Raw genomic sequence first — 288358 nt, forward strand, 5'->3', positions numbered from 1 at the left:
CTGAAAACATTTACATGAGGTGTCCGATAATAACGATGTATCAGATTGTAACATTTGATTTCTTTGTGATGCTGAAACTTATTTGGAAAATATTCAATGTTTCTTGCCACTTTATCAGAATGAAAGTTTATATGACGCATGTAACTGGCACCCTCAGATGATACATATGTCGCTTTTCTTTTATATCTTATTATGCGCTATGGCCTTGACATTCGATATCACCTTGTCAACCTTCCTAGTTACTTTATATTATCAGTTTTGGATGTTACATTACTTTTTTTTATTATTCTCACCTGGAAAACAAAATAAGTGAAGTACAAATTCCAGAAATTCCTGCTCTTGTAAGGGATCCACGTATATAAAGAGAAGTACAGTATGTACCAGAAGCAAGTGACATTTTTTTCCCTCCTACATAAACATAAATGACTTGACGCCCTCCTACATAAGACCTATTTGGAGGCCATTACTGCTTCTCTAAGTGCTGTGTACGCCCAGCCATCCGTCTGTTATTATAATATATTATAGCAAACTGTTCTCTCACATATGAGGGGAGTAAGTATAAGTTCAGGACTCATTATAGGCAATTGTCCAAAGGTGAGAGGAATTTCACACCAAGAAAGGCTCAGAACGCACCCGCTGAATACCTGACATTACGGTGGAGCGTCTTATGGAGGTTAGAATCACCTTCAAGCTCAAAAGACATAAAAAGGGAATAACAACACAATTTGGAAATTTCTCTGATCTTCATCTGAGGCCACGATCACACGTTCAGTATTTGCTCAGTATTTTACATCAATATTTGTAAGCCAAAAATGATTGGACTTTACTTTCTAATATCTGAGGGCTGACAGTGTTACCAGTTGTTGAGCCTAGAGTTACCAACTCATGTACAGTTAAATAAGGCAGCACACTGTGGCGCCAAATCATGCAAACATGAAACATGAAAATTGAACTGCATTACTGCATTAGAAATATGAAAAAATTAGAACAATTAGCACATAAATTGGCCAATTCATGCGTACCTGGTAGCCACATTAAGGCATCTCTCGTATACCAGGACCTACACTTTCCTTTCCTCACTGAGAATAAACGTCTTCATATGAATGGGAACCTACTGTGAATTCTCTTCTAAGACTAAAATCTCTCTCTGTGGAGAGGTAATGGACCTGCTGCGACTAAAACACCTGTGACTAAGAGGCGGAGTGCTCAGTCAGGAGGCTAATGAATACAAACTTCAAAAAACTGACTGTCACATCCAAACATAGACTAAAGGTACCGTCACACTAGACGATATCGCTAGCGATCCGTGACGTTGCAGCGTCCTCGCTAGCGATATCGTCCAGTGTGACACACAGCAGCGATCAGGCCCCTGCTGTGCTGTCGCTGGTCGGGGAAGAAAGTCCAGAACTTTGTTTCGTCGCTGGACTCCCCGCAGACATCGCTGAATCGGCGTGTGTGACACCGATTCAGCGATGTCTTTGCTGGTAACCAGGGTAAACATCGGGTAACTAAGCACAGGGCCGCGCTTAGTAACCCGATGTTTACCCTGGTTACCATCCTAAAAGTAAAAAAACAAACACTACATACTTACCTACCGCTGTCTGTCCTTGGCGCTCTGCTTCTCTGGTCTGGCTGTGACATCACCGCTCTGCTTTCCGGCTGCCCGGCGCTCACAGCCAGACCAGAGAAGCAGAGCGCCGAGGACAGACAGCGGTAGGTAAGTATGTAGCGTTTGTTTTTTTACTTTTAGGATGGTAACCAGGGTAAACATCGGGTTACTAAGCGCGGCCCTGCGCTTAGTTACCCGATGTTTACCCTGGTTACCGGGGACCTCGGGATCGTTGGTCGCTGGAGAGCTGTCTGTGTGACAGCTCTCCAGCGACCAAACAGCGACGCTGCAGCGATCCGGATCGTTGTCGGTATCGCTGCAGCGTCGCTAAGTGTGACGGTACCTTAAGTGTGAACAGGTGCTGAACCTAGAGTCACCAACTCGTATACAGTCAAATAAATAAGGCAACACACTGCGGCGCCAAAACATGCAAATATGAAACATGAAAATTGAACTGCATTACTGCATTAGAAATATGAAAAAATGAGAACGTTTAGCACATAAATTGACCAATTCATGTGTACCTGGTAGCCACATTAAGGCATCTCTCATATACCAGGACATAAACTTTCCTTTCCTCGCTGAGAATAAATGTCTTCATCTGAATGGGTAAGTAAATAAGGCAGCACACTGCAGCGCTAGAACATACAAACTTGAAAAACGAAATTTGAACTGCATTACTGCACTAGAAATATGAAAAATGAGAGCGTTTAGCGCATAAAAATGGCCAATTTTATGTGTACCTAGTAGCCCCTTTACGGCATCTCTCTTATACCAGGTCCTACACTTGCCTTACCTCGCTTATTCTCAGCGAGGTAAGGCAAGTGTAGGACCTGGTATAAGAGAGATGCCGTAAAGGGGCTACCAGGTACACATAAAATTGGCCATTTTTATGCGCTAAACGCTCTCATTTTTCATATTTCTAGTGCAGTAATGCAGTTCAAATTTCGCTTTTCAAGTTTGTATGTTCTAGCGCTGCAGTGTGCTGCCTTATTTACTTAACTATATACGAGTTGGCGACTCTAGGTTCAGCACCTGTTCACACTGAGTCTATGTTTGGATGTGCCGGTCAGGTTTTTGAAATTTATTCATCTGAATGGGAACCTACTGTGAATCCTCTTCTAAGACTAAAATCTCTCTCTCTGTGGCTAAGAGGTGGAGGAGTGCTCAGTCAGAAGGCTAATGAATACAAACTTCAAAAAACTGACCGTCACATCCAAACATAGACTAAGTATGAACAGGTGCGGAACCTAGAGTCACCAACTCGTATACAGTCAAATAAATAAGGCAGCACACTGCGGCGCCAAAACCTGCAACCATGAAAAAGTTTGATCACTGGTGATGAAAATGGCATCAAGAGGGTGCAACTTATTGGATTCTATCTAGTAATTAATTGTATACACTTATGTATTTAGATTGTTTATCATAAAGGATTAATCTATGTTGGAATCTACAGTCATAAGTACAAACATTGTGTTTTATAGAATTGTATCAGTTTGACCTGACATCTAGTATATTTGCTGCTCCAATCATATCAAAAAGAGGTAAATATACATCTGTCGTTAGAATAAAGATTTATATCTAATTAAGGTTATCATACATACCAATATGTTTATTTTTTCATATATCAGTTCCTTATAGAATGAAAATTCTCGTACCTCAAGTGTAGCGTAACAAGAGTACTATGGGAGATTTGGACCAGGCAGCCCCCATCCTGGTATATATGTCCCTAATCCTGGGCTCCATCCAGGTAAATATCCCCCCATCCTTGTATATACAGCCTCTATCCTGGTATTTATGTCCTCTATAATTGTACATATGTCTCTCACCCTGGTATAAATCCCCCAACCTGGTGTATATATAGCTAATCCTGCTCCTCATCCTGGTATAAATATATAAATATATCCCTCATCCTGGTGTCTGTATATGTATATATATATATATATATATATATATATATATATATATATATATATACAGTTAAGGCCAGAAATATTTGGACAGTGACACAATTTTCGCGAGTTGGGCTCTGCATGCCACCACATTGGATTTGAAATGAAACCTCTACAACAGAATTCAAGTGCAGATTGTAACGTTTAATTTGAAGGGTTGAACAAAAATATCTGATAGAAAATGTAGGAATTGTACACATTTCTTTACAAACACTCCACATTTTAGGAGGTCAAAAGTAATTGGACAAATAAACATAACCCAAACAAAATATTTTTATTTTCAATATTTTGTTGCAAATCCTTTGGAGGCAATCACTGCCTTAAGTCTGGAACCCATGGACATCACCAAACGCTGGGTTTCCTCCTTCTTAATGCTTTGCCAGGCCTTTACAGCCGCAGCCTTCAGGTCTTGCTTGTTTGTGGGTCTTTCCGTCTTAAGTCTGGATTTGAGCAAGTGAAATGCATGCTCAATTGGGTTTAGATCTGGAGATTGACTTGGCCATTGCAGAATGTTCCACTTTTTGGCACTCATGAACTCCTGGGTAGCTTTGGCTGTATGCTTGGGGTCATTGTCCATCTGTACTATGAAGCGCCGTCCAATCAACTTTGCAGCATTTGGCTGAATCTGGGCTGAAAGTATATCCCGGTACACTTCAGAATTCATCCGGCTACTCTTGTCTGCTCTTATGTCATCAATAAACACAAGTGACCCAGTGCCATTGAAAGCCATGCATGCCCATGCCATCACGTTGCCTCCACCATGTTTTACAGAGGATGTGGTGTGCCTTGGATCATGTGCCGTTCCCTTTCTTCTCCAAACTTTTTTCTTCCCATCATTCTGGTACAGGTTGATCTTTGTCTCATCTGTCCATAGAATACTTTTCCAGAACTGAGATGGCTTCTTGAGGTGTTTTTCTGTCTATTTTTGGTATTGATGAATGGTTTGCATCTAGATGTGAACCCTTTGTATTTACTGTCATGGAGTCTTCTCTTTACTGTTGACTTAGAGACAGATACACCTACTTCACTGAGAGTGTTCTGGACTTCAGTTGATGTTGTGAACGGGTTCTTCTTCACCAAATTAAGTATGCGGCGATCATCCACCACTGTTGTCAGCCGTGGACGCCCAGGCCTTTTTGAGTTCCCAAGCTCACCAGTCAATTCCTTTTTTCTCAGAATGTACCCAACTGTTGATTTTGCCACTCCAAGCATGTCTGCTATCTCTCTGATGGATTTTTTCTTTTTTTTCAGCCTCAGGATGTTCTGCTTCACCTCAATTGAGAGTTCCTTTGACCGCATGTTGTCTGCTCACAGCAACAGCTTCCAAATGCAAAACCACACACCTGGAATCCACCCCTGACCTTTTAACTACTTCATTGATTACAGGATAACGAGGGAGACGCCTTCAGAGTTAATTGCAGCCCTTAGAGTCCATTGTCCAATTACTTTTGGTCCCTTGAAAAAGAGGACGCTATGCATTACAGAGCTATGATTCCTAAACCCTTTCTCCGATTTGGATGTGGAAACTATCATATTGCAGCTGGGAGTGTGCACTTTCAGCCCATATTATATATATAATTGTATTTCTGAACATGTTTTTGTAAACAGCTAAAATAACAAAACTTGTGTCACTGTCCAAATATTTCTGGTTCTAACTGTATATACAGTACGGACCAAAAGTTTGGACACACCTTCTCATTTAATGATTTTTCTGTACTTTCATGACTATGAAAATTGTAAATTCACACTGAAGGCATCAAAGCTCTGAATTAACACATGTGGAATTATATACTTAACAAAAAAGTGTGAAACAACTGAAATTATGTCTTATATTCTAGGTTCTTTGCTTTGATGACTGCTTTGCACACTCTTGGCATTCTCTTTGTGAGCTTCAAGAGGTAGTCACCGGGAATGGTTTTCACTTCACAGGTGTGCCCTGTCAGGTTTAATAAGTGGGATTTCTTGCCTTATAAATGGGGTTGGGACCATCAGTTGTGTTATGCAGAAGTCTGGTGGATACACAGCTGATAGTCCTACTGAATAGACTGTTAGAATTTGTATTATGGCAAGAAAAAAGCAGCTAATTAAAGAAAAACGAGTGGCCATCATTACTTTAAGAAATGAAGGTTAGTCAGTCTGAAAAATTGGGAAAACTTTGAAAGGGTCCCCAAGTGCAGCGGCAAATGCCATCAAGCGCTACAAAGAAACTGGCTCACATGAGGACCGTCCCAGGAAAGGAAGACCAAGAGTCACCTCTGCTTCTGAGGATAAGTTTATCCGAGTCACCAGCCTCAGAAATCGCAGGTTAACCCCTTTCTGCCATTAGACGTACTATTCCGTCCATGTGGGGTGGGCCCTACTTCCCAAGGACGGAATAGTATGGCATAGGCGATCGGCCGCGCTCACGGGGGGAGCGCGGCCGATCGCGGCTGGGTGTCAGCTGCTTAACGCAGCTGACATCCGGCACTATGTGCCAGGAGCGGTCACGGACCGCCCCCGGCACATTAACCCCCGGCACACCGCGATCAAAGATGATCGCGATGTGCTGGCGGTGCAGGGAAGCATCGCGCAGGGAGGGGGCTCCCTGCGGGCTTCCCTGAGCCCCCCACAGCAACGCGATGCAGGAGGAAGGTGCCTTACCAAGTGCCTGCTCAGAGCAGGCACTTGGTAATGCTGCAGCGCTCTTTGACAGATCGGTGATCTGTCAGAGTGCTATGCAAACTTGCAGATCACCGATCTGTATTGTACCCCCCTGGGACAAAGTAAAAAAGTTTAAAAAATTTTTTACAAGTGTGTAAAAAAAAATAAAAATAAAAATCCTAAATAATGAAAAAAAATATATATATATATTATTCCCATAAATACATTTCTTTATCTAAATAAAAAAAAAAACAATAAAAGTACACATATTTAGTATCGCTGCGTCCGTAACGACCCGATCTATAAAACTGTCCCACTGGTTAACCCCTTCAGTAAACACCGTAAGAAAAAAAAAAAACGAGACAAAAAACAACGCTTTATTATCATACCGCTGAAAAAAAAAAGTGGAATAACACGCGATCAAAAAGACGGATATAAATAACTATGGTACCGCTGAAAGCGTCATCTTGTCCCGCAAAAAACGAGCCACCATACAGCAACATCAGCAAAAAAATAAAAAAGTTATAGCCCTCAGAATAAAGCGATGCAAAAATAATTATTTTTTCTATAAAATATATAAAATATAAAATAGTTTTTATAAATGAGGTGTCGCTGTAATCGTACTGACCGGAAGAATAAAACTGCTTTATCAATTTTACCAAACGCGGAACGGTATAAACGCCTCCCCCAAAAGAAATTCATGAATAGCTGGTTTTTGTTAATTCTGCCTCACAAAAATCGTAATAAAAAGCGTTCAAAAAATGTCACGTGCCCGAACATGTTACCAATAAAAACGTCAACTCGTCCCGCAAAAAACAAGACCTCACATGACTCTGTGGACTCAAATATGGAAATATTATAGCTCTCAAAATGTGGTAACGCAAAAAATATTTTTTGCAATAAAAAGCGTCTTTCAGTGTGTGACAGCTGCCAATCATAAAAATCCGCTAAAAAACCCACTATAAAAGTAAATGAAACCCCCCTTCATCACCCCCTTAGTTAGGGAAAAATAAAAAAATTAAAAAAATGTATTTATTTCCATTTTCCCATTAGGGTTAGGGCTAGGGTTAGGGCTAGGGTTAGGGCTAGGGTTAGGGATAGGGTTAGGGCTAGGGTTAGGGCTAGGGTTAGGGCTAGGGTTAGGGTTAGGGCTAGGGTTAGGGCTAGGGCTAGGGTTAGCGTTAGGGCTAGGGCTAGGGTTAGGGTTAGGGTTAGGGTTAGGGCTAGGGTTAGGGCTAGGGCTAGGGTTAGGGCTAGGGTTAGGGCTAGGGTTAGGGCTAGGGTTGGGGCTAGGGTTAGGGTTAGGACTAGGGTTAGGGCTAGGGTTAAGGCTACAGTTAGGGTTAAGGCTACAGTTAGGGTTGGGGCTAAAGTTAGGGTTAGGGTTTGGATTACATTTGCGGTTGGGATTAGGGTTAGGAGTGTGTCTGGGTTAGAGGTGTGGTTAGGGTTACCGTTGGAATTAGGGTTAGGGGTGTGTTTGGATTAGGGTTTCAGTTATAATTGGGGGTTTCCACTGTTTAGACACATCAGGGGCTCTCCAAACGCGACATGGCGACCGATCTCAATTCCAGCCAATTCTGCGTTGAAAAAGTAAAACAGTGCTTCTTCCCTTCCGAGCTCTCCCATGCGCCCAAACGGTGGTTCCCCCCACATATGGGGCATCAGCGCACTCAGGAAAAATTGGACAACAACTTTTGGGGTCCATTTTCTCCTGTTACCCTCGAGAAAATACAAAACTGGGGGCTAAAAAATAATTTTGGGGGGAATTTTTATTTTTTATTTTCACGGCTCTGCGTTAGAAACTGTAGTGAAACACTTGGGGGCTCAAAGTTCTCACAACACATCTAGATAAGTTCCGTGGGGGGTCTAGTTTCCAATATGGGGTCACTTGTGGGGGATTTCTACTGTTTAGGTACATTAGGGGCTCTGCAAACACAATGTGACGCCTGCAGACCATTCCATCTAAGTCTGTATTCCAAAAGGTGCTCCTTCCCTTCCGAGCCCTCCCATGCACCCAAACGGTGGTTCCCCCCCACATATTGGGTATCAGTTCACTCAGGACAAATTGCACAACAACTTTTGGGGTCCAATTTCTCCTGTTACCCTTGGGAAAATACAAAACTGGGGGCTAAAAAATAATTTTTGTGGGAAAAAATTTTAGTTTTATTTTTACGGCTCTGCATTATAAACTTCTGTGACGCTCTTGGTAGGTGAAAGTGCTCACCACACATCTAGATAAGTTCCTTAGGGGGTCTACTTTCCAAAATGGTGTTACTTGTGGGGGGTTTCAATGTTTAGGCACATCAGTGGCTCTCCAAACGCAACATGGCGTCCAATCTCAATTCCAGTCAATTTTGCATTGAAAAGTCAAATGGAGCTCCTTCCCTTCCGAGCTCTCCCATGCGCCCAAACAGTGGTTTACCTCCACTTATGGGGTATCGGCGTACTCAGGACAAATTGTACAACAAGGTTTGGGGTCCATTTTCTCCTGTAACCCTTGGTAAAATAAAACAAATTGGAGCTGAAGTAAATTTTTTGTGAAAAAAAGTTAAATGTTAATTTTTATTTAAACATTCCAAAAATTCCTGTGAAACACCTGAAGGGTTAATAAACTTCTTGAATGTGGTTTTTAGAACCTTGAGGGGCGCAGTTTTTAGAATGGTGTCACACTTGGGTATTTTCTATCATATAGACCCCTCAAAATGACTTCAAATGAGATGTGGTCCCTAAAATAAAATGGTGTTGTAAAAATGAGAAATTGCTGGTCAACTTTTAACCCTTATAACTCCCTAAAAAAAAAAAATTTGGTTCCAAAATTGTGCTGATGTAAAGTAGACATGTGGGAAATGTTACTTATTAAGTATTTTGTGTGACATATCTCTGTCATTTAATTGCATAAAAATTCAAATTTGAAAATTGCGAAATTTTCAAAATTTTCGCCATATTTCCGTTTTTTTCACAAATAAACGCAGGTAATATCAAATAAATTTTACCACTATCATGAAGTACATTATGTCACGAGAAAACACTGTCAGAATCACCAGGATCAGTTGAAGCGTTCCAGAGTTATAACCTCATAAAGGGACAGTGGTCAGAATTGTAAAAATTGGCCCGGTCATCAACGCGCAAACCACCCTTGGGGGTAAAGGGGTTAACAGCAGCTCAGGTTAGAGACCAGGTCAATGCCACACAGAGTTCTAGCAGCAGACACATCTCTACAACAACTGTTAAGAGGAGACTTTGTGCAGCAGGCCTTCATGGTAAAATAGCTGCTAGGAAACCACTGCTAAGGACAGGCAACAAGCAGAAGAGACTTGTTTGGGCTAAAGAACACAAGGAGTGGATATTAGACCAGTGGAAATCTGTGCTTTGGTCTGATGAGTCCAAATTTGAGATCTTTGGTTCCAACCACCGAGTCTTTGTGCGATGCAGAAAAGGTGAACGGATGGACTCTACATGCCTGGTTCCCACCGTGAAGCATGGAGGAGGTGTGATGGTGTGGAGGTGCTTTGCTGGTGTCACGCTTGGGGATTTATTCAAATTTGAAGACATACTGAACCAGCATCTTGCAGCAGCATGCTATTCTATCTAGTTTGTAATTAGTTGGACCATCATTTATTTTTCAACAGGACAATGACCCCAAACAGACCTCCAGGCTGTGTAAGGACTATTTGACCAAGAAGGAGAGTGATGGGGTGCTACGCCAGATGACCTGGCCTCCACAGTCACCAGACCTGAACCCAATCGAGATGGTTTGGGATGAGCTGGACCACAGAGTGAAGGCAAAAGGGCCAACAAGTGCTAAGCATCTCTGGGAACTCCTTCAAGACTGTTGGAAGACCATTCCCGGTGACTACCTCTCGAAGCTCATCAAGAGAATGCCAAGAGCGTGCAAAGCAGTCAGCAAAGCAAAAGGTGTAAAAGTATAATATATATTTTCAGTTGTTTCACACAGACACAGGTAGTAGGTTCAAATACAAAAGTAGGCTAAAAGCAGCTCAAAATTGGTAACAGGACTATACAGGCGGCATTGCTTTGTTCTGTGGAGGACAATTGTAATGAGTTGCGCAGACACAGTTAGTAGGCCCAAAATACAAAAGTAGGCTAAAAGCAGTTCAAAAGTGATAACAGGACTAAACAGGCGGCATAGCTAGGTACTGGGGTGGGCTCCTCTGCTGAGTAGCAGACAGTGATAGTAGGCACAAAGTATTAAATGGTCTAAATGGAGGCCAGAGTCCCTTTATATTTTAACTATCATCTGTCATTTCAACAAATTTGTATTGGCAGTGGCATTGAATGATTTAACAGCACAGACTACACAGTGGTGGAGCAGGGAGAGGTAAGTATTGCAAGTGGTAGAGCACTCTTCGAGCTTGGGGGGAACACTCTCTCGTGGGTGGCGGTACTGGCACAGGGCCCCTCATATTACGACGGTGTGTCTGACATTGGTTGTGCATCACCACCATCAGAGACACTTCATTGTACTACGAGGGACCCTGTGCCAGTGCCGTTGCCCACCCACCTATCCAGGCAAATGGCACTCGCACGGGTGACCACGGCCCTTTGGGGGGAGTCAGCCCATTTAGGGAGGTATAAAAATGGCCTATGATGGACATTCAGCAGCTGCAAATGGAGGAATGGAGAAGTCAGTAAGAGGAGGCCTAAAGCAAGACATTTTTCAGGCAAGCTACGTGTCAGCAGGAGAAGGTGGGGCAAAATAATTTGAAATCCATGATTGGTTCATTTTAATGAACGTTAGATCATCATCAACATTCAGGGTAGCCAGACGAGTCCTTTTTTCGGTCACTATTGAACCAGCAGCACTGAAGACTCTTTCTGATAGCACACTAGCTGCTGGGCAAGCAAGCTCCTGTAATGCATATTCTGCCAATTCAGGCCAGGTGTCTATTTTAGATGACCAGTAATCAAAGGGGAATGACCTGTGAGGGAGAACATCGATAAGGGAGGAAAAGTAGTTCGTAACCATACTGGACAAATGCTGTCTCCTGTCACTTTGAATTGATGCTGCAGTACCTGTCGTTTCAGCGGTCATTGCGAAATCACTCCACAACCTGGTTATAAAACTCCTCTGTCCAACGCCACTTCTGATTTGTGCACCTCTAACACCTCTGCCATGATGCCCCCTACGGCTCGTGTGAGAACCATCACCGCCGCTGTGTGCTGGGAATGCCTGAACCAAACGGTCTACAAGAGTTGCTTGTTTGGTGGCCAATATTTGCTCAAGGTTCTCATGTGGCATGATATTTTGTAATTTTAATTTATATCATGGATCCAGGAGGCAGGCCAACCAGTAATCGTCATCGGTCATCATTTTGATAATGCGGGGGTCCTTTTTTAGGAGACGCAAGACATACTCAGCCATGTGGGCCAATGTTCCAGGTGTCAATTCACTGCTTGTGCTGGGTTGAGGAGCACTTTCTTGCAAATCAACATCACTTGTGTCCTGCAAAAACCCTGTACCTGACCTTGCAACGCCACCAGTTTTTATTGCCCCCTGAGAAGCATCCTACTCCCATAAATATTGACCCCCATCCTCCTCCTCCTCTTCCTCTGCCACCTCATCCAGGAGAGTTCCCTGAGCAGACAATGGCTGACTGTCATCAAGGCTTCCCTCCTCCTCGGCTGCAGACGCCAGTTCCTTAATGTGCGTCAAACTTTGCATCAGCAGACGCATTAGTGGGATGCTCATGCTTATGATGGCGTCGTCTGCACTTAGCAGCCATGTGCATTCCTCAAAACACTGCAGGACTTGACAGAGGTCTTGGAGCTTCGACCGCTGCACACCAGACAACTCCATGTCTGCCATCCAACTGCCTGCCCGTGTATGTGTATCCTCCCACAAATTAATCACAGCACGCCTCTGTTCGCACAGCCTCTGAACCATGTGCAGTGTGGAGTTCCACCTTGTTGCAACTTCGATTATTAGGCGGTGCTGGGGAACATTCATTGATCGCTGATGGTTCAACATACGGCTGGAGTGTATGGGCGACCGGCGGATGTGTGAGCAAAGTCTTCGCACTTTCAGGAGCAGGGCTGGTAACTCCGGATAATTTTTGAGGAAGCACTGCACCACCAGGTTAAAGGTGTGAGCCAGGCACGGTATGTGTTTAAGTTCTGAAAGGGCTATGGCAGCCATAAAATTCCTTCCGTTATCACTGACTACCTTGCCTGCCTCAATATGTACACTGCTCAGCCATGACTGAGTTTGTTGCTGCAAGTACTCGGCCAGTACTTTTGCGGTGTGTCTGTTGTCACCCAAACACTTCATTTCTAACACAGCCTGCTGACGCTTACCACTAGCTGTTCGATAATGGGACACCTCGTGTGCAACACTGGCAGCTGCGGATGGAGTGGTCGTGCGACTGCGCACTGTGGACGAGCTTTCGCTTCTGGAGGAGGAGGAGTTGCGAACACCGACAGCCAACTGTTTCCTAGACCGTGGGCTAGGCAGAACTGTCCCACTATGGCTGTCCCCTGTGGACCCTGCATCCACCACATTAACCCAGTGTGCCGTGATGGACACTGTTGTGAATTCTGCTCTTGGGCTCCCTCCGGTGGTTGTTGATGGTAATGCAGTTATTCCTGAGCAGCAGTCTTGGACAGGTGTTTCTGCTAATTGCAATTCGGACTGGGGTATTTAGCTGTGCAGGACTCATTAGTCCTTGCCAGTAGTCAATGTTCCTTTGGAAGTGTTGGTCCTCTGCCTGGCCCCTCCTGCTTGATGCCAATTCAGCTAAGATAAGTGTTTTCTTCATTTTTTAGACACACTGCTGTGTGTTTATTTTCTGTGCTTATCTTGTTTCTATTTTGTTCCTGCTAGACTGTGCCTGATGTTTTTCTCAGTCTAGTTGGACTCGCTGGAGTCGCAGACATACTCTCCACATCTTTAGTTAGGTGGTGGAGTTTTTGTATTTTTCTGCTGTGGATATTTTGTACTGTTTTATGCTGACCGCATAGTATCCTGTACTATCCTTTCCTATCTAGGTAGAAGTAGCCTCCTTTGCTTATCCCTGTTTTCTGTCTGCGTGTGTCTTTTCCTCTCCTACTCACAGTCATTATTTGTGGGGGGCTACCAATCCTTTGGGGGTCTACTCTGAGGCTAGAGAGTTTTCCTATTTCCATCTTTAGGGATATTTAGTCCTTAGGCTGTGTCGAGGTGTCTAGGTCTGGTTAGGCACACCCCACAGCTACTTCTAGTTGCGGTGATAGGATCAGGGATTGCGGTCAGTAAAGTTACCACTGCTCCAGCGAAGGTCATTTCATGCTGCTCCAAGGCCACCTGATCATAACAGGACACGTAACGTCCCTGGCCATGCCTACTGGTTCATGCATCTGTTGTGAGGTGCACCTTTCTACTGACTGATTGCCTCAGTGCATGGACAATGCGGTCTTTGACCTGCTGGTGGAGGGCTGGGATGGCTTTTCTCGCAAAGAAGTGTCGACTGGGTAGGTCATAGCGTGGTACTGCATAGGCCATCAGGGCTTTGAAAGCTTCACTTTCAACCAACCGGTAGCGCATCATCTCTAACGAGATTAGTCTAGCAATGTGGGCATTCAAACCCTGTGTACGCGGATGAGAGGATGAGTACTTTCTTTTCCTAACGAGAGTCTCTTGTAGGGTGAGCTAGACTGGAGAGCTGCACATGGTGGAACTAGAGTTGAGCGACCTTGACCTTTTTAGAGTCGAGCCGGGTTTCGCGAAACCCGACTATCTCAAAAGTCGGGTCGAGTGAAATCGGCCGATTATGACGTAAAGTCGGGATCGACCGAAACACGAAACCCAATGCAAGTCAATGGGGCAGCATAGTCGGCAGTGAGTGGGGGCCAGGAAAACACCTAGAGTGCCCATTTTAATGTCAAAACCATCCATTCTTCTTAATGAAGCTTGTCAAGCGTAATTTACCTTATAATAATTGGAAGGCATTTGAAATTGGGGGTCATTTGGCTAAAGTTGTGGTGGGTAGGGCTGGTTCAAGTAATTAGTGGGCCCAGGAAATCTGGACCACGTCACGGCAGTGGAGCAGGGAGAGGTAAGTATTTCAACTTTGCAAGTGCTGTGAACCTGAGCAAGCAGGGGGGGCCCACTCGTTGGCATTGGCACTGGCACAGGGCCCCTCAAAGTACAGCGGTGTGTTTGCACGGCGGGGGCGCCTCCCACCGGCAGCAACACTTTTGCGTACCATGAGAGGCCCTGTGCCAGTGACGTCGCCAACTAGTATTCCTCCCCCCACCTGATGAAGGAACCTGCACTTTCATCTGCACCTTCCTGTTTGTCCCCGTGTAAGGTGGTATGGTATGCGGGAAGGGGGACCTGACTTTCAGCAGGGTCACAATCTTGCAGTGTAGCGTGCACGGGAAATGTTGGGTTATGGGTCAATGTACCAGCAGACTCATCTATCACTGGCTGGGCAATGGGCAGGATGAGGAGGAAACACAGATATAGGCCCAAAGAATAAAGTGGGCTAAATGCAGTTCAAAATTGGTAACACAGGACTAATCAGGGGGCATTGCAGTGGAGGACAACTGGAATGAGAGGCTGACACAGAGAGTAGGCCCAAATCAGTAAGTAGTCGAAATGCAGTTCAAAATTGGCAATAGTAGTAAACAGGCGGCACAGCTTTGTTCAGTGGAGGAGAACAGCAAGGAGTGGCAGACACCGATAGTAGGCCCCAACCCAACTAGTAGGCCAAATGCAGTCTAACATTAACAACTACTTAACGAGCGCCTGAAAACGGAATTTCAGGACAGGAAACCAGGAGAACAGCAAGGAGCGGCAGACACCGATAGTAGGCCCCAAACCAACTAGTACGCCAAATGCAGTTGTTCCGTTTAACCACAATTTAATGAGAGCCTGAAGATAGAAGTTCAGGAAAGGCAACCTGGAGAACACCTTGGAGTGGAACACACCATCTCTCTACACCCCATACCCAATTTGTAGGTCTAATGCAGCGTAGTTTCCAACAACTACTAAACGAGAGCATGATGATCGAAGCATTGGCGAGGAAACCTGGGGAACACCTTGGAGTGGAACACACCATCTCTCTACAGTGGAACACACCATCTCTCTACACCCCATACCCAATTTGTAGGCCTAATGCAGCGTAGTTTCCAACAACTACTAAACGAGAGCCGGAAGATCGAAGCAATGGAGAGGAAACCTGGGGAACACCTTGGAGTGCAACACACCATCTCTCTACACCCCATACCCAATTTGTAGGCCTAATGCAGCGTAGTTTCCAACAACTACTAAACGAGAGCCGGAAGATCGAAGCAATGGAGAGGAAACCTGGGGAACACCTTGGAGTGTAACACACCATCTCTCTACACCCCATACCCAATTTGTAGGCCTAATGCAGCGTAGTTTCCAACAACTACTAAACGAGATCCGGAAGATCGAAGCAATGGAGAGGAAACCTGGGGAACACCTTAGAGTGTAACACACCATCTCTCTACACCCCATACCCAATTTGTAGGCCTAATGCAGCGTAGTTTCCAACAACTACTAAACGAGAGCATGATGATCGAAGCATTGGCGAGGAAACCTGGGGAACACCTTGGAGTGGAACACACCATCTCTCTACAGTGGAACACACCATCTCTCTACACCCCATACCCAATTTGTAGGCCTAATGCAGCGTAGTTTCCAACAACTACTAAACGAGAGCCGGAAGATCGAAGCAATGGAGAGGAAACCTGGGGAACACCTTGGAGTGTAACACACCATCTCTCTACACCCCATACCCAATTTGTAGGCCTAATGCAGCGTAGTTTCCAACAACTACTAAACGAGAGCCGGAAGATCGAAGCAATGGAGAGGAAACCTGGGGAACACCTTGGAGTGTAACACACCATCTCTCTACACCCCATACCCAATTTGTAGGCCTAATGCAGCGTAGTTTCCAACAACTACTAAACGAGATCCGGAAGATCGAAGCAATGGAGAGGAAACCTGGGGAACACCTTGGAGTGTAACACACCATCTCTCTACACCCCATACCCAATTTGTAGGCCTAATGCAGCGTAGTTTCCAACAACTACTAAACGAGAGCATGATGATCGAAGCATTGGCGAGGAAACCTGGGGAACACCTTGGAGTGGAACACACCATCTCTCTACAGTGGAACACACCATCTCTCTACACCCCATACCCAATTTGTAGGCCTAATGCAGCGTAGTTTCCAACAACTACTAAACGAGAGCCGGAAGATCGAAGCTCAGGAAAGGCAACCTGGAGAACACCTTGGAGTGGAACACACCATCTCTCTACACCCCATACCCAATTTGTAGGCCCAATGCAGCGTAGTTTCCAACAACTACTAAACGAGAGCCGGAAGATCGAAGCAATGGAGAGGAAACCTGGGGAACACCTTGGAGTGTAACACACCATCTCTCTACACCCCATACCCAATTTGTAGGCCTAATGCAGCGTAGTTTCCAACAACTACTAAACGAGAGCCGGAAGATCGAAGCAATGGAGAGGAAACCTGGGGAACACCTTGGAGTGTAACACACCATCTCTCTACACCCCATACCCAATTTGTAGGCCTAATGCAGCGTAGTTTCCAACAACTACTAAACGAGAGCCGGAAGATCGAAGCTCAGGAAAGGCAACCTGGGGAACACCTTGGAGTGTAACAAACCCTCTCTCTACACCACGGAAGGGCTGATTCTTAGGAAGGAAGGCTGTCGGAAAGAAGCAGGGCGCGTCCGAGGGTGATTATATTCTTATTAGGTATATACTCACCCTCGGACGCGCCCTGCTTCTTTATTTGTAATGAATGTTTATTTGCAATGTGGTTTTGACTTACTCTATTTTTTTGGTAAATAATGATTTTATTATTTTCATTGTTTTGCATCTTCTTGGCAATAATATAAAGAAGACGCGACAGGACAACACTCGGTGGATGCCATATCTGTGTTTAAAATTGAAAAAACCTTTCAGTTAACTACTTGCAGGAGAAAGTTATTGTAGCTGGTGGCCATTTTTAGTACTGTACCAGATTTTTGTTGTATGTGTTTGTTTTTAATGTTAAAATGTCTGCATTTGATATCTCTCCAGTATTTTCTTTTTTATAAGCAAAATACTTATTTTTATATTTTCTGATGTTGGTTCCAGGGGTACACGGGCAGCAGTGGTGTGGTCAGTGGAGGCCTAGTGGAAGGAGTGACCGCAGACAGGCATCGAAGGCCTAAAATAATAACACATGGCTGTAGGCAATTTTAAATTGGTTCCAGGGGTACACGGGCAGCAGTGGTGTGGTCAGTGGAGGCCTAGTGGAAGGAGTCACCGCAGACAGGCATCGAAGGCCTAAAATAATAACACATGGCTGTAGGCAATTTTAAATTGGTTCCAGGGGTACACGGGCAGCAGTGGTGTGGTCAGTGGAGGCCTAGTGGAAGGAGTCACCGCAGACAGGCATCGAAGGCCTAAAATAATAACACATGGCTGTAGGCAATTTTAAATTGGTTCCAGGGGTACACGGGCAGCAGTGGTGTGGTCAGTGGAGGCCTAGTGGAAGGAGTGACCGCAGACAGGCATCGAAGGCCTAAAATAATAACACATGGCTGTAGGCAATTTTAAATTGGTTCCAGGGGTACACGGGCAGCAGTGGTGTGGTCAGTGGAGGCCTAGTGGAAGGAGTGACCGCAGACAGGCATCGAAGGCCTAAAATAATAACACATGGCTGTAGGCAATTTTAAAATGGTTCCAGGGGTACACGGGCAGCAGTGGTGTGGTCAGTGGAGGCCTAGTGGAAGGAGTGACCGCAGACAGGCATCGAAGGCCTAAAATAATAACACATGGCTGTAGGCAATTTTAAATTGGTTCCAGGGGTACACGGGCAGCAGTGGTGTGGTCAGTGGAGGCCTAGTGGAAGGAGTCACCGCAGACAGGCATCGAAGGCCTAAAATAATAACACATGGCTGTAGGCAATTTTAAATTGGTTACAGGGGTACACGGGCAGCAGTAGTGTGGTCAGTGGAGGCCTAGTGGAAGGAGTCACCGCAGACAGGCATCGAAGGCCTAAAATAATAACACATGGCTGTAGGCAATTTTAAATTGGTTACAGGGGTACACGGGCAGCAGTAGTGTGGTCAGTGGAGGCCTAGTGGAAGGAGTGACCGCAGACAGGCATCGAAGGCCTAAAATAATAACACATGGCTGTAGGCAATTTTAAATTGGTTCCAGGGGTACACGGGCAGCAGTGGTGTGGTCAGTGGAGGCCTAGTGGAAGGAGTGACCGCAGACAGGCATCGAAGGCCTAAAATAATAACACATGGCTGTAGGCAATTTTAAATTGGTTCCAGGGGTACACGGGCAGCAGTGGTGTGGTCAGTGGAGGCCTAGTGGAAGGAGTCACCGCAGACAGGCATCGAAGGCCTAAAATAATAACACATGGCTGTAGGCAATTTTAAATTGGTTCCAGGGTACACGGGCAGCAGTGGTGTGGTCAGTGGAGGCCTAGTGGAAGGAGTCACCGCAGACAGGCATCGAAGGCCTAAAATAATAACACATGGCTGTAGGCAATTTTAAATTGGTTCCAGGGGTACACGGGCAGCAGTGGTGTGGTCAGTGGAGGCCTAGTGGAAGGAGTGACCGCAGACAGGCATCGAAGGCCTAAAATAATAACACATGGCTGTAGGCAATTTTAAATTGGTTCCAGGGGTACACGGGCAGCAGTGGTGTGGTCAGTGGAGGCCTAGTGGAAGGAGTGACCACAGACAGGCATCGAAGGCCTAACATAACAAAAATGTCAATACAATGGTATTGTCAGTGGCAGGCATTGAAGGATGTCAGCGCATAGACTAAACATTGGTGGAGCTGTGAGATAATTTTGCAAGTGGTAGAGCACTGTTTGAGCTGGGGGGGGAACTGTCTTGTGGCCGGCGGTACAGGCCCAGGGCCCCTCATATTACAACGGTGTGTCTGACGTTGGGTGCGCACCACCACCGCCAGAGACACTTTATTGTACTAGGAGGGACCCAGTGGCAGTGCCGTCGACCAAAAGCGGGCACACCCACCTCTTCAGACAAACTGCACTCTCACGGGTGCTGTCGCCAAGTGTCGATACCACGGCCCCGTGTGGGGAGTTTGGCCATTTAGTGAGGTGTAAACATGTCGTATGCTGGACAATCAGGTGCAGAAAATTACGAGATTGGAAAAGGCATTCAGAATAGTCCACAGGCAAGACCTTTTCATAGGAAAGCTAGGTGTCAGCCGGGCAAGGTGGGGCAAAAGATTTCGAAATCCAGTTGTGGTTCATTTTAATGAAGGTTAGATCATCTACATTTTGGGTAGCCAGACGAGTCCTTTTTTCTGTTAGTATTGAACCTGCAGCACTGAATACTCTTTCTGATAGGACACTAGCTGCCGGGCAAGCAAGCTCCTGCAATGCATATTCTGCCAATTCTGGCCAGGTGTCTAATTTGGATGCCCAGTAATCAAATGGGAATGACGGTTGAGGGAGAACATCGATAAGGGATGAAAAATAGTTTGTAACCATACTGGACAAATGTTGTCTCCTGTCACTTTGAATTGATGCTGCAGTACCTGTCCTGTCTGCGGTCATAGCAAAATCACTCCACAACCTGGTCAGAAAACCCCTCTGGCCAACGCCCCTTCTGATTTCTGCCCCTCTAACTCCTCTGGTCTGCTGGCCCCTGCAGCTCGTGTGAGAACGATCACAGGCGCTGTGTGCAGGGAATGCCAGAAGCAAACGGTCAACAAGAGTTGATTGTTTGGTTGCTAATATTAGTTCCAAGTTCTCATGTGGCATTATATTTTGCAATTTGCCTTTATAGCGAGGATCAAGGAGGCAGGCCAACCAGTAATCGTCATCATTCATCATTTTAGTTATGCGTGTGTCCCTTTTGAGGATACGTAAGGCATAATCCGCCATGTGGGCCAAAGTTCCAGTTCTCAAATCTGCGGTTGTGCTTGGTTGAGGGGCAGTTTCAGGCAAAGCCACGTCACTTGTGTCCCTCAAAAAACCAGAACCCGGCCTTGCCGCGCCACCAATTTCCAGTGGCCCCGGAAAAGCTTCCTCATTAAAAATATAATCATCCCCATCATCCTCCTCGTCCTCGTCCTCCTCTTCGCCCGCTACCTCGTCCTGTACACTGCCCTGGCCAGACAATGGCTGACTGTCATCAAGGCTTTCCTCTTTCTCAGCTGCAGACGCCTGATCCTTTATGTGCGTCAAACTTTGCATCAGCAGACGCATTAGGGGGATGCTCATGCTTATTATGGCGTTGTCTGCACTAACCAGCCATGTGCATTCCTCAAAACACTGAAGGACTTGGCACATGTCTTGAATCTTCGACCACTGCACACCTGACAACTCCATGTCTGCCATCCTACTGCCTGCCCGTGTATATGTATCCTCCCACAAAAACATAACAGCCCGCCTCTGTTCACACAGTCTCTGAAGCATGTGCAGTGTTGAGTTCCACCTTGTTGCAACGTCTATGATTAGGCGATGCTGGGGAAGGTTCAAAGAACGCTGATAGGTCTGCATACGGCTGGAGTGTACGGGCGAACGGCGGATATGTGAGCAAAGTCCACGCACTTTGAGGAGCAGGTCGGATAACCCCGGATAACTTTTCAAGAAGCACTGCACCACCAGGTTTAAGGTGTGAGCCAGGCAAGGAATGTGTTTCAGTTGGGAAAGGGAGATGGCAGCCATGAAATTCCTTCCGTTATCACTCACTACCTTGCCTGCCTCAAGATCTACAGTGCCCAGCCACGACTGCGTTTCTTTCTGCAAGAACTCGGACAGAACTTCCGCGTTGTGTCTGTTGTCGCCCAAACACTTCATAGCCAATACAGCCTGCTGACGTTTGCCAGTAGCTGCCCCATAATGGGAGACCTGGTGTGCAACAGTGGCAGCTGCGGATGGAGTGGTTGTGCGACTGCGGTCTGTGGACGAGCTCTCGCTTCTGCAGGAGGAAGAAGAGGAGGAGGAGGGGGTGCGAACGGCTACAGCCAATTGTTTCCTAGACCGTGGGCTAGGCAGAACTGTCCCAAACTTGCTGTCCCCTGTGGACCCTGCATCCACCACATTTACCCAGTGTGCCGTGATGGACACGTAACGTCCCTGGCCATGCCTACTGGTCCATGCATCTGTTGTCAGGTGCACCTTTGTGCTCACAGATTGCCTGAGTGCATGGACGATGCGCTCTTTAACATGCTGGTGGAGGGCTGGGATGGCTTTTCTGGAAAAAAAGTGTCGACTGGGTAGCTCGTAGCGTGGTACAGCGTAGTCCATCAGGGCTTTGAAAGCTTCGCTTTCAACTAACCGGTAGGGCATCATCTCTAACGAGATTAGTCTAGCTATGTGTGCGTTCAAACCCTGTGTACGCGGATGCAAGGCTAAGTACTTCCTTTTTCTAACCATAGTCTCATGTAGGGTGAGCTGGACTGGAGAGCTGGAGATCGTGGAACTAGCGGGGGTGCCGGTGGACATGGCAGACTGAGAGACGGTGGGAGATGGTATTGTTGCCACCGGTGCCCTAGATGCAGTGTTTCCTACTACGAAACTGGTGATTCCCTGACCCTGACTGCTTTGGCCTGGCAAAGAAACCTGCACAGATACTGCAGGTGGTGCGGAAAATGGTGGCCCTACACTGCCGGAAGGGATGTTGCGTTGCTGACTAGCTTCATTGGCCGAGGGTGCTACAACCTTAAGGGACGTTTGGTAGTTAGTCCAGGCTTGCAAATGCATGGTGGTTAAATGTCTATGCATGCAACTTGTATTGAGACTTTTCAGATTCTGTCCTCTGCTTAAGGTAGTTGAACATTTTTGACAGATGACTTTGCGCTGATCAATTGGATGTTGTTTAAAAAAAATGCCAGACTGCACTCTTTCTAGCATCGGATACCTTTTCAGGCATTGCAGACTGAGCTTTAACCGGATGGCCACGCTGTCCTCCAACAGGTTTTGGCTTTGCCACGCGTTTTGGGCAAGATACGGGCCCGGCAGATGGAACCTGTTGCGATGTTGATGCCTGCTGCGGCCCCTCCTCCTCTGCTTCAGAACTGCTGCCGCCTGCACCCTGTTCCCCCAATGGCTGCCAATCGGGGTCAAGAACTGGGTCATCTATTACCTCTTCTTGTAGCTCGTGTGCAACTTCGTCTGTGTCACCGTGTCGGTCGGTGGTATAGCGTTCGTGATGGGGCAACATAGTCTCATCAGGGTCTGATTCTTGATCAGCACCCTGCGAGGGCAATGTTGTGGTCTGAGTCAAAGGACCAGCATAGTAGTCTGGCTGTGGCTGTGCATCAGTGCACTCCATGTCAGATTCAACTTGTAATGGGCATGGACTGTTAACTGCTTCACTTTCTAAGCCAGGGACGGTATGTGTAAAGAGCTCCATGGAGTAACCCGTTGTGTCGCCTGCTGCATTCTTCTCTGTTGTTGTTTTTGCTGAAGAGGACAAGGAAGCGACTTGTCCCTGACCGTGAACATCCACTAACGATGCGCTGCTTTGACATTTACCAGTTTCACGAGAGGAGGCAAAAGAGCTAGAGGCTGAGTCAGCAAGATAAGCCAAAACTTGCTCTTGCTGCTCCGGCTTTAAAAGCGGTTTTCCTACTCCCAGAAAAGGGAGCGTTCGAGGCCTTGTGTAGCCAGACGACGAACCTGGCTCCACAGCTCCAGACTTAGGTGCAATATTTTTTTTCCCACGACCAGCTGATGCTCCACCACTACCACTACCCTCATTACCAGCTGACAATGAACGCCCCCGGCCACGACCTCTTCCACCATACTTCCTCATTGTTTTAAAAACGTAAACAAACTAACGGTATTTGTTGCTGTCACACAAATTACACGGTGAGCTATAACTTCAGTATGATTTAGCTACCCCTTTACAGGTGAGTGAGACCACAATGAAAATCAGGCACAATGTTACACACTCTGTTGTTGGTGGCAACAAATGAGAGAGATGCCACACACGCAGGACTGTCACTGAAGCACAAATGTAAATATTAATCTCCCACTGATTTGATTTTTTTTTTTTTTTAAGGGAGACTTTAGGAAAAAAAAATAATAGAATAAAATTATTTTTTCAGGAAGAATTTAGAAACCAAATAAAATGATTTTTTCAGGGAGAATTTAGAAAACAAATAAAACAAAAAAAAGGCTTTCTATGGCCCACTGAGTGAGAGATGACGCACACAGGAGTCAGGAGTGGCACACAAGCCCAGAGGCCAATATTTATCTCCCACTGATTGATGTAGTGATTTTTTCAGGTAGATTTTGGAACCCAAATCAAGCTAAAAAAAATAATAGGCTTTCTATGGCCCACTATTGGAGAGAGAGAGAGAGATGGCACACCCAGGAGTCAAGACTGGCACACAAGCAGAAAGGGCAATATTAATCTCCCACTGATTTGTTTTTTTTTTTTTTTTTTCAGGGAGACTTTAGGAAAAAAAATAGAATAAAATGATTTTTTGAGGAAGAATTTAGAAACCAAATAAAATAAAATGATTTTTTCAGGGAGAATTTAGAAAACAAATAAAACAAAAAAAGGCTTTCTATGGCCCACTGAGTGAGAGATGACGCACACAGGAGTCAGGAGTGGCACACAAGCCCAGAGGCCAATATTTATCTCCCACTGATTGATGTAGTGATTTTTTCAGGTAGATTTTGGAACCCAAATCAAGCTAAAAAAAATAATAGGCTTTCTATGGCCCACAATTGGAGAGAGAGAGAGAGATGGCACACCCAGGAGTCAAGACTGGCACACAAGCAGAAAGGGCAATATTAATCTCCCACTGATTTGTTTTTGTTTTTTGTTTTTTCAGGGAGACTTTAGGAAAAAAAAAAAATAGAATAAAATGATTTTTTCAGGAAGAATTTAGAAACCAAATAAAATAAAATGATTTTTTCAGGGAGAATTTAGAAAACAAATAAAACAAAAAAAGGCTTTCTATGGCCCACTGAGTGAGAGATGACGCACACAGGAGTCAGGAGTGGCACACAAGCCCAGAGGCCAATATTTATCTCCCACTGATTGATGTAGTGATTTTTTCAGGTAGATTTTGGAACCCAAATCAAGCTAAAAAAAATAATAGGCTTTCTATGGCCCACAATTGGAGAGAGAGAGAGATGGCACACCCAGGAGTCAAGACTGGCACACAAGCAGAAAGGGCAATATTAATCTCCCACTGATTTGTTTTTTTGTTTTTTTTTTCAGGGAGACTTTAGGAAAAAAAAAATAGAATAAAATGATTTTTTCAGGAAGAATTTAGAAACCAAATAAAATAAAATGATTTTTTCAGGGAGAATTTAGAAAACAAATAAAACAAAAAAAGGCTTTCTATGGCCCACTGAGTGAGCGATGACGCACACAGGAGTCAGGAGTGGCACACAAGCCCAGAGGCCAATATTTATCTCCCACTTTTTTTTTTTTGTTCCAGGGAAAATTTATAAACCCAATAAAAAAAATAATAAATAGGCTTTCTATGGCCCACTATCTGAGAGACAGAGAGAGATGGCACGCTTAGGACTGGCACACAAGCCCAAAGGCCAATATTAATCTCCCTTTTTTTTTAAGGGAGAATTTATAAAACCAAAAAAAAAAAAATAAATAGGCTTTCTATGGCCCACTATTTGTGAGAGAGATGGCACGCTCAGGACTGGCACACAAGCCCAGAGGCCAATATTAATCTCCCACTTTTTTTTTTTTTTCCAGGGAAAATTTATAAACCCATTAAAAAAAATAAAAATAAATAGGCTTTCTATGGCCCACTATCTGAGAGAGAGAGATGGCACGCTTAGGACTGGCACACAAGCCCAAAGGCCAATATTAATCTCCCACTGATTGATTTATTGATTTTTTCAGGTAGAATTTAGAACCCAAATAAAGCAAAAAAAAAAAAAAAATGGGCTTTCTATGGCCCACTGAGTGAGTGATGATGCACACAGGAGTCAGGAGTGGCACACAAGCCCTGAGGCCAATATTTTTCTCCCACTGATTGATGTAGTGATTTTTTCAGGTAGATTTTATAACCCAAATCAAGCAAAAAAATAAATAGGCTTTCTATGGCCCACTGAGTGAGAGATGACACAGACAGAGATGGCACTCTAGCAGAAATGTAAATCTTAATCTCCCACAAAAAAAAAAAAAAAACAGGGAGTGTCCTTCAATTACTATCTCCCTGCAGTAATCTCAGCCAGGTATGGCAGGCAGCAATAAGGAGTGGACTGATGCACAAATTAAATAAAAAGTGTGGACAAACAAACAAGATAGCTGTGCAGAAAGGAAGGAACAAGAGGATTTGTGCTTTGAAAAAAGCATTTGGTTTGCACAGCGGCGTACACACAGCAATGCAGCTATCAGGGAGCCTTCTAGGGCAGCCCAATGAGCTACAGCGCTGAGGGGGAAAAAAAAAAAAAATGTAGCTTCCACTGTCCCTGCACACCGAAGGTGGTGTTGGGCAGTGGAAATCGCTACAGCACAAGCGGTTTGGTGGTTAATGGACCCTGCCTAACGCTATCCCTGCTTCTGACGAAGCGGCAGCAACCTCTCCCTAAGCTCAGATCAGCAGCAGTAAGATGGCGGTCGGCGGGAACGCCCCTTTATAGCCCCTGTGACGCCGCAGACAGCAAGCCAATCACTGCAATGCCCTTCTCTAAGATGGTGGGGACCAGGACCTATGTCATCACGCTGCCCATACTCTGCGTTTACCTTCATTGGCTGAGAAATGGCGCTTTTCGCGTCATTGAAACGCAACTTTGGCGCGAAAGTCGCGTACCGCATGGCCGACCCCACACAGGGGTCGGATCGGGTTTCATGAAACCCGACTTTGCCAAAAGTCGGCGACTTTTGAAAATGAACGACCCGTTTCGCTCAACCCTAGGTGGAACTAGCGGTGGTGGTGGTGGACATGGCGGATTGAGAGAGGGTTGGTGATGGTATTCTCGATGTTGGCCTACATACAGTGTTTCCTACCAATAACCTTGTGATTCCCTGACTGCTTTGGCCTTGCGACGATACCTCCACATTTGCTGCTGGTGGTGTCCTAACCGGTGGGCTTACAGTGAGGGAAGCAATGTAGCGTTGCTGACTAGCTTCATTCTGAGCAGGTGCACCAACGGTACGGGAGGTTTGGTAGTTAGTCCAGGCTTGCAAGTTCATGCTGGTTAAATGACTAAGCATGTACTTTGTATTTAAATTTTGAAGATTCTTCCCTCTGCTAAAGGTCTTTGAGCATTTCTTACGGATAACTTTTGACTGATTATTCGGATCTTGGTTAAAAAATTGCCACACTGCACTCTTCCTACTATGGAATACCTTTTCAGGCATTGCACGCTGTGCTACTTTTACCGAATGGCCACGCTGTCCTAAAACTGTTTTTGTTTTTGACAAACGTTTTTGGCCTGATACGGGCCTGCCAGATGACAGCTGTTGCGATGTAGATGGCGGCTGTTGATCATCCTCCTCCGCTTCAGAGCTACTGGCAGCGGCACCCTGTTCCCCCAATGGCTGCCAATCTGGGTCAACAACTGGGTTATCTATCACTTCCTCTTCAATGTCATGTGCACCTTCCTCTGTGTCACCGTGTAAGGTGCTATAGCGTTCGGGACGGGGCACCATAGTCTCATCAGGGTCAGATTCTGGCTCAGTACACTGTGAGGGCAATGTAGTGATCTGAGTCAATGGAACAGCATTATAATCTAGCTGTGGCTGTGCGTCTGTGCACTCCATGTCCGATTCATCTTGTAATGGGCAGTTAATAATTTCCCGTTCTAACCCAGGCACGGTATGTGTAAAGAGCTCCATGGAGTAAACTGTAGTGTCGCCTGATGCATCCTTCACTTTTGGTTTGGGTGAAGGACACAAGGAATTGTCTTGTTCCTGATCAGGAGCATCCACTGACGACTCGCTGCTTTTATATTTGGAACTTTCTGAAGAGGAGGCGAAAGAGTTAGAGGCTGAGTCAGCAAGGAAAGCCAAAACTTTTTCCTGCTGCTGCTTTAAAAGCCGTTTTCCTTCTCCCAGAAAAGGGAACGTTCGAGGCCTTGTGTAGCCAGACGATGACGCTGGCTCAACACCTCCAGCCTTAGGTGCTATTGTGCTTTTGCCACTACCACCAGATGCACCACCACCACCGTCAGTACCAGCTGGCAACCACCGCCCACGGCCTCTTCATCGAGACTTTCCTCATTTTTTGGAAAATCTAACCAAATAGCAACTGCTATATGGTACTGTAAAACAAGGTAGAAGGTGTATATAAACTTGTTGAGAATTTGAATCTCCCTTCTTTGGGGGGGAGACTGAACCAAAACTCAGGCCCAGTGTATAAAACAACGCAATCTAAGTGGCAGAAACTTGCTGGCTGACATACACCAAAGTATCAGGACTGCAGTAGATCCACTTTGCGAGAAATTGAAACTCCCTTTTTTGGGGGGAGACTAACCCATAACTCAGGCCCAGTGTATAAAACAACACAATGTAAGTGGCAGAAAGTGGCTGGAAGATATATGAAAAAATACAAGGGCTGTAGTAGAATTTCAATCTCCCTACAATGATCTCAGGACAAGTATGGCAGCAATAAAAAGGACTGCTGCACACAAAAGTGTGGACAAATAAGCAAGAGAACTGTGCAGAAAGGAGCAACAGGATTTTTGCTTTTAAAAAAGCAGTTGGTTTGCACAGCGGCGTACACACAGCAATGCAGCTATCAGGGAGCCTTATAAGGCAGCCTAATAAGCTACAGAGATGATGCACAAAAATATAAACTCCACTGTCCCTGCAATAAAATGGTGGTGTTGGACAGCGGAAATTGCTACAGCACAAGCAGTTTCGGGGTTAATCTTCCCTCCGTAACTATATCCCTTCTTCTGACGAAGAGGCAGCAACCTCTCCCTATGCTACGATCGGCAGAAGTAAGATGGCGGTCGGCGGGAACGCCCCTTTATAGCCCCTGTGACGCCGCAGAAAGCAAGCCAATCACTGCAATGCCCTTCTCTAAGATGGTGGGGACCAGGACCTATGTCATCACGCTGCCCACACTCTGCGTCCTCCTTCATTGGCTGAGAAATGCGACTTTGGTGCGAAGATCGCCGACCTCATGGCTGATCCCACACTAGGATCGGGGTCGGGTTTCATGAAACCCAACTTTGCCGAAAGTTGGCCATTTTTGAATTTGTCAGATCCGTGTTGCTCAACCCTACTGGCCACATCTTGGTATAAATATCTCCATTATCTTGGGCCCCTTTCTGGTATATACTGTATGTCCCCATCCTGGTGCATCAAAGGACACACATGCAGCTGAAGTATGCACTGCGGTTGTTACGCTTCCCCCCCCACCCCCCTTGTATCTCATCAAAAACGTTAATTATTCAAAATAAACCTAATAAGCAGCAATTATTGTCTATGTTGACTGGACCTAGAATTATATACACACTCACAGCAATGTTGGTTCACAATTACATGTTAATCTGCATCGACAGCTATGTACACATCCACATACAGTATATATTAGATTGTAAATAATTTCTGTTTTTATAAATGATCTGATGACCTCAGTATGACTTCTATTTGTTGAAGCAGGTAAGTGAGTTATTCCCCATAGTGGTGAACGGGAGCCACTGCCACAACACAATGACAAGTCAGGACAAGAGAAGGGAAGAAGTTACAGACCGTTCTATGTTATAGAAATCGTTACTTTGTATCATATATGAGGACCGAGATTCCTGAGGCTTAAATATAGAAACTTGAGCGATTTTATTCTTTCTACAACCGGCTCCTTCTCCTAATTTTGGAAACGAGAATTTGCTTTGCGCAGATATGAAGTCAGAAGACATCCTGTACGTGTGAGGGGAGAATATAGTCTTACATTACACTTGTCATTGGATACAAAAACTTTTGAACGTGTCTCCGAGATCCCACTTAGCAGCTGTTAGAACAAATGGAGATGATATTTTCCCATTAATTGAAAGGCTAATTGTACTTAATTCATTGGTCAAAAGCCAAAAGCTGCAGCTTCATCAGCTCTTTTGCTCCGGGGTAACATTTCGAGAGCGCAGGAGATTTATGTCATTAACACAATAAACTACTTCTGGCAAATCTTGTAGTCAAATCTGATCCGGTTATGATTGGGGACTGAGTAAAATCCCAAACTTGTGCTACAGCAATAAAGTAAAGCTACAGAATAATGAAGGTTGTTAATTAAAGATGTAGCAGACCTGAACTGGTCGTTTTGTACTATGTTCAGATACAGGACAACAGTAAGTGGATTCTGGTAGAGTAAATGATTTGTGTAATAAAAAAGTGGTAACATGCTGCAGAGCCCCAGTGTAGATGGTGTCTGACGTTGTGTGGTCACTGTGTGGCGGTATTATTAGTCTCTCTATAGTGGCTGCATACAATTTTCCATGATTATGTGGTTATATATTTCTGTGTTCAGCTTTTGTTTTCCTTTTTTGTGTTCATCTTACACTTCTAAGGTAGCAGTGGAGACAAGAAAATGAAGCATTTGTTGACTTCTATAAAGTTCTGAATAAGCTGCCATACATGTCAGGTGTGAGTGTATGGAGCGGGCGCAGGAGCTGAGCCAACTCCACACAAGTCAGATGCCGTCTGTTTTGTACGGCCAGCACCTGCCTCTAAGTCTATGTGCATGTAGTTTTTTTTTGAAGTGGCCAAAAATATAGGCCCCAATTCTTGTGTAAATTGCTTTGAAAAAGTTGCAAAATGTATGCGAGTGATGTACAGAGCCTCATTTGAGTGGAAAGCATCGGAAGAATGGACCGGTCACTTATTTTAACCGTTTGGTGTATTTAGAAAACCACAGTGGTTAAAAGACGTTCAAAATCCTGAACATGTTGTTAGGACTGGCGGAACGCACCAAATAATAGTAATAGAGAATATGAGGTGCGTTCGCAGTCCGGGGTCCACTGTGCAGAGATGACACCTGCTGCTGAGTAATGGCAGATGGACGCTTGCTCACACGTGGGTTAGACCTCACCCAGTGTGAATGGAAGCGAACTCTGTTGCTTTACAGAGTCGCCACAAATATGCTGCACCCTGTTAGCATTCACAGGGTGCAGCTGAGAGACACTAGAGGGATCCCTATGGATCACCGATTCACCACCACTAAACTGGTGATTGGACCCGTTCTGACCCTCAGTGGCACTTGAGCCCGCGCCTGAGGAGTCAGATGCTGAGTCCAAGCGGGAATTCCCACCCTACACTGACCGGTTGTCAGGAAAGCGCAAAGATTGCGCACAGTGTCGTACTGGTGGGCACTGTGAAGAGACACTGTAACGTGTGCTGAGTGTGCAGGTAGCACTGTCGGGCGCTAGGTAGCTTCCACCATTCGTGAGCAGTCATCAACACAAGGAATGGGAGTGTCTTTCCCTCATCCTTCAAGCATGCCAAGATCACACCCATCCTCAAAAAGCCCTCCCTCGACCCATCCTCAGGCTTCCGTTCCCATCACTCAACTGAAACTGCCCTAACTAAAGTCACCAATGACCTACTAACTGCCAGGAGCAAGCGACACTACTCTGTCCTCCTTCTCCTGGACTTGTCTTCTGCCTTTGACACTGTAGACCACTCCCTTTTGCTACAAATCCTCTCATCCCTTGGCATCACAGACTTGGCCCTTTCCTGGATCTCGTCATATCTGACAGACCGAACATTCAGTGTCTCCCTCCCCCACACCACCTCCTCACTTCGCCCCTTGTCAGTCCCACGGTATGCAGTACCATCTCTACGCTGACGACACGCAGATCTACCTCTCCGGACCTGACCTCTCCTCCTTGCTTACCAAAATCCCGCACTGTCTGTCTGCCATTTCAGCCTTCTTTTCTGCTCGCTTTCTACAACTGAACATGGACAAAACAGAATTCATCATCTTTCCCCCATCTCACTCTACCCCTCCACCAGACCTATCCATCAATGTCAATGGCTGCTCACTATCCCCAGTCCCACACGCCCGGTGCCTCGGGGTGATCCTCGACTCTGCCCTCTCTTTCAAGCCACATATCCAAGCCCTTGCCTCCTCCTGTCGTCTCAAACTCAAAAATATTTCCCGGATCCGTGCTTTCCTTGACCGCAACACTGCAAAAACGCTAGTGCATGCCCTTATCATCTCCCGCCTCGACTACTGCAACCTCCTACTCTCTGGACTCCCCTCTAGCACTCTGGCACCGCTCCAATCCATCCTACACTCTGCTGCCCGACTAATCCACCTGTCCCCCCGCTATTCCCCAGCCTCTCCCCTGTGTCAAGCCCTTCACTGGCTTCCTATCGCCCAGAGACTCCAGTTCAAAACCCTCACACTGACATACAAAGCCATCCACAACCTGTCTCCTCCATACATCTGTGACATGGTCTCCCGGTACCTACCTACACGCGACCTCCGGTCCTCCCAAGACCTCCTTCTCTACTCCCCTCTCATCTCTTCTTCCCATAACCGCATCCAAGACTTCTCTCGTGCTTCCCCCATACTCTGGAACTCTCTACCCCAACACATCAGACTTGCGCCTACCATAGAAACGTTCAAAAAGAACCTGAAGACTCATCTCTTCCGACAAGCCTACAGCCTGCAGTGATCCTCAACCTACTGAACAGCCGCACAGCCAGCTCTTCCCTCTCCTAGTGTATCCTCACCCACCCCCTGCAGACTGTGAGCCCTCGCGGGCAGGGTCCTCCCTCCTTATGTACTCGTGTGCCTTGTTATCTGCTCATGTTTAATGTATTTGTCTATATTTGCCCCGTATTCACATGTAAAGCGCCATGGAATAAATGGCGCTATAAAAATGTATAATAATAATAATAATAATAATTAAGGAGCTTTTTCCATCGAGAGACATTCATCTACATGCACACGTTGACAAGTTTACACTAGCGCATGGTCGAGCGGCCATGCGAACCTTTTATAGCAGTAGCAGACCGGGACCTTCCAGATGGTCCAATAGGAACCGCAATAGGACCTGAACATGTGATCCCCGACCTCCAGTGGGAGGTCGTCCCATGGACATGCTCAGTATGAGAAAAGCGGCACTTAGTCCCAGAAAGGCCTGCTTGCTGCTGATCAGTACTGGCTACAAAGGCAGAGCCTGGAAAGGCAGCAGTAACCAGTCACACAATGTCAACTTGAGCCAGAGACTGGGACCTATGTCTCCGCTGAGCACGTTCCACTGCGGCTGGAGAAGAATGGGAGACCGCAGCGGAGATGGTTTGAGATTCCCCCTGTGCAGCGGCGGGAACTTGATACCTAACACATGTGCACAGCATGCTGCTGGTACAAAAAAAATCAGACTTGCATTCTTTAAACAATTTTCGATAGTTTTTTTCAGACAGTTTCTATGGTGGAATCCACTGATAAACACAATGTGTGCACATAGCCTTGTGTACGCAGTGACAGTGCGCTGTCACAAGTTTGTCACATACTCCTCGGTAGGGTTGAGCAAAACGGGTCGTTCATTTTCAAAAGTCGCCGACTTTTGGCAAAGTCGGATTTCATGAAACCCGATCCGACCCCTGTGCGGGGTCGGCCATGCGGTACGCGACTTTCGCGCCAAAGTCGCGTTTCAATGACGTGAAAAGCGCCATTTCTCAGCCAATGAAGGTAAACGCAGAGTGTGGGCAGCGTGATGACATAGGTCCTGGTCCCCACCATCTTAGAGAAGGGCATTGCAGTGATTGGCTTGCTGTCTGCGGCGTCACAGGGGCTATAAAGGGACGTTCCCGCCGACCGCCATCTTACTGCTGCTGATCTGAGCTTAGGGAGAGGTTGCTGCCGCTTCGTCAGAAGCAGGGATAGCGTTAGGCAGGGTCCATTAACCACCAAACCGCTTGTGCTGTAGCGATTTCCACTGCCCAACACCACCTTCGGTGTGCAGGGACAGTGGAAGCTACATTTTTTTATTTCCCCCTCAGCGCTGTAGCTCATTGGGCTGCCCTAGAAGGCTCCCTGATAGCTGCATTGCTGTGTGTACGCCGCTGTGCAAACCAACTGCTTTTTTCAAAGCACAAATCCTCTTGTTCCTTCCTTTCTGCACAGCTATCTTGTTTGTTTGTCCACACTTTTTATTTAATTTGTGCATCAGTCATAGTAACATAGTAACATAGTTAGTAAGGCCAAAAAAAGACATTTGTCCATCCAGTTCAGCCTATATTCCATCATAATAAATCCCCAGATCTACGTCCTTCTACAGAACCTAATTGTATGATACAATATTGTTCTGCTCCAGGAAGACATCCAGGCCTCTCTTGAACCCCTCGACTGAGTTCGCCATCACCTCCTCCTCAGGCAAGCAATTCCAGATTCTCACTGCCCTAACAGTAAAGAATCCTCTTCTATGTTGGTGGAAAAACCTTCTCTCCTCCAGACGCAAAGAATGCCCCCTTGTGCCCGTCACCTTCCTTGGTATAAATAGATCCTCAGCGAGATATTTGTATTGTCCCCTTATATACTTATACATGGTTATTATATCGCCCCTCAGTCGTCTTTTTTCTAGACTAAATAATCCTAATTTCGCTAATCTATCTGGGTATTGTAGTTCTCCCATCCCCTTTATTAATTTTGTTGCCCTCCTTTGTACTCTCTCTAGTTCCATTATATCCTTCCTGAGCACCGGTGCCCAAAACTGGACACAGTACTCCATGTGCGGTCTAACTAGGGATTTGTACAGAGGCAGTATAATGCTCTCATCATGTGTATCCAGACCTCTTTTAATGCACCCCATGATCCTGTTTGCCTTGGCAGCTGCTGCCTGGCACTGGCTGCTCCAGGTAAGTTTATCATTAACTAGGATCCCCAAGTCCTTCTCCCTGTCAGATTTACCCAGTGGTTTCCCGTTCAGTGTGTAATGGTGACATTGATTCCTTCTTCCCATGTGTATAACCTTACATTTATCATTGTTAAACCTCATCTGCCACCTTTCAGCCCAAGTTTCCAACTTATCCAGATCCATCTGTAGCAGAATACTATCTTCTCTTGTATTAACTGCTTTACATAGTTTTGTATCATCTGCAAATATCGATATTTTACTGTGTAAACCTTCTACCAGATCATTAATGAATATGTTGAAGAGAACAGGTCCCAATACTGACCCCTGCGGTACCCCACTGGTCACAGCGACCCAGTTAGAGACTATACCATTTATAACCACCCTCTGCTTTCTATCACTAAGCCAGTTACTAACCCATTTACACACATTTTCCCCCAGACCAAGCATTCTCATTTTGTGTACCAACCTCTTGTGCGGCACGGTATCAAACGCTTTGGAAAAATCGAGATATACCACGTCCAATGACTCACCGTGGTCTAGCCTATAGCTTACCTCTTCATAAAAACTGATTAGATTGGTTTGACAGGAGCGATTTCTCATAAACCCATGCTGATATGGAGTTAAATAGTTATTCTCATTGAGATAATCCAGAATAACATCCCTCAGAAACCCTTCAAATATTTTACCAACAATAGAGGTTAGACTTACTGGCCTATAATTTCCAGGTTCACTTTTAGAGCCCTTTTTGAACATTGGCACCACATTTGCTATGCGCCAATCCTGCGGAACAGACCCTGTCGCTATAGAGTCCCTAAAAATAAGAAATAATGGTTTATCTATTACATTACTTAGTTCTCTTAGTACTCGTGGGTGTATGCCATCCGGACCCGGAGATTTATCTATTTTAATCTTATTTAGCCGGTTTCGCACCTCTTCTTGGGTTAGATTGGTGACCCTTAATATAGGGTTTTCATTGTTTCTTGGGATTTCACCTAGCATTTCATTTTCCACCGTGAATACCGTGGAGAAGAAGGTGTTTAATATGTTAGCTTTTTCCTCGTCATCTACAACCATTCTTTCCTCACTATTTTTTAAGGGGCCTACATTTTCAGTTTTTATTCTTTTACTATTGATATAGTTGAAGAACAGTTTGGGATTAGTTTTACTCTCCTTAGCAATGTGCTTCTCTGTTTCCTTTTTGGCAGCTTTAATTAGTTTTTTAGATAAAGTATTTTTCTCCCTATAGTTTTTTAGAGCTTCAATGGTGCCATCCTGCTTTAGTAGTGCAAATGCTTTCTTTTTACTGTTAATTGCCTGTCTTACTTCTTTGTTTAGCCACATTGGGTTTTTCCTATTTCTAGTCCTTTTATTCCCACAAGGTATAAACCGCTTACACTGCCTATTTAGGATGTTCTTAAACATTTCCCATTTATTATCTGTATTCTTATTTCTGAGGATATTGTCCCAGTCTACCAGATTAAGGGCATCTCTAAGCTGGTCAAACTTTGCCTTCCTAAAGTTCAGTCCACTCCTTATTGCTGCCTGCCATACCTGGCTGAGATTACTGCAGGGAGATAGTAATTGAAGGACAGTCCCTTTTTTTTTTTTTTTTTTTTTGTGGGAGATTAAGATTGACATTTCTGCTAGAGTGCCATCCCTGTCTGTGTCATCTCTCACTCAGTGGGCCATAGAAAGCCTATTATTTTTTTGCTTGATTTGGGTTCTAAAATCTACCTGAAAAAATCACTACATCAATCAGTGGGAGAAAAATATTGGCCTCAGGGCTTGTGTGCCACTCCTGACTCCTGTGTGCATCATCACTCAGTGGGCCATAGAAAGCCTATTTTTTGTTTTATTTGTTTTCTAAATTCTCCCTGAAGAAATCATTTTATTTTATTTGGTTTCTAAATTCTTCCTGAAAAAATCATTTTATTCTATTATTTTTTTTTTCTAAAGTCTCCCTGAAAAAAAAAAATAAAAAAATCAGTGGGAGATTAATATTGCCCTTTCTGCTTGTGTGCCAGTCTTGACTCCTGGGTGTGCCATCTCTCTCTCTCTCTCTCCAATTGTGGACCATAGAAAGCCTATTATTTTTTTTGCTTGATTTGGGTTCCAAAATCTACCTGAAAAAATCACTACATCAATCATTGGGAGAAAAATATTGGCCTCTGGGCTTGTGTGCCACTCCTGACTCCTGTGTGTGGCATCTCTCACTCAGTGGGGCATAGAAAGCCTTTTTTTTTTTTTTTGGTTTCTAAATTGTCATTGGAAATTGAGATGCAATTAAAAACCACATGGTGATGGGAGGAGTGCGCAGTCAGTCAGCTAACATAGAAATGACAGAAAAAAGACTCGCACATCCAAACTAGTGTGAATAGGTGCATACCAGGAGCAGCTACCTCCATACATAAATATACAAAAAAGGTTGCACTCTATCGTGCAAAAGCATGTCTAATATGAAATATATGAAATATGAATAGCAAAATGGCTTTTGAACATTAGGAAAATATTTAAGAGACGCTTTGCACAGAATTTGATATAATCAATGCATCTCATCACACTTGGTCCCGGTCAACCCATATGTAGGCTTTGCTGAACAGAGGTGTCCACATTCACCCAGGCATACAGACATTGGCCTTCGGTAAGTGTTCACATTTGGACAGGGAGATCAGGGACCCATCAGTTTTATGAGACCACCTTGACGATTGGTTGATGGGCTCACACTATTTGATTATATCAAATTCTGTGCAAAGCGTCTCTTAAATATTTTCCTAATGTTCAAAAGCCATTTTGCTATTCATATTTCATATATTTCATATTAGACATGCTTTTGCACGATAGAGTGCAACCTTTTTTGTATATTTATGTATGGAGGTAGCTGCTCCTGGTATGCACCTATTCACACTAGTTTGGATGTGCGAGTCTTTTTTCTGTCATTTTTATAAATCATACTGAAGTTATAGCTCACCGTGTAAGTTGTGTGACAGCAACAAATACCGTTAGTTTGGTTACGTTTTTAAAACAATGAGGAAGTCTGGTGGAAGAGGTCGTGGCCGGGGGCGTTCATTGTCAGCTGGTAATGAGGGTAGTGGTAGTGGTGGAGCATCAGGTGGTCGTGGGAAAAAAAATATTGCACCTAAGTCTGGAGCTGTGGAGCCAGGTTTGTCGTCTGGCTACACAAGGCCTCGAACGCTCCCTTTTCTGGGAGTAGGAAAACCGCTTTTAAAGCCGGAGCAGCAAGAGCAAGTTTTGGCTTATCTTGCTGACTCAGCCTCTAGCTCTTTTGCCTCCTCTCGTGAAACTGGTAAATGTCAAAGCAGCGCGTCGTTAGTGGATGTTCACGGTCAGGGACAAGTCGCTTCCTTGTCCTCTTCAGCAAAAACAACAACAGAGAAGAATGCAGCAGGCGACACAACGGGTTACTCCATGGAGCTCTTTACACATACCGTCCCTGGCTTAGAAAGTGAAGCAGTTAACAGTCCATGCCCATTACAAATTGAATCTGACATGGAGTGCACTGACGCACAGCCACAGCCAGACTACTATGCTGGTCCTTTGACTCAGACCACAACATTGCCCTCGCAGGGTAATGATCAAGAATCAGACCCTGATGAGACTATGTTGCCCCATCACAAACGCTATACCACCGACCGACACGGTGACACAGACGAAGTTGCACACGAGCTACAAGAAGAGGTAATAGATGACCCAGTTCTTGCCCCCATTGGCAGCCATTGGGGGAACAGGGTGCAGGCGGCAGCAGTTCTGAAGCAGAGGAGGAGGGGCCGCAGCAGGCATCAACATCGCAACAGGTTCCATCTGCCGGGCCCGTATCTTGCCCAAAACGCGTGGCAAAGCTAAAACCTGTTGGAGGACAGCGTGGCCATCCGGTTAAAGCTCAGTCTGCAATGCCTGAAAAGGTATCCGATGCTAGAAAAAGTGCAGTCTGGCATTTTTTTAAACAACATCCAATTGATCAGCGCAAAGTCATCTGTCAAAAATGTTCAACTACCTTAAGCAGAGGGCAGAATCTGAAAAGTCTCAATACAAGTTGCATGCATAGACATTTAACCACCATGCATTTGCAAGCTTGGACTAACCACCAAACGTCCCTTAAGGTTGTAGCACCCTCGGCCAATGAAGCTAGTCATCAACGCAACGTCCCTTCCGGCAGTGTAGGGCCACCATTTTCCGCACCACCTGCAGTATCTGTGCAGGTTTCTTTGCCAGGCCAAAGCCGTCAGGGTCAGGGAATCACCAGTTTCGTAGTAGGAAACACTGCATCTAGGGCACCGGCGGCAACAATACCATCTCCCACCGTCTCTCAGTCTGCCATGTCCACCGGCACCCCCGCTAGTTCGACGATCTCCAGCTCTCCAGTCCAACTCACCCTACATGAGACTATGGTTAGAAAAAGGAAGTACTTAGCCTCGCATCCGCGTACACAGGGTTTGAACGCCCACATAGCTAGACTAATCTCGTTAGAGATGATGCCCTACCGGTTAGTTAAAAGCGAAGCTTTCAAAGCCCTGATGGACTACGCTGTACCACGCTACGAGCTACCCAGTCGACACTTTTTTTCCAGAAAAGCCATCCCAGCCCTCCACCAGCATGTTAAAGAGCGCATCGTCCATGCACTCAGGCAATCTGTGAGCACAAAGGTGCACCTGACAACAGATGCATGGACCAGTAGGCATGGCCAGGGACGTTACGTGTCCATCACGGCACACTGGGTGAATGTTGTGGATGCAGGGTCCACAGGGGACAGCAAGTTTGGGACAGTTCTGCCTAGCCCACGGTCTAGGAAACAATTGGCTGTAGCCGTTTGCACCCCCTCCTCCTCCTCCTCGTCCTCCTGCAGAAGCGAGAGCTCGTCCACAGACCGCAGTCGCACAACCACTCCATCCGCAGCTGCCACTGTTGCACACCAGGTCTCCCATTATGGGGCAGCTACTGGCAAACGTCAGCAGGCTGTATTGGCTATGAAGTGTTTGGGCGACAACAGACACACCGCGGAAGTTCTGTCCGAGTTCTTGCAGAAAGAAACGCAGTCGTGGCTGGGCACTGTAGATCTTGAGGCAGGCAAGGTAGTGCCTGATAACGGAAGGAATTTCATGGCTGCCATCTCCCTTTCCCAACTGAAACACATTCCTTGCCTGGCTCACACCTTAAACCTGGTGGTGCAGTGCTTCCTGAAAAGTTATCCAGGGTTATCCGACCTGCTCCTCAAAGTGCGTGGACTTTGCTCACATATCCGCCGTTCGCCCGTACACTCCAGCCGTATGCAGACCTATCAGCGTTCTTTGAACCTTCCCCAGCATCGCCTAATCATAGACGTTGCAACAAGGTGGAACTCAACACTGCACATGCTTCAGAGACTGTGCGAACAGAGGCGGGCTGTTATGTTTTTGTGGGAGGATACACATACACGGGCAGGCAGTAGGATGGCAGACATGGAGTTGTCAGGTGTGCAGTGGTCGAAGATTCAAGACATGTGTCAAGTCCTTCAGTGTTTTGAGGAATGCACACGGCTGGTTAGTGCAGACAACGCCATAATAAGCATGAGCATCCCCCTAATGCGTCTGCTGATGCAAAGTTTGACGCACATAAAGGATCAGGCGTCTGCAGCTGAGGAAGAGGAAAGCCTTGATGACAGTCAGCCATTGTCTGGCCAGGGCAGTGTACAGGACGAGGTAGCGGGCGAAGAGGAGGAGGAGGACGAGGAGGATGATGGGGATGATTATATTTTTAATGAGGAAGCTTTTCCGGGGCCACTGGAAATTGTTGGCGCAGCAAGGCCGGGTTCTGGTTTTTGGAGGGACACAAGTGACGTGGATTTGCCTGAAACTGCCCCTCAACCAAGCACAACCGCAGATTTGAGAACTGGAACTTTGGCCCACATGGCGGATTATGCCTTACGTATCCTCAAAAGGGACCCACGCATTACTAAAATGATGAACGATGACGATTACTGGTTGGCCTGCCTCCTTGATCCTCGCTATAAAGGCAAATTGCAAAATATAATGCCACATGACAACTTGGAAATAATATTAGCAACCAAACAATCAACTCTTGTTGACCGTTTGCTTCTGGCATTCCCTGCACACAGCGCCCGTGACAGAGGCGTAGCTAGAGCTTTTGCCGCCCGGGGCTGTTCCCGAGTTTGGCGCCCCCCCCCCCCCCCGGCTCAATACACACAAAGGTTACCAAAAACGGTTTTCCTGTTTTGTAGAACTTAAACTGGGCCTAATGGTGTCACCCCCACATGCCACACCTGTGACTTAATACCACCACACCATGACCAGGCCACATAGTGACCGAATAATACTACATACAAGGGACAAATACCACAACACCATTTCCAGACCACATGTTACCACCACATAGTGACTGAATACTACAATACTGATCAGTAATAAAAAAAAAACCACAATACTATCACCATAAGTGCCAGTATTCACAGGAGATCTGTACTTAGTATGCAGTGTCTGTGTAGAGGTAATACAGAGATCACTGGTGACATTTTACACAGGACCTCTATATAGTATACAGTGTATAGTGTCAGTGTATAGGTAACACTGACTCACCAGTGACGTCTCTAGGTGAAGTCCTTCATCTTTCATCCAGCACAGACCGCCATCATTCCTTCCAGCCAGGACTCGTTTCTGCAGGAAATAACACAGTTATCTCGAGCTCCACTTGCAGAACACATTACTTAGTTTTTCACAACTTCTACATTACATCACATGAAGAAAAAAAGGTGATATAGTGTCACTCTGCACAGTAACAGGACCGCCCCCCCATTTAAAACAGTATACTCAAAAAATAAAATAAATACATCACTGCAGTAATAATATCCCTTAATTAGCCCCTATGGTAATAATATTCCCCACCCTGGCCCCGTTTCTCATTCCTGGCTCCAGCCATATGTTCTCGCATCCTGCCCTCATGAGTATCCATTCTACCCCATATGATCTCCACATCCTGCCCCACCAGCCTCCATCGTATCCGTCCTGCCCCATGATCCAATCCTGCCCCGTGTCTCCAATCATGCCCCGTATCTACATTCTGCCCATGCCTCAAGTCCTGCCCCCAGTGTGTCCAGCATATTACCCCCATGTTGTCCAGCAATCTGCCCCAGTGTGTCCAGCATATTACCCCCATGTTGTCCAGCAATCTGCCCCAGTGTGTCCAGCATATTACCCCCAGTGTGTCCAGCAATCTGCCCCAGTATGTCCAGCACTGCCCCCAGTGTGTCCAGCAATCTGCCCCAGTGTCCAGCCTTTCCCCAGTGTGTCCAGCAGTCTGCCCCAGTGTGTCCAGCATATTACCTCCAGTGTCCAGCATTGCCCCAGTGTGTCCAGCATATTACCCCCAGTGTGTCCAGCAATCTGCCCCAGTGTCCAGCATTGCCCCAGTGTGTCCAGAAGTCTGCCCCAGGGTCTCCAGCATTGCCTCAATGTGTCCAGAAATCTGCCCCAGGGTCTCCAGTATTGCCCCAGTGTGTCCAGCAATCTGCCCCATGGTCTCCTGTATTGCCCCAGTGTGTCCAGCATTCTGCCCCATGGTCTCCAGTATTGCCCCGGTGTATCCAGCAATCTGCCCCATGGTCTCCTGTATTGCCCCAGTGTGTCCAGCATTCTGCCCCATGGTCTCCAGTATTGCCCCGGTGTGTCCAGCAATCTGCCCCATGGTCTCCAGTATTGCCCCAGTATGTCCAGAAGTCTGCCCAGGGTCTCCAGCATTGCCTCAATGTGTCCTGAAATCTGCCCCATGGTCTCCAGTATTCAGTGTGTCCAGCAATCTGCCCCATAGTCTCCTGTATTGCCCCAGTGTGTCCAGCATTCTGCCCCATGGTCTCCAGTATTTCCCCAGTGTGTCCAGCATTCTGCCCCATGGTCTCCAGTATTGCCCCAGTGTGTCCAGCAATCTGCCCCATGGTCTCCTGTATTGCCCCAGTGTGTCCAGCATTCTGCCACATGGTCTCCTGTATTGCCCCAGTGTGTCCAGCATTCTGCCCCATGGTCTCCAGTATTGCCCCAGTGTGTCCAGCAATCTGCCCCATGGTCTCCTGTATTGCCCCAGTGTGTCCAGTAATCTGCCCCATGGTCTCCTGTATTGCCCCAGTGTGTCCAGCATTCTGCCACATGGTCTCCTGTATTGCCCCAGTGTGTCCAGCAATCTGCCCCATGGTCTCCTGTATTGCCCCAGTGTGTCCAGCATTCTGCCACATGGTCTCCTGTATTGCCCCAGTGTGTCCAGCATTCTGCCCCATGGTCTCCAGTATTGCCCCAGTGTGTCCAGCAATCTGCCCCATGGTCTCCTGTATTGCCCCAGTGTGTCCAGCAATCTGCCCCATGCTCTCCAGTATTGCCCCGGTGTGTCCAGCAATCTGCCCCATGGTCTCATGTATTGCCCCAGTATGTCCAGCAATCTGCCCCATGGTCTCCAGTATTGCCCCAGTGTGTCCAGCAATCTGCCCCATGGTCTCCTGTATTGCCCCAGTGTGTCCAGCATTCTGCCACATGGTCTCCTGTATTGCCCCAGTGTGTCCAGCAATCTGCCCCATGGTCTCCAGTATTGCCCCAGTGTGTCCAGCAATCTGCCCCATAGTCTCCTGTATTGCCCCAGTGTGTCCAGCAATCTGCCCCATGGTCTCATGTATTGCCCCAGTGTGTCCAGCAATCTGCCCCATGGTCTCATGTATTGCCCCAGTGTGTCCAACAATCTGCCCCATGGTCTCCAGTATTGCCCCAGTGTCCAGCATTGCCCCAGCCCCAGACAGTCAGACATAAAGAAAAAAAAAAAAAAGTAAAATCCTCACCTCTCCCGTTCCTAGCGCAGGTCCGGTGCAGCCAGTCAGCGTCTCTCCGGCTCTGCGACGCTCAGGACAGAGAGGCAGAGCGGCGCGCACAGTAGTGACGTCATCGCGCCCTCTGCTCTGAGACGTCGCAGAGTCAGAGGACGCTGCAGCTGCCGGCGCCGCAGGAACCAGGAGAGGTGAGTATAGAGCGGGGGGCGGGGGCCGGTGGTGGGGGGAGCTGGCCCTGGTCGTGGCGGCGGACGGCGCCGCCCGAAGATTTAAAGGCGCGTCTTTTTTTTTTTTTTTCTTCTCCTGCAGCGCCGGCCGCCCCCCGCATTGTGCCGCCCGGGGCGGACCGCCCCCCCCGCACCCCTCTTCCTACGCCACTGGCCCGTGATCATTCTCACACGAGCTGCAGGGGCCAGCAGACCAGAGGAGTTAGAGGGGCAGAAATCAGAAGTGGCGTTGGCCAGAGGGGTTTTCTGACCAGGTTGTGGAGTGATTTTGCTATGACCGCAGACAGGACAGGTACTGCTGCATCAATTCAAAGTGACAGGAGACAACATTTGTCCAGTATGGTTACTAACTATTTTTCATCCCTTATCGACGTTCTCCCTCAACCGTTATTCCCATTTGATTACTGGGCATCCAAATTAGACACCTGGCCAGAATTGGCAGAATATGCATTGCAGGAGCTTGCTTGCCCGGCAGCTAGTGTCCTATCAGAAAGAGTATTCAGTGCTGCAGGTTCAATATTAACCGAAAAAAGGACTCGTCTGGCTACACAAAATGTAGATGATCTAACCTTCATTAAAATGAACCACAACTGGATTTCGAAATCTTTTGCCCCACCTTAGATAGAAGGTAGAAGGTAGAAGGTTTACACAGTAAAATATCGATATTTGCAGATGATACAAAACTATGTAAAGCAGTTAATACAAGAGAAGATAGTATTCTGCTACAGATGGATCTGGATAAGTTGGAAACTTGGGCTGAAAGGTGGCAGATGAGGTTTAACAATGATAAATGTAAGGTTATACCCCTCCACCAGACCTATCCATCAATGTCAATGGCTGCTCACTATCCCCAGTCCCACACGCCCGGTGCCTCGGGGTGATCCTCGACTCTGCCCTCTCTTTCAAGCCACATATCCAAGCCCTTGCCTCCTCCTGTCGTCTCAAACTCAAAAATATTTCCCGGATCCGTGCTTTCCTTGACCGCAACACTGCAAAAACGCTAGTGCATGCCCTTATCATCTCCCGCCTCGACTACTGCAACCTCCTACTCTCTGGACTCCCCTCTAGCACTCTGGCACCACTCCAATCCATCCTACACTCTGCTGCCCGACTAATCCACCTGTCCCCCCGCTATTCCCCAGCCTCTCCCCTGTGTCAAGCCCTTCACTGGCTTCCTATCGCCCAGAGACTCCAGTTCAAAACCCTCACACTGACATACAAAGCCATCCACAACCTGTCTCCTCCATACATCTGTGACATGGTCTCCCGGTACCTACCTACACGCGACCTCCGATCCTCCCAAGACCTCCTTCTCTACTCCCCTCTCATCTCTTCTTCCCATAACCGCATCCAAGACTTCTCCCGTGCTTCCCCCATACTCTGGAACTCTCTACCCCAACACATCAGACTTGCGCCTACCATAGAAACCTTCAAAAAGAACCTGAAGACTCATCTCTTCCGACAAGCCTACAGCCTGCAGTGATCCTCAACCTACTGAACAGCCGTACAGCCAGCTCTTCCCTCTCCTAGTGTATCCTCACCCACCCCCTGCAGACTGTGAGCCCTCGCGGGCAGGGTCCTCCCTCCTTATGTACTCGTGTGCCTTGTTATCTGCTCATGTTTAATGTATTTGTCTATATTTGCCCCGTATTCACATGTAAAGCGCCATGGAATAAATGGCGCTATAAAAATGTATAATAATAATAATAATAATAAAAGAAGGAATCAATGTCACCATTACACACTGAATGGGAAACCACTGGGTAAATCTGACAGGGAGAAGGACTTGGGGATCCTAGTTAATGATAAACTTACCTGGAGCAGCCAGTGCCAGGCAGCAGCTGCCAAGGCAAACAGGATCATGGGGTGCATTAAAAGAGGTCTGGATACACATGATGAGAGCATTATACTGCCTCTGTACAAATCCCTAGTTAGACCGCACATGGAGTACTGTGTCCAGTTTTGGGCACCGGTGCTCAGGAAGGATATAATGGAACTAGAGAGAGTACAAAGGAGGGCAACAAAATTATTAAAGGGGATGGGAGAACTACAATACCCAGATAGATTAGCGAAATTAGGATTATTTAGTCTAGAAAAAAGACGACTGAGGGGCGATCTAATAACCATGTGTCACGATTCCCCCTGACCGCTGTCACCAATGGGTCAGGATTCACACCGTGACCGTCACCCCTACGTCACGGATTGAGGTGACTTTAGGCCAACAGACGGCTATCACATGTGCAGGGGGGCTTATCTTATTTATCCCTCCACTGCTAACAATGTGATGAAAAAAAACCACACACAAGGCTATTGACCTCTTGCTTACAGCAGGGGCTTATTCTAGGTATCCCACTGCTTTTCTATATACCACGAACTGCAGGGATTTATGTATATCCCGCTTACAGTTCCACTTAACACTTGCAGCTCTCTGGCGCCCCCTTACTCTCAGGTCAGATTAGGTACTGCACCCTGGGTAATTAGTCGCCAGAAAGGCTGCCTGCTATGTACTGGCTATTGGGCACGCTGCAGCGACGTGATAACTACTCCCACACAGGCAGGAACAATAATTATCAAACCCGCAGTTGCTTCAGCATAATCCAACCGTCAGCACACTTTCGCTGCCACCAGCTTCGATTAAACGGGTCCGAAGCTAACCCAACACAACAGTAACAGTAGCGTATTTTCCCTTCAAGAGACTTAGGGTACGGTTTAGAGCAGGAGAACGAACTAATATATAATAGTATATCCCATTCAAAATAACTAGGCAGTGCGTTATCAAAAATAGTTTATAAAGATGTTATACATGAGACAATTGCAAATATGTACAAGGGTAATTATAACATAAAGGGAATAAATGAGAAAATATAACACTCACATATTAAAAGCATTGCAGGCATCCAGGCTAGTGCAGTTTCCATACATCCCAGTCCATGGGATGTACCAGCTCTTCCAGGACAATAGGACAAAGCAGTCCAGAAGGAGAAATCAGCAAAAAGTGACTCCTCACAGCTTGCCAGACCCTTAAAACATTAAGGCTGTGACAGCACAGAAAGGCTGGTTTATCCAGACCCTCCTCTCTCTACATTCTGCCTAAACTTTAAACTATTCTCTCTGATTTCTATAACTTCACTACAAAACATGTCAGCGTCCTAAAAAACCCATCAATCATCTCGGATTAACGTGAGCATTCTAATGAGATCAAATATGTCCTAACTGGGATACATATTTACAGAGAAATCCCTACCTCTTTACCAGATGGAGTTAGAAACCCGAGTTTAAAGGGATGGGTACCTACACCGAGTGAGACTACGAATATATATTTTCATATTTCTAGCTTAAATCGTTTGCCTAATATCTAACAAAAACTAAACAAAGAATCTTTCATGAATTTTTTGGAGCCACTTTTCCTTATAGCTGAACAAGAGCTTACACAGGAAATGCTAGTCGTAAATTCCGTTCGGCAATAAAACCTCTCTTCCCCCATACTCTCAGAGAAGGACAGCCAGGAATTTGCAGCTACAAACTGTTACTCCAAGAAGGAGGGGCTTAGCCCACTCAGGCTAGCAAGAGAACTACTTATGATATTTCATGCCATATCGTGACACCTCCCCCTTTTGGTGTGCGCTAGGGAGGCAGTACCCCACGGTAGGCCTCCATGGGCACCTCGGTAGGTTCACCCTGGCGGGAGAGTCCATCTGCATTCCCATGCGCTTTGCCCGTTTTATGTTTAATGGTGAAGTCAAACTGCTGAAGGGCAAGGCTCCAGCGTAGCAACCTGCCGTTGGTTCCACACATGGCGTTTAGCCAGCGAAGAGGGTTGTGGTCGGTCACCACAGTGAAAGTGTGACCATACAAGTAGGGCTGCAAGCGCTGCAGGGCCCAGACTATGGCCAGGCACTCCTTCTCGATTGTGGAGTAGGCCACTTCCCTCGGCAAAAGTTTCCGGCTCAGGTATAACACGGGGTGCTCTTGGTCCTCCGAGTCAACCTGGCTGAGCACAGCACCAAGGCCAAACTCGCTGGCGTCGGTCTGCACCAAGAACGGTCGACTGCTGTCGACTGCTTTCAACACAGGGGCGTTGCACAGTGCGGTTTTCAACGCCTGGAAGGCCCCCTCACAGCCATCTGTCCAGTTGACAATGTGAGGTAGCTTCTTCCTGGTGAGGTCCGTCAAAGGTTTTGCCAGGCTACTATAGTGCTTTACGAAGCGCCTATAGTACCCTGCAGTGCCCAAGAAGGACATCACCTGTTTCTTGGTCACGGGAGTGGGCCAGTTCACGATCACTCCCACTTTGTCAGGCTCTGGCTTTAGGGTGTTCCCGCCTACCCGGTGCCCCAGGTAGTGAACCTCCCTCATGCCCATCTGACACTTTCCCGGCTTGATAGTCAGTCCTGCTTGGTGAATTCGCCTGAGCACCTCCTCGAGATGTTGCAGGTGTTCCTTCCAGGAGGGACTGAAGATGGCAATGTCATCCAAGTACGCCACGGCGTACGTCTCCAGTCCCTGAAGCAGGAGGTTGACCATCCGCTGGAAAGTGGCAGGGGCATTCTTCATGCCGAAGGGCATGACCGTGGACTCGTACAGTCCAAAGGGTGTGATAAAGGCGGACTTTTCCTGCGCCTCGGGGCTCAGGGGAATCTGCCAGTATCCTCGACTCAGATCCATTATTGTTAGGTAATCTGCGCCAGCTAACTTCTCAAGCAGCTCCTCCATGCGCGGCATTGGGTGCGCATCCGAGGCTGTGATGGCGTTGAGCCCCCTGTAGTCCACGCAGAACCGAGTGGTCCGGTCCTTCTTTGGCACGAGAACTACAGGTGATGCCCACGCGCTCTTTGACCGTCGAATCACCCCCAGCTGTAACATCTCATCGATCTCTTGGCGCATAGTCTGCTGCACCTGGTCAGAGATTCGATAGGGTGTTCGCCGTAGTGGGGCGTGATTCCCGGTGTCCACCTCGTGGACTGCTAACTCAGTCCTCCCAGGTCGGTTGGAGAACACGACCCGGAAAGGTTCCAGTGTGGTTTGCAACTGTACCCGCTGGGGTTCAGTTAACGAGGCGCTTACCTCCACATCCTCGATGGACCCATTGGCCTTGGCTTGGGCCAGCAAGTCCAGGAGGGTGTCTTCCTCATCGTCTTCGGGCAAGCTGCAGACCGGCAGGACGAAAGGTTCACGTTCGTGATGAGCCTTCATCATGTTGATGTGAAAGGCCTTTCGCCTACCCCGAGCGTGGTCAAGCGTGACCACGTAAGTGACCGGGTTGAGCTGTTGGTGGACGACGTACGGGCCCTCCCAGGCTGCCTGAAGCTTATCCGTTGGTACCGGGACCAGCACCCACACCTTTTGACCCACGTGGTAGGTCCGCTCCCGGGCGTTCTGGTCGTACCAGTGCTTCTGATCAGCCTGAGCCTGCGTCATGTTGTCATGCACCAACTGCGTCAAGGTCTGCATCTTGTCACGGAAGCGCATGACATACTCCACTATGGACACTTCAGAAGGGTTCGGCTCCTCTTCCCAGAATTCTCTTACCAACCCAAGGGGTCCCCGGACTCGCCTGCCGTACAGGAGCTCGAAGGGTGAGAACCCCGTCGAGGCCTGCGGAACCTCTCGGTAAGCGAACAGCAGGTGTGGGAGGTACCGCTCCCAGTCGCGCCCTTGAGTCTCAACCAGCATGCATAGCATCTGTTTGAGGGTACCATTGAAGCGTTCACACAAGCCATTGGTCTGTGGGTGATACGCACTCGACACCAGGTGCTTCACCTGCATTCTCTTACAGAGAGCCTCCATTAGGCGAGACATAAATTGGGTCCCTTGATCAGTAAGCATTTCCCTGGGAAACCCTACACGTGAAAAGATGGCCAACAGGGCATCCGCCACCTTATCTGCCCTAGTTGACGACAGAGCTACTGCCTCTGGGTACCGGGTAGCATAGTCTACCACAGTAAGGATGTATTGCTTTCCAGAGCTGCTGGGGACGGCCAGCGGGCCCACAATGTCCACCGCGATCCTCTGGAAAGGCTCCTCTATCACTGGCAAAGGGATCAGGGGAGCCTTAATAGCAGGCCCCGCTTTCCCCACCCTTTGACAGGTGACACAGGAGCGGCAGTAGTTTGACACATCTGTCCCCATCTTAGGCCAATAGAAGTGTTGAGACAGCCGGGCCTTAGTTTTGCTGATCCCCAAGTGTCCAGCTAGCGGGATCTCATGGGCAATCCGCAACAACTCACCCCGGAATTGCTGTGGGACGACCAGCTGTCTTTCCCTCAACCACTCCTTTTGTGATTCTCCGGGTACTGTCTCCCGGTACAACCTTCCTTGTTCCCAGAACACCTTCTCCTTATCAGTCTCGGAGAAGGGCGTCCCGGCAAGTTGTCTCAAACTCTCTAGGCTCGCATCTGTGTGCAGAGCGGCCTGAAACTCCTGGCTAGGGGAAGCCAGAAGCGACGTCAGGGTCCCTTCCCCACGGGAACCCTCTTGGACCTGCTCTGGGTCCACCTCTGGTTCAGTCACAGTGATGACTGAGGAGGGTCCGGAAGGCAGACAGTTATCTGCGTTCCGGGCACTCTGACTGCGGGTGACAGCAGCTACGTAGGCTGTCTCCCCGGGGGTTTCTACAGGCCCATCAGCCGGTGCTGCTATGGGCTCTACCTCCCCATCCACCCCCAACACTTCAGGGGCAGTGCTACTTATGGGCCAGTTACCTTCCTCGGTGGCACTGGTCACTTTCATGGCGTCACCTTCCTCACGGTTCCCATGCATCTCCCCATTTCCTGTAGCACCGACACTTGCCCCTGTTAGGGGTTCCTCAGCCGTCTCACTCCGCAGAGCGACGTGGCTGGGCACGCCTGTACCTATGGACACATTACCTTCACAGAAAAATCATTATCAGGTTCAGCTGGCACAGGTACAACATTTTCACCATCAATCCTAGGGAAAAAATGGTTATTAGATGCATCATTACAAGATAAAGCATGGTCAGGTAACACATGCGATTTCCCATCATCATCATCATCATCAGGGTTAACTTTACCCGCATTAGTAGATTGGGGAGGGGTGTCAGGAACGTAGTATGCAAACATCCTCCCCAAATCAGTCCCCAACAAAACATCAGTGGGCAAATTATCAGACAGCCCCACTTCCTTCACCCCGCTCCCAGCACCCCAATCAATAAAAACCCGGGCCATCGGTAAGGGACAGCTGATGCCCCCAATCCCAGTGACAGTTAGGGTTTTCCCCGGAATGATTTCTTCAGGGGCCGCCAGTTCGGGTCGGATGAGGGTTCGTTCAGCCCCGGTGTCCTTGAGGCCTGTAGCAACATGGCCCCCCACAGTGACGGGCTGTACGTTGTCACACACCCTCCCAACCACACCACCCACCAAAAGAACTGCTGCATTAGGCCCTGGGGCCTTGGCTGGGGGGTTCTTCGGCCTGTCTGGACAGAAGGTACTGATATGCCCAGGTCGCTTGCAGGTGTAACACGCGCGAGGTTCGGTGGTAGGTCTGGTGCTGTTGGCCACAGGGCCAGGACCTCGGGTTTGCTGGCTGGCAGGGGTACTGGCGTTGGTTGCAGGCTTACCCCCTCTCCAGCTGGTGGTGACTGGCTTCCGCACTTCCGATCTACGGTTGGCCTCATAGGCATCGGCAATCTGTGCTGCTTTCGTCACGTCTTTGGGTTCTCTGTCCATCACGAACTGTCGCACCTCAGCTGGGCAAAGATGAAAGAACTGGTCTTTGATCATCAGGTCTCGCAGCTGCGCAAAGGTGGTCACTGACAGTCCTTGGGTCCACTGGTCAAAGTGGGTCCCCAGTCCATGCACCACATCACTGTAACTGTCGTGTGGGCCACGTTGGAGGGTCCGGAACTTTCTACGGTATAGCTCGGGAGTAAGCTGGTACTTTGCTATCAGGGCCTGCTTGATGGCCTCATAGTCTCCATCTTGTTCTTGAGGGAGGGCAGCAAACGCCTCCAGAGCTTTGCCTCTCAGCCCTGGTGTCAGGTATCGGGCCCATTCTTCTGTAGGCAGCCGGTACTGTCTGCAGGCTTTCTCAAAGGCCCGCAGAAAAGTGTCCAAGTCCCCGCCCTTCTCCATAACAGGAAAGTGATCGGGCCGGGGCTTAGGTATCTGAGCGCTGCTGGGCTCACGGCTGGACTGGGACGACCCCTGCATTTGCAGTTGGGCTAACTGCAGCTGGTACTCCCGCTCCGCTTGCCGCTCGGCTCGCTGGGCCTCTCGCTCGGCTCGCTCATGGTATTGCTGAATCAGCTGCCGACGTCCCTCTAGGTCATCTGCGGCGCATTGTTGCAGAGCCAGCTGCAGGAGGAGGTCTGCGCCCCCCTGGTTGCCAGTAGGGCCCGTATTCAGTGGTTGGACCTCTGCTGCAGTCTCATGTTCGCTGGTGCTAGCTTCTGCGGCCTCTGAGCTCTGAGATTGGTCTCGAGCGGCTTCCCATTGCACCAGATCTGCGACCAGTTGGGCTTTGTTTTTGCTTGCAAAGTCAATGTGCTGTGACTTGCATAAGGCGACAAGGGTGTCTCTGGTCTGCTGCTCATAGAAGGTTTCTCCCAGCACAACCATGGTTGCCAAATAAAAGATAGGATAGAAAAACGAAGAGAAAGGGAGGGGATATTTACCAGTACGCAATTGTCTCACAACTAAAAAGCACTGAGTTCGTTCTCCAAACTTATTTGCGCAGAGTCCTCGCAAGAACTTTCTGCAAGTTTTTAGTTTTTTACTCAAACCAAATCACTAATGCTCTAAGATATCCCACCGCCTTGCCACCAATTGTCACGATTCCCCCTGACCGCTGTCACCAATGGGTCAGGATTCACACCGTGACCGTCACCCCTACGTCACGGATTGAGGTGACTTTAGGCCAACAGACGGCTATCACATGTGCAGGGGGGCTTATCTTAGTTATCCCTCCACTGCTAACAATGTGATGAAAAAAAACCACACACAAGGCTATTGACCTCTTGCTTACAGCAGGGGCTTATTCTAGGTATCCCACTGCTTTTCTATATACCACGAACTGCAGGGATTTATGTATATCCCGCTTACAGTTCCACTTAACACTTGCAGCTCTCTGGCGCCCCCTTACTCTCAGGTCAGATTAGGTACTGCACCCTGGGTAATTAGTTGCCAGAAAGGCTGCCTGCTATGTACTGGCTATTGGGCACGCTGCAGCGACGCGATAACTACTCCCACACAGGCAGGAACAATAATTATCAAACCCGCAGTTGCTTCAGCATAATCCAACCGTCAGCACACTTTCGCTGCCACCAGCTTCGATTAAACGGGTCCGAAGCTAACCCAACACAACAGTAACAGTAGCGTATTTTCCCTTCAAGAGACTTAGGGTACGGTTTAGAGCAGGAGAACGAACTAATATATAATAGTATATCCCATTCAAAATAACTAGGCAGTGCGTTATCAAAAATAGTTTATAAAGATGTTATACATGAGACAATTGCAAATATGTACAAGGGTAATTATAACATAAAGGGAATAAATGAGAAAAGATAACACTCACATATTAAAAGCATTGCAGGCATCCAGGCTAGTGCAGTTTCCATACATCCCAGTCCATGGGATGTACCAGCTCTTCCAGGACAATAGGACAAAGCAGTCCAGAAGGAGAAATCAGCAAAAAGTGACTCCTCACAGCCTGCCAGACCCTTAAAACATTAAGGCTGTGACATCACAGAAAGGCTGGTTTATCCAGACCCTCCTCTCTCTACATTCTGCCTAAACTTTAAACTATTCTCTCTGATTTCTATAACTTCACTACAAAACATGTCAGCGTCCTAAAAAACCCATCATTCATCTCAGATTAACGTGAGCATTCTGATGAGATCAAATATGTCCTAACTGGGATACATATTTACAGAGAAATCCCTACCTCTTTACCAGATGGAGTTAGAAACCCGAGTTTAAAGGGATGGGTACCTACACCGAGTGAGACTACGAATATATATTTTCATATTTCTAGCTTAAATCGTTTGCCTAATATCTAACAAAAACTAAACAAAGAATCTTTCATGAATTTTTTGGAGCCACTTTTCCTTATAGCTGAACAAGAGCTTACACAGGAAATGCTAGTCGTAAATTCCGTTCGGCAATAAAACCTCTCTTCCCCCATACTCTCAGAGAAGGACAGCCAGGAATTTGCAGCTACAAACTGTTACTCCAAGAAGGGGGGGCTTAGCCCACTCAGGCTAGCAAGAGAACTACTTATGATTAGTGTTGAGCGATACCGTCCGATACTTGAAAGTATCGGTATCGGATAGTATCGGCCGATACCCGAAAAATATCGGATATCGCCGATACCGATATCCGATACCAATACAAGTCAATGGGACATCAAGTATCGGAATGTATCCTCATGGATCCCAGGGTCTGAAGGAGAGGAAACTCTCCTTCAGGCCCTGGGATCCATATTAAAGTGTAAAATAAAGAATTAAAATAAAAAATATTGTTATATTCACCTCTCCGGCGGCCCCTGGACATCAGCGGGAGGATCCGGCGTCCGGCACGGCTTCTTTCTTCAAAATGCGCGCCTTCAGGACCTGTGGAATGACGTCCCGGCTTCTGATTGGTCGCGTGCCGCCCATGTGACCGCCACGCGACCAATCAGAAGCCGCGACGTCATTCCTCAGCTAAAGTCCTAGAATGAGCGCCTTCTAGGACCTGAGGAATGACGTCGCGGCTTCTGATTGGTCGCGTGGCGGTCACATGGGCGGCACGCGACCAATCAGAAGCCGGGACGTCATTCCACAGGTCCTGAAGGCGCGCATTTTGAAGAAAGAAGCCGTGCCGGACGCCGGATCCTCCCGCTGATGTCCAGGGGCCGCCGGAGAGGTGAATATAACAATATTTTTTATTTTAATTCTTTATTTTACACTTCCGATACCGATACCCGATATCACAAAAATATCGGATCTCGGTATCGGAATTCCGATACCGCAAGTATCGGCCGATACCCGATACTTGCGGTATCGGAATGCTCAACACTACTTATGATATTTCATACCATATCGTGACACCATGTATAAGTATATAAGGGGACAATACAAATATCTCGCTGAGGATCTGTTTATACCAAGGAAGGTGACGGGCACAAGGGGGCATTCTTTGCGTCTGGAGGAGAGAAGGTTTTTCCACCAACATAGAAGAGGATTCTTTACTGTTAGGGCAGTGAGAATCTGGAATTGCTTGCCTGAGGAGGTGGTGATGGCGAACTCAGTCGAGGGGTTCAAGAGAGTCCTGGATGTCTTCCTGGAGCAGAACAATATTGTATCATACAATTAGGTTCTGTAGAAGGACGTAGATCTGGGGATTTATTATGATGGAATATAGGCTGAACTGGATGGACAAATGTCTTTTTTTCGGCCTTACTAACTATGTTACTATGTTACTATGTTACCTTGCCCGGCTGACACCTAGCTTTCCTATGAAAAGGTCTTGCCTGTGGACTATTCTGAATGACTTTTCCAATCTCGTAATTTTCTGCACCTGATTGTCCAGCATACGACATGTTTACACCTCACTAAATGGCCAAACTCCCCACACGGGGCCATGGTATCGCCACTTGGCGCCAGCACCCGTGAGAGTGCTGTTTGTCTGAAGAGGTGGGTGTGCCCGCTTTTGGTCGACGGCACTGCCACTGGGTCCCTCATAGTACAATAAAGTGTCTCTGGCGGTGGTGGTGCGCACCCAACGTCAGACACACCGTTGTAATATGAGGGGCCCTGGGCCTGTACCGCCGGCCACAAGACAGTTCCCCCCCGCTAAGCTCAAACAGTGCTCTACCACTTGCAAAATTATCTCTCACAGCTCCACCAATGTTTAGTCTATGCGCTGACATCCTTCAATGCCTGGCACTGACAATACCATTGTATTGACATTTTTGTTATGTTAGGCCTTCGAAGCCTGTCTGCGGTCCCTCCTTCCACTAGGCCTCCACTGACCATTGTACTGCTGCCCGTGTACCCCTGGAACCAATTTTAAATTGCCAACAGCCCTATTTTTTTATGTTAGGCCTTCGAAGCCTGTCTGCGGTCCCTCCTTCCACTAGGCCTCCACTGACCATTGTACTGCTGCCCTTGTACCACTGGAACCAATTTTAAATTGCCAACAGCCCTATTTTTTTATGTTAGGCCTTCGAAGCCTGTCTGCGGTCCCTCCTTCCACTAGGCCTCCACTGACCATTGTACTGCTGCCCTTGTACCACTGGAACCAATTTTAAATTGCCAACAGCCCTATTTTTTTATGTTAGGCCTCCGAAGCCTGTCTGCGGTCCCTCCTTCCACTAGGCCTCCACTGACCATTGTACTGCTGCCCTTGAACCACTGGAACCAATTTTAAATTGCCAACAGCCCTATTTTTTTCTGTTAGGCCTCCGAAGCCTGTCTGCGGTCCCTCCTTCCACTAGGCCTCCACTGACCATTGTACTGCTGCCCTTGAACCACTGGAACCAATTTTAAATTGCCAACAGCCAAATTTTATTATGTTAGGCCTTCGAAGCCTGTCTGCGGTCCGTTCATTCTACTACTACTACACTGACCAGGCCACTGCTGCCCGTGTTCCCCTGGAACCAATTTAAAATTGCCTACAGCCATCTGTTATTATGTTAGGCCTTCGATGCCTGTTTGCGGTCACTCCTTCCACTAGGCCTCCACTGACCACACCACTGCTGCCCGTGGACCGCTGGAACCAATTTAAAATTGCCTACAGCCAGCCCAATTTTTTTATTTTAGGCCTTCGATGCCTGTCTGCGGTCCGTTCTTTCTACTACTACTACACTGACCAGGCCACTGCTGCCCGTGTTCCCCTGGAACCAATTTAAAATTGCCTACAGCCATCTGTTATTATGTTAGGCCTTCGATGCCTGTCTGCGGTCACTCCTTGCAATATGCCTCCACTGACCACACCACTGCTGCCCGTGTACCCCTGGAACCAATTTAAAATTGCCTACAGCCAGCCCAATTTTATTATGTTAGGCCTTCGAAGCCTGACTGTGGTCCGTTCTTTCTACTACTACTACACTGACCAGGCCACTGCTGCCCGTGTTCCCCTGGAACCAATTTAAAATTGCCTACAGCCATGTGTTATTATGTTAGGCCTTCTGTCACGATTCCCCTGACCGCTGTCACCAATGGGTCAGGATTCACACCGTGACCGTCACCCCTATGTCACGGATTGAGGTGACTTTAGGCCAACAGACGGCTATCACATGTGCAGGGGGGCTTATCTTAGTTATCCCTCCACTCCACGATGTGATGAGAAAACCACACACAAGGCTATTGACCTCTTAGTTTACAGCAGGGGCTTATACTAGGTATCCCACTGCTTTTCTATATACCACGAACTGCAGGGATTTATGTATATCCCGCTTACAGTTCCACTTAACACTTGCAGCTCTCTGGCGCCCCCCTTACTCTCAGGTCAGATTAGGTACTGCACCCTGGGTAATTAGTCGCCAGAAAGGCTGCCTGCTATGTACTGGCTATTGGGCACGCTGCAGCGACGCGATAACTACTCCCACTCAGGCAGGAACAATAATTATCAAACCCGCAGTTGTTTCAGCATAATCCAACAGTCAGCACACTATCGCTGCCACCAGCTTCGATTAAACGGGTCCGAAGCTAACCCAACTCAACAGTAACAGTAGCGTATTTTCCCTTCAGAAGACAGGGTAAGTTTAGAGCATGGATGAACGAACTAATATATAATAGTATATTCCATTGAAATTAATTAGGCAGTGCTTTATCAAAAATGTTTTATAAAGAAGTTACAAATGAGACAATTACAAATATGTACAAGGGTAATTATAACATAAAGGGAATAAATGAGAAAAAACAACACTTACATGTTCAAAGCATGACAGGCAACCAGGCTAGGGCAGTTTTTCCCATACGTCCCAGCTCATTTGGACGTGAGCAGGGCTCTTCCAGGACAAGACAAGAAATCAAGCAGCAAGTGACTCCTCAGAGCCTGCCAGACACTTAAAACATTAAGGCTGTGACATCACAGAAAGGCAGGCTTATCCAGACCCTCCTCTCTCTACATTCTGCCTAAACTTTAAACTATTCTCTCTAATTACTATAACTTCACTACAAAACATGACAGAGTCAGACCAAACCTATCATTCATCTCGGATTAACGTGAGCATTCTAATGAGATCAAATATGTCCTATCTGGGATACATATTTACAGAGAAAACCCTACTTCTTTACCAGACGGAGTTAGAAGCCCGAGTTTCAAGGGATGGGTACCTACACCGAGTGGGAATACGAATATATATTTTCGTGTTCTTACCGTAAACATGGTGCATAATATCGTACCAAAACCAAACAAAGGATCTTTCATGAATTTTGGAGCCACTTTACCAGTTCTGACTAGTGAAGGTGGGAGATTGAGGGACTTTCCTCTGAGCCTGGAATTTACGACCCCAGGGCAATAAAACCCCCTTCTAGCATACAGTCTGTAGCCCAGAGAGAAACAAGTAGAGTCAGCTAGTGAAGGGGGGTTTAGCCCACCTCATGAGCTGACGAGCAACTAAACTTATATGATATTTCATACCATATCGTGACACCTTCGATGCCTGTCTGCGGTCACTCCTTCCACTAGGCCTCCATTGACCACACCACTGCTGCCCGTGTACCCCTGGAACCAATTTAAAATTGCCTACAGCCAGCCCAATTTTTTTATGTTAGGCCTTCAAAGCCTGTCTGCGGTCCGTTCTATCTACTACTACTACACTGACCAGGCCACTGCTGCCCGTGTTCCCCTGGAACCAATTTAAAATTGCCTACAGCCATCTGTTATTATGTTAGGCCTTCGATGCCTGTTTGCGGTCACTCCTTCCACTAGGCCTCCACTGACCACACCACTGCTGCCTGTGTACCCATGGAACCAATTTAAAATTGCCTACAGCCATCTGGTATTATGTTAGGCCTTCGATGCCTGTCTGCGGTCACTCCTTCCACTAGGCCTCCACTGACCACACCACTGCTGCCCGTGTACCCCTGGAACCAATTTAAAATTGCCTACAGCCATCTGTTATTATGTTAGGCCTTCGATGCCTGTCTGCGGTCACTCCTTCCACTAGGCCTCCACTGACCACACCACTGCTGCCCGTGTACCCCTGGAACCAATTTAAAATTGCCTACAGCCATCTGTTATTATGTTAGGCCTTCGAAGCCTGTCTGCGGTCCTTCCTTCCAATAGTTCTCCACTGACCAGACCAATGCTGGCCGTGTACCCCTGGAACCCAGCTGAAAGTGCATGTAGCCTCCTTTTTTTCTTTGTTTTATATTTAGAAAGCCCAGATGAACTACGCTGTGCAACGGTTCAAGCTACCCAGTCGACATTTCTTTTGTGAGAAAAGCCATCCCAGCCCTCCAGCGGCATGAAAAAGTCTGCATTGTCATAGCACTCAGGCAATCAAACAGTAGAAAGGTGCACCTGACAAGAGACGCATGGACCAGTAGGCATGTCCACAAAAAGTTACGTGTCCATTATGGCACACTGGGTTAATGTGTTGGATGCATGGTCCACAGGGGACAGCCTACAAAGTCTGTCTGCAGTCCCTAATTCCAATTTTCCTCTGCTGACCACACCACTGCTGCCCGTGTACCCCTGGAACCAATTTTACAGTGTCTACAGCCTAATTTTGTTATGTTAGGCCTACTACGCCTGTCTGCGGTCCCTCCTTCCAATACTCGTCCACTGACCACACCACTGCTGCCCGTGGACCCCTGGAACCTATTTTTAATTGCATAGAGCATCATTTTTTTAATAGTAGGCGTACAAAGTCTGTCTGCGGTCCACTATTGAAATTGTCCTCCACTGCCCAGAGCACTGCTGCTTGTGTACCCCTGTAACTTTTTTAAGCTGCAGTGAGCCACATTTTTGGGTTAAGTCCTACTACCTGTGTCTGTCTGCGCCACTCAATTCAGCTGTGTTCCTTTGAAAAAAGCTGAGCGTCAATAGTCTTGTTTTCAGCCTCTAGGAATTTTAAAACTGCATTGGGGGTACAACTTTGGTAGGGCCTACTAACGGTGTCTGCCTCCCCAAGGTGTGCCCCAGGTTTCCTCGTCATTGCTTCGATCTTAATGCTCTCGTTTAGTAGTTGTTGGAAACTACACTGCATTAGGCCTACAAATTGGGTATGGGGTGTAGAGAGATGGTGTGTTCCACTCCAAGGTGTTCCCCAGGTTTCCTCTCCATTGCTTCGATCTTCATGCTCTCGTTTAGTAGTTGTTGGAAACTACACTGCATTAGGCCTACAAATTGGGTATGGGGTGTAGAGAGATGGTGTGTTCCACTCCAAGGTGTTCCCCAGGTTTCCTCTCCATTGCTTCGATCTTCATGCTCTCGTTTAGTAGTTGTTGGAAACTACACTGCATTAGGCCTACAAATTGGGTATGGGGTGTAGAGAGATGGTGTGTTCCACTCCAAGGTGTTCCCCAGGTTTCCTCGCCAATGCTTCGATCTTCATGCTCTCGTTTAGTAGTTGTTGGAAACTACACTGCATTAGGCCTACAAATTGGGTATGGGGTGTAGAGAGATGGTGTGTTCCACTCCAAGGTGTTCCCCAGGTTTCCTCGCCAATGCTTCGATCTTCATGCTCTCGTTTAGTAGTTGTTGGAAACTACACTGCATTAGGCCTACAAATTGGGTATGGGGTGTAGAGAGATGGTGTGTTCCACTCCAAGATGTTCCCCAGGTTTCCTCGCCAATGCTTCGATCTTCATGTTCTCGTTTAGTAGTTGTTGGAAACTACACTGCATTAGGCCTACAAATTGGGTATGGGGTGTAGAGAGATGGTGTGTTCCACTCCAAGGTGTTCTCCAGGTTGCCTTTCCTGAGCTTCGATCTTCCGGCTCTCGTTTAGTAGTTGTTGGAAACTACACTGCATTAGGCCTACAAATTGGGTATGGGGTGTAGAGAGATGGTGTGTTACACTCCAAGGTGTTCCCCAGGTTTCCTCTCCATTGCTTCGATCTTCATGCTCTCGTTTAGTAGTTGTTGGAAACTACGCTGCATTAGGCCTACAAATTGGGTATGGGGTGTAGAGAGATGGTGTGTTACACTCCAAGGTGTTCTCCAGGTTGCCTTTCCTGAACTTCTATCTTCAGGCTCTCATTAAATTGTGGTTAAATGGAACAACTGCATTCGGCGTACTAGTTGGTTTGGGGCCTACTATCGGTGTCTGCCACTCCTTGCTGTTCTCCTGGTTTCCTGTCCTGAAATTCCATTTTCAGGCTCTCGTTAAGTAGTTGTTAATGTTAGACTGCATTTGGCCTACTAGTTGGGTTGGGGCCTACTATCGGTGTCTGCCACTCCTTGCTGTTCTCCTCCACTGAACAAAGCTGTGCCGCCTGTTTACTACGGTTGCCAATTTTGAACTGCATTTCGACTACTTACTGATTTGGGCCTACTCTCTGTGTCAGCCTCTCATTCCAGTTGTCCTCCACTGCAATGCCCCCTGATTAGTCCTGTGTTACCAATTTTGAACTGCATTTAGCCCACTTTCTTCTTTGGGCCTATATCTGTGTTTCCTCTTCATCCTGCCCATTGCCCAGCCAGTGATAGATGAGTCTGCTGGTACATTGACCCATAACGCAAAATTCCCCGTGCACGCTACACAGCAAGATTGTGACCCTGCTGAAAGTCAGGTTCCTCTTCCCGCATACCATACCACCTTACACGGGGACAAAGAGGAAGGTGCAGATGAAAGTGCAGGTTCCTTCATCAGGTGGGGGGAGGAATACTAGTTGGCGACGTCACTGGCACAGGGCCTCTCATAGTACGCAAAAGTGTTGCTGCCGGTGGGAGGCGCCCCCGCCGTGCAAACACACCGCTGTACTTTGAGGGGCCCTGTGCCAGTGCCAATGCCAACGAGTGGGCCCCCCCTGCTTGCTCAGGATCACAGCACTTGCACAGTTGAAATACTTACCTCTCCCTGCTCCACTGCCGTGACGTGGTCCAGATTTACTGGGCCCACTAATTACTTGAACCAGCCCTACCCCCCACAACTTTAGCCAAATGACCCCCAATTTCAAATGCCTTCCAATTATTATAAGCTAAATTACGATTGACAAGCTTCTGTAACAAGAATGGATGTTTTTGCCATTAAAATGGGCAGTGTAGGTGTTTTCCTGGCCTCCACTCACTGCCGACTATGCTCCCTCATTGACTTGCATTGGGTTTCGTGTTTCGGGCGATACCCGACTTTTCGCCATAGTCGGCCGATTCCACTCGACTCGACTTCTAAGATAGTCGGGTTTCGCGAAACACGACTCGACTCTAAAAAGGTCAAGGTCGCTAAACCCTACTCCTCGGAGATCTGGGGTTTGAAGATCCCTGCGTATTGTGAATCGCAGATCTTCCATTTAGCCTGTGTCTTTATGTCCCATATTAAATGGATTTCGTGCTGAAGAGGTTAAAGAATTGTTCCATGCTGGTCAGAAACATACAGCTCTATTTCAGCTGCTTCTGATCTGGTCATTACCTCTCCCTATAAAACCTGGCCACACCTTGTCTTCCTTGCCAGTAAAAGTTTTGCTTCCTAGCTACTTGGAGTCGCTGTGCTGAATTGGAGATCGTTGTTGATACTGGAGATTGTTGCGTGCTGTTTTTAGGTGTAAGCTTTCCTCATTGTCCTATTCCCATTTGCTTGGTACATTTCTATCCTTCCCTATAGACCTCTCTATCTTTGAGTTTTTGGCTTTCTGTTATCCCTGTCTGTCTATGTATTGGTACACTAACATTTCTTACCGGGACCTCCTGTGGGGAGGGGACAGCTTATGATATAACAGGTGAACATTAAGGCTGGTGGCTCAAACCTCCTCACCTTTAGATGTACCTTTTGGTAGCAGGGATAGCTAGGGCCTCAGTTCTAGGGACGGTTTAGGTTTCCCTAATCATGAACAGCCACAGCATGAAATGCGCTACCTCGCTGGCTTTGATGTGAAGTTATGAGCAGACAAGAAAGTGCACTGTCACTAAGCATTATAAGGAGAGGACCCTGCATGTAAGAAAAGCAGGGGACAGCCCAGACCCCAAAACTGATGTCAATTTCAGGGCTGGGGCTGGTCTCTGTTCTTCCTGCTTGCTGGGTTCTCATCTTATAATGCACACTGATAACGCGCTCTCTTGGCAGTTCGTCTGTTTGCATCAGAGCCGGAGAGGGAGTGCACTGTCACTGTGCACGAAAATTGATATCGCACAGCGACAAGAGAGCTTGTACTTAGCATACGTTGTAATTATGTGAAGCAGGCACTAGCCCAGCCCATGTCACTGATGGTGCTTCAATTCTAGGTGAGGACAGAGGCTGCAACAGTGACACAAGTCCAGCCATGTTATTATATGTGGCAGGACAGGGCTTCTGCAGTCCAATGATATTGGTCATAAACAGTGTCACCCAGAAAATGAATACAGTGGTGCCTAGTGACAGAAGCAAAAGTCACTGGAGTAGGTCCAAGTAGGAATGTAAGAGTTCCTTCTGCATTCTTAGCTTATAGTCCTCTTTTCCATATGTATATAAAGCTAGCATGTTTAGCCAAGTGGGCTTGGTCATCATCTTTTGTTCATGGTCTTATTTATGAAGATCATACCCAGTTGGCGTGAAGATTTTTTAAGCAAGAAATCAAGGGCCATATCTCAGGAATTTAGCAGCAAAGGAACAAAAATAACCCAACACTGGATTCATAAGAAGAACTGCATTTGCACCAAGAAACTGACGTATTTATGGTGATTGACAGTTTTTCTTTAGCCTCCTTTATTTGCATCCATCCTTATTTATGTGCCATCTTCCATCATCGAGCATGACGTAAAAAGTGGCTGAGACACAAGATGTGCTGTAAGGTACGTACAGTACGCCACTTATTTGGCACAAACTACTGCACAATTCTGCCACATAAAGTTTCCCAATATTTTGTTCAGTGTTTTTTTTTTTTCTGGTCTCTGATATTTCTGAGTGTTTCTAAGTTGTTTTTTTTTAATACACAGATGCATTTCTTTCCCTGTAGAGAAATCTATGTGGAAAACAAATCAACAAAAGTTTAAATAAATGCACCATAATAATGAGTGTTATATTTCCCCACTGACTAACAGTGAACATCTGACTGCAGCATTGGCTGCTGCAAATAAAAAATGCATAAAAAAGTCAGAAAAGAGGTTAAGAAAAGCCAATATTCTGAATAATAAAGGCAAAAGAGATGAATAGATGAACGGTATCATTTGATAATCTGGCGCCTGGTGGTGACATTGAGCGAACCCCGTGCCCTGCTGATGTTACTGCCCTCCGTGTTCAGACTGATGTGACCCTACCGGTGATTTGTGCTGAGGACAATACTAATAAAAGCTCCGGTAACACCCAGACTGTGGCGGCGGTGGCCGTATATAACCGCCGGAGGCAGCGTCCGCTCGATGGCTTACCTTGCACAGTCATCCAGGTTCGTGAGGAAGCATTGGGCATCATTAGTTATTTAAATGCTTGAATCATTGTAAATGGAGGCTCCTCCATCTGTCCTTGCTTGTAATTACAAATGCATGCATATTATTATTACTCACAGACGTGTAATAACCGGGAGATGAATTGTCATCATTGTGGGGATATGTTTGCTGCATAATAGCAGGGAAGATACAAGAGCTCTCATTACCAGCCGCGGTATCTTCAGGGAGACGCATGAAATACACTCCGGCTTCTTACTTCTCTCTGTATGTTAATAATGCATTGATTAGAGCGGTTAGAAGTCACATTACGCATCTTCACAGCCGGGCGATGAGGGTGGATTGTGGGGAAATGAGTGACGACTAGCAAGAGAAGGCACATTGGGAAAATACTGCACCTAAGATAATGGAAGGTAGGAAAAAAGGAAGGAGGAAAGAAGGAAGGAAGGGATGGAGGAAGGGAGGAATGAAGGAAGGGAGGGAAGAAAGAAGTAAGGGAGGGAGGAAGGAAAGAAGGAAAGAAAGAAGGGAGGAAGGAAGGGAGAGAGGGAGCAAGGAAGGGAGGAAGGGATGGAGGAAGGAAATAAGGAAGGAAAGAAGGGAGGAAAGAAAAGTGGAAGGAAGAAAGTAAGGGAGTGAGCAAGGGAGGAAGTAAGAGAGGAAATAAGGGAGGACGGAAGGAAGGCAGGAAGGAAGGGAGGAAGGAAGGAAGGGAGGAAGGGAGGGAGGAAGGAAATAAGGAAGGAAAGAAGGGAGGAAGGAAGGGAGGGAGGGAGGAAGGAAGGAAGGGAGGGAGGGAGGAAGGAAAGAAGGGAGGGAGGAAGGAAGGGACAGAGGGAGGAAGGAAAGAAGGGAGGAAGGAAGAAAGTAAGGGAGGGAGCAAGGGAGGAAGTAAGGGAGGAAGGAAGGAAGGAAGGAAGGGAGGAAGGAAGGAAGGGAGGGACGAAGGAAGGAAAGATGGGAGGGAGGAAGGAAGGGACAGAGGGAGGAAGGAAAGAAGGGAGGAAGGAAGAAAGTAAGGGAGGGAGGGAGCAAGGGAGGAACTAAGGGAGGAAGGAATGAAGGCAGGAAGGAAGGGAGGAAGAAAGGAAGGGAGGGATGAAGGGAGGAAGGAAGGGAATAAAGAAGGGAAGGAGGAAGGAAGGAAAGAAGCAAGGAAGGAAGGAAAAAAAGAAGGAAGGGAGGGAGGACGGAAGGTATGGATGGTGGGAGAGAGGTGAAGAAGGGAGGGGTAAGAGGGAAATAAGAATCAAAGGAAGGAAGAAAGGGAAGTAAAGAAGGGAGGAAGGAAGATGACGAGAAGAAATAATGGAAGGAAGGGAAGGAGGTGAAGAAGGTAGTGAGAAAGACAGAAGGAAAGAAGGAAAAGAGAAAGGAAGTAAGTAAAGAAGGGAGAAAGGGCGGAATGAAGGAAGAAAAGGAGGAAGGTAAAGAAGAGAGGTAGCAAGAAGGAAGGAATTTCACAAATTGAAATATGGGTAAGAGTCTTTGACGTATCTCGCCTTTAGTAACACTGGTAGTGGTATTGATTTTACCTCTTACAATGTGACTTTATCCCTTCAGTGGCTTAATGCTAATATTATGCTGCACTGTCATTTTATACAAAAATTGTAATCTACTGTTCACGTCCTCTTCACCCTATTCCATTTGTGGGACACCCATGACGCGCTCACAGGGCAGTGAGGTACTCGCTACCGAGTCCGGTGTTCAGAGGGGGATGTCACGGTGGCTGCGACCCACTCTATGGCCCTGGGCACCAACGTTAAAAGGGAAAGGTCTTTAAATGGAATAAAGTTTATGTTTGTGACGCCACCTGTGGTATTCGGTCAGGGTGACAGACGCTGCTTTAAGGGGTCCTCTGGGGTGATGTTATCTACACCTCCAGGAGCGGTCTACCCCTCCAGGAGCGGTCTACACCTCCAGGAGCGGTCTACACCTCCAGGAGCGGTCTACACCTCCAGGAGCGGTCTACACCTCCAGCCTTAGTGTTACATTTTCTTACTGCAGGTGCGGAGAACTTGGTTGATTCTCAATGTCCCCAATAGATAATGTATTTGTAAACCATTACACTTCCAACCAAACAATCATTTTTACTATTTTTGTAGAACTACAGAATATAATCACTTTATTCATTGAAGTTTCATGGCCTCTGTATAAAGGCTCTGCAGTAACGCATTACATCACCGCGGATTTTGTGCATTATTTTTCTACGTGGTGTAGCATGGCTAAAGGGTGTGTTGTCGACGGGAGGTATGTGCCACATAAGTGCCTTGTTGCTGTAATGTAGCCCGGAGTATTTCTTTCTTGCACATAACCTTGTATATATATGTGTTTCAGGACCTGTGGTGATGTCAGACCACATGGCTAATCATGTGATGGGTTACTGGGTGTGGTTAGCTCTATATAAGACAGGCTAATGCTTTACACAGCAGATATGTGTGGAGGTGGAACCCTCCTGAGTGTGTCAAGGCTCCAGGACTGAGCCTGATGGACTGGACACTTGTTTTTCTTTCCCTGAGCCAAAGGCTATTTCCTTTCTGTTATTTTGCCATGTGGTTTATGATGCAATAAACCCTGTGAACTTTTCAAGGAACGTGCCTCCTGAGTCTCAGCCGTTGCACCTGAGTGAGTGAAATCCCTACAATTGGTGGTAGACGTGCGGGCAGCGTTCCCAGCGGAGACGTAAGTCTATTTTGAATGTCCTGGGTCAAGTCTGTTGCAAGCCATCAAGCATTGCCGGAGAAAATGGAGGACCTGCTGAAACACTTGGTCCAGATGCAGTCACAGCAGCAGCAAAGGCCGCAAGAGACCAACAGGCTGTTGATGCAGCAGATACAACAGAGCCAGCAGCAGATACAACAGAGCCAGCAGCAGATACAACAGAGCCAGCAGGAGCAATGGCAGAGCCAGCAGGAGCATCAGCAGCAGATGCAGCTTCTGGCAACCGCCATCCAGGGCAAGGCGAGCGCCCCAACCCCAGGTCTGGCTGATGACACCCACGTCCGGAAGACGGTAAGACGCGCATTGCAGAAAATGACTCCCAGGGATGATGTTGAGGCCTTCCTGACGGTGTTTGAGAGGGTCGCTGAGAGGGAAAAACTTCCGCCAGAGCAGTGGGCAGAGGTGCTGGCGCCATACCTGATGGGAGAACCCCAGAAGGCGTACTATGATTTGACCTTGCAGGATGCCAAAGAGTATCAGAAATTGAAAGATGAGATTCTCGCACGTTTGGGGGTGACACTGACTGTCAGAGCACAGCGAGTTCACTGCTGGGCCTATCACCGGGACAAACCACCTCGTTCCCAAATGTTTGATCTGTTGCACCTGGTCCAGAAATGGCTGCAGCCAGAGTCATCTACACCTGCACAGATAGTAGAACGGGTGATGATGGATCGGTTTGTCCATTCCCTCCCGAGGCCTATACAGTCTTGGGTTGCCCAGGGTGATCCCCAGAATGCCGACGAGCTGATTGGACTGGTTGAGAGATACCAAGGGTTGGAAGGCTCCTTCGGGAGGCAGCCCATGCCGTACTGGGGGTCCCAGAAGGGAGCTGAGTCCCAAAAAGGGGTGGTGCGTCCAAGGTCACAAAGGGCGGGGGAGGTGGTGCCCAAGGTCCCTACGGGTGATATTGTTTGTTGGAAGTGCCACGGGCCAGGACATATAGCTGCCCGTTGTCCCCAGACCACTGAGCAGATGGACTGCAGCATGGGACGCCGTTGTTCATACTATGCGTATCCAGCCTGCAGTGTGAACTCTCCAACCAACGAGGGACCTCAAGCGTGTCCCGTAAAGGTGAACGGTCGAGCAGTAACGGCACTGTTAGACTCGGGGAGCCTAGTGACCCTGGTGAGGGCCACTTTTCCTCTCCACCTGCTCCCGGGAAAGAAGGTCGGACTGCGGTGCATACATGGTGATGCAAAGGACTACCCTATGGCCAGGGTGGACATTGAAACGGCATGTGGCACTGAGCCCCACATAGTCGGCGTCGTTCAGGACTTATTGCACCCTATAATTATTGGCCGGGATTTCTGTTTGTTTTGGGATTTGTGGGGAAAAGGTTCTGAGCTCCCTAGCAGGGAACCAGTGAACCCTGGAAGGGTATCGCCACACCCAGAGGCAGACAGGTTTCCTTTTTGTGTTCTGGTTGGGGATGAGGAGGAAGTATCCCCTACATCTGACATTCTGGAGTTAGAGGTTACCGGTGAAAATTTTGGGACTGCCCAACATAGGGACCCCACTCTGAGGGAAGCCTTTAATAATGTCACAGTTATTGATGGGGTGGTACAGGAGCCGGGGGCAGACACAAGATTTCCCCATTTTCTGATGAGTGGGGAGTTGTTGTACCGGGTCACGAAAATAAGGGAGGAGTTGGTAGAGCAGTTGGTAGTGCCGGGTCCGTATAGACGGAAAGTGTTGGACATGGCCCATTCACACATCTTGGGTGGACACCTAGGGGTGGAAAAAACGCAGGAACGGGTTGTGCAGAGGTTCTATTGGCCTGGGTGTCACCGGGAAATAGTGAACTATTGCAGGTCCTGCCCTACATGTCAGCTAACTGCTCCTACTCCTCATTTCCGGAACCCCCTTGTGCCACTGCCCATTATTGAGGTACCGTTCGAGAGAATTGCCATGGACTTGGTCGGTCCCTTAGTTAAATCAGCGCGGGGCCATCAGTATATATTAGTCATCCTGGACTATGCCACATGCTATCCTGAGGCAATTCCCTTGAGAAATTCTTCCTCGAAGAGTATAGCCCGCGAATTGGTCCATGTCTTTTCCCGGACAGGTCTGCCGAAGGAGATCCTGACTGACCAGGGGACACCTTTCATGAGCAAGGTGATGAGGGAGTTATGCAAAGCCCTGAAAATCTCACAGTTGAGGACCTCGGTGTACCATCCCCAGTCAGATGGCCTTGTTGAGAGATTTAACAAGACACTGAAGAGCATGCTGAGAAAAGCTATAGAGAAAGACGGTAGAGACTGGGATTGTCTCTTACCCTATTTGATGTTTTCCATTCGTGAAGTTCCACAGGCCTCCACAGGGTTCTCACCGTTTGAGCTTCTATATGGCCGACATCCACGAGGACTCCTGGATATAGCCAAGGAAACCTGGGAAGCCGAAGTCATGCCCCACAGAAGCGTCATTGAGCATGTGGCCCTGATGCAGCAGAGGATTGCAAAGGTGATGCCTATCGTGAAAGAACACCTTCTCCAAGCACAAGAAGCTCAGGCCAGGGTCTACAACCGGTCTGCAAGAGTGAGGCAGTTCAATCCGGGAGACCGAGTTCTTGTGTTAGTTCCAACAGTGGAAAGCAAGTTCTTGGCCAAATGGCAAGGGCCATATGAGGTTGTCGAGAAACTTGGTGAGGTAAATTATCAAATTCACCAACCAGGAAGACGGAAACCATTCCAAGTTTACCATGTCAACCTCATCAAGCCATGGCAAGATAGAGAGCCGACAGTAACTCCGTCATTGTTAAGCAACCCAGAAGGTGAGGTTGGAGCGGTTACTATAGCAGAGACGCTATCAAAGACCCAGAAACAGCAGTGCCGGGAGTTACTCCAGAAAAACAGGGACCTGTTTTCAGAATTGCCAGGATACACGAAGGTCATAGAGCACGAGGTCTTAACAGAGCCACATGTGCGGGTGAATGTGAAACCTTATCGTATTCCTGAGGCTCGTCGAGAAGTTATCTCCAAGGAAGTGGAGCGTATGTTGAGGCTTGGAGTCATTGAGGAATCCAAGAGCGGTTGGTCGAGCCCAATTGTCCTGGTCCCAAAACCTGATGGAGAGTGGAGGTTTTGCAACGACTATCGGAAGTTGAATGAGGTCTCCAAGTTTGACGCCTATCCCATGCCCCGCGTTGATGAGCTCATCGAAAGGCTTGGGCACGCCAGATATATATCCACCTTGGATTTGACAAAGGGGTATTGGCAGATCCCCATGGCACAGGAAGCCAAGGAGAAGACGGCCTTTTCGACACCTGATGGATGCTTCCAGTATGTCTGGATGCCGTTTGGCCTACAGGGAGCTCCGGCGACCTTCCAGAGGGCTATGGATAGAGTCCTTGCACCCCATAAGGCCTACGCTGCTGCGTACCTAGATGATATCGTCATCTTTAGCCCAGACTGGGAGAGTCATCGGGAGAAAGTCCAAGCGGTGTTTGATGCTATAAGAGAGGCGGGATTTACAATAAACCCAAAGAAGTGTGCCTTGGGTAAAGAAGAAGCTAAGTACCTTGGATACATAGTGGGTCATGGAGAAATAAAACCCCGAATCAGTAAAGTGGAGGCAATTCAAACATGGCCAAAACCAGTTTCCAAGAAGCAAGTTAATGCCTTCCTGGGAATCGTAGGATATTACAGGAGGTTCATCCCAAACTTCGCCACGATGGCTGCGCCTCTGACTGACCTGCTAAAAGGGACAAAATCCGTAATGGTTAAGTGGTCCGAAGAAACAGAGTCAGCCTTCCGAGAAATGAAAGAGGCTTTGTGTAAGCAACCCGTTCTGATGGCCCCAAACTTCAAGAAAGAGTTTATTCTTCAGACAGATGCCTCAGATGTTGGGGTGGGAGCAGTCCTTTCCCAAGAACTACATGGGGAGGAGCATCCTGTTCTCTATCTGAGTAGGAAGCTGTCCTCATCTGAAAAGAACTACTCAGTCATTGAGAAGGAGTGCTTGGCCATAAAATGGGCAGTGGACACATTACGGTGCTATCTGCTGGGACGTAAATTTAGACTGGTATCCGACCATGCCCCACTTAGGTGGATGAGGGAAACGAAGGGTAGAAATGCTAGAGTCACCCGTTGGTTCTTAGCCCTGCAGGACTTCAGTTTCCATGTGGAACATAGGGCCGGAAAGCTGCACGGTAATGCGGATGCCCTATCGAGAATCCCTTGTTTAGTGGGGGAAAGTGCCAAGCCCCACAGCTTTAGACAGAGGGGGGAGGTATGTAGCATGGCTAAAGGGTGTGTAGTCGACGGGAGGTATGTGCCACATAAGTGCCTTGTTGCTATAATGTAGCCTGGAGTATTCCTTTCTTGCACATAACCTTGTATATATATGTGTTTCAGGACCTGTGGTGATGTCAGACCACATGGCTAATCATGTGATGGGTTACTGGGTGTGGTTAGCTCTATATAAGACTGGCTAATGCTTTACACAGCAGATATGTGTGGAGGTGGAACCCTCCTGAGTGTGTCAAGGCTCCAGGACTGAGCCGGAAGGACTGGACACTTGTTTTTCTTTCCCTGAGCCAAAGGCTATTTCCTTTCTGTTATTTTGCCATGTGGTTTATGATGCAATAAACCCTGTGAACTTTTCAAGGAACGTGCCTCCTGAGTCTCAGCCTTCGCACCTGAGTGAGTGAAATCCCTACAGTGGTTATTTATAAGGGACACTTTTGAATCAGATCTATTTTTTTTGGAACATTTTTATATTTTTATAATCGGCGATCACATATCATACTTGTTCTGTTCGTGCACCTAGTGACTGTGCTTGAGGAATGGGCATCTAAAAAAAAAAGTGTTTTTTTTTTTTTTTTTTTCTCAAAACTTTCAATATGTAGGCATCATGTTTTAAAATCTCTCAAAAATAAAACAAACCCTAACCATTATTTTTTTTTTTTTTATACTTGAAATACATGTATTATTGCAACTTGGTACAACTTTAAGAACTTTTTTTTACAATATTTGAATTGCAGGCATTTTAGAAAAAAAAAAAAATCTATTTTTTTGCAATTGTGTCATTAAAAGTTTTGCAAGGTTTGGCTTTTATAGATTTGTTTCCCTGCACATTCTACTTTGATGTGGTCATAAATCGGCTGAGAAGAGCTCAGAAAAAAAGTTTCATACTCTCCTGTCTGACGGTTAGAACGAGCTCACTGATCGCTTGTCAGTTAACTCTTTCTGTACACAATGCAACACAAACGCTATAGAAGTTAGACGGTGCCAAATTTTTAATGAAGCCTATTGCTCAAAAAAAATTTTTTAACCCCAAATACATGCATTTATGTATTAATTTTATCCTCTTCAGGTGAAGAACCCCTGTAATAAAATTGTACACATGGTTGCATGTGGAAACAGATAGGGTGGCAATATGTACTTGATACTTGACTATTGCACTTAAACACACGGGCTGATGACCGGATCATGCAGCTTTATATGAAAATCCCTATTTATTATAATTGCCAGACCTGAAATAACGAGCACTTTTCACCTATTGTGTCCCCCCATTTCCTTGTAGATTGTAAGCTTGCGAGCAGGGACCTCACCCCTAATGTCACTGTTTAAATTGTCTTAACTTGTACTGATTTTATTGTCTGTACATGTCCCCGCTTAATTGTAAAGTGCTGCGGAATTTGTTGGCACTATATAAATAAAAATTATTATTATTATTATTATGGCAGCTAGATGGTATAACTTCTGACAGGTGAAGTGTATCCCCAGGGCTCCCGGAGTGTATATGGTAGATGGTGAATGGCGCAGTAAGGGATGAGCGCACACATTTGCAGTCTCTTTACCTTGTTTACTGAAGTCTTCAGGCAGCCACAGTCCAGGGTACCAGATCACAGGGCAGGCAGGGTCCGGCCGGCTTGGAGGTAAGTTAGGAGTCCCCTTACCCAGGTGGAAATCAAAGCTTTCCTCTAGCGCCATGGTGTTGTAGTCCCTTATTGCCTATGGCTTCTGATAAGGTCCTCACAGATGTGCTGTTTCTCTCTCTTAGTCCCCTGTATAGGATAGGACATAACCCTTATGACTGGTGACTTGAGGTGGTTTATAGGGACTCTAGCACTCCCCAGCCTCTAAGGGTGTCACGTGCCTCCTGGGTACTAAGGCTGATAGGTAACATGGAGTTCAGCTGTCCTGCCGGTCTCTGAGGTAAGTCGTGGAGGGCCTTACGATCCTCGGTGTTCCAGCTACCGGTTTCTGCGCCTCAGAAGGAGGCAGCCTGCTCTGGGCTGGTCTCACCCTGATATCCTCTCCTGTGCTTTGCTCTAATGCACGTTCACTGCAATGTATTCGGCTTTCTGAATGTCTCTTTCCGGGAACTGCTGCACTGCAGCTACACAGCTCCGAAAACCCTCTTCTGCCTCAGACTGATCTAGTCTGTGTCCTGGCAAGAAATGACTAACTTTCCCTACAGACTACCCTATATATAGGTAGTCACATAGTAAGTAGGATCAAAAGCTCCCCCTGGTGGCCTGGAGTGTGAATACGTCGCATGCTTGTGTTTACCTGGTTACAGTTATCCCTTCTTGCCTCCAAATGTAACTTCTCTCTCCCCATGAGGAAAGCAATGCTACTGTGGACCAGGACCCTGGGCGCTACACCCACGCTGCCCTATTATTGCATCTGCTCCCTGATTTGAATTACTTTGCTCCCTGATACATATTTTATTACATTTTTTTGCCTTGTATGTCTAATTCTGAATAAAATACACCTTGGGTTATATGCTCCAATTACATTGTACCTCTGACACAAAATCTTAGGTCTTTTCAGAGGATTAGCCTGCTGCAGTGTTCCTACACCATGCTTTATACAGCAGTACTGCACTAAACTCACAGTCAAAAGGTAGTATACTCTACAAAATGCTATGCATAAGTCCTATGCATTTCAACAGTCCAATTGTAATTACAACCTCCAAATGAATATAACTAATCAATTCCCCTATGTATATACTAGAGAGAAATAGAGGAAAAAAACAAAATAACACGTTTTAAAATTAAATAATTTATTTCACATTAAATATTAAAATTAAAACAAGGGAATATCACAAAATTATTGAGGGTCACAGAGAGACCCGGAATTGTAAACAATTGGACACATATAATAATAATAAATGCCGTAAAACACCTAATCCATTTTAAATATCCCACCAACAACACTCAGTAGAAAATGCTCAGTGCCAAAACGTTTGTTGTGGTAAAGTGCCAAGTGCAACTAGGTGCATTTGTAAAGGCTCTTGCCCATATGTAAACTATATCATATTACTTACATAAAGTATTGGTCCTGGTGTCTGTGCTCTCAAATGCCCCGACAGCACCGTTTTGCCATAATGGCTGCCTCAACAGGGGGCATGCTCTCTGTGTGACCCCCAATAATTTTGTGATATTCCTTTGTTTTAATTTTAATATTTAATGTGAAATACATTATTTAATTTTAACACACGTTATTTTGTTTTTTTCCTCTATTTGTCTCTAGTATATACATGGGGGATTTGATTAGTTATATGCATAACTCCTGTTGCATACTACTGCAAAGATGATCAGCGATTTCAGTTCAGATGCAATGTCAGCTTGGGGTGTGAAGTAGTCTGAATCGTTTTCCTGGCTTTTAAGAGCCTCAGGTTGGTTTTGTAGCCCCCTCGCAATGCTTTACACTGTACCTCTGCTCTATGACACAAATGTTATTGTGCACTGCACTCCCTGACAGAAGTTATGTCGCTTATCCATGTTATGTAAATAAAAGCTTATAACCTGACGTTACATTCATCCATTGGTTGTATAAATTATTCTTTTGAAAGCTGAAAGCCTCCGAAATGTGGTTTAGGTTAAGAAAAAAATTGACATCAATGCAGAAATATTGGTCAGTTAATGGACACAGAATGGTCAGATTTTGGCAACACAAAAGTTTTGTCGCCTGGTTGTATAATGCATCCAATCCGAGTTTAGATCCTCACCTGTGCTCAGTAAATGATCAGTTAAATAGTGTGTGTGTATAAAAAGAAACCCAGCAACCCAGACGTTCACTTGAACCGCAACTTGAGCTCTGACAAGATGCCAAAAATCCACCCTGCGACCAAAGCCTGGATTATCAAGAGGCTGAAGACCAGATCCACTACAGAGGTGACTGGCACCTCTAATGTGTCTCAGGGTCAAGTACAAAGAATTAAAAAAAAGTTGAAGAGACTGGAGATGTGTTTGACAAGCCCAGGTTCTGCAGACCCCACAAGACAACTGCTCAGGAGGAACGTTTGTTGGTTAGAAAATCCAAAGCAAGCCCCTCTTCCACTGCAGCAGAGCTCCAACAGGCCTGGTCACCTCATGTCCCTGTGTCAACAAGAACAGTTCGTAGGATTCTGTCTCGAAATGGCCTCCATGGTCGAATCAGTGCCCAGAATCCAGCACTAAACAAAAGGCAAATAAAAAACCGTGTGGCATTTGCAAAGTTCCACAGCCTGATAAAAAGATGGACGCTGGAAGAGTGGCAGAAGGTGGATTTCTCTGATGAATCCTCTGTAGAATTACACCACAGCCTCCACAAATACTGCAGGAGACCTACTGGAGCCCGTATGGATCCAAAATATACCCAGAAAACAGTTAAATGTGGTGGTGGAAAGATCATGGTCTGGGGTTACAGTCAGTATGGGGGGGTGCGAAACATTTGCAAGGTGGAAGGCAATATCAATAGCCCAAAATATCAAGAAGTATTAGCTACCTCTTATATTCCAAATCATAAAAGGGGTCAAATTCTGCAGCAGGATGGTGCTCCACCTCATACATCCATCTCTACAACAAAGTTCCTCCAGGCAAAAAAGATCAAGGTGCTCAAGGACTGGCCAGCCCAGTCACCAGACATGAACATCATTGAGCATGTTTGGGGTAGGATGAAATAGGAAGCTTGGAAGACAAAACCAAAGAATCTAGATGAACTCTGGGAGGCATGGAAGACTGCATCCTGTGCTATTCCTGATGACGTCATTAACAAATTGTATGATTCATTGTTGAACCGCATGGATGCAGTCCTTCAAGCTCATGGAAGGCACACAAAATATTAAATATGACTCTAATAGCACCACAACTTCATTCACCAATGTTATGCAAGATATATTTGTATTTTTGTTTGAATATCACATTACTTTCTGTGGGCGACAAAACTTTTGTCTTGCCAAAATCTGACCATTCTGTGTCCATTAACTGATCAATATTTCTGCATTGATGCCAATTTAATCTTCTCACTGTCTCACATCAGCTAAGATTAGTGTTCTACCCCTGCTACCACCATGCTTTACACTGCATCGCTGATCCTTGATTCTACAGATTGTTCATTCCTGATCTGATACACTCTATGACTCTGCCTTTTCAGAGGGTGAGGCTGCTGCTGTTTTCCCATCTGGTGCTTTACACTGCAGCACCGCTTCATGTTTACAGCCAGAAGCTCATCAGAAAGGCAGTATATTGTATAAATTGGATTCTGGATAGCTGATGTACCGGCATAAATAAGATAAGGCTCGGGTCTTTAGGCTCGTTTCCTGTTCTGAATAATGGCACAAGTTTTATGAGCTGTCACCTTTGTGTAAGAGAACGATGTGTAACAATATCCGTCCCGAGATTGACGGGGACCTAAATTCAGGCACTGAGAATGCGGCACCTTTCCCATGTGGAGAGTTACCGCTCTGATATAAAGCTTATTTAACTTGGAGGTGAAAGAAGGAAAATCTATCAAAGTTTTCCATGAGTCGCGGGCCAGTTAGCAATGACAGATTTAATTTGCCACAGGACTTTGTAATGTAAAGTATATCACCGGGCGGCGATGGCAGCAGCGGCGGCTTTCATCATCGCTACGGATTTATTTTCATCCAGAAATAAACTTTCACCTTTTGTAACCTGCAAACAGAACACGAGACATTTTATTTATGTCCCTGCTAACACTTCGTCTCCATGCTAAATATCCCGGCCACATTTCATAGAAGGCGTGAATGCGTCTCGCTGTTTGTGCCTTACGCGGCGTTTTCACATTATTGTGTCGTATCGAAAACAAGAAGAAAAACTATTTATATTTATAAGATTCATGAGGATTGAAAAAAAAATGTATCTACTTTTGGAAGAACTCGAAAAAGTACAACCCCCAATCTGCAGAGAACAGGAAAAGATGGCGATTCTAAATAATCAATGAAAAGTTCAACTTTCTGATTTTTTTTTTATTTGATTTCTTCACCTTTTTTCACAATCTCTTCTAGCTGTCATACAATAAAAACATTCAGCATTTCCATCCAGAAGCTTTGAACACAATCAGTTGTCCAGTGTGTGAACGTGAAGAATAACACTAGTTCTGGCCATTATATGAATTGTATCCTGAATTTTCCACCAGTTTTCCACTCTCCGGACTCTATCTCTTATTTGCAATCGACTCTGGTCTAGTAGGGGAAGGTTATCTGCTATTATGTGTGCAGTACACAGCACAAAGACGATGGATTCCTGCTTTTAATTCATTAATTTGCACACAGAGAGAAGCAGCAGCATGGAGGAAATTATACAGCAGTAATGAGCAGTGTAGACGTGAATCCAGCTCTAATAATTTGGTAGAAAGCTTAGAACAATCTCTTATTGTATCCAATAGCCTGTTTTGTCACTTTGCTTCTTACTCCTACTCCCACCTCTCTATAGAGTATAATGGATGGTGTAAACTGATCTCTTAGTGAGCTGGCAGTCCAATTTGAACAGATTTTTCAAAGTGGATGGTCAGGAGGCACGGGGAGGAGAAATGCTTCATAAATGGGAAAATAACTGGATAACTTAACAAAGTCTCTTATATTTACTTGCACTACTGTATTGGTTTATGTAAAGTTTGTTGAAAGGACAGTCTCCACTTGTGTGGTGCCCCTGAGAGTCCAGTCGCCACAGAGGTACTGCACCTCAGCCAGAGGTGTGGTACTACGCTTTCGGGTAAGGAGGGGACACTATCCAGGACCCACACACTAGCATCCAACACTGGACCTCTGTAGGTCTGGGGGGAAATAGGTAGAGGGTGTGGGTGGAGGAAACAGAGAGAGGTTGTCATGGAAACAGGAGGGAGGAGTCAGGAAGACTCTGGAAAAGCAATGAGTGGGAAGGAGTGGAGCAAGAAGTGAAGAAAGAAGAGAGAGAAGGGGTCCTAGGGACACGGGCAGTGGGGAATCCACTCGTGGGGCCCGTATCCACGCTGACTGTAGTTGGGTGGAGGGACCAGGCTCAGTGGAGGAACAGGCCCCCAGAATAGTGGAGAACTACAAGGCTCAGCTAGCAAGCCGGAGGCTGTGGTATCTGTATGTGCCACAGCCACAACCACACACTCGCTGAAAAGGCAGCCACATAGGATCAAGGTGACCAGGAGGATGCCATCTGACAAGGCTGCTGGCTTGGGACACTGTATGTGAAGGCGCAGGGCAGGAGAGGCAGGAGCCAGCGCAGTGAGATGGTCAGGGAAGGAACAAAAGAAGGGGGTTCTGGAAAAGTGGACGCCAAGTTAGCTGAGAGCTGGCTGGACCACAGACCTGGAGGACACAGCACCCGGCTGGGACTGCATTTAAGAACTGTGAGTAAAAGTGTGCAAATTGCACTCTGCTGTGTCCTCTGAATTATTACTGCGTCACTTGTCCTGCATCACAACATTCTCCATCATTGACTTTATCTCCTTAACTGCCCTGGGGCCTTGATCTACCCGTGGAGAGCTGAAACATCTCTGCTGCGTCACCATCTGACCCAGTGGACCTGAACCGCAGCGTTGGCCATTTCCCTATTACTGAGCACCACATGTGTTGTCACAAACTAATCCTCTATAAACTTTATTTCCCCCCTTCATTTCACTTTTATTGAATGCCCAGGGCCACAGACCGGGACACTGCTGCCGTGACAACTCTCTGAAGAACTGTGCGACTCGGTTCTGAGTACCCCACGGCCCTAGCGGGAGCTCCATTTTGGCATCACGAACAGGATATCGTGGCCCGTTACCACCGGGTCCTTTGTGCCAGAGACTTTGATGAATTGTGAAATCACCGCCATTATGGCGTCACAAGGTGCGTGGGAGAAGAGAGGCATGTCGTCATGGGCAGAATCTGGAAGAAAGGTGCGAAAACCCCACCTACCCAATGTAAATACTTCTATGCATTGAGAATATGTCAGTCAGCCACGGAGATCTGCCTCCTAGTTTGGGATGGTGGGAAGAGAAAGAAAAAGAAGGACCGCCCATGAAGGAGAGAGTGGGAACAGCACAGCAACCAAGGACCAACAAGAAAGATGGCGAGCGGTGGTTACCCAGAGCATGGGGTGGAAATAGAGGACTCCTCAGCCAACAGGATGAAAACCCTGACCAGCTGCCAACCATGGACCCGGGGTTCCTGGGGGCCAAGGTGGAGGTTCTGAGCTGCTAGCTCCTGAAATCGCACATCACCACTTTATTAAAATGGAAAGCGGCTCTGCTGGAGAAGGTGTGTGAGCAGCGGCCAGCCAGGCGACCGGCATTCCCATCCCCAGCAGAAGGAAACAAAGAAACTGGCATTGGTGAAACAACCGACACAGATACTGTGACCAACCCTGCCCCGGTAGCCAAAGAAACCTTGGTAGGGCCCTTTAAACCCCCGCCAGCCCTCCAACACAGCCGGGAATGCAGAAACCTAGCCTGGGACCAAATGTCAGACATTGGGGACCAACTAGCGGTGCCGCTGCAGCCTAACAGCATGTCCAGGGAGGAGCATAGAGGATGGGTGGCATTCCGCTGGGAGCGCTTGGGAACTAATCTTTGGGGTTCCCTGGGGAGGCCCAAATGGAGGGGGACCCTGTGGAGTAGACTAGCTGGGAAGAGTACCACCAGCAGCAGGTGTTCAACTGGGAGCAGGAGGAGAAAGAGCGCGATACCCGATGCAAGGCCATGGAGGAGCGGAACCTGAAGGCCAAGGCTCAGGCTCGTAAGACCTGAACCGCAGCGTCGGCCATTTCCCTATTGCTGAGCACCATGGGTGGCATCATGAACTAATCCCCTATAAACTTTATTTCCCTCCTCTTCATTTCACTTTTATTGCAAGCCCACTGCCGTGACAACTCCCTGAAGAACTGTCCAACCCAGTTACAAGTACCCCACGTTCCAAGCGGGCGCTCCACTTGACTCCCACCCTGGTCAATTTGTAGAGGGAGATTTGTGCTCATAGATGAATTTCTATTTGGATACATTGTAACACCTTTATCAGCTGTGTGAGCAGGATTCATAAAGGTGATGTATTTTCAGAGTCTAGATGTAAGCAAGAAAACTTCTAGTCACATCTGAAAGCCACTTAAATAGTGTAGTGTATTGAATCAAAGACCCCAGTGCAAAATTGCCTAATTGCACTAGCCATCCAGTAAACGACTAACGTGCCACTTGCAATATTATTGTCTTCTTATTTGAAAGAGGAGTTATTGGATGCCCTCAGTCACCGGTAACCAGATGTGAATAACACCTTAGTACCCCCAAACATACATGCCAGTTATCATGGCAAAATCTAGGCAATTCCTTTGGATGAACACTGATAGGATTTTCAATATGGCTGCTAGTGATGGGAGAATCTGCTGGATTTAAAATTTTTCAGTTTGGTCAAATTTGGCAAGAAATTGTTATTTTATTTTCAAACTGTAGAAAAAAAACAAAAAGAAGAAAAATAGTATTCATCTGTACCAATGCCACTGCAGCCCACCCATGTGCCTCTTTATTCTCTGAAGCATTATAGTAGATTTCTGGCGTCATGAAGCTTGAGTTCACATTACGTCTTTATCTTCCGACACCAGTCAATATCTGCCGACACCAGTCAATATCTGCCAGCACCAGTCATTGTCTTCTGACCAGTCATTATCTGCCGATACCATTCATTATCTTCTGACCAGTCATTATCTGCCGACACCAGTTATTATCTTCTGACACCAGTCAATATATTCCAACACCAATCAATAAATGCCAACACCAGTCAATATCTGCCAGTACCAGTCATTATCTTCTGACTAGTCATCATCTTCTGACCAGTCTTTATGTTCCGACACCAGTCATTATCTTCCGACACCAGTCAATATCTTCCAATACCAATCAATAAATGCCAACACCAGTCAATATCTGCCAGTACCAATCATTATCTTCTGACCAGTCATCATCTTCTGACCAGTCTTTATGTTCCGACACCAGTCATTATCTTGACACACCAGTCAATATCTTCCAACATCAGTCAATATCTGCCTTTATAGCATTTTGGGTCTTGCAGTAGCGGCTGGACAAGTTGTCATAATTGATCTAATATTGTTTAAGAACTTTTAAGTGTCATCTTTGGAACACAGCAGCACTGAAAAAAACTTAAAAAATTCCCACATTTGCTGGTATTTAGGTAATTCATGCCTCTTTTTGCACCGGGACAGGTTTAAATTTATCTAGGTTGGTTTAAAAAATTTCGGAAGTGTTGGTAATTATGTTATAAATATTAAAGGATTTGAAAACATCATCAAAATAAATCCATGGAGGGTTTTTATGGGCATTGTTTATAGAGGTAAAGGTTCATGATAAATCATTCCTGTCCTGTAAGGGGTTATAATAAATAATTCTTATCATATAAATAGACACTCGATACCAATATTTATATAGATATGAATCATTCAGCGAATGTCGATAAACTTTTGGGAGAACATTTTGTGTATTACTTCAATTTATTTTATTTTTCTAGTTTGGATGTTTTCTTTTTGTTATTAGATTATTGATTACAAGAATTGTTAGATCAGATTTTTTTCTATTTTAGTAGCATTTTTCTGCTTCTTCTCCGGCTTCTCCGTGTGTCAGGATCACCCCTGACACCGTGATGGTGTCACCTCGTCACTGATGGAATGAATCTCGTCTGCTCTTTAAACAGTAATGATCTTTGCATCGCTCCTTGGAGGCCGCTCCTGTGAAATCTTTTATTAATGTCTGTCAATAAGCTGCTTGTATACATTCTCTGATTTGGTCCAGAGGGTACGACGGGCCGGTACATTGTCATGGCTGAGTCTATAAATAACCCTTATAGTCCGTGCAGTTCTGTAATATGGAAGATTTGCAAACACCAACATCCGATCTGCAAAGTTTCTTCCATAACTTTCCAGTCCAGACACCTTGAGGTTTAACGTGATCGATGTCCAATGTCAAGATTCTGTTTTCGCAATGAATTTCCAATCCATCAATGAACAGAACAGTGTAATACCGCAAAATCTACAACTAGAAGAAATGTCTTATTGAATGTCATTTATACAATATTTGCTACAGTCCAATTATATGTTTACAAATACCGGAACAAAAATAAGCAAAACATACCCAATAATAAAATAATTAATCTGTCATTTGATAAAATTAATCAATTTGTGTAAATAATGTGATTGATCAAAAAGTAAATCATAAACTAACTGACTGTGAAATGTATTTGTGAAAATGATTACACTGGTCAACGCTATTTTTCTGGCAAAAGGTTTTAAAACATATTTTGAGTTAATTTTGGCTGCTGATTACGAATATGAACTCCGTTTTTGGCTATCACATCAGGATTTCGAGATATTTTCAATTTTTAATGAAAATTACTCCTAATGTTTTATGATAAAAACACATGATTTTCGATACTACATTGTATATTTTTAATCAAGGAATATCAAAGATTACAAAGTCTATGTGCAGAAAATCAAATATACTTACAGAATTAAACTACAAAATATAAACACATATATATGGCGCACAGATGAATGACACATGGCCGTTATTATTTGAACTTTCTTTTCTTGGCTGATCTGTGATGTGCGGCTTCTGGGTTGTCTCTCATCAAGCTCCAGCAATAGTCGCCATCATATGTGAGTCCCACCGGCCTTGATACCGTTCTTCCATTGGTTTAATGTCCTGATGAAAACGCTCCCCTTGTTCCTCGCTCACATCCCCAAAGTTCTCTGTAAAAAAGTCCAAATGGCTGTGTAAATAGTGAATCTTGATCCTCATCCTCCATCCAAGATTTCGCAGACTCATTAGTAGATCTTCCACAATCTCTTCATAGTTGTCGGCTTTCTTATTCCCTAGAACATTCTGCACCACATTACACAATGCATTCTAAGCTCTTTCTTCTGTCTCATTCATTGATGTGATAACATTTGGGTCTCTCATAAGTGTTCTTATTTGAGGTCCATCAAATATTCCGGCCTTTTTCTTCTCTTCACTAAGACCAGGAAAAGTTGAACATTAGGGTTGAGCGAAACGGGTCGGCCATTTTCAGAAGTCTCCGACCTTTGGCAAAGTCGGGTTTCATGAAACCCGACCCGATCCCAGTGTGGGGTCGGCCATGAGGTCGGCGATCTTCGCGCAAAAGTCGCGTTTCATTCCGATACCGCAAGTATCAGATATCGGCCGATATTTGCGGTATCGGAATCCATATTTATGTGTAAAATAAAGAATAAAAATAAAAAATAGGGATATACTCACCCTTGGACGCGCCCTGGCACTAACCGCTGTAACCGGCAGCTTCCATTCCTAAGAATGAGCGCGTGAAGGACCTTCGATGACGTCGCGGCTTGTGATTGGTCGCGTGAGTGGTCACATGAGCGGTAACGCGACCAATCACAAGCCGCGACGTCATCGAAGGTCCTTCACGCGCTCATTCTTAGGAAGGAAGGCTGCCGGTTAGTACCAGGGCGTGTCCGAGGGTGAGTATATCCCTATTTTTTATTTCTATTCTTTATTTTACACATAAATATGGATCTCAGGGCCTGAAGGAGAGTTTCCTCTCCTTCAGACCCTGGGAACCATTAGTATCCCATTGCACTGCATTGGGTTTCGTGTTTCGGCCGACCCCGACCCCGACTTTTTAATAGGATCGGACGATTTCACTCGACCCGACTTTTGAGAAAGTCGGGTTTCATGAAACCCGACCCGACCCTAAAAAAACAAAAGTCACTCAACCCTATTGAACATATATAGTTAAAGCATTCTCCACTGTGATTGAGAGCTTTGATGAACTGCTTCATCAATCCAAGTTTTATGTGTAAGGGAGGAAAGACAATGTCCTTCCTATCCACTAGAGGATCATGGATGACATTCTTATTGCCAGATGCCAAACTCTGTCGCTGAGGCCAATCAGTTTTCACCCAATGCTCTGCTGTAGCTCTATTGTCCCAGTAGCACAGAAAACAAGGGTGTTATCATAACAAATGGGAATTATGCATGTTCAAAGAAAACAAAGATACTCTCAAATTTATTGTGAGACTAAATGAAAACTAAATTTACCTTAGTGAACCGTATAAACTGGCACATTTCATACACTACAGTCATGGACAAAAATTTTGAGAATGAGACAAATATTAATTTTTCCAAAGTCTACTGCTTCATTTTTTCTAATGGCAATTTGCATATACTCCTGAATGTCAGTGTGATCAGCTTAACAGCAATTACTCTACTTGCAAAGTCAATATTTCCCCAGAAAATGAACTTTAACCCCCAAAACACATTTCAACATCATTGCAGTCCTGCCTTAAAAGGAGCAGCTAACATCTTTTAGTGATTGATCCATTAACACAGGTGTGGGTGTTGATGAGGACAGGGCTGGCGATCAATCACTCATGATTAAGTAAGAATGACATCACTGGACACTTTAAAAGGAGGCTGGTGCTTGGTATCATTGTTTCTCTTCAGTTAACCATGGTTATCTCTAAAGAAACACGTGCAGCCATCATTGCACTGCACAAAAATGGCCTAACAGGGAAGAGTATCGCAGCTACAAAGATGGCACCTCAGTCAACAATCTATCGCATCATCAAGAACTTCAAGGAGAGAGCTTCCATTGTTGTCAAAAAGGCTCCAGGGCGCCCAAGAAAGACCAGCAAGCGCCAGGACCGTATCTTCAAACTGTTTCAGCTGCGGGATCGGACTACCAGCAGTGCCGAGCTTGCTCAGGAATGGCAGCAGGCTGGTGTGAGTGCTTCTGTACGCACTGTGAGGTGGAGACTCTTTGAGCAAGGCCTGGTTTCAAGGAGGGCAGCAAAGAAGCCACTTCTCTCCAGAAAAAACATCAGGGACCGACTGATATTCTGCAAAAGGTCCAGAGAGTGGACTGCTGAGGACTGGGGCAAAGTCATTTTCTCTGATGAATCCCCTTTTCGATTGTTTGGGACATCTGGAAAACAGCTTATTCGGAGAAGAAGAGGTGAGCGCTCCCACCAGTCTGGTCTCATGCCAATTGTAAAGCATCCTGAAACCATTCATGTGTGGGGTTGCTTCTCAGCCAAGGAAATCGGCCTAAAAACACAGCCATGAATAAAGAATGGTACCAGAATGTCCTCCAAGAGCAACTTCTCCCAACTGTCCAAGAGCAGTTTGGCGCCCAACAATGCCTTTTCCAGCATGATGGAGCACCTTGCCATAAAGCAAAGGTGATAACTAAATGGCTCATGGAACAAAACATAGAGATTTTGGGTCCATGGCCTGGAAACTCCCCAGATCTTAATCCCATTGAGAACTTGTGGTCAATCATCAAGAGACGGGTGGACAAACAAAAACCAACAAATTCTGGCAAAATGCAAGCATTGATTATGCAAGAATGGACTGCTATCAGTCAGGATTTGGTCCAGAAGTTGATTGAGAGCATGCCAGGGAGAATTGCAGAGGTCTTGAAGAAGAAGGGTCAACACTGCAAATATTGACTTGCTGCATTAACTCATTCTAACTGTCAATATAACCTATTGGTACTCATAATTAGTGTTGAGCATTCCGATACCGCAAGTATCGGGTATCGGCCGATACTTGCGGTATCGGAATTCCAATACCGAGTTCCGATACTTTTGTGGTATCGGGAATCGGTATCGGATCCATATTAATGTGTAAAATAAAGAATTAAAATAAAAAATATTGATATGCTCACCTCTCCGGAGGCCCCTGGACATCACCGCTGGTAACCAGCAGCCTTCTTTGTTTAAAATGAGCGCATTTAGGGACTTCCATGACGTCACGGCTTCTGATTGGTCGCGTGCCGCTCATGTGACCGCCACGCGACCAATCAGAAGCCACGACGTCATTCTCAGGTCCTAAACTCCTCATTCTAGGAATTTAGGACCTGAGAATGACGTCGCGGCTTCTGATTGGTCGCGTGGCGGTCACATGAGCAGCACGCGACCAATCAGAAGCCGCGACGTCATTCTCAGGTCCTAAACGCGCTCATTTTAAGCAAAGAAGGCTGCCGGTTACCAGCGGTGATGTCCAGGGGCCTCCGGAGAGGTAATTATATCAATATTTTTTATTTTAATTCTATATTTTACACATTCATATGGATCCCAGGGCCTGAAGGAGAGTTTCCTCTCCTTCAGACCCTGGGAACCATCAGGATACCTTCCGATACTTGGTGTCCCATTGACTTGTATTGGTATCGGGTATCGGTATCGGCGATATCCGATACTTTTCGGGTATCGGCCGATACTATCCGATACCGATACTTTCAAGTATCGGACGGTATCGCTCAACACTACTCATAATATGATTGCAATTATATTTCTGTATGTGATATAAACATCAGACAAACACTAATAAAATCCAGAGGGCAGCAGATCATGTGAAAACATAATGTCATTCTCAAAACTTTTGGCCATGACTGTACTTATATTTATCATGGAATTCATGAAAATGGGCCATATACCTATAGCACAAAAAAGTGATGTGATAGAGAAATTATAAGATCAGATTTGAATTCAGCACCCTCAAATTAGTCTAAAACTGTTCTTAAAGTCCATGCCAGAATTTTTTTTTTTGTAGACCAGTGTTATTCACCCAGGGGAATGACAAGTAACCAAGGAGCCCAATAATAAGATGTAGCTAAACTGAGTAATTGGCTGCAGCGCTATTGATGTGACATCAGAGCTGCAGACAAACAGAAACCAGGGCAAAGGCAAAGACTCTGCGCTTGAGCACTATCACGACTCTGTTGTCGGATGTCCTGGTACCAGCGTCTCCTTCCCTGTCCCTAATGCTAGAGGGTGCTCTAGATTGCCCTGTTCCCCGGATTACTTCTGATGGTGAAGATGCCGGGCCACGTACCTTGCCTTAGCTCCTGAATCTGCCCTCAGTCTGTACCATTCCCCCACCCAGGGAGTAGTGTATCGTAATACACCAACCAGACAAACAAGGTAATATGAATAGGGATAAAGGAAAATACCAATCATACATATATGCACACATAAACATCAGAGGTAAACACCGGGGAGTGGAGGATGGGATAAAACTGAAATTGGAGAAAGAGGGGAGCTAGCACACATCTAAAACCTAGCAACAGTCTCAGATAAATCCACCAAGCATCTTCTCAAACAACAACTTCAAACCACCATCTCCTAAACATGCAGCATAAGCTATCTCTGATAATGAATGCTAGCCAGGGCCCGGATTATATAGGAGAGGAGAGTGGCTAACAGTGAACAGCTGAGAGCCTTAATGCAGGAAAGCTTCCAGGAGCTCTCAACTTAGCAGATGAACCCCTGCACTGCTAAAAGAAACCTAAACAATTTAATATGAAGGTGAAATGCTTCTAATCAGTGTAGAAGAAGGAGAAATCAGAAGCTGCGATCTTCTGGCTCCTCTATGTCACGGTAAACCCATGACAAGAACTTTTTGGAATCCAGTAAACACCTTTAGCTACATAGATTGGTTGAAGCTGTTATTTTAGGATGTTACATAAATGTTGAATTTGTATTAATTTAACCCTAATTTGGAGTAAGTCACTTATTGCCACCACCAACTCCAAACGAGTCCAGAATGGGAAAGTAATGATTGTTATTGCCTTTCTACCACCATGTTTTTCTACCATTAGCCCATTCGGCTCCCTCCATCCACACATTCAGCTTCTCTTTCTCGTCCATCTGTTACATTTCTCCCTGCGACAGAAGCATTGTAGTCACCAAATGATCTTCTGAAAATCCTTAAAATAACGGGGAGAGGATGGTCTTGGTTGTTGGGTCCTAGAGGAGCTGATGTGCTCAATACATTGGACATCACACTTGTTAGTGCATTTGATTAAAGGGCTTCTCCAGAACCTTAAAAAGGGGTTCAGGGGAATAAGAAAAAACAAAAGTGATTAAACCTACTTATTTGTGTCCAAAGCTAACTCTCCCAAACTCTACTTCTTGTGTTGACCAGCTGCAGCAGTGACGTCAGCCAATAGGGTAACTGAGCCTAACGATTGGCTGCAGTGGTGTCCACGTGACTGCAGCCAATTAACAACGACTAGGGCAGCGGTAAGAGGGAAAACTCAAGTTTTTGTAATTTTTTTTGCTTGTCCCTGAACTTACGGAGTATTAATCATTGAAACAGGACAACCCCATTAATTGCCTATATATGATAGGTCATCAATAATTTATTGGTGGTGACAGTGCCTGGTAATGTAGCTCAAGTGAAGGAGAATGGTGCAGTACCAGGAATATCCACAACATTCAATCAAGAGGGGTGCCGACAGCAGGACCACCGCCAATCAAACTTTCATTAAATATCCTAATTAAAGGCCAGCGATAGTACGGTCCTACTACGCAGCTTTAATTTGACCTATCGGATAAAGGAATTTCATTCATACTTATTCACTGCAAGTTTTATACTTTTCAATTAAAATAAAGTTTGAAAAAATAAAGAATCCTTTTTATTTTACATGAATTGATATCAGCTTATGAATAAATGTGACAAAAGATTGGCTCTGATCCAAAATCCCATTTTTTTCTTAATTGCGTCTTTTTTTTTGTTGTTGGGAAGATAAAAGCGGTGAAATAAAAGAGAGATTTGTCGGGATGATTATTTGTGAAGCGCAGAAAGGAAACAAAGGGGCTTTATTCCACATCTCCTCGTAAACAAAATCCGCCGATGACGGAGAAAGGGCAACATTTCATGTTCTAATATCCAAATATTTATTTGATTCTGCGCAGCCGAAAAAAACGGTGTAATTGTGTTTTGTGGGGAAGAGAAGACGCGTTCTGACAGGTAGCCGAAGCCTTTATTTTACCTGCAATACGAAAATTATTATTATTATTTTTCAGCCGTTACGTTATGATGTTACACTAGTAACTACAAAGGAGTCGGACGCATTTTGAAAATACTTTTCGGGTTTCTGATCTAGCAGTCCCTGCTGGTTCAGTGTCTGTGCAACCTCTTAAGTGAAAAATAATGAATGAAAAATAGAAAATTCACCAGTTCTGCTATTACAGAGCCAAAGGTTGAGGATTTATGATAATTATGGCTCAAATTTTAATCTATAGTATGGCACATAACGTGCAATGTGGTCGCTTTTTGGGGGGTCCAAAGTGAAAAATTAGCAGTAAAAGCTAAGAAATTGTTCACCTGTAGCTAAATCATAAGGCTAGCGATGTTCACACCCGGAATTATATTTCACCGATGAAGAAGCGAGTCCTCGGTATAGACAGGAATACTGTGTATTGTGGGATCTCAGCCGGACTGGTGACATGCGAGAACAGTGCGTGTAACATAATGTGTGACATTGATCAATAAAAAAGTATTTCCAAACATATTCCATGTTATTTCTTGACACTTTGTAACAATTTTACAGGGTCATTAGTGTAAATATTTAGCAAAGGTTTACTCTCCATGTCATCCTGTGTGTATAGGATGAGGGACATGTGAAACCTCTTCCTAGACTAAAATTCTCTCTCTCTATGGAGGGGTATTGGACCTGCTGTAATTAAAACACCTGTGGCTAGAAGGCGGAGTGCACGATCAGAAGGCTAGAGAATACATTTCAAAAACCTGACCTGCACATCCAAACATAGACTAAGTGTGAACAGGTGCTGAACCTAGAGTCGCCAACTCGTATCTAGTTAAATAAATAAGGCAGCACACTGCAGCGCTAGAACATACAAACTTGAAATACGAAATTTGAACTGCATTACTGCACTAGAAATATGAAAAATGAGAGCGTTTAGCGCATAAAAATGGCCAATTTTATGTGTACCTGGTAGCCACTTTACGGCATCTCTCTTATACCAGGTGCTACGCTTGCCTTACCTCGCTGAGAATAAACGTCTACATCTGAATGGGTACATGTGAAACCTCTTCCTAGACTAAAATTCTCTCTCTCTATGGAGGGGTATTGGACCTGCTGTAATTAAAACACCTGTGGCTAGAAGGCGGAGTGCACGATCAGAAGGCTAGAGAATACATTTCAAAAACCTGACCTGCACATCCAAACATAGACTAAGTGTGAACAGGTGCTGAACCTAGAGTCGCCAACTCGTATCTAGTTAAATAAATAAAGCAGCACACTGCAGCGCTAGAACATACAAACTTGAAATACGAAATTTGAACTGCATTACTGCACTAGAAATATGAAAAATGAGAGCGTCCAATACCCCTCCATAGAGAGAGAGAATTTTAGTCTAGGAAGAGGTTTCACATGTACCCATTCAGATGTAGACGTTTATTCTCAGCGAGGTAAGGCAAGCGTAGGACCTGGTATAAGAGAGATGCCGTAAAGTGGCTACCAGGTACACATAAAATTGGCCATTTTTATGCGCTAAACGCTCTCATTTTTCATATTTCTAGTGCAGTAATGCAGTTCAAATTTCGTACTTCAAGTTTGTATGTTCTAGCGCTGCAGTGTGCTGCCTTATTTATTTAACTAGATACGAGTTGGCGACTCTAGGTTCAGCACCTGTTCACACTTAGTCTATGTTTGGATGTGCCGGTCAGGTTTTTGAAATGTATTCTCTAGCCTTCTGATCGTGCACTCCGCCTTCTAGCCACAGGTGTTTTAATTACAGCAGGTCCAATACCCCTCCATAGAGAGAGAGAATTTTAGTCTAGGAAGAGGTTTTCACATGTACCCATTCAGATGGAGACGTTTATTCTCAGCGAGGTAAGGCAAGCGTAGGACCTGGTATAAGAGAGATGCCGTAAAGGGGCTACCAGGTACACATAAAATTGGCCATTTTTATGCGCTAAACGCTCTCATTTTTCATATTTCTAGTGCAGTAATGCAGTTCAAATTTCGCTTTTCAAGTTTGTATGTTCTAGCGCTGCAGTGTGCTGCCTTATTTATTTAACTAGATACGAGTTGGCGACTCTAGGTTCAGCACCTGTTCACACTTAGTCTATGTTTGGATGTGCAGGTCAGGATTTTGAAATATAGGATAAGGGACAGCTCGCTGATTGCTGGAGGGGTAACGGGGGGGGGACGACCACGGGTGGGACCAACGATGATCCCAAGACAGGGCCTGTGCCGAATAGGTGCTGTATACGCAATTTTAGGGGAATAATCATTGTTATGCAATATGTACAATCATTTGGGGCTTGTCTGCTCCCATTTATGCCTAGAGCAAATAGACTATGGTGCTTTTCTCCAATATCAGTCTTCTTCCTGCCAGGCAGCATAAACGCTTTGAGCGGAAGGTTGTGCTATCCGGACCCTTACATGAGCACACTGTAGACTTCAAGCAATGATGATAGATGAAGCCCCTCATTTTTTTCCTTTCCACAGTTTGTTTTTTCTTACTATTAAACCCTCTGTGATAATCTTCTGCAGTGTCTGAATATGCGTTGCAGCGTTATCGCGAACCAGTAGAATTGTACCAGAATTCCGAGATCACAGGAGAAGAGATGAGTGGAGCAGGCAAAATAAAACTTCCATTTGCAAAGAAGTTATACTTTACAAATGTGTTGCCCCTTGTTAAGCTCTGGGGTCTTTCCTCACACCATTGCTCACCTCTAAGGCCAATCCTGCTAGTGTCCGGTCCTCCATTGCCGGAGGACCCAGAGTATGCATGGTGAACCCCGGGGACCGCACGCGACCATAAGCTTTACTTTTGTAGTCCTTAAACAATGTAACTTTTTTATATCTGTAATATAACTTTGCAAGATAGATTCCCACCCAATCTGGTGACGTTTCTTCACGCCTAGCTTTGCTAGCTTACAGTAAATGATACATAATGACAGTCACTCTCTGTCAGAGCCTCGTCGGTGGACCATAAGTACCAGGACTGTAATGAGCGGAAAAGGACTTTCACTCTCCATGAGAAGATCGCGGGGACACTTCACCACTCCGGAGCTCCATACCAGATATTAATGACTCTTATTGTAACTTCTCAGCTTTGCTACATTGTTGCCGGGGTAACCATGGCAGGATCACAGTAGTAAGCGAGCGACTATCACACAAGTGCCTCTTGTTTTAGACCATTAGGCTAAAACGTGAATTTGTCTTGTGTCGTCTGCGCTTTTAGACCTTTTTGATCACTTACAGAAAACTCGTCGATTGCTGGAGTGTTCAGCCCTACAATACATAAAGGAAATCTGCTGCGAAAAGACAATGTCAGTACAGACACGGCTTGCATGCTAGTAATGATTGCGGTGCAATACTGTATCCTTCTGTGTATGGCCCTATATGACACCTCTGAATAGCACCGCACTGCAGACGGCAGATACCTTGGTCTCATATGTGGAGCGCTCCCAGACACAGGGCCACGAGTTCTTGGTACCGGGCCTTTCTGGTTCGGTTCTGAGGCTGTCACGGTGGCTAGACCCGGTCTGCGACCCTGCTAAGGGGCGTCCAATAAAGGTGGTGCAGTCTGTCAGGGGTTCGTGACGCCACCTGTGGTGTTCGGTCAGGGTGACCGACGCTGCTGTGGGGTCCGCTGGGGTGATGGAATGGCAGCTGGATGGTATACCTTCCCATAGGTGAAGTATGTCCCCAGGGCTTCCCAGTAAGATGGATGGTGATGGTGTGAGGTGCAGACAATAACGAGGACACAGGGTTGCAGTCTCTTTACCTCTTTACTGAAGACTTCAGGATCCTCAATCCAGAGCACTGCTAACAGGGCTGTCTGAGACCAGCCGGTCCGATGGGCACATCCAGAGTTTCCTCCGCAGATGGAAATCGTTGCCTACCACTAGCGCCTGTGTGTTGTATTCCTACCCTGCTGAGCATTCGGAATAGTCCTCACAACTGCTGTTCTCATTCGTTCGTTCTCTACAGCTCTCTCTCTCATTAGTTCCAGATGTTGCTAGTTTCTCGTCCCCCCAAGTATGTTATGGCTAGGACGCACCCGTATGACGAGAAGGCCTGGAGGTCTTCCGGGACCCTAGAGACGCCCCTCTCCCACTGTTGCCCCCTATGTCTTCGTAGGAAATTTAAGGTAGACAGCCAACCTATAATTAACTCTCCTGCGGAGTTCGAAGTAAGGCCTAGAGTCAGTTACTCCCGTGGTGTTCTGGCCACCAGCTACGCGCCTCAGTAGGATGTTGCCTCGGTCTCACGGCACGACTCCCACTGGCTCTCCTTTGTGCTTGATCTCGTTTCTCACTGTTCCACAATATCCTTCCCTTCGTGTCTCTTTCTTAGGACACCGCCGCAAGGTAGTGCAGGCGCGGTTCTGTAACGTTCTGTTCTGTCGCTAGGCACCTGCCAGATTCCCACGCCTGACAGGGACCCCCCTGTGTCTTCTCCCAGCAACACCCCCTGCCACGGGATGTTGCCTGAATCCAACCCAGTCAGTTTCTGACTAACTTTCTCCCCAACCCCTAGTTTTACCAGTGTGAGGAGTGGCCCAATAAATAAAGTCTTTTTCTCCCTCTAGTGGCCGGAGTGTGAAGTATAATGTGTTCTGGCTGATACCTGGTCAAGAGAACTCCTTTAGTGCCATCAGACGTACCATCACTCCCCTTAGCGGCAGAGTGTCATACTGCAACGACCAGGTCTCTGGGGCGCTGCATATGCATCAATGAACACAAACATAAATCTGTCACCTCACTTGGGAGGACTTTTTAGTGTAAATATTGACCTTGTGCAGTCTGATCCCGCAGCCAGGCTTTCTTGGTCATATCCCCCTACATTGTGTACTATTACACTGGTCTATATCAATTTTAATGACTGCAGAAGAACACCTGATCTTTGTAAATGTTAGTGTGCCGAACCCAAATATTGCAGCTGTGTATTCCAGGTAAATCCTTTTGGTGGCACATAATGCTGGTCTTGTTTTCGGTATTACTTTCATGTATAGCAACAAAGAAAAACATCTTTTAAGATATTTCCATGAGGATGATCAATTTGTGTCCTGCGTCAAAAAACAGAGGGCGTGTATTAGCATAGAGAAAGGACAAAAGGATCTTATCCAATGATAGGAGGCAATAAATTGCAAGGAATTGGTGTCTGCTCACACCATAAGGCTTGAAGAAATCAGCTGCTGTAGATCCACAGGTTGCAAAACCAAAAAATTGTCAGAGTGAAAAATAATATGTGGTTCCTCTGCGATGGAGATCCAAAGGAAAAATCCAGGAGACACAATAAACTTGATGCAGTTTTCTTATCGACGCATTTCTAATTTCGACCGACTTCTTCATGGTTGGACCCTGATGAAGAAATCGGAGCAACTTCGAAACGTGTTGATAATAAAACCGCATCCCAAAATACTTATAGCATCTAAATGGAAATCAATAGATGTTCCCTCCGTTTTAGAAATAATGAATAGAATGTCTGCCCATAATTCTTTTGAACATTCTTACGCTCTAAGAAACAATACTATTCCACATGGTCATCTTGGAACCTATTTCCTATTTCCTATTTGCCCCCTTTTAGGTTAAAAGCTTTATTATTTGCCAAGAATTACAAGTACAATTACATATTTAATGTAGCGAATTGAAAATTGTTTTATTCTAAATATTGTTTCAATAAGGATGATCTTTTCCCCTGTCCCTACTCTCCACGTTTATCTGATCCAACCTTCTCCTATGCCCTTTTCTTTCCTTCCCCTCTTCCTTTCCTAACTATTCCTTCCACATTCTTTTCCTTTTTTTTCTCTGTTGATTCTTCTTTGAATATATCTTCTTACTTACTTGTTTAATAGAACACGTTTTACATCACTATGTTATGTTTTATTACTCACCTTATTATTTATAACTATAATCCCCTTCCCATAAATTGTTAAAAAAAATCCCCCCCAAATGAAAAGAATATTGAGATAATAAAACGCATCAAGTTTATCGCGGCTCTTGGATGTTTCCGTTGGATATCCTATGTTTTATTTCCTTCTGGAGGCCATTTGTCAGCAGTTCAAAGAGAAGGATATACTGTGCATTGCTCCATAATGGAAACAAGTTAGTTGCTTCCATTCCGATTGCTCACTCGCTACATAGGAAATCCAACTTGAGAAAATTTGATCCTAACAATTAGGTTTCTACATAATAGGGATCGTTAATAAATAAACTATTTTTTTATACAAAAAAATATTGTGTTATTCTGCTTTCCAGAAATTATTTACTTTAAACTTAACAATGTGTAAACAAACATTTTGTATTTTTTTAAATTCTGTCCTGATACATAAATTCTGACTTCATATTGCTAATCAGCAGCTTCAAAATTGTGTGAAAACAGCAAATGTAGTAAGGTCACCAGAACATTTTTTTTAAAATGTAGAACAGTGAGGTCAAAAGTCTTCTCCCAATCAGAATCCTGTTCTGCGCTGATGAGGGGCAAGAACTCAGCAAAAAAACTTTCTGCAAATATTTTCCATTTTTTTTTTAGAGAAGACACTGGTTTAAGCTGAAAATCCAAAGTCATGTGGAAAAGCTTGATAAAGGGTCAATACCTTCAACAAATCAAGCCAGACATGTCACTCGAAGGAAGGATCGCCAAGCTAAGACTTACCTACTGTGACCACATGATGCAAAGAAAGCAATCACTGGAGAAGGACACCATGGTTGGAAGAATAGAAGGAACAAGGAGAAGAGGAAGACCAGAAACACGATGGCTTGATACTATCAAAAAAATAGAATTATTCTTACCGTTAATTTGGTTTCTAGGAACCTTCCACGACGGCATATGGAGGTTGTCTCTTTGCCCTAATGGGGAACAGGAAACACAAGAGAGGTTAAAAGCACCTCCCACCTCCCATTCACCAGTGACTTATAACTGAAACCATAGCACCGGTTTACCTTCTGAGTCCCAGAATTAATCCAGGAAATATAGAGGGTGGGAAATTAGTGCCGTCGTGGAAGGTTCCTAGAAACCGAATTAACGGTAAGAATAATTCTATTTTCTCTAGTCACCTTCCACGACGGCATATGGAGGAATACCAACTAATTGGCACTATGGAGGGACAACGTCCTGAAGAACCTTGCGGCCGAAGACTAAATCTCTGTTGGATAATACATCCAACCTATAATGTTTGGAGAAGGTATGGAGTGACGACCACGTAGCTGCCCTGCAGATCTTCTCTGGAGATGCGCCTGCTCTCTCTGCCCTGGAGACCGACGTAGATCTAGTTGAATGGGCCTTGATTCCTACTGGAGGTAGTTTATTTTGAGCAAGGTAAGCTTCTGTTATGGCTTTTTTAATCCATGTAGCAATGGTACTCTTGGCTACCTTCTTCCCCATATTTTGTCCTGAAGAGTGGACAAAAAGGTTGTGATCAACTCTAAGAGCGCTGGTTTGATCCAAATAATGTAGCAGGATACGTCTAACATCAAGAGTATTACATTTTCTTTCCTCAGAGTTTGCAGGATTATTGCAAAAAGTTGGTAACACTATCTCTTGAGAACGATGAAATTCAGAGACCACTTTTGGGAGGAAAGAAGGATCAAGACGGAGTACTATTGAGTCCTCTCTAACCAGTAGATAAGGTTCTCTTATTGATAAGGCCTGTAATTCACCCACTCTTCTAGCTGAAGTTATAGCTACCAAGAAAACAGTCTTGTAGGCGAGATTTTGTGGGGAACAGGTAGACAAAGGTTCGAACGGTGGACCTGTAAGGCCTTGAAGCACAATTTTGAGATCCCATGGAGGAACTATAACTTGCTTCCTAGGGTTCATTCTGTTTGCTGAGGTCATGAACCTTTTAATCCAGCGATGTCCTGCTAGATCTTGATCAAAGATGGAACTGAGCGCAGAGACCTGGACCTTCAGAGTACTGGGTTTCAGACCAATTTCTAGGCCTCTTTGTAAAAAGTCCAATATCTTAGGTATATTTGGCCTGAGAGGGTCTGGAGGGTTAGGCAGACAAAGAGATGAAAATTTTTTCCAGATTTTATTATAAATAGCATTTGTTACCGGTTTTCTGGATTTTTGTAGAGTAGCTATAACAGGGTTTGATAACCCTTTCGCTCTCAGCACATTGGCTTCAGAAACCACGCCGCTAAACTCCACCTCTGAGGATCCGAGTGAAGAACTGGGCCCTGGGAAAGGAGATTGGCCTTCATCGGTAACATTATCGGTCCGTCCACCTGAAGTTGAATAATCAGGTTGAACCAACTTCTCTTGGGCCAAAATGGAGCAACCAAAATAGTTGGAGTCTTTTCTATCCGAATCTTCCGTAGCACTTTTGCAAGAATCGGAATGGGCGGAAAAGCGTACGCCAGATGAAATTGCCAATCTTGAACCAAGGCATCTATTGCTCTGGGATTTCCTCTTGGATCCAGGGAAAAATATATTTCTACTTTCGCGTTCTGGTGAGAAGCAAAGAGGTCGACCTCCGGGAGACCCCATCTGTTTACCAGTAAGTTGAAAGTTTGCCGATCCAGACTCCATTCGCCTGGGTGAATATCCTGTCGGCTCAAATAATCTGCCTGAAAATTGGCAGTACCTTTTAGGTGAGTTGCCGTCAGGGACAGTAGGTGTTTCTCGGCCCAGGCAAAGAATCGGGCAGAGATATTTTTTAAACCTACATAGAAAAGAAATACCAATAATATTTCAAAATAAAGAAAGGGATACTAAACGCAAACATATAAACCCAAAAGAAAGTATCCAAAAGACAATATAACAACATATAATTTTTATTTAATAAAACATAACACTACATGATTGTACAACAATATAATTAAAAAGCATGTACAACATGCTGGAGACGAAAAACTAAAAACAAACAATTTATTAATGAAGAAATATGTATACAATATCTATGAAAAGTAATATCATAAAGAAGGAGTGGGTATGTGAGCTGGTCAAAGATAGACTGGAAGTAATTGATTAGCACCTAGCATGTATAATGCAACAAATCCATATTTATAAAGAGCACAGTACACAAGTGAACCAGCTAATCAACGGTACCCTAAACTTATGCAACCATATATTGCATTTTATAATATTAATTAACTGTAAAGTGCATAGTGCAAAAATAATTAAATAAAATGCAAGAAGAAAAGGAGGGTTTTATTATGGTTACAGGGCACTATATGGCAGTAGTAAATCTATTGTAATTAGTCAAAGCCATATTCAATATAGAGTATAGATAAGCAATCAATAGCCCGGTATGTTATCGGGCAATATATCAAAATATCCAAAGTAATGGAAAAACCATGAATATAAGTAAATGGCACATGATAATACTGACCAGGAGACCAGGAAACACAGCCCACTCCCTCACTACACTCCAACGCGCGTTTCGCTGCCGCTTCGTCAGGGAGTGAGATATTTTTTTGAGACTGGTGAATCTTGTACTGCCCTGATGCCTGATGTGAGCCACCGTGGTCATGTTGTCCGAGTATATCTGGACATGTTGTCCAGAGAGTTGATGATTTGTTGCAAGGAGAGCTTCTTCCACAGCCTTGAGTTCTCGGAAGTTTGACGATCTCTCTCTGATTGACGGGTCCCAAAGACCCTGATAAGGAACATGATTTATCATGGCTCCCCAGCCTCTTTTGCTGGCATCTGATTTGATCGTGGTTAACGGGAATTGAATCCAACTCACACCCCTGCGAAGGTTTTCGGACTTCCTCCACCACGTTAAGGATGCTTTCACTCGACCTGGAGTGTGAATCCTCTTGTTTAAAGAGCCAGGACGACCATCCCAATTGTCTAGCAAATGGGTCTGGAGAATTCTTGAGTGGGCTTGAGCCCAAGCCACCGACTGAATGCAGGCTGTCATGGAGCCTAATAGTGACATTCCTTCCCGGAGTGTGGGAGACCTCATCTCCTTGTATTTCTTGACCTTTACTACTAATGGTAGTCTGTGATCTTCTGGAAGGAAGGACATCTGTTTTTCCGAGTCCAGAATTACTCCCAAAAACTTTCTGGTTTTTGAGGGTTGAAGCTGGGATTTCTTTATGTTCGGTATCCAACCCAGAGACTTCAATATCTCTAATGTGGTTGATACATGAGATACCAGGGTCATTTTGGTGGGAGCCACTATCAGCAGATCATCCAGATAAGGCACTATACAAACCCCTTGTCTCCGAATGAATGACATGGCTTCCGCCATTACTTTGGAGAACACTCTCGGAGCTGAAGAGATGCCGAAGGGAAGGACTCCAAACTGATAGTGCTCCACCTGATGATTCCCCTGAATCGCAAACGTGAGATATTTTGTGTGTCTCGGGTGAATAGGGATATGAAAATACGCATCTTTCAGGTCGATTGTCGCCATAAAGGCGTGCTGATGTATTAAAGGAATGGCTGATTTTACAGACTCCATCTTGAATCTTCGATATTTTACATGTTGATTCAGACCTTTTAGATTTATGATGATACGTACTTCCCCTGATGGTTTTGGTACCATGAATAAACGGGAATAATGTCCCTGACCCCATTCTGATTGTGGAACTGGGGAGATCACATTTGATCTTAAAAGGTCTCTGAGACCCAGTGTTAGCAGTTTGTGATCCCTCATTGAGGGGGTGGTAATCTTTAGACCCTGAGGGGGGTATAAGTTAACTCGATCAATAGGCCCTCCTTGATAACATTGAGGACCCAGTGGGAGCTGGTGATGTTTTCCCACTGATCCACATAATTTGAGAGTCTTCCCCCCACCGGGTCGGAGTCATTGTTTATCTTGCTGAAATGACTGTTGCTGCTGCTGCTGTTGTTGAGGGACGAAGATATTTTTCCCTCTGCCTTTAGCATAGCTCCACCTGCCGGTCTTGCCTTTACCCCTCGGCTGAGAGGGCTGAGACAGTGGGGCACGAAAAAAACGTTTTCTTGGTTGTTTTTGCTCCGGGAGCGCCTTTTTCCTGTCGGTCGCTTTATCCAAAATGTCGTCTAAAGCTGGACCAAACACATAGTCTCCCTTAAAGGGGATGGCACATAACTTGGCCTTAGACGTGATGTCACCACTCCATAATTTAAGCCAGAGAGCTCTTCTGGCAGAGTTAGAGAGCGCTAAAGATCTGGCAGCAATTCTAACGGATTCCAGAGAAGCATCCGCCAGAAACCCAGTAGCCTTATGTAAGATAGGGAGGGAATCCAACATCTCACTTCTGGAGGTACCCTGAGAAATGTGCGATTCTAATTTCTCCAGCCAGCAGGAAAGGGTCCTCGCTACACAGGTAGAGGCAATATTAGCCTTGAGAACAGAAGAAGAAGACTCCCAGGATTTCTTCAGGAGACTCTCAATCTTCCTGTCCATAGGGTCTTTTAACTGCGACGCATCCTCAAAGGGGAGTGCTGTTCTTTTGGCGACTCTGGCCACCTGCACATCCACCTTGGGAATGTCAAGTTTGACAAGGTCACCTTCTAGAGGAAATCTATGTTTCATCTCGGAAGATATACTAAGGCGCTTCTCAGGGAGTTCCCATTCTTGCTCAATCATATTAAGCACATTTGCATGAACGGGGAATCCTGCCTTTTTCTCCGATCTGAGCCCACCAAACATATGATCCTGTATGGACTGTGGTACAGTTTCCTCTTCAAGCCCCATGGTGTTACGAACAGCAGACACCAGGTCCTCAATATAATCCGAGGAGAAGAGGTATTTCCTGACCTCAGCCTTAGGGGATGCTGGATCTTCCCAGCCAGCAGATGAAGAAAAAGAGTGGTCTGAATCTGAATCAGATTCTACGACCTGAATCTTCCTCTTCTTAGCTGGGGAATGTGGTGGCGGAGGTGGGGGTGGAGGAGTGAAGGCTGCTAAGGAAGATTGTACCTCCTGTTTAACAAGAGAGCGTATCTCATCTAGAAGAGATGGTTGCTCTGCTTTAACTATCCTGTCAGTGCATGGCTGGCAGAGTTTTTTATCCCAGGTAGGAGGGAGCTTTGCAGAACAGACCGGACACTTCTTCCTAATAGTAGCTCTAGGGGCAGACTATTCTCCCTGAAACAGAGAGGGAGAGAAGAATGAGGAGCTACCCCTAAGTAACTACCTCCCGGTTCCAGACCCTGCATACTCACAGTAGCAGGGGCAGCGCTGGGCTCTGCAGATGCAGGGCACAAAGAACCATCCATACTGAAGAGATTATAGTCTTACCTTCAGTGGTGGTTCAGCAGGCTTTTATGGAGTAACTCTCCTAGCACCTGCCTCCAGCGGTAGCTTTTCCCCTCCTCCTCCTCCAGGATCCACGTGTGGGACGCCATTGCACCGACACAGCCGCCGGCGAAACCCGGAAGAGCCGGCTTCAGGGTGATACGAAAACCGGAAGTGACGCACGCGCGACCGCTGACGTCACTTCCGGAACGCCGACCAAGCAGCATGGAGGGAGGAAGCCGGGAAGCTTCGGAGAGGATCCCGGCTGGGGATCCCGGCCTGCTTTACCCTCACGGGGGCGCAGGAAGGCCGGGAAGGGTCCTGAGGTACCTGCCAAGCAGGACGACGGGAGCAGCCCACGGAGAGGCACAAGGCGACCCCAGCTGCCCGGCTGAAATACAGGTAAGACCTGAAAAAATGACTGTAGCCACCGGCCACTACAGCATATGGAACCTCTCCCTGTCCCATGGGGAACAGGAAAGACACTGGTGAATGGGAGGTGGGAGGTGCTTTTAACCTCTCTTGTGTTTCCTGTTCCCCATTAGGGCAAAGAGACAACCTCCATATGCCGTCGTGGAAGGTGACTAGAGAAATAATGGCAGAGAAGACCCTGGTGGACCTATTTAGGCTTGTACAAGATCGATCGTCTTACAGATCGTTCATCCATCAATTCGTCATATCTCAAGATCGAGCCAAAGGCTGTTAAATAGAACACAAAGAAAACCACCTCCAATAAGTAGCACTGGAGAGCCGCCCTCGAGAACACAAAGAAAACCACCTCCAATAAGTAGCACTGGAGAGCCGCCCTCGAGAACACAAAGAAAACCACCTCCAATAAGTAGCACTGGAGAGCCGCCCTCGAGAACACAAAGAAAACTACCTCCAATAAGTAGCACTGGAGAGCCGCCCTCGAGAACACAAAGAAAACCACCTCCAATAAGTAGCACTGGAGAGCCGCCCTCGAGAACACAAAGAAAACCACCTCCAGTAAGTAGCACTGGAGAGCCGCCCTCGAGAACACAAAGAAAACTACCTCCAATAAGTAGCACTGGAGAGCCGCCCTCGAGAACACAAAGAAAACCACCTCCAGTAAGTAGCACTGGAGAGCCGCCCTCGAGAACACAAAGAAAACCACCTCCAATAAGTAGCACTGGAGAGCCGCATTGGAAGAGGGCTAACTTGCATTCCTTTTCCCAGATAAGATTGCTGTCCACAAAGAGGGATCCAAGAAGTATCGTTTCTCCTTGCGGAGAGTGACTTGTTTAGCATGCCGAGATGAGGAGACTTAAAGTTGCACTGACGAGGAACAGCACCCCGAAACACAGTGTCTGCAAATTGCGATTCTGGTTTTGGCCTTTATCCTAAGTCATGTGACAAGGCTCGTTAAAGGGTCGACATTGACTTTTACGATTGCTACTTCCAATAGGTGGCACTAGAGTTCTAGTCCTCTTCCCCTTTGAAGAGACAATTTGCATATTTCTCAGAGGATCATTGCGGCTTTAAGTCTCCTCATCTTGGCATGCTTCACATGTCACTCTCCGCGAGCGAAGGAGAAACGATACAATCTTGGATTCCGATCAGACGCCTCTCACGCTTTGCACTGACGAGGGGCTGTACCCCGAAACATAGTGTCTGCAAATTGAAATTCAGGTTTTGGCTTTTAACCTAAGTCATGTGACAAGGGTCGACATTGACTTTTAGGATTGCTACTTCCAATAGGTGGCGCTAGAGTTCTAGTCCTCGTCCACAAAGAGAAACTTCATACCTGAGATCTATGACATATTAAGAGGTCATCGTTCAGTTGGCACAACTTCTTTAAATGGTCATTATCATTTCCAAAAAAAATCGCATAATCAAGTGAAAATAAGAAACTTTGTAATATATCTTATCAGAGAGTTCTGCATTTTCGACACTTATGTACCAATTCTTCTCCTTTCCTCACAATTGCTCAAATCTATTTTGATCTAAGCAAGACTAACTGCCAGCTCATTAACCCCTTCCCGACCCATGACGCCACGTAGGCGTCATGAAAGTCGGTGCCATTCCGACCCATGACGCCTATGTGGCGTCATGGAAAGATCGCGTCCCTGCAGGCCAGGTGAAAGGGTTAACTCCCATTTCACCCGATCTGCAGGGACAGGGGGAGTGGTAGTTTAGCCCAGGGGGGGTGACTTCACCCCCTCGTGGCTACGATCGCTCTGATTGGCTGTTGAAAGTGAAACTGCCAATCAGAGCGATTTGTAATATTTCACCTATTATAACGGGTGAAATATTACAATCCAGCCATGGCCGATGCTGAAATATCATCGGCCATGGCTGGAAATACTAATGTGCCCCCACCCCACCCCACCGATCGCCCCCCCAGCCCCCCGATCTGGCCGGTACACTGCTCCGGCTCCCCTCCGTCCAGTGCTCCGCTCCCCCCCCGTGCTCTTGTCCGCTCCCCCCGTGCTCCAATCACCCCCCCCGTGCTCCGATCACCCCCCCTGCACTCCGATCCACCCCCCCCGGTGCTCCGTTCCACCCCCCGGTGCTCCGTTCCAGCCCCCCCGTGCTCCGTTCCACGCCCCCGTGCTCCGATCCCCCCTCCCGTGGTCCCCCCCACCCCATCATACTTACCGATCCAGCCGGGGTCCCGTCCGTCTTCTCCCTGGGCGCCGCCATCTTCCAAAATGTCGGGCACATGCGCAGTGCGCCCGCCGAATCTGCCGGCCGGCAGATTCGTTCCAAAGTGCATTTTGATCACTGAGATATAATCTATCTCAGTGATCAAAATAAAAAAAATAATAAATGACCCCCCCCCCCCCTTTGTCACCCCCATAGGTAGGGACAATAAAAAAATAAAGAATTTTTTTTTTTCCACTAATGTTAGAATAGGGTTAGGGGTAGGGTTAGGGTTAGGGCTAGGGTTAGGGTTAGGGGTAGGGCTAGGGTTAGGGGTAGGGCTAGGGTTAGGGGTAGGGTAAGGGGTAGGGCTAGGGTTAGGGTTTCGGTATGTGCACACGTATTCTGTTCCTCTGCGGATTTTTCCGCTGCGGATTTGATAAATCCGCAGTGCTAAACCGCTGCGGATTTATGGCGGATTTACCGCGTTTTTTTCTGCGCATTTCACTGCGGTTTTACAACTGCGATTTTCTATTGGAGCAGTTGTAAAACCGCTGCGGAATCCGCACAAAAGAAGTGACATGCTGTGGAATGTAAACCGCTGCGTTTCCATGCAGTTTTTCCGCAGCATGTGTACAGCGTTTTTTGTTTCCCGTAGGTTTACATTGAACTGTAAACTCATGGGAAACTGCTGCGGATCCGCAGCGTTTTCCGCAGCGTGTGCACATACCTTTAGAATTAGGCCATGTGCACACGGTGCGGATTGGCCGCTGCGGATTCGCAGCAGTGTTCCATCAGGTTTACAGTACCATGTAAACATATGAAAAACCAAATCCGCTGTGCCCATGGTGCGGAAAATACCGCGCGGAAACGCTGCGTTGTATTTTCCGCAGCATGTCAATTCTTTGTGCGGATTCCGCAGCGTTTTACACCTGTTCCTCAATAGGAATCCGCAGGTGAAATCCGCACAAAAAACACTGGAAATCCGTGGAAAATCCGCAGGTAAAACGCAGTGCCTTTTACCCATGGATTTTTCAAAAATGGTGCGGAAATATCTCACACGAATCCGCAACGTGGGCACATAGCCTTAGGGTTAGGGTTGGAATTAGGGTTGTGGTTAGGGTTAGGGGTGTGTTGGGGTTAGGGTTGTGGTTAGGGGTGTGTTGCGGTTAGGGTTGTGATTAGGGTTATGGCTACAGTTGGGATTAGGGTTAGGGGTGTGTTGGGGTTAGTGTTGGAGTTAGAATTGAGGGGTTACCACTTTTTAGGCACATCAGGGGTCTCCAAACGCAACATGGCGCCACCATTGATTCCAGCTAATCTCGTATTCAAAAAGTCAAATGGTGCTCCCTCACTTCTGAGCCCTGACGTGTGCCCAAACAGTGGTTTACCCCCACATATGGGGTACCAGCATACTCAGGACAAACTGCGCAACAATTACTGGGGTCCAATTTCTCCTGTTACCCTTGTGAATCTAAAAAAATGCTTGCTAAAACATAATTTTTGAGGAAAGAAAAATGATTTTTTATTTTCACGGCTCTGCGTTGTAAACGTCTGTGAAGCACTTGGAGGTTCAAAGTGCTCACCACATATCTAGATAAGTTCCTTGGGGGGTATAGTTTCTAAAATGGGGTCACTTGTGGGGGTTTCTACTGTTCAGGCACACCAGGGGCTCTGCAAACGCAACGTGACACCCGCAGACCATTCCATCAAAGTCTGCATTTCAAAAGTCACTACTTCCCTTCTGAGCCCCGACGTGTGCCCAAACAGTGGTTTACCCCCACTCATGGGGTATCAGCGTACTCAGGAGAATCTGGACAACAACTTTTGGGGTCCAATTTCTCCTGTAACCCTTAGGAAAATAAAAAATTCTGGGCTAAATAATTATTTTTGAGGAAAGAAAACGTATTTATTATTTTCACGGCTCTGCATTATAAACTTCTATGAAGCACTTGGGGGTTCAAAGTGCTCACCACACATCTAGATAAGTTCCTTTCGGGGTCTAGTTTCCAAAATGGGGTCACTTGTGGGGGGTTTCTACTGTTTAGGCACATCAGGGGCTCTGCAAACGCAACGTGACGCCCGCAGAGCATTCCATCAAAGTCTGCATTTCAAAACGTCACTACTTCAATTCCAAGCCCCGGCATGTGCCCAAACAGTAGTTTACCCCCACACATGGGGTATCACCGTACTCAGGAGAAACTGGACAACAAATATTGGGGTCAAATTTCTCCTGTTACCCTTGGGAAAATAAAAAATTCTGGGCTAAATAATTATTTTTGAGGAAAGAAAACGTATTTATTATTTTCACGGCTCTGCATTATAAACTTCTATGAAGCGCTTGGGGGTTCAAAGTGCTCACCATAGATCTAGATAAGTTCCTTTCGGGGTCTAGTTTCCAAAATGGGGTCACTTGTGGGGGGTTTCTACTGTTAAGCCACATCAGGGGCTCTGCAAACGCAACGTGACGCCCACAGAGCATTCCATCAAAGTCTGCATTTCAAAACGTCACTACTTCACTTCCGAGCCTCGGCATGTGCCCAAACAGTGGTTTACCCCCACATATGGGGTATCAGCGTACTCAGGAGAAACTGGACAACAACTTTTGGGGTCCAATTTCTTCTGTAACCCTTGGGAAAATAAAAAATTCTGGGCTAAATAATTATTTTTGAGGAAAGAAAACGTATTTATTATTTTCACGGCTCTGCATTATAAACTTCTATGAAGTACTTGGGGGCTCAAAGTGCTCACCACACATCTAGATAAGTTCCTTTGGGGGTCTAGTTTCCAAAATGGGGTCACTTGTGGGGGGTTTCTACTGTTAAGCCACATCAGGGGCTCTGCAAACGCAACGTGACGCCCACAGAGCATTCCATCAAAGTCTGCATTTCAAAACGTCACTACTTCACTTCCGAGCCCCGGCATGTGCCCAAACAGTGATTTACCCCCACATATGGGGTATCAGCGTACTCAGGACAAACTGGACAACAACTTTTGGGGTCAAATTTCTCCTGTTATCCTTGGGAAAATAAAAAATTGCAGGCTAAAAGATCATTTTTGAGAAAATAATTTTTTTTTTTATTTTCATGGCTCTGCGTTATAAACTTCTGTGAAGCACTTGGGGGTTCAAAGTCCTCACCACACATCTAGATTAGTTCCTTTGGGGGTCTAGTTTCCAAAATGGTGTCATTTCTGGGGGATCTCCAATGTTTAAGCACACAGGGGCTCTCCAAACGTGACATGGTGTCCGCTAATGATTGGAGCTAATTTTCCATTTAAAAAGCCAAATGGCGTGCCATCCCTTCCGAGCCCTGCCGTGCGCCCAAACAGTGGTTAACCCCCACATATGGGGTATCAGCGTACTCAGGACAAACTGGACAACAATATTTGGGGTCCAATTTCTCCCATTATCCTTGGCAAAATAGGAAATTCCAGGCTAAAAAATCATTTTTGAGGAAAGAAAAATTATTTTTTATTTTCATGGCTCTGCGTTATAAACTTCTGTGAAGCACCTGGGGGTTTAAAGTGCTCAATATGCATCTAGATAAGTTCCTTGGGGGGTCTAGTTTCCAAAATGGGGTCACTTGTGGGGGAGCTCCAATGTTTAGGCACACAGGGGCTCTCCAAACGCGACATGGTGTCCGCTAACAATTGGAGCTAATTTTCCATTCAAAAAGTCAAATGGCGCGCCTTCCCTTCCGAGCCCTGCCGTGTGCCCAAACAGTGGTTTACCCCCACATATGAGGTATCGGCGTACTCGGGAGAAATTGCCCAACAAATTTTATGATCCATTTTATCCTACTGCCCATGTGAAAATGAAAAAATTGAGGCGAAAAGAATTTTTTTGTGAAAAAAAAGTACTTTTTCATTTTTACAGATCAATTTGTGAAGCACCTGAGGGTTTAAAGTGCTCACTAGGCATCTAAATAAGTTCCTTGGGGGGTCTAGTTTCCAAAATGGGGTCACTTGTGGGGGAGCGCCAATGTTTAGGCACACAGGAGCTATCCAAACGCGACATGGTGTCCGCTAACGATGGAAATAATTTTTCATTCAAAAAGTCAAATGGCGCTCCTTCCCTTCCGAGCCTTACCATGTGCCCAAACAGTGGTTTACCCCCACATGTGAGGTATTGGTGTACTCAGGAGAAATTGCCCAACACATTTTAGGATCCATTTTATCCTGTTGCCCATGTGAAAATGAAAAAATTGAGGCTAAAAGAATTTTTTTGTGAAAAAAAAGTACTTTTTCATTTTTACGGATCAATTTGTGAAGCACCTGGGGGTTCAAAGTGCTCACTATGCATCTAGATAAGTTCCTTGGGGCGTCTAGTTTCCAAAATGGGGTCACTTGTGGGGGAGCTCCAATTTTTAGGCACACGGGGGCTCTCCAAACGTGACATGGTGTCCGCTAAAGAGTGGAGCCAATTTTTGATTCAAAAAGTCAAATGGCGCTCCTTCCCTTCCAAGCCCTGCCGTGCGCCCAAACAGTGGTTTACCCCCACATATGAGGTATCAGCGTACTCAGGACAAATTGGACAACAACGTTCATGGTTCAGTTTCTCCTTTTACCATTGGGAAAATAAAAAAATTGTTGCTAAAAGATAATTTTTGTGACTAAAAAGTTAAATGTTCATTTTTTCCTTCCATGTTGCTTCTGCTGCTGTGAAGCACCTGAAGGGTTAATAAACTTCTTGAAAATGGTTTTGAGTACCTTGAGGGGTGCAGTGTTTAGAATGGTGTCACTTTTGGGTATTTTCAGCCATATAGACCCCTCAAACTGACTTCAAATGTGAGGTGGTCCCTAAAAAAAATGGTTTTGTAAATTTCGTTGTAAAAATGACAAATCGCTGGTCAAATTTTAACCCTTATAACTTCCTAACAAAAAAAAATTTTGTTTCAAAAATTGTGCTGATGTAAAGTAAACATGTGGGAAATGTTATTTATTAACTATTTTGTGTCACATATCTCTCTGGTTTAACAGAATAAAAATTCAAAATGTGAAAATTGCGAAATTTTCAAAATTTTCGCCAAATTTCCGTTTTTATCACAAATAAACGCAGAATTTATTGACCTAAATTTACCACTAACATGAAGCCCAATATGTCACGAAAAAACAATCTCAGAACCGCTAGGATACGTTGAAGCGTTCCTGAGTTATTACCTCATAAAGGGACACTGGTCAGAATTGCAAAAAACGGCAAGGTCTTTAAGGTCAAAATAGGCTGGGTCATGAAGGGGTTAACAGATTAGGCTATACCTCCATTAATATTCTTTGGAGTGGGCAGGGGAGAAAACGGAGGAGAAAAAAAACTAGATGGAGAGACAGGCAGAGTCTGCTGAGGCAACAGAATTCATTGATCATTCCATGAGCTGAATTCACAGCAATACTGCTTAGTACTCCGGTATACTGTTCTCCATCCTGCTGCAGCTACTTCTAAATATGCCATAAAAAGAGAAAGAACCAGGAATCCCTCAAGTCTCTGTGTGCTGTGCATGGGAGACACCATAGCAGGTAGTCTACATTCATTAACTCAGAGTCAATTGCAAAATAGAGGCTGCAGAGTTGAACTTTTATGGAAAATGCAGGAAACAAGTCATACAATGTACAGAAATGGGTTTTATTCCTCATTTACACACAAAGAACAGTTCATTTTGTATAAATCAATTTACAGTTTTACTGTCCCTTTGAGGATTTGTAATTAACATTTATATATGCTGTGCACTTAACTAAATAAATTATAGTTGTCGTTTTTTTATTTTGATACTGTGGCAAATGTAACTATATCTCTACAAAAAACTACAGTATGAAACTCAGATAATCTCTTCTTTCAGTTTTATATTTTTTCACTACATAAGTTTTTGGTATTGAAGCGATTAGGAGAAAAAAAAAATTCTTTATTCTTAGAGCTGGTGTTATAATCCTGGCGTATTACTAGAATTAGCAGCTAAGTCTCAATGCAGCATCTGTTATCTGTAATGGATTAATTTCACTGTTCAGGTGTTTTGAAAGCTCCGCTATACAGATAAGGAACCTTCACAAAAGGAAAACAGAAAATAGAAATTAAAAGGGAATTAAGAAGAATCATTTTTTGTGTCTCTCTCTGACAAGATTTTCCTGATAAATCATAAGAGATGGAAAATAATAATAGTAGTAATTGCCTCCGATGCCCGTTGTGGTCTTTACCCCCGGCCTAATAGCAAACACTGTTTATAATTAATATTTGCTGCATATTATGTACTGCAAGGTATTAAAAGCATGGACGGAGACTGATATCATGAGAATGAAGAGTATTGGCGTCTTTATTACTAAACTTGGGAAAATGTAAGAAACGTTCATTATTTACAGCTGTGACTTGCTGATAATTGTCATAAAGTTAACAGAAAAAATGAAAAAGTATCAAAATGTAAGTAACAAGGTTAACGACAAGTCATTAGTAGGGTTGAGCGACTTTTCTTTTTATAGGTTCGGGTCGGGTTTCACGAAACCCGACTTTTTCAAAAGTCGGGCCGAGTGAAATCGGTTGATCCTTTAGAAAAGTTGGGGTCGGGGTCGGCCGAAACACGAAACCCAATGCAGTGCATTGGGTTTCTAATGGATCCCAGGGTCTGAAGGAGAGGAAACTCTCCTTCAGGCCCTGGGAACCATATTTGAGTGTAAAATAAAGAATCAAAATAAAAAATATTGATATACTTACCCTCGGACGCGCCCTGGTTCTCACTGGCAGCCTTCCTTCTTAAGAATGAGCGCCTGAAGGACCTTCGATGACGTCGCGGCTTGTGATTGGTCGCGTGAGCGGTCACATGGGCGTCATGCGACCAATCACAAGCCGCGACGTCATCTAAGGTCCTTCAGGCGCTGATTCTTAGGAAGGAAGGCTGCGGGTTAGAACCAGGGCGCGTCCGAGGGTGAGTATATACCTATTAGGAATATACTCACCCTCGGACGCGCCCTCGGACGCTTCCTTACTAAGAATTAGCGCCTGAAGGACCTTAAATGACGTCGCGGCTTGTGATTGGTCGCGTGACCGCCCATGTGACCGCTCACGCGACCAATCACAAGCCGCGACGTCATCGAAGGCCCTTCAGGCGCTCATTCTTAGGAAGGAAGGCTGCCGGTGAGAACCAGGGCGTGTCCGAGGGTGAGTATATCAATTTTTTTTATTTTTATTCTTTATTTTACACTTAAATATGAATTCCGATACAGATTCCCGATATCTTAAACATATCGGAACTTGGTATCGGAATTCCGATTCCAGATCAGAAGATCGCCGACCTCATGGCCGACCCCACACAGGGGTCGGGTCGGGTTTCATGAAACATGACTTTGCCAAAAGTCGTCGACTTCTGAATCTGGCTGACCCGTTTCGCTCAACCCTAGTCATTAGTAATAATAATGACAGTGAATAACTGTAGTGATAAAATATAATACATTTGTGGAATTTCCAGGGGACATGGGATATAAATGTAAGGGTTAATCACAGTTTCCTGTATTGTTGGAGATTTGTGATGTAATATATGATCTGACCAGTAGAGGGCAGCGGGAAGAGATAAGAGTTGGATCACAGGGGTTTTGGTGGTTGATGGGCGGTTGGGGATGTTGAAGGAAAGTCTGGGTTGAAGTGAAGCTGCAGATTCTTGGAGAAAGTCTGGAAAGGGTGGTGCGACTCTAGATCTGTTGTTGGTGACTCTGGGACACGTTGTTCAGCTTGACATGAGACAACTTGGGGAGGACAAACAAGCACACAACAACTTGGGCTAGGGCACGTGAGGTCTTATCTCTAAAGACTTAGGAAAGCCCTGTGTTGGAGAAAGCGGCATTCCCTAAGATCTTCAAGATGGCTTTTCTATCTTTAAAGACTTAGGAAAGCCCTGTGTTGGAGAAATCGGCATTCCCTAAGATCTTCAAGATGGCTTTTCTATCTTTAAAGACTTAGTGAAGCCCTGTGTTAGAGACATTGACATTCCCTAAGAACTTCAAGACAGCATTTCTGCTTATTCTGGACTCAGCCCAGCACGGGACCTTCTACTTCAGTCGCAGGATGTACCATCTTATGTCTGAATATACAGTATATGCAGATATATAAATTGCCTTATTCAGGTCCAGTTAGTTAGGGAAAAATGGCCTCTTCTATAAGAGACACTGAAAAAAACTGATCCGAGAAGGCAATTACTAAAGTATTGGCACAATACTGTCGTTCTATTGATTTACACATAAAAAGGGTTAATTGTTTGGTATTACATACAACTGTTAATTCTGTATAAGTACCTGTGTATGCTCCTAGTCAGTGTTATTGAGAGTAACTGCTGCCATTGTATTTGTTACTTATACACTGTTACCTTCCATCCTTTCCTTTGTTTTGTAAACTGATTTGTAAATATTTATAATATACATAGATGGTGGCCCGATTCTAACGCATCGTGTATTCTAGAATATGTATGTAGTTTATTTATGAAGTTTTCAGAATAATGCAATATATACACAGGATTCATCCAGCCGGGCACGACCAATTAGCGAAGCGTAGTTCAAATTCCACGCCAATTCGCGGCCAGAATGCGCCTGTCACTGATTGGTCACGCCCGTCCATGAACAATCAGTGAAGCCAGGGCCTGCTGCAGGTTTTTGAGGGCCCCGGGTGAAAGTCTCAGTGGGCCCCCCTCTTTAACACATACCACGATTCATGATGCACAGATACAGCAGAGAAAATACCACAGTCAAGTAGCATATAGCACAGCCCACATAGCATATAACACAGCCCAAGTAGCACATAGCACAGCCATGTAGCATATAACACAGCCCACGTAGCATATAGCACAGCCCACGTAGCATATAGCACAGCCATGTAACATATCGCACAGCCATGTAGCATATAGCACAGGCCACGTAGCATATAACACAGCCTACGTAGCATATAACACAGTCCACGTAGCATATAACACAGCCCACATAGCATATACTGTAGCACAGCCCACATAGTATATAGCACAAGCCACGTAGTATATAGCACAGCCCACGCAGTATATAACACAACCCACGCAGTATATAGCACAGCCCATGTAGTATATAACACAGCCCACATAGTATATAGCACAGCCATGTAGTATATAGCACAGCCCACGTAGTATATTGCCCAGCCACGTACATTGCACAACTACGTAGAATATAGCACAGCCCACGTAGTATATAACACAGCCACGTAGTGTATAGCACAGCCCACGTAGTATATTGCACAGCTCACGCAGTATATAACACAGCCACGTAGTATATTGCCCAGCCACATAGTATATAGCACAACCCACGCAGTATATAACACAGAGACGCAGTATATAACACAGCCCATGCAGTATATAACACAGCGCATGCAGAATATAACACAGCCCACGTAGTATCTAACACAGCCCACATAGTATATAGCAATGTGGGCACCATATCCCTGTTCAAAAAAATAAAAATAAATAAAAAATAGTTATATACTCACCTTCCGTCGGCCTCCGGATCCAGGCGAGGCGTTTAGCGATGCTCCTCGCGACGCTCCGGTCCCAATAATGCATTGCAGTCTCGCGAGATGATGACGTTATTATTTTTAACATTAGATCTTTTTACTATTGATACCACATAGGCAGCATCAATAGTAAAAAGTTGATCACACAGGGTTAACAGCAGCATTAACGGACTGCGTTACACCGCGGCATAACGTGGTGTAATGCAGCCATTAACCCTGTGTGAGCACTGACTGGAGGGGCCACTAACGGAGAGTAGGAAGGGGCGAATTCGCGGCCAGACTGTGCCCTGCGGGCCGCGACCAATCAGCTATGCGGGATTTCCGTTACAGACAGACAAACAGACGGAAATACCCCTTAGACGATTATATAGATAGATTATCTAATCTTTGTGCATGTCTGCTGATTGTTGCTGTACCCCCCATCCTGTGATCGTTTCTCGTCCACCTTTCACAATATTAAAGACCATCTGTAGGGTTGAGAATCACAGCCATTAATGTCAGGGGAAAAAAAACTTTATTTTTTCAATGTGTCATTAAAGATTTAATCAATATTAATGAAAGTAGCTGAAAGTTTTGAGGTGCAGACCACCAGTTTAACGTTATAAATGAACCCATTAATGGTGTTAGCATATAAAACACATAAATCTTGGACCCTCATTGCTGTTCTGTACTGATGCCGGTATCCCCCACTAGTCTCCTGGACTTTATGTTTATTATTTTTATTTCCTGGATACGTCTGTGTGTGGTGGCTCACACTCAGCAGCAGTCCACTCCTTGTGAATCTCCCCCACATTACTGTATGGTCTTTTCTTAACAATCCTTTCCAGGCTGCGGTTATCCCGGTTACTTGTGCTCCTTTTTCTACCAAACTTTTTCCTTCCACTCCACTTTCCATTAATATGCTTGGATACAGCACTGTGTGAACAGCCGGCTTCATTAGTAATGCCCTTTTGTGACTTACCCTACTTGTGGAGTGTATTAATAACTGCCTCCTGGACATCTGTCAGGTCAGCAGTCTTCCCTGCTGTACGCTATATATATATATATATATATATATATACAGTGGGGCAAAAAAGTATTTAGTCAGTCAGCAATAGTGCAAGTTCCACCACTTAAAAAGATGAGAGGCGTCTGTAATTTACATCATAGGTAGACCTCAACTATGGGAGACAAACTGAGAAAAAAAAATCCAGAAAATCACATTGTCTGTTTTTTTAACATTTTATTTGCATATTATGGTGGAAAATAAGTATTTGGTCAGAAACAAAATTTCATCTCAATACTTTGTAATATATCCTTTGTTAGCAATGACAGAGGTCAAACGTTTTCTGTAAGTCTTCACAAGGTTGCCACACACTGTTGTTGATATGTTGGCCCATTCCTCCATGCAGATCTCCTCTAGAGCAGTGATGTTTTTGGCTTTTCGCTTGGCAACACGGACTTTCAACTCCCTCCAAAGGTTTTCAATACGGTTGAGATCTGGAGACTGGCTAGGCCACTCCAGGACCTTGAAATGCTTCTTACGAAGCCACTCCTTCGTTGCCCTGGCGGTGTGCTTTGGATCATTGTCATGTTGAAAGACCCAGCCACGTTTCATCTTCAATGCCCTTGCTGATGGAAGGAGGTTTGCACTCAAAATCTCACGATACATGGCCCCATTTATTCTTTCATGTACCCGGATCAGTCGTCCTGGCCCCTTTGCAGAGAAACAGCCCCAAAGCATGATGTTTCCACCACCATGCTTTACAGTAGGTATGGTGTTTGATGGATGCAACTCAGTATTCTTTTTCCTCCAAACACGACAAGTTGTGTTTCTACCAAACAGTTCCAGTTTGGTTTCATCAGACCATAGGACATTCTCCCAAAACTCCTCTGGATCATCCAAATGCTCTCTAGCAAACTTCAGACGGGCCCGGACATGTACTGGCTTAAGCAGTGGGACACGTCTGGCACTGCAGGATCTGAGTCCATGGTGGCGTAGTGTGTTACTTATGGTAGGCCTTGTTACATTGGTCCCAGTTCTCTGCAGTTCATTCACTAGGTCCCCCCGCGTGGTTCTGGGATTTTTGCTCACCGTTCTTGTGATCATTCTGACCCCACGGGGTGGGATTTTGCGTGGAGCCCCAGATCGAGGGAGATTATCAGTGGTCTTGTATGTCTTCCATTTTCTAATTATTGCTCCCACTGTTGATTTCTTCACTCCAACGCTGGTTGGCTATTGCAGATTCAGTCTTCCCAGCCTGGTGCAGGGCTACAATTTTGTTTCTGGTGTCCTTTGACAGCTCTTTGGTCTTCACCATAGTGGAGTTTGGAGTCAGACTGTTTGAGGGTGTGCACAGGTGTCTTTTTATACTGATAACAAGTTTAAACAGGTGCCATTACTACAGGTAATGAGTGGAGGAAAGAGGAGACTCCTAAAGAAGAAGTTACAGGTCTGTGAGAGCCAGAAATCTTGATTGTTTGTTTCTGACCAAATACTTATTTTCCACCATAATATGCAAATAAAATGTTAAAAAAACAGACAATGTGATTTTCTGGATTTTTTTTTCTCAGTTCGTCTCCCATAGTTGAGGTCTACCTATGATGTAAATTACAGACGCCTCTCATCTTTTTAAGTGGTGGAACTTGCACTATTGCTGACTGACTAAATACTTTTTTGCCCCACTGTATATATATAGGGAGATTAGATGATGCCAGCAGCTGTAGCTGGGAGCAACAACCTGTACGTTCTCAGCCAGTATAGAAAAATTCCTTAACCCTTTCAGCACTGATGTAAAAGGAAATCCATTTAAAATAGGACACATATGACACCCTCTCTAAATAGGACATGCCACTCATAATCCATTGTGACCTTTTAACTCCAGATCTCCCAGAGGGGATGTAACACCTTCATGACACCGATCTTGATTGACAGCTGCTCAGTGTCCCTCCTCCATGCTGCAGAATATTCACACACCTATCTTAATTGACAGCTCCTCAATATCCCTCCTCCCTGCTGCTGATTCTTCACCCACCTACCCTGGCTGACAGCTCCTCAATGTCCTTCCTATTTTCTTCTGAATGTCCACCCACCTACCCTGTCTGACAGCCATCAGTGTCCCTCCTCCCTGCTGCTGATTCCTCACTTAGTTACCTTGATTTTTAGCTCCTCAGTGTCCCTCCTCCCTGCTGCCGATTCTTCACCCACATACCTTGTCTGACAGCTCCTCATTGTCCCTCTTCCCTGCTGCTGAATCTGCACCTACCTGCCTTGATTGACAGCTCCTCAGTATCCCTCCTCCCTGCTGCTGATGATTCACCCACCTACCCTGTCTGATAGCTCTGCAGTGTCCCTCCTCCTTGCTACTGAATCTGCACCCACTTGCCCTGTCTGACAGCCCCTCAGTGTCCTTCCTATTTTCTGCGGAATGTCCACCCAACTACCCTGTCTGACAGTGCCTCAGTGTCCCTCCTCCCTGCTGCTGATTCTTCACTCACCTACCCTGTCTGACAGCTCTGTTGTGAATTCTGTGGCAGAGCTCCCTCCTGTGGTCACAAGTGGTACTTCGGCTGATTCTCTCTGTGAGCTTCCGTTGGTGGAGGAAAGTGGTACTGCGGCTTCTGAGTTTCCTTCCTCAGGTGATGTGGTGAAGTCGTTAGGTGCTGCTCTATTTAACTCCACCTAGTGCTTTGATCCTGGCCTCCAGTCAATGTTCTAGTATTGGACCTGTTTCCTCCTGGATCGTTTCTGTGGCCTGCTGCTCTGCATAGCTAAGTTCTGCTTTGCTATTTTGTTTGCTGTTTTTTTTCTGTCCAGCTTGTCTATTTGTTTTTTTCTGCTTGCTGGAAGCTCTGGGACGCAGAGGGTGTACCTCCGTGCGGTTAGTTCGGTACGGAGGGTCTTTTTGCCCCCTTTGCATGGTTTTTGTAGGGTTTTGTGTTGACCGCAAAGTTACCTTTCCTATCCTCGCTCTGTTCAGAAAGTTGGGCCTCACTTTGCTAAATCTATTTCATCTCTACGTTTGTCTTTTCATCTTAACTCACAGTCATTATATGTGGGGGCTGCCTTTTCCTTTGGGGTATTTCTCTGAGGCAAGGTAGGCTTATTTTCTATCTTCAGGCTAGCTAGTTTCTCAGGCTGTGCCGAGTTGCATAGGGAGCGTTAGGCGCAATCCACGGCTGCCTCTAGTGTGGTTGGAGAGGATTAGGGATTGTGGTCAGCAGAGTTCCCACGTCTCAGAGCTCGTTCAATGTTTTTAGGTTATTGTCAGGTCACTGTATGTGCTCTGACCTCTATGTCCATAGTGGTACTGAATTACCTTATCATAACAGTACTGGAGGCCCAAAGTACTAATGATTCTCAATAGAGGGAAAAAAGAAGTTCTGAGACCATTTTTTTTTCTCTGCACTGTGTTTTGCCTTTTTTTTCCCCTAGACATTTGGGTGGTTCAGGACACAGGTGTAGCGATGGACATTAAAGGTCTGTCTTCATGTGTGGATCAGCTCACGGCAAGAGTACAAAATATTCAAGACTTTGTGGTTCAGAATTCTATGTTAGAACCGAGAATTCCTATTCCTGATTTGTTTTTTGGGGATAGAACTAAATTTCTGAGTTTCAAAAATAATTGTAAACTATTTCTAGCTTTGAAACCTCGCTCCTCTGGTGACCCAGTTCAACAAGTTAGGATCATTATTTCTTTTTTACGTGGCGACCCTCAGGACTGGGCATTTTCTCTTGCGTCAGGAGATCCTGCATTAAGTAATATCGATGCGTTTTTCCTGGCTCTCGGATTGCTGTACGATGAACCTAATTCAGTGGATCAGGCAGAGAAAAATTTGCTGGCTCTGTGTCAGGGTCAGGATGAGATAGAGGTATATTGTCAGAAATTTAGAAAGTGGTCTGTACTCACTCAATGGAATGAAGGTGCGCTCGCAGCTATTTTCAGAAAGGGTCTCTCTGAAGCCCTTAAGGATGTCATGGTGGGATTTCCTATGCCTGCTGGTCTGAATGAGTCTATGTCTTTGGCCATTCAGATCGGTCGACGCTTGCGTGAGCGTAAATCTGTGCACCATTTGGCGGTATTACCTGAGCTTAAACCTGAGCCTATGCAGTGCGATAGGACTTTGACCAGAGTTGAACGGCAAGAACACAGATGTCTGAATGGGCTGTGTTTCTACTGTGGTGATTCCACTCATGCTATCTCTGATTGTCCTAAGCGCACTAAGCGGTTCGCTAGGTCTGCCACCATTGGTACGGTACAGTCAAAATTTCTTCTGTCTGTTACCTTGATCTGCTCTTTGTCATCGTATTCTGTCATGGCATTTGTGGACTCAGGCGCTGCTCTGAATTTGATGGACTTGGAGTATGCTAGGCGTTGTGGGTTTTTCTTGGAACCCTTGCAGTGTCCTATTCCATTGAGAGGAATTGATGCTACGCCTTTGGCCAAAAATAAGCCTCAGTACTGGACCCAGCTGACCATGTGCATGGCTCCTGCACATCAGGAGGTTATTCGCTTTCTGGTGTTGCATAATTTGCATGATGTGGTCGTGTTGGGGTTGCCATGGCTACAAGTCCATAATCCAGTCTTAGATTGGAAATCCATGTCTGTGTCCAGCTGGGGTTGTCAGGGGGTACATGGTGATGTCCCATTTCTGACTATTTCGTCATCCACCCCTTCTGAGGTTCCAGAGTTCTTGTCTGATTACCGGGATGTATTTGATGAGCCCAAGTCCGATACCCTACCTCCGCATAGGGATTGTGATTGTGCTATCGATTTGATTCCTGGTAGTAAATTCCCAAAAGGTCGACTGTTTAATTTATCTGTGCCTGAGCACGCCGCTATGCGGAGTTATGTGAAGGAGTCCTTGGAGAAGGGGCATATTCGCCCGTCATCGTCGCCATTAGGAGCAGGGTTCTTTTTTGTAGCCAAGAAGGATGGTTCGCTGAGACTTTGTATAGATTACCGCCTTCTAAATAAGATCACGGTTAAATTTCAGTACCCCTTGCCGTTGTTATCTGATTTGTTTGCTCGGATTAAGGGGGCTAGTTGGTTCACCAAGATAGATCTTCGTGGTGCGTATAATCTTGTGCGTATTAAGCGAGGCGATGAATGGAAAACTGCATTTAATACGCCCGAGGGCCATTTTGAGTATCTAGTAATGCCATTCGGACTTGCCAATGCTCCATCAGTGTTTCAGTCCTTTATGCATGACATCTTCCGAGAGTACCTGGATCAATTCCTGATTGTGTACTTCGATGACATTTTGATCTTCTCGGATGATTGGGAGTCTCATGTGAAGCAGGTCGGAACGGTGTTTCAGGTCCTGCGTGCTAATTCTTTGTTTGTGAAGGGATCAAAGTGTCTCTTTGGTGTTCAGAAGGTTTCATTTTTGGGGTTCATCTTTTCCCCTTCTACTATTGAGATGGACCCTGTTAAGGTCCAAGCCATCCATGATTTTACTCAGCCGACATTTCTGAAAAGTCTGCAAAGGTTCCTGGGCTTTGCTAATTTTTATCGTCGCTTCATCTGCAATTTTTCTAGTATTGCTAAACCATTGACCGATTTGACCAAGAAGGGTGCTGATGTGGTCAATTGGTCTTCTGCTGCTGTGGAAGCTTTTCAAGAGTTGAAGCGTCGTTTTTCTTCTGCCCCTGTGTTGTGTCAACCAGATGTTTCGCTTCCATTCCAGGTTGAGGTTGATGCTTCTGAGATTGGAGCAGGGGCTGTTTTGTCGCAGAGAAGTTCTGATTGCCCGGTGATGAAACCATGCGCCTTCTTTTCCAGGAAGTTTTCGCCTGCTGAGCGAAATTATGATGTGGGCAATCGAAAGTTGCTGGCCATGAAGTGGGCATTCGAGGAGTGGCGTCATTGGCTTGAAGGAGCTAAGCATCGCGTGGTGGTCTTGACTGATCATAAGAACTTGACTTATCTCGAGTCTGCCAAGCGGTTGAATCCTAGACAGGCTCGTTGGTCGCTGTTTTTTGCCCGTTTTGACTTTGTGATTTCGTACCTTCCGGGTTCTAAAAATGTGAAGGCGGATGCTCTGTCTAGGAGTTTTGTGCCCGACTCTCCGGGTTTATCTGAGCCGGCGGGTATCCTCAAAGAGGGAGTAATTGTGTCTGCCATCTCCCCTGATTTGCGGCGGGTGCTGCAAAAATTTCAGGCTAATAAACCTGATCGTTGCCCAGCAGAGAAACTGTTTGTCCCTGATAGGTGGACGAATAAAGTTATCTCTGAGGTTCATTGTTCGGTGTTGGCTGGTCATCCTGGAATCTTTGGTACCAGAGATTTAGTGGCTAGATCCTTTTGGTGGCCATCTCTGTCGCAGGATGTGCGTTCTTTTGTGCAGTCCTGTGGGATTTGTGCTCGGGCTAAGCCCTGCTGTTCTCGTGCCAGTGGGTTGCTTTTGCCCTTGCCGGTCCCGAAGAGGCCTTGGACACATATCTCTATGGATTTTATTTCAGATCTTCCCGTCTCTCAAAAGATGTCAGTCATTTGGGTGGTCTGTGATCGCTTCTCTAAGATGGTCCATTTGGTACCCTTGTCTAAATTACCTTCCTCCTATGATTTGGTGCCATTGTTCTTCCAGCATGTTGTTCGTTTACATGGCATTCCAGAGAATATCGTTTCTGACAGAGGTTCCCAGTTTGTTTCGAGGTTTTGGCGAGCCTTTTGTGGTAGGATGGGCATTGACTTGTCTTTTTCCTCGGCTTTCCATCCTCAGACTAATGGCCAGACCGAATGAACCAATCAGACCTTGGAAACATATCTGAGATGCTTTGTTTCTGCTGATCAGGAAGACTGGGTGTCCTTTTTGCCTTTGGCTGAGTTCACCCTTAATAATCGGGCCAGCTCGGCTACCTTGGTTTCGCCGTTTTTCTGCAACTCTGGGTTCCATCCTCGTTTCTCTTCAAGGCAGGTTGAGTCTTCGGACTGTCCTGGTGTGGATACTGTGGTGGACAGGTTGCAGCAGATTTGGACTCATGTAGTGGACAATTTGACCTTGTCCCAGGAGAAGGCTCAACGTTTCGCTAATCGCAGACGCTGTGTGGGTCCCCGACTTCGTGTTGGGAATTTGGTTTGGTTATCTTCTCGTCATATTCCTATGAAGGTTTCCTCTCCTAAGTTTAAACCTCGTTTCATTGGTCCGTATAGGATTTCTGAGGATCTTAATCCTGTGTCTTTTCGTCTGACCCTTCCAGATTCTTTTTCCATACATAACGTATTCCATAGGTCATTGTTGCGGAGATACGTGGCACCTATGGTTCCATCTGTTGATCCTCCTGCCCCGGTTTTGGTGGAGGGGGAGTTGGAGTATATTGTGGAGAAGATTTTGGATTCTCGTGTTTCAAGACGGAAACTCCAGTTTTTGGTTAAGTGGAAGGGTTATGCTCAGGAAGATAATTCCTGGGTCTTTGCCTCTGATGTCCATGCTCCCGATCTTATTCGTGCCTTTCATATGGCTCATCCTGGTCGTCCTGGGGGCTCTGGTGAGGGTTCGGTGACCCCTCCTCAAGGGGGGGGGGGTACTGTTGTGAATTCTGTGGCAGAGCTCCCTCCTGTGGTCACAAGTGGTACTTCGGCTGATTCTCTCTGTGAGCTTCCGTTGGTGGAGGAAAGTGGTACTGCGGCTTCTGAGTTTCCTTCCTCAGGTGATGTGGTGAAGTCGTTAGGTGCTGCTCTATTTAACTCCACCTAGTGCTTTGATCCTGGCCTCCAGTCAATGTTCTAGTATTGGACCTGTTTCCTCCTGGATCGTTTCTGTGGCCTGCTGCTCTGCATAGCTAAGTTCTGCTTTGCTATTTTGTTTGCTGTTTTTTTTCTGTCCAGCTTGTCTATTTGTTTTTTCCTGCTTGCTGGAAGCTCTGGGACGCAGAGGGTGTACCTCCGTGCCGTTAGTTCGGTACGGAGGGTCTTTTTGCCCCCTTTGCTAGGTTTTTGTAGGGTTTTGTGTTGACCGCAAAGTTACCTTTCCTATCCTCACTCTGTTCAGAAAGTCGGGCCTCACTTTGCTAAATCTATTTCATCTCTATGTTTGTCTTTTCATCTTAACTCACAGTCATTATATGTGGGGGCTGCCTTTTCCTTTGGGGTATTTCTCTGAGGCAAGGTAGGCTTATTTTCTATCTTCAGGCTAGCTAGTTTCTCAGGCTGTGCCGAGTTGCATAGGGAGCATTAGGCGCAATCCACGGCTGCCTCTAATGTGGTTGGAGAGGATTAGGGATTGCGGTCAGCAGAGTTCCCACGTCTCAGAGCTCGTTCAATGTTTTTGGGTTATTGTCAGGTCACTGTATGTGCTCTGACCTCTATGTCCATTGTGGTACTGAATTACCTTATCATAACACATCTCCTCATTGTCCCTCCGCCCTGCTGCTGATTCTTCACCCACCTACCCTGTCTGACAGCTCCTCAGTGTCCCTCCTCCCTGCTGCTGAATGTCCACACACCTACCCTGTCTAACAACTCCTCAGTGTCCCTCCTCCCTGCTGCTGATTCTTCACTCACCTACCCTGTCTGACAACTCCTCAGTGGCCCTCCTCCCTGCTGCTGATTCTTCACCCACCTACCCTCTCTGACAGCTCCTCAGTGTCCCTCCTCCTTGATGCTGAATGTCCACCCACCTACCCTGTCTGACAGCTCCTCAGTGTCCCTCCTCCCTGATGCTGATTCTTCACTCACCTGCCCTGTCTGACAGCTCCTCAATGTCTCTCATCCCTGCTGCTGATTCTTCACCCAGCTACCCTGTCTGACAACTCCTCAGTGTCCCTCCTCCCTGCTGCTGAATCTGCACCCACCTACCCTGTCTGAAAGCCCCTCAGTGTCCCTCCTCCCTGCTGCTGAATGTCCACCCACCTACCCTATCTGACAACTCCTCAGTGTCCCTCCTCCCTGCTGCTGATTCTTCACCCACCTACCCTGTCTGACAGCTCCTCAGTGTCTCTCCTCCCTTCTGCTGATTCTTCACCCACCTACCCTGTCTGACAACTCCTCAGTGTCCCTCCTCCCTTCTGCTGATTCTTCACTCACATACCCTGCCTGACAGTGCCTCAGTGTCCCTCCTCCCTGCTGCTGAATGTCCACCCACCTATGCTATCTGACAACTCCTCAGTGTCCCTCCTCCCTGCTGCTGATTCTTCACCCACCTACCCTGTCTGACAGCTCCTCAGTGTCTCTCCTCCCTGCTGCTGATTCTTCACCCACCTACCCTGTCTGACAACTCCTCAGTGTCCCTCCTCCCTGCTTCTGATTCTTCACCCACCTACCCTGTCTGACAGCTCCTCAGTGTCCCTCCATCCTGCTGCTGAATGTCCACCCACCTACCCTGTCTGACTGCTCCTCAGTGTCCCTCCTCCCTGCTGATGCTGATTTTGTATTTTGATATTTAATAGCATGTCTGCAGCCTTGTTCTCGATTGTATTGCTCCACGTCACTCCTATAACAGAATCAGAAATGCTGTGAGCACAATGCTTTGCCAGTGAACTGCTTAGCTTGGAATATTTCCTCCGTCATGTTCTGAATTGATCTGATTATTTCACTCCGGCGACTTCATAGCACAATGCGATCCACTTCTAAGGTGATTTATGAAATAATTGATTAACATTCGGAGTTTGCATCAGACTAAGTTGTCAAAAATGCGACCATTTTCCTACACGGCGAATGGAAGTGACATTGTTTTTTTCTGAAGCGATAAACAGCGAAATGTTCGCCTCTTTTTCTGCTTCCAACTATTTGACAGCAATAAAGGAAGCATTGAAGTCAGCTTAATTCTGCATTAGTCATATGCCCAAATGGCGCTCAGCGCTTGTTTAAGACCCGACTTCCGTTCTTGTGTGGGGGGAATGAAGGGTTTTAGTGCCCATAACACCTGACAGGTTCCTGATAAGTGCTCTCACAATAGACATCATTCCGCATAATCTCCTCGATGTCTATTATTGTGTCATTTGCTAAAAGAATGTAAGCTTTGATGTAAGGTTTAGACGCGGTAAATTGCTGCAAAGGTTTTAACTGCAGTCATATTAGCTCCATATATTAGTAACATCTGTCACCGGAAAGGAATCGTATGAAACGTTCTGTCAGAGATTGTGTCGGCCCGTGCAACATTCTACACTAAGAGCAACAATGTACGGAAATGTAACCACCATTCATCACAGAACTATGAATTATTCCAGCAAAGTCATAAATATCCAACGCATGATATACATAATGGAAGTTATTTCCAAAGAGCACCTGAGGAAATAGAAGAACCTCAATCGTTCACAAAAAATTATGGATACGGGTGGAAAAAATGGAAAAAAAAATCTCACACTGACTTCTTCGCCCTCCATGTGCAGCATCTGTCCTGCCACCTCTGGAGTTCTGGAAACCACGATTTGGCTTCATTAACGAGGACTGGGAACGGAATAACCTCTTTGCACTAAAGGGCGTATATATGTATACATCCACATTGGGGTCTGTATGTCTGCCCATACGTAGCAGATACCGGCTGCATTACACCGCCTGCATCTGTCTCTAACAGCAGCAGCCAGAGCTGAACTCCGAGCGCTGCTGTCAGCCCTTTTATATGCTGTAGTCAAGGATGACAGCGGAATGCAAATGTATCAATCTGCAACATGATCGCCGGCAACTAATTGATCCACCACTCCTCTTGGGCTATCTGCACAAAAGCTGTTCTGCCCTGTATGCACACATGGATTTTTCCTCTCTGAACCCTGTTCACACAGGTTATATACAGATGATCAGGTTTTTAAATACATCAGATAGGGATTGCATACATTAGTTAGGACTGCTCTGATAAGGGTATACCGTGAAGATTGGTAGAGCAGCTTAGTATACATTTTTTGCAAAAAACGTATCAACCAAATACCCTGTTTTTTACATCTTTTACTAGCACTTGCGGATTACTGCGATTTTTTTTCAAACTGAGTGTTTTTGGTTTTACTATTCTCTTTTGTGTCTTCAGGTTTCTTGGTGGTGTGTGAACATGTTCCTACAGACTTGTTCACTGTGCAAGTAGCCCATGTGTTCCTGTTTCCATATCTGTCTCTTACAGCAGTAGCCAGAGCTGAACTCCGAGCGCTGCTGTCAGCCGTTTATATGCTGTGGTCAAGGATGACAGCGGAATGCAAATGTATCAATCTGCAACATGATCGCCGGCAACTAATTGATCAACATGAGGTCTCACCAATCAGTGAGAGACATTGACAAAAGTGATAAACGGTAGTAAAACAACCGCTGTGCTCTGTTTCGCATGACTTTAATATGGCCACATAACAAACTGCAAATACTTCAGTAACATTTATTCATGAATAGTGTTGAGCATTCCGATACCGCAAGTATCGGGTATCGGCCGATATTTGCGGTATCGGAATTCCGATACTGAATTCCGATACTTCCCGCGTATCGGATACCGGAATCGGAAGTTCCCAGAATTCAAATTGAACGCAGCAGCCAATGAGGAATGAATGAAAGTGTGGGCACATCCTGTTTAGCATGGTGGGCATGTAAGTACTGGCAAGGCTGGGATTGGCTGCTGAAATGATGTCACTCTGCACTATAAAAAAGCGCTGCCGCCATTTTGCGCTCACTCTGCTGTGATTTCAGTTAGGGACAGGACGCTGTGTTCTAACTGAGGGCCAGTCGAGCTAGCTAATTGCTTTATTTTCCTTTCCAAAGGCTAATTTAGCAAAACGCTGTGTGTTCTTCACTGTTCACCTTGCTCTTGCCTTGCAGCGCTGTTTTAACAGCGTTCTGCAAGGTCTCTGTGTGTGTGTGTGTGTGCAGCTCACTCTGTAGTCTGTGTGCAGCCATATACCCGGTTGTATTCAGCTCAGGGGGGGTTCACACTGCCTCACACAGTTGTTCTTTTTTGCTCTTAGTGCAGCCTGCTGCACATTTTTTCTCAAATTTCCTATTAGTGTTTTTCCACCAGTCTCCAGCTCTATTGTGGAAAAACACTACATAGGATAACCTAGAGGGGGGTTTTTGGGCCTTGCAGCGCCGTTTACGGCTGTCTGCACGGTCTCCGTGTGAGCCCAGCTCGCCCTGTAGTCTGTGTGCAGCCATAGCCGGTTGGATTCAGCTCAGGGTTCGTTACTGGCTCATACCTTGAGAAAAATTTTCCTTTTTTTCAAATAGTGCAGCCTGTTTAAAATTTGAAAAAAAAAATTCCTATTAGTGTCTTTCCACTCGTATCCAGCTAAATAGTGGAAAAACACTATATAGGATAACCTAGAGGAGGGTTTTTTGGCCTTGCAGCGCCGTTTACGGCTGTCTGCACGGTCTCCGTGTGAGCCCAGCTCGCCCTGTAGTCTGTGTGCAGCCATAGCCGGTTGGATTCAGCTCAGGGTTCGTTACTGGCTCATACCTTGAGAAAAATTTCCCTTTTTTTCAAATAGTGCAGCCTGTTTAAAATCTGAAAAAAAAAATTCCTATTAGTGTCTTTCCACTCGTATCCAGCTAAATAGTGGAAAAACACTATATAGGATAACCGAGAGGAGGGTTTTTTGGCCTTGCAGCGCCGTTTACGGCTGTCTGCACGGTCTCCGTGTGAGCCCAGCTCGCCCTGTAGTCTGTGTGCAGCCATAGCCGGTTGGATTCAGCTCAGGGTTCGTTACTGGCTCATACCTTGAGAAAAATTTTCCTTTTTTTCAAATAGTGCAGCCTGTTTAAAATTTGAAAAAAAAAATTCCTATTAGTGTCTTTCCACTCGTATCCAGCTAAATAGTGGAAAAACACTATATAGGATAACCTAGAGGAGGGTTTTTTGGCCTTGCAGCGCCGTTTACGGCTGTCTGCACGGTCTCTGTGTGAGCGCAGCTCGCCCTGTAGTCTGTGTGCAGCCATAGCCGGTTGGATTCAGCTCAGGGTGCGTTACTGCCTCATACCTTGAAAAACAATTTCCTTTTTTTCAAATAGTGCAGCCAGTTTAAAATTTGAAAAAAAAAATTCCTATTAGTGTCTTTCCACTCGTATCCAGCTAAATAGTGGAAAAACACTATATAGGATAACCGAGAGGAGGGTTTCTTGGCCTTGCAGCGCCGTTTACGGCTGTCTGCACGGTCTCCGTGTGATTTAAACTAGCTCTGTAGCCCGATCTGCACCAAAAAAAAGGTTAAGTTCACCAAACACAACTTACACTTGTGTAGGCCACATTTGCAAAATAATAAAGTTTAGTCCACAATTTACAACATTAGTGTTTCTTACACCTGTTAGGAGGAGCATTACAGGAATAAGCACACTAAGGCCTTAGTACTTTTCTGCTTATCTTTATCTGTCAACCAAGATGAAGAGGGCAGGGAGTAAGGCACGTGGGCGTGGGCGCGGAGCAGGGAGAGGAGCAGGGAGAGGACGTGGTGATTCTGTGCCTGCTGCGGGCGCCGGTGACTCGTCGTCACTCAGTTTCAGCAGGGAACAGTCCTTCATGCGCAGCTTTGTCGGAGAGCGCCGTGCACCGCTGCTGCGTGAAGACCAAATTGAAGCCGTTGTCGGGTGGATGGCAGCTAACGCCTCGGCATCGACTTCAGTTAGTGCCACATCCTCTCAGGCACAGAGCACTGGAGAGCAGCCATCTGTCTCTTCACCACCTGCCAAATTGGCCAGGCAGTCAGAGAGCCCAGGACAGGAGCCGTCTCTACTTCTGTTCTCTGAATCTCTTGGCTTGGAAACAGGGGGCCAGCCAAGCAGCATTGGAGAAATGGAAGAAGAGGCAGTGTGCAGTGATGCCCAACACCTTTTTCTCTCTGACTCTGAAGAGGCAGGTGGGCCAGTGCCTCCGGTGACCACAGCGCAGTACGCATCTGATGATGAAACTCAGGTGCCGCTTTCTCGTGCGTACTGTGCTGCTGAGACTACCCAGGAGGAGCAGTTGGTGGCAGAGGGTAGTGGAGATGATGAGGTCCTTGACCCATCGTGGCGTGAGGAACAGGAAGGTGGTGGGAGCAGCTCAGAGGAAGAGCTTCCTCTTACGGGCCAAAGAGGGAGAGGGAGGGGGAAGACTGCGGAGCCTGTAGCCTCCACTTTGGCACCCGTTAGGAGCCTGTCTCTTTCCAAAGCCAAAAAGGGCGCTCCCAAGACTTGCAGTGCCTGGTCCTTTTTTGACACAGTTGCAGATGACATTTGTTTTGTCAAATGCAAGCTGTGTCATCATAAAGTAAAAAGAGGGAAAAATGTCAGCAACCTCAATACCACAAATATGTGGAAACATGTGCGGACCAGGCACGCGGTGGAGTTACAGAAACACACTGAAGATGTAGGCCAACCAACAGCGGCAGCTACCACCTCTTCAGCTCGTGTTGCCTCTTCCTCCAGCTCACGCACAGCTGGTTTGGCTTCCTCCCAGAGACCTTGTGTAATTCCACCCACAGCACCACCTTCCCAATCATCCTCACACTCCCAGTCTACTCTACAGCCATCGGTAGTACAGGCATGGGAGAAAAGGCGGGCATTCTCGGCCAACCACCCCCGAGCACAGGCTCTGAATGCAGGCATTGCCAAACTGTTGTCCCTGGAAATGCTCTCGTTCAGGCTGGTGGAGACTGACAGCTTCCGTGACTTGATGGCATTGGCAGTCCCACAGTACAAGGTGCCCAGCCGCTTTTACTTCAGCAGGCAGGCTGTCCCTGCCCTGCACAGGCATGTTGAGGCAAACATAAAACATGCGCTACTGAACGCCGTCAGTAGCAAGGTCCACCTCACCACCGATGCGTGGACCAGTCAGCATGGACAGGGGCGATATGTTTCCCTCACTGCCCATTGGGTTAATGTTGTTGAGCCAGGTACAGATCGTGCGAGTGGCGCAGGACGTGTCCTGCCCACTCCAAGGATTGCAGGAATCCAGTCTGTACGCATCGACTCCTCCTCTTACACCAGTTCCTCTGATTCCTCTCTGCAGGATCCGTCACAGTCCACCCCCACATGGACCCGTGAACGTTTACCTATGACCGACATGAGCACAGCCGTGGCCAAACGTCAGCAGGCCGTCTTGAAACTAGTTTCATTGGGGCATCGAAGCCACACAGCGCAGGAGCTCTGGAATGCTATAAAGCAGGAGAGCGATGTGTGGTTACTGCCAGCGAATCTCCAGCCAGGCATGGTAGTGTGTGACAATGGCCGAAATCTGGTGGCAGCTTTGGCCCTTGGCAACCTCACTCACATCCCATGTCTGGCACATGTGCTCAATTTGGTTGTGCAGAGTTTTCTGAGGGACTATCCGGATCTTGATGCCCTGCTGCACAAGGTCCGCCTAGAGTGTGCTCACTTGCGGCGTTCCAGCTTGGCCAGATCCCGCATTGCTGCTCTGCAGCGCCGATTCCGCCTTCCGGAACACCGCATCATATGTGACCTACCTACCCGGTGGAATTCCACGTTACATATGTTGGAGCGGTTGTGTGAGCAGCAGCAAGCAGTTATGGAGTACCAGCTGCATCAGGCGCAAAGAAGTCGCAGTCAGCGCCGATCAGACTTCACAACCACAGAGTGGGCCACTATGAAGGACGTCTGCCAGGTTTTGCGTCCTTTTGATTATTCCACGCGGATGGCAAGTGCAGATGATGCACTAGTCAGCATGACTGTCCCCCTCATCTGCCTGCTTCAGCAAACTTTGCAAGGGTTAAGGGATGATGTGGTGGAAGAGGTGGAGGATGAGGAGTCACCTTTTCCATCAGCTTCTGGAGAGTCAGCGCCACGTGGTTCCTCACAAAGGGGTACGCAGGGGCCAATTTGTGAGGAGGATGAGGAGGAGTCAATGGAGGAGGAAGAGCTCCGTCCAGAGGAGGGAGCGACACAATTGTCCAGTGGTCAGTGTGTACAGCGAGGGTGGGGTGATGACGAGCGGGCAGAGATCATGTCTCAAGCAGGGGACAGCGTTTCTGGGCCGGTTGGCACTCTGCAGCACATGGTGGATTTCATGCTGCAGTGCCTGAGAAACGACCGCCGCATCGACCACATTCTCAACATGCCTGATTATTGGGTGTTCACCCTCCTCGATCCTCGCTACCGGGACAACGTCCAAAACCTCATCCCTGCGTTGACCCGGGAGCGTAAATTGCGGGAGTACCACGACACACTGGTGAATTCCATCATCTTCTCCTGTCCAACTGAGAGGAGTGCTGCTAGTGCTTTACAAAGCAGCTCAGTGCGTCGAGGCAGTGGGGGAGGCTCTGCCCAAAGAGGGAGCAGAAGCAGTGCCTCTGCCCAAGGCAAGCCCAGTATGGCACAACTCTGGCACACTTTTGTGTGCCCGCCCCAAATGTCTACACCATCACCGGCGGCTCCAGTCAGCAGGAGGCAACGGTTCCGTCAGATGGTGACAGACTACATGGCTTGCCCTCTTACTGTACTCCCAGACGGCTCTTCCCCGTTCAAGTTTTGGGTCTCTAAGCTGGATACATGGCCAGAGCTAAGCCAGTATGCATTGGAGGTGCTGGCTTGCCCTGCGGCTAGTGTCTTATCGGAACGTGTCTTTAGTGCCGCAGGTGGTGTACTAACAGACCGTCGCATGCGACTATCCTCCGATAACGTTGACCGGCTTACTTTCCTGAAAATGAACCAGGCCTGGATCTCGCAGGAATTTGCCACTCCTCTGCCTGATTAAGTAATTGGGTGTCATCCAGGTCTCCTGCTGTGTTCATCTTTCTACCACCTGAACTGCTATTCCTGGGCTCCAACACCGCCAGTTGCGGCTCAGAAGTGCAGGCTGCACAGTAAAAACATACGACCCAGTGTTATTGGGTTTCAGTAACGTCAGCTGATCCCCAGCTGTGTAGCCGGCAATGTGTCCTGCGACCGCCACGCTGGCACAACAACCTAAATGTAAGGGAACCTGTCCCCCCCCCCCCCCCCGTCGTTTGTTACTGAAAGAGCCATCTTGTGCAGCAGTAATGCTGCACAAGGAAAAGGTAGCTCTTTTTTTTTAGCTCTTTGCACACGCAGAACTTAACACTTATAAAATGTGTTCACTGATACCGTTATACCGTCCCGGAGCTGGGACTTTACTTCGTAATGTGACGCAGCACAGCCGTCATTCCTACCCCCTTGGTGCCATGCGCTGCCTCCTCAGCGTTGTTTTAAGCTGTCACGGAGCCTGCGCTGTTCTGTTATCCCTTGGGCATGCCCTATTTGCGCTGCCTGTCTTCTGACATAATTTGGTGTCAGGCTGGCTGCGCCTGTGCGGCCGCGGTGCCCGAGATCCCGCCTCGCAGTGTCTTCTGATTGAGTCACACTGCGGGCCTGGGATCCATGGGCATGCGCAGTGCATATCTTCCCCTCGGGCTCTCGCTCATTTCCCTCCGCCTTCTTTAGACTGTGCGCCGTCAGCTGATCCCTAGCATGCCACGGCCGTGACACCGCACAGTCTGAAGAAGAGGGAAGGAGGGGAGTGAGAGTCGAGGTTATGCACTGTGCATGCCCATGGTTCCAAGGCCCGCAGTGGGATTACGTTAGATGAGACTGCGAGGTGGGATCTGGAGCAGCGTGGACGCACAGGCACTGACAGCCTGACACCAAATTATGTCAGAAGACAGGCAGCGCTAATTGGGCATGGCCAAGGGCTAACAGAACAGCGCAGGCTCCGTGGCAGCTTAAAACAACGCTGAGGAGGCAGCGCACGGCATCAAGGGGATAGGAATGACAGCTGTGCTGTGTCCCATTACGAAGGAAATTCGCACCTCCGGAACGGTTTAACGGTATAAAGGGACACATTTTTAGTGTTTACTTCGGTGTTTGCAAGGAGCGTAATTAAAAGAGCAACCTTTTCCTTTTGCATCCTTAGTGCTGCACAACATGGCTCTTTCAGCTACAAACGTCTTGGGGGGGGGGGTTAAAGGTTTCCTTTCAACTTGCTCCAATCAGGCTTCGGCCTACACTCTGTTCCTCTGCTCCTCCTGCTGTCCCTGGGCTCTAACACCGCCAGTTGGTGCCTGGAAGTGCTGTGTGCACAGTCAACAGTCGCTCCTCTGTTATTGGGGTTCAGTAACGTCAGCTGATCCCCAGCTGTGTGTGCGGCAATACCTCCAATCTGCTCCTCCTGCTGTCCCTGGGCTCTAACACCGCCAGTTGGTGCCTGGAAGTGCTGTGTGCACAGTCAACAGTCGCTCCTCTGTTATTGGGGTTCAGTAACGTCAGCTGATCCCCAGCTGTGTATCCGGCAACGTGTCATGCGACCGCCACGCTGGCACAACTAAAATGTAAGGGGACCTGTCCCCCCCCCCCCCTAGGCGTTTGTTACTGAAAGAGCCACCATGTGCAGCACTAATACTGCACAAGGGAAAGGTCGCTCTTGAAATTATGCTCCTTGCAAACGCTGAACTACACACTCATGTAATGTGTCCCCTCACACCGTCCAACCGTCCTGGAGGTGGGACTTTCCTTTGTAATGTGACGCAGCACAGCCGTCATTGCTACCCCCTTGGCACCGTGCGCTGCCTCCTTAGCGTTGTTTGATTCCGTCATGGACCCTGCGCTGTTATGTTATCCCTTGGCCATGCACAGTTTGCGCTGCCCGTCCTCTGACATCATTTGTTGTCGTCCTGGCTGCGCCTGTGCGTCCACGCTGCCCGAAATCACACCTCGCAGTGTCGTCTAATGTGATCCCACAGTGGGCCTGGTATCCATGGCCATGCGCAGTGCATATACTAGCCTCTCACTCCCCTTCTTCACGCTTCTTCAGACTAGGCGGCGTCAGCTGATCCCTAATAGCATGCCACGGCCGTGACGCCGCACAGTCTGAAGAAGCAGGAAGGAGGTGAGTGAGAGGCGATGATATGCACTGCGCATGCCCATGGATCCCTGGCCCGCAGTGGGACTACATTAGATGACACTGCAAGGTTGGATCTCGGGCAGCTTGGACGCACAGGCACTGCCAGCCTGACACCTACATGATGTCAGAAGACGGGCACCGCTAACTGTGCATGGCCAAGGGATAACATTACAGTGCGGGCTCCGTGACAGAACCAAACAACGTTGAGGAGGTGGTGCCCGGCACCAAGGGGGTTGGAATGACGGCTGTGCTGTGTCACATTACAAAGGAAAGTCCCACTTCCGGGATGGTTTGACGGTGTGAGGGGACACATTATATGAGTGTGTACTTCAGCGTTTGCAAGGAGCATAATTTTCGGAGCCACCATTTTCCATGTGCAGTATTACTGCTGTACAAGATGGCTCTTTCAGCAACAAATGCCTGGGGGGGGGGGGTTAAAGGTTCCCTTTCAACTTGCTCCACTGCAGGCTTCGGCCTACACTCTGCTCCTCTTTGATTCCCTGGGTTTCAACACTGTCAGTTGCCACCTGGAAGTGTTGTCTACACAGAAAAAAACACTAGGTGATGTGTCAGTGGGGTTCAGCACCGCCAGCTGTTCCCCTGCTGTGTAGTCGGCAACGTGTCCAGCACAAGCGACGCTGGCACAACAGAACAAAAGCTGCCACCAGTGCAGGCTTCGGCCTACACTCTGCTCCTCTCCTCCTCCTGCTGACCCTGGGCTCAAACACCGCTAGTTTTTGCCCGGAAGTGCTAGCTGCACAGAGAAAAACACCAGCCAATGTGTTAGTGGGGTTCAGCAACGCCAGCTGTTCCCCTGCTGTGTAGCCGGCAACGTGACCTGCAAACGCCATGCAGGCACAGGAACTGAAATTAAAAGGGAACCTGGCCCCACCCCCCCAGGTGTTTCTATGTATAACAGCCACCTAGTACAGCAGTACTGCTGCATTTGTACAAGGTGGCTGACTTTTTCTCCTTGCCCACGTGGAACTCAACACGTACAAAATGTGTCTCATTGAGACCATTCCACTGTCCCTGAGGTGTGACTTTCCTTTGTAATGATACGCAGCACCCCCCTTGGTAGCGTTTCCCGTCTTTTGTCATCATGGTTAGCTGGCTGCGCCTGTGCATCCGCCCTGCTAGAAACAACGCCCCTCGTTGTCATATTTATTTTGTCAGCGAGGGTGTGGTTTATGGGCACGAGCAGTGCATATGTTCGCCTGTCTTAACTCATCTCCTTCCGCCTTCTTCAGACTGTGCGGCCTCCTGGCCGTGGTAGGCGATAAGGGATCAGCTGAGGCCGCCCAGTCTGGAGCAGGTGTAAGGACATGTGTAAGCGGCAAACCTATTTACTGCACAAGGCCACGAATCCCAGCCACGCAGTGTGATTTTTGTGAAAACACACTGTGGGTCTGGGATTCATGTCCATCGCTAACCGCAACGGCCGACATGAAATGAGGTCAGAAGACAGGAAGCGCTCACAGCGCATGGCCAAGGGATCACAATAGCGCAGACTCCTGTACAGCAAATAACAACGCTCAGGAATCTGCGCCCAGTACCTAGGTGCAAATTTTGACACCTGTGCTGCGTCTCGTTAAAAAGACAAGTCACGCCTCCACAACTGTTTGACAGTATAATGGGCTAAATAGTGTACGTGTTTAATTCAGCGTGTGCAAGGAGCAAAATTAAATAGAGCAACCTTTGACTTGTGCATCATTAATGCTGCACAAGGTGTGGCTCTTGTACCTTGCAACACCTGAGGGGGGGGTTAAAGGTAACCTTTGAAATTGGTTCAACTAGGCTTCGGCCTACACTCTGCTCCTCTCCTCCTCCTGCTGACCCTGGGCTCAAACACCGCTAGTTTTTGCCCGGAAATGCTAGCTGCACAGAGAAAAACACCAGCCAATGTGTTAGTGGGGTTCAGCACCGCCAGCTGTTCCCCTGCTGTGTAGTCGGCAACGTGTCCAGCACAAGCCACGCTGGCACAACCGACCAAAAGCTGCCACCAGTGCAGGCTTCGGCCTACACTTTGCTCCTCTCCTCCTCCTGCTGACCCTGGGCTCAAACAACGCCAGTTTCTGCCCGGACATGCTAGCTGCACAGAGAAAAACACCAGCCAATGTGTTAGTGGGGTTCAGCACCGCCTGCTGTTCCCCCGCTGTGTAGCCGGCATCGTGTCCAGCACAAGCCACGCTGGCACAACCGACCAAAAGCTGCCACCAGTGCAGGCTTCGGCCTACACTTTGCTCCTCTCCTCCTCCTCCTGCTGACCCTGGGCTCTAACACCGCTAGTTTTTGCCCGGACATGCAATCTGCACAGAGAAAAACACCAGTCAATGTGTCAGTGGGGTTCAGCAACGCCAGCTGTTCCCCTGCTGTGTAGCTTGCAACGTGACCTGCAAACGCCACGCAGGCACATGAACTGAAATTGAAGGGAGCCTGCCCCCCACCCACAGGTGTTTCTATGTATATCAGCCACCTTGTACAGCAGTACTGCTGCATTTGTACGAGGTGGCTGACTTTTTCTCCTTGCCCACGTGGAACTCAACACGTACAAAATGTGTCTCATTAGAGACCATTACAATGTCCCTGAGGTGTGACTTTCCTTTGTAATGACACGCAGCACCACCCTTGTTAGCGCTGCCCGTCTTTTGACATCATTGGTTAGCTGGCTGCGCCTGTGCATCTCCCCTGCTCGAAACAACGGCCCTCGGTGTCTTATTTTTTTGGACAGCGAGGGTGTGATTGATGGGCATGTGCAGTGCATATGTTTGCCTGTGTTCACTCATCTCCTTCCGCCTTCTTCAGACTGGGTGTCCTCATGGCCGCGGCAGGCGATAAGGGATCAGATGAGGCCGCCCAGTCTGAAGCAGGTGTAAGGACATGTGTGAGCGGCAAACCTATTTAGTGCACCAGGGCACGAATCCCAGCACCGCAGTGTGATTTTTTAAAAACACACTGTGGGTCTGGGATTCATGTCCATCGCTAACCGCAACGGCCGACATGAAATGAGGTCAGAAGACAGGAAGCGCTCACAGCGCATGGCCAAGGGATCACAATAGCGCAGACTCCTGTACAGCAAATAACAACGCTCAGGAATCTGCGCCCAGTACCTAGGTGCAAATTTTGACACCTGTGCTGCGTCTCGTTAAAAAGACAAGTCACGCCTCCACAACTGTTTGACAGTATAATGGGCTAAATAGTGTACGTGTTTAATTCAGCGTGTGCAAGGAGCAAAATTAAATAGAGCAACCTTTGACTTGTGCATCATTAATGCTGTTCAAGGTGTGGCTCTTGTACCTTGCAACACCTGAGGGGGGGGTTAAAGGTAACCTTTGAAATTGGTTCAACTAGGCTTCGGCCTACACTCTGCTCCTCTCCTCCTCCTGCTGACCCTGGGCTCAAACACCGCTAGTTTTTGCCCGGAAATGCTAGCTGCACAGAGAAAAACACCAGCCAATGTGTTAGTGGGGTTCAGCACCGCCAGCTGTTCCCCTGCTGTGTAGTCGGCAACGTGTCCAGCACAAGCCACGCTGGCACAACCGACCAAAAGCTGCCACCAGTGCAGGCTTCGGCCTACACTTTGCTCCTCTCCTCCTCCTGCTGACCCTGGGCTCAAACAACGCCAGTTTCTGCCCGGACATGCTAGCTGCACAGAGAAAAACACCAGTCAATGTGTCAGTGGGGTTCAGCAACGCCAGCTGTTCCCCTGCTGTGTAGCTTGCAACGTGACCTGCAAACGCCACGCAGGCACATGAACTGAAATTGAAGGGAGCCTGCCCCCCACCCACAGGTGTTTCTATGTATATCAGCCACCTTGTACAGCAGTACTGCTGCATTTGTACGAGGTGGCTGACTTTTTCTCCTTGCCCACGTGGAACTCAACACGTACAAAATGTGTCTCATTAGAGACCATTACAATGTCCCTGAGGTGTGACTTTCCTTTGTAATGACACGCAGCACCACCCTTGTTAGCGCTGCCCGTCTTTTGACATCATTGGTTAGCTGGCTGCGCCTGTGCATCTCCCCTGCTCGAAACAACGGCCCTCGGTGTCTTATTTTTTTGGACAGCGAGGGTGTGATTGATGGGCATGTGCAGTGCATATGTTTGCCTGTGTTCACTCATCTCCTTCCGCCTTCTTCAGACTGGGTGTCCTCATGGCCGCGGCAGGCGATAAGGGATCAGATGAGGCCGCCCAGTCTGAAGCAGGTGTAAGGACATGTGTGAGCGGCAAACCTATTTAGTGCACCAGGGCACGAATCCCAGCACCGCAGTGTGATTTTTTAAAAACACACTGTGGGTCTGGGATTCATGTCCATCGCTAACCGCAACGGCCGACATGAAATGAGGTCAGAAGACAGGAAGCGCTCACAGCGCATGGCCAAGGGATCACAATAGCGCAGACTCCTGTACAGCAAATAACAACGCTCAGGAATCTGCGCCCAGTACCTAGGTGCAAATTTTGACACCTGTGCTGCGTCTCGTTAAAAAGACAAGTCACGCCTCCACAACTGTTTGACAGTATAATGGGCTAAATAGTGTACGTGTTTAATTCAGCGTGTGCAAGGAGCAAAATTAAATAGAGCAACCTTTGACTTGTGCATCATTAATGCTGTTCAAGGTGTGGCTCTTGTACCTTGCAACACCTGAGGGGGGGGTTAAAGGTAACCTTTGAAATTGGTTCAACTAGGCTTCGGCCTACACTCTGCTCCTCTCCTCCTCCTGCTGACCCTGGGCTCAAACACCGCTAGTTTTTGCCCGGAAATGCTAGCTGCACAGAGAAAAACACCAGCCAATGTGTTAGTGGGGTTCAGCACCGCCAGCTGTTCCCCTGCTGTGTAGTCGGCAACGTGTCCAGCACAAGCCACGCTGGCACAACCGACCAAAAGCTGCCACCAGTGCAGGCTTCGGCCTACACTTTGCTCCTCTCCTCCTCCTCCTGCTGACCCTGGGCTCTAACACCGCTAGTTTTTGCCCGGACATGCAATCTGCACAGAGAAAAACACCAGTCAATGTGTCAGTGGGGTTCAGCAACGCCAGCTGTTCCCCTGCTGTGTAGCTTGCAACGTGACCTGCAAACGCCACGCAGGCACATGAACTGAAATTGAAGGGAGCCTGCCCCCCACCCCCCCAGGTGTTTCTATGTATAACAGCCACCTTGTACAGCAGTACTGCTGCATTTGGACAAGGTGGCTGACTTTTTCTCCTTGCACACGTGGAACTCAACAAGTACAAAATGTGTCTCATTACAGACCATTACAATGTCCCTGAGGTGTGACTTTCCTTTTTAATGACACGCAGCACCCCCATTGTTAGCGCTGCCCGTCTCCTGACATCATTGGTTGGCTGGCTGTGCCTGTGCGTCCCCCCTGCCCGACACAACGCCCCCCGTTGTCTCATATATTTTGACTGCGAGGGTGTGATTGATGGGCACGAGCAGTGCATATGTTCCCCTGTTTTCACTCCCCTCCTTCCGCCTTCTTCTGACTGTGCGGCCTCATGGCCGCGGCATGCGATAAGGGATCAGCTGAGGCCGCCCAGTCTGAAGCAGGTGTAAGGACATGTGTGAGCGGCGAACATATTTACTGCACAAGGCCACGAATCCCAGCACCGCAGTGTGACTTTAGGAAAAGCCACTGTGGGTCTGGGATTTATGGCCATCGTTAACCGCACCGGCCAACATGAAATGAGGTCATGAGACGGCCTGCACTAACAGGGTATTGCCAAGGGATAACACAAGAGCGCAGTTTCCTGTACTGGAAATAACAACGGTAAGGAATCTGCGCACAGCACCTAGGTGTAAATTTGTACACCTGTGCTGCGTCTCCTTAAAAAGACTAGTAGTCACGCCTCCACTACTGTTTGACAGTATAATGGGCTAAATAGTGTACGTGTTTAATTCAGCGTGTGCAAGGAGCAAAATTAAATAGAGCAACCTTTGACTTGTGCATCAATAATGCTGTTCAAGGTGTGGCTCTTGTACCTTGCAACACCTGAGGGGGGGGTTAAAGGTAACCTTTGAAATTGGTTCAACTAGGCTTTGGCCAACACTCTGCTCCTCTACTCCTCCTGCTGACCCTGGGCTCAAACACCGCTAGTTTTTGCCCGGAAATGCTAGCTGCACAGAGAAAAACACCAGCCAATGTGTTAGTGGGGTTCAGCACCGCCAGCTGTTCCCCTGCTGTGTAGTCGGCAACGTGTCCAGCACAAGCCACGCTGGCACAACAGAACAAAAGCTGCCACCAGTGCAGGCTTCGGCCTACACTTTGCTCCTCTCCTCCTCCTGCTGACCCTGGGCTCAAACAACGCCAGTTTCTGCCCGGACATGCTAGCTGCACAGAGAAAAACACCAGCCAATGTGTTAGTGGGGTTCAGCACCGCCAGCTGTTCCCCTGCTGTGCAGCTTGCAACGTGACCTGCAAACGCCACGCAGGCACATGAACTGAAATTGAAGGGAGCCTGCCCCCCACCCACAGGTGTTTCTATGTATATCAGCCACCTTGTACAGCAGTACTGCTGCATTTGTACGAGGTGGCTGACTTTTTCTCCTTGCCCACGTGGAACTCAACACGTAAAAAATGTGTCTCATTAGAGACCATTACAATGTCCCTGAGGTGTGACTTTCCTTTGTAATGACACGCAGCACCCCCATTGTTAGCGCTGCCCGTCTCCTGACATCATTGGTTGGCTGGCTGTGCCTGTGCGTCCCCCCTGCCCGACACAACGCCCCCCGTTGTCTCATATATTTTGACTGCGAGGGTGTGATTGATGGGCACGAGCAGTGCATATGTTCCCCTGTTTTCACTCCCCTCCTTCCGCCTTCTTCTGACTGTGCGGCCTCATGGCCGCGGCATGCGATAAGGGATCAGCTGAGGCCGCCCAGTCTGAAGCAGGTGTAAGGACATGTGTGAGCGGCGAACATATTTACTGCACAAGGCCACGAATCCCAGCACCGCAGTGTGACTTTAGGAAAAGCCACTGTGGGTCTGGGATTTATGGCCATCGTTAACCGCACCGGCCAACATGAAATGAGGTCATGAGACGGCCTGCACTAACAGGGTATTGCCAAGGGATAACACAAGAGCGCAGACTCCTGTACAGCAAATAACAACGCTCAGGAATCTGCGCCCAGTACCTAGGTGCAAATTTTGACACCTGTGCTGCGTCTCGTTAAAAAGACAAGTCACGCCTCCACAACTGTTTGACAGTATAATGGGCTAAATAGTGTACGTGTTTAATTCAGCGTGTGCAAGGAGCAAAATTAAATAGAGCAACCTTTGACTTGTGCATCATTAATGCTGTTCAAGGTGTGGCTCTTGTACCTTGCAACACCTGAGGGGGGGGTTAAAGGTAACCTTTGAAATTGGTTCAACTAGGCTTCGGCCTACACTCTGCTCCTCTACTCCTCCTGCTGACCCTGGGCTCAAACACCGCTAGTTTTTGCCCGGAAATGCTAGCTGCACAGAGAAAAACACCAGCCAATGTGTTAGTGGGGTTCAGCACCGCCAGCTGTTCCCCTGCTGTGTAGTCGGCAACGTGTCCAGCACAAGCCACGCTGGCACAACAGAACAAAAGCTGCCACCAGTGCAGGCTTCGGCCTACACTTTGCTCCTCTCCTCCTCCTGCTGACCCTGGGCTCAAACAACGCCAGTTTCTGCCCGGACATGCTAGCTGCACAGAGAAAAACACCAGCCAATGTGTTAGTGTGGTTCAGCACCGCCAGCTGTTCCCCCGCTGTGTAGCCGGCATCGTGTCCAGCACAAGCCACGCTGGCACAACCGACCAAAAGCTGCCACCAGTGCAGGCTTCGGCCTACACTTTGCTCCTCTCCTCCTCCTCCTGCTGACCCTGGGCTCTAACACCGCTAGTTTTTGCCCGGACATGCAATCTGCACAGAGAAAAACACCAGTCAATGTGTCAGTGGGGTTCAGCAACGCCAGCTGTTCCCCTGCTGTGTAGCTTGCAACGTGACCTGCAAACGCCACGCAGGAACATGAACTGAAATTGAAGGGAGCCTGCCCCCCACCCCCCCAGGTGTTTCTATGTATAACAGCCACCTTGTACAGCAGTACTGCTGCATTTGTACAAGGTGGCTGACGTTTTCTCCTTGCCCACGTGGAACTCAACACGTACAAAATGTGTCTCTTTGAGACCATTCCACTGTCCCTGAGGTGTGACTTTCCTTTCTAATGATACGCAGCACCCCCCTTGGTAGCGCTTCCCGTCTTCTGACATCATTGGTTGGCTACTTGCGCCTGTTCGTCCGCCCTGCCTGAATAAAATGCTCCTCGTTGTCTTAATTATTTTGACTGCGAGGGTGTGATTGATGGGCACGAGCAGTGCATATCTTCGCCTGTCTTAACTCATCTCCTTCCGCCTTCTTCAGACTGTGCAGCCTCATGGCCGCGGCATGCGAGAAGGGATCAGCAGAGGCCGCCCAGTCTGAAGCAGGTGTAAGGACGTGTGTGAGCGGCCAAAATATTTACTGCTCAAGGCCACGAATCCCAGCACCGCAGTGTGACTTTAGGAAAAGCCACTGTGGGTCTGGGATTTATGGCCATCGTTAACCGCACCGGCCAACATGAAATGAGGTCATAAGATGGGCAGCGCTAACAGGGCATTGCCAAGGGATAACACAAGAGCGCAGACTCCTGTACAGCAAATAACAACGCTCAGGAAGCTGCGCCAAGCACCAAGGCGTTATTTTGGACACCTGTGCTGCGTCTCATCAAAAAACCAAGTCACGCATCCACTACAGTTTTACTGTAGAATGGGGTAAATTGTGTATGTCTTTCATTCAGCGTGTGCAAGTAGAATGAAATAGAGCAACCTTTCACTTGTGCAGCATTAATACTGCACAAGGTGTGTCTCTTGTACTTTGTAACACCTGAGGGGGGGGTTAAAGGTTTCCTTTGAAATTGGTTCAACTAGGCTTCGGCCTACACTCTGCTCCTCTCCTCCTCCTCCTGCTTCAACACGGGCTCTAACATCGCAAGTTTTTGCCCGCAAGTGCTAGCTGCACAGATAAAAACACACGCCATTGTGTTAGTGGGGTTCAGCAACGCCAGCTGTTCCCCCAGTGTGTAGCCGGCAAAGTGTCCTGCAAACGCAACGCAGACACAAAGCTGCCTCCAGTGCAGGCTTCGGCCTACACTCATCTCCCCCTGCTTACCCTTTGCTCCAACACCGCTAGTTGGGGCTCTAGGAAGACAATCTTTAATAGGCAAGGCAACGCATCCGGGTTCCAGCACCGCCAGCTGGTTCTCGGCAGTGTTCTTGTCACAGGTACTCCCTCGTGCCAAGCCTGGTTTCAGCACCGTCAGCTGTTTCCGGGTTGTGTCAACTTCACTGAGACGCCTATGCTTGCCCCGTCGTGGGGCGGTCGAGTTAGCCAACTCCAGGGTGCCTCCAGTTTAGGAGCTTCCTATGTGGGCTGCGTGAACTGGTAGTCAAGGCTGGTTCTGTAGTGCCAGTAGGCCCAGCTCCCCCTGTAGGACTGTTGGGGTTCGGTAACTGCGGCTGCCTCGCGGCCTAGCTGTTCTCTCCTCTCCTGTGGGCCTTCGGGTCCACCACCTGGTTCCAGCACCGTCAGCTGGTTCCGGGCCGAGCCTTTGGCTTAGGTGCCTCCTCCTGGGTATCCGAGTTCCGCCAACGCCAGGCGGTCCTTGGTAGTGCTTTTAAGCGCGGGCACCTACAGCTTAGTAACCGGGTTCCAGCACCGTCAGCTGGTCCTCGGTCGTGCCATTGGCTCTTGCACACTGGGGCAACGCATCCGGGTTCCAGCACCGCCAGCTGGTTCTCGGCAGTGTTCTTGTCACAGGTACTCCCTCGTGCCAAGCCTGGTTTCAGCACCGTCAGCTGTTTCCGGGTTGTGTCAACTTCACTGAGACGCCTATGCTTGCCCCGTCGTGGGGCGGTCGAGTTAGCCAACTCCAGGGTGCCTCCAGTTTAGGAGCTTCCTATGTGGGCTGCGTGAACTGGTAGTCAAGGCTGGTTCTGTAGTGCCAGTAGGCCCAGCTCCCCCTGTAGGACTGTTGGGGTTCGGTAACTGCGGCTGCCTCGCGGCCTAGCTGTTCTCTCCTCTCCTGTGGGCCTTGGGGTCCACCACCTGGTTCCAGCACCGTCAGCTGGTTCCGGGCCGAGCCTTTGGCTTAGGTGCCTCCTCCTGGGTATCCGAGTTCCGCCAACGCCAGGCGGTCCTTGGTAGTGCTTTTAAGCGCGGGCACCTACAGCTTAGTAACCGGGTTCCAGCACCGTCAGCTGGTCCTCGGTCGTGCCATTGGCTCTTGCACACTGGGGCAACGCATCCGGGTTCCAGCACCGCCAGCTGGTTCTCGGCAGTGTTCTTGTCACAGGTACTCCCTCGTGCCAAGCCTGGTTTCAGCACCGTCAGCTGTTTCCGGGTTGTGTCAACTTCACTGAGACGCCTATGCTTGCCCCGTCGTGGGGCGGTCGAGTTAGCCAACTCCAGGGTGCCTCCAGTTTAGGAGCTTCCTATGTGGGCTGCGTGAACTGGTAGTCAAGGCTGGTTCTGTAGTGCCAGTAGGCCCAGCTCCCCCTGTAGGACTGTTGGGGTTCGGTAACTGCGGCTGCCTCGCGGCCTAGCTGTTCTCTCCTCTCCTGTGGGCCTTCGGGTCCACCACCTGGTTCCAGCACCGTCAGCTGGTTCCGGGCCGAGCCTTTGGCTAAGGTGCCTCCTCCTGGGTATCCGAGTTCCGCCAACGCCAGGCGGTCCTTGGTAGTGCTTTTAAGCGCGGGCACCTACAGCTTAGTAACCGGGTTCCAGCACCGTCAGCTGGTCCTCGGTCGTGCCATTGGCTCTTGCACACTGGGGCAACGCATCCGGGTTCCAGCACCGCCAGCTGGTTCTCGGCAGTGTTCTTGTCACAGGTACTCCCTCGTGCCAAGCCTGGTTTCAGCACCGTCAGCTGTTTCCGGGTTGTGTCAACTTCACTGAGACGCCTATGCTTGCCCCGTCGTAGGGCGGTCGAGTTAGCCAACTCCAGGGTGCCTCCAGTTTAGGAGCTTCCTATGTGGGCTGCGTGAACTGGTAGTCAAGGCTGGTTCTGTAGTGCCAGTAGGCCCAGCTCCCCCTGTAGGACTGTTGGGGTTCGGTAACTGCGGCTGCCTCGCGGCCTAGCTGTTCTCTCCTCTCCTGTGGGCCTTCGGGTCCACCACCTGGTTCCAGCACCGTCAGCTGGTTCCGGGCCGAGCCTTTGGCTAAGGTGCCTCCTCCTGGGTATCCGAGTTCCGCCAACGCCAGGCGGTCCTTGGTACTGCTTTTAAGCGCGGGCACCTACAGCTTAGTAACCGGGTTCCAGCACCGTCAGCTGGTCCTCGGTCGTGCCATTGGCTCTTGCACACTGGGGCAACGCATCCGGGTTCCAGCACCGCCAGCTGGTTCTCGGCAGTGTTCTTGTCACAGGTACTCCCTCGTGCCAAGCCTGGTTTCAGCACCGTCAGCTGTTTCCGGGTTGTGTCAACTTCACTGAGACGCCTATGCTTGCCCCGTCGTGGGGCGGTCGAGTTAGCCAACTCCAGGGTGCCTCCAGTTTAGGAGCTTCCTATGTGGGCTGCGTGAACTGGTAGTCAAGGCTGGTTCTGTAGTGCCAGTAGGCCCAGCTCCCCCTGTAGGACTGTTGGGGTTCGGTAACTGCGGCTGCCTCGCGGCCTAGCTGTTCTCTCCTCTCCTGTGGGCCTTCGGGTCCACCACCTGGTTCCAGCACCGTCAGCTGGTTCCGGGCCGAGCCTTTGGCTAAGGTGCCTCCTCCTGGGTATCCGAGTTCCGCCAACGCCAGGCGGTCCTTGGTAGTGCTTTTAAGCGCGGGCACCTACAGCTTAGTAACCGGGTTCCAGCACCGTCAGCTGGTCCTCGGTCGTGCCATTGGCTCTTGCACACTGGGGCAACGCATCCGGGTTCCAGCACCGCCAGCTGGTTCTCGGCAGTGTTCTTGTCACAGGTACTCCCTCGTGCCAAGCCTGGTTTCAGCACCGTCAGCTGTTTCCGGGTTGTGTCAACTTCACTGAGACGCCTATGCTTGCACCGTCGTGGGGCGGTCGAGTTAGCCAACTCCAGGGTGCCTCCAGTTTAGGAGCTTCCTATGTGGGCTGCGTGAACTGGTAGTCAAGGCTGGTTCTGTAGTGCCAGTAGGCCCAGCTCCCCCTGTAGGACTGTTGGGGTTCGGTAACTGCGGCTGCCTCGCGGCCTAGCTGTTCTCTCCTCTCCTGTGGGCCTTCGGGTCCACCACCTGGTTCCAGCACCGTCAGCTGGTTCCGGGCCGAGCCTTTGGCTAAGGTGCCTCCTCCTGGGTATCCGAGTTCCGCCAACGCCAGGCGGTCCTTGGTAGTGCTTTTAAGCGCGGGCACCTACAGCTTAGTAACCGGGTTCCAGCACCGTCAGCTGGTCCTCGGTCGTGCCATTGGCTCTTGCACACTGGGGCAACGCATCCGGGTTCCAGCACCGCCAGCTGGTTCTCGGCAGTGTTCTTGTCACAGGTACTCCCTCGTGCCAAGCCTGGTTTCAGCACCGTCAGCTGTTTCCGGGTTGTGTCAACTTCACTGAGACGCCTATGCTTGCCCCGTCGTGGGGCGGTCGAGTTAGCCAACTCCAGGGTGCCTCCAGTTTAGGAGCTTCCTATGTGGGCTGCGTGAACTGGTAGTCAAGGCTGGTTCTGTAGTGCCAGTAGGCCCAGCTCCCCCTGTAGGACTGTTGGGGTTCGGTAACTGCGGCTGCCTCGCGGCCTAGCTGTTCTCTCCTCTCCTGTGGGCCTTCGGGTCCACCACCTGGTTCCAGCACCGTCAGCTGGTTCCGGGCCGAGCCTTTGGCTAAGGTGCCTCCTCCTGGGTATCCGAGTTCCGCCAACGCCAGGCGGTCCTTGGTAGTGCTTTTAAGCGCGGGCACCTACAGCTTAGTAACCGGGTTCCAGCACCGTCAGCTGGTCCTCGGTCGTGCCATTGGCTCTTGCACACTGGGGCAACGCATCCGGGTTCCAGCACCGCCAGCTGGTTCTCGGCAGTGTTCTTGTCACAGGTACTCCCTCGTGCCAAGCCTGGTTTCAGCACCGTCAGCTGTTTCCGGGTTGTGTCAACTTCACTGAGACGCCTATGCTTGCCCCGTCGTGGGGCGGTCGAGTTAGCCAACTCCAGGGTGCCTCCAGTTTAGGAGCTTCCTATGTGGGCTGCGTGAACTGGTAGTCAAGGCTGGTTCTGTAGTGCCAGTAGGCCCAGCTCCCCCTGTAGGACTGTTGGGGTTCGGTAACTGCGGCTGCCTCGCGGCCTAGCTGTTCTCTCCTCTCCTGTGGGCCTTCGGGTCCACCACCTGGTTCCAGCACCGTCAGCTGGTTCTCGGCAGTGTCTTTTGCTCTTGTACCTTCTGCTCCCCATCCTGGTTCCAGTACCGTCAGCTGGTTCCGGGCAGAGCCTTTGGCTTAGGTGCCTCCTTCTGGGTATCCAAGTTCCACCAATGTCAGGTGGTCCTTGGTAGTGCTTTCAGGCACGGGTACCTCCTGCTTAGTAACCGGGTTCCAGTAACGTCAGCTGGTCCTTGGTAGTTCCATTGGCTCTTGGACATTCGGCTACCCATCCGGGTTCCAGTACCGTCAGCTGGTTCTCGGCAGTGTCTTTTGCTCTTGTACCTTCTGCTCCCCATCCTGGTTCCAGTAACGTCATCTGGTTCCGGGCAGAGCCTTTGGCTTAGGTGCCTCCTTCTGGGTATCCGAGTTCCGCCAACGTCAGGCGGTCCTTGGTAGTGCTTTTTAGCACGGGTACCTCCTGCTTAGTAACCGGGTTCCAGTAACGTCAGCTGGTCCTCGGTAGTTCCATAGGCTCTTGAACCTTCGGGTAGCCATCCGAGTTCCAGTTCCATCAGCTGGTTCTTGGCATTTTCTCAGCCTTCTTGTACCTTCTGCTACATTTCCAAGTTGAAGACCCTAACGTCGACAACCCGGAAGACCACCCCGATGACGACGACCCGGAAGACCACCCCGATGACGACGACGACGACGACGGCGGAGACGACGACGGCTGAGACGACGACGGCGGAGATGACGACACTGGAGACGAAGACCCTGGAGACGACAACATGGAAGACCGAGAAGCAGAAGAACAAGAGGCTGCAGAACAAAGAGCAGAAGAACATTAAGCATAAGACTTAATATCAGAGCAAAAGATATTATCTAAATTATATGCAGAAGAAGACTAAGCAGTGTATGGGGGTGAGTCCGTTCCTCCTCGTGGTGCCCCTGGATAAAGCCTGATGCTGCAGGCCAAACTGAACGCGGACAAATGTAACTTTTGTGACTGGCAGAACGGAAGGTGTAATCTTCCAACTTTTATAGATAACAACTACGGGAATGCCTGTCACAAGTGAGAATATGATGAAGAAGTAGAATAGGAAGAATAATAACAGTGGAATAAAAAGAATATGTAGAATAGGAAGAATAATAATAGTTGAAGAAAATGAATATGAAGAATGTAATAAAAAAAAAAATAGGTAGAAGATGAAGAAGAAGATGAATAAGGTGAAGAAGTTGATGTCAAGGATGCTGATGATGATGAAGATGAAAGTGTGGGAAAAGAAAAAAAAAAAAAAGAAAAAAAAGAAGGGGAAGGGCGTGGAATAGTGAAACATCAATATCTGACAAAATAAAAAAAATTTACATACTCAATATCTTTTTCAATCCGAACTTCTTTAAAAAAAAAAAAAAAACATGCTATTCTATTTGATTGGACTAATCCTCATTGCCTTTAATGTCTCCGCCACCTCCCCCATACATCCTACATTATTCTTAGTTGTTTTCCTTCAGGTAGAATGAACCTACAAGGAAAGAAAGGGTTTATTTTAATTCCGATATTTTGGTCCCATTGACTTGCATTGGGATCGGGTATCGGTATCGGCGATATCCGATATTTTTTGAATATCGGCCGATCCAAACCGATACCGATACTTTCCGATATCGGAAGGTATCGCTCAACACTATTCATGAACTGTAATCCTTTCCTGCTGCCGCCATATTTTATTTCATCTTTGCTCAATCAATTTTCTCCTTCACTTCTTCCATAACTTTTTTATTTCTCCACCATCACAGCCATTAAATCCTGTTTTTTTTTTGTTTTTTTTGTACTTTTTTGTTAATGACAAGTTGTGGTTTGGAATGACATCATTTATTTTACATTACATAGCAGTGGAGAAAAATGTAATTCCTCCACTTTATACCGGGTTTTGTTTTTATGTTGATTTACTGGTAAAAATGACTTGGCCACATGACTTTCCAGGTCAGAAAAGTTATGACAATATCAATCTCATATAGTTTACTTTTTTAGTGATGAAAAAACTTTTGGGAGGAAAGTTGTGAAAAAAACAAAAATTGTTTTACGTCACATTTTCTTAAACCTGTCACTTTTTAAATTTCCATTGATGGAGCTGTGTGACTTGTATCTTACGTGCGAGCTGATGTTTTTATTGGTTCCTTTTTTGGGGGAACAGACCAAATTCTGTTTTGAACAGTTTTTATTGCATTTTTTACAGGCAGGTGCAATGGCCAAAAAAAATGGCAAACCTAGAGTTTGGATTTTTTCTTAATTAATTGTATATCTTGATAAATTGGATGTCGAGCCGCAAATGTCTTTTATATCTTTTTTTTTAAAGGGTAAAAAGTGAGACAATTGTTTAAAATTTTACGTTTTATTTGTGACTTTATTTTTTAGGCTCCTTAGGAGAAACTAAGTTTCCAGAAAAACTTTAATTGCTTGTTCTAGTTACTGCAATACTAGAGTACAGAAGTATATAGGGAAAATAACATTAACGAGTACCAAGATGGCAAACATGAAGGACTTTATGAGGCCACTGGCTGCCATGATAACCCATGAACCTGCACCTGCTGGGTACGGTCTGGTGCAAACTTAACTCCTGAGCCTGCTCCATACATGCAGACCAGGTGTAGAATATACTATTATGTCCTACGTCATGAAGTAATTGAATTAAAAATCTAGGAAAACGAGTTAATTACGGAGAGTGGATAGTGGAGGTCAGCTATAAAGAACGTCTTTCACTATGGAGGACACAGCACATGCATAGCTGAGGAACAGATTGACACAGGGGAGGACATATCATTGGGGTAACCTGTGCAGCCACACATGGGTCCAAGAGGTCAGGGGGCCAATATCTATCTCCAAAGTAGGTGGATTTGTGCATTATGACAAATTACTGGACCTTAAAAACTTTTATACTGTTATTGCACAGGCTCCTCTTCTGTTTGAGTCCACCGGTGGACTCAAACATGGAGTGGACATACCATTGGGGTAACCTGTGCAGCCACACATGGGTCCAAGAGGTCAGGGGGCCAATATCTATCTAAAGTAGGTGGTTTTGTGCATTATGATGAACTACTGGACCATAAAAAAGCCCTTATACTGTTGTTGCACAGGCTCCTCTTCTGTTTGTGTCCACCGGTGGACTCAAACATGGAGTGGACATACCATTGGTGCAACCTGTTTAGCCACACCTGTGTCCAAGAGGTCAGGGGGCCAATATCTATCTCCAAAGCAGGTGGATTTGTGCATTATGACGAACTACTGGACCATAAAAAGCACTTATACTGTTGTTGCACAGGCGCCTCTTCTGTTTGTGTTCACCGGTGGACTCAAACATGGAGTGGACATACCATTGGGGTAGCCTGTGCAGCCATACATGGGTCCAAGAGGCCAGGGGGCCAATATCTATCTAAAGTAGGTGGTTTTGCGCATTATGATGAACTACTGGACCATAAAAAAGCCCTTATACTGTTGTTGCACAGGCTCCTCTTCTGTTTGCATCCACCGGTGGACTCAAACATGGAGTGGACATGCCATTGGTGCAACCTGTGCAGCCGAACAGTGGTCTTGGACATAATGAGGACGGCAAAGGGCCCAGATATTCTTCTTGCTCTGTCTGTGTCCACTCCTGGTCTGTCACATAGGTGCACAACATTTTCTGGACTAATGGACCACAATGGACACTCAAAATAATATCAAAATAATAATGTCTCTCCACTAGGGTTGAGCGACTTTTACTTTTATAGGATCGAGTCGGGTTTCACGAAACCCGACTTTCTCAAAAGTCGGGTCGAGTGAAATCGGCCGATCCTATAGAAAAGTCGAGGTCGGGGTCGGCCGAAACTCGAAACCCAATGCAGTGCATTGGGTTTCTAATGGTTCCCAGGGTCTGAAGGAGAGGAAACTCTCCTTCAGGCCCTGGGATCCATATTTAAGTGCAAAATAAACAATTAAAATAAAAAATATTGCTATACTTTCCCTCTGACGCGCCCTGGTACTAACCGGCAGCCTTCCTTCCTTAGAATCAGCGCGTGAAGGACCTTAGATGACGTCGCGGCTTGTGATTGGTCGCGCGACCGCCCATGTGACCGCCCACGCGACCAATCACAAGCCGCGACGTCACCGAAGGTCCTTCAAGCGCTGATTCTTAGGAAGGAAGGCTGCCGGAAAGAAGCAGGGCGCATCCGAGGGTGAGTATATACCTAACAGGAATATACTCACCCTCGGACGCGCCCTGCTTGTTTCCGGCAGCCTTCCTTCCTAAGAATCAGCGCTTGAACGACCTTCGGTGACGTCGCGGCTTGTGATTGGTCGCGTGAGCGGTCACATGGGCGGTCGCGTGACCAATCACAAGCCGCGACGTCATCTAAGGTCCTTCACGCGCTGATTCTAAGGAAGGAAGGCTGCCGGTTAGTACCAGGGCGCGTCAGAGGGTGAGTATAGCAATATTTTTTATTTTAATTCTTTATTTTACACTTAATATGGATTTGGATACCGATTTCCGATATTGCAAATATATCGGAACTCGGTATCGGAATTCCGATACCAGATTCATAAGATCGCCGACCTCATGGCCGACCCCACACAGGGGTCGGGTCGGGTTTCATGAAACCCGACTTTGCCAAAAGTCGGCGACTTCTGAAAATGGCCGACCCGTTTCGCTCAACCCTACTCTCCACCTCATTCTTCTCAGAAGAATATGCCATAAATGTCTGGTAGGATCCCCTTCTCCTCAGGTCAGTTCTCCAGAGCGATGGAGACGATGCATCTATGTAGCCCTCTATATCTTACATTTGGGAATTTTTGTAGCGGAAGTCTCATAAAATACATTAGTTGCTTGCATGGACGACCATCTCTCGCTCATTCACCTGCGCTGTTATCCGGGGGTCAATGACCCCAATTTGCCTATATATCATATAACTATTTCCCTGCTAGTTCACACCCAAGCAATGCATTTTCTTACTGTTACATTCATTTCTTGTCATTTCCTCGATGGAAACTTCAACTTTCTAGTTTTTACCCTTCAAAACTAAACAAAAGGAAATCAGTTCACCACTTCTTCTTCTGAGAACTTGCAATTTAATCACGGAAACTTTACGAAATGTAGACAAAAGTCAAGAAAGACCCCCCACGGAGATCTCCGAGAATGCACCGTGTAGTGTTTACCATGTTTGCAGCAGAACGTCAGCTTTTCTTCCAGAAGTGCATCTGCACGGGAGAAACACTTACAGGAGGGGGGATGTTATTATTTATTCAAATATGGGGTAAAATTAGTAAGTTTTCTTATAAATAGCATGTGGTCCTCTTAGAGAGGAAACCTTTATATTTATGTCAAGAGCCACTTACAGCAACGAGCATGGAAATAAGTCTTTTGTAACGAGCTGCGGGCACCGAGGAGCTGAAATTACCGCACAATTATGATCAACATCGGTGGTCTGCAGAGTCTATGGACACATACAAGAAACTCAATAACATACATTGAACGCTGGATATTATTTACTCGCAATGTTCCCAGAAAAAATAGAACTTTTTACAGTAGAGTTTATTCCTTTATGTGTAGACTTTGAAGACAAGACGAGAACTCGAAAAACTCTCTTTAATCTTCTTTACTGCGGAGTTTTGTAACTTTTTGTTTCAAATGTTTCAAACTTTATCACAGAACCCCAAAGAATATGCAAGAGAAACCCGTGCCCTTGTTAATGCATCCATTCCTCCATTGTCACTACATTAACCCTCTCGCTGCCTAGAAAATGATAATGCTTTTGACAAATACAGGTAAAACGTTTAACTATAAAATTATAAATTAAAAAAAAATCATATTATTTCCCTATTGCCCTACAAGTTATGAAGTGACTATGGGCAATCTCAGATAAAAAAAAGTAATAATTAACCAAACATAAAGACGAAAAACGCAATATTATCAGCCATCGGATATAACGCCGTTTCCTGATTTTAGTCTTTCTTAAATTAATGTTATTTGGGTAGGAAAGCAAATCGCTAGTTTAGAGGAAAACAGCAATTAAATGTCTAAAGAAATAAATAACAAAATCTCTGAAAGGCAGTCATGACTTTTCCATTTTGCTTCATAAACCCACATGCTTTGGCAGAAAAGGAACTTTATTTGCATAATTTAAACCCTGCAATGTTTTTTAAAAGAAATAAACATTTTGCTCAGTGATCCCGACGTGTTCTGCATCTCTAATGAGTGCTGGATTTGTGCTAGTGATAAAAGGATCAAAGATCAGAAAAAAACATAAGTATATATATATATATATATATATATATATCTATAATATAACGCTGGGAGCGTCACTCTGTCCGAAGCCTTTATAGACTGCGCAGGCGCAAGCGCCGGCGCAGTCTGGCCCCCACAGAGTGACGCTCCCAGGAGATCGCGGTATGCGTAAGCACTGAACACATACCGCGATCTCCACCGGAGAGTCAGGGACCACCAGGAGGGTAAGTATATTCATCTTTCCCCGTTCCAGCACTGCGTGCGGCTCCGTCTCCCGGCTCCTCTGCTGTGACAGTTCAGAGGGCGCGATGACGCGCTTAATGCGCGCCGGCGCCGCCCTCTACCAGTCACAGGCAGAGGAGCCGGAGTGTGTCTTCAAGAAAATGGCGCCAGAAAGCGCGGACTGCGCAGGCGCCGATTCCTGCTGCCGGAATCGGCGCCTGCGCAGTCCGCGCTGTCCGGCGCCATTTTCTTGAAGACACTCCGGCTCCACTGCAGGTGGAATGGAGCTGAACAGCACATCACCATGCACTTGGCAATGGCCACTACATATTGCGCTGAGCTCTGCTGTTGCTCTACATACATGATGTACACCCGGCCAGTGGAGCCGATAGCATCTGATCAGCAGGGGTGCCAGGTGTAAGACCCCCATCAGTCGGATACTGAAGACCCATACTACAGATGGGTAATCAATATCAAAGTAGTGGACAACCCCTTTAGGGTGCCGGCTTTTTCACATGAAAACCATTATGCTAATTTACCATTATCGTTAGAAGTTTACAGCCCCATACGTGTGACTCATTTTATGATTTGCGCACATTTGGTGCCCCCCATCTACAGAGTCATACATAAAATCCCTATAGCTGCCTACATGACCCTGCTTCTCTCCAATATAAGTTGCAAACAATATTAATGTGACACAACCCTAGAACCCAGAACACAGGCTTGATAGCCCCCTACTCCTGCTGCCGGAATCGGCGCCTGCGCAGTCCGTGCTTTCCGGCGCCATTTTCTTGAAGACACACTCCGGCTCCACTGCAGGTGTGTCTTCAAGAAAATGGCGCCGGAAAGCGCGGACTGCGCAGGCGCCGATTCCAGCAGCAGGAGGACGAAGAAAATGGGCGGAAAGGAATGGCCTAAGTAACAAATTGCTGTGCCACAGCAATTTGTTATTTACGCCACCTGATTCCTTTGCGCCGTCATTTTCTTGGTCCTGCTGCCGGAATCGGCACCTGCGCAGTCCGCGCTTTCCGGCGCCATTTTCTTGAAGACACACTGCCGGCGCCATTTTCTTGAAGACACACTGCAGGTGTGTCTTCAAGAAAATGGCGCCGGAAAGCGTGGACTGCGCAGGCGCCGATTCCGCCAGCAGGAGGACCAAGAAAATGGCGGCGGAAAGGAATCAGGTGGCGCAAGTAACAAATTGCTGTGGCATGAGGCCGTGGCACTTCATGCCACAGCTATTTGTTACTTACGCCACCTGATACGGGTCATATACTATGGAGCATCTTATGGAGCAGCGTATGGGGCATATGGATGGGAGCAGCAAATTAAAGAACGGTGCCGCAGGATGGGAGCAGTATATGACAGAACGGGGGCGCAGGATGGGAGCAGCACATGACAGAACGGGGGTGCAGGATGGCAGCAGCACATGACAGAACGGGGGCGCGGGATGGGAGCAGCACATGACAGGATGGGAGCAGCAAATAACAGAACGGGGGCGCAAGATGGGAGCAGCACATGACAGAACGGGGGCGCAGGATGGGAGCAGCACATGACAGAACGGGGGCGCAGGATGGGAGCAGCATATGACAGAACGGGGGCGCAGGATGGGAGCAGCACATGACAGAACGGGGGCGCAGGATGGGAGCAGCACATGACAGGATGGGAGCAGCAAATGACAGAACGGGGGCACAGGATGGGAGCAGCACATGACAGAACTAGGGCGCAGGATGGGAGCAGCACATGACAGAACGGGGCACAGGATGGGAGCAGCACATGACAGGATGGGGACGCAGGATGGGAGCAGCATATGACAGAACGGGGGCGCAGGATGGGAGCAGCATATGACAGAACGGGGGCGCAGGATGGGAGCAGCATATGACAGAACGGGGGCACAGGATGGGAGCAGCACATGACAGAACGAGGGTGCAGGATGGGAGCAGCACATAACAGAACGGGGGCGCAGGATGGGAGCAGCACATGACAGAACAGGGGCGCAGGATGGGAGCAGCACATGACAGAACGGGGGCGCAGGATGGGAGCAGCACATGACAGAACGGGGGCGCAGGATGGGAGCAGCACATGACAGAACGGGGGCGCAGGATGGGAGCAGCATATGACAGAACGGGGGCGCAGGATGGGAGCAGCACATGACAGAACAGGGCGCAGGATGGGAGCAGCACATGACAGGATGGGGATGCAGGATGGGAGCAGCACATGACAGAACGGGGGCGCAGGATGGGAGCAGCACATGACAGAACGGGGGCGCAGGATGGGAGCAGCATATGACAGAACGGGGGCGCAGGATGGGAGCAGCACATGACAGAATGGGGGCGCAGGATGGGAGCAGCACATGACAGAACGGGGGCGCAGGATGGGAGCAGCACATGACAGGATGGGGACGCAGGATGGAGCAGCACATACCAGGATGGAGACCATATACCAATATTAATGCTCGCCACCCGGGCGTAGAACGGGTTCAATAGCTAGTATATATATACTGTATATATATATGTGTGAATATACACTCTATGATCAGAATGGGAGGTCATAAAAGCTCCTGTAGACCAAATGCGGAAGTCTCCCAAATACACATATATATATATATATATATATATATATATATATATATATATATATATATATACAGTTAGAGCCAGAAATATTTGGACAGTGACACAAGTTTTGTTATTTTAGCTGTTTACAAAAACATGTTCAGAAATACAATTATATATATAATATGGGCTGAAAGTGCACACTCCCAGCTGCAATATGATAGTTTCCACATCCAAATCGGAGAAAGGGTTTAGGAATCATAGCTCTGTAATGCATAGCGTCCTCTTTTTCAAGGGACCAAAAGTAATTGGACAATGGACTCTAAGGGCTGCAATTAACTCTGAAGGCATCTCCCTCGTTAACCTGTAATCAATGAAGTAGTTAAAAGGTCAGGGGTGGATTCCAGGTGTGTGGTTTTGCATTTGGAAGCTGTTGCTGTGAGCAGACAACATGCGGTCAAAGGAACTCTCAATTGAGGTGAAGCAGAACATCCTGAGGCTGAAAAAAAAGAAAAAATCCATCAGAGAGATAGCAGACATGCTTGGAGTAGCAAAATCAACAGTTGGGTACATTCTGAGAAAAAAGGAATTGACTGGTGAGCTTGGGAACTCAAAAAGGCCTGGGCGTCCACGGATGACAACAGTGGTGGATGATCGCCGCATACTTAATTTGGTGAAGAAGAACCCGTTCACAACATCAACTGAAGTCCAGAACACTCTCAGTGAAGTAGGCGTATCTGTCTCTAAGTCAACAGTCAAGAGAAGACTCCATGACAGTAAATACAAAGGGTTCACATCTAGATGCAAACCATTCATCAATACCAAAAATAGACAGAAAAACACCTCAAGAAGCCAGCTCAGTTCTGGAAAAGTATTCTATGGACAGATGAGACAAAGATCAACCTGTACCAGAATGATGGGAAGAAAAAAGTTTGGAGAAGAAAGGGAACGGCACATGATCCAAGGCACACCACATCCTCTGTAAAACATGGTGGAGGCAACGTGATGGCATGGGCATGCATGGCTTTCAATGGCACTGGGTCACTTGTGTTTATTGATGACATAAGAGCAGACAAGAGTAGCCGGATGAATTCTGAAGTGTACCGGGATATACTTTCAGCCCAGATTCAGCCAAATGCTGCAAAGTTGATTGGACGGCGCTTCATAGTACAGATGGACAATGACCCCAAGCATACAGCCAAAGCTACCCAGGAGTTCATGAGTGCCAAAAAGTGGAACATTCTGCAATGGCCAAGGCAATGTATAAGTATATAAGGGGACAATACAAATATCTCGCTGAGGATCTGTTTATACCAAGGAAGGTGACGGGCACAAGGGGGCATTCTTTGCGTCTGGAGGAGAGAAGGTTTTTCCACCAACATAGAAGAGGATTCTTTACTGTTAGGGCAGTGAGAATCTGGAATTGCTTGCCTGAGGAGGTGGTGATGGCGAACTCAGTCGAGCGGTTCAAGAGAGGCCTGGATGTCTTCCTGGAGCAGAACAATATTGTATCATACAATTATTAGGTTCTGTAGAAGGACGTAGATCTGGGGATTTATTATGATGGAATATAGGCTGAACTGGATGGATAAATGTCTTTTTTCGGCCTTACTAACTATGTTACTATGTTACTATGTAATCTCCAGATCTAAACCCAATTGAGCATGCATTTCACTTGCTCAAATCCAGACTTAAGACGGAAAGACCCACAAACAAGCAAGACCTGAAGGCTGCGGCTGTAAAGGCCTGGCAAAGCATTAAGAAGGAGGAAACCCAGCGTTTGGTGATGTCCATGGGTTCCAGACTTAAGGCAGTGATTGCCTCCAAAGGATTTGCAACAAAATATTGAAAATAAAAATATTTTGTTTGGGTTATGTTTATTTGTCCAATTACTTTTGACCTCCTAAAATGTGGAGTGTTTGTAAAGAAATGTGTACAATTCCTACATTTTCTATCAGATATTTTTGTTCAACCCTTCAAATTAAACGTTACAATCTGCACTTGAATTCTGTTGTAGAGGTTTCATTTCAAATCCAATGTGGTGGCATGCAGAGCCCAACTCGCGAAAATTGTGTCACTGTCCAAATATTTCTGGCCCTAACTGTATATATATACAGGTCCTTCTCAAAAAATTAGCATATAGTGTTAAATTTCATTATTTACCATAATGTAATGATTACAATTAAACTTTCATATATTATAGATTCATTATCCACCAACTGAAATTTGTCACGTCTTTTATTGTTTTAATACTGATGATTTTGGCATACAACTCCTGATAACCCAAAAAACCTGTCTCAATAAATTAGCATATTTCACCCATCCAATCAAATAAAAGTGTTTTTTAATAACAAACAAAAAAACCATCAAATAATAATGTTCAGTTATGCACTCAATACTTGGTCGGGAATCCTTTGGCAGAAATGACTGCTTCAATGCGGCGTGGCATGGAGGCAATCAGCCTGTGACGCTGCTGAGAGGTTATGGAGGCCCAGGATGCTTCAATAGCGGCCTTAAGCTCATCCAGAGTGTTGGGTCTTGCGTCTCTCAACTTTCTCTTCACAATATCCCACAGATTCTCTATGGGGTTCAGGTCAGGAGAGTTGGCAGGCCAATTGAGCACAGTAATACCATGGTCAGTAAACCATTTACCAGTGGTTTTGGCACTGTGAGCAGGTGCCAGGTCGTGCTGAAAAATGAAATCTTCATCTCCATAAAGCATTTCAGCCGATGGAAGCATGAAGTGCTCCAAAATCTCCTGATAGCTAGCTGCATTGACCCTGCCCTTGATGAAACTCAGTGGACCAACACCAGCAGCTGACATGGCACCCCACACCATCACTGACTGTGGGTACTTGACACTGGACTTCAGGCATTTTGGCATTTCCTTCTCCCCAGTCTTCCTCCAGACTCTGGCACCTTGATTTCCGAATGACATGCAAAATTTGCTTTCATCAGAAAAAAGTACTTGGGACCACTTAGCAACAGTCCAGTGCTGCTTCTCTGTAGCCCATTTCGGCACCTGTAGCCCATTTCCTGCACATGCCTGTGCACGGTGGCTCTGGATGTTTCCACATCAGACTCAGTCCACTGCTTCCTCAGGTTCCCCAAGGTCTGGAATCGGTCCTTCTCCACAATCTTCCTCAGGGTCCGGTCTCCTCTTCTCGTTGTACAGCGTATTCTGCCACATTGTTTCCTTCCAACAGACTTACCATTGAGGTGCCTTGATACAGCACTCTGGGAACAGCCTATTTGTTGAGAAATTTCTTTCTGGGTCTTACCCTCTTGCTTGAGGGTGTCAATGATGGCCTTCTTGACATCTGTCAGGTCGCTAGTCTTACCCATGATGGGGGTTTTGAGTAATGAACCAGGCAGGGAGTTTATAAAAGCCTCAGGTATCTTTTGCATGTGCTTAGAGTTAATTAGTTGATTCAAAAGATTAGGGTAATAGGTCGTTTAGAGAACCTTTTCTTGATATGCTAATTTATTGAGACAGGTTTTTTGGGTTATCAGGAGTTGTATGCCAAAATCATCAGTATTAAAACAATAAAAGACGTGACAAATTTCAGTTGGTGGATAATGAATCTATAATATATGAAAGTTTAATTGTAATCATTACATTATGGTAAATAATGAAATTTAACACAATATGCTAATTTTTTGAGAAGGACCTGTATATATATATATATATATATATATATGGACAATAGTATGTAAGGAAGCTTTTCTGACCTCTTCTATTTTCTTAGACATTACTATGTATTTGCTCCTCTGCGGATATTACGGCTCCCGTTGTTTTCTACAAGATTTTGGAGGCGTCTGTGGGAACTTTTGCCCCTTCATTCAGAAGAGCAATTGTGGGGTCAGAACCCGATGTTGGGGGGGAGGTCGGTCTCATATTCTCCATTAATAGATGGGGCTGAGGACCGGGTTCTGTTTGGCGGCTCTGTGCGGCCCCTCATGTCTGTATGGACCTTGTGCACTGGGCACAGTCATGGGGGGCAGATAAGGGTCTTACCAAAAATGTTCCCTCAGAGCTGAAGCTACAATTGTCCACAATGTCTGTTGCTCAATATTAAGATTTCCCATCACTGGAGCTGAGGGTCTGAGGCTGCCCCCCGATTACAGCCCATAGCGTTATCTTTTCCATCATCTGTACAGGGGGCACAATGCAGTCAGGGGATAACGTCCTCCTGGAATCTCCAAACCCAGACTCCTCCATCAGACGTAGATAGAGAAGTGTGATCCGTCACTGCACAGAACCCGTCTCCTCCAGAGTCCAGTGGTGGCGGCTTTAAACCACTCCATCCGATGCTTGGCATTGTGCTTGGTGATGTACGGCTGTATGCAGCTACTCAGCCATGAAGCTCCCGGGGGGCTGGTGTTTGTACCAGAGGAGGTCTGGGCTCTACAATTATGGGGTCTTGCCCATGAGTCTTGACCAGAAGAAGAAGTGCAGAGAGTGAGCTGCCAACCATGGAAGCCCATACTATCCCAGTGTTAGCTTTACGCAGTCTCGGTGTCATACTGTAAGTTATAATAAAAAACCAACAAAACAAAAAAAATGATATGTGGAATTCTAATCGGTAAAGTGTTTGCTACTTTCCGTCAGTGGTAGATACAGTACAGGGCACCCCATAAGCTATAACATATATTTTAGCAACTTATATTCCAGTTATAGTGAATATTACAGAAAGTAAATGAGAATTCAGGATTAACAATGACACTTTTTGGTCATGAATATTCGCATATAGCACCTAAGCCAAGATCATACGTGTAAAATCGGAGAATATGGTGATGCCCAATAACAACCGAGCTCAATAATGATTTTGCTTCTTGTCTGTCAATAACGAACGCTGTTCCCTTCCAAAGCTATTAGCTACTGGCCAGAAATACTGAACTTTCTGGGCTTTTGAGTTCTGCCAGGTTAATAACATTTATAAGAAAAAAAGAATTTATTATCCGAAAATATTAAAAAAGATTATCGATTTCTTTCATCAGACAACCTCATTAAAGTCAGAAAGGTCGTAAAGCGTTCTCATCGTTTATTTTCATCTTCCTCCACGTTCGTCTCATTCATTTACATTGACCGTTTTCATTCAATCCTGTTTCAGTTGTTTGCAAAATACGTACTTTCAACTTTTTTCCAAAGGCGTGAGTCAGCAATGTGCAAAGATCTCATTCACAGTCACTCTTCGAAATTCTATGTTCATTCCAAGATGAAGACAAACCAGTATTGGGAGAACTACAAAGTTTGCAATAAAAGCTTTGAGACAATTTTTAGGTTAGTAATTTCACACATCACTGTACAATATTGAAAGCCTAGAGTAAGACAGGGACAAAAAATAGTATGAGAATAGAGAGGGAAAAAAATGCGTAAAAATGAAGCTGACGTTGCCAAAACTTCAAGGGACTGTAAACTTGGGCGACTGTTAAATATGTAGTTATGTAAAATGAAATGAGTCAAAGTTATTATAAACTTTCTGGCAAAAAAAATTGTTTGTTAAAATATTTTAATGGTTCCTAAAAGTTTAGCTATGAATGAAACAGAAGTTTCCAAACGTTGAAGAAGCAAAATCATGACCAAGCGTTTTCTGACCATGTAGGATTATTGTCGTATATTACTGTATGTCCTTTACAAATATTACTAAAGAAAACAACATTCCCAAGAAAAATCACACAAATATTGATGCGTGAAATGACCTTGTCTAAGATTAAAGTAGGTCATGGTTCTGTACCCCGAGAGTCAGTGTCATCATCCTGTACCCCGAGTGTCAGTGTCATTATTCTGTACCCCGAGAGTCAGTGTCATTATCATGTACCCCGAGTGTCAGTGTCATCATCCTGTACCCCGAGTGTCAGTGTCATTATCCTGTACCCCGAGTGTCAGTGTCATTATCCTGTACCCCGAGAGTCAGTGTCATCATCCTGTACCCCGAGTGTCAGTGTCATTATTCTGTACCCCGAGAGTCAGTGTCATTATCATGTACCCCGAGTGTCAGTGTCATCATCCTGTACCCCGAGTGTCAGTGTCATTATCCTGTACCCCGAGTGTCAGTGTCATCCTGTACCCCGAGTGTCAGTGTCATTATCCTGTACCCCCAGTGTCAGTGTCATTATCCTGTACCCCGTGTGTCAGTGTCATTATCCTGTACCCCCAGTGTCAGTGTCATTATCCTGTACCCCGTGTGTCAGTGTCATTATCCTGTACCCCCAGTGTCAGTGTCATCCTGTACCCCGAGTGTCAGTGTCATTATCATGTACCCCGAGTGTCAGTGTCATTATCCTGTACCCCGAGTGTCAGTGTCATTATCCTGTACCCCGAGTGTCAGTGTCATTATCCTGAACCCCGAGTGTCAGTGTCATTATCCTGTACCCCCAGTGTCAGTGTCATTATCCTGCACCCCCAGTGTCAGTGTCATTATCCTGAACCCCGAGTGTCAGTGTCATTATCCTGTACCCCCAGTGTCAGTGTCATTATCCTGCACCCCCAGTGTCAGTGTCATTATCCTGTACCCCGAGTGTCAGTGTCATTATCCTGTACCCCGAGTGTCAGTGTCATCCTGTACCCCGAGTGTCAGTGTCATTATCCTGTACCCCGAGTGTCAGTGTCATTATCCTGTACCCCGAGTGTCAGTGTCATTATCCTGAACCCCGAGTGTCAGTGTCATTATCCTGTACCCCCAGTGTCAGTGTCATTATCCTGTACCCCGAGTGTCAGTGTCATTATCCTGAACCCCGAGTGTCAGTGTCATTATCCTGTACCCCCAGTGTCAGTGTCATTATCCTGTACCCCGAGTGTCAGTGTCATTATCCTGTACCCCGAGTGTCAGTGTCATTATCCTGTACCCCGAGTGTCAGTGTCATTATCCTGTACCCCCAGTGTCAGTGTCATTATCCTGTACCCCGAGAGTCAGTGTCATTATCCTGTACCCCCAGTGTCAGTGTCATTATCCTGTACCCCGAGTGTCAGTGTCATCATCCTGTACCCCGAGAGTCAGTGTCATCATCCTGTACCCCGAGTGTCAGTGTCATCATCCTGTACCCCGAGTGTCAGTGTCATTATCCTGCACCCCGAGTGTCAGTGTCATTATCCTGTACCCCGAGTGTCAGTGTCATTATCCTGTACCCCGAGTGTCAGTGTCATTATCCTGTACCCCAGTGTCAGTGTCATTATCCTGTACCCCGAGTGTCAGTGTCATTATCCTGCACCCCAGTGTCAGTGTCATTATCCTGTACCCCCAGTGTCAGTGTCATTATCCTGTACCCCGAGTGTCAGTGTCATTATCCTGTACCCCGAGTGTCAGTGTCATTATCCTGTACCCCGAGTGTCAGTGTCATTATCCTGCACCCCAGTGTCAGTGTCATTATCCTGTACCCCGAGTGTCAGTGTCATTATCCTGCACCCCAGTGTCAGTGTCATTATCCTGTACCCCCAGTGTCAGTGTCATTATCCTGTACCCCCAGTGTCAGTGTCATTATCCTGTACCCCGAGTGTCAGTGTCATTATCCTGCACCCCCAGTGTCAGTGTCATTATCCTGTACCCCCAGTGTCAGTGTCATTATCCTGTACCCCCAGTGTCAGTGTCATTATCCTGTACCCCCAGTGTCAGTGTCATTATCCTGTACCCCCAGTGTCAGTGTCATCCTGTACCCCGAGTGTCAATATCATTATCCTGTACCCCGAGTGTCAGTGTCATTATCCTGTACCCCGAGTGTCAGTGTCATTATCCTGTACCCCCAGTGTCAGTGCCATTATTCTGTACCCCGAGTGTCAGTGTCATTATCCTGTACCCCGAGCGTCAGCGTCATTATCCTGTACCCCCAGTGTCAGGGTCATTATCCTGTACCCCGAGTGTCAGTGTCATTATCCTGCACCCCAATGTCAGTGTCATTATCCTGTACCCCGAGTGTCAGTGTCATTATCCTGTACCCCGAGTGTCAGTGTCATCATCCTGTACCCCCAGTGTCAGTGTCATTATCCTGTACCCCGAGTGTCAGTGTCATTATCCTGAACCCCGAGTGTCAGTGTCATTATCCTGTACCCCCAGTGTCAGTGTCATTATCCTGTACCCCGAGTGTCAGTGCCATTATTCTGTACCCCGAGTGTCAGTGTCATTATCCTGTACCCCCAGTGTCAGTGTCATTATCCTGTACCCCGAGTGTCAGTGTCATTATCCTGCACCCCAGTGTCAGTGTCATTATCCTGTACCCCAAGTGTCAGTGTCATTATCCTGTACCCCGATTGTCAGTGTCATTATCCTGTACCCCGAGTGTCAGTGTCATTATCCTGTACCCCGAGTGTCAGTGTCATTATCCTGTATCCCGAGTGTCAGTGTCAGTATCCTGTAAACCAGTGTCAGTGTCATCATCCTGCACCCCGAGTGTCAGTGTCATTATCCTGTACCTCGAGTGTCAGTGTCATTATCCTGTACCCCGAGTGTCAGTGTCATTATCCTGTACCCCGAGTGTCAGTGTCATTATCCTGTACCCCGAGTGTCAGTGTCATTATCCTGTACCCCGAGTGTCAGTGTCATTATCCTGTACCCCCAGTGTCAGTGCCATTATTCTGGACCCCGAGTGTCAGTGTCATTATCCTGTACCCCGAGTGTCAGCGTCATTATCCTGTACCCCCAGTGTCAGTGTCATTATCCTGTACCCCGAGTGTCAGTGTCATTATCCTGCACCCCAGTGTCAGTGTCATTATCCTGTACCCCAAGTGTCAGTGTCATTATCCTTTACCCCGAGTGTCAGTGTCATTATCCTGTACCCCCGAGTGTCAGTGTCATTATCCTGTACCCCGAGTGTCAGTGTCATTATCCTGTACCCCGAGTGTCAGTGTCATTATCCTGTACCCCCGAGTGTCAGTGTCATTATCCTGTACCCCGAGTGTCAGTGTCATTATCCTGTACCCCCAGTGTCAGTGTCATTATCCTGTACCCCGAGTGTCAGTGTCATTATCCTGTACCCCGAGTGTCAGTGTCATTATCCTGTACCCCCAGTGTCAGTGTCATTATCCTGTACCCCGAGTGTCAGTGTCATTATCCTGAACCCCGAGTGTCAGTGTCATTATCCTGTACCCTCAGTGTCAGTGTCATTATCCTGAACCCCGAGTGTCAGTGTCATTATCCTGAACCCCGAGTGTCAGTGTCATTATCCTGTACACCCAGTGTCAGTGTCATTATCCTGTACCCCCAGTGTCAGTGTCATTATACTGTACCTCAAGTGTCAGTGTCATTATCCTGTACCCCGAGTGTCAGTGTCATTATCCTGAACCCCAAGAATCACTGTCATTATCCTGTACCCCGAGTGTCAGTGTCATTATCCTGTACCCCGAGTGTCAGTGTCATTATCCTGTACCCCGAGTGTCAGTGTCATTATCCTGTACCCCCAGTGTCAGTGTCATTATCCTGTACCCCGAGTGTCAGTGTCATTATCCTGTACCCCGAGTGTCAGTGTCATTATCCTGAACCCCAAGAATCACTGTCATTATCCTGTACCCCGAGTGTCAGTTTCATTATCCTGTACCCCGAGTGTCAGTGTCATTATCCTGTACCCCGAGTGTCAGTGTCATTATCCTGTACCCCCAGTGTCAGTGTCATTATCCTGTACCCCGAGTGTCAGTGTCATTATCCTGTACCCCCAGTGTCAGTGTCATTATCCTGTACCCCGAGTGTCAGTGTCATTATCCTGTACCCCGAGTGTCAGTGTCATTATCCTGTACCCCCAGTGTCAGTGTCATTATCCTGTACCCCGAGTGTCAGTGTCATTATCCTGTACCCCCAGTGTCATTATCCTATACCCCCAGTGTCAGTGTCATTATCCTGTACCCCGAGTGTCAGTGTCATTATCCTGTACCCCGAGTGTCAGTGTCATTATCCTGTACCCGAGTGTCAGTGTCATTATCCTGTACCCCCAGTATCAGTGTCATTATTCTGTACCCCGAGTGTCAGTGTCATTATCCTGTACCCCCCAGTATTAGTGTTGTTATCCTGTACCCCGAGTGTCAGTGTCATTATCCTGTACCCCCAGTGTCAGTGTTATTATCCTGCACCCCAGTGTCAGTGTCATTATCCTGTACCCCAAGTGTCAGTGTCATTATCCTGTACCCCGAGTGTCAGTGTCATTATCCTGTACCCCGAGTGTCAGTGTCATTATCCTGTACCCCGAGTGTCAGTGTCATTATCCTGTACCCCCAGTGTCAGTGTCATTATCCTGTACCCCAAGTATCAGTGTCATTGTCCTGTACCCCTAGTGTCAGTGTCATTATCCTGTACCCCGAGTGTCAGTGTCATTATCCTGAACCCCGAGTGTCAGTGTCATTATCCTGTACCCCCAGTGTCAGTGTCATTATCCTGTACCCCAAGTATCAGTGTCATTATCCTGTACCCCCAGTGTCAGTGTCATTATCCTGTACCCCGAGTGTCAGTGTCATTATCCTGAACCCCGAGTGTCAGTGTCATTATCCTGAACCCCGAGTGTCAGTGTCATTATCCTGTACCCCGAGTGTCAGTGTCATTATCCTGAACCCCGAGTGTCAGTGTCATTATCCTGTACCCCCAGTGTCAGTGCCATTATCCTGTACCCCGAGTGTCAGTGTCATTATCCTGTACCCCGAGTGTCAGTGTCATTATCCTGAACCCCAAGAATCACTGTCATTATCCTGTACCCCGAGTGTCAGTGTCATTATCCTGTACCCCGAGTGTCAGTGTCATTATCCTGTACCCCGAGTGTCAGTGTCATTATCCTGTACCCCCAGTGTCAGTGTCATTATCCTGTACCCCGAGTGTCAGTGTCATTATCCTGAACCCCGAGTGTCAGTGTCATTATCCTGAACCCCGAGTGTCAGTGTCATTATCCTGTACCCCGAGTGTCAGTGTCATTATCCTGAACCCCGAGTGTCAGTGTCATTATCCTGTACCCCCAGTGTCAGTGTCATTATACTGTACCTCAAGTGTCAGTGTCATTATCCTGTACCCCGAGTGTCAGTGTCATTATCCTGAACCCCAAGAATCACTGTCATTATCCTGTACCCCGAGTGTCAGTGTCATTATCCTGTACCCCGAGTGTCAGTGTCATTATCCTGTACCCCGAGTGTCAGTGTCATTATCCTGTACCCCCAGTGTCAGTGTCATTATCCTGTACCCCGAGTGTCAGTGTCATTATCCTGTACCCCGAGTGTCAGTGTCATTATCCTGAACCCCAAGAATCACTGTCATTATCCTGTACCCCGAGTGTCAGTTTCATTATCCTGTACCCCGAGTGTCAGTGTCATTATCCTGTACCCCGAGTGTCAGTGTCATTATCCTGTACCCCCAGTGTCAGTGTCATTATCCTGTACCCCGAGTGTCAGTGTCATTATCCTGTACCCCCAGTGTCAGTGTCATTATCCTGTACCCCGAGTGTCAGTGTCATTATCCTGTACCCCGAGTGTCAGTGTCATTATCCTGTACCCCCAGTGTCAGTGTCATTATCCTGTACCCCGAGTGTCAGTGTCATTATCCTGTACCCCCAGTGTCATTATCCTATACCCCCAGTGTCAGTGTCATTATCCTGTACCCCGAGTGTCAGTGTCATTATCCTGTACCCCGAGTGTCAGTGTCATTATCCTGTACCCGAGTGTCAGTGTCATTATCCTGTACCCCCAGTATCAGTGTCATTATTCTGTACCCCGAGTGTCAGTGTCATTATCCTGTACCCCCCAGTATTAGTGTTGTTATCCTGTACCCCGAGTGTCAGTGTCATTATCCTGTACCCCCAGTGTCAGTGTTATTATCCTGCACCCCAGTGTCAGTGTCATTATCCTGTACCCCAAGTGTCAGTGTCATTATCCTGTACCCCGAGTGTCAGTGTCATTATCCTGTACCCCGAGTGTCAGTGTCATTATCCTGTACCCCGAGTGTCAGTGTCATTATCCTGTACCCCCAGTGTCAGTGTCATTATCCTGTACCCCAAGTATCAGTGTCATTGTCCTGTACCCCTAGTGTCAGTGTCATTATCCTGTACCCCGAGTGTCAGTGTCATTATCCTGAACCCCGAGTGTCAGTGTCATTATCCTGTACCCCCAGTGTCAGTGTCATTATCCTGTACCCCAAGTATCAGTGTCATTATCCTGTACCCCCAGTGTCAGTGTCATTATCCTGTACCCCGAGTGTCAGTGTCATTATCCTGAACCCCGAGTGTCAGTGTCATTATCCTGAACCCCGAGTGTCAGTGTCATTATCCTGTACCCCGAGTGTCAGTGTCATTATCCTGAACCCCGAGTGTCAGTGTCATTATCCTGTACCCCCAGTGTCAGTGTCATTATCCTGTACCCCGAGTGTCAGTGTCATTATCCTGAACCCCGAGTGTCAGTGTCATTATCCTGTACCCCCAGTGTCAGTGTCATTATCCTGTACCCCAAGTATCAGTGTCATTATCCTGTACCCCCAGTGTCAGTGTCATTATCCTGTACCCCGAGTGTCAGTGTCATTATCCTGAACCCCGAGTGTCAGTGTCATTATCCTGAACCCCGAGTGTCAGTGTCATTATCCTGTACCCCGAGTGTCAGTGTCATTATCCTGAACCCCGAGTGTCAGTGTCATTATCCTGTACCCCCAGTGTCAGTGCCATTATCCTGTACCCCGAGTGTCAGTGTCATTATCCTGTACCCCAAGTATCAGTGCCATTATCCTGTACCCCGAGTGTCAGTGTCATTATCCTGTACCCCCAGTGTCAGTGTCATTATCCTGTACCCCGAGTGTCAGTGTCATTATCCTGTATCCCGAGTGTCAGTGTCAGTATCCTGTACCCTAGTGTCATTATCCTGTACCCCGAGTGTCAGTGTCATTATCCTGTACCCCCAGTGTCAGTGTCATTATCCTGTACCCCGAGTGTCAGTGCCATTATTCTGTACCCCGAGTGTCAGTGTCATTATCCTGTACCACGAGTGTCAGCGTCATTATCCTGTACCCCCAGTGTCAGTGTCATTATCCTGTACCCCGAGTGTCAGTGTCATTATCCTGCACCCCCAGTGTCAGTGTCATTATCCTGTACCCCCAGTGTCAGTGTCATTATCCTGTACCCCGAGTGTCAGTGTCATTATCCTGAACCCCGAGTGTCAGTGTCATTATCCTGTACCCCCAGTGTCAGTGTCATTATCCTGTACCCCAAGTATCAGTGTCATTATCCTGTACCCCCAGTGTCAGTGTCATTATCCTGTACCCCAAGTGTCAGTGTCATTATCCTGTACCCCGAGTGTCAGTGTCATTATCCTGTACCCCGAGTGTCAGTGTCATTATCCTGTATCCCGAGTGTCAGTGTCATTATCCTGTACCCCGAGTGTCAGCGTCATTATCCTGTACCCCCAGTGTCAGTGTCATTATCCTGTACCCCGAGTGTCAGCGTCATTATCCTGTACCCCCAGTGTCAGTGTCATTATCCTGTACCCCCAGTGTCAGTGTCATTATCCTGTACCCCGAGTGTCAGTGTCATTATCCTGTACCCCCAGTGTCAGTGTTATTATCCTGCACCCCAAGTGTCAGTGTCATTATCCTGTACCTTGAGTGTCAGTGTCATTATCCTGAACCCCGAGTGTCAGTGTCATTATCCTGTACCCCGAGTGTCAGCGTCATTATCCTGTACCCCCAGTGTCAGTGTCATTATCCTGTACCTTGAGTGTCAGTGTCATTATCCTGAACCCCCAGTGTCAGTGTCATTATCCTGTACCCCGAGTGTCAGCGTCATTATCCTGTACCCCCAGTGTCAGTGTCATTATCCTGTACCCCGAGTGTCAGTGTCATTATCCTGTACCCCCAGTGTCAGTGTTATTATCCTGCACCCCAGTGTCAGTGTCATTATCCTGTACCCCAAGTGTCAGTGTCATTATCCTGTACCCCCAGTGTCATTATCCTGTACCCCCAGTGTCAGTGTCATTATCCTGTACCCCGAGTGTCAGTGTCATTATCCTGAACCCCGAGTGTCAGTGTCATTATCCTGTACCCCCAGTGTCAGTGTCATTATCCTGTACCCCAAGTATCAGTGTCATTATCCTGTACCTCTAGTGTCAGTGTCATTATCCTGAACCCCGAGTGTCAGTGTCATTATCCTGTACCCCGAGTGTCAGTGTCATTATCCTGTACCCCTAGTGTCAGTGTCATTATCCTGAACCCCGAGTGTCAGTGTCATTATCCTGTACCCCAAGTGTCAGTGTTATTATCCTGCACCCCAGTGTCAGTGTCATTATCCTGTACCCCCATTGTCAGTGCCATTATCCTGTACCCCCAGTGTCAGTGTCATTATCCTGTACCCCAAGTGTCAGTGTCATTATCCTGTACCCCCAGTGTCATTATCCTGTACCCCCAGTGTCAGTGTCATTATCCTGTACCCCGAGTGTCAGTGTCATTATCCTGTACCATGAGTGTCAGTGTCATTATCCTGAACCCCGAGTGTCAGTGTCATTATCCTGTACCCCCAGTGTCAGTGTCATTATCCTGTACCCCAAGTATCAGTGTCATTATCCTGTACCCCTAGTGTCAGTGTCATTATCCTGAACCCCGAGTGTCAGTGTCATTATCCTGTACCCCCAGTGTCAGTGCCATTATCCTGCACGCCGAGTGTCAGTGTCATTATCCTGTACCCCGAGTGTCAGTGTCATTATCCTGTACCCCGAGTGTCAGTGTCATTATCCTGCACCCCAGTGTCAGTGTCATTATCCTGTACCCCAAGTGTCAGTGTCATTATCCTGTACCCCGAGTGTCAGTGTCATTATCCTGTACCCCAAGTATCAGTGTCATTATCCTGTACCCCAAGTATCAGTGTCATTATCCTGTACCCCGAGTGTCAGTGTCATTATCCTGTACCCCAAGTATCAGTGTCATTATCCTGTACCCCAAGTATCAGTGTCATTATCCTGTACCCCGAGTGTCAGTGTCATTATCCTGTACCCCAAGTGTCAGTGTCATTATCCTGTACCCCGAGTGTCAGTGTCATTATCCTGTACCCCAAGTATCAGTGTCATTATCCTGTACCCCGAGTGTCAGTGTCATTATCCTGTACCCCCAGTGTCAGTGTCATTATTCTGTACCCCGAGTGTCAGTGTCATTATCCTGTACCCCGAGTGTCAGTGTCATTATCCTGTACCCCCCAGTATTAGTGTTGTTATCCTGTACCCCGAGTGTCAGTGTCATTATCCTGTACCCCCAGTGTCAGTGTCATTATCCTGCACCCCAGTGTCAGTGTCATTATCCTGTACCCCGAGTGTCAGTGTCATTATCCTGTACCCCCAGTGTCAGTGTCATTATCCTGCACCCCAGTGTCAGTGTCATTATCCTGTACCCCCAGTGTCAGTGCCATTATCCTGTACCCCGAGTGTCAGTGTCATTATCCTGTACCCCGAGTGTCAGTGTCATTATCCTGTACCCCGAGTGTCAGTGTCATTATCCTGTACCCTGAGTGTCAGTGTCATTATCCTGTACCCCCAGTGTCAGTGTCATTATCCTGCACCCCAGTGTCAGTGTCGTTATCCTGTACCCCGAGTGTCAGTGTCATTATCCTGTACCCCCAGTGTCAGTGTCATTATCCTGCACCCCAGTGTCAGTGTCATTATCCTGTACCCCGAGTGTCAGTGTCATTATCCTGTACCCCGAGTGTCAGTGTCATTATCCTGAACCCCGAGTGTCAGTGTCATTATCCTGTACCCCCAGTGTCAGTGTCATTATCCTGTACCCCCAGTGTCAGTGTCATTATTCTGTACCCCGAGTGTCAGTGTCATAATTCTGTACCCCGAGTGTCAGTGTCATTATCCTGAACCCCGAGTGTCAGTGTCATTATCCTGTACCCCCAGTGTCAGTGCCATTATCCTGTACCCCGATGTCACGATATGGTATGAAATATCATAAGTAGGTCTCTTGCTAGCCTGAGTGGGCTAAGCCCCCTTCTTGGAGAACAGTTTGTAGCTGCAAATTCCTGGCTTTCCTTCTCTGAGAGTGTGGGGGAAGAGAGGTTTTATTGCCGAACGGAATTTACGACTGGCATTTCCTGTGTAAGCTCTTGTCCAGCTAGAACAGGAAAAATGGCTCCAAAAATCCATGAAAGATTCTTTGTTTAGTTTTTGTTAGATATTAGGCAAACGATTTAAGCTAGAAATACGAAAATATATATTCGTAGTCCCACTCGGTGTAGCTACACATCTCATGACACTCGGGTTTCTAACTCCATCTGGTAAAGAAGTAGGGTTTTCTCTGTAAATATGTATCCCAGATAGGACATATTTGATCTCATTAGAATGCTCACGTTAATCCGAGATGAATTATGGGTTTGGTATGACTCTGTCATGTTTTGTAGTGAAGTTATAGAAATTAGAGAGAATAGTTTAAAGTTTAGGCAGAATGTAGAGAGAGGAGGGTCTGGATAAGCCAGCCTTTCTGTGATGTCACAGCCTTAATGTTTTAAGTGTCTGGCAGGCTCTGAGGAGTCACCTTTCTGCTGATTTCTCCTTCTGGACTGCTTTGTCCTATTGTCCTGGAAGAGCTGAGTACATCCCATGGACTGGGATGTATGGAAACTGCACTAGCCTGGATGCCTGCAATGCTTTTAATATGTGAGTGTTATCTTTTTTCATTTATTCCCTTTATGTTATAATTACCCTTGTACATATTTGCAATTGTCTCATGTATAACATCTTTATAAACTATTTTTGATAAAGCACTGCCTAGTTATTTTGAATGGGATATACTATTATATATTAGTTCTTCTCCATGCTCTAAAAGCCGTACCCTGTCTCTGAAGGGAAATACGCTACTGTTACTGTTGTGTTGGGTTAGCTTCGGACCCGTTTAATCGAAGCTGGTGGCAGCGAAAGTGTGCTGACGGTTGGATTATGCTGAAGCAACTGCGGGTTTGATAATTATTGTTCCTGCCTGTGTGGGAGTAGTTATCGCGTCGCTGCAGCGTGCCCAATAGCCAGTACATAGCAGGCAGCCTTTCTGGCGACTAATTACCCAGGGTGCAGTACCTAATCTGACCTGAGAGTAAGGGGGCGCCAGAGAGCTGCAAGTGTTAAGTGGAACTGTAAGCGGGATATACATAAATCCCTGCAGTTCGTGGTATATAGAAAAGCAGTGGGATACCTAAAATAAGCCCCTGCTGTAAACTAAGAGGTCAATAGCCTTGTGTGTGGTTTTTCATCACATTGTTAGCAGTGGAGGGATAACTAAGATAAGCCCCCCTGCACATGTGATAGCCGTCTGTTGGCCTAAAGTCACCCTGATCCGTGACGTAGGGGTGACGGTCACGGTGTGAATCCTGACCCAGTGGTGACAGCGGTCAGGGGAATCGTGACACCCGAGTGTCAGTGTCATTATCCTGTACCCCCAGTGTCAGTGTCATTATCCCGTACCCCGAGTGTCAGTGTCATTATCCTGTATCCCGAGTGTCAGTGTCAGTATCCTGTACCCCAGTGTCATTATCCTGTACCCCGAGTGTCAGTGTCATTATCCTGCACCCCAGTGTCAGTGTCATTATCCTGTACCCCGAGTGTCAGTGTCATTATCCTGTACCCCCAGTGTCAGTGTCATTATTCTGTACCCCGAGTGTCAGTGTCATTATCCTGTACCCCGAGTGTCAGTGTCATTATCCTGTACCCCCAGTGTCAGTGTCATTATCCTCTACCCCCAGTGTCAGTGTCATTATCCTGTACCCCCAGTGTCAGTGTCATTATCCTGTACCCCGTGTGTCAGTGTCATTATCCTGTACCCCAAGTGTCAGTGTCATTATCCTGTACCCCCAGTGTCATTATCCTGTACCCCAAGTGTCAGTGTCATTATCCTGTACCCCGAGTGTCAGTGTCATTATCCTGAACCCCGAGTGTCAGTGTCATTATCCTGTACCCCCAGTGTCAGTGTCATTATCCTGTACCCCAAGTATCAGTGTCATTATCCTGTACCCCGAGTGTCAGTGTCATTATCCTGTACCCCAAGTATCAGTGTCATTATCCTGTACCCCGAGTGTCAGTGTCATTATCCTGTACCCCGAGTGTCAGTGTCATTATCCTGTACCCCGAGTGTCAGTGTCATTATCCTGTACCCCGAGTGTCAGTGTCATTATCCTGTACCCCAAGTATCAGTGTCATTATCCTGTACCCCGAGTGTCAGTGTCATTATCCTGTACCCCGAGTGTCAGTGTCATTATCCTGTACCCCGAGTGTCAGTGTCATTATCCTGAACCCCGAGTGTCAGTGTCATTATCCTGTACCCCCAGTGTCAGTGTCATTATCCTGTACCCCAAGTATCAGTGTCATTATCCTGTACCCCGAGTGTCAGTGTCATTATCCTGTATCCCGAGTGTCAGTGTCATTATCCTGTACCCCGAGTGTCAGTGTCATTATCCTGTACCCCGAGTGTCAGTGTCATTATCCTGTGCCCCAAGTATCAGTGTCATTATCCTGTACCCCAAGTATCAGTGTCATTATCCTGTACCCCGAGTGTCAGTGTCATTATCCTGTACCCCAAGTATCAGTGTCATTATCCTGTACCCCAAGTATCAGTGTCATTATCCTGTACCCCAAGTATCAGCGTCATTATCCTGTACCCCGAGTGTCAGTGTCATTATCCTGTACCCCAAGTATCAGTGTCATTATCCTGTACCCCAAGTATCAGTGTCATTATCCTGTACCCCAAGTATCAGCGTCATTATCCTGTACCCCGAGTGTCAGTGTCATTATCCTGTACCCCGAGTATCAGTGTCATTATCCTGTACCCCAAGTATCAGCGTCATTATCCTGTACCCCGAGTGTCAGTGTCATTATCCTGTACCCCAAGTATCAGTGTCATTATCCTGTACCCCGAGTGTCAGTGTCATTATCCTGTACCCCCAGTGTCAGTGTCATTATCCTGTACCCCGAGTGTCAGTGTCATTATCCTGTACCCCCAGTGTCAGTGTCATTATCCTGTACCCCGAGTGTCAGTGTCATTATCCTGTACCCCGAATGTCAGTGTCATTATCCTGTACCCCCAGTGTCAGTGTCATTATCCTGTACCCCGAGTGTCAGTGTCATTATTCTGTACCCCGAGTGTCAGTGTCATTATCCTGTACCCCGAGTGTCAGTGTCATTATCCTGTACCCCGAGTGTCAGTGTCATTATCCTGTACCCCCAGTGTCAGTGTCATTATTCTGTACCCCGAGTGTCAGTGTCATTATTCTGTACCCCGAGTGTCAGTGTCATTATCCTGTACCCCCAGTGTCATTATCCTGTACCCCCAGTGTCAGTGTCATTATCCTGTACCCCGAGTGTCAGTGTCATTATCCTGTACCCCGAGTGTCAGTGTCATTATCCTGTACCCCCAGTGTCAGTGTCATTATTCTGTACCCCGAGTGTCAGTGTCATTATCCTGTACTCCGAGTGTCAGTGTCATTATCCTGTACCCCAAGTGTCAGTGTCATTATCCTGTACCCCGAGTGTCAGTGTCATTATCCTGTACCCCAGTGTCAGTGTCATTATCCTGTACCCCAAGTGTCAGTGTCATTATCCTGTACCCCGAGTGTCAGTGTCATTATCCTGTACCCCGAGTGTCAGTGTCATTATCCTGTACCCCGAGTGTCAGTGTCATTATCCTGTACCCCCAGTGTCAGTGTCATTATTCTGTACCCCGAGTGTCAGTGTCATTATTCTGTACCCCGAGTGTCAGTGTCATTATCCTGTACCCCCAGTGTCATTATCCTGTACCCCCAGTGTCAGTGTCATTATCCTGTACCCCGAGTGTCAGTGTCATTATCCTGTACCCCGAGTGTCAGTGTCATTATCCTGTACCCCCAGTGTCAGTGTCATTATTCTGTACCCCGAGTGTCAGTGTCATTATCCTGTACTCCGAGTGTCAGTGTCATTATCCTGTACCCCAAGTGTCAGTGTCATTATCCTGTACCCCGAGTGTCAGTGTCATTATCCTGTACCCCAGTGTCAGTGTCATTATCCTGTACCCCAAGTATCAGTGTCATTATCCTGTACCCCGAGTGTCAGTGTCATTATCCTGTACCCCCAGTGTCAGTGTCATTATCCTGTACCCCGAGTGTCAGTGTCATTATCCTGTACCCCCAGTGTCAGTGTCATTATCCTGTATCCCGAGCGTCAGTGTCATTATCCTGTACCCCGAGTGTCAGTGTCATTATCCTGTACCCCCAGTGTCAGTGTCATTATCCTGTACCCCGAGTGTCAGTGTCATTATCCTGTACCCCGAGTATCAGTGTCATTATCCTGTACCCCGAGTGTCAGTGTCATTATTCTGTACCCCGAGTGTCAGTGTCATTATCCTGTACCCCGAGTGTCAGTGTCATTATCCTGTACCCCGAGTGTCAGTGTCATTATCCTGTAACCTGAGTGTCAGTGTCATTATTCTGTACCCCGAGTGTCAGTGTCATTATCCTGTACCCCGAGTGTCAGTGTCATTATTCTGTACCCCCAGTGTCAGTGTCATTATTCTGTACCCCGAGTGTCAGTGTCATTATTCTGTACCCCGAGTGTCAGTGTCATTATCCTGTACCCCCAGTGTCATTATCCTGTACCCCCAGTGTCATTATCCTGTACCCCGAGTGTAAGTGTCATTATCCTGTACCCCGAGTGTCAGTGTCATTATCCTGTACCCCCAGTGTCAGTGTCATTATTCTGTACCCCGAGTGTCAGTGTCATTATCCTGTACCCCGAGTGTCAGTGTCATTATCCTGTACCCCAAGTGTCAGTGTCATTATCCTGTACCCCCAGTGTCAGTGTCATTATCCTGCAACCCAGTGTCAGTGTCATTATCCTGTACCCCAAGTGTCAGTGTCATTATCCTGCACCCCGAGTGTCAGTGTCATTATCCTGTACCCCCAGTGTCATTATCCTGTACCCCCAGTGTCAGTGTCATTATCCTGTACCCCGAGTGTCAGTGTCATTATCCTGAACCCCGAGTGTCAGTGTCATTATTCTGTACCCCGAGTGTCAGTGTCATTATCCTGTACCCCGAGTGTCAGTGTCATTATCCTGTACACCCAGTGTCAGTGTCATTATCCTGTACCCCCAGTGTCAGTGTCATTATTCTGTACCCCGAGTGTCAGCGCCATTATCCTGTACCCCGAGTGTCATTATCCTGTACCCCGAGTGTCAGTGTCATTATCCTGTACCCCAAGTGTCAGTGTCATTATCCTGTACCCCGAGTGTCAGTGTCATTATCCTGTACCCCCAGTGTCAGTGTCATTATTCTGTACCCCGAGTGTCAGTGTCATTATCCTGTACCCCGAGTGTCAGTGTTATTATCCTGTACCCCCCAGTATTAGTGTTGTTATCCTGTACCCCGAGTGTCAGTGTCATTATCCTGTACCCCCAGTGTCAGTGTCATTATCCTGCACCCCAGTGTCAGTGTCATTATCCTGTACCCCGAGTGTCATTATCCTGTACCCCGAGTGTCAGTGTCATTATTCTGTACCCCGAGTGTCAGTGTTTTTATCCTGTACCCCCCAGTATTAGTGTTGTTATCCTGTACCCCGAGTGTCAGTGTCATTATCCTGTACCCCCAGTGTCAGTGTCATTATCCTGCACCCCAGTGTCAGTGTCATTATCCTGTACCCCGAGTGCCAGTGTCATTATCCTGTACTACGAGTGTCAGTGTCATTATTCTGTACCCCCAGTGTCAGTGTCATTATCCTGCACCCCAGTGTCAGTGTCATTATCCTGTACCCCCAGTGTCAGTGTCATTATCCTGCACCCCAGTGTCAGTGTCATTATCCTGTACCCCGAGTGCCAGTGTCATTATCCTATACCCCCAGTGTCAGTGTCATTATCCTGCACCCCAGTGCCAGTGTCATTATCCTGTACTACGAGTGTCAGTGTCATTATTCTGTACCCCGAGTGTCAGTGTTTTTATCCTGTACCCCGAGTGCCAGTGTCATTATCCTGTACTACGAGTGTCAGTGTCATTATTCTGTACCCCGAGTGTCAGTGTCATTATCCTGAACCCCGAGTGTCAGTGTCATTATTCTGTACCCCGAGTGTCAGTGTCATTATCCTGTACCCCGAGTGTCAGTGTCATTATCCTGTACACCCAGTGTCAGTGTCATTATCCTGTACCCCCAGTGTCAGTGTCATTATTCTGTACCCCGAGTGTCAGCGCCATTATCCTGTACCCCGAGTGTCATTATCCTGTACCCCGAGTGTCAGTGTCATTATCCTGTACCCCAAGTGTCAGTGTCATTATCCTGTACCCCGAGTGTCAGTGTCATTATCCTGTACCCCAAGTATCAGTGTCATTATCCTGTACCCCGAGTGTCAGTGTCATTATCCTGTACCCCCAGTGTCAGTGTCATTATTCTGTACCCCGAGTGTCAGTGTCATTATCCTGTACCCCTAGTGTCAGTGTCATTATCCTGTACCCCCAGTGTCAGTGTCATTATCCTGTACCCCGAGTGTCAGTGTCATTATCCTGTACTACGAGTGTCAGTGTTATTATCCTGTACCCCCCAGTATTAGTGTTGTTATCCTGTACCCCGAGTGTCAGTGTCATTATCCTGTACCCCCAGTGTCAGTGTCATTATCCTGCACCCCAGTGTCAGTGTCATTATCCTGTACCCCGAGTGCCAGTGTCATTATCCTGTACTACGAGTGTCAGTGTCATTATTCTGTACCCCCAGTGTCAGTGTCATTATCCTGCACCCCAGTGTCAGTGTCATTATCCTGTACCCCGAGTGCCAGTGTCATTATCCTGTACTACGAGTGTCAGTGTCATTATTCTGTACCCCGAGTGTCAGTGTCATTATTCTGTACCCCGAGTGTCAGTGTCATTATCCTGTACCCCAAGTATCAGTGTCATTATCCTGTACCCCGAGTGTCAGTGTCATTATCCTGTACCCCCAGTGTCAGTGTCATTATCCTGCACCCCAGTGTCAGTGTCATTATTCTGTACCCCGAGTGTCAGTGTTTTTATCCTGTACCCCCCAGTATTAGTGTTGTTATCCTGTACCCCGAGTGTCAGTGTCATTATCCTGTACCCCGAGTGTCAGTGTCATTATCCTGTACCTCCAGTGTCAGCATCATTATCCTGTACCCCGAGTGTCAGTGTCATTATCCTGTACCCCAAGTATCAGTGTCATTATCCTGTACCCCGAGTGTCAGTGTCATTATCCTGTACCCCCAGTGTCAAAGTCATTATCCTGTACCCCGAGTGTCAGTGTCATTATCCTGTACCCCCAGTGTCAGTGTCATTATCCTGTACCCCGAGTGTCAGTGTCATTATCCTGTACCCCCAGTGTCAGTGTCATTATCCTGTACCCCGAGTGTCAGTGTCATTATCCTGTACCCCCAGTGTCAAAGTCATTATCCTGTACCCCGAGTGTCAGTGTCATTATCCTGTACCCCCAGTGTCAGTGTCATTATCCTGTACCCCGAGTGTCAGTGTCATTATCCTGTACCCCCAGTGTCAGTGTCATTATCCTGTACCCCCAGTGTCAGTGTCATTATCCTGTACCCCGAGTGTCAGTGTCATTATTCTGTACCCCGAGTGTCAGTGTCATTATCCTGTACCCCGAGTGTCAGTGTCATTATCCTGTACCCCGAGTGTCAGTGTCATTATCCTGTACCCCCAGTGTCAGTGTCATTATCCTGTACCCCGAGTGTCAGTGTCATTATTCTGTACCCCGAGTGTCAGTGTCATTATCCTGTACCCCGAGTGTCAGTGTCATTATCCTGTACCCCGAGTGTCAGTGTCATTATCCTGTACCCCCAGTGTCAGTGTCATTATTCTGTACCCCGAGTGTCAGTGTCATTATTCTGTACCCCGAGTGTCAGTGTCATTATCCTGTACCCCCAGTGTCATTATCCTGTACCCCCAGTGTCAGTGTCATTATCCTGTACCCCGAGTGTCAGTGTCATTATCCTGTACCCCGAGTGTCAGTGTCATTATCCTGTACCCCCAGTGTCAGTGTCATTATTCTGTACCCCGAGTGTCAGTGTCATTATCCTGTACCCCGAGTGTCAGTGTCATTATCCTGTACCCCAAGTGTCAGTGTCATTATCCTGTACCCCGAGTGTCAGTGTCATTATCCTGTACCCCAGTGTCAGTGTCATTATCCTGCACCCCAGTGTCAGTGTCATTATCCTGTACCCCAAGTGTCAGTGTCATTATCCTGCACCCCGAGTGTCAGTGTCATTATCCTGTACCCCCAGTGTCATTATCCTGTACCCCCAGTGTCAGTGTCATTATCCTGTACCCCGAGTGTCAGTGTCATTATTCTGTACCCCGAGTGTCAGTGTCATTATCCTGTACCCCGAGTGTCAGTGTCATTATCCTGTACCCCCAGTGTCAGTGTCATTATCCTGTACCCCCAGTGTCAGTGTCATTATCCTGTACCCCAAGTATCAGTGTCATTATCCTGTACCCCGAGTGTCAGTGTCATTATCCTGTACCCCCAGTGTCAGTGTCATTATCCTGTACCCCAAGTATCAGTGTCATTATCCTGTACCCCGAGTGTCAGTGTCATTATCCTGCACCCCGAGTGTCAGTGTCATTATCCTGTACCCCCAGTGTCATTATCCTGTACCCCGAGTGTCAGTGTCATTATCCTGAACCCCGAGTGTCAGTGTCATTATTCTGTACCCCGAGTGTCAGTGTCATTATCCTGTACCCCGAGTGTCAGTGTCATTATCCTGTACCCCCAGTGTCAGTGTCATTATCCTGTACCCCCAGTGTCAGTGTCATTATCCTGTACCCCAAGTATCAGTGTCATTATCCTGTACCCCGAGTGTCAGTGTCATTATCCTGTACCCCCAGTGTCAGTGTCATTATCCTGTACCCCAAGTATCAGTGTCATTATCCTGTACCCCGAGTGTCAGTGTCATTATCCTGTACCCCGAGTGTCAGCGCCATTATCCTGTACCCCGAGTGTCATTATCCTGTACCCCGAGTGTCAGTGTCATTATCCTGTACCCCAAGTGTCAGTGTCATTATCCTGTACCCCGAGTGTCAGTGTCATTATCCTGTACCCCAAGTATCAGTGTCATTATCCTGTACCCCGAGTGTCAGTGTCATTATCCTGTACCCCCAGTGTCAGTGTCATTATCCTGTACCCCGAGTGTCAGTGTCATTATCCTGTACCCCCAGTGTCAGTGTCATTATTCTGTACCCCGAGTGTCAGTGTCATTATCCTGTACCCCGAGTGTCAGTGTTATTATCCTGTACCCCCCAGTATTAGTGTTGTTATCCTGTACCCCGAGTGTCAGTGTCATTATCCTGTACCCCCAGTGTCAGTGTCATTATTCTGTACCCCGAGTGTCAGTGTCATTATCCTGTACCCCCAGTGTCAGTGTCATTATCCTGTACCCCGAGTGCCAGTGTCATTATCCTGTACCCCGAGTGTCAGTGTCATTATTCTGTACCCCGAGTGTCAGTGTTTTTATCCTGTACCCCCCAGTATTAGTGTTGTTATCCTGTACCCCGAGTGTCAGTGTCATTATCCTGTACCCCCAGTGTCAGTGTCATTATTCTGTACCCCGAGTGTCAGTGTCATTATCCTGTACCCCGAGTGTCAGTGTCATTATCCTGTACCCCCCAGTATTAGTGTTGTTATCCTGTACCCCGAGTGTCAGTGTCATTATCCTGTACCCCGAGTGTCAGTGTCATTATTCTGTACCCCGAGTGTCAGTGTTTTTATCCTGTACCCCCCAGTATTAGTGTTGTTATCCTGTACCCCGAGTGTCAGTGTCATTATCCTGTACCCCCAGTGTCAGTGTCATTATCCTGCACCCCAGTGTCAGTGTCGTTATCCTGTACCCCGAGTGTCAGTGTCATTATCCTGTACCCCGAGTGTCAGTATCATTATCCTGTACCCCCAGTGTCATTATCCTGTACCCCGAGTGTCAGTGTCATTATCCTGAACCCCGAGTGTCAGTGTCATTATCCTGTACCCCCAGTGTCAGTGTCATTATCCTGTACCCCCAGTGTCAGTGTCATTATTCTGTACCCCGAGTGTCAGTGTCATTATTCTGTACCCCGAGTGTCAGTGTCATTATCCTGAACCCCGAGTGTCAGTGTCATTATCCTGTACCCCCAGTGTCAGTGTCATTATTCTGTACCCCGAGTGTCAGTGTCATTATTCTGTACCCCGAGTGTCAGTGTCATTATCCTGAACCCCGAGTGTCAGTGTCATTATCCTGTACCCCCAGTGTCAGTGTCATTATCCTGTACCCCCAGTGTCAGTGTCATTATCCCGTACCCCGAGTGTCAGTGTCATTATCCTGTATCCCGAGTGTCAGTGTCACTATCCTGTACCCCGAGTGTCAGTGTCATTATCCTGTACCCCGAGTGTCAGTGTCATTATCCTGTACCCCGAGTGTCAGTGTCATTATCCTGCACCCCAGTGTCAGTGTCATTATCCTGTACCCCAAGTGTCAGTGTCATTATCCTGTACCCCGAGTGTCAGTGTCATTATCCTGTACCCCGAGTGTCAGTGTCATTATCCTGTACCCCAAGTATCAGTGTCATTATCCTGTACCCCAAGTATCAGTGTCATTATCCTGTACCCCGAGTGTCAGTGTCATTATCCTGTACCCCCAGTGTCAGTGTCATTATCCTGTACCCCAAGTGTCAGTGTCATTATCCTGTACCCCAAGTATCAGTGTCATTATCCTGTACCCCGAGTGTCAGTGTCATTATCCTGTACCCCCAGTGTCAGTGTCATTATTCTGTACCCCGAGTGTCAGTGTCATTATCCTGTACCCCGAGTGTCAGTGTTATTATCCTGTACACCCCAGTATTAGTGTTGTTATCCTGTACCCCGAGTGTCAGTGTCATTATCCTGTACCCCCAGTGTCAGTGTCATTATCCTGCACCCCAGTGTCAGTGTCATTATCCTGTACCCCGAGTGTCATTATCCTGTACCCCGAGTGTCAGTGTCATTATTCTGTACCCCGAGTGTCAGTGTTTTTATCCTGTACCCCCCAGTATTAGTGTTGTTATCCTGTACCCCGAGTGTCAGTGTCATTATCCTGTACCCCCAGTGTCAGTGTCATTATCCTGCACCCCAGTGTCAGTGTCATTATCCTGTACCCCGAGTGCCAGTGTCATTATCCTGTACTACGAGTGTCAGTGTCATTATTCTGTACCCCCAGTGTCAGTGTCATTATCCTGCACCCCAGTGTCAGTGTCATTATCCTGTACCCCCAGTGTCAGTGTCATTATCCTGCACCCCAGTGTCAGTGTCATTATCCTGTACCCCGAGTGCCAGTGTCATTATCCTATACCCCCAGTGTCAGTGTCATTATCCTGCACCCCAGTGCCAGTGTCATTATCCTGTACTACGAGTGTCAGTGTCATTATTCTGTACCCCGAGTGTCAGTGTTTTTATCCTGTACCCCGAGTGCCAGTGTCATTATCCTGTACTACGAGTGTCAGTGTCATTATTCTGTACCCCGAGTGTCAGTGTCATTATCCTGAACCCCGAGTGTCAGTGTCATTATTCTGTACCCCGAGTGTCAGTGTCATTATCCTGTACCCCGAGTGTCAGTGTCATTATCCTGTACACCCAGTGTCAGTGTCATTATCCTGTACCCCCAGTGTCAGTGTCATTATTCTGTACCCCGAGTGTCAGCGCCATTATCCTGTACCCCGAGTGTCATTATCCTGTACCCCGAGTGTCAGTGTCATTATCCTGTACCCCGAGTGTCAGTGTCATTATCCTGTACCCCAAGTATCAGTGTCATTATCCTGTACCCCGAGTGTCAGTGTCATTATCCTGTACCCCCAGTGTCAGTGTCATTATTCTGTACCCCGAGTGTCAGTGTCATTATCCTGTACCCCTAGTGTCAGTGTCATTATCCTGTACCCCCAGTGTCAGTGTCATTATCCTGTACCCCGAGTGTCAGTGTCATTATCCTGTACTACGAGTGTCAGTGTTATTATCCTGTACCCCCCAGTATTAGTGTTGTTATCCTGTACCCCGAGTGTCAGTGTCATTATCCTGTACCCCCAGTGTCAGTGTCATTATCCTGCACCCCAGTGTCAGTGTCATTATCCTGTACCCCGAGTGTCAGTGTCATTATCCTGTACTACGAGTGTCAGTGTCATTATTCTGTACCCCGAGTGTCAGTGTCATTATCCTGCACCCCAGTGTCAGTGTCATTATCCTGTACCCCGAGTGCCAGTGTCATTATCCTGTACTACGAGTGTCAGTGTCATTATTCTGTACCCCGAGTGTCAGTGTCATTATTCTGTACCCCGAGTGTCAGTGTCATTATCCTGTACCCCAAGTATCAGTGTCATTATCCTGTACCCCGAGTGTCAGTGTCATTATCCTGTACCCCCAGTGTCAGTGTCATTATCCTGCACCCCAGTGTCAGTGTCATTATTCTGTACCCCGAGTGTCAGTGTTTTTATCCTGTACCCCCCAGTATTAGTGTTGTTATCCTGTACCCCGAGTGTCAGTGTCATTATCCTGTACCCCGAGTGTCAGTGTCATTATCCTGTACCTCCAGTGTCAGCATCATTATCCTGTACCCCGAGTGTCAGTGTCATTATCCTGTACCCCAAGTATCAGTGTCATTATCCTGTACCCCGAGTGTCAGTGTCATTATCCTGTACCCCCAGTGTCAAAGTCATTATCCTGTACCCCGAGTGTCAGTGTCATTATCCTGTACCCCCAGTGTCAGTGTCATTATCCTGTACCCCGAGTGTCAGTGTCATTATCCTGTACCCCCAGTGTCAGTGTCATTATTCTGTACCCCGAGTGTCAGTGTCATTATTCTGTACCCCGAGTGTCAGTGTCATTATCCTGTACCCCCAGTGTCATTATCCTGTACCCCCAGTGTCAGTGTCATTATCCTGTACCCCGAGTGTCAGTGTCATTATCCTGTACCCCGAGTGTCAGTGTCATTATCCTGTACCCCCAGTGTCAGTGTCATTATTCTGTACCCCGAGTGTCAGTGTCATTATCCTGTACCCCGAGTGTCAGTGTCATTATCCTGTACCCCAAGTGTCAGTGTCATTATCCTGTACCCCGAGTGTCAGTGTCATTATCCTGTACCCCAGTGTCAGTGTCATTATCCTGCACCCCAGTGTCAGTGTCATTATCCTGTACCCCAAGTGTCAGTGTCATTATCCTGCACCCCGAGTGTCAGTGTCATTATCCTGTACCCCCAGTGTCATTATCCTGTACCCCCAGTGTCAGTGTCATTATCCTGTACCCCGAGTGTCAGTGTCATTATTCTGTACCCCGAGTGTCAGTGTCATTATCCTGTACCCCGAGTGTCAGTGTCATTATCCTGTACCCCCAGTGTCAGTGTCATTATCCTGTACCCCCAGTGTCAGTGTCATTATCCTGTACCCCAAGTATCAGTGTCATTATCCTGTACCCCGAGTGTCAGTGTCATTATCCTGTACCCCCAGTGTCAGTGTCATTATCCTGTACCCCAAGTATCAGTGTCATTATCCTGTACCCCGAGTGTCAGTGTCATTATCCTGCACCCCGAGTGTCAGTGTCATTATCCTGTACCCCCAGTGTCATTATCCTGTACCCCGAGTGTCAGTGTCATTATCCTGAACCCCGAGTGTCAGTGTCATTATTCTGTACCCCGAGTGTCAGTGTCATTATCCTGTACCCCGAGTGTCAGTGTCATTATCCTGTACCCCCAGTGTCAGTGTCATTATCCTGTACCCCCAGTGTCAGTGTCATTATCCTGTACCCCAAGTATCAGTGTCATTATCCTGTACCCCGAGTGTCAGTGTCATTATCCTGTACCCCCAGTGTCAGTGTCATTATCCTGTACCCCAAGTATCAGTGTCATTATCCTGTACCCCGAGTGTCAGTGTCATTATCCTGTACCCCGAGTGTCAGCGCCATTATCCTGTACCCCGAGTGTCATTATCCTGTACCCCGAGTGTCAGTGTCATTATCCTGTACCCCAAGTGTCAGTGTCATTATCCTGTACCCCGAGTGTCAGTGTCATTATCCTGTACCCCAAGTATCAGTGTCATTATCCTGTACCCCGAGTGTCAGTGTCATTATCCTGTACCCCCAGTGTCAGTGTCATTATTCTGTACCCCGAGTGTCAGTGTCATTATCCTGTACCCCCAGTGTCAGTGTCATTATCCTGTACCCCGAGTGCCAGTGTCATTATCCTGTACCCCGAGTGTCAGTGTCATTATTCTGTACCCCGAGTGTCAGTGTTTTTATCCTGTACCCCCCAGTATTAGTGTTGTTATCCTGTACCCCGAGTGTCAGTGTCATTATCCTGTACCCCCAGTGTCAGTGTCATTATTCTGTACCCCGAGTGTCAGTGTCATTATCCTGTACCCCGAGTGTCAGTGTCATTATCCTGTACCCCCCAGTATTAGTGTTGTTATCCTGTACCCCGAGTGTCAGTGTCATTATCCTGTACCCCGAGTGTCAGTGTCATTATTCTGTACCCCGAGTGTCAGTGTTTTTATCCTGTACCCCCCAGTATTAGTGTTGTTATCCTGTACCCCGAGTGTCAGTGTCATTATCCTGTACCCCCAGTGTCAGTGTCATTATCCTGCACCCCAGTGTCAGTGTCGTTATCCTGTACCCCGAGTGTCAGTGTCATTATCCTGTACCCCGAGTGTCAGTATCATTATCCTGTACCCCCAGTGTCATTATCCTGTACCCCGAGTGTCAGTGTCATTATCCTGAACCCCGAGTGTCAGTGTCATTATCCTGTACCCCCAGTGTCAGTGTCATTATCCTGTACCCCCAGTGTCAGTGTCATTATTCTGTACCCCGAGTGTCAGTGTCATTATTCTGTACCCCGAGTGTCAGTGTCATTATCCTGAACCCCGAGTGTCAGTGTCATTATCCTGTACCCCCAGTGTCAGTGTCATTATTCTGTACCCCGAGTGTCAGTGTCATTATTCTGTACCCCGAGTGTCAGTGTCATTATCCTGAACCCCGAGTGTCAGTGTCATTATCCTGTACCCCCAGTGTCAGTGTCATTATCCTGTACCCCCAGTGTCAGTGTCATTATCCCGTACCCCGAGTGTCAGTGTCATTATCCTGTACCCCGAGTGTCAGTGTCATTATCCTGCACCCCAGTGTCAGTGTCATTATCCTGTACCCCAAGTGTCAGTGTCATTATCCTGTACCCCGAGTGTCAGTGTCATTATCCTGTACCCCGAGTGTCAGTGTCATTATCCTGTACCCCAAGTATCAGTGTCATTATCCTGTACCCCAAGTATCAGTGTCATTATCCTGTACCCCGAGTGTCAGTGTCATTATCCTGCACCCCAGTGTCAGTGTCATTATCCTGTACCCCAAGTGTCAGTGTCATTATCCTGTACCCCGAGTGTCAGTGTCATTATCCTGTACCCCGAGTGTCAGTGTCATTATCCTGTACCCCAAGTATCAGTGTCATTATCCTGTACCCCAAGTATCAGTGTCATTATCCTGTACCCCGAGTGTCAGTGTCATTATCCTGTACCCCCAGTGTCAGTGTCATTATCCTGTACCCCAGTGTCAGTGTCATTATCCTGTACCCCGAGTGTCAGCGTCATTATCCTGTACCCCGAGTGTCAGTGTCATTATCCTGTACCCCAAGTATCAGTGTCATTATCCTGTACCCCAAGTATCAGTGTCATTATCCTGTACCCCGAGTGTCAGCGTCATTATCCTGTACCCCCAGTGTCAGTGTCATTATCCTGTACCCCGAGTGTCAGCGTCATTATCCTGTACCCCCAGTGTCAGTGTCATTATCCTGTACCCCGAGTGTCAGTGTCATTATCCTGCACCCCAGTGTCAGTGTCATTATCCTGTACCCCAAGTGTCAGTGTCATTATCCTGTACCCCCAGTGTCATTATCCTGTACCCCAAGTGTCAGTGTCATTATCCTGTACCCCGAGTGTCAGTGTCATTATCCTGAACCCCGAGTGTCAGTGTCATTATCCTGTACCCCGAGTGTCAGTGTCATTATCCTGTACCCCGAGTGTCAGTGTCATTATCCTGTACCCCCAGTGTCAGTGTCATTATCCTGTACCCCCAGTGTCAGTGTCATTATCCTGTACCCCAAGTATCAGTGTCATTATCCTGTACCCAGAGTGTCAGTGTCATTATCCTGTACCCCGAGTGTCAGTGTCATTATCCTGTACCCCGAGTGTCAGTGTCATTATCCTGTACCCCGAGTGTCAGTGTCATTATCCTGTACCCCAAGTATCAGTGTCATTATCCTGTACCCCGAGTGTCAGTGTCATTATCCTGTACCCCGAGTGTCAGTGTCATTATCCTGTACCCCGAGTGTCAGTGTCATTATCCTGTACCCCCAGTGTCAGTGTCATTATCCTGTACCCCAAGTATCAGTGTCATTATCCTGTACCCCGAGTGTCAGTGTCATTATCCTGTACCCCGAGTGTCAGTGTCATTATCCTGAACCCCGAGTGTCAGTGTCATTATCCTGTACCCCCAGTGTCAGTGTCATTATCCTGTACCCCAAGTATCAGTGTCATTATCCTGTACCCCGAGTGTCAGTGTCATTATCCTGTACCCCGAGTGTCAGTGTCATTATCCTGTACCCCGAGTGTCAGTGTCATTATCCTGTACCCCGAGTGTCAGTGTCATTATCCTGTACCCCGAGTGTCAGTGTCATTATCCTGTACCCCGAGTGTCAGTGTCATTATCCTGTACCCCAAGTATCAGTGTCATTATCCTGTACCCCAAGTATCAGTGTCATTATCCTGTACCCCGAGTGTCAGTGTCATTATCCTGTACCCCAAGTGTCAGTGTCATTATCCTGTACCCCAAGTATCAGTGTCATTATCCTGTACCCCGAGTGTCAGTGTCATTATCCTGTACCCCAAGTATCAGTGTCATTATCCTGTACCCCGAGTGTCAGTGTCATTATCCTGTACCCCCAGTGTCAGTGTCATTATCCTGTACCCCGAGTGTCAGTGTCATTATCCTGTACCCCGAGTGTCAGTGTCATTATCCTGTACCCCCAGTGTCAGTGTCATTATCCTGTACCCCGAGTGTCAGTGTCATTATTCTGTACCCCGAGTGTCAGTATCATTATTCTGTACCCCGAGTGTCAGTGTCATTATCCTGTACCCCGAGAGTCAGTGTCATTATTCTGTACCCCGAGAGTCAGTGTCATTATCCTGAACCCCGAGTGTCAGTGTCATTATCCTGTACCCCGAGTGTCAGTGTCATTATCCTGTACCCCCAGTGTCAGTGTCATTATCCTGTACCCCCAATGTCAGTGTCATTATCCTGTACCCCGAGTGTCAGTGTCATTATCCTGTACCCCCAGTGTCAGTGTCATTATCCTGTACCCCCAGTGTCAGTGTCATCCTGTACCCCGAGTGTCAATGTCATTATCCTGTACCCCGAGTGTCAGTGTCATTATCCTGTACCCCGAGTGTCAGTGTCATTATCCTGTACCCCGAGTGTCAGTGTCATTATCCTGTACCCCAGTGTCATTATCCTGTACCCCCAGTGTCAGTGTCATTATCCTATACCCCGAATGTCAGTGTCATTATCCTGAACCCCGAGTGTCAGTGTCATTATCCTGTACCCCGAGTGTCAGTGTCATTATCCTGTACCCCCAGTGTCAGTGTCATTATCCTGTACCTCGAGTGTCAGTGTCATTATCCTGAACCCCGAGTGTCAGTGTCATTATCCTGTACCCCCAGTGTCAGTGTCATTATCCTGTACCCCCAGTGTCAGTGTCATTATCCTGTACCACAAGTGTCAGTGTCATTATCCTGTACCCCGAGTGTCAGTGTCATTATCCTGTACCCCGAGTGTCAGTGTCATTATCCTGAACCCCGAGTGTCAGTGTCATTATCCTGAACCCCGAGTGTCAGTGTCATTATCCTGTACCCCCAGTGTCAGTGTCATTATCCTGTACCCCCTGTGTCAGTGTCATTATCCTGTACCACAAGTGTCAGTGTCATTATCCTGTACCCCGAGTGTCAGTGTCATTATCCTGTACCCCCAGTGTCAGTGTCATTATCCTGTACCCCCAGTGTCATTATCCTGTACCCCCAGTGTCAGTGTCATTATCCTGTACCCCGAATGTCAGTGTCATTATCCTGAACCCCGAGTGTCAGTGTCATTATCCTGTACCCCGAGTGTCAGTGTCATTATCCTGTACCCCCAGTGTCAGTGTCATTATCCTGTACCCCGAGTGTCAGTGTCATTATCCTGAACCCCGAGTGTCAGTGTCATTATCCTGTACCCCCAGTGTCAGTGTCATTATCCTGTACCCCGAGTGTCAGTGTCATTATCCTGTACCACAAGTGTCAGTGTCATTATCCTGTACCCCGAGTGTCAGTGTCATTATCCTGTACCCCCAGTGTCAGTGTCATTATCCTGTACCCCGAGTGTCAGTGTCATTATCCTGTACCCCCAGTGTCAGTGTCATTATCCTGTACCCCGAGTGTCAGTGTCATTATCCTGTACCTCAAGTATCAGTGTCATTATCCTGTACCCCGAGTGTCAGTGTCATTATCCTGTACCCCCAGTGTCAGTGTCATTATCCTGTACCCCGAGTGTCAGTGTCATTATCCTGTACCCCCAGTGTCATTATCCTGTACCCCCAGTGTCAGTGTCATTATCCTGTACCCCGAGTGTCAGTGTCATTATCCTGTACCCCGAGTGTCAGGGTCATCATCCTGTACCCCGAGTGTCAGTGTCATTATCCTGTACCCCAAGTGTCAGTGTCATTATCCTGGACCCCGAGTGTCAGTGTCATTATCCTGTACCCCCAGTGTCAGTGTTATTATCCTGCACCCCAGTGTCAGTGTCATTATCCTGTACCCCGAGTGTCAGTGTCATTATCCTGTACCCCGAGTGTCAGTGTCATTATCCTGTACCCCCAGTGTCAGTGTCATTATCCTGTACCCCGAGTGTCAGTGTCATTATCCTGTACCCCGAGTGTCAGTGTCATTATCCTGTACCCCCAGTGTCAGTGTCATTATCCTGTACCCCCAGTGTCAGTGTCATTATCCTGTACCCCGAGTGTCAGTGTCATTATCCTGTACCCCCAGTGTCAGTGTCATTATCCTGTACCCCGAGTGTCAGTGTCATTATCCTGTACCTCAAGTATCAGTGTCATTATCCTGTACCCCGAGTGTCAGTGTCATTATCCTGTACCCCGAGTGTCAGTGTCATTATCCTGTACCCCCAGTGTCAGTGTCATTATCCTGTACCCCGAGTGTCAGTGTCATTATCCTGTACCACAAGTGTCAGTGTCATTATCCTGTACCCCGAGTGTCAGTGTCATTATCCTGTACCCCCAGTGTCAGTGTCATTATCCTGTACCCCGAGTGTCAGTGTCATTATCCTGTACCCCCAGTGTCAGTGTCATTATCCTGTACCCCGAGTGTCAGTGTCATTATCCTGTACCTCAAGTATCAGTGTCATTATCCTGTACCCCGAGTGTCAGTGTCATTATCCTGTACCCCCAGTGTCAGTGTCATTATCCTGTACCCCGAGTGTCAGTGTCATTATCCTGTACCCCCAGTGTCATTATCCTGTACCCCCAGTGTCAGTGTCATTATCCTGTACCCCGAGTGTCAGTGTCATTATCCTGTACCCCGAGTGTCAGGGTCATCATCCTGTACCCCGAGTGTCAGTGTCATTATCCTGTACCCCAAGTGTCAGTGTCATTATCCTGGACCCCGAGTGTCAGTGTCATTATCCTGTACCCCCAGTGTCAGTGTTATTATCCTGCACCCCAGTGTCAGTGTCATTATCCTGTACCCCGAGTGTCAGTGTCATTATCCTGTACCCCGAGTGTCAGTGTCATTATCCTGTACCCCCAGTGTCAGTGTCATTATCCTGTACCCCGAGTGTCAGTGTCATTATCCTGTACCCCGAGTGTCAGTGTCATTATCCTGTACCCCCAGTGTCAGTGTCATTATCCTGTACCCCCAGTGTCAGTGTCATTATCCTGTACCCCGAGTGTCAGTGTCATTATCCTGTACCCCCAGTGTCAGTGTCATTATCCTGTACCCCCAGTGTCAGTGTCATTATCCTGTACCTCAAGTATCAGTGTCATTATCCTGTACCCCGAGTGTCAGTGTCATTATCCTGTACCCCCAGTGTCAGTGTCATTATCCTGTACCCCGAGTGTCAGTGTCATTATCCTGTACCCCCAGTGTCATTATCCTGTACCCCCAGTGTCAGTGTCATTATCCTGTACCCCGAGTGTCAGTGTCATTATCCTGTACCCCGAGTGTCAGGGTCATCATCCTGTACCACGAGTGTCAGTGTCATTATCCTGTACCCCAAGTGTCAGTGTCATTATCCTGGACCCCGAGTGTCAGTGTCATTATCCTGTACCCCCAGTGTCAGTGTTATTATCCTGCACCCCAGTGTCAGTGTCATTATCCTGTACCCCGAGTGTCAGTGTCATTATCCTGTACCCCGAGTGTCAGTGTCATTATCCTGTACCCCCAGTGTCAGTGTCATTATCCTGTACCCCGAGTGTCAGTGTCATTATCCTGTACCCCGAGTGTCAGTGTCATTATCCTGTACCCCCAGTGTCAGTGTCATTATTCTGTACCCCGAGTGTCAGTGTCATTATCCTGTACCCCGAGTGTCAGTGTCATTATCCTGTACCCCCAGTGTCAGTGTCATTATCCTGTACCCCGAGTGTCAGTGTCATTATCCTGTACCCCGAGTGTCAGTGTCATTATCCTGCACCCCAGTGTCAGTGTCATTATCCTGTACCCCGAGTGTCAGTGTCATTATCCTGTACCCCGAGTGTCAGTGTCATTATCCTGTACCCCCAGTGTCAGTGTCATTATTCTGTACCCCGAGTGTCAGTGTCATTATTCTGTACCCCGAGTGTCAGTGTCATTATCCTGTACCCCGAGTGTCAGTGTCATTATCCTGTACCCCGAGTGTCAGTGTCATTATCCTGTACCCCCAGTGTCAGTGTTATTATCCTGCACCCCAGTGTCAGTGTCATTATCCTGTACCCCGAGTGTCAGTGTCATTATCCTGTACCCCCAGTGTCAGTGTCATTATCCTGTACCCCGAGTGTCAGTGTCATTATCCTGTACCCCGAGTGTCAGTGTCATTATCCTGAACCCCCAGTGTCAGTGTTATTATCCTGCACCCCAGTGTCAGTGTCATTATCCTGTACCCCGAGTGTCAGTGTCATTATCCTGTACCCCCAGTGTCAGTGTCATTATCCTGTACCCCGAGTGTCAGTGTCATTATCCTGTACCCCGAGTGTCAGTGTCATTATCCTGAACCCCCAGTGTCAGTGTTATTATCCTGCACCCCAGTGTCAGTGTCATTATCCTGTACCCCGAGTGTCAGTGTCATTATCCTGTACCCCGAGTGTCAGTGTCATTATCCTGTACCCCCAGTGTCAGTGTCATTATCCTGTACCCCCAGTGTCAGTGTCATTATCCTGTACCCCGAGTGTCAGTGTCATTATCCTGTACCCCCAGTGTCAGTGTCATTATCCTGTACCCCCAGTGTCAGTGTCATCCTGTACCCCGAGTGTCAATGTCATTATCCTGTACACCGAGTGTCAGTGTCATTATCCTGTACCCCGAGTGTCAGCGTCATTATCCTGTACCCCCAGTGTCAGTGTCATTATCCTCTACCCCAGTGTCATTATCCTGTACCCCCAGTGTCAGTGTCATTATCCTGTACCCCGAATGTCAGTGTCATTATCCTGAACCCCGAGTGTCAGTGTCATTATCCTGTACCCCGAGTGTCAGTGTCATTATCCTGTACCCCCAGTGTCAGTGTCATTATCCTGTACCCCGAGTGTCAGTGTCATTATCCTGTACCCCGAGTGTCAGTGTCATTATCCTGAACCCCGAGTGTCAGTGTCATTATCCTGTACCCCCAGTGTCAGTGTCATTATCCTGTACCCCCAGTGTCAGTGTCATTATCCTGTACCACAAGTGTCAGTGTCATTATCCTGTACCCCGAGTGTCAGTGTCATTATCCTGTACCCCGAGTGTCAGTGTCATTATCCTGAACCCCGAGTGTCAGTGTCATTATCCTGTACCCCCAGTGTCAGTGTCATTATCCTGTACCCCCTGTGTCAGTGTCATTATCCTGTACCACAAGTGTCAGTGTCATTATCCTGTACCCCGAGTGTCAGTGTCATTATCCTGTACCCCCAGTGTCAGTGTCGTTATCCTGTACCCCCAGTGTCATTATCCTGTACCCCCAGTGTCAGTGTCATTATCCTGTACCCCGAATGTCAGTGTCATTATCCTGAACCCCGAGTGTCAGTGTCATTATCCTGTACCCCGAGTGTCAGTGTCATTATCCTGTACCCCCAGTGTCAGTGTCATTATCCTGTACCCCGAGTGTCAGTGTCATTATCCTGAACCCCCAGTGTCAGTGTCATTATCCTGTACCCCCAGTGTCAGTGTCATTATCCTGTACCCCGAGTGTCAGTGTCATTATCCTGTACCTCAAGTATCAGTGTCATTATCCTGTACCCCGAGTGTCAGTGTCATTATCCTGTACCCCCAGTGTCAGTGTCATTATCCTGTACCCCGAGTGTCAGTGTCATTATCCTGTACCCCCAGTGTCATTATCCTGTACCCCCAGTGTCAGTGTCATTATCCTGTACCCCGAGTGTCAGTGTCATTATCCTGTACCCCGAGTGTCAGGGTCATCATCCTGTACCCCGAGTGTCAGTGTCATTATCCTGTACCCCAAGTGTCAGTGTCATTATCCTGGACCCCGAGTGTCAGTGTCATTATCCTGTACCCCCAGTGTCAGTGTTATTATCCTGCACCCCAGTGTCAGTGTCATTATCCTGTACCCCGAGTGTCAGTGTCATTATCCTGTACCCCGAGTGTCAGTGTCATTATCCTGTACCCCGAGTGTCAGTGTCATTATCCTGTACCCCCAGTGTCAGTGTCATTATTCTGTACCCCGAGTGTCAGTGTCATTATCCTGTACCCCGAGTGTCAGTGTCATTATCCTGTACCCCCAGTGTCAGTGTCATTATCCTGTACCCCGAGTGTCAGTGTCATTATCCTGTACCCCGAGTGTCAGTGTCATTATCCTGCACCCCAGTGTCAGTGTCATTATCCTGTACCCCGAGTGTCAGTGTCATTATCCTGTACCCCGAGTGTCAGTGTCATTATCCTGTACCCCCAGTGTCAGTGTCATTATTCTGTACCCCGAGTGTCAGTGTCATTATTCTGTACCCCGAGTGTCAGTGTCATTATCCTGTACCCCGAGTGTCAGTGTCATTATCCTGTACCCCGAGTGTCAGTGTCATTATCCTGTACCCCCAGTGTCAGTGTTATTATCCTGCACCCCAGTGTCAGTGTCATTATCCTGTACCCCGAGTGTCAGTGTCATTATCCTGTACCCCGAGTGTCAGTGTCATTATCCTGTACCCCCAGTGTCAGTGTCATTATCCTGTACCCCGAGTGTCAGTGTCATTATCCTGTACCCCGAGTGTCAGTGTCATTATCCTGTACCCCGAGTGTCAGTGTCATTATCCTGAACCCCCAGTGTCAGTGTTATTATCCTGCACCCCAGTGTCAGTGTCATTATCCTGTACCCCGAGTGTCAGTGTCATTATCCTGTACCCCCAGTGTCAGTGTCATTATCCTGTACCCCGAGTGTCAGTGTCATTATCCTGTACCCCGAGTGTCAGTGTCATTATCCTGAACCCCCAGTGTCAGTGTTATTATCCTGTACCCCGAGTGTCAGTGTCATTATCCTGTACCCCCAGTGTCATTATCCTGTACCCCGAGTGTCAGTGTCATTATCCTGTACCCCAGTGTCAGTGTCATTATCCTGTACCCCCAGTGTCACTGTCATTATCCTGTACCCCGAGTGTCAGTGTCATTATCCTGTACCCCGAGTGTCAGTGTTATTATCCTGCACCCCGAGTGTCAGTGTCATTATCCTGTACCCCGAGTGTCAGTGTCATTATCCTGTACCCCCAGTGTCAGTGTCATTATCCTGTACCCCGAGTGTCAGTGTCATTATCCTGTACCCCGAGTGTCAGTGTCATTATCCTGAACCCCCAGTGTCAGTGTTATTATCCTGTACCCCGAGTGTCAGTGTCATTATCCTGTACCCCCAGTGTCATTATCCTGTACCCCGAGTGTCAGTGTCATTATCCTGTACCCCAGTGTCAGTGTTATTATCCTGTACCCCGAGTGTCAGTGTCATTATCCTGTACCCCCAGTGTCATTATCCTGTACCCCGAGTGTCACTGTCATTATCCTGTACCCCGAGTGTCAGTGTCATTATCCTGTACCCCGAGTGTCAGTGTCATTATCCTGAACCCCCAGTGTCAGTGTCATTATCCTGTACCCCCAGTGTCAGTGTTATTATCCTGCACCCCAGTGTCAGTGTCATTATCCTGTACCCCGAGTGTCAGTGTCATTATCCTGTACCCCCAGTGTCAGTGTTATTATCCTGCACCCCAGTGTCAGTGTCATTATCCTGTACCCCGAGTGTCAGTGTCATTATCCTGTACCCCCAGTGTCAGTGTCATTATCCTGTACCCCCAGTGTCAGTGTTATTATCCTGCACCCCAGTGTCAGTGTCATTATCCTGTACCCCGAGTGTCAGTGTCATTATTCTGTACCCCGAGTGTCAGTGTCATTATCCTGTACCCCAAGTATCAGTGTCATTATCCTGTACCCCGAGTGTCAGTGTCATTATTCTGTACCCCGAGTGTCAGTGTTTTTATCCTGTACCCCCCAGTATTAGTGTTGTTATCCTGTACCCCGAGTGTCAGTGTCATTATCCTGTACCCCCAGTGTCAGTGTCATTATCCTGCACCCCAGTGTCAGTGTCATTATCCTGTACCCCGAGTGCCAGTGTCATTATCCTGTACTACGAGTGTCAGTGTCATTATCCTGTACCCTGAGTGTCAGTGTCATTATTCTGTACCCCCAGTGTCAGTGTCATTATCCTGCACCCCAGTGTCAGTGTCATTATCCTGTACCCCGAGTGCCAGTGTCATTATCCTGTACTACGAGTGTCAGTGTCATTATTCTGTACCCCGAGTGTCAGTGTCATTATTCTGTACCCCGAGTGTCAGTGTCATTATCCTGTACCCCAAGTATCAGTGTCATTATCCTGTACCCCGAGTGTCAGTGTCATTATCCTGTACCCCAAGTATCAGTGTCATTATCCTGTACCCCGAGTGTCAGTGTCATTATCCTGTACCCCCAGTGTCAAAGTCATTATCCTGTACCCCGAGTGTCAGTGTCATTATCCTGTACCCCCAGTGTCAAAGTCATTATCCTGTACCCCGAGTGTCAGTGTCATTATCCTGTACCCCCAGTGTCAGTGTCATTATCCTGTACCCCGAGTGTCAGTGTCATTATTCTGTACCCCGAGTGTCAGTGTCATTATCCTGTACCCCGAGTGTCAGTGTCATTATCCTGTACCCCGAGTGTCAGTGTCATTATCCTGTACCCCCAGTGTCAGTGTCATTATCCTGTACCCCGAGTGTCAGTGTCATTATTCTGTACCCCGAGTGTCAGTGTCATTATCCTGTACCCCGAGTGTCAGTGTCATTATCCTGTACCCCCAGTGTCAGTGTCATTATTCTGTACCCCGAGTGTCAGTGTCATTATTCTGTACCCTGAGTGTCAGTGTCATTATCCTGTACCCCCAGTGTCATTATCCTGTACCCCCAGTGTCAGTGTCATTATCCTGTACCCCGAGTGTCAGTGTCATTATCCTGTACCCCGAGTGTCAGTGTCATTATCCTGTACCCCCAGTGTCAGTGTCATTATTCTGTACCCCGAGTGTCAGTGTCATTATCCTGTACCCCGAGTGTCAGTGTCATTATCCTGTACCCCAAGTGTCAGTGTCATTATCCTGTACCCCGAGTGTCAGTGTCATTATCCTGTACCCCAGTGTCAGTGTCATTATCCTGCACCCCAGTGTCAGTGTCATTATCCTGTACCCCAAGTGTCAGTGTCATTATCCTGTACCCCGAGTGTCAGTGTCATTATCCTGTACCCCAAGTGTCAGTGTCATTATCCTGTACCCCGAGTGTCAGTGTCATTATCCTGCACCCCGAGTGTCAGTGTCATTATCCTGTACCCCCAGTGTCATTATCCTGTACCCCCAGTGTCAGTGTCATTATCCTGTACCCCGAGTGTCAGTGTCATTATTCTGTACCCCGAGTGTCAGTGTCATTATCCTGTACCCCGAGTGTCAGTGTCATTATCCTGTACCCCCAGTGTCAGTGTCATTATCCTGTACCCCCAGTGTCAGTGTCATTATCCTGTACCCCAAGTATCAGTGTCATTATCCTGTACCCCGAGTGTCAGTGTCATTATCCTGTACCCCGAGTGTCAGCGCCATTATCCTGTACCCCGAGTGTCATTATCCTGTACCCCGAGTGTCAGTGTCATTATCCTGTACCCCAAGTGTCAGTGTCATTATCCTGTACCCCGAGTGTCAGTGTCATTATCCTGTACCCCAAGTATCAGTGTCATTATCCTGTACCCCGAGTGTCAGTGTCATTATCCTGTACCCCCAGTGTCAGTGTCATTATTCTGTACCCCGAGTGTCAGTGTCATTACCTGTACCCCGAGTGTCAGTGTTATTATCCTGTACCCCCCAGTATTAGTGTTGTTATCCTGTACCCCGAGTGTCAGTGTCATTATCCTGTACCCCCAGTGTCAGTGTCATTATTCTGTACCCCGAGTGTCAGTGTCATTATCCTGTACCCCCAGTGTCAGTGTCATTATCCTGCACCCCAGTGTCAGTGTCATTATCCTGTACCCCGAGTGCCAGTGTCATTATCCTGTACCCCGAGTGTCAGTGTCATTATTCTGTACCCCGAGTGTCAGTGTTTTTATCCTGTACCCCCCAGTATTAGTGTTGTTATCCTGTACCCCGAGTGTCAGTGTCATTATCCTGTACCCCCAGTGTCAGTGTCATTATCCTGCACCCCAGTGTCAGTGTCGTTATCCTGTACCCCGAGTGTCAGTGTCATTATCCTGTACCCCGAGTGTCAGTATCATTATCCTGTACCCCCAGTGTCATTATCCTGTACCCCGAGTGTCAGTGTCATTATCCTGAACCCCGAGTGTCAGTGTCATTATCCTGTACCCCCAGTGTCAGTGTCATTATCCTGTACCCCCAGTGTCAGTGTCATTATTCTGTACCCCGAGTGTCAGTGTCATTATTCTGTACCCCGAGTGTCAGTGTCATTATCCTGAACCCCGAGTGTCAGTGTCATTATCCTGTACCCCCAGTGTCAGTGCCATTATCCTGTACCCCGAGTGTCAGTGTCATTATCCTGTACCCCCAGTGTCAGTGTCATTATCCCGTACCCCGAGTGTCAGTGTCATTATCCTGTATCCCGAGTGTCAGTGTCACTATCCTGTACCCCGAGTGTCAGTGTCATTATCCTGCACCCCAGTGTCAGTGTCATTATCCTGTACCCCAAGTGTCAGTGTCATTATCCTGTACCCCGAGTGTCAGTGTCATTATCCTGTACCCCGAGTGTCAGTGTCATTATCCTGTACCCCAAGTATCAGTGTCATTATCCTGTACCCCAAGTATCAGTGTCATTATCCTGTACCCCGAGTGTCAGTGTCATTATCCTGTACCCCCAGTGTCAGTGTCATTATCCTGTACCCCGAGTGTCAGCGTCATTATCCTGTACCCCCAGTGTCAGTGTCATTATCCTGTACCCCAAGTGTCAGTGTCATTATCCTGTACCCCAAGTATCAGTGTCATTATCCTGTACCCCGAGTGTCAGCGCCATTATCCTGTACCCCGAGTGTCATTATCCTGTACCCCGAGTGTCAGTGTCATTATCCTGTACCCCGAGTGTCAGTGTCATTATCCTGTACCCCGAGTGTCAGTGTCATTATCCTGTACCCCGAGTGTCAGTTTCATTATCCTGCACCCTGAGTGTCAGTGTCATTATCCTGTACCCCAAGTGTCAGTGTCATTATCCTGTACCCCGAGTGTCAGTGTCATTATCCTGTACCCGGAGTGTCAGGGTCATTATACTGTATCCCGGGTGTCAGTGTCATTATCCTGTACCCCGAGTGTCAGTGTCATTATCCTGTACCCCCATTGTCATTATCCTGTACCCCGAGTGTCAGCGTCATTATCCTGTACCCCCAGTGTCATTAACCTGTACCCCGAGGGTCAGTGTCATTATCCTGTACCCCGAGTGTCATTATCCTGTACCCCGAGTGTCAGTGTCCTTATCCTGTACCCCGAGTGTCAGTGTCATTATCCTGTATCCCGAGTGTCAGTGTCATTATCCTGTACCCCCAGTGTCAGTGTCATTATCCTGTACCTCCAGTGTCAGTGTCATTATCCTGTACCTCCAGTGTCAGTGACGTTATCCTTTACCCCGAGTGTCAGTGTCATTATCCTGTACCCCGAGTTTCAGTGTCATTATCCTGTACCCCGAGTGTCAGTGTCATTATCCTGTACCCCGAGTGTCAGTGTCATTATCCTGTACCCCCAGTGTCAGTGTCATTATCCTGTACCTCCAGTGTCAGTGTCATTATCCTGTACCCCCAGTGTCAGTGTCATTATCCTGTACCCCCAGTGTCAGTGTCATTATCCTGTACCTCCAGTGTCAGTGTCGTTATCCTGTACCCCGAGTGTCAGTGTCATTATCCTGTACCCCGAGTGTCAGTGTCATTATCCTGTACCCCGAGTGTCAGTGTCATTATCCTGTACCCCGAGTGTCAGTGTCATTATCCTGTACCTCGAGTTTCAGTGTCATTATCCTGTACCCCGAGTTTCAGTGTCATTATCCTGTACCCCGAGTGTCAGCGTCATTATCCTGTACCCCGAATGTCAGTGTCATTATCCTGTACCCCGAGTGTCAGTGTCATTATCCTGTACCCCGAGTGTCAGTGTCATTATCCTGTACCCCGAGTTTCAGTGTCATTATCCTGTACCCCGAGTGTCAGTATCATTATCCTGTACCCCGAGTGTCAGTGTCATTATCCTGTACCCCGAGTGTCAGTGTCATTATCCTGTACCCCGAGTGACAGTGTCATTATCCTGTACCCCGAGTGTCAGTGTCATTATCCTGTACCCCGAGTGTCAGCGTCATTATCCTGTACCCCGAGTATCAGTGTCATTATCCTGTACCCCGAGTGTCAGCGTCATTATCCTGTACCCCGAGTGTCAGTGTCATTATCCTGTACCCCGAGTGTCAGTGTCATTATCCTGTACCCCGAGTTTCAGTGTCATTATCCTGTACCCCGAGTGTCAGTATCATTATCCTGTACCCCGAGTGTCAGTGTCATTATCCTGTACCCCGAGTGTCAGTGTCATTATCCTGTACCCCGAGTGTCAGTGTCATTATCCTGTACCCCGAGTTTCAGTGTCATTATCCTGTACCCCGAGTGTCAGTATCATTATCCTGTACCCCGAGTGTCAGTGTCATTATCCTGTACCCCGAGTGTCAGTGTCATTATCCTGTACCCCGAGTGTCAGTGTCATTATCCTGTACCCCGAGTGTCAGTGTCATTATCCTGTACCCCGAGTGTCAGTATCATTATCCTGTACCCCGAGTGTCAGTGTCATTATCCTGTACCCCGAGTGTCAGTGTCATTATCCTGTACCCCGAGTGTCAGCGTCATTATCCTGTACCCCGAGTATCAGTGTCATTATCCTGTACCCCGAGTGTCAGCGTCATTATCCTGTACCCCGAGTGTCAGTGTCATTATCCTGTACCCCGAGTGTCAGTGTCATTATCCTGTACCCCGAGTGTCAGTGTCAGTATCCTGTACCCCGAGTGTCAGCGTCATTATCCTGTACCCCGAGTGTCAGTCTCATTATCCTGTACCCCGAGTATCAGAGTCATCATCCTGTACCCCAGTGTCAGTGTTATTATCCTGTACCCCGAGTGTCAGTGTCATTATCCTGTACCCCAAGTATCAGTGTCATTATCCTGTACCCAGAGTGTCAGCGTCATTATCCTGTACCCCGAGTGTCAGTGTCATTATCCTGTACCCCGAGTGTCAGTGTCATTATCCTGTACACCGAGTGTCAGTGTCAGTATCCTCTACCCCGAGTGTCATTATCCTGTACCCCGAGTGTCAGTGTCCTTATCCTGTACCCCGAGTGTCAGTGTCATTATCCTGTACCCCGAGTGTCAGTGTCATTATCCTGTACCCCCAGTGTCAGTGTCATTATCCTGTACCCCGAGTGTCAGTGTCATTATCCTGTACCCCGAGTGTCATTATCCTGTACCCTGAGTGTCAGTGCCATTATCCTGTACCCCGAGTGTCAGAGTCATTATCCTGTACCCCCAGTGTCAGTGTCATTATCCTGTACCCCGAGTGTCAGTGTCATTATCCTGTACCCCGAGTTTCAGTGTCATTATCCTGTATCCCCAGTGTCAGTGTCATTATCCTGTACCCCGTGTGTCAGTGTCATTATCCTGTACCCCGAGGGTCAGCGTCATTATCCTGTACCCCCAGTGTCAGTGTCATTATCCTGTACCCCGAGTTTCAGTGTCATTATCCTGTACCCCGAGTGTCAGTGTCATTATCCTGTATCCCCAGTGTCAGTGTCATTATCCTGTACCCCGAGTGTCAGTGTCATCATCCTGTACCCCGAGTGTCAGTGTCATTATCCTGTACCCCGAGTGTCAGTGTCATCATCCTGTACCCCGAGTTTCAGTGTCATTATCCTGTACCCCGAGTGTCAGTGTCATTATCCTGTATCCCCAGTGTCAGTGTCATTATCCTGTACCCCGAGTGTCAGTGTCATTATCCTGTACCCCGAGTTTCAGTGTCATTATCCTGTACCCCGAGTGTCAGTGTCATTATCCTGTACCCCAAGTGTCAGTGTCATTATCCTGTACCCCGAGTGTCAGTGTCATTATCCTGTACCTCGAGTGTCAGCGTCATTATCCTGTACCCCAAGTATCAGTGTCATTATCCTGTACCCCGAGTGTCAGCGTCATTATCCTGTACCCCAAGTATCAGTGTCATTATCCTGTACCCCGAGTGTCAGCGTCATTATCCTGTACCCCGAGTGTCAGTGTCATTATCCTGTACCCCGAGTGTCAGTGTCATTATCCTGTACCCCGAGTGTCAGTCTCATTATCCTGTACCCCAGTGTCAGTGTCAGTATCCTGTACCCCAGTGTCAGTGTCATTATCCTGTATCCCGAGTATCAGAGTCATTATCCTGTACCCCGAGTGTCAGCGTCATTATCCTGTATCCCGAGTATCAGAGTCATTATCCTGTACCCCATTGTCAGCGTCATTATCCTGTACCCCAGTGTCAGTGTCATTATCCTGTACCCCGAGTGTCAGTGTCATTATCCTGTACCCCGAGTATCAGAGTCATTATCCTGTACCCCATTGTCAGTGTCATTATCCTGTACCCCGAGTATCAGAGTCATTATCCTGTACCCCATTGTCAGTGTCATTATCTTGTACCCAGAGTGTCAGCGTCATTATCCTGTACCCCAGTGTCAGTGTCAGTATCCTGCACCCCAGTGTCAGTGTCATTATCCTGTACCCCGAGTGTCAGCGTCATTATCCTGTACCCTGAGTGTCAGTGCCATTATCCTGTACCCAGAGTGTCAGCGTCATTATCCTGTACCCCGAGTATCAGAGTCATTATCCTGTACCCCATTGTCAGTGTCATTATCTTGTACCCAGAGTGTCAGCGTCATTATCCTGTACCCCAGTGTCAGTGTCAGTATCCTGCACCCCATTGTCAGTGTCATTATCCTGTACCCCGAGTATCAGAGTCATTATCCTGTACCCCATTGTCAGTGTCATTATCTTGTACCCAGAGTGTCAGCGTCATTATCCTGTACCCCGAGTTTCAGTGTCAGTATCCTGCACCCCAGTGTCAGTGTCATTATCCTGTACCCCGAGTGTCAGCGTCATTATCCTGTACCCCGAGTATCAGCGTCATTATCCTGTACCCCGAGTGTCAGTGTCATTATCCTGTACCCCGAGTGTCAGCGTCATTATCCTGTATCCCGAGTGACAGTGGCATTATCCTGAACCCCAGTGTCAGCGTCATGATCCTGTACCCCGAGTGTCAATGTCATTATCCTGAACCCCGAGTGTCAGTGTCATTATCCTGTACCCTTAGTGTCAGTGCCATTATCCGGTACCCCGAGTGTCAGTGTCATTATCCTGTACCCCGAGTGTCAGTGTCATTATCCTGTACCTCGAGTGTCAGCGTCATTATCCTGTACCCCAAGTATCAGTGTCATTATCCTGTACCCCGAGTGTCAGCGTCATTATCCTGTACCCCGAGTGTCAGTGTCATTATCCTGTACCCCGAGTGTCAGTGTCATTATCCTGTACCCCGAGTGTCAGCGTCATTATCCTGTACCCCGAGTGTCAGTCTCATTATCCTGTACCCCAGTGTCAGTGTCATTATCCTGTATCCCAGTGTCAGTGTCATTATCCTGTACCCCGAGTGTCAGTGTCATTATCCTGTACCCCGAGTTTCAGTGTCAGTATCCTGCACCCCAGTATCAGTGTCATTATCCTGTACCCCCAGTGTCAGTGTCATTATCCTGTACCCCGAGTGTCAGTGTCATTATCCTGTACCCCCAGTGTCAGTGTCATTATCCTGTACCCCGAGTGTCAGCGTCATTATCCTGTATCCCGAGTATCAGAGTCATTATCCTGTACCCCATTGTCAGTGTCATTATCCTGTACCCCGAGTGTCAGCGTCATTATCCTGTACCCAGAGTGTCAGCGTCATTATCCTGTACCCCAGTGTCAGTGTCATTATCCTGTACCCCGAGTGTCAGTGTCATTATCCTGTACCCCGAGTATCAGAGTCATTATCCTGTACCCCATTGTCAGTGTCATTATCCTGTACCCCGAGTGTCAGCGTCATTATCTTGTACCCAGAGTGTCAGCGTCATTATCCTGTACCCCAGTGTCAGTGTCAGTATCCTGCACCCCAGTGTCAGTGTCATTATCCTGTACCCCGAGTGTCAGCGTCATTATCCTGTACCCCATTGTCAGTGTCATTATCCTGTACCCCGAGTGTCAGTGTCATTATCCTGTACCCCGAGTTTCAGTGTCAGTATCCTGCACCCCAGTGTCAGTGTCATTATCCTGTACCCCGAGTGTCAGCGTCATTATCCTGTACCCCGAGTATCAGCGTTATTATCCTGTACCCCGAGTGTCAGTGTCATTATCCTGTACCCCGAGTGTCAGTGTCATTATCCTGTACACCGAGTGTCAGCGTCATTATCCTGTACCCCGAGTGTCAGCGTCATTATCCTGTATCCCGAGTGACAGTGTCATTATCCTGAACCCCAGTGTCAGTGTCATTATCCTGTACCCCGAGTGTCAGCGTCATGATCCTGTACCCCGAGTGTCAATGTCATTATCCTGAACCCCGAGTGTCAGTGTCATTATCCTGTACCCCGAGTGTCAGTGTCATTATCCTGTACCCTTAGTGTCAGCGTCATTATCCTGTACCCCGAGTGTCAGTGTCATTATCCTGTACCCCGAGTGTCAGTGTCATTATCCTGTACCCTTAGTGTCAGCGTCATTATCCGGTACCCCGAGTGTCAGTGTCATTATCCTGTATCCCGAGTGTCAGTGCCATTATCCTGTACCCCGAGTGTCAGTGTTATTATCCTGTACCCCGAGTGTCAGTGTCATTATCCTGTACCCCGAGTGTCAGTGTCATTATCCTGTACCCCGAGTGTCAGTGCCATTATCCTGTACCCTGAGTGTCAGTGTTATTATCCTGTATCCCGAGTGTCAGTGCCATTATCCGATACCCCGAGTGTCAGTGTTATTATCCTGTACCCCGAGTGTCAGTGTTATTATCCTGTACCCCGAGTGTCAGTGCCATTATCCTGTACCCCGAGTGTCAGTGTTATTATCCGGTACCCCGAGTGTCAGTGTCATTATCCTGTACCCCGAGTGTCAGTGTCATTATCCTGTACCCTGAGTGTCAGTGCCATTATCCTGTACCCCGAGTGTCAGTGCCATTATCCTGTACCCCGAGTGTCAGTGTCATTATCCTGTACCCCGAGTGTCAGTGTCATTATCCTGTACCCCGAGTGTCAGTGTCATTATCCTGTACCCCGAGTGTCAGTGCCATTATCCGGTACCCCGAGTGTCAGCGTCATTATCCCTTACCCCGAGTGTCAGTGTCATTTTCCTGTACCCCGAGTGTCAGTGCCATTATCCTGTACCCCGATTGTCAGTGTCATTATCCTGTACCCCGAGTGTCAGTGCCATTATCCTGTACCCCGAGTGTCAGTGTCATTATCCTGTACCCCGAGTGTCAGTGCCATTATCCTGTACCCCGAGTGTCAGTGTTATTATCCTGTACCCGGAGTGTCAGCGTCATTATCCCTTACCCCGAGTGTCAGTGTCATTATCCTGTACCCCGAGTGTCAGTTCCATTATCCTGTACCCCAAATGTCAGTATTAGTGTTGGGCGACTTTTCCTTTTTTGGGGTCGAGTCGGGTTTTGCGAAACCCGACTATCTCAAAAGTCGAGTCGAGTGAAATCGGCCGATTTTCTCGAAAAGTTGGGGATCGACCGAAACACGAAACCCAATGCAAGTCAATGGGGAAGCATAATCGGCAGTGAGTGGAGGCCAGGAAAACACCTACAGAGCCCATTTTAATGGCAAAAACATCCATTCTTGTTACTGAAGCTTGTCATTCTTAATTTACCTTATAATAATAGTTAAGCATTGGAAATTGGGGGTCATTTGGCTAAAGTTGTGGGGGATAGGGCTGGTTCAAGTATTTAGTGGGCCCAGGAAATGTGGACCACGTCACGGCAGTGGAGCAGGGAGAGGTAAGTATTTCAACTTTGCAAGTGCTGTGTTCCTGAGCAAGCAGGGGGGGGGCCCACTCGTTGGCATTGGCACTGCCACAGGGCCCCTCAAAGTACGGCGGTGTGTTTGCATGGCGGGTGCGCCTCCCACCGGCAGCGACACTTTTGCGTACTATGAGGGGCCCTGTGCCAGTGACGTTGCCAACGAGTAGGGTTGAGCGAAACGGGTCGGTAATATTCAGAAGTCGCCGAATTTTGGCAAGGTCGGGTTTCATGAAACCCGACCCGACCCCAGTGTGGGGTCGGCCATGAAGTCAGCGATCTTCTGAATCTGGAATCGGAATTCCGATACCGATTCCCGATATGTTTAAGATATCGGGAATTGGTATCGGAATTCAGATTTAAGTGTAAAATAAAGAATTAAAATAAAAAATATCGCAATACTTACCCTCTGACGCGCCCTGGTACTAACCGGGAACCTTCCTCCTTCGAATCAGCGCTTCCAGGACCTTGCGGTGACGTCGCGGTGACGTCGCGGCTTGTGGTTGGTCGCGCGACCGCCCATGTGACTGCTCGCGCGACCAATCAGAAGTCGTGACGTCACCGAAGGTCCTTCAAGCGCTGATTCTTAGGAAGGAAGGCTGTCGGAAAGAAGCAGGGTGCGTCCGAGGGTGAGTATATACCTAATAGGAATATACTCACCCTCGGACGCGCCCTGCTTCTTCTTAGGAAGGAAGGCTGTCGGAAAGAAGCAGGGCGCGTCCGAGGGTGAGTATATACCTAATAGGAATATACTCACCCTCGGACGCGCCCTGCTTCTTTCCGACAGCCTTCCTTCCTATTTTTATTTTAATTCTTTATTTTACACTAAAATATGGATCGCAGGGCCTGAAGGAGAGTTTCCTCTCCTTCAGACCCTGGGAACCATGGAAACCCAATGCACTGCTTTGGGTTTTGGGTTTCGGCTGACCCCGACCCCGACTTTTATATAGGATCGGCCGATTTCACTCGACCCGACTTTTGAAAAAGTTGGGTTTCGTGAAACCCGACCCGATCCTATAAAAGTAAAGGTCGCTCAACCCTACCAACGAGTATCCCCCTCTCCTGCAATGCATATTCTGCCAATTCAGGCCAGGTGTCTATTTTGGATGCCCAGTAATCAAATGGGAATGACGGTTGAGGGAGAACATCGATCGATAAGGGATGAAAAATAGTTAGTAACCATACTGGACAAATGTTGTCTCCTGTCACTTTGAATTGATGCTACAGTACCTGTCCTGTCTGCGGTCATTGCGAAATCACTCCACAACCTGGTCAGAAAACCCCTCTGTCCAACGCCACTTCTGATTTGTGCACCTCTAACACCTCTGCCCTGTTGCCCCCTGCAGCTCGTGTGAGAACCATCACCGGCGCTGTGTGCTGGGAATGCCTGAATCAAACGGTCCACAAGACTTGCTTGTTTGGTTGCCAATATTTGTTCGAGGTTCTCATGTGGCATGATATTTATGCAATTTGCCTTTATAGCGATGATCAAGGAGGCAGGCCAACCAGTAATCGTCATTGGTCATCATTTTTATAATGCGTGGGTCCGTTTTGAGGATACGCAAGGCATAATCTGCCATGTGGGCCAATGTTCCAGTTGTCAAATCTGCGCTTGTGCTGGGTTGAGGGGTAGTTTCTGGCAAATCAACGTCACTTGTCTCCCTCAAAAACCCTGAACCCAGCCTTGCAACGCCACCAGTTTCTATTGCCCAATGAGAAGCTTCCTCATCCAAAAAATACTCATCCCCATAATCCTCCTCGTCCTCCTCCTCTTCGCCCGCTACCTCGTCCTGTAGACTGCCCTGAGCAGACAATGGCTAACTGTCATCAAGGCTAGGGTTGAGCGAAACGGGTCGTTCATTTTCAAAAGTCGCCGACTTTTGGCAAAGTCGGGTTTCATGAAACCCGATCCGACCCCTGTGCGGGGTCGGCCATGCGGTACGCGACTTTCGCGCCAAAGTCGCGTTTCAATGACGCGAAAAGCGCCATTTCTCAGCCAATGAAGGTAAACGCAGAGTGTGGGCAGCGTGATGACATAGGTCCTGGTCCCCACCATCTTAGAGAAGGGCATTGCAGTGATTGGCTTGCTGTCCGCGGCGTCACAGGGGCTATAAAGGGGCGTTCCCGCCGACCGCCATGTTACTGCTGCTGATCTGAGCTTAGGGAGAGGTTGCTGACGCTTCGTCAGAAGCAGGGATAGCGTTAGGCAGGGTCCATTAACCACCAAACCGCTTGTGCTGTAGCGATTTCCACTGCCCAACACCACCTTCGGTGTGCAGGGACAGTGGAAGCTACATTTTTTTTTTTTTTTCCCTCAGCGCTGTAGCTCATTGGGCTGCCCTAGAAGGCTCCCTGATAGCTGCATTGCTGTGTGTACGCCGCTGTGCAAACCAACTGCTTTTTTCAAAGCACAAATCCTCTTGTTCCTTCCTTTCTGCACAGCTATCTTTTTGGTTTGTCCACACTTTTTATTTAATTTGTGCATCAGTCCACTCCTTATTGCTGCCTGCCATACCTGGCTGAGATTACTGCAGGGAGATAGTAATTGAAGGACAGTCCCTGTTTTTTTGTTTTTTTTTGAGGGAGATTAAGATTGGCATTTCTGCTAGAGTGCCATCCCTGTCTGTGTCATCTCTCACTCAGTGGGCCATAGAAAGCCTATTTATTTTTTTGCTTGATTTGGGTTATAAAATCTACCTGAAAAAATCACTACATCAATCAGTGGGAGAAAAATATTGGCCTCAGGGCTTGTGTGCCACTCCTGACTCCTGTGTGTGCCATCTCTCACTCAGTGGGCCATAGAAAGCCTATTAATTTTTTTGCTTGATTTTGGTTCTAAAATCTACCTGAAAAAATCACTACATCAATCAGTGGGAGAAAAATATTGGCCTCAGGGCTTGTGTGCCACTCCTGACTCCTGTGTGCATCATCACTCACTCAGTGGGCCATAGAAAGCCCATTTTTTTTTTTTTTTGCTTTATTTGGGTTCTAAATTCTACCTGAAAAAATCAATAAATCAATCAGTGGGAGATTAATATTGGCCTTTGGGCTTGTGTGCCAGTCCTAAGCGTGCCATCTCTCTCTCTCAGATAGTGGGCCATAGAAAGCCTATTTTTTTTTTTTTTTTAATGGGTTTATAAATTTTCCCTGGAAAAAAAAAAAAAGTGGAAGATTAATATTGGCCTCTGGGCTTGTGTGCCAGTCCTGAGCGTGCCATCTCTCTCACAAATAGTGGGCCATAGAAAGCCTATTTATTTATTTTTTTTTGGTTTTATAAATTCTCCCTTAAAAAAAAAGGGAGATTAATATTGGCCTTTGGGCTTGTGTGCCAGTCCTAAGCGTGCCATCTCTCTCTCTCAGATAGTGGGCCATAGAAAGCCTATTTATTTATTTATTTTTTTAATGGGTTTATAAATTTTCCCTGGAAAAAAAAAAAAAAGTGGGAGATTAATATTGGCCTCTGGGCTTGTGTGCCAGTCCTGAGCGTGCCATCTCTCTCACAAATAGTGGGCCATAGAAAGCCTATTTATTTATTTTTTTTTGGTTTTATAAATTCTCCCTTAAAAAAAAAGGGAGATTAATATTGGCCTTTGGGCTTGTGTGCCAGTCCTAAGCGTGCCATCTCTCTCTGTCTCTCAGATAGTGGGCCATAGAAAGCCTATTTATTATTTTTTTTATTGAATTTATAAATTTTCCCTGGAACAAAAAAAAAAAAGTGGGAGATAAATATTGGCCTCTGGGCTTGTGTGCCACTCCTGACTCCTGTGTGCGTCATCTCTCACTCAGTGGGCCATAGAAAGCCTTTTTTTGTTTTATTTGTTTTCTAAATTCTCCCTGAAAAAATCATTTTATTTTCTTTGGTTTCTAAATTCTTCCTGAAAAAATCATTTTATTCTATTTTTTTCTTTTCCTAAAGTCTCCCTGAAAAAACAAACAAAAAAAACAAATCAGTGGGAGATTAATATTGCCCTTTCTGCTTGTGTGCCAGTCTTGACTCCTGGGTGTGCCATCTCTCTCTCTCTCTCTCCAATTGTGGGCCATAGAAAGCCTATTATTTTTTTTAGCTTGATTTGGGTTCCAAAATCTACCTGAAAAAATCACTACATCAATCAGTGGGAGATAAATATTGGCCTCTGGGCTTGTGTGCCACTCCTGACTCCTGTGTGCGTCATCTCTCACTCAGTGGGCCATAGAAAGCCTTTTTTGTTTTATTTGTTTTCTAAATTCTCCCTGAAAAAATCATTTTATTTTATTTGGTTTCTAAATTCTTCCTGAAAAAATCATTTTATTCTATTATTTTTTTTTCCTAAAGTAACATAGTAACATAACATAGTTAGTAAGGCCGAAAAAAGACATTTGTCCATCCAGTTCAGCCTATATTCCATCATAATAAATACCCAGATCTACGTCCTTCTACAGAACCTAATAATTGTATGATACAATATTGTTCTGCTCCAGGAAGACATCCAGGCCTCTCTTGAACACCTCGACTGAGTTCGCCATCACCACCTCCTCAGGCAAGCAATTCCAGATTCTCACTGCCCTAACAGTAAAGAATCCTCTTCTATGTTGGTGGAAAAACCTTCTCTCCTCCAGACGCAAAGAATGCCCCCTTGTGCCCGTCACCTTCCTTGGTATAAACAGATCCTCAGCGAGATATTTGTATTGTCCCCTTATATACTTATACATGGTTATTAGATCGCCCCTCAGTCGTCTTTTTTCTAGACTAAATAATCCTAATTTCGCTAATCTATCTGGGTATTGTAGTTCTCCCATCCCCTTTATTAATTTTGTTGCCCTCCTTTGTACTCTCTCTAGTTCCATTATATCCTTCCTGAGCACCGGTGCCCAAAACTGGACACAGTACTCCATGTGCGGTCTAACTAGGGATTTGTACAGAGGCAGTATAATGCTCTCATCATGTGTATCCAGACCTCTTTTAATGCACCCCATGATCCTGTTTGCCTTGGCAGCTGCTGCCTGGCACTGGCTGCTCCAGGTAAGTTTATCATTAACTAGGATCCCCAAGTCCTTCTCCCTGTCAGATTTACCCAGTGGTTTCCCATTCAGTGTGTAATGGTGATATTGATTCCTTCTTCCCATGTGTATAACCTTACATTTATCATTGTTAAACCTCATCTGCCACCTTTCAGCCCAAGTTTCCAACTTATCCAGATCCATCTGTAGCAGAATACTATCTTCTCTTGTATTAACTGCTTTACATAGTTTTGTATCATCTGCAAATATCGATATTTTACTGTGTAAACCTTCTACCAGATCATTAATGAACATGTTGAAGAGAACAGGTCCCAATACTGACCCCTGCGGTACCCCACTGGTCACAGCGACCCAGTTAGAGACTATACCATTTATAACCACCCTCTGCTTTCTATCACTAAGCCAGTTACTAACCCATTTACACACATTTTCCCCCAGACCAAGCATTCTCATTTTGTGTACCAACCTCTTGTGCGGCACGGTATCAAACGCTTTAGAAAAATCGAGATATACCACGTCCAATGACTCACCGTGGTCCAGTCTATAGCTTACCTCTTCATAAAAACTGATTAGATTGGTTTGACAGGAGCGATTTCTCATAAACCCATGCTGATATGGAGTTAAACAGTTATTCTCATTGAGATAATCCAGAATAACATCCCTCAGAAACCCTTCAAATATTTTACCAACAATAGAGGTTAGACTTACTGGCCTATAATTTCCAGGTTCACTTTTAGAGCCCTTTTTGAATATAGAGCCCTTTTTGAAGTCTCCCTTAAAAAAAATAAAAAATCAAATCAGTGGGAGATTAATATTTACATTTGTGCTTCAGTGACAGTCCTGCGTGTGTGGCATCTCTCTCATTTGTTGCCACCAACAACAGAGTGTGTAACATTGTGCCTGATTTTCGTTGTGGTCTCACTCACCTGTAAAGGGGTAGCTAAATCATACTGAAGTTATAGCTCACCGTGTAATTTGTGTGACAGCAACAAATACCGTTAGTTTGTTTACGTTTTTAAAACAATGAGGAAGTCTGGTGGAAGAGGTCGTGGCCGGGGGCGTTCATTGTCAGCTGGTAATGAGGGTAGTGGTAGTGGTGGAGCATCAGCTGGTCGTGGGAAAAAAAATATTGCACCTAAGTCTGGAGCTGTGGAGCCAGGTTCGTCGTCTGGCTACACAAGGCCTCGAACGCTCCCTTTTCTGGGAGTAGGAAAACCGCTTTTAAAGCTGGAGCAGCAAGAGCAAGTTTTGGCTTATCTTGCTGACTCAGCCTCTAGCTCTTTTGCCTCCTCTCGTGAAACTGGTAAATGTCAAAGCAGCGCGTCGTTAGTGGATGTTCACGGTCAGGGACAAGTCGCTTCCTTGTCCTCTTCAGCAAAAACAACAACAGAGAAGAATGCAGCAGGCGACACAATGGGTTACTCCATGGAGCTCTTTACACATACCGTCCCTGGCTTAGAAAGTGAAGCAGTTAACAGTCCATGCCCATTACAAGTTGAATCTGACATGGAGTGCACTGATGCACAGCCACAGCCAGACTACTATGCTGGTCCTTTGACTCAGACCACAACATTGCCCTCGCAGGGTGCTGATCAAGAATCAGACCCTGATGAGACTATGTTGCCCCATCACGAACGCTATACCACCGACCGACACGGTGACACAGACGAAGTTGCACACGAGCTACAAGAAGAGGTAATAGATGACCCAGTTCTTGACCCCGATTGGCAGCCATTGGGGGAACAGTGTGCAGGCGGCAGCAGTTCTGAAGCGGAGGAGGAGGGGCCGCAGCAGGCATCAACATCGCAACAGGTTCCATCTGCCGGGCCCGTATCTTGCCCAAAACGCGTGGCAAAGCCAAAACCTGTTGGAGGACAGCGTGGCCATCCGGTTAAAGCTCAGTCTGCAATGCCTGAAAAGGTATCCGATGCTAGAAAGAGTGCAGTCTGGCATTTTTTTAAACAACATCCAATTGATCAGCGCAAAGTCATCTGTCAAAAATGTTCAACTACCTTAAGCAGAGGACAGAATCTGAAAAGTCTCAATACAAGTTGCATGCATAGACATTTAACCACCATGCATTTGCAAGCCTGGACTAACTACCAAACGTCCCTTAAGGTTGTTGCACCCTCGGCCAATGAAGCTAGTCAGCAACGCAACACCCCTTCCGGCAGTGTAGGGCCACCATTTTCCGCACCACCTGCAGTATCTGTGCAGGTTTCTTTGCCAGGCCAAAGCAGTCAGGGTCAGGGAATCACCAGTTTCGTAGTAGGAAACACTGCATCTAGGGCACCGGTGGCAACAATACCATCTCCCACCGTCTCTCAGTCTGCCATGTCCACCGGCACCCCCGCTTGTTCCACGATCTCCAGCTCTCCAGTCCAGCTCACCCTACATGAGACTATGGTTAGAAAAAGGAAGTACTTAGCCTCGCATGCGCGTACACAGGGTTTGAATGCACACATAGCTAGACTAATCTCGTTAGAGATGATGCCCTACCGGTTAGTTGAAAGCGAAATTTTCAAAGCCCTGATGGACTACGCTGTACCACGCTACGAGCTACCCAGTCGACACTTTTTTTCAAGAAAAGCCATCCCAGCCCTCCACCAGCATGTTAAAGAGCGCATCGTCCATGCACTCAGGCAATCTGTGAGCACAAAGGTGCACCTGACAACAGATGCATGGACCAGTAGGCATGGCCAGGGACGTTACGTGTCCATCACGGCACACTGGGTAAATGTGGTGGATGCAGGGTCCACAGGGGACAGCAAGTTTGGGACAGTTCTGCCTAGCCCACGGTCTAGGAAACAATTGGCTGTAGCCGTTCGCACCCCCTCCTCCTCCTCTTCGTCCTCCTGCAGAAGCGAGAGCTCGTCCACAGACCGCAGTCGCACAACCACTCCATCCGCAGCTGCCACTGTTGCACACCAGGTCTCCCATTATGGGGCAGCTACTGGCAAACGTCAGCAGGCTGTATTGGCTATGAAGTGTTTGGGCGACAACAGACACACCGCGGAAGTTCTGTCCGAGTTCTTGCAGAAAGAAACGCAGTCGTGGCTGGGCACTGTAGATCTTGAGGCAGGCAAGGTAGTGAGTGATAACGGAAGGAATTTCATGGCTGCCATCTCCCTTTCCCAACTGAAACACATTCCTTGCCTGGCTCACACCTTAAACCTGGTGGTGCAGTGCTTCCTGAAAAGTTATCCGGGGTTATCCGACCTGCTCCTCAAAGTGCGTGGACTTTGCTCACATATCCGCCGTTCGCCCGTACACTCCAGCCGTATGCAGACCTATCAGCGTTCTTTGAACCTTCCCCAGCATCGCCTAATCATAGACGTTGCAACAAGGTGGAACTCAACACTGCACATGCTTCAGAGACTGTGTGAACAGAGGCGGGCTGTTATGTTTTTGTGGGAGGATACACACACACGGACAGGCAGTAGGATGGCAGACATGGAGTTGTCAGGTGTGCAGTGGTCGAAGATACAAGACATGTGCCAAGTCCTTCAGTGTTTTGAGGAATGCACACGGCTGGTTAGTGCAGACAACACCATAATAAGCATGAGCATCCCCCTAATGCGTCTGCTGATGCAAAGTTTGACGCACATAAAGGATCAGGCGTCTGCAGCTGAGGAAGAGGAAAGCCTTGATGACAGTCAGCCATTGTCTGGCCAGGGCAGTGTACAGGACGAGGTAGCGGGCGAAGAGGAGGAGGACGACGAGGAGGATGATGGGGATGATTATATTTTTAATGAGGAAGCTTTTCCGGGGCCACTGGAAATTGGTGGCGCGGCAAGGCCGGGTTCTGGTTTTTTGAGGGACACAAGTGACGTGGATTTGCCTGAAACTGCCCCTCAACCAAGCACAACCGCAGATTTGAGAACTGGAACTTTGGCACCCATGGCGGATTATGCCTTACGTATCCTCAAAAGGGACACACGCATAACTAAAATGATGAATGATGACGATTACTGGTTGGCCTGCCTCCTTGATCCTCGCTATAAAGGCAAATTGCAAAATATAATGCCACATGAGAACTTGAAACTAATATTAGCAACTAAACAATCAACTCTTGTTGACCGTTTGCTTTTGGCATTCCCTGCACACAGCGCCCGTGATCGTTCTCACACGAGCTGCAGGGGCCAGCAGACCAGAGGACTTAGAGGGGCAGAAATCAGAAGTGGCGTTGGCCAGAGGGGTTTTCTGACCAGGTTGTGGAGTGATTTTGCTATGACCGCAGACAGGACAGGTACTGCAGCATCAATTCAAAGTGACAGGAGACAACATTTGTCCAGTATGGTTACAAACTATTTTTCATCCCTTATCGATGTTCTCACTCAACCGTCATTCCTAGGGTTGAGCGAAACGGGTCGAACATTTTCAAAAGTCGCCGACTTTTGGCTAAGTCGGGGTTTCATGAAACCCGATCCGACCCCTGTGCGTGGTCGGCCATGCGGTACGCGACTTTCGCGCCAAAGTCGCGTTTCAATGACGCGAAAAGCGCCATTTCTCAGCCAATGAAGGTAAACGCAGAGTGTGGGCAGCGTGATGACATAGGTCCTGGTCCCCACCATCTTAGAGAAGGGCATTGCAGTGATTGGCTTGCTGTCTGCGACGTCACAGGGGCTATAAAGAGGCGTTCCCGCCGACCGCCATCTTACTGCTGCTGATCTGAGCTTAGGGAGAGGTTGCTGCCGCTTTGTCAGAAGCAGGGATAGCGTTAGGCAGGGTCCATTAACCACAAAACCGCTTGTGCTGCAGCGATTTGCACTGTCCAACACCACCCTCGGTGTGCAGGGACAGTGGAAGTTTTTTTTTTTCCCCTCAGCGCTGTAGCTCATTGGGCTGCCCTAGAAGGCTCCCTGATAGCTGCATTGCTGTGTGTACGCCGCTGTGCAAACCAACTGCTTTTTTCAAAGCACAAATCCTCTTGTTCCTTCCTTTCTGCACAGCTATCTTTTTTGTTTGTCCACACTTTTTATTTCATTTGTGCATCAGTCCACTCCTTATTGCTGCCTGCCATACCTGGCTGAGATTACTGCAGGCAGGGAGATAGTAGCTGCCTGCCATACCTGGCTGAGATTACTGCAGGCAGGGAGATAGTAATTGTAGGACATTCCCTGTTTTTTTTTTTTTTTTTTTTTGGTGGGAGATTAAGATTGGCAATTTGGCATTTCTGCTAGAGTGCCATCCCTGTGTGTGCCATCTCTCTCACATAGTGGGCCATAGAAAGCCTTTTCATTTTTCTGTATTTTTTTTTGTGGGGTGTATAAATTCTCCCTGATAAAAATACAGTGGGAGATTAATATTGGCCTTTGGGCTTGTGTGCCAGTCCTGAGTGTGCCATCTCTCTCACAAATAGTGGGCCATAGAAAGCCTATTTTATTTTTTTTGGGGTTTTATAAATTCTCCCTGAAAAAAGGGAGATTAATATTGGCCTCTGGGCTTGTGTGCCAGTTGTGAGCGTGCCATCTGTGCCAGTCCTGAGCGTGCCATCTCTCTCACAAATAGTGGGCCATAGAAAGCCTATTTAAATATTTTTTTGGTTTTATAAATTCTCCCAGAAAAAAAGGGAGATTAATATTGGCCTCTGGGCTTCTGTGCCAGTCCTGAGCGTGCCATCTGTGCCAGTCCTGAGCGTCCCATCTCTCTCACAAATAGTGGGCCATAGAAAGCCTATTTAATTTTTTTTTTGGTTTTATAAATTCTCCCAGAAAAAAAGGGAGATTAATATTGGCCTCTGGGCTTCTGTGCCAGTCCTGAGCGTGCCATCTGTGCCAGTCCTGAGCGTCCCATCTCTCTCACAAATAGTGGGCCATAGAAAGCCTATTTAATTTTTTTTTTGGTTTTATAAATTTTCCCTGAAAAAAGGGAGATTAATATTGGCCTCTGGGCTTGTGTGCCAGTTGTGAGCGTGCCATCTGTGCCAGTCCTGAGCGTGCCATCTCTCTCACAAATAGTGGGCCATAGAAAGCCTATTTAATTTTTTTTTTGGTTTTATAAATTCTCCCAGAAAAAAAGGGAGATTAATATTGGCCTCTGGGCTTCTGTGCCAGTCCTGAGCGTGCCATCTGTGCCAGTCCTGAGCGTCCCATCTCTCTCACAAATAGTGGGCCATAGAAAGCCTATTTTTTTTTTGGGGGGGGTTTTAGAAATTCTCCCTGGAAAAAAAAAGGGAGATTAATATTGCCCTTTGGGCTTGTGTGCCAGTACTAAGCGTTCCATCTCTCTCTCTCTCTCTTAGTCAGTGGGCCATAGAACGCCTATTTTTGGTTTTATTTGTTTTCTAAATTCTCCCTGAAAAAATCATTTTATTTTATTTGGTTTCTAAATTCTTCCTGATAAAATCATATTTTTTTTATTATTTTTTTTTCTAAAGTCTCCCTGAAAAAAAAAAAAAAAAAAAAAAAAACAGTGGGAGATTAATATTGGCCTTTCTGCTTGTGTGCCAGTCTTGACTCCTGGGTGCGTCATCTCTCAGTCAGTGGGCCATAGAACGCCTATTTTTGGTTTTATTTGTTTTCTAAATTCTCCCTGAAAAAATCATTTTATTTTATTTGGTTTCTAAATTCTTCCTGATAAAATCATATTTTTTTTATTATTTTTTTTTCTAAAGTCTCCCTGAAAAAAAAAAAAAAAAACAACCAAAAAAAACAGTGGGAGATTAATATTGGCCTTTCTGCTTGTGTGCCAGTCTTGACTCCTGGGTGTGCCATCTCTCTCTCTCTCTCTCTCTCTCTCTCTCTCTCTCTCTCTCTCCAATTGTGGTCCATAGAAAGCCTATATTTTTTTTCCTTGATTTGGGTTCCAAAATCTACCAGAGAAAATAACTACATCAATCATTGGTAGAAAAATATTGGCCTCTGGGCTTGTGTGCCACTTCTGATTCCTGTGTGCGTCATCTCTCAGTCAGTGGGCCATAGAACGCCTATTTTTGTTTTTATTTGTTTTATAAATTCTCCCTGAAAAAATCATTTTATTTTATTTGGTTTCTAAATTCTTCCTGATAAAATCATATTTTTTTTATTATTTTTTTTTCTAAAGTCTCCCTGAAAAAAAAAAAAAAAAAACAGTGGGAGATTAATATTGGCCTTTCTGCTTGTGTGCCAGTCTTGACTCCTGGGTGCGTCATCTCTCAGTCAGTGGGCCATAGAACGCCTATTTTTGTTTTTATTTGTTTTGTAAATTCTCCCTGAAAAAATCATTTTATTTTATTTGGTTTCTAAATTCTTCCTGATAAAATCATATTTTTTTTATTATTTTTTTTTCTAAAGTCTCCCTGAAAAAAAAAAAAAAAAACAACCAAAAAAAACAGTGGGAGATTAATATTGGCCTTTCTGCTTGTGTGCCAGTCTTGACTCCTGGGTGTGCCATCTCTCTCTCTCTCTCTCTCTCTCTCTCTCTCTCTCTCTCTCTCCAATTGTGGTCCATAGAAAGCCTATATTTTTTTTCCTTGATTTGGGTTCCAAAATCTACCAGAGAAAATAACTCCATCAATCATTGGTAGAAAAATATTGGCCTCTGGGCTTGTGTGCCACTCCTGATTCCTGTGTGCGTCATCTCTCACTCAGTGGCCCATAGAAAGCATATAGTTTGTTACATTTGTTTTCTAAATTCTCCCTGCAAAAATCAAATTTCTTTTTTTTTTGGGGGGGTTTCTAAAGTGTTCCTGAAAAAAATAAAAATAAAAAACAAATAATAGTGTGACATTAATATTAACATTTGTGCTTCAGTGACAGTCCTGCGTGTGGGGCATCTCTCTAATTTGCAGCCACCAAAAAAAGAGTGTGTAACATTGTGCCTGATTTTCGCGGTGGTCTCACCAACCTGTAAAGGGGTAGCTAAATCATACTGAAGTTATAGCTCACCGTGTAAGTTGTGTGACTGCAACAAATAACGTTAGTTTGGTTACGTTTTTAAAACAATGAGGAAGTCTAGTGGAAGAGGTCGTGGCCGGGGGCGTTCATTGTCAGCTGGTAATGAGGGTAGTGGTAGTGGTGGAGCATCAGGTGGTCGTGGGGAAAAAAATATTGCACCTAAGTCTGGAGCTGTGGAGCCAGGTTCGTCGTCCGGCTACACAAGGCCTCGAACGCTCCCTTTTCTGGGATTAGGAAAACCGCTTTTAAAGCCGGAGCAGCAAGAGCAAGTTTTGGCTTATCTTGCTGACTCAGCCTCTAGCTCTTTTGCCTCCTCTCGTGAAACTGGTAAAAGTAAAAGCAGCGCGTCGTTAGTGGATGTTCACGGTCAGGGACAAGTCACTTCCTTGTCCTCTTCAGCAAAAACAACAACAGAGAAGAATGCAGCAGGCGACACAACGGGTTACTCCATGGAGCTCTTTACACATACCGTCCCTGGCTTAGAAAGTGAAGCAGTTAACAGTCCATGCCCATTACAAATTGAATCTGACATGGAGTGCAGTGACGCACAGCCACAGCCAGACTACTATGCTGGTCCTTTGACTCAGACCACAACATTGCCCTCGCAGGGTGCTGATCAAGAATCAGACCCTGATGAGACTATGTTGCCCCATCACGAACGCTATACCACCGAACGACACGGTGACACAGACGAAGTTGCGCAGGAGGTACAAGAAGAGTTATTAGATGACCCAGTTCTTGACCCCGATTGGCAGCCATTGGGGGAACAGGGTGCAGGCGGCAGCAGTTCTGAAGCAGAGGAGGAGGAGGGGCCGCAGCAGGCATCAACATCGCCACAGGTTCCATCTGCCGGGCCCGTATCTTGCCCAAAACGCGTGGCAAAGCCAAAACCTGGTGGAGGACAGCGTGGCCATCCGGTTAAAGCTCAGTCTGCAATGCCTGAAAAGGTATCCGATGCTAGAAAGAGTGCAGTCTGGCATTTTTTTAAACAACATCCAATTGATCAGCGCAAAGTCATCTGTCAAAAATGTTCTACTTCCTTAAGCAGAGGTCAGAATCTGAAAAGTCTCAATACTAGTTGCATGCATAGACATTTAACCACCATGCATTTGAAAGCTTGGACTAACTACCAAACGTCCCTTAAGGTTGTTGCACCCTCGGCCAATGAAGCTAGTCATCAACGCAACATCCCTTCCGGCAGTGTAGGACCACCATTTAGCGCACCACCTGCTGTATCTGTGCAGGTATCTTTGCCAGGCCAAAGCAGTCAGGGTCAGGGAATCACCAGTTTCGTAGTAGGAAACACTGCATCTAGGGCACCGGCGGCAACAATACCATCTCCCACCGTCTCTCAGTCTGCCATGTCCACCGGCACCCCCGCTAGTTCCACGATCTCCATCTCTCCAGTCCAGCTCACCCTACATGAGACTATGGTTAGAAAAAGGAAGTACTTAGCCTCGCATCCGCGTACACAGGGTTTGAACGCCCACATAGCTAGACTAATCTCGTTAGAGATGATGCCCTACCGGTTAGTTGAAAGCGAAGCTTTCAAAGACCTGATGGACTACGCTGTACCACGCTACGAGCTACCCAGTCGACACTTTTTTTCCAGAAAAGCCATCCCAGCCCTCCACCAGCATGTTAAAGAGCGCATCGTCCATGCACTCAGGCAATCTGTGAGCACAAAGGTGCACCTGACAACAGATGCATGGACCAGTAGGCATGGCCAGGGACGTTACGTGTCCATCACGGCACACTGGGTAAATGTGGTGGATTCAGGGTCCACAGGGGACAGCAAGTTTGGGACAGTTCTGCCTAGCCCACGGTCTAGTAAACAGTTGTCTGTAGCCGTTCGCACCCCCTCCTCCTCCTCCTCCTCCTCGTCCTCCTGCAGAAGCAAGAGCTCGTCCACAGACCGCAGTCGCACAAACACTCCATCCGCACCTGCCACTGTTGCACACCAGGTCTCCCATTATGGGGCAGCTACTGGCATACGTCAGCAGGCTGTATTGGCTATGAAGTGTTTGGGCGACAATAGACACACCGCGGAAGTTCTGTCCGAGTTCTTGCAGCAAGAAACGCAGTCGTGGCTGGGCACTGTAGATCTTGAGGCAGGCAAGGTAGTGAGTGATAACGGAAGGAATTTCATGGCTGCCATCTCCCTTTCCCAACTGAAACACATTCCTTGCCTGGCTCACACCTTAAACCTGGTGGTGCAGTGCTTCCTGAAAAGTTATCCGGGGTTATCCGACCTGCTCCTCAAAGTGCGTGGACTTTGCGCACATATCCGCCGTTCGCCTGTACACTCCAGCCGTATGCAGACCTATCAGCGTTCTTTGAACCTTCCCCAGCATCGCCTAATCATAGACGTTGCAACAAGGTGGAACTCAACACTGCACATGCTTCAGAGACTGTGCGAACAGAGGCGGGCTGTTATGTTTTTGTGGGAGGATACACATACACGGGCAGGCAGTAGGATGGCAGACATGGAGTTGTCAGGTGTGCAGTGGTCGAAGATTCAAGACATGTGTCAAGTCCTTCAGTGTTTTGAGGAATGCACACGGCTGGTTAGTGCAGACAACGCCATAATAAGCATGAGCATCCCCCTAATGCGTCTGCTGATGCAAAGTTTGACGCACATAAAGGATCAGGCGTCTGCACCAGAGGAAGAGGAAAGCCTTGATGACAGTCAGCGATTGTCTGGTCAGGGCAGTGTACATGACGAGGTACCGGGCGAAGAGGAGGTGGAGGATGAGGAGGATGATGGGGATGAGTATATTTTTAATGAGGAAGCTTTCCCGGGGGCACGGGAAATTGGTGGCGTGGCAAGGCCGGGTTCTGGTTTTTTGAGGGACACAAGTGACGTAGATTTGCCTGCAACTGCCCCTCAACCAAGCACAACCGCAGATTTGACAACGGGAACTTTGGCCCACATGGCGGATTATGCCTTGCGTATCCTCAAAAGGGACACACGCATTACAAAAATGATGAACGATGACGATTACTGGTTGGCCTGCCTCCTTGATCCTCGCTATAAAGGCAAATTGCAAAATATTATGCCACATGAGAACTTGGAACTAATATTAGCAACAAAACAATCAACTCTTGTTGACCGTTTGCTTCTGGCATTCCCTGCACACAGCGCCCGTGATCGTTCTCACACGAGCTCCAGGGGCCAGCAGACCAGAGGTGTTAGAGGGGCAGAAATCAGAAGTGGCGTTGGCCAGAGGGGTTTTCTGACCAGGTTGTGGAGTGATTTTTCTAGGACCGCAGACAGGACAGGTACTGCAGCATCAATTCAAAGTGACAGGAGACAACATTTGTCCAGTATGGTTACAAACTATTTTTCATCCCTTATCGACGTTCTCCCTCAACCGTCATTCCCATTTGATTACTGGGCATCCAAATTAGACACCTGGCCAGAATTGGCAGAATATGCATTGCAGGAGCTTGCTTGCCCGGCAGCTAGTGTCCTATCAGAAAGAGTATTCAGTGCTGCAGGTTCAATACTAACAGAAAAAAGGACTCGTCTGTCTACCCAAAATGTAGATGATCTAACCTTCATTAAAATGAACCACAACTGGATTTCAAAATCTTTTGCCCCACCCTGCCCGGCTGACACCTAGCTTTCCTATGAAAAGGTCTTGCCTGTGGACTATTCTGAATGACTTTTCCAATCTCGTAATTTTCTTCACCTGATTGTCCAGCATACGACATGTTTCTACCTCACGAAATGGCCAAACTCCCCACACGGGGTCGTGCTATCGCCACTTTGCGCTTGGACCCTTGAGAGTGCTGTTTGTCTGAAGAGGTGGGTGAGCCCGCTTTTGGTCGACGGCACTGCCACTGGGTCCCTCATAGTACAATAAAGTGTCTCTGGCGGTGGTGGTGCGCACCCAACGTCAGACTCACCGTTGTAATATGAGGGGCCCTGTGCCTGTACCGCCGGCCACAAGCCAGTTCCCCCCCCCCCCAGCTCAAACAGTGCTCTACCACTAGCAAAATTATCTCTCACAGCTTCACCAATGTGTAGTCTAGGCGCTGACATCCTTCAATGACTGGCACTGACAATACCATTGTTTTGACATTTTTGTTATGTTAGGCCTTCGAAGCCTGTCTGCGGTCACTCCTTCCACTAGACTTCCACTGACCAGACCACTGCTGCCCGTGTACCCCTGGAACCAATTTAAAATTGCCTACAGCCATGTGTGATTATTTTAGGCCGTCGATGCCTGTCTGCGGTCACTCCTTCCACTAGGCCTCCACTGACCACACCACTGCTGCCCGTGTAACCCTGGAACCAATTTAAAATTGCCTACAGCCATGTGTTATTATTTTAGGCCTTCGATGCCTGTCTGCGGTCACTCCTTCCACTAGGCCTCCACTGACCACACCACTGCTGCCCGTGTAACCCTGGAACCAATTTAAAATTGCCTACAGCCAGCCCAATTTTTTTATTTTAGGCCTTCGATGCCTGTCTGCGGTACATTCTTTCAACTACTACTACACTGACCAGGGCACTGCTGCCCAAGTACCCCTGGAACCAATTTAAAATTGCCTACAGCCATGTGTTAATATTTTAGGCCTTCGATGCCTGTCTGCGGTCACTCCTTCCACTAGGCCTCCACTGACCACACCACTGCTGCCCGTGTACCCCTGGAACCAATTTAAAATTGCCTACAGCCATGTGTGATTATTTTAGGCCGTCGATGCCTGTCTGCGGTCACTCCTTCCACTAGGCCTCCACTGACCACACCACTGCTGCCCGTGTAACCCTGGAACCAATTTAAAATTGCCTACAGCCATGTGTTATTATTTTAGGCCTTCGATGCCTGTCTGCGGTCACTCCTTCCACTAGGCCTCCACTGACCACACCACTGCTGCCCGTGTAACCCTGGAACCAATTTAAAATTGCCTACAGCCATGTGTTAATATTTTAGGCCTTCGATGCCTGTCTGCGGTCACTCCTTCCACTAGGCCTCCACTGACCACACCACTGCTGCCCGTGTACCCCTGGAACCAATTTAAAATTGCCTACAGCCATGTGTGATTATTTTAGGCCGTCGATGCCTGTCTGCGGTCACTCCTTCCACTAGGCCTCCACTGACCACACCACTGCTGCCCGTGTAACCCTGGAACCAATTTAAAATTGCCTACAGCCATGTGTTATTATTTTAGGCCTTCGATGCCTGTCTGCGGTCACTCCTTCCACTAGGCCTCCACTGACCACACCACTGCTGCCCGTGTAACCCTGGAACCAATTTAAAATTGCCTACAGCCAGCCCAATTTTTTTATTTTAGGCCTTCGATGCCTGTCTGCGGTACATTCTTTCAACTACTACTACACTGACCAGGGCACTGCTGCCCAAGTACCCCTGGAACCAATTTAAAATTGCCTACAGCCATGTGTTAATATTTTAGGCCTTCGATGCCTGTCTGCGGTCACTCCTTCCACTAGGCCTCCACTGACCACACCACTGCTGCCCGTGTAACCCTGGAACCAATTTAAAATTGCCTACAGCCATGTGTTATTATTTTAGGCCTTCGATGCCTGTCTGCGGTCACTCCTTCCACTAGGCCTCCACTGACCACACCACTGCTGCCCGTGTAACCCTGGAACCAATTTAAAATTGCCTACAGCCAGCCCAATTTTTTTATTTTAGGCCTTCGATGCCTGTCTGCGGTACATTCTTTCAACTACTACTACACTGACCAGGGCACTGCTGCCCAAGTACCCCTGGAACCAATTTAAAATTGCCTACAGCCATGTGTTAATATTTTAGGCCTTCGATGCCTGTCTGCGGTCACTCCTTCCACTAGGCCTCCACTGACCACACCACTGCTGCCCGTGTAACCCTGGAACCAATTTAAAATTGCCTACAGCCATGTGTTATTATTTTAGGCCTTCGATGCCTGTCTGCGGTCACTCCTTCCACTAGGCCTCCACTGACCACACCACTGCTGCCCGTGTAACCCTGGAACCAATTTAAAATTGCCTACAGCCAGCCCAATTTTTTTATTTTAGGCCTTCGATGCCTGTCTGCGGTACATTCTTTCAACTACTACTACACTGACCAGGGCACTGCTGCCCAAGTACCCCTGGAACCAATTTAAAATTGCCTACAGCCATGTGTTAATATTTTAGGCCTTCGATGCCTGTCTGCGGTCACTCCTTCCACTAGGCCTCCACTGACCACACCACTGCTGCCCGTGTACCCCTGGAACCAATTTAAAATTGCCTACAGCCATGTGTGATTATTTTAGGCCGTCGATGCCTGTCTGCGGTCACTCCTTCCACTAGGCCTCCACTGACCACACCACTGCTGCCCGTGTAACCCTGGAACCAATTTAAAATTGCCTACAGCCATGTGTTATTATTTTAGGCCTTCGATGCCTGTCTGCGGTCACTCCTTCCACTAGGCCTCCACTGACCACACCACTGCTGCCCGTGTAACCCTGGAAACAATTTAAAATTGCCTACAGCCAGCCCAATTTTTTTATTTTAGGCCTTCGATGCCTGTCTGCGGTACATTCTTTCAACTACTACTACACTGACCAGGGCACTGCTGCCCAAGTACCCCTGGAACCAATTTAAAATTGCCTACAGCCATGTGTTAATATTTTAGGCCTTCGATGCCTGTCTGCGGTCACTCCTTCCACTAGGCCTCCACTGACCACACCACTGCTGCCCGTGTAACCCTGGAACCAATTTAAAATTGCCTACAGCCATGTGTTATTATTTTAGGCCTTCGATGCCTGTCTGCGGTCACTCCTTCCACTAGGCCTCCACTGACCTGTCTACTGCGGCCCGTGTACCCCTTGAACCAACCTAATAAAATATTTAAAAAATTAATTTGATTATAAAAAATAAGATCGTGTTGAGATCTCAAATGCAGACATTTTAACATTAAAAACAAACACACAACAAAAATCTGGAACTGTACTAAAAAGGTCCACCAGCTACAATTACTTTCTCCTGCAAGAAGTTAACTGAAAGGTTTTTTTGGAGTTGTTAACACAGATATGGCATCCACCGAGTGTTGTCCTGTCGCGTCTCCTTTAAATTATTTCCAATAAGATGTTAAACTATTAATTTAATAAAATCAATAATTAAAAAAATAATTGAGTAAGTCAAAAGCACATTGCAAATAAACATTAATTACAAATCAAGAAGCATGGCGCGTCCGAGGGTGAGTAGATACCGAATAAGAATATAATCACCCTCGGGCGCGCAATGCTTATTTACAACAGCCTTCCTTCCTAAGAATCAGCCCTTCCGTGGTGTAGAGAGAGGTTGTTGTTACACTCCAAGGTGTTCCCCAGGTTGCCTTTCCTGAGCTTCGATCTTCCGGCTCTCGTTTACTAGCTGTTGGAAACTACGCTGCATTAGGCCTACAAATTGTGTATGGGTGAAACAGTGGCGCATCTGCGGTCCCTCCTTCCACTAGGCCTCCACTGACCTGTCTACTGCTGCCCGTGTACCCCTTGAACCAACATCTTAAAATAAAAAAATAATTATTTTGATTATAAAAAATAAGATCGTGTTGAGATCTCAAATGCAGACATTTTAACATTAAAAACAAACACACAACAAAAATCTGGAACTGTACTAAAAGGTCCACCAGCTACAATTACTTTCTCCTGCAAGAAGTTAACTGAAAGGTTTTTTTGGAGTTGTTAACACAGATATGGCATCCACCGAGTGTTGTCCTGTCGCGTCTCCTTTAAATTATTTCCAATAAGATGTTAAACTATTAATTTAATAAAATCAATAATTAAAAAAATAATTGAGTAAGTCAAAAGCACATTGCAAATAAACATTAATTACAAATCAAGAAGCATGGCGCGTCCGAGGGTGAGTAGATACCGAATAAGAATATAATCACCCTCGGGCGCGCAATGCTTATTTACAACAGCCTTCCTTCCTAAGAATCAGCCCTTCCGTGGTGTAGAGAGAGGTTGTTGTTACACTCCAAGGTGTTCCCCAGGTTGCCTTTCCTGAGCTTCGATCTTCCGGCTCTCGTTTACTAGCTGTTGGAAACTACGCTGCATTAGGCCTACAAATTGTGTATGGGTGAAACAGTGGCGCATCTGCGGTCCCTCCTTCCACTAGGCCTCCACTGACCTGTCTACTGCTGCCCGTGTACCCCTTGAACCAACATCTTAAAATAAAAAAATAATTATTTTGATTATAAAAAATAAGATCGTGTTGAGATCTCAAATGCAGACATTTTAACATTAAAAACAAACACACAACAAAAATCTGGAACTGTACTAAAAGGTCCACCAGCTACAATTACTTTCTCCTGCAAGAAGTTAACTGAAAGGTTTTTTTGGAGTTGTTAACACAGATATGGCATCCACCGAGTGTTGTCCTGTCGCGTCTCCTTTAAATTATTTCCAATAAGATGTTAAACTATTAATTTAATAAAATCAATAATTAAAAAAATAATTGAGTAAGTCAAAAGCACATTGCAAATAAACATTAATTACAAATCAAGAAGCATGGCGCGTCCGAGGGTGAGTAGATACCGAATAAGAATATAATCACCCTCGGGCGCGCAATGCTTATTTACAACAGCCTTCCTTCCTAAGAATCAGCCCTTCCGTGGTGTAGAGAGAGGTTGTTGTTACACTCCAAGGTGTTCCCCAGGTTGCCTTTCCTGAGCTTCGATCTTCATGCTCTCGTTTAGTAGGTGTCGGAAAGTAGGCTGCATTAGGCCTAAAAAATGGGGAATGGGGTGGAGAGAGATGGTGTGTTACACTCCAAGGTGTTCTCCAGGTTTCCTCGCCATTGCTTCGATCTTCCGACTCTCGTTTAGTAGTTGTAGAAAACTACACTGCATTAGGCCTACAAAATGGGTATCGGGTGGAGAGAGATGGTGTGTTACACTCCAAGGTGTTCCCCAGGTTTCCTTGCCATTGCTTCGGTCTTCCGACTCTCGTTTAGTAGTTGTAGAAAAGTACACAGCATTAGGCCTACAAAATGGGTATGGGGTGGAGAGAGATGGTGTGTTACACTCCAAGGTGTTCCCCAGGTTGCCTTTCCTGAGCTTCTATCTTCAGGCTCTCATTAAATTGTGGTTAAATGGAACAACTGCATTTGGCGTACTAGTTGGTTTGGGGCCTACTATCGGTGTCTGCCACTCCTTGCTGTTCTCCTGGTTTCCTGTCCTGAAATTCCATTTTCAGCCTCTCGTTAAGTAGTTGTTAATGTTAGACTGCATTTGGCCTACTAGTTGGGTTGGGGCCTACTATCGGTGTCTGCCACTCCTTGCTGTTCTCCTCCACTGAACAAAGCTGTGCCGCCTGTTTACTACGGTTGCCAATTTTGAACTGCATTTCGACTACTTACTGATTTGGCCCTACTCTCTGTGTCAGCCTCTCATTCCAGTTGTCCTCCACTGCAATGCCCCCTGGTTATTCCTGTGTTACCAATTTTGAACTGCATTTAGCCCACTTTCTTCTTTGGGCCTATATCTGTGTTTCCACTTCATCGTGCCCATTGCCCAGCCAGTGATAGATGAGTCTGCTGGTACATTGACCCATAACGCAACATTCCCCGTGCACGCTACACAACAACATTGTGACCCTGCTGAAAGTCAGGTTGCTCTTCCCGCATACCATACCACCTTACACGGGGACAAAGAGGAAGGTGCAGATGAAAGTGCAGGTTCCTTCATCAGGTGGGGGGAGGAATACTAGTTGGCGACGTCACTGGCACAGGGCCTCTCATAGTACGCAAAAGTGTTGCTGCCGGTGGGAGGCGCCCCCGCCGTGCAAACACACCGCTGTACTTTGAGGGGCCCTGTGCCAGTGCCAATGCCAACGAGTGGGCCCCCCCTGCTTGCTCAGGATCACAGCACTTGCAAAGTTGAAATACTTACCTCTCCCTGCTCCACTGCCGTGACGTGGTCCAGATTTACTGGGCCCACTAATTACTTGAACCAGCCCTACCCCCCACAACTTTAGCCAAATGACCCCCAATTTCAAATGCCTTCCAATTATTTTAAGGTAAATTACGCTTGACAAGCTTCATTAAGAAGAATGGATGGTTTTGACATTAAAATGGGCACTCTAGGTGTTTTCCTGGCCCCCACTCACTGCCGACTATGCTGCCCCATTGACTTGCATTGGGTTTCGTGTTTCGGTCGATCCCGACTTTACGTCATAATCGGCCGATTTCACTCGACCCGACTTTGGACATAGTCGGGTTTCGCAAAACCCGGCTCGACTCTAAAAAGGTCAAGGTCGCTCAACTCTAGTCATTCCCATTTGATTACTGGGCATCAAAATTAGACACCTGGCCAGAATTGGCAGAATATGCATTGCAGGAGCTTGCTTGTCCGGCAGCTAGTGTCCTATCAGAAAGAGTATTCAGTGCTGCAGGTTCAATATTAACAGAAAAAAGGACTCGTCTGGCTACCCAAAATGTAGATGATCTAACCTTCATTAAAATGAACCACAACTGGATTTCGAAATCTTTTGCCCCACCTTGCCCGGCTGACACCTAGCTTTCCTATGAAAAGGTCTTGCCTGTGGACTATTCTGAATGCCTTTTCCAATCTCGTAATTTTCTGCACCTGATTGTCCAGCATACGACATGTTTACACCTCACTAAATGACCAAACTCCCCACACGGGGCCGTGGTATCGACACTTGGCGACAGCACCCGTGAGAGTGCAGTTTGTCTGAAGAGGTGGGTGAGCCCGCTTTTGGTCGACGGCACTGCCACTGGGTCCCTCCTAGTACAATAAAGTGTCTCTGGCGGTGGTGGTGCGCACCCAACGTCAGACACACCGTTGTAATATGAGGGGCCCTGGGCCTATACCGCCGGCCACAAGACAGTTTCCCCCCACCCCAGCTCAAACAGTGCTCTACCACTTGCAAAATTATCTCACAGCTCCACCAATGTTTAGTCTATGCGCTGACATCCTTCAATGCCTGCCACTGACAATACCATTGTATTGACATTTTTGTTATGTTAGGCCTTCGATGCCTGTCTGTGGTCACTCCTTCCACTAGGCCTCCACTGACCACACCACTGCTGCCCGTGTACCCCTGGAACCAATTTAAAATTGCCTACAGCCATGTGTTATTATTTTAGGCCTTCGATGCCTGTCTGCGGTCACTCCTTCCACTAGGCCTCCACTGACCACACCACTGCTGCCCGTGTACCCCTGTAACCAATTTAAAATTGCCTACAGCCATGTGTTATTATTTTAGGCCTTCGATGCCTGTCTGCGGTCACTCCTTCCACTAGGCCTCCACTGACCACACCACTGCTGCCCGTGTACCCCTGGAACCAATTTAAAATTGCCTACAGCCATGTGTTATTATTTTAGGCCTTCGATGCCTGTCTGCGGTCACTCCTTCCACTAGGCCTCCACTGACCACACCACTGCTGCCCGTGTACCCCTGGAACCAATTTAAAATTGCCTACAGCCATGTGTTATTATTTTAGGCCTTCGATGCCTGTCTGCGGTGACTCCTTCCACTAGGCCTCCACTGACCACACCACTGCTGCCCGTGTACCCCTGGAACCAATTTAAAATTGCCTACAGCCATGTGTTATTATTTTAGGCCTTCGATGCCTGTCTGCGGTGACTCCTTCCACTAGGCCTCCACTGACCACACCACTGCTGCCCGTGTACCCCTGGAACCAATTTAAAATTGCCTACAGCCATGTGTTATTATTTTAGGCCTTCGATGCCTGTCTGTGGTCACTCCTTCCACTAGGCCTCCACTGACCACACCACTGCTGCCCGTGTACCCCTGTAACCAATTTAAAATTGCCTAAAGCCATGTGTTATTATTTTAGGCCTTCGATGCCTGTCTGCGGTCACTCCTTCCACTAGGCCTCCACTGACCACACCACTGCTGCCCGTGTACCCCTGGAACCAATTTAAAATTGCCTACAGCCATGTGTTATTATTTTAGGCCTTCGATGCCTGTCTGCGGTGACTCCTTCCACTAGGCCTCCACTGACCACACCACTGCTGCCCGTGTACCCCTGGAACCAATTTAAAATTGCCTACAGCCATGTGTTATTATTTTAGGCCTTCGATGCCTGTCTGCGGTCACTCCTTCCACTAGGCCTCCACTGACCACACCACTGCTGCCCGTGTACCCCTGGAACCAATTTAAAATTGCCTACAGCCATGTGTTATTATTTTAGGCCTTCGATGCCTGTCTGCGGTCACTCCTTCCACTAGGCCTCCACTGACCACACCACTGCTGCCCGTGTACCCCTGGAACCAATTTAAAATTGCCTACAGCCATGTGTTATTATTTTAGGCCTTCGATGCCTGTCTGCGGTCACTCCTTCCACTAGGCCTCCACTGACCACACCACTGCTGCCCGTGTACCCCTGGAACCAATTTAAAATTGCCTACAGCCATGTGTTATTATTTTAGGCCTTCGATGCCTGTCTGCGGTCACTCCTTCCACTAGGCCTCCACTGACCACACCACTGCTGCCCGTGTACCCCTGTAACCAATTTTAAATTGCCTACAGCCATGTGTTATTATTTTAGGCCTTCGATGCCTGTCTGCGGTCACTCCTTCCACTAGGCCTCCACTGACCACACCACTGCTGCCCGTGTACCCCTGGAACCAACATCAGAAAATATAAAAATAAGTATTTTGCTTATAAAAAAGAAAATACTGGAGAGATATCAAATGCAGACATTTTAACATTAAAAACAAACACATACAACAAAAATCTGGTACAGTACTAAAAATGGCCACCAGCTACAATAACTTTCTCCTGCAAGTAGTTAACTGAAAGGTTATTTCAATTTTAAACACAGATATGGCATCCACCGAGTGTTGTCCTGTCGCGTCTTCTTTATATTATTGCCAAGAAGATGCAAAACAATGAAAATAATAAAATCATTATTTACCAATAAAATAGAGTAAGTCAAAACCACATTGCAAATAAACATTCATTACAAATAAAGAAGCAGGGCGCGTCCGAGGGTGAGTATATACCTAATAAGAATATAATCACCCTCGGACGCGCCCTGCTTCTTTCCGACAGCCTTCCTTCCTAAGAATCAGCCCTTCCGTGGTGTAGAGAGAGGGTTTATTACACTCCAAGGTGTTCCCCAGGTTGCCTTTCCTGAGCTTCGATCTTCCGGCTCTCGTTTAGTAGTTGTTGGAAACTACGCTGCATTAGGCCTACAAATTGGGTATGGGGTGTAGAGAGATGGTGTGTTACACTCCAAGGTGTTCCCCAGGTTTCCTCTCCATTGCTTCGATCTTCCGGCTCTCGTTTAGTAGTTGTTGGAAACTACGCTGCATTAGGCCTACAAATTGGGTATGGGGTGTAGAGAGATGGTGTGTTACACTCCAAGGTGTTCCCCAGGTTTCCTCTCCATTGCTTCGATCTTCCGGCTCTCGTTTAGTAGTTGTTGGAAACTACGCTGCATTGGGCCTACAAATTGGGTATGGGGTGTAGAGAGATGGTGTGTTCCACTCCAACGTGTTCTCCAGGTTGCCTTTCCTGAGCTTCGATCTTCCGGCTCTCGTTTAGTAGTTGTTGGAAACTACGCTGCATTAGGCCTACAAATTGGGTATGGGGTGTAGAGAGATGGTGTGTTCCACTGTAGAGAGATGGTGTGTTCCACTCCAAGGTGTTCCCCAGGTTTCCTCGCCAATGCTTCGATCATCATGCTCTCGTTTAGTAGTTGTTGGAAACTACGCTGCATTAGGCCTACAAATTGGGTATGGGGTGTAGAGAGATGGTGTGTTACACTCCAAGGTGTTCCCCAGGTTTCCTCTCCATTGCTTCGATCTTCCGGCTCTCGTTTAGTAGTTGTTGGAAACTACGCTGCATTAGGCCTACAAATTGGGTATGGGGTGTAGAGAGATGGTGTGTTACACTCCAAGGTGTTCCCCAGGTTTCCTCTCCATTGCTTCGATCTTCCGGCTCTCGTTTAGTAGTTGATGGAAACTACGCTGCATTAGGCCTACAAATTGGGTATGGGGTGTAGAGAGATGGTGTGTTACACTCCAAGGTGTTCCCCAGGTTTCCTCTCCATTGCTTCGATCTTCCGGCTCTCGTTTAGTAGTTGTTGGAAACTACGCTGCATTAGGCCTACAAATTGGGTATGGGGTGTAGAGAGATGGTGTGTTACACTCCAAGGTGTTCCCCAGGTTTCCTCTCCATTGCTTCGATCTTCCGGCTCTCGTTTAGTAGTTGTTGGAAACTACGCTGCATTAGGCCTACAAATTGGGTATGGGGTGTAGAGAGATGGTGTGTTCCACTGCAGAGAGATGGTGTGTTCCACTCCAAGGTGTTCCCCAGGTTTCCTCGCCAATGCTTCGATCATCATGCTCTCGTTTAGTAGTTGTTGGAAACTACGCTGCATTAGACCTACAAATTGGGTATGGGGTGTAGAGAGATGGTGTGTTCCACTCCAAGGTGTTCTCCAGGTTGCCTTTCCTGAACTTCTATCTTCAGGCTCTCATTAAATTGTGGTTAAACGGAACAACTGCATTTGGCGTACTAGTTGGTTTGGGGCCTACTATCGGTGTCTGCCGCTCCTTGCTGTTCTCCTGGTTTCCTGTCCTGAAATTCCGTTTTCAGGCGCTCGTTAAGTAGTTGTTAATGTTAGACTGCATTTGGCCTACTAGTTGGGTTGGGGCCTACTATCTGTGTCTGCCACTCCTTGCTGTTCTCCTCCACTGAACAAAGCTGTGCCGCCTGTTTACTACTGTTGCCAATTTTGAACTGCATTTCGACTACTTACTGATTTGGGCCTACTCTCTGTGTCAGCCTCTCATTCCAGTTGTCCTCCACTGCAATGCCCCCTGATTAGTCCTGTGTTACCAATTTTGAACTGCATTTAGCCCACTTTATTCTTTGGGCCTATATCTGTGTTTCCTCCTCATCCTGCCCATTGCCCAGCCAGTGATAGATGAGTCTGCTGGTACATTGACCCATAACGCAACATTTCCCGTGCACGCTACACTGCAAGATTGTGACCCTGCTGAAAGTCAGGTCCCCCTTCCCGCATACCATACCACCTTACACGGGGACAAACAGGAAGGTGCAGATGAAAGTGCAGGTTCCTTCATCAGGTGGGGGGAGGAATACTAGTTGGCGACGTCACTGGCACAGGGCCTCTCATGGTACGCAAAAGTGTTGCTGCCGGTGGGAAGCGCCCCCGCCGTGCAAACACACCGCTGTACTTTGAGGGGCCCTGTGCCAGTGCCAATGCCAACGAGTGGGCCCCCCCTGCTTGCTCAGGTTCACAGCACTTGCAAAGTTGAAATACTTACCTCTCCCTGCTCCACTGCCGTGACGTGGTCCAGATTTCCTACCCACCACAACTTTAGCCAAATGACCCCCAATTTCAAATGCCTTCCAATTATTATAAGGTAAATTACGCTTGACAAGCTTCATTAAGAAGAATGGATGGTTTTGACATTAAAATGGGCACTCTAGGTGTTTTCCTGGCCCCCACTCACTGCCGACTATGCTGCCCCATTGACTTGCATTGGGTTTCGTGTTTCGGTCGATCCCGACTTTACGTCATAATCGGCCGATTTCACTCGACCCGACTTTTGAGATAGTCGGGTTTCGCGAAACCCGGCTCGACTCTAAAAAGGTCAAGGTCGCTCAACTCTAATCAAGGCTTCTCTCTTCCTCGGCTGCAGATGCCTGCTCCTTTATGTGCGTCAAACTTTGCATCAGCAGACGCATTAGGGGGATGCTCATGCTTATTATGGCGTTGTCTGCACTAACCAGCCGTGTGCATTCCTCAAAACACTGAAGGACTTGACACAGGTCTTGTAGCTTTGACCACTGCACACCTGACAACTCCATGTCTGCCATCCAACTGCCTGCCCGTGTATGTGTATCCTCCCACAAATACATAACAGCCCGCCTCTGTTCGCACAGTCTCTGAAGCATGTGCAGTGTGGAGTTCCACCTTGTTGCAACGTCGATGATTAGGCGATGCTGGAGAAGGTTCAAAGACAACTGATAGGTCTGCATATGGCTGGAGTGTACGGGCGAACGGCGGATATGTGAGCAAAGTCCGCGCACTTTGAGGAGCAGGCCGGATAACCCCGGATAACTTTTCAGGAAGCACTGCACCACCAGGTTTAAGGTGTGAGCCAGGCAAGGAATGTGTTTCAGTTGGGAAATTCCTTCCGTTATCACTCACTACCTTGCCTGCCTCAAGATCTACAGTGCCCAGCCACGACTGCGTTTCTGTCTGCAAGAACTCAGACAGAACTTCCGCGGTGTGTCTGTTGTCGCCCAAACACTTCATTGCCAATACAGCCTGCTGATGCTTGCCACTAGCTGTCCCATAATGGGACACCTCGTGTGCAACACTGGCCGCTGCAGATGGAGTGCTCGTGCGAATGCGGTCTGTGGATGAGCTCTCGCTTCTGCAGGAGGACGAGGAGGAGGGGGGGCGAACGCCTACAGCCAACTGTTTCCTAGACCGTGGGCTAGGCAGAACTGTCCCAATATTGCTTTCCCCTGTGGACCCTGCATCCACCACATTAACCCAGTGTGCCGTGATGGACACGTAACATCCCAGGCCATGCCTACTGGTCCATGCATCTGTTGTCAGGTGCACCTTTGTACTCACAGATTGCCTGAGTGCATGGATGATGTGGTCTTTTACATGCTGGTGGAGGGCTGGGATGGCTTTTCTCGAAAAAAAGTGTTGACTGGGTAGCTCGTAGCGTGGTACAGCGTAGTCCATCAGGGCTTTGAAAGCTTCGCTTTCAACTAACCAGTAGGGCATCATCTCTAACGAGATTAGTCTAGCAATGTGGGCGTTCAAACCCTGTGTACACGGATGCGAGGATGAGTACTTTCTTTTCCTAATGAGAGTCTCATGTAGGGTGAGCTGGACTGGAGAGCTGCAGATGGTGGAACTAGCGGGGGTGCCGGTGGACATGGCAGACTAAGAGAGGGTTGGAGATGGTATTCCTGCTGGTGCCCTACATACGGTGTTTCCTACCACGAACCTGGTGATTCCCTGACTGCTTTGGCCTTGCGACGAAACCTCCACATTTACTGCAGGTGGTGCGGGAAATGGTGGCCTTACAGTGAGGGAAGGGATGTAGCGTTGCTGACTAGCTTCATTGGCCGAGGGTGCTACAACCTTAAGGGACGTTTGGTAGTTAGTCCAGGCTTGCAAATGCATGGTGGTTAAATGTCTATGCATGCAACTTGTATTTAGATTTTTAACATTCTGACCTCTGCTGAAGGTCCTTGAACATTTTTTACAGATGACTTTGCGCTGATCATTTGGATCTTGTTTAAAAAAATGCCAGACTGCACTCATCCTACTATCGGATACCTTTTCAGGCATTGCAGACTGAGCTTCTTTAACCGGATGGCCACGCTGTCCTACAACTGGTTTTGGTTTTACCACACGTTTTTGGCCAGATACGGGCCTGCCAGTTGGAACCTGTTGCGATGTTGATGCCTGCTGCGGCTCCTCCTCCTCCGCTTCAGAACTACTGCCGCCTGCACCCTGTTACCCCAATGGCTGCCAATCGGGGTCAACAACTGAGTCATCTATGACCTCCTCTTCTATGTCGTGTGCAACTTCCTCTGTGTCACCGTGTAAGCCGGTGCTATAGCGTTCGTGATGGGGCTACATAGTCTCATCAGGGTCAGATTCTGGATCAGAACACTGCGAGGGCAATATTCTGATCTGAGTCAAAGGAACAGCATAGTAATCTGGCTGTGGCTGTGCATCTGTGCACTCCATGTCCGATTCATCTTGTAATGGGCATGGCCTGTTAACAATTTCCCTTTCTAACCCAGGAACAGTATGTGTAAAGAGCTCCATGGAGTAACCCGTTGTGTCGCCTACGCATCCTTCTCTGTTGTTCTTGGTGAAGAAGACAAGGAAGCAACTTGTCCCTGACCGTGAACATCCACTGACGACGCGCTGCTTTTACATTTAGCAGTTTCCGAAGAGGAGGCGAAAGAGCTAGAGGCAGAGTCAGCAAGGAAAGCCAAAACTTGTTCCTGCTGCTCCGGCTTTAAAAGCGGTTTCCCTACTCCCAGAAAAGGGAGCGTTCGAGGCCTTGTGTAGCCAGACGATAACGCTGGCTCAACAACTCGAGACTTAGGTGCTATATTGCTTTTCCCACGACCACCTGATGCTCCACCACCACTGCCATCATTACCAGCTGGCAATGACCGCCCACGGCCACGACCTCTTCCACCAGACTTCCTCATTGTTTGAAAAATGTAACCAAACAAACAAACGGTATTTGTTACTGTAAAACAAGTTACAAGGTGAACTCAAACTTGTGGTGAATTTATATCTCACTTTATAGGTGGGCGAGACTGCAGGGAAAATCAGGCCCACTGTATAACAGTACAGCTTAAGTGGCAGACAGATATGCCACTAACAGGACTGACGCAGATGCAGACACTACCAATAAAAATCTCCCCCTTTTTATTTTTTCTGGGAGAATATTGAAGAAATCAGGCCCACTCTTATACACTAGGTTTTCTGTGGCAGAAAATGAGTGACAGATGCCACAGACAAGACTGGCAGTGATGCAGATTAGCCAATCTTAATCTCCCACTTGTTTTATTTTTTGCTGGGAGAATTGTGAAGAAATCAGGCCCACTCTTATACAGTAGGTTTTCTGTGGCAGAAAATGAAATACAGATGCCACAGACAGGACTGGCAGTGAAAAAAAGGGACTGTACTGTAATTACTATCTCCCTACACTAATCTCAGAAAAGTATGGCAGGCAGCAATAAAAAGGACTGCTCTGCTGCACACAAAAGTCTACAGTGTGGACAAACAAACAAGATAGCTGTGCAGAAAGGAAGGAGCAACAGGATTTGTGCTTTGAAAAAAGCAGTTGGTTTGCACTACAGCGTACAAACAGCAATGCAGCTATCAGGGAGCCTTATAAGGCAGCCCAATGAGCTACAGCGCTGAGGAAAAAAAATGTAGCATCCACTGTCCCTGCAAACAAAAGGTGGTGTTGGACAGTGGAAATCGCTACAGCACAAGTGGTTTGGGGGTTAATGTACCCTGCCTAACGCTATCCCTGCTTCTGATGAAGCGGCAGCAACCTCTTTCTATACTCAGATCGGCAGCAGTAAGATGGCAGTTGGCAGGAACGCCTCTTTATAGCCCCTGTGACGCCTCAGACAGCAAGCCAATCACTGCCATGCCCTTCTCTAAGATGGTGGGGACCAGGACCTACAGGTCCTTCTCAAAAAATTAGCATATAGTGTTAAATTTCATTATTTACCATAATGTAATGATTACAATTAAACTTTCATATATTATAGATTCATTATCCACCAACTGAAATTTGTCAGGTCTTTTATTGTTTTAATACTGATGATTTTGGCATACAACTATAATAATAATAATAATAATAATTTTATTTATATAGCGCCAACATATTCCGCAGCGCTTTACAAATTATAGAGGGGACTTGTACATACAATAGACATTACAGCATAACAGAAATACAGTTCAAAACAGATACCAAGAGGAGTGAGGGCCCTGCTCGTAAGCTTACAAACTATGAGGAAAAGGGGAGACACGAGAGGTGGATGGTAACAATTGCTATAGTTATTCGGACCAGCCATAGTGTAAGGCTTGGGTGTTCATGTAAAGCTGCATGAACCAGTTAATTAATTTTTTTTTTTTTTTTTAGTATAGGCCACACAGGGATCGTTAGGTTAATGCATTGAGGCGGTAGGCCAGTCTGAACAAATGAGTTTTTAGGGCACGCTTAAAACTGTGGGGATTGGGGATTAATCGTATTATCCTAGGTAGTGCATTCCAAAGAATCGGCGCAGCACGTGTAAAGTCTTGGAGACGGGAGTGGGAGGTTCTGATTATTGAGGATGCTAACCTGAGGTCATCAGCGGAGCGGAGGGCACGGGTAGGGTGGTAGACTGAGACCAGAGAGGAGATGTAGGGTGGTGCTGAGCCATGGAGTGCTTTGTGGATGAGGGTAGTAGTTTTGTACTGGATTCTTGAGTGGATGGGTAACCAGTGTAATGACTGGCACAAGGTAGAGGCATCGGTGTAACGGTTGGTGAGGAATATGATCCTGGCAGCAGCATTCAGGACAGATTGGAGCGGGGAGAGTTTGGTAAGAGGAAGGCCGATTAGTAGAGAGTTACAATAGTCCAGACGAGAATGAATAAGTGAAACAGTAAGAGTTTTTGCAGAGTCGAAAGTAAGAAAAGGGCGAATTCTAGAAATGTTTTTGAGATGCAGGTAAGAAGAGCGAGCCAGTGATCGGATGTGGGGGGTGAATGAAAGGTCAGAATCAAGGATGACCCCAAGGCAGCGGGCATGTTGCTTTGGAGTAATGGTGGAACCGCAAACGGAGATGGCAATGTCAGGCAAAGGTAGGTTAGTAGAGGGAGAAAACACGAGGAGTTCAGTTTTTGACAGGTTTAGTTTCAGATAGAGGGAGGACATGATGCTAGAGACAGCGGTAAGACAATCACTGGTGTTTTCTAATAAGGCAGGCGTGAGATCAGGAGAAGAAGTGTATAGTTGGGTGTCGTCAGCATAGAGATGGTACTGGAAGCCAAATCTACTGATTGTTTGTCCAATAGGGGCAGTATACAAAGAGAAGAGGAGGGGGCCTAGGACTGATCCTTGAGGAACCCCAACAGTAAGGGGAAGGTGAGAGGAGGAGGAACCAGCGAAACATACAGTGAAGGATCGGTCAGAGAGATAGGAGGAGAACCAGGAGAGAACGGTGTCCTTGAGGCCGATGGAGCGGAGCATAGTGAGGAGGAGCTGATGATCCACAGTATCAAATGCTGCAGAGAGATCCAAGAGAATTAGCATGGAGTAGTGACCATTAGATTTAGCTGTTAGTAGGTCATTAGAGACTTTAGTGAGGGCAGTTTCAGTAGAGTGTAAAGAGCGGAAACCAGATTGAAGAGGGTCGAGAAGAGAGTTATCTGAGAGATAGCGGGTAAGACGGGAGTGGACAACTCCTGATAACCCAAAAAACCTGTCTCAATAAATTAGCATATCAAGAAAAGGTTCTCTAAACGACCTATTACCCTAATCTTCTGAATCAACTAATTAACTCTAAACACATGCAAAAGATACCTGAGGCTTTTATAAACTCCCTGCCTGGTTCATTACTCAAAACCCCCATCATGGGTAAAGGCCCCTTCACATTAAGCGACGCTGCAGCGATACCGACAACGATCCGGATCGCTGCAGCGTCGCTGTTTGGTCGCTGGAGAGCTGTCACACAGACCGCTCTCCAGCGACCAACGATGCCGGTAACCAGGGTAAACATCGGGTAACTAAGCGCAGGGCCGCGCTTAGTAACCCGATGTTTACCCTGGTTACCATCCTAAAAGTAAAAAAAAACAAACACTACATACTTACCTACAGCCGTCTGTCCTCCAGCGCTGCGCTCTGCTCTCCTCCTGTACTGGCTGTGAGCCGGAAAGCAGAGCGGTGACGTCACCGCTCTGCTTTCCGGCTCACAGCCAGTACAGGAGGAGTGCAGAGCGCAGCGCTGGAGGACAGACAGCTGTAGGTAAGTATGTACTGTTTTTTTTTTTTTACTTTTAGCATGGTAACCAGGGTAAACATCGGGTTACTAAGCGCGGCCCTGCGCTTAGTTACCCGATGTTTATCCTGGTTACCAGTGAAGACATCGCTGGATCGGTGTCACACACGCCGATCCAGCGATGTCTCCAGGGAGTCCAGCGACGAAATAAAGTTCTGGACTTTATTCAGCGACCAACGATCTCCCAGCAGGGGCCTGATCGTTGGTCGCTGTCACACAGAACGATTTCATTAACGATATCGTTGCTACGTCACAAATAGCAACGATATCGTTAACAATATCGTTATGTGTGAAGGTACCTTAAGACTAGCGACCTGACAGATGTCAAGAAGGCCATCATTGACACCCTCAAGCAAGAGGGTAAGACCCAGAAAGAAATTTCTCAACAAATAGGCTGTTCCCAGAGTGCTGTATCAAGGCACCTCAATGGTAAGTCTGTTGGAAGGAAACAATGTGGCAGAAAACGCTGTAAAACGAGAAGAGGAGACCGGACCCTGAGGAAGATTGTGGAGAAGGACCGATTCCAGACCTTGGGGAACCTGAGGAAGCAGTGGATTGAGTCTGGTGTCGAAACATCCAGAGCCACCGTGCACAGGCGTGTGCAGGAAATGGGCTACAGGTGCCGCATTCCCCAGGTAAAGCCACTTTTGAACCATAAACAGCGGCAGAGGCGCCTGACCTGGGCTACAGAGAAGCAGCACTGGACTGTTGCTAAGTGGTCCCAAGTACTTTTTTCTGATGAAAGCAAATTTTGCATGTCATTCGGAAATCAAGGTGCCAGAGTCTGGAGGAAGACTGGGGAGAAGGAAATGCCAAAATGCCTGAAGTCCAGTGTCAAGTACCCACAGTCAGTGATGGTGTGGGGTGCCATGTCAGCTGCTGGTGTTGGTCCACTGTGTTTCATCAAGGGCAGGGTCAATGCAGCTAGCTATCAGGAGATTTTGGAGCACTTCATGCTTCCATCGGCTGAAATGCTTTATGGAGATGAAGATTTCATTTTTCAGCACGACCTGGCACCTGCTCACAGTGCCAAAACCACTGGTAAATGGTTTACTGACCATGGTATTACTGTGCTCAATTGGCCTGCCAACTCTCCTGACCTGAACCCCATAGAGAATCTGTGGGATATTGTGAAGAGAAAGTTGAGAGACGCAAGACCCAACACTCTGGATGAGCTTAAGGCCGCTATTGAAGCATCCTGGGCCTCCATAACATCTCAGCAGTGTCACAGGCTGATTGCCTCCATGCCACGCCACATTGAAGCAGGCATTTCTGCCAAAGGATTCCCGACCAAGTACTGAGTGCATAACTGAACATTATTATTTGATGGTTTTTTGTTTGTTATTAAAAAACACTTTTATTTGATTGGATGGGTGAAATATGCTAATTTATTGAGACAGGTTTTTTGGGTTATCAGGAGTTGTATGCCAAAATCATCAGTATTAAAACAATAAAAGACCTGACAAATTTCAGTTGGTGGATAATGAATCTATAATATATGAAAGTTTAATTGTAATCATTACATTATGGTAAATAATGAAATTTAACACTATATGCTAATTTTTTGAGAAGGACCTGTATGTCATCACGCTGCCCACACTCTGCGTCCACCTTCATTGGCTGAGAAATGGCGCTGAACGCGTCATAGAAACGCGACTTTGGCGCAAAGATCGCCGACCGCATGGCCGACCCCACACAGGGATCGGATCGGGTTTCAAAAAACCCGACTTTGCCAAAAGTCGGCGACTTAAGAAAATGACCGATCCGTTTCGCTCACCCCTAGTCATTGTTATTATCCTGTACCCCGAGTGTCAGTGTCATTATCCTGTACCCCGAGTGTCAGTGTCATTATCCTGTACCCCGAGTGTCAGTGTCATTATCCTGTACCCCGAGTGTCAGTGTCATTATTCTGTACCCCGAGTGTCAGTGTCATTATCCTGTACCCCGAGTGTCAGTGTCATCATCCTGTACCCCGAGTGTCAGAGTCATTATCCTGTACCCCGAGTGTCAGTGTCATTATCCTGTACCCCGAGTGTCAGTGTCATTATCCTGTACCCCCAGTGTCAGGGTCATTATCCTGTACCCCGAGAGTCAGCGTCATTATCCTGTACCCCGAGTGTCAGTGTCATTATCCTGTACCCCGAGTGTCGTTGTCATTATCCTGTACCCCGAGTGTCAGTGTCATTATCCTGTACTCCGAGTGTCAGTGTCATTATCCTGTACCCCGAGTGTCAGTGTCATTATCCTGTACCCCGAGTGTCAGTGTCATTATCCTGTACCCCAGTGTCAGTGTCATTATCCTGTACCCCGAGTGTCAGTGTCATTATCCTGCACCCCGAGTGTCAGTGTCATTATCCTGCACCCCGAGTGTCAGTGTCATCATCCAGTACCCTGAGTGTCAGTGTCATTATCCTGTACCCTGAGTGTCAGTGTCATTATCCTGTACCCCGAGTGTCAGTGTCATTATCCTGTACTGTCACGATTCCCCCTGACCGCTGTCACCAATGGGTCAGGATTCACACCGTGACCGTCACCCCTACGTCACGGATTGAGGTGACTTTAGGCCAACAGACGGCTATCACATGTGCAGGGGGGCTTATCTTAGTTATCCCTCCACTCCACGATGTGATGAAAAACCACACACAAGGCTATTGACCTCTTAGCTTACAGCAGGGGCTTATTCTAGGTATCCCACTGCTTTCAATATACCACAAACTGCAGGGATTTATGTATATCCCGCTTACAGTTCCACTTAACACTTGCAGTTCTCTGGCGCCCCCTTACTCTCAGGTCAGATTAGGTACTGCACCCTGGGTAATTAGTCGCCAGAAAGGCTGCCTGCTATGTACTGGCTATTGGGCACGCTGCAGCGACGCGATAACTACTCCCACTCAGGCAGGAACAATAATTATTAACCCCGCAGCCGCTTCAGCATCACCCAAAAGTCTGCACACTATCGGTATCACTGCCACCAGCTTCGATTAAACGGGTCCGAAGCTAACCCAACACAACAATAACAGTAGCGTATTTCACTTCAGAAGACTGGGTAAGTTTAGAGCATGGATGAACAAACTAATATATAATAGTATATTCCATTGAAATTAATTAGGCAGTGCTTTATCAAAAATATTTTATAAAGAAGTTACAAATGAGACAATTGCAAATATGTACAAGGGTAATTATAACATAAAGGGAATAAATGAGAAAAAGCAACACTTACATGTTCAAAGCATGACAGGCAACCAGGCTAGGGCAGTTTTTCCCATACGTCCCAGCTCATTTGGACGTGAGCAGGGCTCTTCCAGGACAAGACTAGAAATCAAGCAGCAAGTGCCTCCTCAGAGCCTGCCCGACACTTAAAACATTAAGGCTGTGACATCACAGAAAGGCTGGCTTATCCAGACCCTCCTCTCTCTACATTCTGCCTAAACTTTAAACTATTCTCTCTGATTTCTATAACTTCACTACAAAACATGTCAGAGTCAGACCAAACCTATCATTCATCTCGGATTAACGTGAGCATTCTAATGAGATCAAATATGTCCTATCTGGGATACATATTTACAGAGAAAACCCTACTTCTTTACCAGACGGAGTTAGAAACCCGAGATTCATGGGATGTGTAGATACACCGAGTGAGACTACGAATATATATTTTCATGTTCCTAGCTTAAATCGTTTGCCTAATATCTAACAAAAACTAAACAAAGAATCTTTCCTGAATCTTGGAGCCACTTTTCCAGTTTGAACTAGAGAATGTGGGAGGGGTGAGGGACTTTCCTCTGAGCCTGGAATTTACGACCCCAGAGCAATAAAACCCCCTTCTAGCATACAGTCCGTAGCCCAGAGAGAAACAAGTAGAGTCAGCTAGTGAAGGGGGGGGTTTAGCCCACCTCATGGGCTGACGAGCAACTAAACTTATGTGATATTTCATACCATATCGTGACATGTACCCCGAGTGTCAGCGTCATTATCCCTTACCCGAGTGTCAGTGTCATAATCCTGTACCCCAAGTGTCAGTGTCATTATTCTGTACCCCGAGTGTCAGTGTCATTATCCTGTACCCCGAGTGTCAGTGTCATCATCCTGTACCCCGAGTGTCAGTGTCATTATTCTGTACCCCGAGTGTCAGTGTCATTATCCTGTACCCCGAGTGTCAATGTCATTATCCTGAACCCCGAGTGTCAGTGTCATTATCCTGTACCCCGAGTGTCAGTGTCATTATCCTGCACCCCGAGTGTCAGTGTCATTATCCTGTACCCCGAGTGTCAGTGTCATTATCCTGTACCCCGAGTGTCAGTGTCATTATCCTGTACCCCGAGTGTCAGTGTCATTATCCTGTACCCCGAGTGTCAGTGTCATTATCCTGTACCCCCAGTGTCAGTGTCATTATCCTGTACCCCGAGTGTCAGTGTCATTATCCTGTACCCCGAGTGTCAGTGTCATTATCCTGCACCCCAGTGTCAGTGTCATTATCCTGTACTCTGAGTGTCAGTGTCATTATCCTGTACCCCCAGTGTCAGGGTCATTATCCTGCACCCCGAGTGTCAGTGTCATCATCCTGTACCCCGAGTGTCAGTGTCATTATCCTGTACCCCGAGTGTCAGTGTCATTATCCTGTACCCCCAGTGTCAGTGTCATTATCCTGTACCCCGAGTGTCAGTGTCATTATCCTGTACCCCGAGTGTCAGTGTCATTATCCTGCACCCCAGTGTCAGTGTCATTATCCTGTACTCTGAGTGTCAGTGTCATTATCCTGTACCCCCAGTGTCAGGGTCATTATCCTGCACCCCGAGTGTCAGTGTCATCATCCTGTACCCCGAGTGTCAGTGTCATTATCCTGTACCCCGAGTGTCAGTGTCATTATCCTGCACCCCAGTGTCAGTGTCATTATCCTGCACCCCAGTGTCAGTGTCATTATCCTGTACCCCGAGTGTCAGTGTCATTATCCTGCACCCCAGTGTCAGTGTCATTATCTTGCACCCCGAGTGTCAGTGTCATTATCCTGTACACTGAGTGTCAGTGTCATTATCCTGTACCCAGAGTGTCAGTGTCATTATCCTGTACCCCCAGTGTCAGTGTCATTATCCTGTACCCAGAGTGTCAGTGTCATTATCCTGTACCCCCAGTGTCAGTGTCATTATCCTGTACTCTGAGTGTCAGTGTCATTATCCTGTACCCCCAGTGTCAGGGTCATTATCCTGCACCCCGAGTGTCAGTGTCATCATCCTGTACCCCGAGTGTCAGTGTCATTATCCTGTACCCTGAGTGTCAGTGTCATTATCCTGTACCCCGAGTGTCAGTGTCATTATCCTGCACCCCAGTGTCAGTGTCATTATCCTGCACTCCAGTGTCAGTGTCATTATCCTGTACCCCGAGTGTCAGTGTCATTATCCTGCACCCCAGTGTCAGTGTCATTATCTTGCACCCCGAGTGTCAGTGTCATTATCCTGTACACCGAGTGTCAGTGTCATTATCCTGTACCCCGAGTGTCAGTGTCATTATCCTGCACCCCGAGTGTCAGCGTCATTATCCTGCACCCCGAGTGTCAGTGTCATTATCCTGTACCCCGAGTGTCAGTGTCAGTATCCTGTACCCCGAGTGTCAGTGTCATTATCCTGTACCCCGAGTGTCAGTGTCATTATCCTGTACCCTGAGTGTCAGTGTCATTATCCTGTACCCCGAGTGTCAGTGTCATTATCCTGTACCCTGAGTGTCAGTGTCATTATCCTGTACCCCGAGTGTCAGTGTCATTATCCTGTACCCCCAGTGTCAGTGTCATTATCCTGTACCCCGAGTGTCAGTGTCGTTATCCTGTACCCAGAGTGTCAGTGTCATTATCCTGTACCCTGAGTGTCAGTGTCATTATCCTGTACCCCGAGTGTCAGTGTCATTATCCTGTACCCAGAGTGTCAGTGTCGTTATCCTGTACCCAGAGTGTCAGTGTCATTATCCTGTACCCCGAGTGTCAGTGTCATTATCCTGTACCCTGAGTGTCAGTGTCATTATCCTGTACCCCGAGTGTCAGTGTCAGTATCCTGTACCCCGAGTGTCAGTGTCATTATCCTGTACCCCAGTGTCAGTGTCATTATCCTGTACCCAGAGTGTCAGTGTCATTATCCTGTACCCCAGTGTCAGTGTCATTATCCTGTACTCTGAGTGTCAGTGTCATTATCCTGTACCCCCAGTGTCAGGGTCATTATCCTGCACCCCGAGTGTCAGTGTCATCATCCTGTACCCCGAGTGTCAGTGTCATTATCCTGTACCCTGAGTGTCAGTGTCATTATCCTGTACCCCGAGTGTCAGTGTCATTATCCTGTACCCCGAGTGTCAGTGTCATTATCCTGCACCCCAGTGTCAGTGTCATTATCCTGTACCCCGAGTGTCAGTGTCATTATCCTGTACCCTGAGTGTCAGTGTCATTATCCTGTACCCTGAGTGTCAGTGTCATTATCCTGTACCCCGAGTGTCAGTGTCATTATCCTGTACCCTGAGTGTCAGTGTCATTATCCTGCACCCCAGTGTCAGTGTCATTATCCTGTACCCCGAGTGTCAGTGTCATTATCCTGCACCCCAGTGTCAGTGTCATTATCTTGCACCCCGAGTGTCAGTGTCATTATCCTGTACCCCGAGTGTCAGTGTCATTATCCTGTACCCCGAGTGTCAGTGTCATTATCTTGCACCCCGAGTGTCAGTGTCATTATCCTGTACCCCGAGTGTCAGTGTCATTATCCTGCACCCCAGTGTCAGTGTCATTATCCTGTACCCCGAGTGTCAGTGTCATTATCCTGCACCCCAGTGTCAGTGTCATTATCCTGCACCCCAGTGTCAGTGTCATTATCCTGTACCCCGAGTGTCAGTGTCATTATCCTGCACCCCAGTGTCAGTGTCATTATCTTGCACCCCGAGTGTCAGTGTCATTATCCTGTACACTGAGTGTCAGTGTCATTATCCTGTACCCCGAGTGTCAGTGTCATTATCCTGCACCCCGAGTGTCAGCGTCATTATCCTGCACCCCGAGTGTCAGTGTCATTATCCTGTACCCCGAGTGTCAGTGTCATTATCCTGTACCCCGAGTGTCAGTGTCAGTATCCTGTACCCCGAGTGTCAGTGTCATTATCCTGTACCCTGAGTGTCAGTGTCATTATCCTGTACCCCCAGTGTCAGTGTCATTATCCTGCACCCCGAGTGTCAGCGTCATTATCCTGCACCCCGAGTGTCAGTGTCATTATCCTGCACCCCGAGTGTCAGTGTCATTATCCTGCACCCCGAGTGTCAGTGTCATTATCCTGCAACCCGAGTGTCAGTGTCATCATCCTGTACCCCGAGTGTCAGTGTCATTATCCTGTACCCTGAGTGTCAGTGTCATTATCCTGTACCCCGAGTGTCAGTGTCATTATCCTGTACCCCCAGTGTCAGTGTCATTATCCTGTACCCCGAGTGTCAGTGTCGTTATCCTGTACCCCAAGTGTCAGTGTCATTATCCTGCACCCCAATGTCAGTGTCATTATCCTGTACCCCGAGTGTCAGTGTCATTATCCTGTACCCCAGTGTCAGTGTCATTATCCTGTACCCCAAGTGTCAGTGTCATTATCCTGTACCACAGTGTCAGTGTCATTATCCTGTACCCCGAGTGTCAGTGTCATTATCCTGTACTCTGAGTGTCAGTGTCATTATCCTGTACCCCCAGTGTCAGGGTCATTATCCTGCACCCCGAGTGTCAGTGTCATCATCCTGTACCCCGAGTGTCAGTGTCATTATCCTGTACCCTGAGTGTCAGTGTCATTATCCTGTACCCCGAGTGTCAGTGTCATTATCCTGCACCCCAGTGTCAGTGTCATTATCCTGCACCCCAATGTCAGTGTCATTATCCTGTACCCCGAGTGTCAGTGTCATTATCCTGCACCCCAGTGTCAGTGTCATTATCTTGCACCCCGAGTGTCAGTGTCATTATCCTGTACCCCGAGTGTCAGTGTCATTATCCTGTACCCCGAGTGTCAGTGTCATTATCCTGTACCCCGAGTGTCAGTGTCAGTATCCTGTACCCCGAGTGTCAGTGTCATTATCCTGTACCCCGAGTGTCAGTGTCATCATCCTGTACCCCGAGTGTCAGTGTCATTATCCTGTACCCTGAGTGTCAGTGTCATTATCCTGTACCCCGAGTGTCAGTGTCATTATCCTGTACCCCCAGTGTCAGTGTCATTATCCTGTACCCCGAGTGTCAGTGTCGTTATCCTGTACCCCAAGTGTCAGTGTCATTATCCTGCACCCCAGTGTCAGTGTCATTATCCTGTACCCCAAGTGTCAGTGTCATTATCCTGCACCCCAGTGTCAGTGTCATTATCCTGTACCCCGAGTGTCAGTGTCATTATCCTGTACCCCAGTGTCAGTGTCATTATCCTGTACCCCAAGTGTCAGTGTCATTATCCTGTACCACAGTGTCAGTGTCATTATCCTGTACCCCGAGTGTCAGTGTCATTATGCTGTACACCGAGTGTCAGTGTCATTATCCTGCACCCCAGTGTCAGTGTCATTATCCTGTACCCCGAGTGTCAGTGTCATTATGCTGTACCCCGAGTGTCAGTGTCGTTATCCTGTACCCCAAGTGTCAGTGTCATTATCCTGCACCCCAGTGTCAGTGTCATTATCCTGTACCCCAAGTGTCAGTGTCATTATCCTGCACCCCAGTGTCAGTGTCATTATGCTGTACCCCAAGTGTCAGTGTCATTATCCTGTACCCCGAGTGTCAGTGTCATTATGCTGTACACCGAGTGTCAGTGTCATTATCCAGCACCCCCAGTGTCAGTGTCATTATCCTGTACCCCAGTGTCAGTGTCATTATCCTGTACCCCGAGTGTCAGTGTCATTATCCTGTACCCCGAGTGTCAGTGTCATTATCCTGCACCCCGAGTGTCAGTGTCATTATCCTGTACCCTAGTGTCAGTGTCATTATCCTGTACCCCGAGTGTCAGTGTCATTATCCTGTACCCAGAGTGTCAGTGTCATTATCCTGCACCCCAGTGTCAGTGTCATTATCCTGTACCCCCAGTGTCAGTGTCATTATCCTGCACCCCAGTGTCAGTGTCATTATCCTGTACCCCGAGTGTCAGTGTCATTATCCTGTACCCCGAGTGTCAGTGTCATTATCAGTGTCATTATCCTGTACCCTAAGTGTCAGTGTCATTATCCTGTCAGCCGAGTGTCAGTGTCATTATCCTGTACCCCCAGTGTCAGTGTCATTATCCTGTACCCCGAGTGTCAGTGTCATTATCCTGTACCCCCAGTGTCAGTGTCATTATCCTGTACCCCGAGTGTCAGTGTCATTATCCTGTACCCCGAGTGTCAGTGTCATTATCAGTGTCATTATCCTGTACCCTAAGTGTCAGTGTCATTATCCTGTCAGCCGAGTGTCAGTGTCATTATCCTGTACCCCGAGTGTCAGTGTCATTATCCTGTACCCCGAGTGTCAGTGTCATTATCCTGTACCCCGAGTGTCAGTGTCATTATCCTGTACCCCGAGTGTCAGTGTCATTATCCTGTACCCCGAGTGTCAGTGTCATTATCCTGTACCCCGAGTGTCAGTGTCATTATCCTGTACCCCGAGTGTCAGTGTCATTATCCTGTACCCCGAGTGTCAGTATCATTATCCTGTACCCCGAGTGTCAGTGTCATTATCCTGTACCCTAGTGTCAGTGTCATTATCCTGTACCCCCAGTGTCAGTGTTATTATCCTGTACCCCAGTGTCAGTGTCATTATCCTGTACCCCCAGTGTCAGTGTCATTATCCTGTACCCCGAGTGTCAGTGTCATTATCCTGTACCCCGAGTGTCAGTGTCATTATCCTGTACCCCGAGTGTCAGTGTCATTATCCTGTACCCCCAGTGTCAGTGTCATTATCCTGTACCCCGAGTGTCAGTGTCATTATCCTGTACCCTAGTGTCAGTGTCATTATCCTGTACCCCGAGTGTCAGTGTCATTATCCTGTACCCCAGTGTCAGTGTCATTATCCTGTACCCCGAGTGTCAGTGTCATTATCCTGTACCCTAGTGTCAGTGTCATTATCCTGTACCCCGAGTGTCAGTGTCATTATCCTGTACCCTAGTGTCAGTGTCATTATCCTGTACCCCCAGTGTCAGTGTCATTATCCTGTACCCCCAGTGTCAGTGTCATTATCCTGTACCCCCAGTGTCAGTGTTATTATCCTGTACCCCAGTGTCAGTATCATTATCCTGTACCCCCAGTGTCAGTGTCATTATCCTGTACCCCGAGTGTCAGTGTCATTATCCTGTACCCGAGTGTCAGTGTCATTATCCTGTACCCCGAGTGTCAGTGTCATTATCCTGTACCCCGAGTGTCAGTGTCATTATCCTGTACCCCGAGTGTCAGTGTCATTATCCTGTACCCCCAGTGTCAGTGTCATTATCCTGTACCCCGAGTGTCAGTGTCATTATCCTGTACCCCGAGTGTCAGTGTCATTATCCTGTACCCCGAGTGTCAGTGTCATTATCCTGTACCCTAGTGTCAGTGTCATTATCCTGTACCCCGAGTGTCAGTGTCATTATCCTGTACCCCGAGTGTCAGTGTCATTATCCTGTACCCTAGTGTCAGTGTCATTATCCTGTACCCCGAGTGTCAGTGTCATTATCCTGTACCCTAGTGTCAGTGTCATTATCCTGTACCCCCAGTGTCAGTGTCATTATCCTGTACCCCGAGTGTCAGTGTCATTATCCTGTACCCCGAGTGTCAGAGTCATTATCCTGTACCCCGAGTGTCAGTGTCATTATCCTGTACCCTAGTGTCAGTGTCATTATCCTGTACCCCGAGTGTCAGTGTCATTATCCTGTACCCTAGTGTCAGTGTCATTATCCTGTACCCCCAGTGTCAGTGTCATTATCCTGTACCCCGAGTGTCAGTGTCATTATCCTGCACCCCAGTGTCAGTGTCATTATCCTGTACCCCGAGTGTCAGTGTTATTATCCTGTACCCCACTGTCAGTGTCATTATCCTGTACCCCGAGTGTCAGTGTCATTATCCTGTACCCCGAGTGTCAGTGTCATTATCCTGTACCCTAGTGTCAGTGTCATTATCCTGTACCCCCAGTGTCAGTGTCATTATCCTGTACCCCGAGTGTCAGTGTCATTATCCTGCACCCCAGTGTCAGTGTTATTATCCTGTACCCCAGTGTCAGTGTCATTATCCTGTACCCCGAGTGTCAGTGTCATTATCCTGTACCCCGAGTGTCAGTGTCATTATCCTGTACCCCGAGTGTCAGTGTCATTATCCTGTACCCCCAGTGTCAGTGTCATTATCCTGTACCCCGAGTGTCAGTGTCATTATCCTGCACCCCAGTGTCAGTGTCATTATCCTTTACCCCCAGTGTCAGTGTTATTATCCTGTACCCCCAGTGTCAGTATCATTATCCTGTACCCCCAGTGTCAGTGTCATTATCCTGTATCCCGAGTGTCAGTGTCATTATCCTGTACCCCAGTGTCAGTGTCATTATCCTGTACCCCCAGTGTCAGTATCATTATCCTGTACCCCCAGTGTCAGTGTCATTATCCTGTATCCCGAGTGTCAGTGTCATTATCCTGTACCCTAGTGTCAGTGTCATTATCCTGTACCCCCAGTGTCAGTGTCATTATCCTGTACCCCGAGTGTCAGTGTCATTATCCTGTACCCCCAGTGTCAGTGTCATTATCCTGTACCCCGAGTGTCAGTGTCATTATCCTGTACCCCAGTGTCAGTGTCATTATCCTGTACCCCCAGTGTCAGTGTCATTATCCTGTATCCCGAGTGTCAGTGTCATTATCCTGTACCCTAGTGTCAGTGTCATTATCCTGTACCCCGAGTGTCAGTGTCATTATCCTGTACCCTAGTGTCAGTGTCATTATCCTGTACCCCCAGTGTCAGTGTCATTATCCTGTACCCCGAGTGTCAGTGTCATTATCCTGTACCCCGAGTGTCAGTGTCATTATCCTGTACCCTAGTGTCAGTGTCATTATCCTGTACCCCCAGTGTCAGTGTCATTATCCTGTACCCCGAGTGTCAGTGTCATTATCCTGCACCCCCAGTGTCAGTGTTATTATCCTGTACCCCAGTGTCAGTGTCATTATCCTGTACCCCCAGTGTCAGTGTCATTATCCTGTACCCCGAGTGTCAGTGTCATTATCCTGTACCCCGAGTGTCAGTGTCATTATCCTGTACCCCCAGTGTCAGTGTCATTATCCTGTATCCCGAGTGTCAGTGTCATTATCCTGTACCCCGAGTGTCAGTGTCATTATCCTGTACCCCCAGTGTCAGTGTCATTATCCTGTATCCCGAGTGTCAGTGTCATTATCCTGTACCCCGAGTGTCAGTGTCATTATCCTGTACCCTAGTGTCAGTGTCATTATCCTGTACCCCCAGTGTCAGTGTCATTATCCTGTACCCCGAGTGTCAGTGTCATTATCCTGCACCCCAGTGTCAGTGTCATTATCCTGTACCCCGAGTGTCAGTGTTATTATCCTGTACCCCAGTGTCAGTGTCATTATCCTGTACCCCGAGTGTCAGTGTCATTATCCTGTACCCCCAGTGTCAGTGTCATTATCCTGTACCCCGAGTGTCAGTGTCATTATCCTGTACCCCAGTGTCAGTGTCATTATCCTGTACCCCGAGTGTCAGTGTTATTATCCTGTACCCCAGTGTCAGTGTCATTATCCTGTACCCCGAGTGTCAGTGTCATTATCCTGTACCCCGAGTGTCAGTGTCATTATCCTGTACCCCGAGTGTCAGTGTCATTATCCTGTACCCCCAGTGTCAGTGTCATTATCCTGTACCCCGAGTGTCAGTGTCATTATCCTGCACCCCAGTGTCAGTGTCATTATCCTTTACCCCCAGTGTCAGTGTTATTATCCTGTACCCCCAGTGTCAGTATCATTATCCTGTACCCCCAGTGTCAGTGTCATTATCCTGTATCCCGAGTGTCAGTGTCATTATCCTGTACTCCGAGTGTCAGTGTTATTATCCTGTACCCCGAGTGTCAGTGTCATTATCCTGTACCCCCAGTGTCAGTGTTATTATCCTGTACCCCGAGTGTCAGTGTCATTATCCTGTACCCCGAGTGTCAGTGTCATTATCCTGTACCCTAGTGTCAGTGTCATTATCCTGTACCCCCAGTGTCAGTGTCATTATCCTGTACCCCGAGTGTCAGTGTCATTATCCTGTACCCCGAGTGTCAGTGTCATTATCCTGTACCCCGAGTGTCAGTGTCATTATCCTGTACCCTAGTGTCAGTGTCATTATCCTGTACCCCGAGTGTCAGTGTCATTATCCTGTACCCCGAGTGTCAGTGTCATTATCCTGCACCCCCAGTGTCAGTGTTATTATCCTGTACCCCAGTGTCAGTGTCATTATCCTGTACCCCCAGTGTCAGTGTCATTATCCTGTACCCCGAGTGTCAGTGTCATTATCCTGTACCCCGAGTGTCAGTGTCATTATCCTGTACCCCCAGTGTCAGTGTCATTATCCTGTATCCCGAGTGTCAGTGTCATTATCCTGTACCCCGAGTGTCAGTGTCATTATCCTGTACCCCCAGTGTCAGTGTCATTATCCTGTACCCCGAGTGTCAGTGTCATTATCCTGTACCCCCAGTGTCAGTGTCATTATCCTGTACCCCGAGTGTCAGTGTCATTATCCTGTACCCCGAGTGTCAGTGTCATTATCCTGTACCCTAGTGTCAGTGTCATTATCCTGTACCCCCAGTGTCAGTGTCATTATCCTGTACCCCGAGTGTCAGTGTCATTATCCTGTACCCCGAGTGTCAGTGTCATTATCCTGTACCCCGAGTGTCAGTGTCATTATCCTGTACCCTAGTGTCAGTGTCATTATCCTGTACCCCCAGTGTCAGTGTCATTATCCTGTACCCCGAGTGTCAGTGTCATTATCCTGCACCCCCAGTGTCAGTGTTATTATCCTGTACCCCAGTGTCAGTGTCATTATCCTGTACCCCCAGTGTCAGTGTCATTATCCTGTACCCCGAGTGTCAGTGTCATTATCCTGTACCCCGAGTGTCAGTGTCATTATCCTGTACCCCCAGTGTCAGTGTTATTATCCTGTACCCCAGTGTCAGTGTCATTATCCTGTACCCCCAGTGTCAGTGTTATTATCCTGTACCCCAGTGTCAGTGTCATTATCCTGTACCCCCAGTGTCAGTGTTATTATCCTGTACCCCGAGTGTCAGTGTCATCATCCTGTACCCCCAGTGTCAGTGTCATTATCCTGTACCCCCAGTGTCAGTGTCATTATCCTGTACGCCGAGTGTCAGTGTCATTATCCTGTGCCCCAGGGTCAGTGTCATTATACTGTACCCCGAGTGTCAGTGTCATCATCCTGTACCCCCAGTGTCAGTGTCATTATCCTGTACGCCGAGTGTCAGTGTCATTATCCTGTGCCCCAGGGTCAGTGTCATTATACTGTACCCCGAGTGTCAGTGTCATCATCCTGTACCCTGAGTGTCAGTGTCATTATACTGTACCCCGAGTGTCAGTGTCATTATCCTGTACCCCCAGTGTCAGTGTCATTATCCTGTACCCCGAGTGTCAGTGTCATTATCCTGTACCCCCAGTGTCAGTGTCATTATCCTGTACCCCCAGTGTCAGTGTCATTATCCTGTACCCCCAGTGTCAGTGTCATTATCCTGTACCCCGAGTGTCAGTGTCATTATCCTGCACCCCAGTGTCAGTGTCATTATCCTGTACCCCGAGTGTCAGTGTCATTATCCTGCACCCCAGTGTCAGTGTCATTATCCTGTACCCCGAGTGTCAGTGTCATTATCCTGCACCCCAGTGTCAGTGTCATTATCCTGTACCCCCAGTGTCAGTGTCATTAACCTGTACCCCGAGTGTCAGTGTCATTATCCTGCACCCCAGTGTCAGTGTCATTATCCTGTACCCCCAGTGTCAGTGTCATTAACCTGTACCCCGAGTGTCAGTGTCATTATCCTGCACCCCAGTGTCAGTGTCATTATCCTGTACCCCCAGTGTCAGTGTCATTATCCTGCACCCCAGTGTCAGTGTCATTATCCTGCACCCCAGTGTCAGTGTCATTAACCTGTACCCCGAGTGTCAGTGTCATTATCCTGCACCCCAGTGTCAGTGTCATTATCCTGTACCCCGAGTGTCAGTGTCATTATCCTGTACCCTAGTGTCAGTGTCATTATCCTGTACCCCCAGTGTCAGTGTCATTATCCTGTACCCCGAGTGTCAGTGTCATTATCCTGTACCCCGAGTGTCAGTGTCATTATCCTGTACCCCGAGTGTCACTGTCATTATCCTGTACCCCCAGTGTCAGTGTCATTATCCTGTACCCCCAGTGTCAGTGTCATTATCCTGCACCCCAGTGTCTGTGTCATTATCCTGCACCCCGAGTGTCACTGTCATTATCCTGTACCCCCAGTGTCAGTGTCATTATCCTGTACCCCGAGTGTCACTGTCATTATCCTGTACCCCGGGTGTCAGTGTCATTATCCTGTACCCCGAGTGTCAGTGTCATTATCCTGTACCCCCAGTGTCATTATCCTGTACCCCAAGTGTCAGTGTCATTATCCTGTACCCCGAGTGTCAGTGTCATTATCCTGTACCCCGAGTGTCAGTGTCATTATCCTGTACCCCAGTGTCAGTGTCATTATCCTGTACCCCGAGTGTCAGTGTCATTATCCTGCACCCCAGTGTCATTATCTTGTACCCTGAGTGTCAGTGTCATTATCCTGTACCCCGAGTGTCAGTGTCATTATCCTGTACCCCGAGTCAGTGTCATTATCCTGTACCCCCAGTGTCAGTGTCATTATCCTGTACCCCGAGTGTCAGTGTCATTATCCTGTACCCCGAGTGTCAGTGTCATTATCCTGTACCCCGAGTCAGTGTCATTATCCTGTACCCCCAGTGTCAGTGTCATTATAATGTACCCCGAGTGTCAGCATCATTATCCTGTACCCCCAGTGTCAGTGTCATTATCCTGTACCCCGAGTGTCACTGTCATTATCCTGTACCCCCAGTGTCTGTGTCATTATCCTGCACCCCAGTGTCAGTGTCATTATCCTGTACCCCGAGTGTCACTGTCATTATCCTGTACCCCCAGTGTCAGTGTCATTATCCTGTACCCCCAGTGTCAGTGTCATTATCCTGCACCCCAGTGTCTGTGTCATTATCCTGCACCCCAGTGTCAGTGTCATTATCCTGTACCCCGAGTGTCACTGTCATTATCCTGTACCCCCAGTGTCAGTGTCATTATCCTGTACCCCGAGTGTCACTGTCATTATCCTGTACCCCGGGTGTCAGTGTCATTATCCTGTACCCTAGTGTCAGTGTCATTATCCTGCACCCCAGTGTCTGTGTCATTATCCTGTACCCCGAGTGTCAGTGTCATTATCCTGTACCCCGAGTGTCAGTGTCATTATCCTGTACCTCCAGTGTCATTATCCTGTACCCCAAGTGTCAGTGTCATTATCCTGTACCCCGAGTGTCAGTGTCATTATCCTGTACCCCGAGTGTCAGTGTCATTATCCTGTACCCCAGTGTCAGTGTCATTATCCTGTACCCCGAGTGTCAGTGTCATTATCCTGCACCCCAGTGTCATTATCTTGTACCCTGAGTGTCAGTGTCATTATCCTGTACCCCGAGTGTCAGTGTCATTATCCTGTACCCCGAGTCAGTGTCATTATCCTGTACCCCCAGTGTCAGTGTCATTATCCTGTACCCCGAGTGTCAGTGTCATTATCCTGTACCCCGAGTGTCAGTGTCATTATCCTGTACCCCGAGTCAGTGTCATTATCCTGTACCCCCAGTGTCAGTGTCATTATCCTGTACCCCAGTGTCAGTGTCATTATCCTGTACCCTGAGTGTCAGTGTCATTATCCTGTACCCTGAGTGTCAGTGTCATTATCCTGTACCCCGAGTGTCAGTGTCATTATCCTGCACCCCAGTGTCATTATCCTGTACCCCGAGTGTCAGTGTCATTATCCTGTACCCCGAGTGTCAGTGTCATTATCCTGCACCCCAGTGTCAGTGTCATTATCCTGTACCCCCAGTGTCAGTGTCATTATCCTGTACCCCGAGTGTCAGTGTCATTATCCTGTACCCCCAGTGTCAGTGTCATTATCCTGCACCCCAGTGTCAGTGTCATTATCCTGTACCCCCAGTGTCAGTGTCATTATCCTGTACCCCCAGTGTCAGTGTCATTATCCTGTACCCCGAGTGTCAGTGTCATTATCCTGTACCCCAGTGTCAGTGTCATTATCCTGTACCCTGAGTGTCAGTGTCATTATCCTGTACCCTGAGTGTCAGTGTCATTATCCTGTACCCCGAGTGTCAGTGTCATTATCCTGCACCCCAGTGTCATTATCCTGTACCCCGAGTGTCAGTGTCATTATCCTGTACCCCGAGTGTCAGTGTCATTATCCTGTACCCCCAGTGTCAGTGCCATTATCCTGTACCCCGAGTGTCAGTGTCATTATCCTGTACCCCGAGTGTCAGTGTCATTATCCTGTACCCTGAGTGTCAGTGTCATTATCCTCTACCCCGAGTGTCAGTGTCATTATCCTGCACCCCAGTGTCATTATCCTGTACCCCCAGTGTCAGCGTCATTATCCTGTACCCCGAGTGTCAGTGTCATTATCCTGTACCCCCAGTGTCAGTGCCATTATCCTGTACCCCGAGTGTCAGTGTCATTATCCTGTACCCCGAGTGTCAGTGTCATTATCCTGTACCCCGAGTGTCAGTGTCATTATCCTGTACCCCGAGTGTCAGTGTCATTATCCTGTACCCCAGTGTCAGTGTCATTATCCTGTACCCCGAGTGTCAGTGTCATTATCCTGTACCCCAGTGTCAGTGTCATTATCCTGTACCCCGAGTGTCAGTGTCATTATCCTGCACCCCAGTGTCAGTGTCATTATCCTGTACCCTGAGTGTCAGTGTCATTATCCTGCACCCCGAGTGTCAGTGTCATCATCCTGTACCCCGAGTGTCAGTGTCATTATCCTGTACCCTGAGTGTCAGTGTCATTATCCTGTACCCCGAGTGTCAGTGTCATTATCCTGCACCCCGAGTGTCAGTGTCATCATCCTGTACCCCGAGTGTCAGTGTCATTATCCTGTACCCCCAGTGTCAGTGTCATTATCCTGTACGCCGAGTGTCAGTGTCATTATCCTGTGCCCCAGGGTCAGTGTCATTATACTGTACCCCGAGTGTCAGTGTCATCATCCTGTACCCCGAGTGTCAGTGTTATTATCCTGCACCCCCAGTGTCAGTGTCATTATCCTGTACCCCGAGTGTCAGTGTCATTATCCTGTACCTCGAGTGTCAGTGTCATTATCCTGCACCCCGAGTGTCAGCGTCATCATCCTGTACCCCGAGTGTCAGTGTCATTATCCTGTACCCCAAGTGTCAGTGTTATTATCCTGTACCCCCAGTGTCAGTGTCATTATCCTGTACCCTGAGTGTCAGTGTCATTATCCTGTACCCCGAGTGTCAGTGTCATTATCCTGTACCCCAAGTGTCAGTGTTATTATCCTGTACCCCCAGTGTCAGTGTCATTATCCTGTACCCTGAGTGTCAGTGTCATTATCCTGTACCCCGAGTGTCAGTGTCATTATCCTGTACCCCGAGTGTCAGTGTCATTATCCTGTACCCCAAGTGTCAGTGTTATTATCCTGTACCCCCAGTGTCAGTGTCATTATCCTGTACCCTGAGTGTCAGCGTCATCATCCTGTACCCCGTGTGTCAGTGTCATTATCCTGTACCCCAAGTGTCAGTGTTATTATCCTGTACCCCCAGTGTCAGTGTCATTATCCTGTACCCTGAGTGTCAGTGTCATTATCCTGTACCCCGAGTGTCAGTGTCATTATCCTGCACCCCGAGTGTCAGCGTCATCATCCTGTACCCCGTGTGTCAGTGTCATTATCCTGCACCCCAGTGTCAGTGTCATCATCCTGTACCCCGTGTGTCAGTGTCATTATCCTGCACCCCAGTGTCAGTGTCATTATCCTGTACCTCGAGTGTCAGTGTCATTATCCTGCACCCCAGTGTCAGTGTCATTATCCTGCACCCCAGTGTCAGTGTCATCATCCTGTACCCCGAGTGTCAGTGTCATTATCCTGCACCCCAGTGTCAGTGTCATTATCCTGCACCCCAGTGTCAGTGTCATCATCCTGTACCCCGTGTGTCAGTGTCATTATCCTGCACCCCAGTGTCAGTGTCATTATCCTGTACCTCGAGTGTCAGTGTCATTATCCTGCACCCCAGTGTCAGTGTCATTATCCTGTACCCCGAGTGTCAGTGTCATTATCCTGCACCCCAGTGTCAGTGTCATTATCCTGTACCCCGAGTGTCAGCGTCATTATCCTGTACCCCGAGTGTCAGCGTCATTATCCTGTACCCCGAGTGTCAGTGTCATTATCCTGTACCCCGAGTGTCAGTGTCATTATCCTGTACCCCGAGTGTCAGTGTCATTATCCTGTACCCCGAGTGTCAGTGTCATTATCCTGTACCCCGAGTGTCAGTGTCATTATCCTGTACCCTGAGTGTCAGTGTCATTATCCTGTACCCCGAGTGTCAGCGTCATTATCCTGTACCCCGAGTGTCAGTGTCATTATCCTGTACCCCGAGTGTCAGTGTCATTATCCCGCACCCCAGTGTCAGTGTCATTATCCTGTACCCCGAGTGTCAGTGTCATCATCCTGTACCCCGAGTGTCAGCGTTATTATCCTGTACCCCGAGTGTCAGTGTCATTATCCTGTACCCCGAGTGTCAGTGTCATTATCCTGTACCCCCAGTGTCAGTGTCATTATCCTGTACCCCGAGTGTCAGTGTCATTATCCTGTACCCCGAGTGTCAGTGTCATTATCCTGCACCCCGAGTGTCAGTGTCATCATCCTGTACCCTGAGTGTCAGTGTCATTATCCTGTACCCCGAGTGTCAGTGTCATTATCCTGCACCCCGAGTGTCAGTGTCATCATCCTGTACCCTGAGTGTCAGTGTCATTATCCTGCACCCCAGTGTCAGTGTCATTATCCTGTACCCCGAGTGTCAGTGTCATTATCCTGCACCCCAGTGTCAGTGTCATTATCCTGTACCCCGAGTGTCAGTGTCATTATCCTGTACCCCAGTGTCAGTGTCATTATCCTGTACCCCGAGTGTCAGTGTCATTATCCTGTACCTCGAGTGTCAGTGTCATTATCCTGCACCCCGAGTGTCAGTGTCATCATCCTGTACCCCGAGTGTCAGCGTCATCATCCTGTACCCCGTGTGTCAGTGTCATTATCCTGCACCCCAGTGTCAGTGTCATTATCCTGTACCCTGAGTGTCAGTGTCATTATCCTGTACCCCGTGTGTCAGTGTCATTATCCTGCACCCCAGTGTCAGTGTCATCATCCTGTACCCCGAGTGTCAGTGTCATTATCCTGTACCCTGAGTGTCAGTGTCATTATCCTGTACCCCGAGTGTCAGTGTCATTATCCTGCACCCCAGTGTCAGTGTCATTATCCTGTACCCTGAGTGTCAGTGTCATTATCCTGTACCCCGAGTGTCAGTGTCATTATCCTGTACCCCGAGTGTCAGTGTCATTATCCTGTACCCCGAGTGTCAGTGTCATTATCCTGTACCCCTAGTGTCAGTGTCATTATCCTGTACCCTGAGTGTCAGTGTCATTATCCTGTACCCCGAGTGTCAGTGTCATTATCCTGTACCCTGAGTGTCAGTGTCATTATCCTGTACCCTGAGTGTCAGTGTCATTATCCTGTACCCCCAGTGTCAGTGTCATTATCCTGTACCCCGAGTGTCAGTGTCATTATCCTGTACCCTGAGTGTCAGTGTCATTATCCTGTACCCCGAGTTTCAGTGTCATTATCCTGTACCCCCAGTATCAGTGTCATTATCCTGTACCCTGAGTGTCAGTGTCATTATCCTGTACCCCAAGTGTCAGTGTCATTATCCTGTACCCCCAGTGTCAGTGTCATTATCCTGCACCCCAGTGTCAGTGTCATTATCCTGTACCCCGAGTGTCAGTGTCATTATCCTGTACCCCGAGTGTCAGTGTCATTATCCTGTACCCCGAGTGTCAGTGTCATTATCCTGTACCCCAAGTGACAGTGTCATTATCCTGTACCCCGAGTGTCAGTGTCATTATCCTGTACCCCGAGTGTCAGTGTCATTATCCTGTACCCCGAGTGTCAGTGTCATTATCCTGTACCCCGAGTGTCAGTGTCATCATCCTGTACCCTGAGTGTCAGTGTCATTATCCTGTACCCCGAGTGTCAGTGTCATTATCCTGCACCCCGAGTGTCAGTGTCATTATCCTGTACCCCGAGTGTCAGTATCATTATCCTGTACCCCGAGTGTCAGTGTCATTATCCTGTACCCCGAGTGTCATTATCCTGTACCCCGAGGGTCAGTGTCATTATCCTGTACCCCGAGTGTTAGTGTCATTATCCTGTACCCCGAGTGTCAGTGTCATTATCCTGTACCCCGAGTGTCAGTGTCATTATCCTGCACCCCGAGTGTCAGTGTCATTATCCTGTACCCCGAGTGTCAGTGTCATTATTCTGTACCCCGAGTGTCAGTATCATTATCCTGCACCCCGAGTGTCAGTGTCATTATCCTGTACCCCGAGTGTCAGTGTCATTATTCTGTACCCCGAGTGTCAGTATCATTATCCTGTACCCCGAGTGTCAGTGTCATTATCCTGTCCCCCGAGTGTCAGTGTCATCATCCTGTACCCCGAGTGTCAGTGTCATTATCCTGTACCCCGAGTGTCAGTGTCATTATCCTGTACCCCGAGTGTCAGTATCATTATCCTGTACCCCGAGTGTCAGTGTCATTATCCTGTCCCCCGAGTGTCAGTGTCATTATCCTGCACCCCGAGTATCAGTGTCACTATCCTGTACCCCGAGTGTCAGTGTCATTATCCTGCACCCCAGTGTCAGTGTCATTATCCTGTACCCCGAGTGTCAGTGTCATTATCCTGTACCCCGAGTGTCAGTGTCATTATCCTGTACGCCGAGTGTCAGTGTCATTATCCTGTACCCTCAGTGTCAGTGTCATTATCCTGCACCCCAGAGTCAGTGTCATTATCCTGTACGCCGAGTGTCAGTGTCATTATCCTGCACCCCGAGTGTCAGTGTCATTATCCTGTACCCCGAGTGTCAGTGTCATTATCCTGTACCCCGAGTGTCAGTGTCATTATCCTGTACCCCGAGTGTCAGTGTCATTATCCTGTACCCCGAGTGTCATTGTCATTATCCTGTACCCCGAGTGTCATTATCCTGTACCCCCAGTGTCAGTGTCATTATCCTGTACCCCGAGTGTCAGTGTCATTATCCTGTACCCTCAGTGTCAGTGTCATTATCCTGTACCCCGAGTGTCAGTGTCATTATCCTGTACCCCGAGTGTCAGCGTCATTATTCTGTACCCTGAGTGTCAGTGTCATTATCATATACCCCGAGTGTCAGTGTCATTATCCTGTACCCCGAGTGTCAGTGTCATTATCCTGTACCCCGAGTGTCAGTGTCATTATTCTGTACCCCGAGTGTCAGTGTCATTATCCTGTACCCCGAGTGTCAGTATCATTATCCTGCACCCCCAGTGTCAGCGTCATTATCCTGTACCCCGAGTGTCAGTGTCATTATCCTGTACCCCGAGTGTCAGTGTCATTATCCTGTACCCCGAGTGTCAGTGTCATTATCCTGTACCCCGAGTGTCATTATCCTGTACCCCCAGTGTCAGTGTCATTATCCTGTACCCCGAATGTCAGTGTCATTATCCTGTACCCCGAGTGTCAGCGTCATTATTCTGTACCCTGAGTGTCAGTGTCATTATCATATACCCCGAGTGTCAGTGTCATTATCCTGTACCCCGAGTGTCAGTGTCATTATCCTGTACCCCGAGTGTCAGGGTCATTATCCTGTACCCCGAGTGTCAGTGTCATTATCCTGTACCCCGAGTGTCAGTGTCATTATCCTGTACCCCGAGTGTCATTATCCTGTACCCCCAGTGTCAGTGTCATTATCCTGTACCCCGAATGTCAGTGTCATTATCCTGTACCCTCAGTGTCAGTGTCATTATCCTGTACCCCGAGTGTCAGTGTCATTATCCTGTACGCCGAGTGTCAGCGTCATTATTCTGTACCCCGAGTGTCAGTGTCATTATCCTGTACCCCGAGTGTCAGTGTCATTATCCTGTACCCCGAGTGTCAGGGTCATTATCCTGTACCCCGAGTGTCAGTGTCATTATCCTGCATCCCCAGTGTCAGTGTCATTATCCTGTACCCCGAGTGTCAGTGTCATTATCCTGTACCCCGAGTGTCAGTGTCATTATCCTGTACCCCGAGTGTCATTGTCATTATCCTGTACCCCGAGTGTCATTATCCTGTACCCCCAGTGTCAGTGTCATTATCCTGTACCCCGAGTGTCAGTGTCATTATCCTGCATCCCCAGTGTCAGTGTCATCATCCTGTACCCCGAGTGTCAGTGTCATTATCCTGTACCCCGAGTGTCAGTGTCATTATCCTGTACCCCGAGTGTCAGTGTCATTATCCTGTACCCCGAGTGTCATTATCCTGTACCCCCAGTGTCAGTGTCATTATCCTGTACCCCGAGTGTCAGTGTCATTATCCTGTACCCTCAGTGTCAGTGTCATTATCCTGTACCCCGAGTGTCAGTGTCATTATCCTGTACCCCGAGTGTCAGCTTCATTATTCTGTACCCTGAGTGTCAGTGTCATTATCATATACCCCGAGTGTCAGTGTCATTATCCTGTACCCCGAGTGTCAGTGTCATTATCCTGTACCCCGAGTGTCAGGGTCATTATCCTGTACCCCGAGTGTCAGTGTCATTATCCTGTACCCCGAGTGTCAGTGTCATTATTCTGTACCCCGAGTGTCAGTGTCATTATCCTGTACCCCGAGTGTCAGTGTCATTATCCTGTACCCCGAGTGTCAGCGTCATTATTCTGTACCCTGAGTGTCAGTGTCATTATCATATACCCCGAGTGTCAGTGTCATTATCCTGTACCCCCAGTGTCAGTGTCATTATCCTGTACCCCGAGTGTCAGTGTCATTATCCTGTACCCCGAGTGTCAGTGTCATTATCCTGTACCCCGAGTGTCAGGGTCATTATCCTGTACCCCGAGTGTCAGTGTCATTATCCTGTACCCCGAGTGTCAGTGTCATTATTCTGTACACCCAGTGTCAGTGTCATTATCCTGTACCCCGAGTGTCAGCGTCATTATCCTGTACCCCGAGTGTCAGTGTCATTATCCTGTACCCCGAGTGTCAGTGTCATTATCCTGTACCCCGAGTGTCAGTGTCATTATCCTGTACCCCGAGTGTCAGTGTCATTATCCTGTACGCCGAGTGTCAGTGTCATTATCCTGTACCCCCAGTGTCAGTGTCATTATCCTGTACCCCGAGTGTCAGTGTCATTATCCTGTACGCCGAGTGTCAGTGTCATTATCCTGTACCCCGAGTGTCAGTGTCATTATCCTGTACGCCGAGTGTCAGTGTCATTATCCTGTACCCCCAGTGTCAGTGTCATTATCCTGTACGACCAGTGTCAGTGTCATTATCCTGTACCCCGAGTGTCAGCGTCATTATCCTGTACCCCCAGTGTCAGTGTCATTATCCTGTACGACCAGTGTCAGTGTCATTATCCTGTACCCCGAGTGTTAGTGTCATTATCCTGTACCCCGAGTGTCAGCGTCATTATCCTGTACCCCGAGTGTCAGTGTCATTATCCTGTACCCCGAGTGTCAGTGTCATTATCCTGTACCCCGAGTGTCAGTGTCATTATCCTGTACCCCGAGTGTCAGCGTCATTATCCTGTACCCCGAGTGTCAGTGTCATTATCCTGTACCCCGAGTGTCAGTGTCATTATCCTGTACCCCGAGTGTCAGTGTCATTATTCTGTACCCCCAGTGTCAGTGTCATTATCCTGTGCCCCGAGTGTCAGTGTCATTATCCTGTACCCCGAGTGTCAGTGTCATTATCCTGTACGCCAAGTGTCAGTGTCATTATCCTGTACCCCGAGTGTCAGTGTCATTATCCTGTACCCCGAGTGTCAGTGTCATTATCCTGTACGCCGAGTGTCAGTGTCATTATCCTGTACCCCCAGTGTCAGTGTCATTATCCTGTACGACCAGTGTCAGTGTCATTATCCTGTACCCCGAGTGTCAGTGTCATTATCCTGTACCCCGAGTGTTAGTGTCATTATCCTGTACCCCGAGTGTCAGCGTCATTATCCTGTACCCCGAGTGTCAGTGTCATTATCCTGTACCCCGAGTGTCAGTGTCATTATCCTGTACGCCGAGTGTCAGTGTCATTATCCTGTACGACCAGTGTCAGTGTCATTATCCTACACCCCAGTGTCAGTGTTATTATCCTGCACCCCAGTGTCAGTGTCATTATCCTGTACCCCGAGTGTTAGTGTCATTATCCTGTACCCCGAGTGTCAGTGTCATTATCCTGTACCCCGAGTGTTAGTGTCATTATCCTGTACCCCGAGTGTCAGTGTCATTATCCTGTACCCCGAGTGTCAGTGTCATTATCCCGTACCCCGAGTGTCAGTGTCATTATCCTGCACCCCAGTGTCAGTGTCATTATCCTGTACGACCAGTGTCAGTGTCATTATCCTGCACCCCAGTGTCAGTGTCATTATCCTGCACCCCAGTGTCAGTGTCATTATCCTGTACCCCGAGTGTCAGTGTCATTATCCTGTACCCCGAGTGTCAGTGTCATTATCCTGTACCCCCAGTGTCAGTGTCATTATCCTGTACCCCGAGTGTCAGTTGCATTATCCTGTACCCCGAGTGTCAGTGTCATCATCCTGTACCCCGACTGTCAGTGTCATTATCCTGTACCCCGAGTGTCAGCGTCATTATCCTGTACCCGAGTGTCAGTGTCATTATCCTGTACGACCAGTGTCAGTGTCATTATCCTGCACCCCAGTGTCAGTGTCATTATCCTGCACCCCAGTGTCAGCGTCATTATCCTGTACCCCGAGTGTCAGTGTCATTATCCTGCACCCCAGTGTCAGTGTCATTATCCTGTACCCCCAGTGTCAGTGTCATTATCCTGTACCCCGAGTGTCAGTGTCATTATCCTGCACCCCAGTGTCAGTGTCATTATCCTGTACCCCCAGTGTCAGTGTCATTATCCTGTACCCCGAGTGTCAGTGTCATTATCCTGCACCCCAGTGTCAGTGTCATTATCCTGCACCCCAGTGTCAGTGTCATTATCCTGTACCCCCAGTGTCAGTGTCATTATCCTGTACCCCCAGTGTCAGTGTCATTATCCTGTACCCCCAGTGTCAGTGTCATTATCCTGTACCCCCAGTGTCAGTGTCATTATCCTGCACCCCAGTGTCAGTGTCATTATCCTGCACCCCAGTGTCAGTGTCATTATCCTGTACCCCCAGTGTCAGTGTCATTATCCTGTACCCCCAGTGTCAGTGTCATTATCCTGTACCCCGAGTGTCAGTGTCATTATCCTGCACCCCAGTGTCAGTGTCATTATCCTGTACCCCCAGTGTCAGTGTCATTATCCTGTACCCCCAGTGTCAGTGTCATTATCCTGTACGACCAGTGTCAGTGTCATTATCCTGCACCCCAGTGTCAGTGTCATTATCCTGCACCCCAGTGTCAGCGTCATTATCCTGTACCCCAGTGTCAGTGTCATTATCCTGTACCCCGAATGTCAGTGTCATTATCCTGTACCCCGAGTGTCAGCGTCATTATTCTGTACCCTGAGTGTCAGTGTCATTATCATATACCCCGAGTGTCAGTGTCATTATCCTGTACCCCGAGTGTCAGTGTCATTATCCTGTACCCCGAGTGTCAGGGTCATTATCCTGTACCCCGAGTGTCAGTGTCATTATCCTGTACCCCGAGTGTCAGTGTCATTATCCTGTACCCCGAGTGTCATTATCCTGTACCCCCAGTGTCAGTGTCATTATCCTGTACCCCGAATGTCAGTGTCATTATCCTGTACCCTCAGTGTCAGTGTCATTATCCTGTACCCCGAGTGTCAGTGTCATTATCCTGCACGCCGAGTGTCAGCGTCATTATTCTGTACCCCGAGTGTCAGTGTCATTATCCTGTACCCCGAGTGTCAGTGTCATTATCCTGTACCCCGAGTGTCAGGGTCATTATCCTGTACCCCGAGTGTCAGTGTCATTATCCTGCATCCCCAGTGTCAGTGTCATTATCCTGTACCCCGAGTGTCAGTGTCATTATCCTGTACCCCGAGTGTCAGTGTCATTATCCTGTACCCCGAGTGTCAGTGTCATTATCCTGTACCCCGAGTGTCATTGTCATTATCCTGTACCCCGAGTGTCATTATCCTGTACCCCCAGTGTCAGTGTCATTATCCTGTACCCCGAGTGTCAGTGTCATTATCCTGTACCCTCAGTGTCAGTGTCATTATCCTGTACCCCGAGTGTCAGTGTCATTATCCTGTACCCCGAGTGTCAGCGTCATTATTCTGTACCCTGAGTGTCAGTGTCATTATCATATACCCCGAGTGTCAGTGTCATTATCCTGTACCCCGAGTGTCAGTGTCATTATCCTGTACCCCGAGTGTCAGGGTCATTATCCTGTACCCCGAGTGTCAGTGTCATTATCCTGTACCCCGAGTGTCAGTGTCATTATTCTGTACCCCGAGTGTCAGTGTCATTATCCTGTACCCCGAGTGTCAGTGTCATTATCCTGTACCCCGAGTGTCAGTGTCATTATCCTGTACCCCGAGTGTCAGCGTCATTATTCTGTACCCTGAGTGTCAGTGTCATTATCATATACCCCGAGTGTCAGCGTCATTATTCTGTACCCTGAGTGTCAGTGTCATTATCATATACCCCGAGTGTCAGTGTCATTATCATATACCCCGAGTGTCAGTGTCATTATCCTGTACCCCGAGTGTCAGGGTCATTATCCTGTACCCCGAGTGTCAGTGTCATTATCCTGTACCCCGAGTGTCAGTGTCATTATTCTGTACACCCAGTGTCAGTGTCATTATCCTGTACCCCGAGTGTCAGCGTCATTATCCTGTACCCCGAGTGTCAGTGTCATTATCCTGTACCCCGAGTGTCAGTGTCATTATCCTGTACCCCGAGTGTCAGTGTCATTATCCTGTACCCCGAGTGTCAGTGTCATTATCCTGTACCCCGAGTGTCACTGTCATTATCCTGCACCCCGAGTGTCAGTGTCATTATCCTGTACCCCGAGTGTCAGTGTCATTATCCTGTACGCCGAGTGTCAGTGTCATTATCCTGTACCCCCAGTGTCAGTGTCATTATCCTGCACCCCCAGTGTCAGTGTCATTATCCTGCACCCCCAGTGTCAGTGTCATTATCCTGTACCCCGAGTGTCAGTGTCATTATCCTGTACCCCGAGTGTTAGTGTCATTATCCTGTACCCCGAGTGTCAGTGTCATTATCCTGTACCCCGAGTGTCAGTGTCATTATCCTGTACGCCGAGTGTCAGTGTCATTATCCTGTACCCCGAGTGTCAGTGTCATTATCCTGTACGCCGAGTGTCAGTGTCATTATCCTGTACCCCGAGTGTCAGTGTCATTATCCTGTACGACCAGTGTCAGTGTCATTATCCTGTACGCCGAGTGTCAGTGTCATTATCCTGTACCCCGAGTGTCAGTGTCATTATCCTGTACGCCGAGTGTCAGTGTCATTATCCTGTACGCCGAGTGTCAGTGTCATTATCCTGTACGACCAGTGTCAGTGTCATTATCCTGTACCCCGAGTGTCAGCGTCATTATCCTGTACCCCCAGTGTCAGTGTCATTATCCTGTACGACCAGTGTCAGTGTCATTATCCTGTACCCCGAGTGTTAGTGTCATTATCCTGTACCCCGAGTGTCAGCGTCATTATCCTGTACCCCGAGTGTCAGTGTCATTATCCTGTACCCCGAGTGTCAGTGTCATTATCCTGTACCCCGAGTGTCAGTGTCATTATCCTGTACCCCGAGTGTCAGCGTCATTATCCTGTACCCCGAGTGTCAGTGTCATTATCCTGTACCCCGAGTGTCAGTGTCATTATTCTGTACCCCCAGTGTCAGTGTCATTATCCTGTGCCCCGAGTGTCAGTGTCATTATCCTGTACCCCGAGTGTCAGTGTCATTATCCTGTACGCCAAGTGTCAGTGTCATTATCCTGTACCCCGAGTGTCAGTGTCATTATCCTGTACCCCGAGTGTCAGTGTCATTATCCTGTACGCCGAGTGTCAGTGTCATTATCCTGTACCCCCAGTGTCAGTGTCATTATCCTGTACCCCGAGTGTTAGTGTCATTATCCTGTACCCCGAGTGTCAGCGTCATTATCCTGTACCCCGAGTGTCAGTGTCATTATCCTGTACCCCGAGTGTCAGTGTCATTATCCTGTACCCCGAGTGTCAGTGTCATTATCCTGTACCCCGAGTGTCAGCGTCATTATCCTGTACCCCGAGTGTCAGTGTCATTATCCTGTACCCCGAGTGTCAGTGTCATTATTCTGTACCCCCAGTGTCAGTGTCATTATCCTGTGCCCCGAGTGTCAGTGTCATTATCCTGTACCCCGAGTGTCAGTGTCATTATCCTGTACGCCAAGTGTCAGTGTCATTATCCTGTACCCCGAGTGTCAGTGTCATTATCCTGTACCCCGAGTGTCAGTGTCATTATCCTGTACGCCAAGTGTCAGTGTCATTATTCTGTACCCCCAGTGTCAGTGTCATTATCCTGTGCCCCGAGTGTCAGTGTCATTATCCTGTACCCCGAGTGTCAGTGTCATTATCCTGTACGCCGAGTGTCAGTGTCATTATCCTGTACCCCGAGTGTCAGTGTCATTATCCTGTACCCCGAGTGTTAGTGTCATTATCCTGTACCCCGAGTGTCAGCGTCATTATCCTGTACCCCGAGTGTCAGTGTCATTATCCTGTACCCCAGTGTCAGTGTCATTATCCTGTACCCCGAGTGTCAGTGTCATTATCCTGTACCCCAGTGTCAGTGTCATTATCCTGTACGCCGAGTGTCAGTGTCATTATCCTGTACGCCGAGTGTCAGTGTCATTATCCTCTACGACCAGTGTCAGTGTCATTATCCTGTACCCCAGTGTCAGCGTCATTATCCTGTACCCCGAGTGTCAGTGTCATTATCCTGTACGCCGAGTGTCAGTGTCATTATCCTGTACGACCAGTGTCAGTGTCATTATCCTACACCCCAGTGTCAGTGTTATTATCCTGCACCCCAGTGTCAGTGTCATTATCCCGTACCCCGAGTGTCAGTGTCATTATCCTGCACCCCAGTGTCAGTGTCATTATCCTGTACGACCAGTGTCAGTGTCATTATCCTGCACCCCAGTGTCAGTGTCATTATCCTGCACCCCAGTGTCAGTGTCATTATCCTGCACCCCGAGTGTCAGTGTCATTATCCTGTACCCCCAGTGTCAGTGTCATTATCCTGTACCCCGAGTGTCAGTGTCATTATCCTGTACCCCGAGTGTCAGTGTCATTATCCTGTACCCCCAGTGTCAGTGTCATTATCCTGTACCCCAGTGTCAGTGTCATTATCCTGCACCCCGAGTGTCAGTGTCATTATCCTGTACCCCGAGTGTCAGTGTCATTATCCTGTACCCCCAGTGTCAGTGTCATTATCCTGTACCCCGAGTGTCAGTGTCATTATCCTGTACCCCGAGTGTCAGTGTCATTATCCTGTACCCCCAGTGTCAGTGTCATTATCCTGTACCCCGAGTGTCAGTGTCATTATCCTGTACCCCGAGTGTCAGTGTCATTATCCTGTACCCCCAGTGTCAGTGTCATTATCCTGTACCCCAGTGTCAGTGTCATTATCCTGTACCCCGAGTGTCAGTGTCATTATCCTGTACCCCGAGTGTCAGTGTCATTATCCTGTACCCCCAGTGTCAGTGTCATTATCCTGCACCCCAGTGTCAGTGTCATTATCCTGCACCCCAGTGTCAGTGTCATTATCCTGCACCCCGAGTGTCAGTGTCATTATCCTGTACCCCGAGTGTCAGTGTCATTATCCTGTACCCCCAGTGTCAGTGTCATTATCCTGTACCCCGAGTGTCAGTTGCATTATCCTGTACCCCGAGTGTCAGTGTCATCATCCTGTACCCCGACTGTCAGTGTCATTATCCTGTACCCTGAGTGTCAGTGTCATTATCATATACCCCGAGTGTCAGTGTCATTATCCTGTACCCCCAGTGTCAGTGTCATTATCCTGTACCCCGAGTGTCAGTGTCATTATCCTGTACCCCGAGTGTCAGTGTCATTATCCTGTACCCCAGTGTCAGTGTCATTATCCTGTACCCCGAGTGTCAGTGTCATTATCCTGTACCCCGAGTGTCAGTGTCATTATCCTGTACCCCGAGTGTCAGTGTCATTATCCTGTACCCCGAGTGTCAGTGTCATTATCCTGTACGCCGAGTGTCAGTGTCATTATCCTGTACCCCCAGTGTCAGTGTCATTATCCTGCACCCCCAGTGTCAGTGTCATTATCCTGCACCCCCAGTGTCAGTGTCATTATCCTGTACCCCGAGTGTCAGTGTCATTATCCTGTACCCCGAGTGTTAGTGTCATTATCCTGTACCCCGAGTGTCAGCGTCATTATCCTGTACCCCGAGTGTCAGTGTCATTATCCTGTACCCCGAGTGTCAGTGTCATTATCCTGTACCCCCAGTGTCAGTGTCATTATCCTGTACGCCGAGTGTCAGTGTCATTATCCTGTACCCCCAGTGTCAGTGTCATTATCCTGTACGCCGAGTGTCAGTGTCATTATCCTGTACCCCCAGTGTCAGTGTCATTATCCTGTACGACCAGTGTCAGTGTCATTATCCTGTACCCCCAGTGTCAGTGTCATTATCCTACACCCCAGTGTCAGTGTTATTATCCTGCACCCCAGTGTCAGTGTCATTATCCTGTACCCCGAGTGTCAGTGTCATTATCCTGCACCCCAGTGTCAGTGTCATTATCCTTTACCCCGAGTGTCAGTGTCATTATCCTGCACCCCAGTGTCAGTGTCATTATCCTACACCCCAGTGTCAGTGTCATTATCCTGCACCCCGAGTGTCAGTGTCATTATCCTGTACGACCAGTGTCAGTGTCATTATCCTGCACCCCAGTGTCAGTGTCATTATCCTGTACCCCGAGTGTCAGTGTCATTATCCTGTACCCCGAGTGTCAGTGTCATTATCCTGCACCCCAGTGTCAGTGTCATTATCCTGTACCCCGAGTGTCAGTTGCATTATCCTGTACCCCGACTGTCAGTGTCATTATCCTGTACCCCGAGTGTCAGCGTCATTCTCCTGTACCCTAGTGTCAGTGTCATTATCCTGCACCCCAGTGTCAGTGTCATTATCCTGTACCCCGAGTGTCAGTGTCATTATCCCGTACCCCGAGTGTCAGTGTCATTATCCTGTACCCCGAGTGTCAGTGTCATTATCCTGCACCCCAGTGTCAGTGTCATTATCCTGTACGACCAGTGTCAGTGTCATTATCCTGCACCCCAGTGTCAGTGTCATTATCCTGTACCCCCAGTGTCAGTGTCATTATCCTGTACCCCGAGTGTCAGTGTCATTATCCTGCACCCCAGTGTCAGTGTCATTATCCTGTACCCCCAGTGTCAGTGTCATTATCCTGTACCCCCAGTGTCATTATCCTGTACCCCCAGTGTCAGTGTCATTATCCAGTACCCCAGTGTCAGTGTCATTATCCTACACCCCAGTGTCAGTGTCATTATCCTGTACCCCCAGTGTCAGTGTCATTATCCTGTACCCCCAGTGTCAGTGTCATTATCCTGCACCCCAGTGTCAGTGTCATTATCCTGTACCCGCAGTGTCAGTGTCATTATCCTGTACCCCCAGTGTCAGTGTCATTATCCTGTACCCCCAGTGTCAGTGTCATTATCCTGCACCCCAGTGTCAGTGTCATTATCCTGTACCCCCAGTGTCAGTGTCATTATCCTGTACCCCGAGTGTCAGTGTCATTATCCTGCACCCCAGTGTCAGTGTCATTATCCTGTACCCCCAGTGTCAGTGTCATTATCCTGTACCCCCAGTGTCATTATCCTGTACCCCCAGTGTCAGTGTCATTATCCTGCACCCCAGTGTCAGTGTCATTATCCTGTACCCGCAGTGTCAGTGTCATTATCCTGTACCCCCAGTGTCAGTGTCATTATCCTGTACGACCAGTGTCAGTGTCATTATCCTGCACCCCAGTGTCAGTGTCATTATCCTGTACCCCCAGTGTCAGTGTCATTATCCTGTACCCCGAGTGTCAGTGTCATTATCCTGCACCCCAGTGTCAGTGTCATTATCCTGTACCCCCAGTGTCAGTGTCATTATCCTGTACCCCCAGTGTCATTATCCTGTACCCCCAGTGTCAGTGTCATTATCCAGTACCCCAGTGTCAGTGTCATTATCCTACACCCCAGTGTCAGTGTCATTATCCTGTACCCCCAGTGTCAGTGTCATTATCCTGTACCCCCAGTGTCAGTGTCATTATCCTGCACCCCAGTGTCAGTGTCATTATCCTGTACCCGCAGTGTCAGTGTCATTATCCTGTACCCCCAGTGTCAGTGTCATTATCCTGTACCCCCAGTGTCAGTGTCATTATCCTGCACCCCAGTGTCAGTGTCATTATCCTGCACCCCAGTGTCAGTGTCATTATCCTGTACCCCGAGTGTCAGTGTCATTATCCTGTACGACCAGTGTCAGTGTCATTATCCTGCACCCCGAGTGTCAGTGTCATTATCCTGCACCCCAGTGTCAGTGTCATTATCCTGTACCCCGAGTGTCAGTGTCATTATCCTGTTCCCCGAGTGTCAGTGTCATTATCCTGCACCCCGAGTGTCAGTGTCATTATCCTGTACGACCAGTGTCAGTGTCATTATCCTGCACCCCAGTGTCAGCGTCATTATCCTGTACCCCGAGTGTCAGTGTCATCATCCTGTACCCCGACTGTCAGTGTCATTATCCTGTACCCCGAGTGTCAGTGTCATTATCCTGTACGACCAGTGTCAGTGTCATTATCCTGCACCCCAGTGTCAGCGTCATTATCCTGTACCCCGAGTGTCAGTGTCATTATTCTGTACCCCGAGTGTCAGCGTCATTATCCTGTACCCCGAGTGTCAGTGTCATTATCCTGTACCCCGAGTGTCAGTGTCATTATCCTGTACCCCGAGTGTCAGTGTCATTATCCTGTACCCCGAGTGTCAGTGTCATTATCCTGTACCCCGAGTGTCAGTGTCATTATCCTGCACCCCAGTGTCAGTGTCATTATCCTGTACGCCGAGTGTCAGTGTCATTATCCTGTACCCCAGTGTCAGTGTCATTATCCTGTACCCCGAGTGTTAGTGTCATTATCCTGTACGCCGAGTGTCAGCGTCATTATCCTGTACCCCAGTGTCAGTGTCATTATCCTGTACCCGAGTGTCAGTGTCATTATCCTGTACCCCGAGTGTCAGTGTCATTATCCTGTACGCCGAGTGTCAGTGTCATTATCCTGTACCCCAGTGTCAGTGTCATTATCCTGCACCCCGAGTGTCAGCGTCATTATCCTGTACCCCAGTGTCAGTGTCATTATCCTGCACCCCGAGTGTCAGCGTCATTATCCTGTACCCCAGTGTCAGTGTCATTATCCTGTACCCTGAGTGTCAGTGTCATTATCCTGTACGCCGAGTGTCAGTGTCATTATCCTGTACCCCGAGTGTCAGCGTCATTATCCTGTACGCCGAGTGTCAGTGTCATTATCCTGTACCCCGAGTGTCAGCGTCATTATCCTGTACCCCGAGTGTCAGTGTCATTATCCTGTACCCCGAGTGTCAGCGTCATTATCCTGTACCCCGAGTGTCAGCGTCATTATCCTGTACCCCAGTGTCAGTGTCATTATCCTGTACCCCGAGTGTCAGCGTCATTATCCTGTACCCCAGTGTCAGTGTCATTATCCTGTACCCCGAGTGTCAGCGTCATTATCCTGTACCCCAGTGTCAGTGTCATTATCCTGTACCCCGAGTGTCAGTGTCATTATCCTGCACCCCAGTGTCAGTGTCATTATCCTGCAACCCGAGTGTCAGCGTCATTATCCTGTACCCTGAGTGTCATTATTCTGTACCCCGAGTGTCAGTGTCATTATCCTGTACCCCGAGTGTCAGTGTCATTATCCTGCACCCCAGTGTCAGTGTCATTATCCTGTACCCCCAGTGTCAGTGTCATTATCCTGTACCCCGAGTGTCAGTGTCATTATCCTGTACCCCAGTGTCAGTGTCATTATCCTGTACCCCCAGTGTCAGTGTCATTATCCTGTACCCCGAGTGTCAGTGTCATTATCCTGCACCCCAGTGTCAGTGTCATTATCCTGCAACCCGAGTGTCAGTGTCATTATCCTGCACCCCAGTGTCAGTGTCATTATCCTGCAACCCGAGTGTCAGTGTCATTATCCTGCACCCCAGTGTCAGTGTCATTATCCTGCACCCCAGTATCAGTGTCATTATCCTTTACCCCGAGTGTCAGTGTCATTATCCTGTACCCCGAGTGTCAGTTGCATTATCCTGTACCCCGACTGTCAGTGTCATTATCCTGTACCCCGAGTGTCAGCGTCATTATCCTGTACCCCGAGTGTCAGTTGCATTATCCTGTACCCCGACTGTCAGTGTCATTATCCTGTACCCCCAGTGTCAGTGTCATTATCCTGTATGACCAGTGTCAGTGTCATTATCCTGCACCCCAGTGTCAGTGTCATTATCCTGTACCCCGAGTGTCAGCGTCATTATCCTGTACCCCCAGTGTCAGTGTCATTATCCTGTACCCGAGTGTCAGTGTCATTATCCTGTACGACCAGTGTCAGTGTCATTATCCTGCACCCCAGTGTCAGTGTCATTATCCTGTACCCCGAGTGTCAGTGTCATTATCCTGTACCCCGAGTGTCAGTGTCATTATCCTGCACCCCAGTGTCAGTGTCATTATCCTGTACCCCGAGTGTCAGTGTCATTATCCTGTACCCCGAGTGTCAGTTGCATTATCCTGTACCCCGAGTGTCAGTGTCATTATCCTGTACCCCGACTGTCAGTGTCATTATCCTGTACCCCGAGTGTCAGCGTCATTATCCTGTACCCCCAGTGTCAGTGTCATTATCCTGTAACCGAGTGTCAGTGTCATTATCCTGTACCCCGAGTGTCAGTGTCATTATCCTGTACGACCAGTGTCAGTGTCATTATCCTGTACCCCGAGTGTCAGTGTCATTATCCTGTACCCCGAGTGTCAGTTGCATTATCCTGTACCCCGACTGTCAGTGTCATTATCCTGTACCCGAGTGTCAGCGTCATTATCCTGTACCCCCAGTGTCAGTGTCATTATCCTGTACCCGAGTGTCAGTGTCATTATCCTGTACCCCGAGTGTCAGTGTCATTATCCTGTACCCCGAGTGTCAGTGTCATTATCCTGTACCCGAGTGTCAGTGTCATTATCCTGTACGACCAGTGTCAGTGTCATTATCCTGTACCCCGACTGTCAGTGTCATTATCCTGTACCCGAGTGTCAGCGTCATTATCCTGTACCCCCAGTGTCAGTGTCATTATCCTGTACCCGAGTGTCAGTGTCATTATCCTGTACCCCGAGTGTCAGTGTCATTATCCTGTACCCCGAGTGTCAGCGTCATTATCCTGTACCCCGAGTGTCAGTGTCATTATCCTGTACGACCAGTGTCAGTGTCATTATCCTGTACCCCGAGTGTCAGTGTCATTATCCTCTACCCCGACTGTCAGTGTCATTATACTGTACCCCCAGTGTCATTATCCTGCACCCCAGTATCAGTGTCATTATCCTTTACCCCGAGTGTCAGTGTCATTATCCTGCACCCGAGTGTCAGTTGCATTATCCTGTACCCCGAGTGTCAGTGTCATTATCCTGTACCCCGAGTGTCAGTTGCATTATCCTGTACCCCGACTGTCAGTGTCATTATCCTGTACCCCGAGTGTCAGCGTCATTATCCTGTACCCCCAGTGTCAGCGTCATTATCCTGTACCCCGAGTGTCAGTGTCATTATCCTGTACCCCGAGTGTCAGCGTCATTATCCTGTACCCCGAGTGTCAGTGTCATTATCCTGTACCCCGAGTGTCAGTTGCATTATCCTGTACCCCGAGTGTCAGCGTCATTATCCTGCACCCCAGTGTCAGTGTCATTATCCTGTACGACCAGTGTCAGTGTCATTATCCTGTACCCCGAGTGTCAGTGTCATTATCCTGTACCCCGACTGTCAGTGTCATTATCCTGCACCCGAGTGTCAGTTGCATTATCCTGTACCCCGAGTGTCAGTGTCATTATCCTGTACCCCGAGTGTCAGTTGCATTATCCTGTACCCCGACTGTCAGTGTCATTATCCTGTACCCCGAGTGTCAGCGTCATTATCCTGTACCCCCAGTGTCAGCGTCATTATCCTGTACCCCGAGTGTCAGTGTCATTATCCTGTACCCCGAGTGTCAGTTGCATTATCCTGTACCCCGAGTGTCAGTTGCATTATCCTGTACCCCGAGTGTCAGTGTCATTATCCTGTACCCCGAGTGTCAGTGTCATTATCCTGTACCCCGAGTGTCAGTGTCATTATCCTGTACCCCGAGTGTCAGCGTCATTATCCTGTACCCCGAGTGTCAGTGTCATTATCCTGTACCCCGAGTGTCAGTTGCATTATCCTGTACCCCGAGTGTCAGCGTCATTATCCTGTACCCCCAGTGTCAGTGTCATTATCCTGTACCCCCAGTGTCAGTGTCATTATCCTGTACCCCAGTGTCAGTGTCATTATCCTGTACCCCAGTGTCAGTGTCATTATCCTGTACCCGAGTGTCAGTGTCATTATCCTGTACGACCAGTGTCAGTGTCATTATCCTGCACCCCAGTGACAGTGTCATTATCCTGTACCCGAGTGTCAGTGTCATCATCCTGTACCCCGAGTGTCAGTGTCATTATCCTGTACCCCGAGTGTCAGTGTCATTATCCTGTACCCCGAGTGTCAGTGTCATTATCCTGTACCCCGAGTGTCAGTGTCATTATCCTGTACCCCCAGTGTCAGTGTCATTATCCTGTACCTCCAGTGTCAGTGTCATTATCCTGCACCCCAGTGTCAGTGTCTTTATCCTGCACCCCAGTGACAGTGTCATTATCCTGTACCCGAGTGTCAGTGTCATCATCCTGTACCCCGAGTGTCAGTGTCATTATCCTGTACCCCGAGTGTCAGTGTCATTATCCTGTACCCCGAGTGTCAGTGTCATTATCCTGTACCCCGAGTGTCAGTGTCATTATCCTGTACCCCCAGTGTCAGTGTCATTATCCTGTACCCCCAGTGTCAGTGTCATTATCCTGTACCTCCAGTGTCAGTGTCATTATCCTGTACCCGAGTGTCAGTGTCATTATCCTGTACGACCAGTGTCAGTGTCATTATCCTGCACCCCAGTGACAGTGTCATTATCCTGTACCCGAGTGTCAGTGTCATTATCCTGCACCCCAGTGTCAGTGTCATTATCCTGTACCCCGAGTGTCAGTGTCATTATCCTGTACCCCGAGTGTCAGTTGCATTATCCTGTACCCCGACTGTCAGTGTCATTATCCTGTACCCCGAGTGTCAGCGTCATTATCCTGTACCCCGAGTGTCAGTGTCATTATCCTGTACCCCGAGTGTCAGTGTCATTATCCTGCACCCCAGTGTCAGTGTCATTATCCTGTACCCCGAGTGTCAGTGTCATTATCCTGTACCCCGAGTGTCAGTTGCATTATCCTGTACCCCGACTGTCAGTGTCATTATCCTGTACCCCGAGTGTCAGCGTCATTATCCTGTACCCCCAGTGTCAGTGTCATTATCCTGTACCCGAGTGTCAGTGTCATTATCCTGTACCCCGAGTGTCAGTGTCATTATCCTGTACCCCGAGTGTCAGTGTCATTATCCTGTACCCGAGTGTCAGTGTCATTATCCTGTACGACCAGTGTCAGCGTCATTATCCTGTACCCCCAGTGTCAGTGTCATTATCCTGTACCCGAGTGTCAGTGTCATTATCCTGTACCCCGAGTGTCAGTGTCATTATCCTGTACCCCGAGTGTCAGATGCATTATCCTGTACCCCGACTGTCAGTGTCATTATCCTGTACCCCGAGTGTCAGCGTCATTATCCTGTACCCCCAGTGTCAGTGTCATTATCCTGTACCCGAGTGTCAGTGTCATTATCCTGTACCCCGAGTGTCAGTGTCATTATCCTGTACCCGAGTGTCAGTGTCATTATCCTGTACGACCAGTGTCAGTGTCATTATCCTGTACCCCGGGTGTCAGTGTCATTATCCTGTACCCCGAGTGTCAGTTGCATTATCCTGTACCCCGACTGTCAGTGTCATTATCCTGTACCCCGAGTGTCAGCGTCATTATCCTGTACCCCGAGTGTCAGTGTCATTATCCTGTACCCCGAGTGTCAGTGTCATTATCCTGTACGACCAGTGTCAGTGTCATTATCCTGTACCCCGGGTGTCAGTGTCATTATCCTGTACCCCGAGTGTCAGTTGCATTATCCTGTACCCCGACTGTCAGTGTCATTATCCTGTACCCCGAGTGTCAGCGTCATTATCCTGTACCCCGAGTGTCAGTGTCATTATCCTGTACCCGAGTGTCAGCGTCATTATCCTGCACCCCAGTGTAAGTGTCATTATCCTGTACCCCGAGTGTCAGCGTCATTATCCTGTACCCCCAGTGTCAGTGTCATTATCCTGTACCCGAGTGTCAGTGTCATTATCCTGTACCCCGAGTGTCAGTGTCATTATCCTGTACCCCGAGTGTCAGTGTCATTATCCTGTACCCGAGTGTCAGTGTCATTATCCTGTACCCCCAGTGTCAGTGTCATTATCCTGTACCCGAGTGTCAGTGTCATTATCCTGTACCCGAGTGTCAGTGTCATTATCCTGTACCCCGAGTGTCAGCGTCATTATCCTGTACCCCCAGTGTCAGTGTCATTATCCTGTACCCGAGTGTCAGTGTCATTATCCTGTACCCCGAGTGTCAGTGTCATTATCCTGTACCCCGAGTGTCAGTTGCATTATCCTGTACCCCGACTGTCAGTGTCATTATCCTGTACCCCGAGTGTCAGCGTCATTATCCTGTACCCGCAGTGTCAGTGTCATTATCCTGTACCCGAGTGTCAGTGTCATTATCCTGTACCCCGAGTGTCAGTGTCATTATCCTGTACCCGAGTGTCAGTGTCATTATCCTGTACGACCAGTGTCAGTGTCATTATCCTGTACCCCGGGTGTCAGTGTCATTATCCTGTACCCCGAGTGTCAGTGTCATTATCCTGTACCCCGAGTGTCAGTTGCATTATCCTGTACCCCGACTGTCAGTGTCATTATCCTGTACCCCGAGTGTCAGCGTCATTATCCTGTACCCCGAGTGTCAGTGTCATTATCCTGTACCCCGAGTGTCAGTGTCATTATCCTGCACCCCAAGTGTCAGTGTCATTATCCTGTACCCCGAGTGTCAGTGTCATTATCCTGTACCCCGAGTGTCAGTTGCATTATCCTGTACCCCGACTGTCAGTGTCATTATCCTGTACCCCGAGTGTCAGCGTCATTATCCTGTACCCCCAGTGTCAGTGTCATTATCCTGTACCCGAGTGTCAGTGTCATTATCCTGTACGACCAGTGTCAGTGTCATTATCCTGTACCCGAGTGTCAGCGTCATTATCCTGCACCCCAGTGTAAGTGTCATTATCCTGTACCCCAGTGACAGCGTCATTATCCTGTACCCCGAGTGTCAGCGTCATTATCCTGTACCCCAGTGACAGTGTCATTATCCTGTACCCGAGTGTCAGTGTCATTATCCTGTACCCCCAGTGTCAGTGTCATTATCCTGTACCCCGAGTGTCAGCGTCATTATCCTGTACCCCAGTGTCAGTGTCATTATCCTGTACCCCGAGTGTCAGCGTCATTATCCTGTACCCCATTGTCAGTGTCATTATCCTGTACCCCGAGTGTCAGCGTCATTATCCTGTACCCCGAGTGTCAGCGTCATTATCCTGTACCCCAGTGTCAGTGTCATTATCCTGTACTACGAGTGTCAGTGTCATTATCCTGTACCCCGAGTGTCAGTGTTATTATCCTGTACCCCGAGTGTCAGTGTCATTATCCTGTACCCCGAGTGTCAGTGTCATTATCCTGTACCCCCAGTGTCAGTGTCATTATCCTGTACCCCGAGTGTCAGCGTCATTATCCTGTACCCCAGTGTCAGTGTCATTATCCTGTACCCCGAGTGTCAGCGTCATTATCCTGTACCCCAGTGTCAGTGTCATTATCCTGTACCCCGAGTGTCAGCGTCATTATCCTGTACCCCGAGTGTCAGCGTCATTATCCTGTACCCCAGTGTCAGTGTCATTATCCTGTACCCCGAGTGTCAGTGTCATTATCCTGTACCCCGAGTGTCAGTGTTATTATCCTGTACCCCGAGTGTCAGCGTCATTATCCTGTACCCCAGTGTCAGTGTCATTATCCTGTACCCCGAGTGTCAGTGTCATTATTCTGTACCCCGAGTGTCAGTGTCATTATCCTGTACCCCGAGTGTCAGTGTCATTATCCTGTACCCCGAGTGTCAGTGTCATTATCCTGTACCCCGAGTGTCAGTGTCATTATCCTGTACCCCGAGTGACAGTGTCATTATCCTGTACCCCGAGTGTCAGTGTCATTATCCTGTACCCCGAGTGTCAGTGTTATTATCCTGTACCCCGAGTGTCAGTGTCATTATCCTGTACCCCGAGTGTCAGCGTCATTATCCTGTACCCCAGTGACAGTGTCATTATCCTGTACCCCGAGTGTCAGCGTCATTATCCTGTACCCCAGTGTCAGTGTCATTATCCTGTACCCGAGTGTCAGTGTCATTATCCTGTACCCCGAGGGTCAGTGTCATTATCCTGTACGCCGAGTGTCAGTGTCATTATCCTGTACCCTGAGTGTCAGTGTCATTATCCTGTACCCCAGTGTCAGTGTCATTATCCTGCACCCCGAGTGTCAGCGTCATTATCCTTTACCCCAGTGTCAGTGTCATTATCCTGTACCCTGAGTGTCAGTGTCATTATCCTGTACCCTGAGTGTCAGTGTCATTATCCTGTACCCCCAGTGTCAGTGTCATTATCCTGTACCCCCAGTGTCAGTGTCATTATCCTGTACCCCCAGTGTCAGTGTCATTATCCTGTACCCCGAGTGTCAGCGTCATTATCCTGTACCCTGAGTGTCAGTGTCATTATCCTGTACCCCGAGTGTCAGTGTCATTATCCTGTACCCCAGTGTCAGTGTCATTATCCTGTACCCGAGTGTCAGTGTCATTATCCTGTACCCCCAGTGTCAGTGTCATTATCCTGTACCCCCAGTGTCAGTGTCATTATCCTGTACCCCCAGTGTCAGTGTCATTATCCTGTACCCCGAGTGTCAGCGTCAATATCCTGTACCCCAGTGTCAGTGTCATTATCCTGTACCCGAGTGTCAGTGTCATTATCCTGTACCCCAGTGTCAGTGTCATTATCCTGTACCCCCAGTGTCAGTGTCATTATCCTGTACCCCCAGTGTCAGTGTCATTATCCTGTACCCCGAGTGTCAGCGTCAATATCCTGTACCCCAGTGTCAGTGTCATTATCCTGTACCCCGAGTGTCAGTGTCATTATCCTGTACCCCAGTGTCAGTGTCATTATCCTGTACCCCGAGTGTCAGCGTCATTATCCTCTACCCCCAGTGTCAGTGTCATTATCCTGTACCCTGAGTGTCGATGTCATTATCCTGTACCCTGAGTGTCAGTGTCATTATCCTGTACGACCAGTGTCAGTGTCATTATCCTGCACCCCAGTGTCAGTGTCATTATCCTGTACCCCGAGTGTCAGCGTCATTATCCTCTACCCCCAGTGTCAGTGTCATTATCCTGTACCCTGAGTGTCGATGTCATTATCCTGTACCCCGAGTGTCAGTGTCATTATCCTGCACCCCAGTGTCAGTGTCATTATCCTGTACCCCGAGTGTCAGTGTCATTATCCTGCACCCCAGTGTCAGTGTCATTATCCTGTACCCAGAGTGTCAGTGTCATTATCCTGTACCCGGAGTGTCAGTGTCATTATCCTGTACCCCCAGTGTCAGTGTCATTATCCTGTACCCTGAGTGTCAGTGTCATTATCCTGTACCCCCAGTGTCAGTGTCATTATCCTGTACCCCCAGTGTCAGTGTCATTATCCTGTACCCCGAGTGTCAGTGTCATTATCCTGTACCCCGAGTGTCAGTGTCATTATCCTGTACCCCAGTGTCAGTGTCATTATCCTGTACCCTGAGTGTCAGTGTCATTATCCTGTACCCCCAGTGTCAGTGTCATTATCCTGTACCCTGAGTGTCAGTGTCATTATCCTGTACCCCCAGTGTCAGTGTCATTATCCTGTACCCCCAGTGTCAGTGTCATTATCCTGTACCCCCAGTGTCAGTGTCATTATCCTGTACCCCGAGTGTCAGTGTCATTATCCTGTACCCCAGTGTCAGTGTCATTATCCTGTACCCTGAGTGTCAGTGTCATTATCCTGTACCCCGAGTGTCAGTGTCATTATCCTGTACCCCGAGTGTCAGCGTCATTATCCTGTACCCCGAGTGTCAGTGTCATTATCCTGTACCCCCAGTGTCAGTGTCATTATCCTGTACCCTGAGTGTCAGTATCATTATCCTGTACCCCCAGTGTCAGTGTCATTATCCTGTACCCCCAGTGTCAGTGTCATTATCCTGTACCCCGAGTGTCAGTGTCATTATCCTGTACCCCAGTGTCAGTGTCATTATCCTGTACCCCGAGTGTCAGTGTCATTATCCTGTACCCCAGTGTCAGTGTCATTATCCTGTACCCCGAGTGTAAGTGTCATTATCCTGTACCCCGAGTGTCAGTGTCATTATCCTGCACCCCAGTGTCAGTGTCATTATCCTGTACCCCCAGTGTCAGTGTCATTATCCTGTACCCTGAGTGTCAGTGTCATTATCCTGTATCCCGAGTGTCAGTGTCATTATCCTGTACCCCGAGTGTCAGTGTCATTATCCTGTACCCCGAGTGTTAGTGTCATTATCCTGTACCCCGAGTGTCAGTGTCATTATCCTGTACCCCCAGTGTCAGTGTCATTATCCTGTACCCTGAGTGTCAGTGTCATTATCCTGTACCCCGAGTGTCAGTGTCATTATCCTGTACCCCGAGTGTCAGCGTCATTATCCTGTACCCCGAGTGTCAGTGTCATTATCCTGTACCCCCAGTGTCAGTGTCATTATCCTGTACCCTGAGTGTCAGTGTCATTATCCTGTACCCCGAGTGTCAGTGTCATTATCCTGTACCCCCAGTGTCAGTGTCATTATCCTGTACCCTGAGTGTCAGCGTCATTATCCTGTACCCCCAGTGTCAGTGTCATTATCCTGTACCCCCAGTGTCAGTGTCATTATCCTGTACCCCGAGTGTCAGTGTCATTATCCTGTACCCCCAGTGTCAGTGTCATTATCCTGTACCCCGAGTGTCAGTGTCATTATCCTGTACCCCAGTGTCAGTGTCATTATCCTGTACCCCGAGTGTCGATGTCATTATCCTGTACCCCGAGTGTCAGTGTCATTATCCTGTACCCCGAGTGTCAGTGTCATTATCCTGTACCCCCAGTGTCAGTGTCATTATCCTGTACCCCAGTGTCAGTGTCATTATCCTGTACCCCCAGTGTCAGTGTCATTATCCTGTACCCTGAGTGTCAGTGTCATTATCCTGTACCCCCAGTGTCAGTGTCATTATCCTGTACCCCCAGTGTCAGTGTCATTATCCTGTACCCCGAGTGTCAGTGTCATTATCCTGTACCCCCAGTGTCAGTGTCATTATCCTGTACCCCGAGTGTCAGTGTCATTATCCTGTACCCCAGTGTCAGTGTCATTATCCTGTACCCTGAGTGTCAGTGTCATTATCCTGTACCCCGAGTGTCAGTGTCATTATCCTGTACCCCGAGTGTCAGCGTCATTATCCTGTACCCCGAGTGTCAGTGTCATTATCCTGTACCCCCAGTGTCAGTGTCATTATCCTGTACCCTGAGTGTCAGTATCATTATCCTGTACCCCCAGTGTCAGTGTCATTATCCTGTACCCCCAGTGTCAGTGTCATTATCCTGTACCCCGAGTGTCAGTGTCATTATCCTGTACCCCAGTGTCAGTGTCATTATCCTGTACCCCGAGTGTCAGTGTCATTATCCTGTACCCCAGTGTCAGTGTCATTATCCTGTACCCCGAGTGTAAGTGTCATTATCCTGTACCCCGAGTGTCAGTGTCATTATCCTGCACCCCAGTGTCAGTGTCATTATCCTGTACCCCCAGTGTCAGTGTCATTATCCTGTACCCTGAGTGTCAGTGTCATTATCCTGTATCCCGAGTGTCAGTGTCATTATCCTGTACCCCAGTGTCAGTGTCATTATCCTGTACCCCGAGTGTCAGTGTCATTATCCTGTACCCCAGTGTCAGTGTCATTATCCTGTACCCCGAGTGTAAGTGTCATTATCCTGTACCCCGAGTGTCAGTGTCATTATCCTGCACCCCAGTGTCAGTGTCATTATCCTGTACCCCAGTGTCAGTGTCATTATCCTGTACCCCGAGTGTCAGTGTCATTATCCTGTACCCCGAGTGTTAGTGTCATTATCCTGTACCCCCAGTGTCAGTGTCATTATCCTGTACCCCGAGTGTTAGTGTCATTATCCTGTACCCCCAGTGTCAGTGTCATTATCCTGTACCCTGAGTGTCAGTGTCATTATCCTGTACCCCGAGTGTCAGTGTCATTATCCTGTACCCCGAGTGTCAGCGTCATTATCCTGTACCCCGAGTGTCAGTGTCATTATCCTGTACCCCCAGTGTCAGTGTCATTATCCTGTACCCCGAGTGTCAGTGTCATTATCCTGTACCCCCAGTGTCAGTGTCATTATCCTGTACCCCGAGTGTCAGTGTCATTATCCTGTACCCCAGTGTCAGTGTCATTATCCTGTACCCTGAGTGTCGATGTCATTATCCTGTACCCCGAGTGTCAGTGTCATTATCCTGTACCCCGAGTGTCAGTGTCATTATCCTGTACCCCCAGTGTCAGTGTCATTATCCTGTACCCGGAGTGTCAGTGTCATTATCCTGTACCCCCAGTGTCAGTGTCATTATCCTGTACCCTGAGTGTCAGTGTCATTATCCTGTACCCCCAGTGTCAGTGTCATTATCCTGTACCCTGAGTGTCAGTGTCATTATCCTGTACCCCCAGTGTCAGTGTCATTATCCTGTACCCCCAGTGTCAGTGTCATTATCCTGTACCCCGAGTGTCAGTGTCATTATCCTGTACCCCAGTGTCAGTGTCATTATCCTGTACCCCAGTGTCAGTGTCATTATCCTGTACCCTGAGTGTCAGTGTCATTATCCTGTACCCCGAGTGTCAGTGTCATTATCCTGTACCCCGAGTGTCAGCGTCATTATCCTGTACCCCGAGTGTCAGTGTCATTATCCTGTACCCCCAGTGTCAGTGTCATTATCCTGTACCCTGAGTGTCAGTATCATTATCCTGTACCCCCAGTGTCAGTGTCATTATCCTGTACCCCGAGTGTCAGTGTCATTATCCTGTACCCCAGTGTCAGTGTCATTATCCTGTACCCCGAGTGTCAGTGTCATTATCCTGTACCCCAGTGTCAGTGTCATTATCCTGTACCCCGAGTGTAAGTGTCATTATCCTGTACCCCGAGTGTCAGTGTCATTATCCTGCACCCCAGTGTCAGTGTCATTATCCTGTACCCCCAGTGTCAGTGTCATTATCCTGTACCCTGAGTGTCAGTGTCATTATCCTGTATCCCGAGTGTCAGTGTCATTATCCTGTACCCCGAGTGTTAGTGTCATTATCCTGTACCCCCAGTGTCGGTGTCATTATCCTGTACCCCGAGTGTTAGTGTCATTATCCTGTACCCCCAGTGTCAGTGTCATTATCCTGTACCCTGAGTGTCAGTGTCATTATCCTGTACCCCGAGTGTCAGTGTCATTATCCTGTACCCCGAGTGTCAGCGTCATTATCCTGTACCCCGAGTGTCAGTGTCATTATCCTGTACCCCCAGTGTCAGTGTCATTATCCTGTACCCCGAGTGTCAGTGTCATTATCCTGTACCCTGAGTGTCAGTGTCATTATCCTGTACCCCCAGTGTCAGTGTCATTATCCTGTACCCCCAGTGTCAGTGTCATTATCCTGTACCCCGAGTGTCAGTGTCATTATCCTGTACCCCGAGTGTCAGTGTCATTATCCTGTACCCCAGTGTCAGTGTCATTATCCTGTACCCCGAGTGTCAGTGTCATTATCCTGCACCCCAGTGTCAGTGTCATTATCCTGTACCCCCAGTGTCAGTGTCATTATCCTGTACCCTGAGTGTCAGTGTCATTATCCTGTATCCCGAGTGTCAGTGTCATTATCCTGTACCCCGAGTGTCAGTGTCATTATCCTGTACCCCGAGTGTTAGTGTCATTATCCTGTACCCCCAGTGTCAGTGTCATTATCCTGTACCCCGAGTGTTAGTGTCATTATCCTGTACCCCCAGTGTCAGTGTCATTATCCTGTACCCTGAGTGTCAGTGTCATTATCCTGTACCCCGAGTGTCAGTGTCATTATCCTGTACCCCGAGTGTCAGCGTCATCATCCTGTACCCCGAGTATCAGTGTCATTATCCTGTACCCCCAGTGTCAGTGTCATTATCCTGTACCCTGAGTGTCAGTGTCATTATCCTGTACCCCCAGTGTCAGTGTCATTATCCTGTACCCCCAGTGTCAGTGTCATTATCCTGTACCCCGAGTGTCAGTGTCATTATCCTGTACCCCAGTGTCAGTGTCATTATCCTGTACCCCGAGTGTCAGTGTCATTATCCTGTACCCCGAGTGTCAGTGTCATTATCCTGCACCCCAGTGTCAGTGTCATTATCCTGTACCCCCAGTGTCAGTGTCATTATCCTGTACCCTGAGTGTCAGTGTCATTATCCTGTACCCCCAGTGTCAGTGTCATTATCCTGTACCCCCAGTGTCAGTGTCATTATCCTGTACCCCGAGTGTCAGTGTCATTATCCTGTACCCCAGTGTCAGTGTCATTATCCTGTACCCCGAGTGTCAGTGTCATTATCCTGTACCCCGAGTGTCAGTGTCATTATCCTGCACCCCAGTGTCAGTGTCATTATCCTGTACCCCGAGTGTCAGTGTCATTATCCTGCACCCCAGTGTCAGTGTCATTATCCTGTACCCCGAGTGTCAGTGTCATTATCCTGTACCCCAGTGTCAGTGTCATTATCCTGTACCCCGAGTGTCAGTGTCATTATCCTGTACCCCAGTGTCAGTGTCATTATCCTGTACCCCGAGTGTCAGTGTAATTATCCTGCACCCCAGTGTCAGTATCATTATCCTGTACCCCAGTGTCAGTGTCATTATCCTGTACCCCGAGTGTCAGTGTCATTATCCTGTACCCCCAGTGTCAGTGTCATTATCCTGTACCCCAGTGTCAGTGTCATTATCCTGTACCCCAGTGTCAGTGTCATTATCCTGTACCCCGAGTGTCAGTGTCATT

This window comes from Ranitomeya imitator, chromosome 2, assembly GCF_032444005.1.
Source record: "Ranitomeya imitator isolate aRanImi1 chromosome 2, aRanImi1.pri, whole genome shotgun sequence".
NCBI lineage: Eukaryota > Metazoa > Chordata > Amphibia > Anura > Dendrobatidae > Ranitomeya > Ranitomeya imitator.